General features: G+C 31.5%; 13 protein-coding genes and 2 long non-coding RNA genes across 17 annotated transcripts; 6 read left to right on the forward strand and 9 right to left on the reverse strand.

The window, feature by feature from the left end:
* The first annotated feature begins 469 nt into the window (after positions 1-469).
* On the forward strand, positions 470-2,423 carry LOC148306693 (protein CFDP2-like). The gene is made up of 2 exons (XM_088264525.1): positions 470-1,541; positions 2,410-2,423. The coding sequence occupies exons 1-2, from the start codon at positions 470-472 to the stop codon at positions 2,421-2,423; spliced, it is 1,086 nt and encodes a 361-aa protein (XP_088120651.1).
* Positions 2,424-5,121: 2,698 nt separating this feature from the next.
* Trs20 (trafficking protein particle complex subunit 2) lies at positions 5,122-6,944 on the forward strand. Its single transcript, XM_088264505.1, has 2 exons — positions 5,122-5,453; positions 6,439-6,944. Exons 1-2 carry the CDS (start codon positions 5,364-5,366, stop codon positions 6,766-6,768), a joined length of 420 nt encoding a protein of 139 aa, XP_088120631.1. The 5' UTR covers positions 5,122-5,363; the 3' UTR covers positions 6,769-6,944.
* Positions 6,945-8,841: 1,897 nt separating this feature from the next.
* On the forward strand, positions 8,842-19,478 carry Arfip (ADP ribosylation factor interacting protein arfaptin). Its single transcript, XM_088264504.1, has 7 exons — positions 8,842-8,970; positions 9,241-9,415; positions 13,289-13,447; positions 14,913-15,022; positions 15,956-16,167; positions 17,137-17,317; positions 18,032-19,478. The coding sequence occupies exons 2-7, from the start codon at positions 9,259-9,261 to the stop codon at positions 18,185-18,187; spliced, it is 975 nt and encodes a 324-aa protein (XP_088120630.1). The 5' UTR covers positions 8,842-8,970; positions 9,241-9,258; the 3' UTR covers positions 18,188-19,478.
* Positions 19,479-26,950: 7,472 nt separating this feature from the next.
* Positions 26,951-32,070, reverse strand: Polr3G (RNA polymerase III subunit G). The gene is made up of 4 exons (XM_088264508.1): positions 31,915-32,070; positions 30,981-31,109; positions 29,344-29,495; positions 26,951-27,371 (listed from the first exon to the last, which is right to left on the reverse strand). The coding sequence occupies exons 1-4, from the start codon at positions 32,068-32,070 to the stop codon at positions 27,134-27,136; spliced, it is 675 nt and encodes a 224-aa protein (XP_088120634.1). The 3' UTR covers positions 26,951-27,133.
* Positions 32,045-33,726, reverse strand: Dph3 (Diphthamide biosynthesis 3). Its single transcript, XM_088264510.1, has 3 exons — positions 33,361-33,726; positions 33,180-33,254; positions 32,045-32,183 (listed from the first exon to the last, which is right to left on the reverse strand). Exons 1-3 carry the CDS (start codon positions 33,466-33,468, stop codon positions 32,112-32,114), a joined length of 255 nt encoding a protein of 84 aa, XP_088120636.1. The 5' UTR covers positions 33,469-33,726; the 3' UTR covers positions 32,045-32,111.
* Positions 33,727-36,990: 3,264 nt separating this feature from the next.
* Positions 36,991-52,264, forward strand: SAK (polo like kinase SAK). The gene is made up of 13 exons (XM_088264524.1): positions 36,991-37,216; positions 37,303-37,577; positions 38,395-38,536; positions 39,201-39,293; positions 40,684-40,827; positions 42,804-43,003; positions 43,610-44,043; positions 45,013-45,203; positions 46,942-47,081; positions 48,100-48,209; positions 48,766-48,887; positions 50,447-50,641; positions 51,532-52,264. The coding sequence occupies exons 1-13, from the start codon at positions 37,178-37,180 to the stop codon at positions 51,715-51,717; spliced, it is 2,271 nt and encodes a 756-aa protein (XP_088120650.1). The 5' UTR covers positions 36,991-37,177; the 3' UTR covers positions 51,718-52,264.
* Positions 52,265-57,206: 4,942 nt separating this feature from the next.
* M6 (neuronal membrane glycoprotein M6) lies at positions 57,207-67,687 on the reverse strand. Of its 2 annotated transcripts, none has more exons than XM_088264539.1 (5): positions 67,547-67,687; positions 65,003-65,162; positions 62,153-62,312; positions 60,475-60,774; positions 57,207-59,431 (listed from the first exon to the last, which is right to left on the reverse strand). In XM_088264539.1, exons 1-5 carry the CDS (start codon positions 67,548-67,550, stop codon positions 59,300-59,302), a joined length of 756 nt encoding a protein of 251 aa, XP_088120665.1. In that variant the 5' UTR covers positions 67,551-67,687; the 3' UTR covers positions 57,207-59,299. The 2 variants fall into 2 exon arrangements, with proteins under 2 accessions (XP_088120665.1, XP_088120664.1); XM_088264538.1 differs by lacking the exon at positions 67,547-67,687 and adding an exon at positions 66,989-67,328.
* Positions 67,688-67,955: 268 nt separating this feature from the next.
* On the forward strand, positions 67,956-70,115 carry mRpL21 (mitochondrial ribosomal protein L21). The gene is made up of 2 exons (XM_088264540.1): positions 67,956-69,452; positions 69,553-70,115. The coding sequence occupies exons 1-2, from the start codon at positions 69,395-69,397 to the stop codon at positions 70,017-70,019; spliced, it is 525 nt and encodes a 174-aa protein (XP_088120666.1). The 5' UTR covers positions 67,956-69,394; the 3' UTR covers positions 70,020-70,115.
* Positions 70,116-75,809: 5,694 nt separating this feature from the next.
* On the forward strand, positions 75,810-118,714 carry Tsp5D (Tetraspanin 5D). Its single transcript, XM_088264515.1, has 7 exons — positions 75,810-76,053; positions 100,011-100,074; positions 102,582-102,773; positions 113,406-113,582; positions 114,302-114,538; positions 116,499-116,652; positions 117,961-118,714. Exons 2-6 carry the CDS (start codon positions 100,012-100,014, stop codon positions 116,589-116,591), a joined length of 762 nt encoding a protein of 253 aa, XP_088120641.1. The 5' UTR covers positions 75,810-76,053; position 100,011; the 3' UTR covers positions 116,592-116,652; positions 117,961-118,714.
* Positions 118,715-121,388: 2,674 nt separating this feature from the next.
* Positions 121,389-131,883, reverse strand: LOC148306702 (uncharacterized). Its single transcript, XM_088264514.1, has 5 exons — positions 131,822-131,883; positions 128,882-129,422; positions 125,765-125,893; positions 123,882-124,013; positions 121,389-121,889 (listed from the first exon to the last, which is right to left on the reverse strand). Exons 2-5 carry the CDS (start codon positions 129,401-129,403, stop codon positions 121,806-121,808), a joined length of 867 nt encoding a protein of 288 aa, XP_088120640.1. The 5' UTR covers positions 129,404-129,422; positions 131,822-131,883; the 3' UTR covers positions 121,389-121,805.
* A 2,996-nt stretch (positions 131,884-134,879) lies between these two features.
* Positions 134,880-147,569, reverse strand: LOC148306703 (uncharacterized). Its single transcript, XM_088264527.1, has 3 exons — positions 147,275-147,569; positions 136,128-136,355; positions 134,880-135,450 (listed from the first exon to the last, which is right to left on the reverse strand). Exons 1-3 carry the CDS (start codon positions 147,353-147,355, stop codon positions 135,364-135,366), a joined length of 396 nt encoding a protein of 131 aa, XP_088120653.1. The 5' UTR covers positions 147,356-147,569; the 3' UTR covers positions 134,880-135,363.
* Positions 147,570-157,917: 10,348 nt separating this feature from the next.
* Positions 157,918-158,590, reverse strand: LOC148306704 (uncharacterized). The gene is made up of 2 exons (XR_015837963.1): positions 158,359-158,590; positions 157,918-157,993 (listed from the first exon to the last, which is right to left on the reverse strand). It is a non-coding gene; the product is annotated as an uncharacterized LOC148306704 (long non-coding RNA).
* Positions 158,591-167,454: 8,864 nt separating this feature from the next.
* On the reverse strand, positions 167,455-169,722 carry LOC148306705 (uncharacterized). Its single transcript, XR_015837964.1, has 4 exons — positions 169,679-169,722; positions 169,412-169,511; positions 168,814-168,900; positions 167,455-167,696 (listed from the first exon to the last, which is right to left on the reverse strand). It is a non-coding gene; the product is annotated as an uncharacterized LOC148306705 (long non-coding RNA).
* Positions 169,723-171,048: 1,326 nt separating this feature from the next.
* On the reverse strand, positions 171,049-190,024 carry LOC148306706 (uncharacterized). Its single transcript, XM_088264506.1, has 6 exons — positions 189,971-190,024; positions 186,857-186,939; positions 175,846-176,041; positions 173,583-173,944; positions 172,328-172,546; positions 171,049-171,534 (listed from the first exon to the last, which is right to left on the reverse strand). Exons 2-6 carry the CDS (start codon positions 186,932-186,934, stop codon positions 171,439-171,441), a joined length of 951 nt encoding a protein of 316 aa, XP_088120632.1. The 5' UTR covers positions 186,935-186,939; positions 189,971-190,024; the 3' UTR covers positions 171,049-171,438.
* Positions 190,025-196,038: 6,014 nt separating this feature from the next.
* On the reverse strand, positions 196,039-220,423 carry LOC148306707 (uncharacterized). 2 transcript variants are annotated; one of them, XM_088264522.1, is made up of 4 exons: positions 220,380-220,423; positions 201,738-201,857; positions 200,718-200,774; positions 196,039-198,093 (listed from the first exon to the last, which is right to left on the reverse strand). In XM_088264522.1, the coding sequence occupies exons 2-4, from the start codon at positions 201,855-201,857 to the stop codon at positions 197,854-197,856; spliced, it is 417 nt and encodes a 138-aa protein (XP_088120648.1). In that variant the 5' UTR covers positions 220,380-220,423; the 3' UTR covers positions 196,039-197,853. The 2 variants fall into 2 exon arrangements, with proteins under 2 accessions (XP_088120648.1, XP_088120649.1); XM_088264523.1 differs by having other exon boundaries at positions 197,927-198,093; positions 200,608-200,774.
* Positions 220,424-266,860: the final 46,437 nt, after the last annotated feature.

Below are 266,860 nucleotides of genomic sequence, written 5' to 3' on the forward strand. Positions count from 1 at the left end.
ATATATATATATATATATATATATATATATATATATATATATATATATATATATATATATAAATATATATATATATATATATATATATATATATATATATATATATATATTCCCCCTCTTGATCCCCACCTTGTCGCGGTGAGGGGGCTTGCGTGCCTCAGTGATTCACCAGGCTATGGCGGTAGTCTAACTACCAGAAGGGTCTCCCATGCCAAGCAGGTTGGTGAAGAGAGGCCAGACAAAGCGGGAAACAAGGTTGAGCCGACCTGTTGAGGGGTCTTCGGACCTCAGGCCTCGGGAGCGCAGGGCCAATCACTCTGCCTCCCTAAACCCTTTGATTACGATAAGTCCACGAAATGCCTCGGACACCGGCTTCTCTGGCACCCCCCGACCCGGCTGTGGTATTAGGACTGCGCTCACTAAACGGCTCCTATCCAACAATTCATCTTTCCGCATTGGAACGTACAAAATGCGGACAATGCAGGTCCACGGAAAAGATATTCACGCGACTCGTATCATGGATGACTACAAGTTAGACATCCTAGGACTGAGCGAGTCGCGATGGAAAGGATCTGGAAAGAGGTTGTTGGATAGTCACATGTGTCTGCACTCCGGCCAAGAACGATATCACCGTCAAGGGGTGGCAATTCTCCTTTCAGAAAGAGCAGCAAAGTGCTTGCTTAGTTGGGAACCAATTTCTGAAAGGCTTATACGCGTCACCCTCCAAACGGCCGATAGTTCTGTCACTGTCCTACAGTGCTACGCGCCTACCGAAATTGCAGATGCCCAAACAAAAGATGCCTTCTACGACTCTCTCCATGCGGTCATCGCCTCTCTCCCAAGAAGAACCCGCGTGGTAGTATTGGGAGATTTTAACGCGAGAGTCGGAACAGACCCATCACTTGCCCCAACGGTGATGGGAAGGCACGGCTATGGGCAAGCCAATGGCAATGGAGAAAGACTGGTCGAGTTCGCTAGTATTAACGACCTTGTCATTGGCGGTACGCTATTTCCCCATAGGTCCATCCATAAGTACACCTGGACCTCCCCTGACGGACGAACAAGAGCGCAGATAGATCACATCCTCTATGGACGTGCTAACCGGCGAGAGCTCCTCGATGTCAGGTCCTACAGAGGGGCCGACATTCATAGTGATCACGAGTTACTCGTCGGAAGAATCTGTCTGCAGCTCAAACGTCTGCCGAGATGTCCTCGGCGGAAGAGAATCAACTTAGACAAGTTGAAGAGTGCCGAAATAAGATTGAGATTCGAGGAAACGGTCGGACAACGTGTCCAGCAAGACACCGATCCTCAGCCCATTAATGATGACTCGATTGAGGCACAGTGGGCCAGTCTCAAATCGGTTCTCAACTCTTCCGCCAATGAGGTTCTTGGCCCCAGGATAGGAGAAAGACCCCATTGGATGTCAGATGAGACCTGGGGAAAGATGGCTGAGCGCGCTCACTTAAAAGCACTGAGGGACAGTGAAAGTGACCCCTACCAACTGGACACCCTCAGAGATGACTACAGGCGCCAAGATCGTATAGTCAAACGATCATGCAGACTCGATAAGCGCCGTCATCTCGATTCTCTTATTGTAACGGCGGAACATGCTGCCCAAGGAAATGACACGCGGAAATTATTCCAAATAACAAGGAAGATCTGCGGAAAGAATTCGGTAACCCCTGGAGCTGTGAAAAACACAAATGAAGTTACCGAATCTGACGCGGATCGTATAAAGGAAATATGGCGTGATCATTTCCACAGGGTCTTGAATCGCCCTCCTCCTCCAATCATCCTCGATATTCCCACGGAGGCTGCGTCAAGCATTCCGCGGGCGGTCGCCATACCTGATGGTCCACCGACACAGGCAGAAATTATAGCTGCCGTGTCGAAATTGAAAAATGGGACTGCCCCTGGTGTTGATGGTATCCACCCGGAATTCTCGAAATGCAGCGTTACTGGCATTATTGGCCCTTTACACCAATTAATGTCCAGTGTGTGGGAAGAAGAGCGATGCCCTAGAGACTGGGTAAATGGGGAGATTACCGTGTTACATAAGAAGGGTGATCCACTCAACTGTGACAACTACCGCGGCATTACGCTACTCAGCGTACCTGGGAAGGTGCTTGCCCACGTAATCTTGCAGAGAATCCGAGCCCCCATTATGCAGGTGCTCAGAGAAAACCAAGCAGGGTTTCTGCCTGGCAGGTCCTGTGCGGATCAAATCCATAATATTCGCCACATTCTACAGCAGAGCCAGGAATTTAACAGTTCTCTGGCGATGTGTTTTGTAGACTATGAGAAAGCGTTTGATAGTCCGCACAGGCCCACACTCTGGAAAGTACTGGAAGCTTATGGGGTGCCTGCGAAATTAGTGGAGCTAATTAAGTCCCTTCACCTCAATAGTGAATGCCGAATGAGAGTTGATGATGTTGTCACGGATTGGTTTGGGGTCTCTACCGGAGTCAGACAAGGCTGCGTCCTTGCACCGTTTCTCTTCATCATCCTCATGGATTTCATTCTTCGAAAGTCATTACCATCTGACCGAGGTATATCCATCTCCCCCTCCCGGAAACTCTGCGACCTAGAGTACGCAGATGATGCTGTTTTAATTGATGACTCCGTCGAGGGTCTTCAATTGATCGTCGACAGGGTAAATAGGTACTCTAAGCACATGGGGCTTACAATAAATGTTGCAAAAACCCATGTGTTGTGCAACAGCTCATGCCTAGATGCCCAACAACCCTTGACGTTGAGTAACCAGCGCATCGAAAGGGTCGAGAGTTTCAAGTACTTGGGAGTGTACGCGACTGAAAATGGCAGCCTTCAAAAGGAACTGGGAGTGCGATTAGGACTCGCTGGGTCCGCATTCAACAGTATGAAGGCTGTCTGGAGATCGGATTTATACTCGGTGAAAACCAAATGCCGCCTATACAATGCCTGCATTGCTCCTGTTCTCTTATACGGCTGTGAAACATGGCACCTTACAAGGGCCCAAAGCAGCCGTGTACTAAGCTTTGAGAACAGGTGTTTGCGGAGAATCTTAGGCGTGCGGTGGTTTGACTTTGTGAGGAATGAAGAGATAAGGCGTAGGACGCAGCAAATCTTGGTCACAACTGTCGTCAAAAAAAGGCGATTCAGTTGGCTTGGCCACGTACTCCGCATGCCTCCTGAGAGCCTTAATCAAGCTTGCCTCTTTTACAAGGCATCAGGTTCGCGCCGCCCAGGACGACCATTGCTGACAATTCGTCGGCAGTTCTCGTCAGAACTTCGCGACGCGGATCTGACTTGGGAGGATGCAAGGGAGCTGGCAGCCGACAGAAAAGCCTCGAGACAGTTTGTGGACTCCATATGCTCCACCTAGGGAGCGGATATGGTTATTATTATTACATATATATATATATATATATATATATATATATATATATATATATATATATATATATATATATATATATATATATATATATATATATATTTAGATGAAAACATCTTCTAGTTTCGAAAACTTGAAGATGTTTTCATCTAAAGGTGAAAATTAAAACTAAAATTAAAATTTATCTTTTAATTTTCACCTGTAGCTGAAAAGATTTGTAAGTTTTCGAAACTAGTTTTGTATAATAAAGTAAAACTCATTAAGTGGTTTATTACAAGTGTTAATAATTTTTTTTTCAATAATCAACATGTCATTCCACAAAGTCCACGCCGAATCAATAAATAATACGTTTCGATAGTAATTGAAATTGAGTTATGCGGAGGAGAAATAATTTGGTTGAACAATAACGATATCATACAAACGGATAAACAAGAATTCGCAGAGAAAAGAAACACCTCTATCTGCGGAGACAGGTGTCAAACTCGAGAAATTAATTTACCCTTGGACAAAAGTAATTTCCTTATTCATTCATCAGGCGAATAGGATTTAAGAGGAATGGGAATTTAATTTCTGTTGACAGTTGTACAATTGTGCGAAATAAAGAGTTTCTCGAGACAAAATTGGCTTCAGCTCTTTCGGAGGGTATTAAAAAGATTAAAATATTCACTTCCCAGCGGAATATTGAAAATGAATTGATATTATTTACACGTCACTACATTCCTTTAATTAACTAACTGACCAAACCATCATGCCGCAGAGAGAATCAAACGTCACACCATTCTCCATCTTTGTAAATAATCTTCGCCTCTTCTACATTCATGCAATTCTCATTCGTACCAACCTATTATTCTAACTCCTGTTCACACTAAAGTTTTATGCAAAGTTTGATTCGGTCTTCGTCTGCTCCTATTTCCAACTACTTTCGTCCTATAAATGTGTATTAGCGTTCTTTCCTCACTCATTTGTTCCACATGTCCAAACCATCTCAACACACCTTTCAATTTTTTATCGAAAATGCTCATCACAGCCTTGCATTCTTTCCTTTTTTCACCATTTGAACATCTATCATACATCGTTTTGCCGCACATTCGTATGAGTGATCGCACTTCATTCAGTCTACTTTCATCCTTCTTTTGCCAAATCCACTCTTCACTTCCATTCATTTGGGTTGGTGCCAAGACTTCGTTGTGTACTGCCAGTTTAGCTCTCACTATAAGGCTTTTATTTCCTGTAACCCAAAATATAATACAATATTGTATTACTTTAACGTGTTTTATTTCAAATTCCTAAGCATATTTAAATAAATACAAATCTAACGTATTTTCCTTCTTGTTACATCAACTCATATCCTATGTAACTCATAAGTCAAATCATATAACTAAGTTATTTAATTGCTAACTAAGAATCATTGAATTGTTCAAAATCATCCCTTTAACGAGATAGTAAGTTTTTTTTGCCTAGAGTTTTAACTTATGAATTATATGAAATATGGTAACTTTAGGCAGAGTAAAATCTACTAATAAGACAATAAAATTTATAACGTTGAAGTCTAAGTAGGGCCATGAAAAGTGATGTTGTATAAGCTATAGATATCAGTCACTTTAACATATAAAAAAGGTAGGTACGGTAATTTTAAAAAATCTGTTATTTATTTACCTATCTGGCAGCACTGTGTGCAACATAACCATCGACAATTCTATAGAAATTGTTTTTCTTTCGCTCTCCATAGAAAATGTTTCGTTGTGTCAAATTAATGTCAAAATCGAAAATACTGTCAAATATTCTGCACTGATGGATATTTGCTAAACTTACTATGTTTTATTCTGATTTTATTTTATATTAACCTCTGATGTCAATCTAGCTATGGTCCGGTGATTATTCATTAAAATATATTTACTGATCTTACAATCCAGGCGGTAAAAAAAGTTTAAACAGCGGCAGTGTTCAAACTACTTGACCTATTGATGTTCTCATAACGATCACAATGGCTGGAACATATTATTTTGTTATAGTCGGGCATCTCGACAATCCTATATTTGAAATGGAATTTCCACCTGCAAATAAAGAAGTTAAGGTACCTATGCATTTTTTCTTTTTTAAATTTTAATATTCAGCTTTCAGACGTTTTATCCCAATTGTCAAAAGTGCCATGTCTAAGCTAGACAAAATCTGGAAAAACCAGGATGCAAAGGCACCAAGATAAAGCTTGTCAGGAGTTTGGTTCACTCCATTTATCTCTAGGCTGCTGAAAAATGGACTATAAAAGCAGCAGAAAGGAGAAAAATTTATGCATTTGAAATGATGTGTTATAGGCGCGTGCTCTTATTCCACGGACAGCTAGACCCACCAACGGGTCCATTGGTCAGGAGTTGCACTTAGATAACTTGAATCTGGTCAGTGTCTGTACCTGACGGATTCTTCAGGTCTTTCTCCTGGAATGACTGGTTGTGATTGCCTGTGAGTGCCTGGAGGGGAAGAGAGGGAGAGGTGTCCCACATGATCACTTGATTGGTCCATCACAAGATCTAAAACAGCAGCAGGCACCTCGGTGGTTAGAGTGCTACGTGTAGCGCAGTCAAGGGATAACTGGAGAAGAGTCATTGTTTCCACAAGGGTCACAATGCTCCGTAATGAGAGAGAGAAGAGGCAGCTTTGATGTAGTCTTATTATCAAACAAAACGTTTTAGAAACATTACTCTACTATGTATTTATTATAAGCGCCAATTTTTTTTTGTAAATGTTTATCCGCCTCTGTGGCGTAATGGTTAGCATATCTAGCTACCGTGTTGGGGGTCCCGGGTTCGATTCCCAGGTGGGGATGAAAATAAATACTAGTTATTTTACACTCTAATATTTATTTTATTTTACCCTGGACTGGTCCCTGAAGCGCAGGGGTAATCACCTTGCCTTCATGTAAGTTAAGATTAAGATAACATTGCGTCAATACGATGCAGTGCCTTTGCACCCTTGGGTACGGATAAGGGTTAGAAAAATGTTTGTACCTCTTGTAAGTCATTAATGATGATATGAAATATACAAGTTCCATTTTTTTATTTCAGAAAGAAGATCACAGACATTTAAACCAGTTTGTTGCTCATGCTGCATTGGACCTTGTAGACGAGCACATGTGGAAAGTCAACACCATGTACCTGAAGTCTGTTGACAAGTTCAACCAGTGGTTTGTTTCCGCATTCGTTACCGCGAGTCACATGCGCTTCATCATGGTGCACGACATGAAGAATGAAGATGGCATCAAGAACTTCTTCAACGATATGTACGAAGCCTACATCAAATATTCGCTCAACCCATTCTACAAAGAAAACTCTCTGATTAAATCAGCAATGTTCGAGAAAAAGTCACAGATGTTTGGAAAGAAATATTTGACGTGATTAATTTATGAAGGATAATACTCTATGGTCTATGTTAATACACTAAAATTTCATGATACGAAGCTAAAAATGGATCGACACATTGAGATAATAAGCAATAAATATCCATAAATAATTATTGCAATGTTGAAAATTACAGTTTCCATCATGATAATAAATTTTTCTTTTTGTAAAAATTGTTTTCTTACTTCGTTATATAGCGATAGAATTTGAAAGTTTTGCTGAAACTTTTCCTTAGTCATATTGTTATACACAATAAAGAAAATTTATAATCTAAAACCAATAATAATTTTATATAGTCATTTATTACAAATAATTTTCGTAGCCAATACTTCACAACATCAACTTTAGAATCAATTTACATTACACAAAGTACTATTAAAGCCTTGGACAGGCTTTAATATTACTTTGTGTTAAATTGGTTCCTTAACGGTCACTACCCCACGGTAATGAGGAATAAGATGGAGGGGTGTTAAGATTATAAACAGCGAATGTTTTCAAAGTTTAAACTAAATATGCTTTTTTAAAACGTGTTTCTATTTATAAATTATATAATGTTGTACATATAATATTTATATATATACTTCAATGTTTTCCAGACACAATATTTTTAAATTGAAAAGATAAATATTTGTGTTTTTATTATTTACAAAAATACTTCAATTTCACACTATTTCTGTGAGCCTAAGCGGCTCATTATTTCGCACCCTAGAAACTATGACTCAAGAGTCCGCGACACTAACCACGGGACCACACCCGACTGATTATGAACTCAAACCGATATGATTATACAAACGACATATAGATAAATGTGACACCGGACCCTCACAAATGGGTCTATCTTTTGTGCTCATAATATCCGACTATCTTGATTTACTAAAATTTACATGGCCAGCATACTACCTGTTCCAATACTATTCTCTGTCCCTACAAACAATTTTGATATAATTGTTATGGCTTTGTGGTGTCATCTCCATTATATTATTACATTTTCTTTTCATGCTTTGACCTATTATACTTATGGCTCCAATTGGATAAATATATCATAATCTATTTATTCAATCTCTTAAGTATTAAATTGTCACTATTACAGCAAACACATTTTAAAAAAGAACAGGGGCCTTGCAAAACTGATTGAAATTTTGATTTCCCCCTAATTTTTCCTGGTGAATAACTTTTAAAATATCTCATGAAATCAATTCAAATTCTTACCATGGCCAGAAATATAAAAGGACTATTTTGTTTGAATTTAGAGGAATAATTGTACATCATTTCTGGTAGGCAAATACATATATGGATATAAGCTAATATCTGAATGCTTTGTAAATAAAATTCAATTATCTCCAAATAATACTAATATGTATAATGTAATCTATCTGTATATTATTTTATAAACAATGTGTTTTTAAAAAAAAAAAATTGTTATTTTCAATGCCAAAAAATATTTTTTCTTAAAACCCTTACTGGTCCTCGTCCATTCAAAACTAACTATTGGATACTTTCAATTATTAATAAATAAATAAAATGTTATGCATTGTACTAAAAACATTCACTTCTTTTTTTATCAAGAGATTATAATATTTTTTTAGAAATTATTGTCCATTTCCGTTCATTTTTTTTTCTTTTTTATAAATAATATTGACCCAAAAAATATGGAATTCAACAAGATTCTTCATAATTACAATGTCCACCTCCGCAGTGTATTGGTTAGCGTGTTTAGCACCATGCTGGAGGTCCCGGGTTCGATTCCCAGGGGGGGTAAAAATAAATATTGGTGATTTTACATTCAAAAATTTATTTAATATTATCTTGGACTATTCCTGAAGCGAAGGAGTGATCACCTTCTACATGTGAGTTATGATCAAGATACCACTACTTCAATACGATGCACCATTGGGTGCGAATAAGGGTTAGAAGAATAACAATGAAATTAGTTTTTATGAATAACAAATAAATAATTTGTGTAGGTAGGTACTCAAATTTTATTATGTGTCTTGGGAACCTTTTTTTCTACGCTATGTATTTGTCTGTGGAATTAAATTTTCTATGTGACGAGTTATGGTTGTTTATGCTACTTTGTATCGGAAAAGTCTAGTGAAAAACTGGTGAAAATTCATTATCTTATAATTTGGAAACTAATCCCAAGATCCCTCTGTTCGTAGTTAATTCAAGAACAGAATATAACATCGTATTTATTTGCAGGTAATTGTAGAACATTTGTCCGATATGACATATGTATACATCTGTCAAAATATATTTTAAGTGACGTCAGTTTTTACACTTGATATTTTATTAATTAATGATATTAATAATGTAGAGTGGTTTGTTAAATCTCTATATTATGTTTCGGGAGCCGTGGGACGTGGCTGTATCTCGTTATTTTTAGTGAATCTGTGTTACTTCAGGCGTGAACGTCTTTCATTTCGGCAGACATCGCCGCTTTATTATGCTCATATTTATTATCGGTTTCAGATATCGTCCGCAGTGATAATGGCGCAGACGATCGTCACGAGCACTTCAGAACGAAGCATCCACGAAATGCTGAAAGATACTCCATCCCTTAATGAGTCGAGTGGTTCTGTAACGTCGGGGACTGAAGCCAAATATCTTACCCATTCCCAAAGCATGCCCTTTCCAGCGCCGACTGGTAAATAAATATTAAACTTTCACAACTTTATTTATTTTGAAATCTTAAATATGTGGCTTATAAACATAGGAATGTTATGAACCAGTCAAAAGTAAAACCTTACTATCATATTTGACCTTTTTGAAATGTCATGTGTTGGTACTATCGGCATTTATAACCATCTATATCTAACTATAGTCTTTGTATTGTTTGCAAAAAATATCTTTCGATTGACCAAAGTGTTTACAAAATGACTAAAGTCATTTTTTGTCCTTTTAACTTTTGAATGAGTAAACTAAGACTCGTTTTCTTTTAAAATTTGTAGAATACTATATCATAATATACCTACCTAAATACTACTAAACTATACTAAACAACTCGCTCACTCCTTTCAATAACGTCATAAATAAAAAATTGTCAATTTTCAGTTGTGCATGTTTTCAGAATGCCCAAAAAATGTACTTTATCCCAGCAAAAGCGGCATATTTTTAACTTAATATTTACCCGCTACAGGACAGAAAGTGTTGTTTTTGCATTTTAAAGAAAAGGTATTGTTTAATTATTTTTTTGAATATACTAAATATTTTTCAAATGGAGAAAAAACCTTCAGCTTTTACCTAAAAAGATCTGTTGCACAATAAAAAGTTCAATAAGTGGCTTGATATTTATTTTTAATACATTTTTAAACTTTAAAAACGTTCTCCTGAAAAATCAAGTTTTTTGATTTATGACGTTCTTGAAAGTAGTGAGCGAACTATCCGCCTAGTACAATTAGTCCATCTCCGTAGTGTAATTGTCAGGACGCTCGGCTACCGTACTGGAGGTCCTGGGTTCGATTCCCAGGGGGTCAAATAAATATAAGTGATTTTTTCACTCTAATATTTATTCAATATAACCCTGGACTGGTACCTGAGCGGAGGGCTGATCACCTTTCTTTTATGTATTAATGATCAAGATAACACTGCCTTTATGTGATGCAGTGCCTTATGCACCATCGGGTGCGGATGAGGGTTAAGAATAAGAAGATATATAATGGTTCATAGACGCTTTGATGATGAAGAAATAAGGTTTTCTGCTCATTCTGATAAGGGGGATTCTTTTCTCTTCATAAATATCTCCCACTTCGAAAAAGGCTTTTTTTTTAATAGTTAATTCAAAAATTTTAATTATTCAGTAAAAAAGAAATGCAATTATAAATAAAAAAAATTAAATTCATTCTTTACATATAATAAAATAACAACTTTATAGTATTCTATTTTAATACTCTTAACGTACTTATTACTTGTTTTATTAATACAGTGAAATATCAGGGTATGGTTTGTCTATTGCTCTATATATACTATTGAAGGTTATTGACTCTTAATGAGTCCCACATATGTAGTTGAATTCATTTAATAAGGTCACAGCTCCACGCATATACACACACACACACACACACATACTCACACACACCGACACACGCATACCCACAGATCTTTAATTTTATGTTCTCATTTCCCATCTACACACTTCAAATTAATTTGCATCTCAAGAAATTTATGATGTATGATTCTACAACATCTGCCATACCGATCTATTGAAAATTTCTGTGCTAGGTTAATTTTAATTAAAGAAAATTATTTATTGTGTGAGGAGCAAGCACTGAAATATGAATGTGAATTTTGGTCTGTGTTGATCATGTATTTTTTGGGCCATGTATAATTTTCCCATTCTATGTACATACAAGGTTCAACCCAAAAAGTATATATAAGAATAATAAAATTGTAAAGACCGACATTTTGCTTCATGTTCATTGAAGTCATTCGGGTATCATTGTGTTCTATCAGTAGTAGTAATAATATTGGTCAGCATGCTCAGCTACCGTACTGGAGGTCCCGGGTTCGATTCCCAGGGGGGGTTTAATAAATATAAGTGATTTTTTCACTCTAATATTTATTCAATATAACCCTGGACTGGTACCTGAGCGGAGGGCTGATCACCTTTCCTTCATGTGTTAATGATCAAGATAACACTGCGTTTATATGATGCAGTGCCCTAGGCTGGTACCTGAAGCGGAGGGCTGATCACCTTTCCTTCATGTGGTCATGATCAAGATAACACTGCGTTTATATCATGCAGTGCCCTATGCACCATCGGGGTGCGGATAAGGGTTTGAATTGAAAAACGTATGTAGCTCCATTTTCACAAAATATCTCAAGGGCCCTTTAATTTTTTTTATATAGTGAATACTAACTTTATTATAATGTAAAGGTATGCATTCGTAGACTTAAATTTATGTAATCGATTACACTCCACGGAAAAAAAGAATATTGCTTGAATTAAGAAAAAATAATAATTTATAATTTAACTAACTAACTAACCATCACGCCGCTTTCCTGCAGGGGTTGGGAGAGAGAATAGAATGCTGCACTAATATCGCTCACTCCTTTCAACAACGTCATAAATAAAAAAACTTGATATTTCAGGAGATCGTTTTTAAAGTTTAAAAATATAATAGAATGTATTAAAAATAAATATCAAGCCACTTATTGAACTTTTTACTGTGCAACAGATCTTTTTAGGAAAAACCTGAATGTTTTTTCTCCATTTGAAAAATATTTTGTATATTTAAAAAAAAGAATTAAACAATACCTTTTCTTCAAAATGCAAAAACAACACTTTCTGCCATGTAGCGGGTAAATATTAAGTCAAAAATATGCCGCTTTTGCTGGGATATAGTACATTTTCTGGGCATTCCGAAAACATGCGCAATTGAAAATTGGTGATTTTTGATATATGATGTTGTTGAAAGGAGTGAGCGATATGTCATTCAACATTCTGATGCACATTTGTCTATTCTATCAATCTGTCTTTGCAAACAATTTTCGCCTCTTTGACATTTATGCATCTCCTCACACATACCCGCTGATTATTCCTATTCCTGACCTTACCACTTTCAAATAATTGAAATACTTGACCATACCAAGGTTTCATTTCTTTGATCTACCTCTGCTTTTAACCTTAATTAATCAATATCACAAATGGATAAGGTAAGAACTCAACAAAATATTCTTACCCGGGCAGCATTAAATATAAACTATGTTGGCCCATCCGTTAAAACAAGTTTTGCGCAAAAAACCTTTATATTCCTTGCGCCAAAGATATTTAATTTGCTGCCCGAAACCATTAAGAATTCCAGTAGTGATCATGTCTTTAAGAACAGTGTCCGTCGATGGTTGCTTCTCGTTGGAAGGGACAAGGTAGAAAGTGCGTTAATTAAAGTCCAGGTGTAATTATTTTATTGTAAAACCTTTTTACTGTAAATTGTTATTGAAATTGTTGAATTGTTACTGTATCTATTGTATGTAATGTATATAATTCAATAATTAAAAAAACAAATAATAATAAAATTTAAAAAATTGTATTGACATGTAAGTATTTTGGCTCAACACAGGCCATGCCTAAAGAGCCGTAATACATATAGTAAAAAAAAATATGTTTCCATGAAATACAGTCCGCCTCCGTAGTGTAATGGTCAGCACGCTCGGCTACTGTTCTGGAGGTCCCGGGTTCAATTCCCAGGGGGGGGTCAAATAAATATAAGTGATTTTTTCACTTTAATATTTATTCAATATTACTCTGGACTGGTACCTGAAGCGGAGGGCTGATCACCTTTCCTTCATGTGTAAACGATCAAGATAACACTGCGTTTATATGACGCAGTGCCCTATGCACCATTGGAGTGCGGATAAGGGTTTTATTTATTTATATATGAAATAAATAAATAAATAAAATATATATATCTAAATCTTAAACCTACTGTCAAAATTCAAATTCTGTTTTTCAAATGTACCACATGGCAAATGAGAAAAAAATGACAAAAAATTGGATGGTAAAAATGTAAACATTTTTCAGGTTGCACAACTCCCACTCAGAATGGCGGGGCCGGTGGTCTGCTGAAGAGTGGAGCGTCTAGAATGGATTCCCTAAAGAGCTGGAGCATCTCCACATATAAATGTACCAAGCAACTTATGTATGAGAAATTGGGTAAATCGTCCAGAACTATTGACGCAGGTAAGCGAGTTGAATAGGGTAATACACCACGCATTTAGCTTTCAGTATTGCCGCTACGTTGAACTATCAGGGTAGGCACTTTTACTATAGAAAATGTGACAAAAGGCAAAGAAAGGGCATAGTGTTACCATATTTGGGAGGCAATGCATTCTAGTCATAAGCCTTACATTTCTACTTGGTTCATCCATGATATTCGGACCTAAACAGCCTTTTCATTCATTCCCTCTTTTGGGAGATATCAAAACTTTTCTTCTTTAACACATTAGTTACGGCAATGTTTTGATAAAACTGTATCTTGAGGCGGGCGACATTAGACAGCTGTCCGGAAATATAAAATATGTCAGTGAACTTCATATTTTGAACTTGAGGTTGAACTCGAAAACAATACAAAAACGGTTAAATGGTCTCTAACGTCTCAAAATATAATCATGTTAGTCCACAAATCACAAAAGTAAAAAAATGTTAAAAACACTAATAAAATATTAGAAAATAAAAACACAGTTTAACAACCGCCGAAAACTCAAAATCTGCGAATAAAAAATGATTTATGGGCTTTCCCCACACGCGTTTATTACATTGTAAGTACCAACTGCCAACTTAAGTAAAGGACAATGATCTTTGTATTTTATTTCATTTTAGGACAAAGAAAAAAACGCACCGTCTGTATCCATTGTTTAAAGTTAATTTGTAACATTTCCTTCAAAACAGATTACGACCATTAGCTATGTTTTGAACCAGTTAATATCAGTATTATTTTTTTATATTACAACGACATCTATCCACTACACAACAAAAGCAAAAAGGCCAAGAGATTAGAAGTTTATGACGTGTTTTTTGTATACTAAATTGAAGGTAGCCAAAATGCACAAAAATGTGCACCCCGCCACCACACAAGGTTTCTGAAACGCACAAATATGTGCACACCATACACAATGTGTTAATATATTATACTTCATTCTCGACAGATATAATAAATGAATTATTTTCTAAATCTGATGCCTGGATTACGACTGTGTATGATTTTACTGGCCACCTCAGTAGTGTAGTGGTAACCGCATTAAGTTCCCATCCTTGAGTTTCTGGGTTCGATTCTCAGCGAAGGTCAAAATAAATACTATAGGAAATAAATATTACAGGAAAAAAGTTTTTTTTAATAATTATGACAATGACTAAAGCCTATTTTCTATGTTCCCACTGATAAAAAAAATAATTAATAAATATAAATGAGAAATAGCATCTACCCCCTCTTCATCCTTAAACGATCCAAGGAAACAATTCTAAAATTTAGACTTAGCTGCAGATACGGTGTTTGAAAATGATGCAGAATGCATCGAAACACTTGTCACAATTAATTTTATGAAATAGAGGTATATACCAAGTAAACTGCAAATTTGAAAAAAATTATCATTTTATCTGACATTCTGTGGTTATGTATTCAAATAATATTTAATGAACATATTTCCAGATTTGGAGGCACAAATTGAGCACTTAAGAGACACACAAAGGAAGTATGCAAATATCCTTCGGTTATCCCGGGCATTGACGAGTCATTTTTATCATGTCGTGCAAACTCAGGTAATTTCCTAATTAATAATATTAATATTACTTCCTATATCAGATACTGGATTATTCACCCTACGGACGAAAGTCTAGGCATCCCAGGGCATACGACTTGACTCAGACTTCTTTCATATAAAGAGGAAGGATACATGTTTCATGAAATAAGTCAAAATTCAAATAATAAATATTTTTATTTAAAGTTCATTAATTTAATCAATAATTTTGAATGTTACCATTATTTTTTTTTAAATTTCGTAATTTCGAGTTTCAACGTTTTTTTTTTGTCATAAGACATGATAATACTTAATAATTCAAAATAAAATATGCAAGGAATAAGATTTTTTTCTGTAGATCAAAGTTTTCGATTTTATTTCAACATTTTCCCACTTGCGTATCAACTAACCGTCCCAACCTAAACTACCAAATGATCTCTCTTCTTAAGCTTTTGCTAATCTAAAACATTGTTGTCGGGTGTTTTCATCAACCCCGACCCTAATTAGCTAACCAATAAGGGTTGTATACTAATCACGAGTAACCGCAAACCCAATTCCGATCTGTACAATGTTTTTTGCCGTCTCTCGCGCTCTACCAAAAGTAAGCAAATAGAATGTTTATAAGCATCTCCCGCTCTCTACCAACAGTATGTAAAAGACATGTTTTAAATGTTTCCCGCAAACAATGTGTTAATAGATTTATATTATCCACTGACACTTCGTGATGGAATTGCATTTTTAATATATTATTAGATTAAAACCAATATTTTTAGCTTTTCCACTTTATTTTTATTTGAGTCACCAGTGTGATGATGTCGGTAACGACGAAACCCGGTCGCTGGTCAAATAAAAATAAAGTGGAAAAGCTAAAAATATTGGTTTTAATCTAATAATATATTAACAATGTGTTAATTTAATCATTACTTTGTTTTCATTTAGTATTTCATTATTTTAGCACGCATTGGGCGAAGCGTTCTCGGATTTAGCTCAGAAATCTCCAGAGCTGCAAGAGGAGTTCCTTTACAACTCGGAAACACAGCGGAATCTCACCCGGAATGGGGAGACCCTTCTCGGAGCACTGAATTTCTTCACTTCATCAGTCAACACTCTCTGCCATAAAACCATAGAAGATACTTTACTCACCATCCGACAGTATGAGGCAGCAAGGTACCATTCTCAATTATTTTTATGCAACTTTCGTTAGATACATTTTGTTACTCCTCTTTTCTCCTGAATTTAATGAGAATATTCATACATTGTGTATGATACTTTAAAACTCTGATACTTTATAACACATTGTTTTCGGACGGTTTTCATCAACCTCAACCCTAATTACATAGTATACTAAATAGGATCGTATACTAATCACAAGTAACTGCAAACCCAATTCCAATCTGTACAATGTTTTTTGGCATCTCTCGCGCTCTACCAAAAGTGAGCGAATAGAACACTTATAGCCGTCTCCCGCTCTCTACCATCAGTATGTTAAAAAAGCATTTTAAATGTTTCCCGCAAACAATGCGTTATAACACATTGGTTACAATGAAGTTTGTTAAAAAAATGTTTTTTGACGTGGGCTATTAGATCAATAAAAAAATTATGACAGAAAATAATTGATTATATTTTTGTATTAAAGTTACATGTATCCGCTATACAGCAAAGCAAACATGACAAGAAATTAGACATTATGGTATATTACTTACTTATAACCCTTATCCGCACCTAATGCATAGGGCACTGCATCAAATTGACGCAGTGTTATCTTGATCATCACTTACATGAAGGCAAGGTGATCACTTTTGCGCTTCAGGAACCAGTCCAGGGTAATATTAAATAAATATTACAGTATTAAATCACTAATATTTATTTTCACCCCCCCCCCCTGGGAATCGAACCCGGGACCTCCAGCAAGGTAGCTAAACACGCTGACCATTACACCACGAAGGCGGACTATGGTATATATGTAACATAAATGACATAGTGTGTTATAATTATACCTATAAATAAATTGTTGTTTTAGAACTGCTCATACTTGATACAAATTTGATATTCAGACCTTCTAAACATGTGGTCGCATAAACAAGGTCATTTTAACTGAAACTCGTTGTACAATTAAGTCATTTTTTGTATTTTAAGGATCGAGTACGATGCATACAGATGTGATTTAGAATCTGCGAGTCTGAGCGGCGCGTCCACCACAACTCCCAGTGCAGACAATGTGGACGAGATCAAGAAGCAATACGAGGCCCACCGTCAGAATTATGAAAAGTTGAAACAAGACGTCTCCGTCAAGTTGAAATTTTTGGATGAAAATCGGGTGAGCACTTTTTTTCGATTGATGAATTCGACCACTTGACTAGTATTTTTGAAGTGAGATTTTTCTATGCATCGTAGACTGAGTTGGTATATTCTTCTCTGTAGTAGTTAACACATTTGGTTGTTATGAATTCTTTGTTTGATTCCTGTTGGACCTGTAAAATAAATTTAAGATTTTTTTTTTTAAATTGAATTATATGGATTATTTTAAAAAGCTTTATTATATCTGACAAATAACTTCTTGAAACCCTTATCCGTATCTGATGGGTCACAGGGCACCATGTTAACGCAGTATTATCTTGATCATTTACATATGAAAGAAAGAAAGATGATCAGCCCTCCGCTTCAGGTACCAGTCCAGGGTAATATTGGATAAATATTAGAGAGAAAAATCACTTATCTGCCTGCCTGGGAATCGAACCTGGGACCACCAGTATGGTATCCGAGCGTGCTGACCATTACACAGATTTGAACAAAATGACTTGTGTTTAATTTAATACATGATTGTAGTTTTTATCTGTTATTCTTCATCTATATGTTATAAGGTTGTTTAAAAATGAGTAGACAGCCTAAAGAGCCGCAAATGTTTATGCAAAAAGCCATATGCGACTCCCGAACCGCTTCTAACGATCTCTGGTCTAGTGATCCTTCAAACAGAGAAAGCAATCTTAAAGATACAACGAGCCATGATCAAAATGGATAATTGTGATTTCAGATAAAAGTAATGCACAAGCAGCTTCTCCTCTTCCATAACGCCGTGTCTGCCTACTTCAGCGGGAACGGGGCGGCGCTAGAGGCCACGCTGAAGCAGTTCAACATCAAGGTGAAGGCCCCCAACACCATCCAGGGCTCTTGGCTGGAGCAGCCATAGTGCTAGGCGGGCCCCGCCTCGCGGGACAAAGTGCTTCGTGAGTAGCTAGTGACTTGATAATGGAAAAATTACAACGTTGGATACCATGTTTGGAGGCTGTACGCATTTGAAATTCGGAAACTCTAGAAATTTTTATATGAATCTATGTCATGATTAATGCTGAGTATCAGTCGCAGGTGGTAGCATTTAAAAAAAAAATTATACCAAAAAAACATTTTTACAAAAAAATTTCATATTACGTATGTGAAAAAAATACTTTTGACATGATTAACTTGAGTTTTTATTCTCTATTTTTGTTGTTTTAAACTTTGTACAAATCAATCAATAAGAATAAAGTGACTATTTAAACGCTAAAAATGTAACATATTAAATTATAAATAAAACACTTGTTTTTTATATTGTTACGACTAGTTTCGGAAGGTACAGATGATTTATGTCTGAGTTTTTATTCAAACCCATAGATGAAAGCTACTGCAGCTTCTGATATTAGTCGTAATAATATAATACTCAAGTGGTAAAAAACAAGTGTTTGATTTTTCGTAGATATTTCTCTCTCTCTTTGTTAAATACATTTGTTAATTTATATTAACAAATGTATTTAACAAAGAGAGAGAGAAATATCTACGACCTATGATTAGATTATAGGAAAAAATAACTGTTCTGTACCAGAATTTTAATCCAATCCTTTGATTTCCTATCGGGTGCTTTAACTCCTGAGCTATGCAGACATTTATCACAACCGTTGGTCTGATCTTTGCGTAAATAACTTGAGTACATTGTGACTTATTTAATGTAAAAAAATTCAGAAGAATCAGGCATAATTTCACTAAATAACACCACTGACTTAGATGTTGGCACAAAGAATCCCTAACCTGAAACTGACTATCAATCTTGTTTGATATGTCATAAAATGGTAATGAAATCGCCTTCAAAATCTAAATGTTTGATTACGGTATACTATATAATTTAAAGTTCCCACCTTTCACTCGCATTAATCACAGCCTAATGGTATACGTAATCGTAAAATATATCCATGTTTTCCTTTTTTTTAGAAGTCTCGATGTTCAATCATGTAATGAAATTGTAAATTATCTATTTTGTGAAATTTTTTTCTCAGTGTGTTTATTTTTGTTTTTTTTTTCGTATTTGTCTCACGCACCAGAGAATTGATTAACCATGATCTCTCTATGATGTATGTTATTATAATCTAAAAATAAAACACGAGTTTCTGACAATAAATTGTGTATGGCTGCCTTTATAGATTACAAATAAAAAATGCCATGTTTATAATTAATTGAACAATTGTGTCTTTATTTTCATTATACATTAACCATCCCATTATCTGCAGTATTTTATAATATGAATATGTGTTACTAAGTGAACTTTTTGTATTGGACTTTTTGACTAATTTTTATTTTGATGCATTGAGTAGAAACGTGTAGTAAACCACATAGGAAATATCCCAGTTATTAGCTTTTTAAACGGATTTGTTCAGTTATTATTGATTTTTAACTAAACCATTCTTCTTATTTTTTTTTTATTTTATTTATTCGGGAATTGTACAGCTTACATATAAAACAATAGTTACATTAACAATAATAAACATTACATTACATTGACAAAAAATAGTTACGTTTAAAAAAAAGCCAATTAAACAATTCCACAATTATGTTATAAAACTATTAAAAAACATTCAGAGATAAAACAAAAAAACAAAAAAGGGTATTATATAAAATAATAGATTTAGCAGGAAGGAGAAGGAGAGGAGAGGAATTAATAAGGGTGGTTAAAGGATTTTTTTTTCTAGGTAAGAAGTTTAAAATAAAATAATTTTTTTTTTGTAAATTAATGGTACTTCATTTTAAACTACACTTTTAGTAAATCTTGCCTTCCGTATAACAAACTTGTATTTAGCGGAGATCAACATTTATCTTTCTTTTTTTTCTTGCATTTTGCTTTCTATACAGCCAACATTGATTTATATTTAACCCTTTTCATACGTACGTCAAGTGTGGCTTGACATTATGTGATACAATTTCTCATTTATTTAATAAAAATAATTAATGCATACTCCACAATGTTATATACAAAATAAAACTAACCTTTCCAGGAGTACAATAATTGATGTCTGACTTTCTCTGGGGAGTGTTTTTTATTTACATTAAATATGTATTTTTTTAAATAAAATCTTTGTATTATGAAGATAGAAATTATGTAAAAATAATTTAAATAAAGAATAAAGCTCACAGGTTTTATTTTATGACTAAGTTAAATACAAATATCCAGAGATGTCATTACTATACAAATTACATCAAACCAACTGACAGATAGACTTCGACGTTCACTAACGACGATACTCCTTTGAAAAAAATTCGCACCGACGTTCATTTATGTCCATACTCCCGGAAAGGCTAATGTGAGACCCTTTTATCTATTTTGTAAACCAAATAAGTAATTGGTACAATTGCAAAGGGTTCACAAAGTTTTTTCTTCTGATATTCGTCTACTATAATACCGGTTTAGAATTTCACATATTAGCATCCAATCGAATATTCTTTATGCGATATTGAACAGCATCACCCAATATTCAATAAAAATCCATTGTACTGTGTCATTTTATGGTAAATATAAACTAGGAATAAAATTCTACTATTTTTCTTTAGAAATTCTATAGAATTTTATTTTAATAAATAAATTTCATGTGGTCTACTACACTTTTCCCCAATCACATTTTATAAAATTTAAAATGTTCTTCATATATAAGTTTGGTTGAATTGCATCTCCCCACAATGTGTACTTAATCTATTATTTTAAAATAAACCAACTTAGTTATTAATGATATACATATACGATTTGTAAATGACTAATAAAATCGACATCTTTTAAAACTATGTTTGAACAACTAACCATGAAAAGTCTAGAAGATAACATAAAACATTTTTGTATGTGTATATATATATAACATACGTATAGTCGAACCTTGATACAAGAGATCCCAAGAGATCGTGACATTTTCGTCTTATAAAGATGTCTCTCTTATATCCGTGCTTTTGTTAACAGAAGTGTAAAATGACAGGACCTTTAGCCAGCTCTTTTTAAACGGTTTCACTTATGTCCTAGTCTCTCATATCCAGGTTTAACTGTACAGTGGAATCTCTCATAGCGAGTATAATTCGTTCCAGAATCTTACTTGCTAAGCGAAACATTTTTTGTTTTAACTGGCGCGAAAGTCTCGGCTCACAAGTGAACGTCGAAAAAAAGGGACTTGCCTTTTCTCTGTGACTCGTTATGCGATTTACTTGTTATTAGAGGTGCTCGTTACGAGAGGTTCTACTGTATATAGAAATATATTTCATACAGTGACTTTAAACAAACTATACCAGGACTGACTGACTTAGTGTTAATTTTCTGAATTAAAATTCTATCAATTTTTTTTCCAAATTTCGAAACGTTACCAAAGAAAACATAGTTTTTAGTTTTATCACTGCCGCACTTAAAGCCAACATGTGCAAAATAAAACGATATGAATTTGTAATAGATTTGTAACTGTAGTTCCGGAGATGTTATCGGATGTTACTGTGATAAAATATATCCGTACTCATTTGAGATATTAAATTGACACATAATTCATAAATATTCCTGTAGAAATAGGAATTTCCCATAATTTTAACTAACTTTATGTGGTAATATTTTATAATAATATGGTAAGTCCATTTTGTAAGAAGTTTTTTTTGTCCGCAATTTGATATGTTCTATATTATGCATAAATAATAATCATCTGTATATATTAATGTGGGCATGTATACCTTATCTTTGCTGTAAAAGCTCATTGAATCTTACAGTATTTTAACAAAAGAATTTTAATAATTTGATAGAGATGCAATGATTTATCTGATTACTATTTGACCGAATACATAATAACTTGTCCGCAAGTGAGAGTTCTTGAAAACTGAACTCTATCTGAGTCGTGAATTCTTGCAAACTAAACTGTATCTGAGGAGTGAGTTATTGCAATTTAAACTGTATTTGAAGATTAAATTCATTCAAACTGAACTGTATCTGAGTAAATAGTGAGTTCTTGCAAACTGAACTGTATGTTAGGAGTGAGTTATTGTAATTTAAACTGTATTTGAAGATTGAATTCTTCCAAACTGAACTGTATATGGGAATCGAGTTCTTGCAAACTAAACTGTATCTGAGGGGTGAGTTATTGCAATTCAAACTGTATTTGAAGATTAAATTCTTCTAAACTGAACTGTATTTGAGTACATAGTGAGTTCTTGCAAACTTAACATTGATGAAAAAAGAAAATTAAAATTATGGAAATTTACTATTCATTGCATCTCTATTAATCTCAGAATTTTTCACAATATGTAATTGTAATCAGATTTTTTATTGAAAAAAATATGTTTTAAGGTAGTTTCTTATTTAACCGAGGAAGAAAAAAATTATATTCTTCCTTTTAAGTTTGCTGTGTGAATTTGATACATAAAATTAGTCAATATGGACCAATGTGACATAGTATGGGCATACGTACTTGAAACAATAGTTTCGGTATTACAACTTAGTTATCATAGTAATTTCCATCATTTTACTTTGAATTGTATCAAAGATATATGTAAATACAATCTTGATGTAATGTGATCACATTCCACATTTTAGTTTTGTAGGATTTACTTTTATTTGTACGCTGATTACTTTTGTATTTTAATTCAGTATTAAAACTATGTTCAGTAATGCAATCCTGGCTTCCATACATTCAGTAAAAAGATGCGTGGCCATAAAAGAAATAAAATCAGTGTATAGGAAGTTGAAAATACAATACAACTTTATTATTTGGATGAAAATGAATTGAGAAAAATTCACATTAATCAATAAGAGAAATGGAATATCAAAACTCTCTTTACTTTCCAGTATCATTACAATTAATATCATTGTCATTCATTTCAATAAATAGATTACCCCTTAACTTAGCACCCCCACTAAGTGAATGATATTGAAAGTATTAAACTGTACTTGTATTAATGAATCTCAATATGTTTACCATATTTTTGCATATGGTCAACATATTGAGCTAATAACACATTTTAGAAGATAATTTTATGTTTTCTTCTATAACTCTTTGTTTTACTACAGTATAATGTTACTTAAAATCTATCCCTATCTAATTACTGAATGCCTGGGAACATTTTTTTCTGTATGGCCTGTTCATAAAAGAACTATAAAAAAATCCAATATTAATCTAGTTATAAATATCGACAACTATGTATACATACATATCGCTCACTCCTTTCAAGAACGTCAAAAATCAGGAGAATGTTTTGAAAGTTTGAAAATATAATACAATGTATTAAAAATAAATATCAAGCCACTTATTGAACTTTTTACTGTGCAACAGATCTTTTTAGGTAAAACCTGAAGGTTTTTTCTCCATTTTCTTCAAAGTGCAAAAACAACAGTTTCTGCCCTGTAGCGGGTAAATATTAAGTTAAAAATATGCCTCTTTTGCTGGGATATATGTAGTACATTTTCTGGGCATTCCGAAAACATGCACAATTGAAAATTGACAATTTTGATATATAACGTTGTTGAAAAGAGTGAGCGATATGTGTATCCATCAAACTACTCTACCTTGCCACAATACAATTGAACAATTAAAATCATAAAAAGGTTACTTTTTCCTTAAACGCTACAATGCATCCAGCTGAAAGTTGATTTGTATAATTTGTGCCTATATTTTAGTATTTATTCATTCCTACAAATAATGCTTACTATTTTTTTTATAGTATTCCAAACCTATAGTATGCGATGGTTAATGTTGTTTGATGAGTTTTGTATAAAAATAATAACTCGACACTGGCTATAACACCCAAGATGGGTGAAAAGCCATCAAAAAGAAGAAGAGTATAAAGAAAAAATATTTTGCCACTCGACACTTAAAGTATGAATAAAACACTTGTTTTTTACCACTTGAGTATTATATTGTTTCAACTAGTTTTGGAAGCTACAGATGCTTCCATTTACGGGTTAGAATACAAACAGTTTATATTCAAACCCATACATGGAAGCATCCAAAGCTTCTGAAACTAGTCGTAACAATATAATACTCAAGTGGTAAAAAATAGGTGTTTTTATTTATAACTTAATGTTTTGCCACAAAGTGAATGCCGAAACAATAAATAACGCTCAACACTTTGTGGTCCGATCACGTATAAGTATGTGTTTTTGTTACCAGTATTAGGTTGCTGCTCACATATTAATACGTGTTCATCTAATCTCCGGTTTTTCACACCACGGTGGATTTATTCGGAACAACTATTACAAGCTATTTCTTGGATCGTACTCAGTCTAGAAGCTTTACACATCGTTTCAGTGAAAATGTGATGTGTTTCTATTTAACCTGTGACATTTATTGTTGCCATTACGCAATGAGCACAGAAAATGGCCAGCTCCAAGAGGTGGTAAATTTATAGGGCAACCAAAATGTTAATTGGTATATGACATGACAACTTCTATTTCTTACTACTGGAACACGTGGATTTCACCCTCCAAAAAAGCAAGGAAAATTTTCAGCTGATGTGATGTCGATGCTGTTTTTCTCAGACTTTAACAATACTAAATTATAAACGAAAACTTATGTTTTTAAATGTTTATATTGAAACAATCAGAATCATCAAAATACACCTTTAATATTCATTATATTGAAGTAGTTATTTTCAATTTGTGAAAACAGCGTATTCGATAGTACTTAAAAATATTATTTATTATAAGAGGGTAAGAACTCTTTTTTTTCTTTGGGGAAAAGCTGTGTCTACATTCAAAACAATAATAATCATCGCCTTCTGTAGTTTATTGATCTCTTTTGTATTGTATTATGATTTTTTTGAAGAATTTGACTTTTTTAAATACATAAACATGGCTGTTGGATCAAAATATGCTGTATATATAAATAGATTTTTTTTCAAAACCGTAAAACAATATTGAATTCAAACAATTATTTATCAGTTTTTTTTTTCAAACTTTTTATTCATTTTCTTGAATATTTGCAAATTTATGGAAATTATTTACAAAAAAGTATTATTATCATTATAAAAGATTAATATAGTATTTTTACTGAACGGAATGTATCAAGAAGCTGTCATGTTTAATACAAATTCAATTGTATTTTTAAAAAAATTATTTGTTCGTCATTCAATTGTTAAAAAGCAATTTTTTACCTTTACCAAAAATTTGGCTAAAATATTATTTCCTTTTATTACCCGTATTATTAGAGGCTTGATTCACTTGGCATTTTTTCAGTTGCATCAATTAAATTTGGATTGTTTGTATTTACTAAAAAAATATAATTTTTTAAAATTGCTAATGTGACCTCAAACCTCTACTTATTTTCTAGTCAACTGTAAGGTTTTTAAGGTATTATAGTTACATGTATATCTTTTTTATAATTAATTTTAAAATTTGTCAGTTTTATAAAAAACATATATTGGTCAAATATTGTACTTTTTACAAAACTTGTATTCAGATTTTTGATGCGATTAATAAATAATATTTTATTTAAATTTACAAATAGATAATATATGCATTAATTACATTGTAAATATTATATTGGTTGCTTTTCATGCAAATTGAATTATACCTATTAGTTATGTACATACAGTAATTGGAGTAAACTGCACTACATATGTATTTATTATTGTCTTGATGTGTGCTGAAAATAATTGAAGTTATGTATTTTTTATTAATTTTTGAAGTGATCATTAACGTCTTCACGCTAATTAGCACATATTTTGTGAAATGCTTTCTTCACAATAAATTCATTGTAATAATAAAATTTGTTTTATTTTTAACCCCGGATTTATAAACTTTCATCTTTCATATTTCTTTCAGGTATCAGTAGAGAACATATCAAACTACTCAAATAAAACAGTATCTTGTAATAAAAATACTTATCTAAAAATAAATGCAATTTGAGGAAAAAAAAGACATTTTCATTCGCAACAATGTATCAATGTCGTGTGAAATTAGCTTGTCCTCGGAATTTTCACTATCGATCTTTCGATTGATGAACGATATATATATTTTCCTTTCAAAATTAGTAAAATTGTTTATTTGCGAATATTACTGACAAATCAGAACTTTGGTGATCCGCACGCTGTGACACAACTTCTCAGCTCAACTGCGTAAATATACAGGCGTCATCGTCGGCATATCGATAGCCGTATTTAAGCAAAGTATATCAGAGTCGATATATCGATTCTCAGCAATCAATTACAGTTAATAACATAAGTGTTTTTCTTGATTTATTTTTACATATTATAGATTTTTTTAAATTCTATTTTATCAACAATGAATAAAGAAAACACTTGTTTTATACCACTTGAGTTTTTATTAAAGACTACATGTTTCAGAAGTTAAACTTCCATCATTCAGGTCTATATAATAACTATTATCAGACATTATACAGACCTGAATGATGGAAGTTTAACTTCTGAAACATGTAGTCTTTAACAAAAACTCAAGTGGTATAAAACAAGTGTTTTCTTTATTCATTGTAACATGTCTTACCACAAAGTTAATGCCGAAACAATAAATAAAAAAATATTTTATCAACAAAGTATCAAAATTTTAATTTCTTTTATTACATTCATACTTCTTTTGTATAAAAAGATACTTTGTCTCTATTGAAACATCTTTAACATATCTCAATATATAGCCCTCGGGAGTTAAATCCAGTGTTTACATGCAATAAAAAAAATATATTTAAATGTTTAACATCTGTATATTTATCTGAAAACCATAATATAAAAATTTCACTGCTTACATTGTCCAATACACAAAAAATAGGGTAATAATAAATAAAGACCCAAGTTTATAAAAACATTTTTCTTATAGAATATACAATAATTACATAAATATCTAAAAATATAATATGACTGAAAAGATCAATCAGTATACTGGTCCGTCGTCTAGATTCTCATCTTCATCTTCGAAACCTTCGCCGTTATCGAAATAGTTGTCTACATAATCAGTTCCGTCATCCATCTCTTCGTCAGGATCTTCCAGCTCCTCTTTCTCAGAATCCTGTTCATCTTCATCCCCCGAAGCGTTCTTGTCGGCCACATTGGCAGATCCTTCTTTAGTCACATCTTTTTCGCTTAGCTCCTTCTGCTCCAATTTTTTCAACCTGGAAAAATTAACAAAAAATAATGGTTTTACTGCATACTAGATTTACTGCTTGTCATATTTTTTTGCATTTAGATACTTGCACAAAATCTTATTCAAACAAAACGTTAGCTGCCATTGTGGGCTTTCATCGGGACAAAAAATTTGAGTAATTCTTAACCCTTTCCGGTCTTATGTCGAATGTCATTCGACATTGACTTTATTCCGGTGAGTCCTATGCCAAATGACATCAGTTTAGTGTTAAAATACAAGCAAACATATTTTTTTCTCACTCGTATTTAGTGTAAAATGTAATAATAAGAGACAAGATTGCATAATAATAATAATAATAAAACCCTTATCCGCACCCCAATGGTGCATAGGGCACTGCGTCATATAAACGCAGTGTTATCTTGATCGTTTACACATGAAGGAAAGGTGATCAGCCCTCCGCTTCAGGTACCAGTCCAGGGTAATATTGAATAAATATGACAGTGAAAAAATCACTAATATTTATTTTACCCCCCTTGGGAATCGAACCCGGGACCTCCAGAATGGTAGCCGAGCGTGCTGACCATTACACTACGGAGGCGGACGATCGGACAAGATTGTATACATTCAAAATAAAAATAAATTTTTAACCCAAGTGTAGTTTTATCTTTTAAAAAAACTTGGATGTATTGTTTAACCCTGTAATGCTGTAAATCTATTGTGGACCTGGTGGAATTTTTTTAATTTTTTTTATGGACCGGAAAAGGTTAAACAAATATAATTCATCAACTCACCACCCCGATAATAGCCCATAAAATAGCAGCTGAAACATTGACTACCAAAAAGCATCAACACACAACGGCATATTAACCCAGAATAAACCAAATCATAATAGTAACAAGTGTTCCAAATGACCATATCTTGATATTGCTTTAAAACTAAACCGAAATTAGCCTCTTCAATCTAGAAATAAAATAAATTGCAAATTTTATGGTGCCAACTCTCAAATATATGTACATTTTTCCCAAATGACTGAATGCACACCCCTGAAAGTGAATGTACTCTCACTTATAAAGCAGCAAGCTATGGCATAAAAATTACTTTCATATTAGTAGGGGTGACAAAAGTGTATAATGTGTGCAAGGAAAGTGACTTATTGATGAATGTTAGCAAATCCAAGATTATGGTTTTTGAAAGAGAAGAATGCAGATCTGAATGTGAAATACATGATGGTAAACGGAGAGATTTTGGAACAGGTAGATGATTTCGTGTATTTGGGTAGTATGTTTTCTAGGGATGGAAAGATTGATAAAGACATAGAAAGGAGAGTGAATGCTGGGAACAAAGTGAATGGTGCACTGAAATCAGTTACAGCAAATAAAAACCTATCAGCGGAAGCTAAACTGGCAGTGCACAACGGAGTCCTGGTGAATGGTGCACTGAAATCAGTTACAGCAAATAAAAACCTATCAGCGGAAGCTAAACTGGCAGTGCACAACGGAGTCCTGGTTCTAATGTATGGAAGTGAAACATGGAGTTGGCAAAAGAAGGATGAAAGTAGACTGAATGCAGCCGAAATGCGATCTCTCAGAAGAATGTGCGACAAAACGATGTATGATAGATGTGCAAATAGCGAAATAAGGAAGGAATGCAAAGCTGAGATAAGCATTATCGATAAAATTAAGAAAGGTGTGTTGAGATGGTTTGGACATGTGGAACGAATGAGTGACGAAAGAACAGTAAAACAAATTTATGAGGCGAATGTTAGTGGGAAAAGAAGCAGAGGAAGACCGAGAAAAATATGGCACGATCAGGTATGCCAAATACTTGAAAGTGGTCAGGTTAGGAGTCGTAACAATCGGCGGGTATGTATGAGGAGATGCATGAACGTGGAAGAGGCGAAGAATGTTTGCAAGGACAGAGTGGTTTGGCGCTCTATTCTCTCTGCCTACCCCTGCGGGAAGCGGCGCGATGGTTAGTTAGTTAGTTTTTTTTTAATTTACCTAGTTTCAATATCAACAGTCTTAGGTAATTTTCTTTTTCTAGACTCCTTATTGAGGTTTCCTTTTCTCATTTGTGGTGGCCGGAGTTCACTCGGCATATGTGGCCAGAAGAATGTAGATTCCTTTACGCTTTTACCCTCATTAGAGAGCACCTAAAATACACAAATCATTTAAATTATTATATTACAAATTTCGAAAATCTTACCCTCCCATACCCAACCTGCATATTATACAAATAATAATTTACATAAAATCCTCGATAACTCAAAATCTAAAATTGATTTATTACAAAAAAGTGGTGTTTGTGAAATTTCGTGTGGAGATTGTGATAAAAAATATATTGGCCAAACTGCGAGAAATTTAAAGATTAGAATTAAAGAACATCATAGCGGTCTTGTTAGTAATTATTTTTCGGAATTTGCAAATCATATAATAGATACTAATCACTCATTTCACTCTCATAAATTAAAATTATTACACCTTGTTCCATATAAAGGCCAAATTATGAATTACATATCTTGAAAATTTAGAAATCCAAAAAAACCTGAATTCTAATATTATATATCGCTCACTCCTTTCAAGAACGTCATAAATCAAAAATCGTCAATTTTCAGTTGTGCGTGTTTTCGTAATGCCCAGAAAATGTACTATATCCCAGAAAAAGAGCCATATTTTTAATTTAATATTTACCCGCTGCAGGGCAGAAAATGTTGTTTTTACATTTTGAAGAAAAGGTATTGTTTAATTTTTTTTTTTAATATACTAAATATTTTTCGAATGGAGAAATTACCTTCAGATTTTACCTAAAAAGATCTGTTGCACAGTTAAAAGTTCAGCAAGTGGCTTGATATTTATTTTTAATACATTGTGTTATATTTTTAAACATTAAAAACGTTCTCCTGAAAAATCAAGTTTTTTGATTTATGACGTTCTTGAAAGGAGTGAGCGATATATATTAATATCATTTATTAAATAATATATTGTTTCAAAATTCTTCACCATTGCTTTCCATTTTTCCTTTGTTTTCAAACTCCGTCCCTTGACTAACCCCTTCCCCTTACTTTCCCCTCTCCTTATTTATAGAATAATTTTATATTTTATATTTTAGTTATTATACAGACCTGAATGATGGAAGTTTAACTTCTGAAACATGTAGTCTATAATAAAACTCAAGTGGTAAAAAACGAAGTGTTTTCTTTAATCATATTACATTCTCTATTAACACACTATGTGCGGGCGGAATCGCGCTCATAATAGAGATAAACATCTCTGAAAAGTAGTGATAACATTTAACCATACTGTATACATCGATATGAGATCAAAAGATGCCGCAAAAGTCATGCGTAAAAATGACTTACACACAATTTACGATGAGTCGAGTGAAAAGGTGAAATTACCCTTCCCGCCCAACACCACCAGTCGAGTGAAACGGTAAAATTACCCTTCCGGCAGATAGTGTATTGATAAAACATTTTTACCGTTTGCATTTATAGCTGCCTTTATACAAATGCGCACAATTACATGCGCAGGAAAATCCTGGGGACTTATTGCGTATGACTTATAAAAAGTACACTTGCATAATACAAGTAAAAATGGCTAGTCTCGGTTGAATTTTTTGAGTTGGATTATTATTTTACCTTATACTTGTCTGAATATCTTTCTATGTCTGTCTTCACAGTCACCGGGAGGACAAATGATGGAGAATCATGTAAGAAGTCAATAAACTGCCTTTTTAAAATAAGCATATAATCCATCGCCACATCCATCTGCAATGAAATTTAGTATTCAGCATAAGAAAAATAATTTTTGTATTATATGGGGTAATATTAGCTGTCCGCCTCCGTTGTGTAATGGTCAGCACACTCGGCTACCGTTCTGGAGGTCCCGGGTTTGATTCCCAGGGGTGGGTAATATAAATATATGTGATTTTTTTACTCTAATATTTATTATTCAATATTACCCTAGACTGGTATCTGAAGCAGAGGGCTGATCACCTTTCCAATTGTTAACGTCGATTTCGAAACATTCATTTGAAAATGCCATAACTAGGCGAAACAATTGTCACAGTATTCATTTTTATGTGTTTTTAATAAAATACAACTTAGTACTTAAAAAATCTGAGTTTGATTAAAAAATTAATTCATAAATCAAAATGGAGTTCTACAAATTAAACGCCAAATCAATAAATACTTATTTATTGTAACTGCAGACAGTTGGCAGAATTCCATATTGAATTGTTGGGTAATATATCCAAAATAAAACAACGTTTGTTGGATTGAATTCTACATTTATTTATGTATTCGTCTTCTTAGGACATTATCAAACACTGTGTTTGATAATGTCCTAAGAAGACGAAACGCGTCACGTATTAACATATACATAAATAAATGTAGAATTCAATCTAACAAACCTTGTTTTATTTTGGATATATTGCCCAACAATTCAATAAATACTTTTTTGTACCTGATACGTACGGGATACGACTTCGGGCGATAATATAGTGGAAGTATTACAGACGGTCGTATGGGTAGGGCGGTTAAGTGACAAGGTAGAGGTAGAGGTTTATTTTACCTGTAGAGGAAGAGGTTTATTTTCCAGTTTAGGAAATAATGGTGGAGGACCCATGTTAGGTCCCGAGATCACTTCACCTCGTCCTATTCCCATGGACTGCATTTGTTCAAATGTCAAAAAGGAGTTGTTTCCGCGACCACGGCCTCTTCCCGCCATTTTGAATGGTTAATTTATTACTATTATCACACAAATTTCAATTAAGCTTTCACAAGATCTTTCTTTTTATCGTCGTCTGTTGACACCTCTTCTATTTCAGCTTGGAACTTTTCCTAGAGAAATCAATTAATTAATAGGTATAAATAAACTTTTCCTGGAGAACCCAATTAATTGGTAGGTATAAATAAACTTTTCCTGGAGAACTCAATTAATTGGTAGGTATAAATAAACTTTTCCTGGAGAATTCAATTAATCAATAGGTATAAATAAACTTTTCCTGGAGAACTCAATTAATTGGTAGGTATAAATAATCTTTTCCTGGAGAATTTAATAAATTAATAGGTATAAATAAACTTTTCCTGAGAACTCAATTAATTGGTAAGTATTAATAATCTTTTCCTGGAGAATTCAATAAATTAAAAGGTATAAATAAACTTTTCCCGGAGAAATCAATTAATTGGTAGGTATAAATAAATTTTCATGAATAATTAAATTAATTGGTAGGTATAAATAAACTTTTCTTAAAGAATTAAATTAATTGGTAGGTATAAATAAACTTTTCCTAAAGAATTAAATTAATTGGTAGGTATAAATAAACTTTTCCTGAAGAATTAAAAATTAATTGGTAGGTATAAATAAACTTTTCCTGGAGAATTCAATAAATTTGTAGGTATAAATAAACTTTTCCTGGAGAATTCAATTAATTGGTAGGTATAAATAAATAACGTGTATTTGAGCATGCAAGATCAAAGGTATTTACTAATTACAAAACTTTTTTGACATTTTATACCGACATTTGTTGAGGATGTGATTGTTATAGTCAGTTTAAAAACAGTAAAATTTTTAAATAATAAATGTTGCTGATCTAACAACGAAATTTGATTATGGTTTTTTGGTCACAAATTGGTTTTTGTGAAAACAAATCCACTGATCGTAATTTCATTTGTACAAAAAACTATGGTCAATGCAAATGGCAAAAACCCACAAGAGATAATATTTATTTAAACATTTTTTACGAAGGAATCAAACGGTTGATAAATTAAAAATAGCTGAAGAACAAGTTGTAAGCTAGATGCAGAAAACACCTAACTGATATCAAAGAAGCTTACCTGATCGTAAATTACTTTGATGATAAGAGAACAACTCGGGCAGGTAGCAATTTCTTCGCCCGCTACCAATTCGTCCTAAAAATAAATAAATTGTTAGTAATTTAAAAAAATAAAAACGTATATCATTTTAATATTATTTATGAAAAAAATAAAATAATAAACAAGTCTTATAACATTTTACCTTCGATATCTGAAATCTATCACCGCAAGGGCAAGGGTAATAATAGACCTCAGTTTCTTCGTCGTACTCAAAATCTTCTATTTCAACTTCATCATGGAAAGATGTCATCTTAAATAGAAAGTCATCTAGAATTCTAGAAGTACGGGAATAATACAATTTTTCGCAATAACACTAAAACATCAACTGCAATCGGTGATTCAAAATTTTCGTATCGAGCAGCGACATGTGCACATGGTTATTTGACGTTTGAAAAAGAAAAATTAAAATCTAAACAAAAAATAATTTTACGAATTCAATAATAACCCTTATTCACTTTAGCTTACGTTCTATTATTTAATTTAAGGCGTTACGTTTCTTCATGAGTTATAAAAGTAGTCTTTATTATTAATATTTTTAAAGGCTATTATCGCCTGAATAATGAAACAAATTTTACAATATGGCTAGCAGCACTAGTCGTTGAAATAAATGTCAAAAGATAACCTCCATATATTTGTGTGAGCGATTTGTAAACATCCATATAAAATATAGACTTTGGCTCATTTTATTAATGAATAAATAACAGAAATAATATTTTTTTAATTCTCAAAATGGACACAATAAATTTACGCAATGTATGTATAATTCCACTATTTTTTCCATTTAATATTTGTGTCTGCTTTAACACTTCTGATTACTTTATTTCTTTTTTAGTTTAGGGACTTCATGCTTCTTTACAACGAGACTACAGAGAAGTGTTTTTCAAAATGCGTTAATAATTTCAATTCAAGGCAACTTGATAAAGATGAAGTAAGTCTAATATCCAATATGTTTTTACATAACCTCTTGTTCCTGAATTGTCATAAAAATAAGAACTTATATCGCTCACTCCTTTCAAGAACGTCATAAATCAAAAATCGCCAATTTTCAGTTATGCATGTTTTCGGAATGCCCAAAAAATGTACTATATCCCAGCAAAAGAGGCATATTTTAAACTTAATATTTACCCGCTATAGGGCAGAAAGTGTTGTATTTGCATTTTGAAGAAAAGGTATTGTTTAAGTATTTTTTTAAATATACCAATTATTTTTCAAATGGAGAAAAAACTTTCAGGTTTGACCTAAAAAGATCTGTTGCACAGTAAAAATTTCAATAATTGGCTTGATAATTATTTTTAATAAATTGTATTATATTTTTATACTTTTAAAACGTTCTCCTGAAAAATCACGATTTTTGATTTATGACGTTCTTGAAAGGAGTGAGCGATATATGAAAACCAAAGTGCCACATAAATAGACGCTTAACCTTTGCATGAGTGCAAACCTGGGATCTAATACCCTATTATCCAGTCATCCCCGCCTGGTTTTAATATTGAATTCGGATTTAAATTTTGCTGATACCATTTGATGTCCAAAATGCAACGAAGCTCTGTTTCCTCCATCCATTGTATACTAGACATTACCGCTTTTCTTTTTATCCTACTTGCTATCCTTCCTCCATTTACTTTTCCACATCTTTCACCCTAAGGTCCTTAACTATTCTCTTCTTAATGAACGTCGAAGTCTATCTATCAGTTGGTAAGATGTAATTTGTATACTAACGATATATGTAGTGTAATGGTCAGCATGCTCGGCTACCGTTCTGGAGGTCCCGGGTTCGATTCCCAGAGGGGGGTCTTTTTCACTGTAATATTTATTCAATATTACCCTGGACTGGTACCTGAAATGGAGGGCTGATCACCTTTCCTTCGTGTGTTAATGATCAAGATAACACTGCATTTATATGATACAGTGCCCTATGAACCATTGGGGTGCAGATAAGGGTTTGAATGAAACTATCTGTAGATATTTGTATTTAACTATGTCATAAAATAAAACCTAGAGATGGTGAGCTTTATTTTTTATTTCAGTTATTTTTACATGATTTCTATCTTCACAATACAATGTTAAAAAACTGCATATAATATAAAAAACCCACTCCCCAGAGAAAGTCGGACATCAATTACTGTACTCCTGGAATGGTTAATATTAGTAATACTTGTATCAGTCTGATATTATTCTATCAAAGTTTCCCCGTATATAACCAGAGCTTAATATAAAATCCATGGCTGGGAATTGGTTTGTTCTGTATTCATCCTAGTAAAAATTGGAAAATAAAACTTACTTAATCATTATTTAATAATTATATTAAAAATTCGGCATAATTAAACATAATACAAAGTTTTATATTATCCACTGACACTTCGTGATGGAATTGCATTTTAAATATATTATTAGATTAAAACCAACATTTTTAGCTTTTCCACTTTTATTTTTATTTGACCAGCGACCGGGTTTCGTCGTTACCGACATCATCAGACTGGCGATGTCGGTAACGACGAAACCCGGTCGCTGGTCAAATAAAAATAAAAGTGGAATAGCTAAAAATATTGGTTTTAATCTAATAATATATTAACAATACAAGTGTATCTTAATATGTATATATTTTTTACTCACTATATAATGTTTTTTTTACAGTTACATTGCACAGAATCTTGTGCTGGGAAACATTTGAATTTCTATAACAGGATAATGAGCAGTTATTTAGATGTACAACAAGATATAATGACGAGAAGAGTAGCCGAAGCTCAACAATTAGAAGCAGCGCAATCACCAACATCCACTGAAGTTACGACTCCACCAGTCAATTAGTTTTTAATATCTCTATTATTTATAGTTATTAAATTAAATGAATAAACCTCGTTGACAAAAAAAATGTTTTTATGTTAAACATTTCATGAATATTTTCCAACATATGGGCGTTTGTGCACTACACGGAATTTTACAGCACTTCAGTTAGCGTGATAAAACGATGATTGGCTTGTGCTTTTGTCCATCTTTCTTCGCATAGGTGCGTGAACACGTTGCGCGTAAATTTGATCACGCTAAACTGTCGAAATCGCTTTTATTTTTCAAAACTGGACTGCCGGATAGTAAAATTCTGTTTAGTGCACAAACTCACTATGTCTCCTACGTATTGCTTTTAAGCACATTAATTATGATTTCTAAAACGATTGGGTTAATTATTTGTAGTACTCATGAATTTATCCACCGAAATGTGTGTTTCATAATATATTTTTCTACAAAAATTGGAATTTCGTTCAATACCTTTTAAGTAACATGCGAATATATAAATTATTTCTACTTTTTGAATTTTTTTATCATTAATAATATTTATTATGTTAAGTTTGCTGTGCTTGGTTCTAACATTTACAAATAATGGATATTAGAAACAATCATTTCACAAGTAAAAAATAGTATATATACTTAAATTTTGATGGAATAGACGAATATGCGGCAAAATGTTGCATTGTAAATGTTCAAATAGTGATATAAAGAAAGAATGCAAGGCTGAGATAAGCATTATCGATAAAAATTAACATGATTAGGGCATATGAAGAAAGTATTGTGAAACAAATTTATGAGGCGGATGTGATTGGTAATAGATTGAAAGTCGTCAGAAGTCAAGAAAGTCGGAATAATCTGCGGATATGTGTGAAGGGATGCACGAATGGGAAAGAAGCGGAGATTGTTTACAAAGACAGTGGTGTAGCGTCTTCTTCCCTCTGCCTACCCTTACGGAGAAGCGTCGTGATGGTTAGTTAGTTATTTTGATGCAATTAAAAGAGTAGGTACCAATTTTTCAGCATCAAGGCAACAATTCAACAACTGGCAATATTACGTATGTTTTGAAAAGTTAAAATGGCGTCCGTAACGTTTGTTTTTTGAAATGTCAATATTATGAAATTTGTGGTTGATGTACTATAAATGTAATTTACTGTGATAAGTCTTCGTAAAATAAAATGCCACCTGTATCTGGTGGTTTTGGTGAACGAATTGAGGTATCATATAACTAATACCACACTTATTTATGCTTAGAAAACGACTGTCCTGTCAGTGATTTAAAGAGCGCCAAATTTCATTTCAGGATTATCAAGTTCTTGAGCTATTAGGAAAGGGTGGATTCGCTCACGTATATCGCGCAAGATGTCTTCGTTCAGGAATATTTGTGGCCATAAAGATGATCGACAAGGCGCTAATGGCAAGTGCAGGAATGGTAGGAAGAGTAAGGCAAGAAGTGGCCATACACTCGCGCCTCAAGCATCCCTCCATTTTAGAACTTTTCACGTTTTTTGAAGACGTCAACTACGTTTATTTGGTCTTAGAACTGGCTCACAATGGAGAGCTTACCAGAAATTTCAGGTAAATTTACATTTACTTATCACCAAATTATCTAGCTAAAAGCTCAGTGTTTTTCAGTGAACACGATCTCTCGTTTAACACGTTGATTGCCAACTACGTGTATAATACTCGTGTATTACGTTCTTTGCCAACTACGAGATAACTCGTAGATTGTGTTCTTTGTTAGGACGCCGACTAGGAGTTGTCTCGTACTGTGTTTACTTGCCATATTCGTGCAGCTACGATCAAATTCCTAGTATATCAGTGCTAAGATGGATAGATGGCTTCTGGGAAAAGAACAAAAAATTAATCCTGGCTTACATGAACAGAAAAATTACCTAAGTTTGTTTAGATTTAAAATTTTGCTTTGATTGTTTATTGAAGAGACAGATTTAAGCTCCTTTTTCTTGTAGACGTATCACTCATGTAGTACATGCTTGCTAACTTTTTATTTTATTTTTGTTTTCTGATAGTCAACATAATTTGTATTTTTTTTATTTTTATGTTAACACTTTTATTCTAGTTCTTATAATATCTATTGTATTCTTGCCAGTGTCCTTTACTATGACCTAAATTATATTGTATACCCACACACAGGCCATGCCTTTGTGGGATCTTTTATTGTATTTATATTTTTTGTATTTGAATTTGTGTCATGTTTTGTATTGAAATATTTGTCACAACATTATAAAATAATTAGTTGTATTTACTAAATATCACATTAAAAGAAAGACTTCCATATTCACATCTCAATAAACTTCTTCATCTTTGTTGAGATATTAATAACACTCTTGATAGGTTACGGTTGTTGAATGCTTTTCTCTTTTTTTTCATTCAGGCTCGGAACCGGTATGTCCGAGCAGTCAGCCGCCAACATCCTGCGTCAGGTGGTCTCCGGAGTGGTCTATCTCCACTCACATCAGATTCTTCACCGGGATCTTTCCCTCAATAACCTGCTGCTCACTAAGGATATGCAAGTGGTGAGTCATTGAACATGGAGTCCTGGTACCAACCCCAGTGTATGGGTTTGTAAAATCACCTTTTCCTTTTGAGCAGATACAGTGAAACCTCTCATAACAAGTAATTCACATAAAGACCAAAACAAATTGTTAAAAAGTGGCTTTGTAATATCTGTAACTGTAATATTCAATAAATATTTTTTTAAAAACTAACTAACCATCACGCCGCTTCACCGCAGGGGTAGGCAGAGACAATCGAATGCCACACCACTCTGTCTCTGCAAACATTCTTCGCCTCTTCCATATTCATGCATCTTCTCACACATACCCGATAATTATTACGACTCTTGACCCGGCCGCTTTCAAGTATGTATTTGACATACCTGATTGTGCTAAGTTTTCCTCGGTCTTCCTCTGCTTCTTTTTTCAACTAGTCTGTTCTGCTTTTTTTTTAAATAAATATTAGAGCATAAAATCACTACTATTCATTTTCACCCCCCTGGGAATCTAACCTGGGATCTCCAGCACGGTAGCTAAACACGCTGACTATTACACCATGAAGGCGGACAACAATGAATTGTAAGGAGAGTGTTATATTACAAAACCACAAAGTTAACAATGCTTTTTTTTTAAATATACAAGATAACCACTTTACTCATTCCAGTATATTTTATTTTTATTGCAGAAAATAGCCGACTTTGGCCTCGCTACGCAACTTGCTCAACCTGATGAGAAGCACCTCACAATGTGCGGCACTCCCAACTACATTTCTCCCGAGGTATTCCTCACATTCATTACAACTTTTATTTCGACCAAAATTTATAAATAAACACACTGGTTATGGCGAAGTTTGTTAATGAAATGTAATTTGTTGTAGGCTATATTAAATCAGACAGAAAAATAAAAATAAAACTTAAAATAATCATATTATTTTTTGACATCTCATCAAAGATGAAGAAGAATATGGAAGTCTGGGCATTTACAGGGCTTACGACCGTCATAGGCTGGTTTAAGTGATCACTTTACACACGTGTAACATTCACCAATTCTACCCATTATTGACAACCACACTACTCAAATTCTTGGAAGTTCTATATATATGAACCAATTTAGAAACCTTGTTCATGAATCACTAGAACTTCACTAGAGACATCTATTGGTGAGATGTAAAGAAGCTTTTTATTAAGCAGAAACTCTTATATTAGTATGTGAGATCCGAATCCTGGATTATAATCACACACATGAGAAACGCCAGAAAATACCATTTTCATTTTTATTATTAAGCTTATAATTTGACCAGATAATTTATTTACAACATTTTGAGTGTGTCCAAATACTTGTTCACAAAATCTGGATTCTGGAGATAATCCAGATTTTGTGAACAAGTATTTGGACACACTTAAAATAATCAATAATATTTTTCTATTATAGTGACATCTATTTGCTATATAGCAAAGCCAGACATGAATTTACAGTTTAAGATGTGTTTTGTTGCATATGAAGTTGAAGGTAACCGAAATGCATAAAAATATGCACACCTCTGCAAGAAAAGGTTTCTGAAGTGCACTAATATGTACACACTGCCGCAACATAAGGATTCTGAAATGCACTAATATGTACATACTGCTGCAACATAAAGTTTCTGAAATGCACTAATATGTACACACTGCGCAACATAAGGTTTCTGAGGTGCAGTAATATGTACACACTGCCGAAACATAATGTTTCTGAAACGCAGTAATATGTACACACTGCCGCAACATAAAATTTCTGAAATGCACTAATGTGTGCCCACACTGCCGCAACATTAGGCTTCCGAAATCCTCTAATTTGTACACACTGCCTCAACATAATGTTTCTGAAATGCACTAATATGTGCACACAGTAAACAGTGTGTTAAGTTTATTCTATGGAAAAACAATACATAGAATTCTGTAATGCCGAATGTTTCTTATTTTTTATTATAAATAAAATACTTGTTTTTTACCACTTGAGTATTATATTGTTACGACTAGTTTCGGAAGCATTTATAGCTTCCGAAATTATTCATAAAAATATAATTCTCAAGTGGTAAAAAACAAGTGTTTTATTTGTAATTTAATCATGTCGTACAACAAAGTGAATGCTAAAACAATAAATAATTTTTTATGATTATTTTCTCCTTCCAGGTTGCCTCCAGATCTCGACACGGTCTCCCAGCCGACGTGTGGGGCTTGGGATGCCTCCTATTCACTCTGCTATCCGGCAAACCACCATTTGACACCAAACACGTCAAACAAACCCTCAATAGGGTAATCAACGCTGATTATCAGGTAACAGTACAAACACATTGGCATCTCATCAAAGATGAAGAAGAATATGGAAGTCTTGGCATTTACGGGGCTGACGACCGTCATAGGCTGGTTTAAGTGATCACTTTACACACATGTAACATTCACCAATTCTACCCATATTGACAACCACACTACTCAAATTCTTGGAAGTTCTATATATATGAACCAATTTTTAAACATTATTCTTGAATCACTAGAACTTCACTAGAGACATCTATTGGTGAGATGAAAAGAAGCTTTTTATTGAGCAAAAACTCTTTTATTAGTATGTGAGGTCCGAATCCTGGATTATAAGCACACACATGAGAAACGCCAGAAAATATCATTTTATTTTTATTAATTAAGCTTATAATTTGACCAGATAATTTATTTACAACATTTTGAGTGTGTCCAAATACTTTTTCACAAAATCTGGATTATCTCCAGTTACAGGAGTTATTTTCATATTATTTTTTGACATCTCCTCAAAGATGAAGAAGAATATGGAAGTCTGGGCATTTACAAAATATGAAAATAACACCTGTAATTGGAGATAATCCAGATTCTGTGAACAAGTATTTGGACACACTCAAAATGTTGTTAACACATTGGCAGCTAACTGCATGAAAAAAGCGATCATGAGCCGTGAGCTTGTCTTGTTTTTAAAAAAAATCCATTATTAGGAAGTGTACATAATGGAAAATGGGAGCCTTAAAAAAGAACCGGGAGTGCCTTTGGGGCTTGCAATCGCTGCTCTCATCAGTATGAAGACTGTCTGGAGACAGATTTGTACTTGGTGAAGACCAAATGCCGCCAATATCATACCTGCATCGCTCCGATTCTCTTATACGGTGCAGCAAGTGTTTTTGCCTGTAATTTTCACTCATGAATTACATGAAATTTTAGTAACTTTAAACATAAATAATAAATCCACTCACAAGTAGTTATAATAATAAAATAATATTATTTACACTTAGTAATAAAAACTGTTATTTACACTTAATTTACATAATCTATAAACATATATATTTACATCTCCTTACAGTAAACAAAACATTTATTTTTAAATTCTTTCAGACTCTTTTCATTCTTCATGCATCATACATTTTCAAACCTTTATAAATTAAACAATTTTGTGACTCGGTTTTTTTCATCAATGGCAGTCTTATTTTATCCGTATTTCTAGTAATATGTATGTTCATGAAATTTTTTGTTTAACACTATTTTATCCTTAACCGGATCCACGCGGCTCGCATAACCGTATGTGTTTTCATAAAACATGTCCCATACGCGGCTGACATAACCGTTTGTGTTTTTACATTGCTCCAAGTTTCAAACCTCAGTTCAACTTGGAGGGATTTTTTCATGGTGTGGAACTTTGGATAAAATAATACATACCTCAATCCTTGGCCTTATGACATTTGTTGAAATATCTGACTAATAATTTGTAACATCACAAGGATAAATAAAAGAACAGATCAGTTCAGAAAGAACAGAGTGACACACGATGCGTGCTTTGATTTATTTATGTTACCATCTTATTTGTTTATATTACGTTATATTTCAAGAATAATGTGACACAAGTGTATTATAGAGTACCAAAAGGCACAATGAATCCCATTGAACGTTTTTGTTTAGGAAAATAAATCGTTTCTTAACTAAATACATGATAAAAGTAATCATTTTAAAAACAAATACCGCCGCATACTTGGGTAATTTATTGTTTAAAAATTTAAATATATAATTTATATTAAAATTTAAAAAAAATTATATTTAATTTTAGCATTCTAATTTTTACTTAATCAATTATACAAATTCTACTAAACTAATGTTGACATTTATGTATGTATATGAAAATGGTTGTCGGTCAGCTAAAGTGATTGAATTAAAATATAAAATTGTTATTTGATTATTTTTTCATATAAATATCACATTAGGGTAATTCTAAAAGCACAGTGGTCTTTTCTGTTTACAAGATGCCGCCCGGATTATCGGCCGAAGCCCAGGACCTACTGGATCGGCTGCTGCGCAAGAGTCCCTCGGAGAGGATCCCCCTGCACCAGGTGGCCCGCCACCCCTTCCTCACCAGCGGCCCCCCGGGAGACAGGTCCAACGTGGACAGCAGCCGGGACTCCGGCTTTGTCACCAGCACCGCCCACTCCGCGCAGAGGGGACGGTGAGTTTGTCACTCTTTCCTTTTGATATTTGAAAATAGGAAGGGTATTTTGGGCCTTTTACTAAACCACATATGTATTTCCAAATAAAAATTCTGTTAGAAACCGAAGATTTTTTTAAAAACGCTTTTTACATATTTTAAAGGGACGAAGGGTTGATACAAGGATTTTATTATGTAGTTCCATTTTAGATTCTCGCACCCAATGGTGCATAGGGCCCTGCATCATATTGACGCAGTGTTATGTATTTTGTTCGTTGCTTACATGAAGGCAAGGTGATCACTCCTGCGCTTCGAGGACCAGTCCAGGGTAATATTAAATAAATATTGAATTAATATTCCCTCTCTTGAAATTAAGAAAGGTGTGTTGAGATGCGGAACATATGAGTTGAGGAAAGTAAAATAGTAAAACAAATTCACACGGCAAATTGAAAATAGGAGCTGAGGAAGACCGAGAAAAACTTGGCATGATCAAGTGTACAAAAAAATGAAAAATGGTCCGGTCAGGAGTCAAAATAATCGGCGTGCATGTATGAGGAGATGCATGAATGTGGAAGATAAAGCAGTGTGATGGTTAGTTCTTCAAAAAAAAAAATTTTTATGTCCCAGATCTGAGGAACGGATGGCCAATTCAGCCAGCGCCGATTTTCTGCATCACCAAAGGCCGAACGACCAAAACTGTCACATCAACAGGCCGGCTTCTTTCAACGTACTCGCCGGACTGTCTAACCACGACAGCGGCATATGCAGCTATCCTCAAATCCCGGAGAAAGTGCCCTCGTTCAGTGCCGAGCACCGAGTCAAGTCTTCGAATCCGGGTAATGAGCATCGTCAGCGGTGCAGAAGTGCTGATCGAAATTTCAATCCCGTCGGAGGCGCGATTAAGAATGATTTAGTTTCTAAAGTTCAGCATTTGCACATGAGGAACAGTCGGGATGACTCGGATACACAGTCGGACGAGGAAAGACTCTGGAGCGAAGGTTTTGGATCCCAGAAGAATTTAGCCGGCGGAAGTTCAGAAAATAAAGAAAACGTTATGGCAGGTAAGGTTATTTTTAATAATTTATTTGTACTAAAATATTTTGGTTAGCTTGTTTAGCTACCGTGCTGGAAGTCCCCTTTGTTGGATTCCCAGGGGGTTGAAAAATAAATAATAGCAATTTTACACTCTAATATTTATTTAATATTACCCTGACTGGTCCCTGAAGCGCAGTAGTGATCACCTTGCCTTCATCTAAATAACGATCACGATAACACTGCGTCAATTGTGACGCACTCGCTCACAAACGAAGTCACATCCTTGGAGGACCTCTACTGGACTCCGGGAAGGTGAAGCTCCTACCACCAAGACAGGTCGTGAGTTACATGACTCATGTAGGTCTTGGCAGTGAGCTGTAATACAGAGGAAGGTCACAATAAACCTAATATGGTCGCAGTGACATAAGGGATGCAAGATCCCATGACCTCAAAAAAAAAAACACTATAAATATGATGCAGTGCCCTATGCACCATTGGGTGCCGATAAGGGTTAGAATATATAAGTATAAGCTGATAAATCATTAGAAACTAGACAGGTGCCGTGACGTAATTGGATAGAGGTTTGACTATGAAACTGGCGTTGCGGATTTGATTCCTGCTAATTGCAAAATGAATTTGAGAAATACTTATTTTCGTTTTTAATTTAAGTTTTGCTTGGTAAATATCGCTATTTCATAAAATCTATTATGGCACGTGTTTCGATGGATTCCCCATCATTTTCAAGCACCGCATGTTTGAAAATGATGTGGAATACATCGAAACACGTGTGGCAGTGGATTTTAAGAAATAGTCGTATTTAACAAGTAAAACTTAAATTAAAAATATAAGTTAAATATAACTCAAAAATACGGTGTTTGAAAATGATGCGGAACGTATTAAAAAATGTGTCGTAATAGATTTTAAGAAATAGTGGTAAAAAAAACACTTGTCTGATTAGGGTCAATGCATTAATATTTTAAAATGTGGAATTCTAGGAAACTCTCGGTCAATCGGTGTTCCTCCCCTGTGTGCCGCCCGCCTGAGTGAAGTCAGCCATCAGACCAGGAACGCTCGACTGTCCATCTCCAGCGACGGGACCGTGTCCATACACTTCATCCGGAAGCGCGGGAGGGCCCGGGAAGACAGGATCACGGAGGTCTGCATCATATCTAAAGACGGAATGCAGGTGAGTCAATCTCTCAATTATCAAGATCTTCCAATGAGCGAAATTTAACAAAAGGTATAAAAAAAATCAAGAAGATGATTTCAATTCAATTCAATTTATTTCTTTCAATTAATATATACATTACAAACTATGAAAAATTCAAATCGTTTACATTAAAATCGATAATGTGCAAGAGCTTTTGCTAAAGGTGTAGAAGAATCCCGCTTCGGAAAACTCCTTCAGACACATGGAACATATCAATATCCAATGAGATATTGTTCAACATAGCGGTAGTTCTTCCTACAGGCATAACCATCGGCAGGGTGGTCCTGTGTATAGGAATTTGAAACAATCTATGCCGACGCTGTCTTAGGTAACTATCGGGAACATACAGACCAATGTTCCGGATAATTTCAGGATTATCGATTATACCTCGCAACAATGGATAAAAATGCGTAATCAAATACACATTCCTTCTAGTCTCTAAACTATTGTAGCCAAGCATACCCTGGAGAAACTTGGTCAGATAGAGCCAAGGATAATAGCCGTACTCTCTCATGAGGTCCCGGATTCCATTCTTAAATGTGTCAAATAACCGTGGCGAGTTAATTTTTGTGAAGTTGACTGTATCTGAGGAGTGTTAACGCATTGTTCAGTTTTTTCAACTAATTAGTATGCTAATTAGGGTCTGATAATAATCAAGGAAGTGTTAACGCATTGTTCAGTTTTTTCAACTAATTAGTATGCTAATTAGGGTTGGATAATAATCAAGGAAGTGTTAACGCATTGTTCAGTTTATTCAACTAATTAGTATGCTAATTAGGGTTGGATAATAATCAAGGAAGTGTTAACGCATTGTTCAGTTTTTTCAACTAATTACATAGTATGCTAATTAGGGTTGGAAAGTAACCTCAAACCCAATTCTGATCTGTACAATGTTTTTTTGGCGTCTCTCGCGTCACCAAAAGTAAGCAAATAGAACGCTCATAAGCGTCTCCCACTCTCTACCAATAGTATGTAAAAGACGCTTTTAAGCGTTTCCCGCAAACAATGTGTTAATAGTATTTTTTTTTCAAACTACCATAGACTGCCAAAGATTAACACTAATAATGTGAACAAACTCACGTGTCAATTTGAATAAAACTGATTTACATCGGTTTTGTCAAAGCCAATATTTTATCTTTTTAAAAAAATATGGTGAAGTTGGTGTTACTAATAATTGTACTTAAACTTCAAAAAACTATGCGAACAAGCTCACAGATGTCACTACAAGACCTGTTTTTCAAACAAATTTGATAGTTTAATTTTTTGACATCTCATCAAAGATGAAGAAGAATATGGAAGTCTGGGCATTTACAAAAAATAATATGAAAATAACTTCTGTAATTGGAGATAATCCAGATTTTGTGAACAGTATTTGGACACACTCAAAATATTGTAAATTTGATAGTGTTTTAAGGTGGAGACTGACCGGAGCGTTGCGATGTTTCGACATTATGTTACGACGAAATGCTCCGGTCAGTCTTCACCTTTATATATTGGCACAGATGTAACAATTCATCCGTTATAAAGTTCGCTCATACTTTCCTAGAGATTAAAAGCATTTGGATTTTTGTGATGCACATAATCCAATTTACCTATCAGCCGATATATTTAATTAAAAAAAACCCTTTTCCTTTAATTATTTATAAAAAAAATTATTACACTAGCCCATGATACAATAGACTTCACATTCATATGTATGCTTTCTTTGTTCCAGACAATAATTTATTCTGTTGATAATGGGCGCGGTCACCCGCTGACCTCCCCCCTACCGCCACACTCCCCCGGTCCATCAGAGATATTCACCTACCACAATCTACCGCAAAAGCACTGGAAAAAATATTTATACGCTGCCAGGTTTGTAACATAGCTTACTCTTTATAAAATATACCTTGTTTTGTTTATAACAGGGGTTCCCAAAGTGTGCGCCGCGGCGCCCTTGTGCGCCGTAGACAGTAATGAAGGGCGCCATGAGTCAATCCTCTATCATTATCCTAAACCACAAATATTCTCTTCTTTGCTGTTTTCTATTTCAATTCTGAATTCTTAAAAATATAATAAAACTCAATTTTATACTGTGGATATTTTAATTTTTGTGCCTATCAACCCAACTACTATTATTGTAGGTACCTATTTCTTTCGACTGTAATATATACAGGGTCTTTCATTAAATGCTTTCTATCTTTAAATTTGAATAAAACAAAGTATTATAATAATAAAATAAAAAAAGTATTATAATAATTAAATATTCATTTGAAAGGCCCATCAATTTCAATATGTTTGGTATGTAACACCATTCAAATGTGAAATATATATATATATATATATATATATATATATATATATATATATATATATATATATATATATATATATATATATATATATATATGTATATGTATATGTATATGTATATGTATATGTATATGTATATGTATATGTATATGTATATGTATATGTATATGTATATGTATATGTATATGTATATGTATATGTATATGTATATGTATATGTATATGTATATGTATATATGTATATAATATATATATGTATATATGTATATATGTATATATGTATATATGTATATATGTATATATGTATATATATATATATAAACATATATATATATATATATATATATATATATATATATATATATATATATATATGTATAAATATACACAAATAGCTTACTAGTAGGGCGTCGTAACAAAATACTATACTTGTAAGTGCGCCGCGGGCTGAAAAAGATTGGAAACCCCTGGTTTATAACAAAACCCCCTTTTTAACAATTTTTAAGGGAAGAAATTGTATGAACAAAAATAGAATTTAATTTCTTAATAGCATGTGTCTTAGTGTGTGTTTGAATTTTCAGGTTTGTAGATCTTGTGAAAGCGAAAACCCCAAAAATATCACTCTACAGCCCGCAAGCCAAGTGCCATCTGATGGAGAATGGAACAGATTTTGAGGCTTGTTTTTACGATGGTAAAGATAAATAATTATCAATTAATAAATTCTTCTCCTAGTATTATTTCAAAGTTAGCAACCGTCATGGCAATTTTTATTCTATCACCGACCACTCTGAAAAGTGATTTAGTGGTAGAGTAGAACTAATAAGTTAATACTTATTCTGTTTTATATGAAAGTGCGGTGTGACAGACTGCCATCTATTGGTAAGACATCCAAATACTTAGGAGACATGTTACCAAATACTTAGTATTCTTCTTTTAACCCTTATCTACGGATAAGGATCCCAATGGTGCATTAGGCACTGTACCGTATGGACCCAGTGCTATCTTGATTGTTACTTACATAAAGGCAACTTTGTCTTTACTTTTTTAACTAACATATTGATAAGAATAGGTAAAAACTGAAGTTTTTAGTAGATGGAATTGTCAAATATGAAACTAACAAAAAAATTATGCATTTTAACAACTGTGAATACCAGGCACAATGACTTATTTTAATTCTGAAGTTGTTGGTTCCTTTGAATTTATAAATTAAAAAAATTAATAACTTTTTTTGTTGTTGTCTTTTTTAGGTTGTAAAATGACAACATCTGCTACAGATGGAGTGAAAATTGTCGATAAGGATGAGAAAACGTATATTAATCCAAAAAATTTGGATCCAGTCTTACAACAAATGTACAATCACTTTCAAGAGGTAATGTTTTTTTTTTTTTTTTTTTAAATCAAATAGAGTTATAAAGAGTTATAAGTATATAAACTACAAATGTGGCTGTTTAAAAAAAAATTATGCAGTTTTGATTTAGTTACATCAAGAAATAATGCTTTCATCCACAATAAAGTGACAGTTTATTTTTTCACAATAAAAAAAAAATAAGGATTTGTTTATAATCAAATCGTTACATGAATGGAGAACTGCCCTAACTGCATTTGAGGATATTTTTCAGGGAAGGCAATTAAACTTTTGAAAGTGAGTTCTCTCAATCATTTAATACTGTTTTCTTTTGAATACTAAGAACTATAGTTTTTGAATAGCTATCTATGTATAAAAAAATAATAACTTTCTACATAGCAAAATCAGTTGCATAAAAAACACAATACATGAATAGTAAAAAAATTTACATGTTTGTGACATAGGATAGTTCGCCATTCAGGTCACCAAACAAACCTATTTGAGATCATTCTAAAAATAAAAATGAATAATGTTGTGGACAATGAAGACTCTATCCTTATGAGATGATACAAAGGAGACTGCAAACACTTGTTCTTGTCCTGTCATAGCGACCTGTTGAATAAACCGTTTGCATCATACAAGTTATTATTACCAATACCCGACCCCGTAGTAAAATTAACATCCACAAATAATGTATATTTTTAATGTCCCTGCTATTTTATTTTATTTCTTCATTTAAGTTTTTCAATTTCAAGGGTGACAAATATTTGAATTTAAAAAAAAATATATCTTTGAGATTCTTAAATGATTTTTCAACTCCAAAATGTAATACTAAACAATTTCAACAAAACTTCAAATATTTGTGAATTAAATATTTCAATAAACTCCCTAAAGAAATTTAAAAAATAGAAGATATAAAAATTCTTACGAAAAAAATTAATGCCCATTACATATAAATCTTGAAAAAAGACTATTATACCATTAATTATATAAAACATTAAACCTTGAGTGTAAGTCCCTCTCCAAGCACAAGAGGTCAGTCTCTTTTTTGGAGAGGCACAGCGAATCTAAAACTATAAGTTTGCCATATCGCTCACTCCATAATGTCAAATCAAAAAACTTGATTTTTCAGAAGAACGTTTTAAGAGTTTAAAAATATAATACAATGTATTGTATTAAAAATAAATATCTAGCCACTTATTGAACTTTTTACTGTGCAACAGATCTTTTTAGGTAAAACCTGAAGGTTTTTTCTCCATTTGAAAAATATTTAGTTTATTTTAAAAAAATAATTAAACAATACCTTTTCTTCAAAATGCAAAAACAACACTTCCTGCCCTGTAGCGGGTAAATATTAAGTTAAAAATATGCCGCTTTTGCTGGGATATAGTACATTTTCTGGGCATCCAAAAACATGCACAACTGAAAATGGACAATTTTTTATTTATGACATTCTTGAAAGGAGTGAGCGATATGTACAAATGTTTAGAAATTATATTATGTTGTACTTAAAAATGTTATAATAAATAAACTATATTAAATATTTTTTTTTTTTAAAGTTGTTTTCAATGACCTTTTATTAGTGTGCATCCCGCCTACTGGAGGTGGAATCCGCCCTGCAGGGCCTGCCCGAGGTGTGTTTCCCCCTCATCATGGGGCGGAGACCAGCTCCAGGGTCCGGCTTCTGCGCCGCCGCCCCGCAGCTCGCCACCGTCACCCCGCCCTCCATCAACATGGGCTCTTTCTGTCACAGCGGAGGAAGCATGGCTGCCAAGACGGTAACTGCCTTTATTTTTCCTTGCAGAGGTGGCGATGAATTTTGCGTTTCCTAATGGTATCCATACTAAATAGATTAATCAAAGACTTTGAGGAGATTAGAAAATAGTCTTACCTCTCGTTTTAATCAGAACTGATATGGGTACGCCACGTACAACATTAAAATAAACTATTTATATTTTTGACACAACATAGCTGAAGAATATTATGGAACTCTGAATATTTACAAGGCTTATGAACTGTCATAGGCGAGTTAATTGATAAATCAGTTGTGACATTTACGGCGCACATCACAATTTTGAAAAAAAATATTTATTATTTTTGACAATTGTTTTCTTGAGAGCCATTTTATTATACATATTTTGTTAAAATAACAGGTAATTCAACGTATATTTTTATTGCATCTAAATATTTGTTCACGAATGCTGGATTTTCTCCAGTTAGGTGCTATTTATACCCAGCATTTTAGTAAAATGTCAACATATTATTTTTTTATTAAGATGGCACTTAACCCAGTCAATCATAGGCCCATGACCCTCGTAAATATCCGGACTCACATATTCCTAATAGAAACTTTTTCATCTATGTTGAAATATCAATAAAAATCTAGATATGTTATTTGCAAGCCAATGAGAAAATAACTTATAATCTTCACCTTTGGGTAAGATGATATATCTATTAAAATATGTATGTAATTGGAAGCAAAGCTAACATTTTTACTGTCGCTTTGCCTTTTTGCGGTACCAGTAACAGATATATTTGTCTGATTACGCCAGTCGCCAAAGTTAACATAACCTAATTTTATCATGTAACTATACATAAGGATATTTTTTCATTGGGATTGTTAGGATGTCAATAATACCATGGAAAAATAAGGTCATTTTTCTTACAGAATGAAATGGATAGTAAATGTGATATGGGATCATCTGCACCCAATCGCCAGAGAATGTACAATTCTTACTCAGACTGCAACACCCCAAATCTACTCACATCGGCAAATTCAAGACAAGAAAACCAAGTATATTTGGACGAAGCAAGAAGGCGCCCACTCGGGACTTCCAGATTTGCCAATTCTTAACACACTATGGACGCTTGTCCACTACCCGGAATTTTACCGTCCGGCAGTCCGGTTTTGAAAAATGAAAGCGACTACGACAGTTTAGCGTGATCGAATTTACGCGCAACGTGTTCACGCACCGATCCGAAGAAAGATGGACAAAAGCACAAGCCAATCATCGTTTTAAAACGCTAACTGACGAACCAGACGGTAAAATTCCGTGTAGTGGACTAACGCCCTATGGGCACTACGGAATTTTAATTATCCGGCAGTCCGGTTTTTTCCAAATAAAAGCGACTACAACAGTTTGGTGTGATCAAGTTCACCAATCCCGAGAAAGACGGACAAGTGCACAAGCCAATCATCTGTGTTTTCATGCTAACCGGACTGCCAGACAGTAAAATTTCGTGAACTGCACAAGCGCTCTATAAATGGGAAAGGTATTTCTACCCGTTCGGTAGATAGATGCTTAAGGACAGGAAGGGTATTTTTATCTTCTGCGCCGGCCTCATTTCAAAGTCAGAAAAGAAGGAATTACATATTTATATGAATATTACGTACCAATCTCTTTAAGGTCTTAACTATATGGACATAATTATCAAATCCCGTCGCCAGCGGTCCACAGGTGTAAAAAAACACCCGTCCTTAGTGTGTTAAGAGCTCCTTGCTGTTATCTTCGCAGTCGGGTTGTGGTCACTTGGTAATGTCGTGGGTTTTGAATCTAAAATCCAGGGTTCAATCTTTTATTTGCCTATACATATCATCATTAGTTCTGCATTGGATTTTCTGCGAGTCAAGGTTGACAAAAATAATAAACCAAAGACGGTAAGCACGCTCGGCTACCGTTCTGAAAATCCCGGGTTCGATTCCCAGGGGGGAGTCAAATAAATACAACTAATTTTTTCACTCTAAAATGTATTCAATATTACCCTGGACTGGTACTTGAAGCGGATGGGTGATCATCCTGCCTTCACGTGTTAAACAATCAAGATAACGATGATGCAGTGCCTTATGCACCATTGGGGTGCGGATAAGGGTTTCAAGAAGAAGAATTATTAATTACTTAATAAACATGACAATATTATTTTTAAATTAAAATTATCTAATTTAACTGTATATGTAATACACTATGTTTTAAGGTATATGTTTATTGTGATGGTGCTAGCTTAAGGTATTTTATAGAAAAATATATACATATATAGTTAATAAAGCGATGTTCAAATAAATTATTTTAATACACACTTAATTCTTTTCATTGTATGTATATAATATTTATAAAAAATTAATTCCCATCTAATGTCTGTATGTAAAGTTAGTTGATTTTATTTGTCGTTGTTTCAAAACAAATTATTCCTATTGATCAATTCTTTGTCAGTAGATTTCAGGAAACCACATTTTTAACAATGACTTAGTTAACATCGGAATATGTGTCACAAAAAGATAAAATAGTTTAGGGATAATCTCAAAGTTAAGTTAAATTAAAAATGGATAAACCATACCTATAAAGGATTATGTAGATATCACAAATCAGTAACCACAAAAATGAAGATTGTTAGGTACAGATGAAGACGCATTCGTGGAAGCCTGGACGTAACAGACATTACATAATAGGAAGGTAGAGGAAAGCGAATTGAGATGGTATGGGCCTATAGGATGCAGAGAACCCGAACATGTAGTTAACCAGTCAATAGAAATGGATCTTCCTCGTAAATATCTAGAGGAAGACGGAATTCATGGGTTATGCAGAAAGATAACATGATTCGAAGGCATGGCCTAGGTGACGTTGTCCAGGACAGAAGGACCTATAACCTGAGGACGAGGAGAGCTGACCTCAGCAGTCTACAAGGACAATAATCCGGGATGTAGCCAGGAAAAAGATATAGACCTTTAACACATTGCCCAATTCGAAAAAAAAAATCCTCGGGGCCACAACTGTAAACAGACTGCGTACAAATGCAAAGTTGCGATTATTTTTTTGTATTAAATGTTTTTTCATGACACACAAAGCAATAAAAATGTAATGATAATCTGTCAAGGGGGCCACACAGAAATTGCATACATTTACATGGCAAACATGTGAAGCGTATCCAATTCACAAAACGCAAAATACAATCCATGATTGGAGTTATATTTAACTCACGCAACCTCTTGACCAAACACGGCGTGAGTTACATGGCGTTCAACCTGTTAAACGTAGGAAATAAACATGAAAACAGGATACTTATAACACTTTCACGGTTGACAGTTAGTATATGTACTGCCCTAAAATAAAATGCAACGTATACAAAAAATAACTTACGGCACTGTTGAATTCAGCATATAATTTTGAATTATTTGTAAGCAGAAAATAAAGCAGTATCCACTCCGCACATCAAAATTCTATTTGTAGGACTGCACGGCTGTCCAAATTTAAAACACAGTAAGGGACATTTTTTGTAGTAGGTTTTTTTTGCATTTATGGACTAAGTAGACTCTACTTAGTCCAAATATGCAAAAAAAACCTACTACAAAAAAATGTCCCTTACTGTGTTTTAAATTTGGACAGCCGTGCACTGCGTTCAACAATTTAACTAGCCTATTCAATTCAAAATACGTAATTAGATTTAGAAAATAGTTGATGGTGTATTCCATAACTCTAAAATATCAATTACTTATATTTCATCCATTATTTCAAAACCGCTTAGATTGCAGATGCCACACTTTTTGTTATGATAGCAGTATACCAGTTAAATTAGCCAAGTGGTTGCAACTGATTAAAAATTTAACAATTTTATGAATATTATATAGTTGAATTGAAAATAATGTATAGTAAAATTCGCCAGTTTGTCATTTCATATAAATGATTCTCTCAAAATGATGTCATATATTGGGGAATGTTGTATTTCTTAGCAATAGGATACAAATAAAACTAACGTCTCGTGCAATTATCTGAAAAATTTATTGTATTATCTTCATGTATATAATGAAAATATTTTGAATAAAGAGAATTATTTCCTAATAAATAAATGGACGTAACAAAAAAGGTCTATTTTAATTGTTTGAAACCTTCTTAATCATTTACGTACTTATGCATTTTTTCAGAAACAAAAATAGTAATGATAATAGAAAAAAAATACTTCAAAACAATATTTTTGACAATTCTTATAGATTTTCAATCAATATTTGGCATTTTATTTTCTTTCCATAAATTTTGGAATGTTAAATAAAAATTACAGCATTAAATAAAACTCAAATAATATAATACTGGATTATCCTGTCACAAAGATACGCTCGAACTAAGATAATAATAAAAAAGAATATAAAAAACTAACTTTAATTATCACAAATATAAGTAAATGATTTTAATCTGTGCATTATAAAAAAGCAATTAAAAACTATAATGTACTTATCAGAATTAAAACAAACCGTTCGATGATGTTGCAAGGGAAATCTACATAAGTATAAATGGAATGGATTATACTGAAATCAATATTTATACACACATACAATGATATGTTTCATTAAAAATAACTTAAATATTAACATTGAAAAAATTGAGGCTTTTTTTGAGCCGTACTTTCACGAATCTCTTTTCTTATAATTTATTTTAAAATTCTTAAAAATATGCTTATTACAATATAAAATTGTGAGAAACAAAACAAACGTAACTTTCCAGTTAATCTTAACCTACAACAAGCAATGTATTAAACTATAATAGTAATACTTAGAAGAGTTTGTACTCTATAATGTATAATTGGGCATATTATTATGCCCAGTGGAATAGCAATCAATGCCTTACAATAAAAAAAATCAGTCTGCTTCAACAACATTAGGTTAGTCATTCTTATCTATGTTCGTACCGTACGAAATGAACACTCTTTGATTGACTTCCTTAAGAAAGATAGTTTAAACATAACATTTTTAATCCCTAGGTTAGGTAATTTGAAAAAGAAAATTAATAACCCAAGTTAAATACATAAACAGCAGACTCTTAGATTTTTGTGAGAAGCAGATATAGTATTTATTTTCTCAAGTCATTACAAAAATAAGGGCCTTCGTAAAAAAAACAAAACATCACATTGTCTATAATACACGGAATCTAGTACCTAATCATAAACAATATGTTAATTGTCTGTGGACAGTCCATAGAAATGAACATATTTATTTTTTACAGAATTAGAGAATATCTGGATAAGGTCGGATGAAATCCATTAAATCATGGAATTATTGTCAAAATTCAACTTTGAGTTCAACAAAATTGAGTTCCGATCTTGACTGTACCTAATCTTTTAAACAAATTTTGGAGAAGTTTGGAATAAATCCACAAATGGAATCTATGTCAAAATTGTGACACAATCAAATTAGTTGCATCTCTTGGCTATTTCTAACCAATATTGTATTGTGAAATCGTAACAATGTAGCAAAATTTGTTTGAGGCTCCAGCTCAATGTTTTGAGGTTATATTTCTATGGTTATTACCGCCAACTTAACAGTATGATACAATGTCATGATGAAATATCAATAGAATCTATGGATTTATGAAAATCTCTCATTAATCAATATTGATATCGTCTTCATAATAATGATGAATTCTATAATTTTTTTTAGACAAGTCTTTGTATTAGTTGAGGCTTAATATTCCATGTACATATGTTTGCAATAATTATTATTGTGGATGTTATTTGACAGCACAATTCCATTTCAGCCTGCATTTACATAGTCCACTAAAGTGCATATACAGTGGCATTACTAACATCTGCGTTTCTTCATCTTCATCCGCCAGCATGAATTGAGGGCTATCAGAATCATACTTGTTAAAGTTTATGCTTAATTTGGACCCATTAGAAAACTATAATTACCGTTCCGATAAAAAAAATGGCTGATACGTTATTTAACCTGTTAACCGGGCGGGACGCATAAAAACGTCAAACGTAAACAATATCGGGTACGGGTAGGACATAGGAACGGGTGGAACGTATATTTTTCCAACAACAAAGGTATTAGTCATCCATACATGTCTCGACATGAATTTAAGACACAGAAAGAATCAGTGTTCGCGCTCGTTACAAGTTGCGTAATTGGACAGCGAATCGCCTGGTTAACAGGTAAAAAAAAAAAAAACATTTTAGATTTTGTTTCACCACTATCCCAAAAAAATGGAGTCTGCCATAGACATATGACATATATAATGACTTTATATTCCAGAATGTAAATTATTAGACGACCACCGCTAAAAGGTGAAGTGAATACCAAAATTACGTACACACATTTTACACGAACAAACTGCCTTATATGTGAAGAATCATATCATTAAAAGCTGCAAATACATAACCAAAATTACACATACATACATACTACGCAATCCTGCAAATATCAACAGTACAACCGGTAAAACTTAATAATTATTTTTGTAAGAACATCGAAACATTAACTTTTAAGCCTAGAATATTGTTTACTCAAATTATATAATCTGTCAGTACAAATATATATATTTTTATGGTTGTATAGGCCACAATGTAAAAAGTTGGGGGTGAGGTACATAATGATATATTTATTGTTCAGAGAATTTTATGCCACTAATTAATCTTAAATTATGCACAGTAAATACAGATAAAAACAATTGTATATTTTAACTCACTTGAGCATATTTTTATCGTGTAGAAGTATAGGAATGTAGATACGTATTACAATATAATATATCATGATAATTTATTTGTTCACTGGCGATGTGTCCATTGTCAAAATGGAAATCTTCAAGTGCCAAAGCAAAGTGGTAGTAAAAATAAGATATCTGGTGCAAAAATATGCCTTTCCACATACTCGAGAACCACGTGCGGTCAAGTCGTAGCCACACATACTGTAGCCGCAATACTGACTTTTGAAATGTCAATTTGAATATAGAGTTTTCTAAAATATTTATTTCTGATGTATGTTGCTTCTGCAGTATGTAAAGTATGTTAATTTATTATTTTTTTCAATTTGATCAAGCAATGGGGGCCAAGAACCGATCAAATAGGTGAAGAAAAAGCATTATGTCAAAAAAATTCTCATATTCAAACATTAATGCCTGCAGTTTTTAGGGACATTATGTAATGAAATTGAAAGAAATAAACTCATATAACACAATATACATGCTTAGAGTAAAAACAATACTTCATAAATACAAATTCATACCCTTTTACAATGTTTTCTATGCCCAAATGGCAGATCTAAGCTTTGGTTTAGCAAAAAAAATTGGTTATGTTTAGATTGATAAACGGCTAAGTGCGCAAAAAGTGGCAAGAGGTTCTCATATTTTCACAGCTGTTGTATTGTGTAGATATTTAAACCTGTCGTTTTGGCTACCATTGCAGTTCTATATCGACTGATGGTAGCCAATAGCATGATATTTGAACACACTTTGGACGGGAATTATATTTTTACCTTATGTGCCGACCTCATTTCAAAGGCAGAAAAGAAGGAATTATACAATTATAATATTATATATCAATCACCTTGTTAAGGTCTTAGCTATACGTACATAATTATTAAATCCCGTCGCCAGCTGATGTAAAAAATACCCGTCCGAAATGTGTTAAAAACAAATAACAACAGCCAGAGGTTGACAGTATGTGGAATGGCAAAACTGTACGAAAACGATGCTTGGTTACACTATGAAGGAATGAGATGGACCCACCGGTATCCTAACACCATTTAACATGGACAAAACATCTGAATGCGAATGCCGTACACACAACATTGTTGAGCTTATAGTTAGGAAGACTTATAGCTAGGTATTGTATGTCCCAGGAGCTAGGCCAGTGGTTCTTAACCTGGGTTCGATCGAACCCCAGGGGTTCGGTGAATCAGCCTCCCGGGTTCGGCAGAGGTCAAAACACACACCCGACTTATTGGACGATATTATGAAAAATGACATGACGTACGATATATTCATTCATCCAATAGATCTAGTATATTATTTGAAAGGAATATATCAGTGTAGCAATAAAAATAATACAAGAGCTCAAACGCTAAACAATTTACTGGGATGGGACTTCAAATAGGTAATAACAAATGTACTAGATCTATTGTTATAACGTGTCTTCATTGCGAAATGTGATTTACGAACAGACTTCCATATTCTTCTTCATCTTTGATGAGAAGTCAAAAAATATATATTTGATTTACGAAATCGGAAAATCACATAGGATAGAGAAATGATAATATCCTGGCTACATTGCCGCCCAATAGTCGAATTGTAACTGTCGTGATGGTATGTTGTGTGATTGATACCTTTCTTAAAGGTGGAGACTTACCGGAGCATTTCGTCGTAACGTAACACGTTATAATGCGAGCATTCAGGCAGTCAGTACACCGAACCCAGCGCTCCATCCTTAGTTTCGGATGCTCGTCGATGCTCGCCGCGAATGATGTTATGTTACGACGAAATGCTCCGGTCAGTCCCCACCTTAATATTTTAATCCCTTCATAGTATGTCGAGAAAAAAAAGGATTAATTTTGTAATTAAGGGTTCGGTGAACGCACATATGAAACTGGTGGCGTTCGGTATCTCCCAACACGGTTAAGAACCACTGCGCTGGCACTAGGCGTGGTGGTGGTGGTTGTAGATTCCCCTCGCCGCATCCTAGAAGCGGTCCTTGGAGGCGTGGACGTCCGGGTCCAGCTCGGCCAGGTACTGCATCTCCTGGAGCTCTTGGAACTTCTCGTGGTCGCGGATGTGGGCGTAGTTGGCCGCGAGGCACATCAGGTAGTGGACCTGCATCATGTATCAATAATCAATGTGCAGTCAAACTGGGTAACTTAGAACAATGAAGCCTTAAAAATCTTAACTTGGAGACAGCTGGCTTCAAGCTATAAAAATTATTTTTGATTACCGCTACTACTGACACTTATCTGCAACCAAAGGTGCATACAGCACTGCATCAATTGACACAATGTTTATTTGATTGTTTATTATATGAAGGCAAGATGATCAGTCCTGCGCTTCAGGTAGGCTTCAGGTCTAGGGTAATATTAATAAATATTGTAGAAAAAAAAATACATTCATTTTTAACCAAACTATACACTATTATTATTTTAACCAACCAATACACTACGGTAGTTTTTGTTAGGATATTACTTATTTTTATCAAGATTTTTTACTCTTTTCTCACAATTTTATTAAGAGTAGCTAGACCTGCTTTGGCTCAGTCTATTTAAATTAAAAAAAAAGAAAGCACACAATTGTAACACATTTAATTTCACAATGCCTGTGAAGCTATGAAAATATACAAAATCCATGAAACAACGCTATCAAAAATATAAAAAAATACAGCAAGTGACAGCAGTTGACAAGAATCATGCTGTCCGCCAAGAGAAAATGTATTGCGTGTGTTGCTGTTTGGTTCCACAGATGGCGCTAGCAAATATATGTACATATTACCAGGGCTTTTTTTTAACAAAAAAGGTCCCGGAACTCCCTAATATCATTGAAATATTCATTACAATAGCATATTTTATCATTTTGATAAAAAATATAAATATAGATTGTAATTACGTAAGCACAAACATTGTTTCGTCTAATTGATTTTGAAAAATCCGTGTTAAAAAGGTGCAGGAATGCTGTTCTACCGCGTTACATGGAAAAGCCCTGAGCAAATGTTTAAAACGTTTGCTCAGCAACACACACAAAAATTGTGTGTGTTGCTGTTATGTTCAACAGATCGCGCTGGCAAATATATACATATTACTGAGCGTTAGTAGCTTCACAATCACCAAAGCTCTTACAAGTCAAAGCAAAGTCACGGCAGCACAACTTACCAAGCTGAGGATGACCAGGAAGCAGGCGACGGTGGCCAGTATGAACATGACCTCGGCCTTCTCCACGTAGTCCTTGCAGAACAGCTTGACCTCGTGGTCCCCGCAGACCTCCATGTCCTCGGGCCGCGCGTTGGCCGGGAAGAGGAAGGAGAACTGCTTGAAGTTGATGCACTCCTGGCCCTGCTGCACAAGGGAGTTGGAGCAAAGCATCCAGAACATGGTGAACAGGAACGTGACCAGCACGAGGAAACACAGCAGGATCAGCCACGCCAGAGTGAGGATGTACGTGATGCCCATGAACTGGAAACAAAAATATATTCTATAATTAAAATGCAACTTTGTTTTAAAATCACTATAAATATTTTACTATAACTTAATTATAATGTCTACCGGTTTCGAAGCTAACCGCTTCTTTATCAAGACTGATTAATACGCGTATATGAGTATTGATCAGTCTCGACAAAGAAGCGGTTAGCTTCGAAACCGGTAGACATTATAATATAAGTTATACTAAAATATTTATAGTGATTTTAAAACAAAGTTACATTTTAATTATAAAATGGAAAATCACAAAGTTAGTGCTTCAAATATAATTTAAAAAATATATTCGTCACAAAATATAATTTCACAATTTTCTTTTAAAAAATCCCCGGTAGTGCCTCTGGTATCATTCAAATACTAACACAAGACACTCAAAAAAGAATAAAATTAAAAAAATTGTGTTTTCTAGCTAGAGGCAAGCAAAATCCAATAATTGATCTATAAACCTTGTAAATAATAAGCAAGGTAAATAATACATGCAACACCCATCTAAAAAAACACATCTGCGCTTCTGGTACCAGACTCGGGTTATATAAAATAAATATAAGCGTGAAAAATCACTAATATTCATTTGCACTCCCCTGGAAATCGAGCTCAGAACCTCCAGGACGGTAGCTAAACGCTCTAACGACTACACTACCAAGACCAGTAGTCGTGAAGTAGAGTTTTTAATTGGTATTGAACAATGAATGATAAAAAGAGCATTATATTACCATACCACAAAGTAAACAATGCTTTAAAAGAAATATGGCTGACTAAGTACATATTGCACCCATCACTTAGTCAAGTTGGAATAAAAAATATTATTATTATTATTATTAATATACAAAATATATATTTAATTCTCTATTTCAGTGATTCCCGCGGTGTCATCATAAGGGCATAATTAAACAAATTAATTAAACAAAATAATTAAATAAATCGGCAAATTTCTTGGAATTTCCAACAGTCTTGTATGCTGACTAAATTCTAAGAATTTCTTATTAAGTTTTCCTGGTGCATTAACGGAACCGTATGAAAATCTGATGTATTAAGGGAGCGGCAAACAGAAAAAGATTGGGAACCTCTGCACCATATTATAGTGTTAAGACGCAGCATTCCTTAAGTCACATTCATTCTACCGGTGACCACCGGAGAAAAATCTTTTTATAATTTTTTTTAACTCTTCATCTTTCAATAACTATTTTCTTTTCAAAACCATATAATTATTCCAAAGAAAAACTTATTTTTTCAATGCAAAAACGGCGTTTTATGAGAAAAACAATCACGTAAAATGTTACCTGGATTTAGAGAAAATTAAATTGCTACTTAACGAATAATGGGCCTTAAACAATTTTCCCTGTAAATGTGAACTTACAATTGCGCAGGAGATTCGGCCGCCGACCCTAGCTCTCCAGGCGCGGTACACCTTGTGCCGAGTGGCCCCCGTGGCCAGACAGCCCAAGGAGAGCAGCATGAGCCCCAGGGCTCCCATGCACGCGCCCCCTATCACACACACCATCTGCACAGCCTCCACCCTGAAAATAATACAATGAGTTTTAAAACGGACGCCTAGTATTTGTAACCGATTCATTATATGTCAGAAGTTTATCATTTTATTTACGTAATAATATTTCACATTTAGATACAATAACACCTCACTTAGCGCGGGTAATCCGTGACAGCAAAATGGCATGCCAAAAGAATCAGCGCTAAGCGGGGCTTGTTTTCCACATATATAAATCACTTGTTTGCACATTTTTCTGTTGTTTTTGTATGCAGCGTTGAACTATTGCGATTTTATATACAAAAATTAATACATTTTTTAATTGATTCGGCAGTCACTTTGTGGTAAAATGTATCCATTTTTAATTTAAGATTTACATAGTAAACGCCACTATTTCTAAAAATCTATTGCGACACATGTTTCAATGCACTCCGCATCATTTTCAAACACCCTACTGTGTTTGAAAATGATGCGGAATGCATCAAAACACGTGTCACAATACATTTTTAAAAATAGTAGTATTAACTAAGTAAAACTTAAATTAAAAATTAATACATTTTAAATGGCAAAACAGTATTGTAGTACATATATAAACTTAAAGGGAATCCACACACCTTACATATGACAGAAATGGTAAAAAATGATTGGGAGTCGAGACGACGTACATGCGACCAAACAAATATTACGAAATCCTAAAGAAAATATTGCATTTTTCAGTTCCCCATTGAATCACTGTATCGCGCTATTAAAACAGTGTTATAGCAAAACAGCGTAAATAGGAGTGGCATTAAGAGAGGTATTACTGTACAAATCTTCCAGTGTACTGGAAGATTTTATGCTAAGAAAAAAAAATATATTTAGATTAAATCATCAAAAATGATGTAGAAGAGTCTTTGCCATCTGATGCAGAATTATGCTGTAACTTTAGTGGACAGATCTTTGTTTTCCGAGATTTCTTGAAGTGTTTCTTTAATTTTTTGATTTGCCGAGTGTCCGATTACAAGAGGTATAGGACTAAAATGTCCGACTACCGTGTATCCATTTACTCACAACCTTACTTCATGAATTGTAGTTAATCGCATATAAATGGTGTCATATCCCTGCGGTAATACTTCTTTGAAGATAGATTATCATAGAGGTAGACGTCACATAGTTTTAAAACAAAGAGATAAACACCATAGGGGTTCTAGTTACAAATGGTGAAAAAGTGGGTTAGGTATACAACAGTATGTATGTATCCTTTGAACTACAGACATTCAAATGAAAAGTTGAATAACAGAGTATAAAGTGATTTTTTAAGACCATAAACAATTTGGTGAAACAAAAAATTATCATGGTTCAAGTAAAAATTGCTGGAAAGAACGAAGAGTCTCGTGAAGTTGGTAGCAACGGAAACAACTGAGGGTAAGTAAGCAACAAGACTGTCTCCCATGAGATGGACAGACCAAATAAAGGAATTGATGGGGTTCTTACTAAACGCCGCCTTTCGCTTGGCCCAGGATGGAGGAATGGAGGTGTATCATAGTACCTCGGTAAGTAGAAAATAAGATAATATTTAAACCCCACCCACTCCTTCCAACCCCCATATATAAACCCAACGTACTTTGTGCATGTCAGACCTCGGCCCTTAGTGCATGTTTGTTCTGCAATTCCTAGTGCATGTTGGTCCTCGGGTCGACCAAAATTGTGATAAGTAAAAATTACTAACCACAAAGATATTTTGTATATTAAAAGCATTGATAACTTTGTGGTATGGTAATAAAACACTGTCTTTATCATCCATTGTTCACTTCGTGTAATACCACTTTTATAAACACTTATTCATGACCACCGGTTTCGGAAAATAATTCCATCATCAGATCATTAAAATAAAATTATTATGATTTGACATTTGTATAAATATAAAATTTTGAAAGAGAGTAAGAAGACAAATGAATCACATTCTTCTTTCTCTCTTTCAAAATTTTATTTTTGTACAAATGTCAAATCGTAATAATTTAATTTTAATGACCTGATGATAGATGTCGTTTCGCCACCGCCAAAAGTGCCATGTCTAAGCTAGACAAAATCTGGAAAGACCGGGGTGTGAGTAACAACACCAAGATGAAGCTTGTCAGGAGCTTGGTCCACTCCATTTTTCTCTATGCTGCTGAAACATGGACCATAAAAGCAGCAGAAAAGAGAAAAATTGATGCCTTCGAAATGTGGTGTTGGAGACGCATGCTCCGAATTCCACGGACAGCTAGACGCACCAATGAGTCCATTCGCCAGTAACTACGCTTGGATGGCTTGACTCTGGCCAATGTCTGTACCCGACGGATTCTACAGTTCTTTGGACACGTTGCGCCTGGCAATGAGGATAGCCTGGATTGACTAGTTGTGATCAGTAGCCTGGAGGGAAAGAGAGGGAGAGGAAGATCCCCCACATGATGGACCGATCAAATTAAGGCAGCAGCAGGCACCTCGGTGGTTGGAGCGCTACGTGCAGCACAGTCAAGGGATAGCTGGAGAAGAGTCATTGCTTTGGGTCACAACCCTCAGCAATGAGGAATAAGACGGAGAAGAAGATGATAGAATGATTATTCCGAAACCGGTAGTCACAAATAAGTGTTTATAAAAGTGGTATTACACAAAGTGAACGATGAATGATAAGGAGAGTGTTGCAAAGTAAATGCTTTAATTATGGATAATATTGAGAATAATGTGGAAAATAAGAGTTACCATATGTGTCTCTGGTTGAATACGTTATCCAGCATGAGGATGGAGAAGGCGGCTCCTCGGTACATGGTGGCGCAAAAGACCCCCACCCCGAGGCAGCACATGATGGTGGCGATGAGGGTGGCATATGGTATCCGGGTCATGCATGATTGGCAGGCGTCCCCTGAAACAAAACACATGTTACAATTTGTAAAGGATTTATGAGCAACAAAATATTTCTGCACTTTTTTGTTCATTAAAATGTTTCCCACATTTGGTGTAAGTTCTCAAATTAAGGGGGCTTGTGCACTACCCGGAATTTTACCATCCGGCAGTCTGGTTTTGAAAAGTAAAAGCGACTACAACAGTTTGGCGTGATCGAATTTATGCGCAACGTGTTCACGCACCGATCAAGAGCACCGATCCGAAGAAAGATGGACAAAAGCACAAGCCAATCATCATTTTATCGTTTCTTGAATTTTTTTCGCAGATACTTTGTGGCACTCTGTTTTATAAACTTTATAAAATTAAACAACTTTGTTTTAACCACTTTTTTTTTTATTAGTACATTTTAACCTACCGGTTTCGACAAAAACCATGTCATCATCAGGGTTTATTAAATTCTAAAACATTAAAATACTTATTTTAATGTTTTAGAATTTAATAAACCCTGATGATAAGGTTCTTGTCGAAACCGGTAGGTTTTCGTGTACTAATCATAAAAAAATGGTTAAAACAAAGTTGTTTAATTTTTTAATATCATTTTACCACGCTAACTGCAGTGCCGGACGGTAAAATTCCGTGTAGTGCACAAACGCCCTAAGAGTTACAAGTATAAAAAAGGAGAAAAAAAAATTAAAACAAGTTAATTGTCTTAATAGACCACTTCGTCCTACAAAAATAGTGTGAAATTGAAATATGTGTATTAATAATAATAATGCAAACATTTCTTTCAACTCTAGACCACAGGACTTGTTTTAATGTACCTTTAACCTCGGGACTATCGTAAAATTAATTATCCAGAACATTGGTCTGTATGTTCCCGATAGTTACATAAGACAGCGTCGGCATAAATTGTTCACATTCCTACATACAGGACCAACCTGCCAATGGTTATGGCTGTAGGAAGAGCTACCGCTATGTTTAACAATATATCACTGGATATTGATCTGTTCCATGTGTCTGAAGGAGTTTTCCGAAGCGGGATTTTTCTACACCTTTAACAATAGTTCCTTCATATTTTCGATTTTAATGTATACCCTTTAAATTTAGTTTGTAATGTATATGCTAATTGAAAATAAATAAATTTAAATTTGAATTGAAATTGAAAAACGTGAAACGATAAGAAAAACTCACATTTTACCAAAATGTTTACTGAAAACGGTTAGAAAAATAAGTGCAACATGTTTGTTTGAGAACCTTATATATAAAATACAAAAATATGGGTAAGAAAGTAAGATATATGCTAGTTGTCACTGCATTCTTTACATGTGTTGCCTCGGTGCTCCCCACAGTCCCTAGTAATTTTTACAAATGTCCCATTATCAAAGGTTAAAAAAAAAACATAAAACATGTTTGCAGAATGCAATAACGCTGTGTATGGAAATGCAGATCACGAGACCTCAGCTTTTTCTGCGACCGTGATTTAAAAAAAAAGAATTGTTACATTGTTCACTACCTACATGCAAACATTATGTTTTTAAGCTGTTTTTGTATGGTTTTTATCTTGATTCAAACAGTTGAGGATCTAACAAAACTAATTAGCTGAAATCATGGGAGGTTATTACCATAAATATTAATCAGGATACCTAATAATAATAATGCAATAATGTTGGTGATATATTGGCTACATTATAAATTTAATTGATGGCATGTGTATCAATCGACACAATTTATTCTAATGAAGAAATGATTCATAACAATAGAGCCGTGGAATGATAACCTCTAATGTAATACAAAACACAAGTACAAGGACACTACATCGAACCACAGATGATTAATATTTCATACCACAAGTTTTTTCCCCGCCAACTCTGTCATGAAGGGTGTGGACAGAAAATCTAGAGCCCCATTGTCCCGGAATCATCTGTCTACTCCTGAGGGGCTGTGTGACGGGGGCATCGCCGTCAAAATTAGTCTCCAATCCGCGATTGTACCGCATTTTATATTAACGTTTCACTAATAATCGAAAATATGGCACAAAAAAACACTTGTCTACACTACACAACACAATAAAGATAATAAAAGCACAGACATTGCGAAAATATGTCAACTAAAAAAATGACGAATAATATGTAAACAGGTGACAATCTCGACAAGATGTGTGCAGAACCGTTTTGCAAATGAAACTGAAGAAAATTTTCGATTCGCAGTAGTTGGCCGTCATCATCGGTGAATCAGAGACTTTTATCGTCGGCGAATTCCAATAATTTCAGTGTCCTTAGCGATAATTAAGTGACGTGTAAGTCGGTGTCAAAGTGGGAGTACCTAATAACTGACAACCACTCCCTTATCTAGACCAAACGTTATCACGAATACTGTTAAGATTAGATAATAATATAAACATACCCATTTTCTTATATTATCGTTGCCCAGGCTACGCGATGCTTTTGATAAACAAGGCGCTTGCGTCCACAGGTTATTTGTTTATGTGATGCGCGACGGATTGCTCAAGTCGGTTTCTTTGTCATAAAAAACAGCAAAAATTATCAGGAAACCTTTGAATATCACAATTTAAAATGAACACTTTTAGACATATAGAATCGTATAAGAAAATCGCATGCATTAATACATAAATAACGCAAAAATAAAAGTTTCTTTGGACAGAAAAAAATTCTCAGTCCGCTTATTATTGGCAGATCGGTATATTTTATTTTATTGGCAATAAATAATACAACAATTCTTATATTGGCAACACTTTCTTACTTTCCTTCCTTTTCATAGAAGAAATGTGTACAAAAGATGTAGAACAGGTAAGAAACAAAACAGTGATAGTGGGCACAAAGTAAAAGCAGGTTAGAGCCCGATTTAGATAACATACAAGTGGCAAGTAATGAATTGAAGTTGGTATGATTGATTTACAATTTACGCCTAGCGCATTTAAAAATAGCGAGAAATTTGAATACTGTGAGTATAAAGGAACAGATCTTCTTCTTTTTGGTGTAGGCCTGGTGGCCTGCTTTTTAAAAGGGATTAGCTTCCTACGATGTCGATTCCCAGCTATCGATCCATCTCTTTGGTGGTCTGCCGGGGAGTCGTCTAACATGGGGTTGGCCGTACAGTGCGATGTGGGGGGAATCTGGATGGTTCCAATCTCCTCACACGCGCATACCATTGTCTCCTTTGTTGCCTTTCCCAAGACTCTTGCCTGATATGCAAGACTCTTGCCTGATATGCTTCTTAGAGTCTTCATTTCTGACACTCTAAGCTCGTTTTTTGTACCAACGGTGTCCGCTCTGCTTTCAATTCCATACGTCATGATGGGTCGGACACAAGTTTTGCTTTTTGCTGCCGATCTTCATCTCAGGATTTTTCCATATAGAGTTTTTCAGGCATACTGAGATGGCTGCAGCTTTATTTACTTGCCCCATCACTTTGCATCGCAGATCCGTTTGACCACACGGGTCCATACCCAGGTATTTAATCTTTTCAATCTACCATGACGACATCCACAGTCACGCTTCATCCCACTGGAATCCGAGAGAACACTATGCTCGTAGTCTTTGTAGCTGATATAGCCACATTGTATTTTTGACTAGAAAGATGGAATGCGTGCAAGAGAAGTTACAGGTCCCCTTCAGTCTCAGCAAATACAACAGCGTCATCCGCATACCAGACAACATCTATGGTTTTCTCTCCCAGTCTGTATCCTTTATGTAGTCCTTTAATATCCTCCACAATCCCATCCATGATAAGAAACAGATCAACATATGTAAATATGTGTAGTCAATGATTATTTAACGATATCTCTATCTTACCTTATCCCTCGTCGCAAAGTATTTGCATAAGGGGTGCGTATCAAAGCTTTAGACTTAACAGTTAAATAAACAAAAACAGTTGCTATGTCAACGGCGGTATAAAAACGATTCACAATCATTTTAACTCTTGTTTACTTTTATTGTTTTGAAAGATATATTTAAAAAAAAATAGGTTTGCAAGTTTTTCATTCATAGTGCGTATGGGTCTTTATCTTCGTTAAATAAGTACTGTTGAATACGTATATGGTTTTGTCTATGGATTGAGAATTTTTTTGTGTTGAATTTCACAAAATCATCTTTGCTTTAGATTCTCACCGTGACATAACCTAATTTTTCGCCTGTGAGAACATTTATTTAAAAAAAATAAGTATGGATATTCATTTCTGAATACCATTGAAATAATACCATTCTTTACTTTTACATGTACTTTTGATTTAAAATGGCTCTCCTTAATGTCGCTTCAAGATTAACAAATTATGTTTTCAACAGAGCCGCAGGTGAGTTATTTTCGTTTAATTCTAACGATAAATTGAATTTTATTTGCAGCTAATGATTGGAACGGAACAATTAAATTCGTTTATTTATGTTTGTCTGCAGCCGCTGTTCTTCCTAGATTTAATTCAACACACCAAGCACTAGAGAAATCGGATGAAAAGAAGAAAGCTCACAGTCTTATCAACACCGTCAATACTCTCGCTGATGCAAATATCAGCAGATGCTTCGCGATAGTTCATTTGATGGGCAAACAGTGGCGCGTTACCGACGGAGACCTACTTATGGTCGAGGGAGTGTGGCCACCCAATATTGGAGATGAAATTAAACTGGAAAAGGTGCTCCTTGCTGGAACTAAGGACTTTAGTCTCGTCGGTAGACCTTTGGTCCAGCCAGGATTAGTAAATATCACCGCTACTATCATATCCAAGAATCTTTCGCACACAAGAACCAACTTCCGGAAGAAAAGGAGGAAACAGTTTCAAAGAATTAACTTTGTAAGACAGGAACAGACTGTGATGAGAATAAACCAAGTACAGATCGGTTCTCACTTAAATCAGCCTTCTCATTAGAAAGAATTAAGCTGAAAAGTGTTTTAAAATTCTGAATGATTTAGTTTCAAACCATACCAAATTTGCCATCTTTATAGTAATTAAAATGTTATCAAATATATAAAGTTTTCTTCTTTTTATTATTTCTTTTTTTACCATAAAATTTACGAGTTTAATGTAACTTTGTGTACCGTGGTAATCACTTTTTTGGATCTTTAAACCTAAAAAAATATTATGAATTTTTAATATTTCTACATATAAAAATAACACATATATTAAAAAATAAAAACAAAATAAACTGATGAATAAACTAGGCTGAAATCTTCATCCACCATATCGCTCACTCCTTTCAACAACATCATATATCAAAAATCATCAATTTTCAGTTGTGCACGTTTTCAGAATGCCCAGAAAATGTACTATAACCCAGCAAAAGTGGCATTTTTTAAACTTAATATTTACCCCTTACAGGGCAGAAAGTGTTGTTTTTGCATTTTGAAGGAACGGTATTGTTTTTTTTTAAATATACTAAATATTTTTCAAATGGAGAAAAACAATTAAGATTTTACCTAAAAAGATCTGTTGCACAGTAAAAAGTTCAATAAGCGGCTTGATATTTATTTTTAATACATTTCATTTTTAAACTTTAAAAACGATCTCCTGAAAAATCAAGTTTTTTGATATTTGACGTTGTTGAAAGAAGTTCTTCATGTTTTTTTTTAAAAAGAACCTTTCTTATCCGTCATATTTGGACTGAGGGTATTTGGGTTGGTACACTAAAAGGTCAGATTATCAAAAAATACAGAAAAATTCAGGTTTACAATAAAATCAACATTGTCGGAACTCAAAAACTACATTGAAATTATATTAAAAACCTTGTAATAAGCCACACAAAAGCAGTTACTATTATTGAAAAAGATCAATACAATAATACGTAAAATAAATATTGATTGTTATAAAAAATATTAACACTTGTGTAATGCCACTTAATGAGTTTTATTTCTTTGCACATGACTAATTTAAAAAACTACAGATGTTTTCATCTACGTAAAACTATGTTTATAAACTCAAGTAGTTTTACTTTTCACCTGTAGATGAAAACATCTGTAATTTACGAAACTAGTCCAGTGTAATTAAATAAAACTCATTAACTAGTATTATACAAGTGTTTATTTATTTTTCAAAACATATTACATACATAAGTGTCATGTAATATTTCCGATGAGTAAGTTCTAATTCTCATTTTGGGACATGGGATTAAGGTTAACAAGACTGGAACACAAATAATAAAGTTACAAAAAAGGTTTTTAAAAAATAACTAAAACTTATACATATGGCTAAATATAAAAACAATAAATAGGCATAAGAAGCATATTTAAAAGAAATAATGAGAAAAACATAAGGTAAGAAGCATATTTAAAATAAATAAATAAGAAAATATAAAAAATTATTAATGTTTAATTTAAAAAAATATGTCATTCCACAAAGTTAATGCCGAATCAATAATTAATAAAATTAATGGTAGTTTATACAAAAAAAAAGTTTAGATCAACTGAAGGGGCGGACCAGCAAAAGGTGGACAAGAGGCTTCTTCTTCTTTTTTTTTAGGACTATGTCCTGTCATTCTCCGGTCCGATCCTGGGAGGTGGAAGACCAGCTTTCCCTCCATCGTTTAGGTGGTCTTCCTGGACAAGAGGCGTTCTACTACAAATATTTGTAAAACAAATGTTTCTTGAAACAACAATATTTTAAAGCAGTGGTCAGCAAAGCTACTAGCCAAATATGCACATAAAAATGATTTAATAATTCTTCAGAGCTAAATCTGTTTGCAATTCTTCTTCAAACCCTCATCTGCATCCAATCGCAATTGTAGACGTTATCCGCAATAAGTAGTGTTTTTATGGATACCTTACTTTCAATAGATTTTTTATCAATGAATACAATATTAAGTGTGAAATCAAGTGTTATTGGGTGTATCCGTAATTTAATAAATGCCTAAAATTACACTTCTCCGCCTCCGTAGTGTAACGGTCAGCACGCTCGGCTACCGTACTGGAGGTCCCGGGTTCGATGTCCAGGGGGGGGTCAAATAAATATAAGTGATCTTTTCACTCTAATATTGATTCAATTTTACTCTGGACTGGTACCTGAAGCGGAGGGCTGATCACCTCTCCTTTATGTGTTAAAGATAACACTATGTTTATATGATTTAGTGCCCTATGCACCATTGGGCGTGGATGAGGGTTTGAAGAGATGATGCATTTATCACCTAACCAACCAATGACAGGCCGTAACAAATTTGCATAATACCATCCCAATAAACTTCTTCGTTTATTTAAAGATATCAATACAAATAGTTAGATTGTTTTCAAACATAGATGGGTGTGGCGTTCTATTCTCTCTGCTGGTTAGTTAGTTACATAGTTTAATAATAGTTAAATAACAAACATGAAAATTGTGAGATTTTTTCGTTCGGGTTCATAGTGTGGTTTTAGTGTTTGGTTACCATGCTGGAGGTTCCAGGTTCGAATCCAAGGGATGTCAAAATAAACGTAATTTTTTTGTTACCCTGGACTGGTACCTCAATCACAGGACAGATCGTCTTGACTTCAAGTAATCAACGATCGATGTTACACTGCGTCAGTGCCCTATGCACCATTTTTTGCGGATAAAGGTTAGAAGAAGAGGATTTTGTAATTTGATTCCTAAGACTAATGCACTAAAGTAGCTGATGCCATGCTTCCAACTGCGGAGTATGTAATTTTTCATTCTTATGACTAAATTTGAGAATTAAGCTGATTAAGTTTATTGTTTCAAACAAAAGAGCTCTAAATTCGACAAGAGGCTCTCAAACTGTTCCCAAAATATCTCCTCAGGTCACGGACACAATTGTGACGCCGGAATCGCTTTTGTTCATATATTTCTTTTGTATTTCACAATATAATATAATTACAAGTAAACAAAATATTATATTATATTTATACAAAATAGATCCCACAAAGGAATGACCTGTGTGTGGGTATTTTTTTAAATATTTTAGGTTATAATAAACGGCACTGGAATGAATACAACAGATATTAAAAACATTAATTATTAAAAGTGCTAATATAAACTACAAATATTTGATTTTAACAGAAAACAAAAAATCTCAAAATGAAAATGAAAAAATTAACATCAAGTATGTACTTTATTCGTCGCAATGATTATTATTTTTATTATAGATCAAGCTTTAGTAGATTGATCTTTTGAAGTTTCGTTATGAACAGGTCGATTGCCTGATATCCACATATATAGACATGTCAGGGCTATCCCAAAATATTGTTCCGCCTTCGCAAACAAAATGCCGCCTCCGTAAAATATGGGCTGTCTTTCAAATACTAGTAGGTACATCGAGGCATTTCCTGGAATGAGATACTGATGTCTAATTATAAAAACAAATAATTCGATACCAGAAAAAATATATTGGACTGTATCTATATAAATAAAAATTTAAATCATCGTTTTTCAAAATCTGAAATCTCCTAAACTTATTCACCGATTCTTTTGTAATTTTGACACGAGTACGAGCGAGTTTTTATCTATCTGTATAAATAAAGTAACAGAGAGCAGATAACTTAAAAAAAGTTTTACCGCAATGGCAGCGACGTATATTGAACGTGACAAACACACTAAACTCAACATTGCTTATGGCAGACAACGCGCTTCTTGACAACCGGTATCATTTAGCATTTTTAATGTTTTCGATTGCTTCATAGTTTTTTTTATATTTTCATTGCTCCACAAGCATATGTAACTAAAAATATTACAAATGTGTGCATTCTATTTTTTTCATTTCCATTTAACCAGACTAAGCCACAGTAACGCGTGTCCGGGTACGGCTTGTATTTTATGAATAAATAAACGAGAGCCAACTACAGATGTATGTTAAATAATAATGATAATTCTTGATAATTTATGTAGCGCCATTTTCATAAAATACTACATCTAGGGCGCTTTGCTGTGATATTTGTTTGTGTCGAATGATAACATTCCTTTGGACTCCCAAACAAATTATAAAAAAAAATTAAAAAAACTTTCCATTGGGTAGAGTGTCAGATTGCCTGGTCAAATTTGTCGCATCTGGGAACCATCAAGTGCACTTTAAACACATTTTTAAAAATGTAGCTACGTAGGTAGTTAGTATTTTAAGCAATTATTTAAAAAGGCAGAATTAGAATTTTTATTTCACTTAAATTGAGCCTTAAGTTACTGAAAGGTGGTTAAAAACCAAAAAATATTCGAGAATGAATAAAAAAAACAACATTTTGAATAAATATTATATGATTTATAAAAAATGTGCCTTTTAATCATGTTATTATAATATTATATGAATAAAAATACAATTTACATTTTTATTAATACTCAGGTGTGTAAAAGACTTTGAGCAGCACTGATCGTCTAGCGTCCCACATAAAGTTGTTTTGTTTGTTTCTGACCGTTCGGAATACTACTTGGTATTGGGTATAGTATAATTCAGCGCCTCCTATAAAGATTAATAAACTGCGGCATTGGTTTAATAACATCGTATCAGTTGTTATCTGTAAACCAGTTAACCGTGTTTTTTTTATACTCTCGTAAAAATACGTTTCATTTCTTCTCCTTTGTGATTTACCCGTATCCAATGCACACTGCAACGTGTAATACTTGATTGCAAATTAATGAAGGCGGTTTAAGCAAATATGTATATTATGGTTTTTATAAATATATGGCATGATTGTTATATTACCTATGTTCATATATCAGAACTTCGGGAGTCAAAGTTGTTCAAGAAACAAGGACGCCAAGTTAGCTGTGGTTACCAAAAAGCCCAACTGAGAGATGTCATGAAAAGGAAGGACAATTAAAGTAGCACAATTTCCTCCCCCATAACAAGAGTCCAGAAATTAAAAAAAAAAACCTGAGCGAAATCTCCCCCCACCCTCCTCTTTTGAAAAAACTTCACGCAATGGAAAACGCTCTATCAAGGAAAGGGGGCGCTCTCTATGTACGCATATTACGATTAAAGGAAATCGTTCATCGAGAATATATCCAAATATAATGACGTAAAAAATAAAAATGTTTATAAGTTTGGTTAGAATGCTCCTTGGTCTCCATTTTTGTTAAAATTAATATTGAAATAGTGTTTTATATTCCAATATAGTACTTTAAGTTACTCGAGAATTGCACTTGAATCGTAATGACTACCTTCAGGTAATTAATTATCAATATAACACTGCGTCAGTGCGATGGATTGCTCTATGCCCCATTGGGCGCGAATGAGGGTTAGAAGAAAACACTGTATAAAGTTATCACTTAAGCCCACCAAATCCAGGTCACTAGCTACGTAAATGCCTTTTTTATAGGAATAACCCGCAGAACCCCTACTTTTAGAGGTTTGTTTGAAGGTAGGATAGTAAGAATAGGGAAGGTGAATGTGAAAAACACATCAATACCAATTGAAAATAAATCTTTCTTGAATTAATTTTGTAATTGGCGGGAATCGAATCCATGGCGCCAGTTTCGCAGTCTAGCGTCTACCTAACTACGCAACGGTGCCTATTATTTACTTTGTATGAAATTAGAGATGTAATAGATCTTGGGGGAGTTAAATTAGTGTTTGAGTCATATCAAATGAAAAACATAATAAACTATTGATGCGTTATTTAGGAGGCACTGGACTAGACCGTCGTGGAGTGAGCGAGTAGAGGAATATGTAAACCGTGTACTCTGGCACGGTGCTGGTAGGTACTGAGTGACAAAACACGAACCGTCTGCCCGTCAGATGAAGTCGGCAGTCGGCAGTCGAGCTCGCTGATCTCCGGTCGTCTTTCCTGCGCTCGCGGTGCGACCTGGACGTTTACGGTCCCAATTATATATAACGATCTCTGTGTTTGCAGAATGCTAGTAGCGTGGGTGACATAATCGTCTTAATTTTTCCATAATAGTTACACTAGTGACCATCTGTGAAGTGCATAAAATTCAATAGAAGAAGTTCGGATTTCTACATATTTCTACACTTCAAGAACCCAGGCAAAAAGTAATAAATTATTCATTATTTTAGCTTATTTATAAACGATATTTTCCAAGCTTTGTTTTCTAAAATATTCCAGTGAGATTCTAACATGATAAGAATATATTTGAATACTTTGGTCCATGCGAGAGATCACTCTTATCTTGTTTACAGAATAGATTTATGTATTTCTTAAGTTATTCAAATTGTCACTATTGTTGACGATAATAAAGTAACATTTTTGGCCTTGCTGTTGACTTAAATGAGTAGATACGAGTAGCATTATTATTTTTATTGCTTCTTTGGTAAAAGCATTCTATTTGTGTTTAAAAATAATAAAGTAAAATGCCGATGTGTATTTTATTTGCTGATTGTAACAACGAAGACTTTTTTCAACAAAAAATGCTTTTTATTCTGAGGTTTGGAATATTTTTCATTGATTTTGTTTACGTAACGCATTATGGAATTTAATAAGAGTAACAACAAACTTTTTGGCTAATTTATAAAGCGCTTTTTTTATAACATATCGTCTAAAGGGCGCTTTTCATTTTTCACGGTTGTCCTGACGAAGAGACGGGTACCTCTCGAAGCCGGTAGACAAAAATGTGGTTATATCAACATAACATTTTTGTAAAAAATACTATTACTACTAACATCACGCCGTTTTCCCGCAGGGGTAGGAAGAGAGGATGGAACGCTACACTCTTTTGTCCTGACATTCACTCCTCACCTCCTTCACATCCACACATCTAGTCATACATTCCCTCCGATTACGCAGGCTTTTGACACCACCAGATTTAAGGTTCTGATTAATCTGAACGTGCCAAATCTTTTTCGGTCGTCCTCGTTCTGTTTTTCCGCTCACATTCGCCACATATACTTTCTTAGTCATTTTCTCGTTATTCATTCGCTTCACATGTCCATACCACCTTTAAGAACTCTTCTAAATCTTTTCAATTATCCCTAGATTGAAGACTAGCCTAAGGGTGAAGACTGACCGGAGCATTTCGTCGTAACGTAACACATTACGATGCGAGCATTCAGGCAGTCAGTACAGTGAGCCGAGCGCTCCATCCATAGTTTCGGATGCTCGCTGATGCTCGCCGCGAGCGATGTTACGACGTTACGTTACGACGAAATGCTCCGGTCAGTTTCCACCTTTATATTCATTTCGCAATGAATAATCGCAATGAAACTCCTTTAAATATTTAAAATATCAGTTGAATTTGATAATTTGTCAATATAAGTGACGAATCGGACCTTAAGAAACGCGTACGTTGCGAAACAACCTCCCATCTCGACTGCCAAAATACACTGACTCCATCGTCTGTATATCGACGACCGCGCTTTTGGCAACATATAAAAGTCGATATATCGATTATCAGCACTTTAAGGTCCAGCATTCGTTAAGTCGCGTTCATAGAGATGTCACATATATCTCTTCATGCCCGATTTTTTGTTAGATAATGGATATTATATTTTTTTGTTTTTTAGAATATATAGAGCCAAAATATTTTTATATATTTTTTTAAAACTTCGAACCTTTTAATAACTCAATTTTTTTTCAAAACCATATAATTATTTAGAAGAAAAACTTATTTTTTCAATGCAAAAACGGTGTTTTAAGAAAAAAATCGATTACGTAAAATGTTACCTGGATTTGGAGAATATTAAGTTGCGACTTACGAATGCTGGGCCTTAACGTTTAAAGTAGGTACGTATTGTAAAAAAATCGCCAATCTCAAATGAACTTAATAGGTTTGTGCGTTCATATATCACACTTGAATCCAACCTGAACTGATAAATTTTCCGCCTTGAATCTTTCGAGAGCCTCCAATATCAGAAACAGGTCTTATGTGGTCCATAACGCAATCATACAGGATGGTCTATGTTCTATATTAAAATCCAGTTTCATACAATTTTATACTTGTGTATATGAATTGCTGATACCTGTTCCTTGTTGTACCGATTAATGGAGTTTAATTAGTGGCGATTTAATCAACCTAGGTTATTTATGATTTTTTTTTATACATCTGTATAAATAATAATTTTAATTCTTTTTACAAAAATGTTAGTCATGATAGAATAGATTATATTAACATAACTAATATTTTTGTAAAAAAAACGTGAGTAATGTTTATAATAATAATAATAAAACCCTTATCCGCACCCCAATGGCGCATAGGGCACTGCGTCATATAACGCAGTATTATCTTGATCGTTTACACATGAAGGAAAGGTGATCAGCCCTCCGCTTCAGGTACCAGTCCAGGGTAATATTGAATAAATATTACAGTGAAAAAATCACTTATATTTATTTAACCCCCCCTGGGAATTGAACCCGGGACCTCCAGAACGGCAGCCGAGCGTGCTGACCATTACACTACGGAGGCAGTAATGTTTATAGTATAGTTTATCTCCTATAGTACTATAGGAGATTTTTGTCTACCGGTTTCAGGACGTACCCGTCTCTTCGTCAGGACAATCACTACACCAGCATGCAAACAAACAATACAGCGTTTTTTTTTTATATATACTCGTACACTTGTGACTGGTGTTTTAACGTGTGACATGTAGATTTTTTCGTTTTTTTTTTACGTATTTATCTTCAAAAACTCCATTCTAAATTTGTGTTATTATATCTCCCGTATGCGCATCCAGGTGGTGCAAAGAGCACGGAACGTATTGACGCAGTGTTAACTTGATCGTCAATTTTTATTAAGTTAAGTTAATTATATGGAGATTTTTGGATGGTAGTAGAAAATATTTTAAGGATAAAGATGACGTCTATCAAGAGCTCAGGGCGAAAAACATTTCAGCTTTATGGGAAAGAAAATGGAGAAGAAATAGAAGGTAGGAAAAAGGAAATAACAATAGACTATTCACGTTTGCATTCCCGTACTCGTATAAAATTGTGGCATTCGAACATTACTGACGTGTGTGAAGACCCTTAAGTGAAAATATTTATTTGTATACGTACCCAGATAAAACATGTGAATATCATATGAACTAAATAGTTTACAACTTTATCTTATGGTTATAAATTCCAGGTGTTACGAGTAGGCATATTCAGAATATCTAAGTTGAAAATACCTTTTTTTTATCAAATTTAATTACAAGCTGAATCAATAAATCCAATATTTTTTAAATAGGAATGCTATTATTTCAACATGTTTTCATTGAGATTCGATTGTACCATATACATTTATATGTACACAGATGTATATAAAAGCGGCTTAAAATCTTTTCAACCAGTTGATTCAAATCAAAAAGGGGTTTAAACTGTTCAAAATCACTTTGAGTGACAATATTTTTGAGTGTGTTCAATGTTCACAAATCTAGGTTTCTCCGCTTAGTCTGGATACCCAGACTTCCATATTCTGCTTTATATATCTTGAGATGTCAATATTAATAAGTCCTAAGTGGACCAACCCTGATTTGTTTTCATTTCAAGAAAGTGTATTTCAGGAAGCTTATTATATATACTTTTTAATCAATTACATTCACATTTTTGTCATCCCAGCACAGATGAAGAAGAATATGAATGTCTAAGTATTTACAGGGTTTATGACCTGTCATGGGGTGGTTAAGTGATCACATTACGGCCGTGCAACGTTCACCATTCTACCCAGGATTGACAATCACACTATTAATTTTTTTGAAACTTCTGCATATATCATTAAACTCATGACGTTATACGTATCAGTTCACCAGAGCCATCTATGGTTAGATTTAGAAAGCTTTTATTTAGATTTGTGAATTTCATCCAGATTTAGTAAGTATGTGTTTGGACACACTCAAAATGTCGTGGAAATATCTTTAAATGTTAAGCAAAAATTCGCAATGAATTACACAATAAATATATTTTAGTATAACATTAATTAAATGTTGCAAATAAATTAACAAGTCAAATTATAAGCTTAAAAAATTTAAAACAATATTTCTAGCGTTTCTCGAGTATGTGAATATAATCCTGGATTCGGACCTTACATATAAATGACAGAGTTTCTGCTTAATAAAAGCTTCTCCATCCCACCATAGATGTCTTTAGTGAAATTCAAATACTATGTTTCGAATTTGATCAATATATATTTAGAAGTTCCAATAATTTGAGTAGTGTGGTTGTCAATCACGGGTAGAATTGGTGAATGTTACACGTGTGTAAAATGATCACCTAAACTAGCCTATGACGGTCGTAGGCCCCGTAAATGCCCAGACTTCTATATTCTTCTTCATCTATGTTGAGTTATATAATTGAATATTAATGTTTTGTTATTTAAATACGAACCTCATCAATGAAGCAAGATGCTGTTTTTATATGCATGCATTCTTTGAAATAATCGCCGTGATAGTCCAAAATTGCGAAATATCTCAAAAAAATTCATTATTCAGTAAAGAAAGAAATTTTCGCCGTTCAAATGTCCTGATTTACATATAAGAGGTATATAATTAAATGCAATACTTCTATTTGCAAAATATACTGTGGGTATATTGAATGTTGAAGGAATTTATTTGTTCGTACAACATATTTGTTATGGATATTATTACAAATATGACATATTGGTATCCCAACACTTATAAATGTATCCAAACGGATGAAATATACAGGGTGACAGTTTAGTTTAAAAAGGCTCTTTTCCAAATCAAATTGAAACTCTTCTGTGTTGAAAAAATCAATGTAATAATATAATACGCTCACTCCTTTCAAGAACGTCATAAAAAAACTTGATTTTTCAGGAGAACGTTTTTAAAGTTTGAAAATATAATACAATGTATTAAAAATAAATATCAAGCCACTTATTGAAGTTTTTACTGTGCAACAGATCTTCTTAGGTAAAACCTGAAGGTTTTTTCTCCATTTGAAAAATATTTAGTACGTTTAAAAAAATAATTAAACAATACATACATTTTTTTTCAAAATGCAAAAACAACACTTTCTTCCCTGTAGCGGGTAAATATTAAGTTAAAAATATGCCTCTTTTGCTGGGATATAGTACATTTTCTGGGCATTCCGAAAACACGCACAACTGAAAATTGACGATTTTTGATTTATTTGAAAGGAGTGAGCGAATAGTGAGAGTAAGATGATATAATTAAAATGTAACTTTGTTTTCAAATCACTATAAATATTTTATTATAATGTCTACCGGTTTCGAAGCTAACCGCTTCTTTATCAAGACTGATTAATACTGATTAATGACTGTATTAATCAGTCTTGACAAAGAAGCGGTTAGCTTCGAAACCGGTAGACATTATAATTAAGTTATAATAAAATATTTATAGTGATTTTAAAACAAAGTTATATTTTAATTATAAAACGGAAAATCACAAAGTTAGTGCTTCAAATATAAATTATAGAGGAAGATGATATTTAGAAAAAATCTAAAAACGCATTTGTTTGTCAAATCATTTCCACTGTCTCCTTTTCCCCACTTTCCTCACAGTGAATCGCCCTTGTGGTAATATGAGTAGGTATTTTACGAAAATGGCGTTACATAAATTATCCAAATTTACTACATATTATTACACACCTAGATGTGTCCAGTTAGGTGTTGATTTTATTGACCTTCAACGAAGGTTTGATAGTCCCAAGAATTAACAATAAATATGGGAGTCCAACACTGCAATATATCGTTCCGAACATTTTTAATTTGTTGCCGACGGATGTTAGAGGTCAAAATAAAATATGGAAGAAAGGCAAAATAAAGGAATGGGTAAATGAACAATGGTTAATTTTATGAAAACAGTAAAATGTTCGTAATCTTAATTTTTCTCTCTTTTTTGTGTGTATATTAGGTTAAAATGGTTGAAAACAAATAAAAATGTATTCTAAAAGAACTCCACCGACAAGACACGCAAGGTGGCTTGGTGGGTGGGTCTATGCAATTTAAAATATATATATTTAAAATTGTGATTTAAATAAGTGTATACAATTTATGTTAATAAGGTTAGTTATAATAGTTACTAAACAGAGGCGGAATGGTAGAGAGGAAACGGATATGCCTCAGCACTCGGGATTGCCTTCCCTTAGTCATACGAGCTTTTCTAACCTTACGTGATTGCCACTGTAAAAAAAGAACCTGAAAATAGACTATGACGAAAACGGAACTCAATACTTCAATTATCAATCATTCAAATTTAACTTCATCTTACTTTTGATTTTTTTTTACGAAAACCCTATTTTTTCCCCATGTTATTACAATTTTTTTTTAATTGGAGTTGCATTTATTATTAACGTGGAAGAGGCGAAGAATGTTTGCAAGGACAGAGTGGTGTGGCGTTTTATTCTCTCTGCCTACCCCTGCGGGGAAGTGGCTTGATGGTTAGTTAGTTAGTTAGTTAGCATTTATTATTAATTTACTAATTATGTACAATATTTATTTGATAATTATCTAATATTTCTTTAAAATTATTCTGGACTGGTCCCTGAAGCGCAGAAGTGACTACCTAAAAGATCATCTTTCCTCCATATAAGTAACAATCAAGATAACACTGCGTCAATACGCTGCAGTGCCCTATGCACCATTGGGTGCGGATAAGAGTTAAAAGAAGATAAATTATGTACAAGCTATAGATCAACTAGTGGATTTTTGTTTCTTTTAATTACAAAAAAATAGGCTTTGTTAAGAACAGGAGGGATAATCATGTGTGAGCCAATCAGGAACTTCTCAGCATTTGCTCATTGCTGGGAGGAAACCACGTTGCACTCCTCAGGAGAAGGCGGTCTGTTGACTGTCATCAGCCGACCTTCCGTTCTACTAGAAGAGGGTTCGGCATTTTATGTCCTAGCTTCATTTTTGGTACCAATGTCCTTCACTAGTTTTATCATGTATGATATCACCTCTCGAGACGTTCCTTATGAACTATCACGGATCCGATGTCGGATAGGTCCTCACCCAGGCTCCTGCAACGCGCCTCCAGCTGTTTTTTCCATGTTATTGAATCCAATAATAAGCATGGGATTTACATAAATATCTGTATATTTTATTAATAATAATTTTAGCTTTCCCCTGCTCCCGAGTGGATTGATCCGAATTGAATGTTTTGATTTCCTGTAAAATGTTTGGCTTTCCGTTTGAGTGAGAATAAACATCAGAGAATTCAAAATAACAAACAAATTTCCGTATGATATACAGGCTGAACCAAAAATCATTAATATTATTTATTAAACTTGTGGAATAACATGGTGATTTAAATTTAAATTTAAATTTTATTTTATTTTAGGTTCCTACATAGATACATTTTTTATATTTTCATATTATTTTTTGACATCACATCAAAGATGAAGAAGAATATGGAAGTCTGGGCATTTACGGGGCTGACGACCGTCATAGGCTGGTTTAAGTGATCACTTTACACACGTGTAACATTCACCAACATTTATATTTTATTAATAACATAAATGTTTTATGGCTCTTTAGGCATAGCCTGTGTTGAGTCGAAATATTTACAAATAAATACAATATAAGGTTTAATTAAAAAAAATAAATTAAATCATTTTTCTTATTAATATTTTATGCATCACAAGCTATAATACAATAAAAGGTAATACAATAAAATAATCGCAAGTATTAAACAAGGACTCTAATTAATTCTGTTTATTATGAAATATATACTCGTATACATATATTTTAAAGTTTTTACTGACATTTCTTGGTGGAAATGAAAGTTTCTTGAAAGGTAACGATTTAATTTTTTTTTCAATATAATTTAAAAATTAAATCTTATTCATAATATTTTTTTTAAATGTGCACAGAAAATACGTCTGGGTTCTAGCGTAGCCAGTCGCGTTCTGAATTTATACGTTTAAGAACTCAGCCTTAAGATTGAAATAGAGTCCCATGTCGCGATCGAAAGAAAAATCCGATGAAGAAGAGAAAGATGAGATCGGAAATCGTTGAAGGTTATTTATTGAACATTCACGGTATTGTGTTCGACAGAAGAAAAAAACAAAATGGTTTCCGGTTGAGCAGATTCAATATTGGTTTCTAAAGGTCTCCACGGATTAATAATTATATAATAATTAATTCCTTTTCCTATATCCGTTATTCTTACTGCGACAAATGAAGAGTGGACACCACTCGACTTTCCAGATATCCATTAACATGTAAACGTTGTGTTTCACTCTCTCTTGCTGCTCGCCGATAGTGTTTGAAGGAGACGTGTATTTAGCAGTGCTTACTACTTGTTATTTTATTATGGTTTTATGTTATAAGACTATTTGTTATAAGACTTTTTGTTTCTCTATTAGTGTAATCATTAGTGTATTTTTATTTTTATATTAAAAACTAACTAACTAACCATTACGCCGCTTCCCCGCAGGGGTAGGCAGAGAGAATAGAGCGCCACACCACTCTGTCCTTGCAAACATTCTTCGCCTCTTCCACGTTCATGCATCTCCTCATACATACCCGCCGATTGTTACGACTCCTAACCTGACCACTTTCAAGTATTTGGCATACCTGATCGTGCCATGTTTTTCTCGGTCTTCCTCTGCTTCTTTTCCCGCTAACATTCGCTTCATAAATTTGTTTTACCGTTCTTTCCTCACTCATTCGTTCTACATGTCCAAACCATCTCAACACACCTTTCTTAATTTTATCGATAATGCTTATCTCAGCTTTGCATTCCTTCCTTATTTCACTATTCGTACATCTATCATACATCGTTTTGTCGCACATTCTTCTGAGAGATCACATTTCGACTGCATTCAGTCTACTTTCATACTTCTTTTGCCAACTCCATGTTTTACTTCCATACATTAGAGTTTTTATATTAGATACTGTATATATGTATACTATGTACATATTATCTTAAAGGCTTCAGCCGTTCAATAAATAAATATCACATTAAATTCTTCTTCCTGGCTACATCCCAGCTTATTGTCCTTGTAGACTGCTGGGGTCAGCTCTCCTCGTCCTCAGGTTATATGTCCTTCTGTCCTGGATAACGTCACCTAGGCCATGCCTTCGAATCATGTTTTCTTTCTGCATCACCCATGAATTCCGTGGTCTTCCTCTAGATAACTTTTGAGGAAGATCCATTTCTATTGCCTGGTTAACTATATGTTACATCACATTAACAATATTTTGAATATGTCTAAATCTTTGTTCACAAATCTGGGTTAGTCCACTTAGGAGTTATTTTATATATTTTAGATATTTTTATTTTATTTTATATGGAAATTTAACGGAGCAGTTACATAAATTAATTAAAATTAGCGCGTAATACCAAACAGGTATTTGTACTATTCCAGTTACAACTTTCATATTTGTAAGTTAGTGAAAATACCTGGAAGAGAAAAAGGATAAGCAATTATAAGCTTAAATAATAAAAATGAAAATGATATTTTCTGTCGTTTCTCATGTGTGTTTCTCATCTCATGATAATAATCCACGATTCGGACCTCACATACTGAGAGTTTCTGCTCAATAGAAAGCTTCTTTTCGTCTCACCAATAGATATATCTAGTGAAGTTCTATTGATTCAAGAATAATGTTTCAAAATTGGTTTATATATATAGAACTTCCAAGAATTATTTGAGTAGTGTGATTGTCAATAATGGGTAGAATTGGTGAATGTTACACGTGTGTAAAATGATCACTTAAACCAGCCTATGACGGTCGTCAGCCCTGTAAATGCCCAGACTTCCATATTCTTCTTCATCTTTGATGAGATGTCAAAAAACAATAGAAAAAAGATATTTTAACATGGATGAATAATACGTAAGTCTGGGTATTTACATGTCTTACGAAATATCCTAGGCTGATTTAGGTGATCACCATATACACTGCAACACTTTATATCACGATGGGCAACTACACGACTCAATTTTTTGAAGAGGGCTACCAACTTGATAGATAAACTCTCTAACCATTACACTACGAAGCCGGTCAAAAAGGTACCTACCTGTGTTATTAAAATCTATAAAATAAAATGAGAATGATCGATTGTTCGAAATCTTTAATATCCTAAAGTTATTTACATGTGACTGGTGTTTTTATCGGTGACAGATAAAAAAGCATAAAAAACTGTTTTTTTACCGCAATGCAACAACTACTCATGCGATATTAAGCATTGCTCATGGCGGAAAGCGTGATTCATGACAGCATGGTAGCACTTGGCGTTTTATTGATTTAAAATATTTTCATTTAAATGAAACTATCGTCTCACCCCACCACAGATGTCTCTAGATAAATTCTAGCGAATTCGAACACTACGTTTCGAGTTTGATCATAATATCTTGTTCCAATAATTTGTGTTGTGCGGTTGTCAATCATGAGTGCAATAGATGAATGTTACACCTGGGTAAAGTGATCACTTAAACCAGCCTATGACGTTCGTAAGCTTCGTAACTGGCCAAGACTTACATATTCTTCTTCATTTATCGACTACTTCTTTCAACAACGTCATATATCAAAAATCGTAAATTTTTAGTTGGATATGTTTTTGGATGCCCAGAAAATGTACTATATCCCAGGAAAAGCGGCATTTAGCTTAATATTTACCCGCTACAGGGCGGAAAGTGTTGTTTTTGCATTTTGAAGAAAAGGTATTGTTTAATTATTTTATTAAATTTACTAAATATTTTTCAAATGGAGAAAAAACATTCAGGTTTTACCTAAAAATATCTGTTTCACAGTAAAAAGTTACACAAGTGCCTTGATATTTATTTTTAAAACATTTTATTATATTTTTAATCTTTAAAAACGATCTCCTGAAAAATCAAGTTTTTTGATATATGACGTGAAAGACGTTTGAAAGGAGTGAGCGATATGCTGAGATGTCAAAAATATATATAAAAAATAATTCCTAATTGGAGATAATCCAGATTTGTGAACAAGTATTTGGACACACTCAAAATGTTGTAAAGAAAATGAAACGTATGCTTTTTACTATCCTTCTTTTTAATTCGCTCGGCTTATAAACGTTGATCCACTAATTGGACCAAATCATTAATCATCTCGGTTATTAGGAGAGCATCTGGCTAAGTGTAAACATTTCTGGCAGATGAATAACTACTTTACTAATCTGAATTATATAAAACTTATTTTCCCGGCCTTCCCAGAAAATCGAACGTAGGTCATAGTTATAAAAATAGGTGAAACATCACGCGACCATCAACAGATGCTTTGTCCCAAAGTGTTCGTTGAAGATACTACAATTTACAAGCCATAAAATAAACAGTATCACTAAGTAATATCGGGAACATTTTGAGTGTGTCAAAAGACTTGTTCACAAATCTGGATAATGTCGAGTTGACCATTTTTAAATCCCCATGTTCATCGTTTACCAATTTTGATGACCGATAAATTATTGTCGGAAGTAGAGGCTGGTTTAAGTGATTACTTTATACACATGTAACACTCACCCATGATTGACAACCACATTACTCAAATTTCGGAATATGTATAAGTTTATCCTTAAATTTCATGTACTTTCATATGAGAGTTCTCGAAACCATGTTTGGTCATATTGAAAGTTGAATAAAAAATTTAAATCACGTTTACAGGTGTCCTCTAAAATGTAATATAATTTGGAAAGAAGCTTACGTACATTTCATAACAGTCTCTGCTAAATAAAATGCTGGCTGGTTTTGATCGCCTACTTAACGATCACTTAATCTAGCCTATAACAGCCCTATAAACACACAGAATTTCATATTTCATATTCTTTTTCATCTATGCTGTGGTAGCTAGGGTTGAGAGTCAGGATATTAATTTTGTGAAAATGTTCGTGAAGTCGTGGAGACATTTCAGATCAAAGATCATAGTAAAAAAGAACCACTTTTATGCGGAGATTTTTTTGCAATTAAGCAAGTCAGTATTGTACTATTATATATTATTTATTATATTACTTCAAGTCGCGTTCTTACTACGGTGTCACTATTACCGGTTCTAGACCATTAAGTCTTGAGGTGGCACCATTTTTTTGGGTCATTGAACCAAAAGTTGATTATTTTGTGGCGGCCATCTTGTGAGTTAACAGCTGTCACCGTGATAGATCGCATTAATGTAGGTTAAACAGATTATTACGTTGAAGAAGCTGCAATCGATCTGCAAAGAATGATTGATTATTGGAATATTGTAATATTCTTTGAGTATGTAAAACTTACTCAAACAACGCGTTTATTTAAGTGCCCTTGAGGTAGTATTTCACGTAAATGGCGCTATATAAATTATCCCAAAACGTTATTACCTATCATTTCAAGATTTTGGTTGATATCTCAACATTTGATCAGTATTTATTACACTAAATTTATGATTTTCTATTATCTGCACATTATGATTAGTTATTGGAATATTCTTTGAATATGTGATACTTACTCAAACAACGCGTTTATTGAAGCGCCCTTGAGGTAGTATTTTACGAAAATGTAATAAATATAAAAATTACCCCCCAAGACAAATTAATTGCTTTAAGTCTTCTTATTCATTGAAAAAAAATTACTTTCAAGACAACTTTGTTAATTCTAAAACTGTACGTTTATGGAGTTACATCATTGTGCCTTCCCAGCCATGATTTATATACATACATACGAGTATGCACATATGTTTGTCTCGATTTCGGTTTATGTGGATTAAAATGTGTCACGAGTATTAGTGATAGGAGATGCGGCAGCTAAATGAGCAGCAATTTATTCTCGCGAATTATCAGAGGCTGCGAATGGACAATGTTTATCTCACGGAACGAAACGGGATCCCAAACCATTGGGCAATATCATTTATAACACTAAAAATATATGCAAAAGAAGACGAAAAATATCTTAAGATTTATTTCACATAATTAACATCTATCTTTTTGCAACCACAATAGTTGGTACCCCTGCATTTGTTAATGATGTAATTTTTTTTCTTCAAATAATAAATCTAAGTTCTCATTCTGTGCACTCATTCTTCATAAACTGATAAGCACGTCTGCATAGAACCATCGACTTGGTAAGGGGGCGAAATTGGTCTTAATAATATTTTTTTACTTTTTTATTTTTTATTTATTTACCATCACGCCGCTTCTCCGCAGGGGTACGCAGGGAGAATAGAACGCCACACCAATCTGCCTTTACTAACAATCTTCGCCTCTTCATATATCTCCTCATACATACCCGCTGTTTATTCAGACTTGACCTGACCTTTTTCAAGTATTTGACCTACTTGATCATGCCAAGTTTTCCTCAGTCTTCATCTGCTTTTATTCCCAACTACGTTCGTCTCATAAATTTGAGTCAATTCACACACCTCAACCATTGACATATCGCCTTTCCTAATTATATCAATAATGCTTATCTGAGCCTTGCATTTTCTTCTTATTTCACCATTCAAACATCTATCATACATCATTTTACTGCACATTCGTCTGAAAGATCGCATTTTTTACTGCATTCCGTCAACTTTCATCATTGAATGTATATACATATAATGCATATATACATATGTATGAGTATGTGTGTGTAAAAAATAATAATATGTTATTAAAATGTAACTTTTTTCTCAAATCACCATAAATATTTATATATTGAATTATAATGTGTAAAGTAAAAGTAAAGTAAATAGTGTTTTAGTATTAATCAGTGTAGATAAACTGGTAGACATAATAATTAAGTTTTAATAAAATACTTATAGCGATTTTAGAACAAAGTTACATTTTAATTATAAAATAAAAAATCACAAAGTTGGTGCTTCAAATATAAATTATTGAATAATATATAATATATATATAAATATATATATATATATATATATATATATATATATATATATATATATATATATATATATATATATATATATATATATATATATATATATATATATATATATATATATATATATATATATATATATATATATATATATATATATATATATATATATATATATATATATATATATATATATATATATATATATATATATATATATATATATATATATATATATATATATACATATCGCTCACTCCTTTCAAGAACGTCATAAATCAAAAATCGTCAATTTTCAGCTGTGCATGTTTTCGGAATGTCCAGAAAATGTACTATATCCCAGCAAAAGAGGCATATTTTTAACCTAATATTTACCCGCTACAGGGCAGAAAGTGTTGTTTTTGCATATTGAAGAAAAGGTATTGTTTAATGATTTTTTAAAAATACCTATACTAAATATTTTTCAAATGGGAAAAAACCTTCAGGGTTAACCTAAAAAGATCTGTTGCATAGTAAAAAGTTCAATAAGTGGTGATATTTATGTTTATATATATATATATATATATATATATATATATATATATATATATATATATATATATATATATATATATATATATATATATATATATATATATATATATATATAATATATATATATATATATATATATATATATGTATATATATATATATATATATATATATATATATATTTATATATATATATATATATATAAATATATATATGTATATATATATATATATATATATATATATATATATATATATATATATATATATATATATATATATATATATATATATATATATATATATATGGATTTGGAGTCACGGCTCCCGTGGCCAGTGACGTTACAACCTCAATCACAAGCATCGTCCTCCGAGGCACAGATACCCAGAAAAGGACCTAATTGGGAGGGAGCAGAGTGTTTACAGTGGGTTAGGCTGATATCCCCTTCACATCCTATGATCTGCTATAATGTTCCTGTAATCATCCTGTTGTGACGTCAGACCTCAAATTACTCGCATCCTGGCCCCCGTAGACAAACAACCGATCCTTTAAAACTTCAAACGTGACCAAAAATGTAGATAACCTGTTATGGGCGGATTACGTTCTCATCTTAGATTATGGCTATAAGAAGTTTTATCAGTTTTAAGTATTTTTAATAACGCTAGATTGCCGAGTGGCGACTTTGCCACGACATTTACATATAATATATACACACATATATCGTAGTCATTCAGGAGAAAGTGATCAAGTGCATTGTTTTACAAAACCGTGATCATTGACTATTTGATATCTTACTAGGTTAATATTGCCCTGAAAAAATCCCAAAGGATTTTAAACTTGGAAGTAAAACATATTGGCTTGGTAAAAATGACTATCTGCATTGATGTTTATTTTCTTGCCAAGCAAAAGTGACTTAAATGGCCCTCCTGAACATTTTACGTTTTGGTAGTTTGTCACTTTCTCCTGTACGACTACGATATTTAAAAAAAACATATCCGCTCCTTATGTGGAGCATGTGGAGTCCACAAACTGTCTCCTGGCTTTTCTGTCGGCTGCCAGCTCCCTTGCATCCTCACAAGAAGTTCAGACGAGAGCTGCCGACAAATTGACAACAAATTGGCGGCGCGAACCTGATGCCTTGTAAAAGAGGCAAGGTTGATGGCGGCTCTCGGGAGGCATACGGAGTACATGGCCAAGCCAACTGAATCCCCTTTTCTTGACGACGATTGTGAACAAGATTTGCTGCATCCTACGCCTTATCTCTTCATTACTCACCAAATTAAACCACCGCACGCCAAAAATTCTTCGTGCCATGTTTCACAGTCGTATAAAAAACAGGAGCAATGCAGGCAGTGTATAGGCGACATTAAGTCAATTTTTTATATACAACATTTTGAGTGAGTCCAAATACATACTTGCTCACAAATCTGGATCATCTCCAATGAGCAGATTTTTTCTAACATCTCAACACAGATGTGTAAGAATATGGAAATCTGGGCATTTACGGGGCTTACGACCGTCATAGGCTGGTTTAAGTGATCACTTTACACACGTGTAACATTCACCAATTCTACCCATGATTGACAACCACACTACTCAAATTCTCAGAAGTTCTATATATATATATGATCCAATTTCGAAACATTGTACAAGAATCACTAGAATTTTCACTGGAGATATCTATTGGTGAGATAAAGAAGCTTTGTTATTGTGTAGAAACTCTTATATTTATAAACTCTTTAATCCTCGTAAAGTCCTTGACGAGGGATATGACTTTTAAGCGATGTTATCGAACACGGTCGGTTTGATGTAGCAGGATTGTACCTAATAGAGTTCGGGCTTTAAGCTCCGGATTTATGAATTTGACATTTAAAGTTTTGTTTACCGGCCAGTACCTACGGCGGGAGAATGAGAGGGAAGGGAGAACGCACTATGGAACCCTTACAATTTATGGTATGCAAATACCATTGACCTCTAAATACCTAGATGCTTTCCACGTGTACCTACTACAGCGCGTACGTTCAATATGCATCAGATAAAATTATAAAATATGAGGTTATTGAAAATTCAATTTAATTGATATAAATTGCGTTTTATTTTATTAAGCGTTACTGCCTTTAATTTCAGTCGAATAAAAGTATAGGTATAAAAAGCTGATAGGCAATATGATAGTATTTCAACCTTTTCATTTCTGTACTCCTAATACATCTTTATTTTTACAATATTTTTACATTATAAATATTGAGAAACAAATAATGTAGCAATAAATAACAATTTGATTTCTACTCTATTTCTGCTTAGTAAAAAAGCTTCTTTTCATCTCACCAATAGATGTCTCTAGTGAAGTTCTAGTGATTCAAGGACAATGTTTCGAAATTGGTTCATATATGTACATAGAACTTCCAAGAATTTGAGAAATGTGGTTGTCAATAATGGGTAGAATTGGTGAATGTTACACGTGTGTAAAGTTATCACTTTAACGAGCCTATGACGGTCTTCAGCCCCGTAAATGCCCAGACTTTCATATTCTTCTTCATCTTTGATGAGATGTCAAAAAATAATATGTAGAGCTTATTCAAAAGGAGGCCCCAAGATGAAATTGCCTATCAAATTATGTATATTTTAAAATACAGGGATTTTTTTCAATGTAGCTAATTGTTAGTATGATTAAGATCATTTTATGCGTCGACATGATACCATAGTACGAGGTCAGTAGCCTTTATATCGCAATGTTGATACATCTCGTTAATGCCGCCATCTAGTAAGGTGAAATGCTACTGCAGAAAATAAAACCAGCCGACTTAGAGGAAAGTGTTGAACAATTTACACGGATTAATGAATCGTCCGAGGTCAAAACTGGGCCCTTTTTACTTCATGGTATGCCGCCTTATCTTTTGTTGATTTCTTTTTTATCACCTAAGAAATGTAGGGAAGTAGGTGTTTAAAAAGACCTTAGCAAAAAGGCGCAAAGTGAAACGGTATTTTATAGTTTGTGAATCAACTTCTCTTTTTTATTGTGCCACTCCACACTGAAGGTTTGCAATCAACATGGCAGTTTTTACTTTGTAACAGCTCTAAACAGAGACTTCAGAGTTCTACAGTGGAACTACTCTCTCAAGTTTTAATCCAGGATATGTCTTCTTCCTTTGTTTCGTTTACTTTCACTCTGCCTTGTAATATAATACGCATTTCCTCGTACTTTAACTACACTCATAAAATGGCCAAAGTACTCTAGCTTTCTTTTCTTAACAATGTCTTTAACTTATTTTTCTTTCAGCATGTCTCTCAGCTCAAAATGCACACACACACACACATGTATGTATGTATGTATGTATGTATATGTATATATTTATATATATATATATATATATATATATATATATATATATATATATATATATATATATATATATATATATATATATATACATACATATATATATATACGAGTATGTGTATATATAAACACACACACTATATATGGTTCTATAGGCACCATCTATGATTGAATTTAGTAAGCTTTTTTAAAACAGAGACCCTTATGAAATACTTGTATGATTTTTCCCGTATTATATTACATAAGTACTAGGACATGCCTGAAAACGTGATTTTTTTATTTAAATTAAATTTATAATTTAACATTTATGGTGCCGAGAACACACATATGAAAGTACGTGTCAATTTAAGGATATATACATGTTCCGAAATTTGAGTAGTGTGATTGCGAATCGTGGGTAGTATGGTGAAAGTTACAAGTGATCATTAAAACCAGTCCATGATAGGTCATAAGCCCTGTAAATACCTAGACCCAAATACTCTTTTCCATATGTTGAGATATCAATTTATACTATTGTACATTTTCTTTTCATTAATTGATTCAGCAGTCACTTTTTGGTAAAATCTATCCATTTTTAATTTAAGTTTTACTTAGTAAATACCATTATTTCTTAAAATCTCACACGACACGTTTCAATGCATTCCGCGAAAATGATGTGGTAAAACTAATATTAAAAATTGCACATTTTCGTTTAAAGTTCGTTGATACACTGTACATAACAAAAATTATAAAAGAACATTACGAGATCATTCTGTTATCTGCTTTATTTGGTATCCCAGTAGTTTTATGAGACTAACTACGGTATAAAATCATAATTGAGAAATATCTCTTTTTTAAGTCACAATTAAATATCAAGTTTTCAATTAATGTTTTGAGTTAGCGCACAGCGAGAGCATTCTCTACTATGGGAAGCTGAGCATTAGGTAATGGATTCCTTTATTAGCCAAGACGGTATAACTCATTGCATTCTGCATTCATAATTATCGCTATGCGTCTGCTTCGTTACGACACTCAATTTTTACTTTGAAATGTCCTGCAGAAAAAAACATCACAATTAATTTATAGGAAAGATTATTTATTGACTTGGCGCTTAATTTGTAGAACTCCATTTTAATTTATGTATTAATTTTAAATCAAACACAGATTTTTTGAGTCTACTAAGTTGTATTTTATTAACAAAAAACACATAAAAAATTATACTCTGACAATTGTTTCGCCTTGTTAGGGCATTATCAAACGAAACGTTAGGGCATTATTCGTTTGATAATGCCCTAACAAGGCGAAACAATTGTCACAATATAATTTTTTATGTGTTTTTTGGTAATAAAATACAACTTAGTAGACTCAAAAAATCTGTGTTTGATTTAAAATTAATATATAAAGGAAAGATAATTATTTGTCATTTTTTATTTACAAAAATACTTCAATTTAAAACTATTTCTGTGAGCCTAAGTAGCTGATTATTAGAAATAAGTATCAAATTGTGGTAGAATGGATTCGAACCAAGAGACTCTGATTCAAGAGTCTGCGACACTAATCACGGGGCCACAACACGACACTAAGACATAAGAATAAGTCATTTATATAAATAAAATTTTTGAATAAAAATATTGAGTAACCATCACGCTGTTTCGTCGTAGGTCTAGAGAGAGAATAGAAAGCCACACTAAACTGTCTTTAAAAACATACCTGCCGATTATTTCGATTCTACTAGACCACATTCAAGTATTTGAAACACTTGATCATGCTAAGTTATCCTCGGTATTCCTCTGTTTTGTTTTACTGTTCTTTCCTCACTCATTCGATTCACATGCCCCCAAAAACCATCTCACCACACTTTTCTTAATTTTATCGATAATGGTTATCTTTTTTAAAAATATTTATTTTGATTTTTACTAAATCTGCCACTTGTTTGTTTTATCTTATTTGCTTATCTTAGCCTTGAATTATTTCCTTATATCACCAATAGATCATCTATCATACATCGTTTTGCCGCACATTCGTCTGTGAGAACGAATTTGGACTAAATACTTGAGTATCTGAACTTTTCCTAGGTCTTTCTCTGCTTCTATTACCGACCAAATTCGCACCATAATTTGTATTCAACGGTTCCTTCTTCACTCATTTGATTCACATATGGAAAAGAAAATATACAAGTAAAGAAAATGAGGATAGCAGTTGAAGTTGAGCCACTCGGGGTTACATTCCCGTAACTTATTCACTACGAGTCATACGAGTCCCTTGAGGTAAAACTTCTTAAACAGTCCCACATAAAATATTTTGAAACTCAATGATTCACAGGTCATATTAATGACCTGACCAATTAGAGCTCGTTAGTGGTTGGTCGACTAATTCATATTCCTCAATATTGCGAGTCAAGCACTTATACATACTACCCTGTTTTGCATTAAATTTATCAAATAGGTACCTCACTACATTTAACAATTCGGGTATCCAAAATAAATTATCTGAAAAAATACTTTATGGAATGATTTATATGTAGTGTTTAGTCATATATATCAGCTATCTGATATATCGCTCACTCCTTTCAAGAACGTCATAAATCAAAAGTCGTCAATTTCCAGTTGTGCATGTTTTCGGAATGCCCAGAAAATGTACTATATCCCAGCAAAAGCGGAGTATTTTTAACTTAATATTTACCCGCTACAGGGCAGAAAGTGTAGTTTTTGCATTTTGAAGAAAAGGTTTTGTTTAATTATTCTTCTAAATAAACTTCTTATTTTTCAAATGGAGAAAAAACCTTAGGTTTAACCTAAAAAGATCTGTTGCACAGTAAAAAGTTCAATAAGTGGCTTGATATTTATTTTTAATACATTGTATTATATTTTTAAACTTTAAAAACGTTCTCCTGAAAAATCAAGTTTTTTGATTAATGACGTTCTTGAAAGGATTGAGCGATATATAAAATAGAACCCATTCGGGGATCCAAAATAAATGATCTGAAAAAATACTTTATGGAAAGATATGTATGTAGTGTTAAGTCATATTTTCTTATTATGTTTTTACCTTATGTTTTTTATATTTACTCATCTGTCATATTTACTCATTTTTTCTGCATTTTCAATATTCGCGATCGCATTGTTGTGCCATAGATTTTTTTTATAATATCATTGCCTAGCAAGCATTGTGAGTTTAAACATATAAGAATCATATTTTTTCTGTAACAACTATGAATTCTTTAGTCTTCCTCTAAATATCTTTCGAGAAAGATCCATGGTGATTGCCTAGTTTACAATATGATCAGGTTTTCTGCGTCCTGTGCCCATACCATCTCATTTGCCTTTCCCCTTACTATTGACGATTTGCTTACCTTACTATTGACGTCAGTTACATACAGCCTTCCAAGAATATGTAAAACTTTTTATTTTGTCTCTAATTTATGTATATCAGGATCTTTAAAAACTATGCTTCTCTGCTAAAATCAACATCACACACACACACACACACAAACACCCTCTTACACACTTTACACATGCACAATTTTTCTTATAAGTACGTGTTCACCTGCTAGATCTACACTAAATACTTTGTACTAATCTTTATGTCTCTGTGGTAACCTATAATTGGCTTTTTTAATTAACGTTTTACTTAGTAAATACCACTATTTCTTAAAATCTGCTGTGACACGTGTTTCGATGCATTCCGCATCATTTTCAAACACGGTTCATTTTCAGATACGGTGTTTGAAAATGACGCGGAATGCATCGAAACACGTGTCACAGTAGATTTTGAGAAATAGTGGTATTTACTAAGTAAAACATTAATTAAAAATGGATAGATTTTACCACAAAGTGACTGCCGAATCAATTAATGAAATTATAATTGGCTTGTTTAATGTAAATTTTTTAATGATTAAAGAAAACACTTCGTTTTTTACCACTTGAGTTTTATTATAGACTACATGTTTCAGAAGTTAAACTTCCATCATTCAGGTCTGTATAATAACATACAGTTATTATACAGACCTGAATGATGGAAGTTTAAATTCTGAAACATGTAGTCTATAATAAAACTCAAGTGGTAAAAAACGAAGTGTTTTCTTTAATCATTGTAACATGTCTTACCACAAAGTTAATGCCGAAACAATAATTAAAATATTTTTTTAATGTTTTGTTTTACATATATTGCTGTTGTTAACCCAAATAAAAAATAAAATAAATAAATATCCAGATTATAATAACGGTAGATATTAATAATCATATTTACCTTTGTGATTCAATTATTGTAGGGCTGTTTCAAGTTAGTGATTCGGTTATGTAGTATTGTTCATTTACATCCATCCTCGAACTTTTTTCTTACAGTAAAAGTCAATACATCACTAATAACCTTTTCTCTTCAAATCACCTCATTAGGATTCCGATGACATCGTGTCCCGGTCATTATGCCGCGATTTTAGTTCAAACACTATAGCACGTAACAGTATTGAGACGCGTCCATATGAACGTGTGCCCATTTTCATAATACACTTGCATATGTCGCTCACTCCTTTCAAGAACGTCATAAATCAAAAATTGACAATTTTCAGTTATGCATGTTTTCGGAATGCTCAGAAAATGTACTATATCCCAGCAAAAGAGGCATATTTTTAACATGATATTTACCCGCTACAGGGCAGAAAGTGTTGTTTTTGCATTTTGAAGAAAAGGTATTGTTTAACTATTTTTTTAAATATACTAAATATTTTTCAAATGGAGAAAAAAACTTCAGGTTTTACCTAAAAAGATCTGTTGCACAGTAAAAAGTTCAGTAAGTGGCTTGATATTTATCTTTAATACATTGTATTATATTTTTAAACTTTAAAAACGTTCTCCTGAAAAATCAAGTATTTTGATTTATGACGTTCTTGAAAGGAGTGAGCGATGTGTACATGTTTTAAAGGAGAAAATCCTAACTGTTATGTTACGCGGTTGTAATATGTTATCATACTAATGAAATACTTTTTGGAAATTTTATTTTACTAACATTTTTATAAGTTTTAAGTGTACTGACTATTCTTGGTGGAACTGCATTTTATAGAATAAAATAACAACTACGAGTATATATGTGGAGAAAAAAACAATGTAGTTGTAATTTATTAGATGCTATGTTAAAAGTTTTTTTTACTGACATTTCTTGGTGGAACTGCATTTTAAATAATGAAATAATAACTATATATGTGGAACAAAAACTATATGGTTGTTATTTATTACATTCTATAAGTTGTATACTGTCATTTCTTGGTCAAACTGCATTTTATAGAATTAAATAACAACTATAAATGTGGAGAAAAAAACGATATAGTTGTTATTTATTAGATTCTATAAGATTTGTACTGACATTTCTCGGTTGAACTGCATTTTATAGAATTAAATAACAACTATAAATGTGGAGAAAAAAAGTATATACTTAGTTGTTATTTTATTTATTGTTTCGGCATGCACTTGTGGTAAGATATGATGAAATTGTAAAAGAATTTTTTTTTTACCGTTTGAGTTTATTTTAATATGACAAAATAATAAAATAAACTCAAGTGGTAAAAAAACAAGTGTATTTCTTTTCCAATTTTAGTTGTTATTTATTAGATTCTTTGAGTATTGTACGGACATTTCTTAGTGAAACTGTATTTTATAGAATAAAATAACAACTATGTAGGTATATGTGGATAAAAAATTAACAGTTGTTATTTCATTTAAAAACATTTTTTTATTTTTTTTTATCAAACACTGGATTATTCACCCTACGGATAATATATCAATACATGTTTTACATATTTTTTTTTATTGTTATAAGACTATTTGTTACAAGACTTTTTGTTTCCCTATTAGTGTATTCATTAGTGTATTTTTTATTTTTGTATTAGATACTGTATATATGTATTATATGTATTACTTTAAAGGCTTCAGCCGTTTAATAAATACATAAATAAATATTTTAGTTGCCTCAACTAAAGATAAACCATCTATCATTTTTATACGAAAGAAGATGGAAGTCTGAGCATCCCAGGGCTTACAGCCGGCATTTGGCTGGTTTAAGTTATCGTTTTACACACTTGTGTAACGTTCACCATTCTAAATTAAATAAAACATGGACAATATTTTGAGTGTGTCCAAATACTTGTTCACAAATCATGATTTTTTCCGCTGAGGAGTTATTTTACACTTTTAACACAAATACCTTTTAACGTAAATACTTTTTAACAAAAATACTTTTAAACACAATTTTAAATTTTTATGCAGCTTATAGTATGACCAGTTATTTTATTCACAACATTTTGACTATGACATGTCGTAAGCCCTGTAAATTCCCAGACTTCCATATTCTTCTTCATGTATTTTAATACATATAAATACATGGTAAACAAACCCGAAATGTTTATTTAACATAAATTATATTTAATTTTTTTTTTCTTTTCAGAATGGGTAAAAGTGGCTATACGTGCGTACGGCACGTCTTCTGCTGGCTAAACTTAGTAATATGGGTAAGATTATCATACTTTATATTCAAATAAGTTATTATACAAAGCATAAGTAACTACGCATTACTAAAAATGATTTATTATTTCAAAATTCTTCACCCTTGCTCCCATTATCTCAATTCCCATCCCTAACTTACCCCTCCCCCCTTCCCTTACTTTTCCCTCACTTTTTCACCCTCATCTTTATATTTAAACCCGTAGATGGAACCATATGTACCTTTCAAAACTAGTCGTAATAATATAATACTAAAAAACAAGTGTTTTTTATGCATGATTTTCTCTCACATATGGATACTTTTGTTTCTTTTTTTAGGAAAAATATAGCAAACAAAACTGTTTAAGATATAAAAGAATGTTACTTTTAGTATATTTTCTGATAGTTTACTGTTACTGCTGTTTTTTTAAATCAATTTATTTTATGTAAAATACGTTTACGTAATTTTATATAAAATTTGCTTGAAAATGAATATCAAATTTTGTTTATTAAATTACACGAAATATCGTTATTTATTGGCACAGAACAATCAATCGTTAATGTAGATTTCATAATAAAATAAAAATAAACAAGTTTATAATAATTTGTGTTGCTAAATTTACAGCAGATTTTTGTTAAAGTGAAAGTCAAATTTTCTTATACCAGTTACGAAGAATCCATTAAAAAACAATTTTCATTCCTCTTATATTTATTTATTATAATAATGTCTTGAAGAAAATTGGTCATTGGATGAGACAATTAAGGAAATACTTAACTTTTGTAGTAATTTTCAGACTTGAACATTAAAATGCACATTTTTAGATCATCTAAATTTCTTGAATGTTACGTAAGTACGTTACATAATAATAAAATACATATTTTCCTTAAAATGGGTCTATTTTTGGTTTCAAACGAGATTGACATTCCTCAATCTTCATTTGCCATTCCTCTTATATTTCTAATAATTAACTTTTGTATTCTTTTTTGAACTTAAACATTAAATGTACAGTTTTTATTATCTAAATTTCTTGAATGTTACATAGGTACATTACATTAGAATAAAAGATGTAACTTTCTTAAAAATCCAGCTATTTTTTTCAAATAAGATTTCCTTCAATACAAGTTATTATAATAAATATAGGCAAAGCTGTCTAAGAACGACTGAACAGTATAAATATTAAGTATGTTCAAATATTTTTTCAGACATGCTGGATTAAAGTATTAAGGTAATCACATTGCATACTGTGTAACATTCACATTTATTAATGAACCTTTTTAAATATTACATAAGAGGAGAATAATGAATTTCTCGAATAAATTCATATTTTTCGATGGTTTTCTACGATTGTTTTTGATCTTACATTATTACAATTAGCTTCCTACGATATTGCATATTATATCAACTCGTATACTCACGAGCAAGCTGTGCCTTTGTGAGATTTTTGTTTATTTTAAATATATATAATAGATTTAGTCTGATGATGTCGGTAACGACGAAACCCGGTCGCTGGTCAAATAAAAATAAAGTTGAAAAGCTAAAAATATTGGTTTTAATTTAATAATATATTAAAATGCAATTCCATCACGAAGTGTCAGCGGATAATATAAATCTATATATAATAGAATAAATGTACCGAATTATAAGAAGTGAAATAAAAAAAATATAATTTAAATAAATCCAAAATATATATTTTTAAACTTTTCAAATAAATCAAATTACGTCACTTGTTCAAAAATTGATATACTCGTATGGTCAAAATAAATAAACTATTAAAATGTTACAAAACTCTTGGGGAATGGATCGATATAAGAACGAAATTGTTTAGATACATCGACTCATCTATACAACCTTGAATCTCCCACTCATCTATTATCTTTGTATGTATTTGGATCTTTAAAAGGTTTTACTGAAGATAAATAATAGTCTATAATGTTTGGATCTTTTATAAATTATGCACGCTTTTTTAATACAAATTGTATGTGTATTTAGAAAAACGAGATAAAATATCGTAAGTAAGGTGCGTTTCGATTTAGATATGATCATTGAAGTTAAAATTAAATAATCGCGAGCGTTTTTGCCTAGAATTTTCACTCATGAATTACATGAAATTATAGTAACTTTAAATATAAAGAGTAAATCCACTCACGAGTAGGCATTGGCTATGAAACTTATAAATTTGAAGCCTGAGTAGGGTCATGATAAACGGTGTGGCATAAGCCGTAGCTAGATTCAGAGTCACTTGGACGTTAGGTAAAATATATTTTTTACTAAGTTTCATATTTAATATTTACATACGTTTGAACAATATATTATAGATTATTTTTGACATATTAACATAGATGAAGAAGAATTTGGAAGTTTAGGCAGTTACAGGGCTCTGTCAATGCTAATACTTCCATATTATTCTTCATCTACGTTGAAATGTCAAAAAATAACTCCTAATTGGAGATAATCCAGATTTGTGAACATGGAGATTATCCAGATTTGTGGACACACTCAAAACGTTGTAATTCACCCTTGTTTGTTGGTTTTCAGATATCAGGGTGCATATTGGTGGGCGGCGGCATCTACTTGAGGGTATGCTACCCCGGGCAGAGCTCCCTGCTGCCGCACCTGGCCTGGGCGGGGGCGGACTCGCTGCTCATCGCCGTCGGGTCCGTCTGCTTCCTAGCCGCCTTCCTGGGCTGCTGCGGCTCCTGGGTCCAGTCCCGCTGCCTGCTGGTCACCGTGAGTGTCCTCAAACCTCTACTTTACTTAATTTTTTTTTACAAAAATGTTTATAATAAAATGTTAATAATTAAACATGCAATAGTATTGTATGTTTAACCTCAGCTCGTAACGCGTGTCTGTATTGAAAACTTAAGTGCATGTTGGTCTTCGGGTCGACCAAAAATCGCATGTGTTAGACATTTTGTGTAGTTTTGAGTGTGTAAATGGTGCTATGGTGGTGAAGAGTGGTATTGTTTGCATGCTGTGTTAGTGAATGTCCTGACGAAGAGACGGGTACATCTCGAAACCGGTAGACATAAATATTTAGGTTAGTGGTTATATACTATTATTATTAACATTTTTGTTAAAAAATAAATAAAAACAAACATTCATATTATTTTTTGACATCTCAACATAAATGAAGAAGTATATGGATGTCTGGGCATTTACGAGGCTTACGACCGTCATATGTAACATTCACCAATTCTACTCATAATTGACAACCACACTACTCAATTTATTGGTATTTCTATATATACGATCTAATTTCGAAACATTGTGCTTGAATCACTAGAATTTTACTAGAGACATCTATTGGTGAGGTGAAAGAATATCGAATTGCTCGGCTTGTTCTTAGAATCTGATCTCTCCCTTGGACTCAAATTAGCACTTAAAAATGCATTTGTTTGCTAAATTATTACCACTGTATATCAAAAACATTTTTTTGCCGAGATTCAAAAATTCATTCACCAAATCATAATAATCGTTAAGAAAGACATTGACTCATTGGGACTCTCACGTTTTTTCTGGACCATCGATCCAACGAAGTTCATATATTTCGAGACTTACGAATCTCCTTATTGGCAATTGAAACATTCATCCTAGTCACATAGTAGCCCCTCCCACATGTGTCGCTTTGATAAACTTTACATCATCACGTCAGAACAAGAAATGAGTTAATTGCTACATCAACGCCTAGACATATTATCCATTAAATGTGAAAACGACATTTTTTATTCAAATGCCTTATCAGGGCATCTATTACATACCGATAGATAAATACGTGGCCTGTTCAATTAATATATTATGTAGACTGAAGCTGATGAAACGACAACGCTCCAGCTCATTCGGGTTTCTGAACTCGTGAGTTTTTGACCAAACACTCGATAAACTGATTCTTCCCCACCCACCCTACTCTTTACCTCCCCGTTTGGCCTCTTCTTATTCCTCAAACTAAAAAGACCTGTTTGGGTTCTCTCCAAAGTATTCACCTTCCCTACACACACACAAATATGCTGATCTTGATATATAAACGTTTAAACAATAAATTACCCAATATTTGGGTAATTTATTGTAAGGTTTGATTCCCAAGAGGGTCACAATAATCTAATTTAATTATTTTGACCCTCTTGGATAAAATAAACAAATCTAATTTAAATTTAGTATGACCCTGGACTGGTACCCGAAGCGGCAGTGTAATCATCTTTCCTTCGTGTATTTAACGATCAAGATAACACTATTGATAACACGATGCAGTGCCCTATGCACCATTGGGTGCAGATAAAAGTTAGAAGAAGAAGAATTTAATATACAGGGTGCGGCTTCAAGCTCACATTTTAATATGGCATACGAGTTACCCAAATTTTGACAACCCTGTACTTTTCTAAGGCCTCCCACTCAACCGAGAAACAATAAAACAAGCCAAAGTTTAATCTCTTACTTTGGTTTGAATAACAGAAATTAAATACGTTTAACGACCGATTGCCGATAATCACCATTCAGATATAAATGGAACACTCACACATGTAATAGTCCACCCACATACGTCGCCTTATATGACATTTGAAAGACAGTATGCAAATAAGATAATGCATTTAGAAATTTGCAGTGAGTGATCAAGTGTAATTATCTTTTATTGCATTTTTTAACTATACCGTGGGAAGTAGGAAGTAAATAAAATAATAATAAATGACACGTAAGCTTTCAAAAAAGTATTTCGTGGTTTTGATTGGTAATTAAAAAATGTAATTAATGTTCGCCATTGTAAAAAAAATTATGTATTTCAGGGAAGGCCAAAGCGTCGACCACCTAAATATTCCACATATTTCAAATAAAATAAAACAACATTATTTTACAACATTTTTAGTGTGTCCAAATACTTGTTAACAAAATCTGGATTATCTCCAATTACAGGAGTTATTTTCATTTATTTTTTGACATCTCATCAAAGATGAAGAAGAATATGGGTAAGTAAGTCTGGGCATTTACGGGGCTGACGACCGTCAACGGCTGGTTTAAGTGATCGCTTTACACACGTGTAACATTCACCAATTCCACCTATTATTGACAACCACACTACTCAAATTCTTGGAAGTTCTATATATATGAACCAATAATATGAAAATAACTCCTGTAATTGAATATAATCCAGATTTTGTGAAGTAATTGCACACACTCAAAATGTTGTAAAAATATAATAGTTTTTACCACAATGTGACTACCGAGTCATTAATGAATTGAAAAATTTAATTATCCAGCTTATTCAAAAATCAAATATTTAACCTTTAATTAATCAACGACAATCCAAAGTAGCATAATATTGACGAAGCTTAAAAGTCAAAACTTTTGCGTAGATATATCCACATCGATTTTCAAAAGAAAATTAGTGTTTGGAATGTTGCTTTCATTTTGTTTGCATTGTCTCATTGTGATCGTTGTTTACAATTGTTTAATCCATTTCCCATTGTGGAAATATTGTTTTTAATGCATTTCAAATCTAGACAATGACGATTACTCTACAGAAACTTCTGTCGAGTCATCATTGTCAAGATCAATAAGGAAAAATTTTTTAATCAAATAAAAATAAACATTTAAAAAATGTTTTTGCTGACATTTTATAACGAAGTAACTAACCATGACGGCAAAAAGAATAGAACACCATGACACTCTTTGCAAACATTCTGTGCCTCTTCCACATTCGTGCATCTCCTGACCTGACTACTCCTAAGTGTTTAGAGACTAGAAGGAATGTGTATTTGATTAGGCATTTTTATCGATTGTTGTGCGGTATGATCGATAATCCTGAAATTATCTGGAGCATTGGTCTGTATGTTCCCGATAGTTACCTAAGACAGCGTCGGCATAGATTGTTTCACATTCCTATACACAGGTCCAACTTGCCGATGGTTATGCCTGTAGGAAAAGCTACCGCTATGTCGAACAATATCTCATTGGATATTGACCTGTTCCAAGTGTCTGAAGGAGTTTTCCGAAGCGGGGATTCTTCTACACCTTTAGCAGTAGTATTCTTGCTTATTTTCGATTTTAATGTATAGGCACGCTTTAAATTTTAAGTTTGTAATGTGTAGGTTAGTTATAAATAAATAAATAGAATTTTATTTAATTAAAATATCTAATCACGTCAAGTTTCCCAAATCAATAGGTTTCAATTTTTATTTTATTTAAGTTTTCCTTGGTAAATACTACTATTTCTTAAAATGTATAGTGACACGTGTTTCGATGCCTTTTTCGAATCATATTCAAACACTAAACAGTCGACAATGCACCGAAATACGTGATTTTAAGAAATAGTGGTATTTACCAAGTAAAACTTTAATATAAAATGGATAGATATTACCACAAAGTGACTGCTGAATCAATTAATGAAAAGCCGTAATTTATACTGAAAAGATATTTGTTAACAACATTTTATTAACAGCATTTTGAGTGTATCCAAATACTTGTTCACAAATGTGGATTATCTCCAATTACTATTACTTGACATCTCGACAAAGATGAAGAAGAAAATAAAAATCTGGGCTTACGACCGTCATAGGCTGGTTTACGAGTAACATCACTGTACACACATGTAACATTCACCAATTCTACCCATGATTGACAACCACACTACTCAAATTCTTGAAACTTCTAGATATATTGACCAAACTTGAAACCCAGTGTGCGAAGTTCATTAGAGATCACTTGTGTAAAGTGATCACTTAAACCAGCCTATGATGGTCGTAAGCCCCGTAAATGCCCAGACTTCCATTTTCTTCTTCATTTTTGTTGAGATGTCGAAAATAATGTACAAAATTTTTATGAAACTATTTTTTATACTATGACGCGATGAACACGCCTAGAAAAAAATTTATATTAAATTATACGAAAAGTGATTTAAATAATTCGCTTCTACATTTTATGTTTATGGCTCATAATAATATATTAAAGGTACATGTAATAATGGTTATCCGTTATAATAATATCTATTAGTACCTTGATTCGTTACTGCCCTAGGCATTTTTGTAAATAAATTGGTTTTAAAAGAAAGTTAAATATGATGACAATCAGAGGCGTTGCATTCTATAATATATAGGCAGAAGAGCAGTGCCTACCCTGGATTACTCGCGTTCCATATAGAAACACAACCACCTTATATCTTATTTTTATTTATTCATTTGTTGGAAAACTATCAGAATATTTACAAAAATACCAAAATATAATAAAATAAAAAAATAAAATTCCAAATACAAGTTTTCACTTAAAAGTTATCTTTAAATAAAAATAAACTGTCATGTACATTCGTATTGCTATATAATATTGTAACTTATATTTCTTTATCAGATAATCAAATAATCAAATAGATCCTCACCCAACCCTACTGCCTACCTTGATTAAAAACTTTGAACACGCCACTGAAGACAATATGCAGTACAGTCAAATCAAGCAACTATTTCTGTGGAACATTGTAATGTATTGATGGCCTGTGGCTCAGTTTGATTTAAAATGTCAACATAACTGCTAAGTGGAGAAAACCTAGATTTTTGAACAAGTCGCTCACTCCTTTCAAGAACCTCATAAATCAAACATCGTCAATTTTCAGTTGTGCATGTTTTTGGAATGCCCATAAAATGTACTATAACCCAGCAAGAGGCATATTTTTAACTTAATATTTATCCGCTACAGGGCATAAAGTGTTGTTTTTGCATTTTGAAGAAAAGGTATTGTTTAATTATTTTTTAATAAACTAAATAATTTTCCAATGGAGAAAAAACCTTCAGGTTTTTCCTAAAAAGATTTGTTGCACAGTAAAAAGTTCAATAAGTGGCTTTATATTTTTTAAATTTTTTTTTAAAACAAGGTATCTTATTTTTAAACTTTAAAAACGTTCTCTTGAGAAATCAAGATTTTTGATTTATGACGTTCTTGTAAAAAGTGAGCGAAGTATTTGGACACACTCTCAATGTCGTGAATAAAAATAACTGGTGAAATTACTGGTATAAGCTACATAAAAAAAGTGAAAATCATGTTTTCAGGCGTTTTTCAGTATTTATAAAAGTTCGGAGCTCGGATCTTGGATACAAATAAAAAGGTCTCTTCTAAATAGAAGCTTTTCTCAATCTAATAAGTAAAACATGGCTGTTGTAAACTCATTTGTACTATATCATGAAATTTAACCTTAATTTGAGTCATAGGCTGGTTTAAGTGGATCACTTTATACACGTGTAACATTCTCCTATTCTACCCATGCTTGAAAACCACACTACTCAAATTCTTGAAACTTCTAGATATATTGATGAGACTCGAAACATAGTATGTGAGAGTTCACTAGACAAATCTATGGTGGGATGAGAAAAGTTTGTAAACTCTCGCATACAGTATTACGAATTTAATCAATATATACATATTTGATCAATATATTATATCTACAAATTTAAAAATTTTGAGTTGTGTGGTTGTCAATTATGGGTAGAATGGTGAATGTTGCACCTGTGTAAAGTGATCACTTAACCACCTTTTGTTTGATAGGTTGAAGGCCCTGTAAATACCCAGACTTCATATTCTTCTTCGTCTATGTTGAAATGTAATAATTTCTTTGTTTGGTACTGTTTTTCTAAGTCGACCAATTATAGTAAATGAATGTAAGTGCATTTCGTGCAATGTTCTCGGCAGGTAGGTACCTTTCCGCACTTTCTCGCTGGGAAAGTGTTTTGCAGAAATCGCTGTTCTACTAATAAAAGGTCATAAAACGGTTTAATTCATTTTCGATCCCATAAGACTGCTGACCGCTTACTTTTGTAAGAATTATATTTGTGTTGTTATTTTTTATTTTATTATTTATTTCAAAACATATTACATACATAAGTCATATATGTATATGGTACATATAATATTCCCGATGAGTAATTTCTATTTCTCATTTTGGGTCATGGGATTAAGGTTTACAAAACTGGAACACAAATAAGAAAGTTACAAAAAAGATTTAAAAAAAATTAAGCCAAACTACTACATGGCAAAATATAAAACAATAAACAGGTATAATAAATAGGCAAATAAAAAAGGTAAAAAGCATATTTAAAATGTTTAAAAGAAAAAAAATGAGAAAATATAACTGAGAATACAAATGAAATGCAAATCGCTCACTCCTTTCAACAACGTCATATGTCAAAAATCGTCGATTTTCAGTTGCGCATGTTTTCGGAATGCCCAGAAAATGTACTTATCCCAGCAAAAGCATAATATTTTTAACTGAATATTTACCCGCTACAGGGCAGAAAGTGTTGTTTTTGCATTTTGAAGAAAAGGTATTGTTTTATTATTTTTTTTAAACATACTAAATATTTTTCAAATGTAGAAAACACATTCAGGTTTAACCTCAAAAGATCTGTTGCACAGTAAAAAGTTCAATAAGTGGCTTGATATTTATTTTTAATACATTTCATTATATGTTTAAACTTTAAAAACGATCTCCTGAAAAATCTAGTTTTTTTTATATATGACGTTGTTGAAAGGAGTGAGCGAAATGAGAAAATATGAAACACATAAGGCAAGAAGCATGTTTAAAAGAAACAAATGAGAAAATATAACTGAGAATGCAAATGAAATACAAATGAGATAATATTAAAAAAGATATAAGGTAAGAAGCATATTTAAAAGAAACAGTTGAGAAAATATATCTGATATTTCTGTTTATTCATTCATTCGAACCCTTATCCGCACACCCAATGCATCAAAATACGTGTCACAATAGATTTTAAGAAATAGCGGTATTTACTAAGTAAAACTAAAATTAAAAATTAACTATTTCACTATTAGAATGTTAGAAATAATGAAGGCAAAATACTAAAATTATCATTGTAATTAATGAATGGTATTTTTTGGTCTCATGAAGCGATTGCGATGGTTTTGTACTCCAATTTCTCATAGTTGGTTCTCACCATTGAACCAGTTTTTCGATAGATTGTGAACCAGTTACGACATCCAGTGTGATAAGTTAATTATCTTTAAATACTATCCTTTTGTTCACATTTACAAGTATACGGTGTCACTCAACTATAGGGTGTTAAGGGTGTAGGTACTTACAAAATATACGAAGTCAGTACGCGACTGGCTGCTTGAGAAGCCGCATATGTTATCTGCGCACAGTTTTTTTTTGGTGTAAATTATACATATATTTCTTGCAATTTGGCAAATAAATATTATTTATATATATGACTGCTTTTTCTTTCTTTTCGAAAAAAAGCTTGTTTTTTCATATACAAAAACGATGTTAGCAAAAAATGCAATTACTTTGAATATTACCTGGGTTTAAAGAAAATTAAGTTGCAGGCTGTTGATTATCCCACATTAAAATATTCTTTTAAATAGGTACCTACTTTGTTTGAGACACTTTCAAAGTTACAATTCTGTCTTTGCAAACAATCTTTGCTTCTTCCATATAATTATTGCACTCGACGATTATTCTCCGACTCCTGACCGGATTACTTTCAAGAATTTTGAATAACTGATCCCGCCAAGTTTTCCTCGGCCTTCTTCTGTTCTTTTTTCCAAATACAAAACTTCGCCATTTAGTTATTATATTTTTTAATATAGTGCTAGATCGCTAATCCGAATGCTACGTTATCCGAAAGGTGCTGTAATCCGAACGTAAAAGCTTTAAATCTAGCCATCAATTAGGCTGAAGAATTCATCTAGATCACCGAGGAATTGATGGTTTTAAAACGAATGCGTTATTAAATACACTAGTTAGTTTTTTGGTCCAAAAGAAAATATCTGTAACTGATTACGTATTAATCAGTGTTGATAAAGAAGCGGTTAGCTTCGAAACCGGTAGACATTATAATTAAGTTATAATAAAATATTTATAGTGATTTTAAAACAAAGTTATATTTTAATTATAAAATGGACAATCACAAAGTTAGTGCTTCTACTATAAATTATAGAAAATATCTGATTTCATTAATTGATTTAGCTGTCACTTTGTGGTAATATCTATCCAGATTTTAATTACTTGGTAAATACCACATTTTCTTAAAACCTATTGTGAAACATGTTTCAATGCATTCCGCATATTTTTCAAACACTGTATGTGAAAATGATGCAATGAATGCATCGAAACACGTGTATTTACCGAGTAAAACTTAAATTAATAATGAAAATACATATCTGATTTTATCAAGCTAAAATAAATTTTGTATACATATTTACAAATTATTCATTAAGTACCTAAAAAATGTAAAATAAATACTTTTTTCATGAAAGTACTTTTTTATGAATACTTTCGTGAAAATATTCTTATAATTTTTTGTGAAAGTTTATTTTTATCTTTTTATTTTACTTTTTTTTCTTAATAATCTTACTTTTTCTCAGTAATCTGAACGATTCCCTAATCCGAACGACCACCAGCATGATTTACTGTCAGATTAGCGAGCTGGCACTATATTTTTAAAATTCTACACCTTAGTGACACCGTGTATAAATCATGTTTCATTTTCCTAGTAGGTGTTTTATATTTCTGTAGTTATTTTTTGTACAAATTAATTTTAAAAGCACGCGAGTAACTAGCCGTGTGGAGTACTGATTGGCACGAATTCGTGCAGATTATTGGTGTACTTTCTCTAGTTTTTTTAAATAAATTTATCTATTAAGTGCCTACTATGTACTCATTATTTATTGACAGGTTAATTTCAACATAAATTCTATTCAACGAAAAAAAATTAAATTATTCCTAACATTTCACTCACGATTTATATCCGTGTTTTCATATAAAAATGTATATCTATAAGTATTTTTTTCCTTTTAAAAAGAAATTTTTCTATTCATTGGACCCCACAACTATTCTTCAACAATATTTTTTAACTTTGTGGAATAAAATTCACTAATTTCTAACCCTTATCCGCACCCCAATGGTGCATAGGGCACTGCATTATATAAACACAGGAAGGAAAGGTGATCAGCCCTCCGCTTCAGGTACCAGTCCAGGGTATTATTGAATAAATATTAGAGTGAAAAAATCACTTATGTTTATTTGACCCCCCCTGGGAACGAACCCGGGACGTCTAGAACGGTAGCCGAGCGTGCTGACCACTACTCTACGGAGGCGGACATAAAATGAAGTTTAAAAATAAAAATAAAACATTAAACATTTTTTGACATCTCAACATAAATGAAGAAGAAAATGGAAGTTTAAGCATTTACGGGGCTTTCGACCGTCATATGCTGCTTTAAGTGATCACCTTACACACGTGTAACATTCACCAATTCTACCCATTATTGACAACCACACTATTCAATTTCTTGGAACTTCTATATATTATATATTTTTGAAATTCTTAAAATATTGCTTGAATTTACTAAAATTTCACTAGAGACATCTCGGCTGTCCAAATTTAAAACACAGTAAGGGACATTTTTTGTAGTACTTTTTTTTTTTGCATTTTCGGACTAAGTAGAGTCTACTTAGTCCATAAATGCAAAAAAAACGTACTACAAAAATTTCCCTTACCGTGTTTTAAATTTGGACAGCCGATCTATGGTGAGATGAAATAAGCTTTTTATTGAGCAGAAACTCTTTCTTTTGTATATGAGGTCCGAATCCTGGATTATAGAAAACATCCTTTTTTCAAGAGCTAAATTCTCATTATTTAAATATTAATATATTGTATTTTATGAATTAATTTTTAAACCAAACACAGATTTGAGTCTACTAAGTTGTATTTTATTAAAAAAAACATGGAAATTAATATTGTGACAATTGTTTCGCCTAGTTACGGCATTTTCCAACGAATGTTCGTTTGAAAATGCCGAAATTCATTTGGAAATGCCATAACTAGGCGAAACAATTCGTTCACTCCTTTCAAGAACGTCATAAATCAAAAATCGTCAATTTTCAATTGTGCATGTTTTCGGAATGCCCAGAAAATGTACTATATCCCAGCAAAAGAGGCGAATTTTTATCTTAATATTTACCTGCTACAGGGCAGAAAATGTTTTTGCATTTTGAAGAAAAGGTATTGTTTAATTATTTTTTTAAATATACTTCATATTTTTCAAATGGAGAAAAAACCTTCAGATTTTACCTAAAAATATCTGTTGCACAGTAAAAAGTTCAATAAGTGGCTTGATATTTATTTTTAATACATTGTGTTATATCTTTAAAATTTAAAAACGTTCTTTTTATATTTATGACGTTCTTGAAAGGCGTGAGCGAATTGTCACAATATTCATTTTTATCTGATTTTTTTTATTAATAAAATATAACTAAGTAGACTCAAAAAAACTGTATTTGATTTAAAAATTCATTCATAAATTAAAATGGAGTTCTACAAATTAAACGCCGAATCAATAAATAAATTAATATATTGTTTTGTTCAGTATTTCAGTCTCGTGGTAGTGTTGCTGTGTGGCGAGTTTATCAGCGCTTCCCTGGTGTTCGTGTTCCGGGACTCGGTGGGATTCCAGATGAAGAAGCAACTCCTGAAGGGAATCGAGGACCACTACAACACAACGGACAACAACTTGGTTCCCATTTGGGATCACATACAAAATGAGGTAAGTTCTAACATTTTGGCAAGGCAATCTTTATATTGTATTTCTTAACAATAACTAGTTATAGACAAATGTGGATACAAATGCGTCATTTTTCAATTAATAGTTTTTTTTAACCCTTTCCACTCCATTTTTTCTCATAACTGATCAGCTACTCTGATAAAAAATGCGACGTTTTTCTACCATTAAAATAAATATTTTGGTTCCCTAATTGTCCGCCTCCGTAGTGTAATGGTCAGCACGCTCAGCTACGGAGTCGGAATAATTGGCGGGTAAATATGAGGAGATCCGCGGATATAGAAGAGGCGAAGAGTATTTGCAAATACAAATTGGTGTGGCATTCTATTCTCTTTGCCTATCCCTGCAAGGAAGCGGCGTGATGGTAGTACCCACCACTTACAAATCTTGATTGCCTGTGCTCAGTTAAACAGGCTCACAGTTTTAATAATAAGCTTTTTTCTTCTTTGGTGTACCTCTAAAATTTCTTGATTTGGCAGGTGTACTTTGAACAGCGGAACACTGATCTAGAGTATCATTGGATTTGTGACGTCAGCATTTATTGACATTTTTATTTTTTATTTTAAGGCACTATCCGGTTGGTGGTATAGTAATATAACACTCTCCCTTGTCATCCATCGTTCACTTTGTGTAAAACATCTTGAGAATCTACGTGAACGTTGAAAGATAAGGAGAGACTTGAATGGCCGTCCTTGCTTTGGCAGCTCCGGTGCTGCGGCGTGCAGAGCCACGAGGACTGGTACCAGATCGGCGCGTGGCCGCTGGAGCGGCGCGTGCCCGAGTCGTGCTGCCGCGCGGAGGGTGAGGCGCGCGCGGGCTGCGGGGCGCGCGGGGAGCCGCGCCTTTGGTGGCCCGAGGGCTGCGCCGCGCGCCTGCAGCTCTGGATGGCCGAGCGCCTGCACCTGGCCGCCGTCGTGGGCTTCCTGGTCGCCTTCATACAGGTAGATAATACCATACAGGTCTGTCAGGATGTGACTCAGTTGGTACTTGCTGCGAGCTGCGTAATATGATTTCTACACAAATATGAAATGGGGTCTTTTTGTACCCCCCTTCTGATTACGTGTAATTTTAAAATACTGTTGTGATTCCCGTACTGATCTGTCAGAAAACATAGATAGATCTGGGAATGCAATGGGACAGCCATCGATTTCCCATACTGGTCTGTCTGTATGTACAGCTCTGTCAAGAAGCCTAGATGCTTCTGAATCAAAATTGGGAATGCGGTATAACAGTTTTCAATATGTCCCTATGACTCAGTTGGTACTTGCTGCGTGCTGCGTAATATGATTTCCACACAAATATGAAATGGGGTCTTTTTGTACCCCCCTTCTGATTACGTGTAATTTTAATATACTGTTGTGATTCCCGTACTGATCTCTCAGAAAACCTAGATACTTCTGTATCAGATCTGGAAATGCGATGGGACAGCCATCGATTTCCCATACTGGTCTGTCTGTATGTACAGCTCAGTCAAGAAGCCTAGATGCTTCTGGATCAAAATTGGGAATGTGGTAGAAAAGTTTTTCTGCCTCTCCCTATGACTCAGTTGGCGGCGAGCTGCGTAATATGATTTCCATACAAATATGAAATGGGGTCTTTTAGTACCCCTTGAATTTATTTAGATTGACAGTGAAAGGAGCTATAAAATATAACCTCACAGTAAAATCGGGATACAATTTTATTTCACATTTTCTATCTAATCTTCGCAACTTTGTTCATAGAACAAACACAAAAACAATGATTTGCAAGAGAGGGTTTGTCAGGAAGCCTAGATGCTTCTGTATCAGAGCTAGGAATGCAGTGGGACAGCTTTCAATATATCCCTATGGCTCAGTTAACAGTTTGTGATGGATGACCACAAATAATGTGGTACTAGCCGATTTCTTTTAAAGCGCCATCTGTTGCATTTTAAAAATATATAAAGATGGCAGCATACATTTCCAAAGTATACTGCCATCTATTGATAAAAAATACATTCTTTAAATAAACTGTTTATTGTTTTAATTTTTTTGTTGTTATGTTTCTTTTTGTTTTCATTGCATTTTAAATAATGTTTGAAATTCAGAGGTTTTCACTTTATTAACCTCAAAGTTTGTAATAAAGATATATAAACAAATAAATAAATTTCGACAAACATCACAACCTTGGCATAAAATTGATAGTAATATTAATAAAGCATGACATTAGTCACAAGTGTATAATGTCTGCCCCCGTAGTGTAATGGTCAGCACGATCGGCTACCGTTCTTGAGGTCCCGGGTTCGATTCCCAGGGGGTCAGATAAATAAAAGTGATTTTTACACTCTCATATTTATTCAATATTACCCTGGACTGGTAGCTGAAGCGGAGGGCTGATCACCTTTCCTTTGTGTGTTAATGATCAAGATGACACTGGGTTTATATAATGCAGTGCCCTATGCACCATTGGGGTGCGGATAAGGGTTTAATGCGAGAATGTTGCTAGTAACAATATATATATATATATATATATATATATATATATATATATATATATATATATATATATATATATATATATATATATATATATATATATATATATATATATATATATATATATATATATATATATATATATATATATATATATATATATATATATATATATATATATATATATATATATATATATATATATATATATATATATATATATATATATAAATGAAATGTATTTGAGTTGTTAAGTACTTAGAGAAGGCTGCTTAATTCATAGATCCATTTTTATTTTACCGACAAGACACACAAGGTGGCTTGGTGAGTCTCTGCAAAAAAAAGTTCTAAATATGTATAAATTGTGATTAAAATAAACGTATACAAATAAAATTAAAAAAAAAAAACACAAAACTGGTTTTAAATAAGTTTTTTGTGTGTTTTTCAGCTGTTCGGCCTGATATCGTCTATGGTGCTATTCTGTACAGTGAGGCATAAAAGAGGGTCCCGCACATACAAGTCCTACCAACCGGCTTCCTGACTGGAAAAAGAGCCACTTGCTGAGACCTACAAGCACAAACCTTCCGAGTGAACACACTAAGGTATTGACATCTTAACATAGACAGAGAAGAATATGGAAGTCCTTCAATTTCTTTTGTCAGTTTGCTGCTCGCAACCAATTTTTATCCCTTCGGCGGCTATGTCATCGGACCATCTTTTTGAGGTATTCGGACGTCTTTCTTATTCTCTAATGGTGTTAAAATTTTAGGGGTCCATCTTGTGGACCATCTTATCTTGCAACATGTCTTGCTACGCAATCCATGATATCTGCTATTCTTGTTCTGCTCCTAATATCCTCATTTCTTGGTCTTTTAGGCTTATACCAAGCATGGATCATTCCATGGATCGCTGTGTGCATTTGAGCTTTTTCACATTTCTTAATACTTGATTTTTCAGGAGAACGTTTTTGAAGTTTAAAAATATAATACAATGTATTAAAAATAAATATCAAGCCACTTACTGAACTTTATGTTGCGCAACAGATCTTTTTAGGTATAACCTGAAGGTTTTTTCTCCATTTGAAAAATATTTAGTATATTTAAAAAAATAATTAAACAATACTTTTTCTTCAAAATGCAAAAACAACACTTTCTGCCCTGTAGCGGGTAAATATTAAGTTTAAAATATGCCGCTTTTGCCGGGATATAGACATTCCGAAAACATGCACAACTGCAAATTGACAATTTTTGATATATGACGTTGAAAGGAATGAGCGACATATCGCTTTTTATAAAGTAAATTTATAAAGTTTTTTTTGCATTTTGATATTATTGTATAATCAATATTTTTCAAATGGAAAAAAAACATTCAGGTTTTACTTAAAAAGATCTGTTGCACAGTAAAAAGTTAAATAAGTGGCTTGGATATTTATTTTTAATAAATTTTATTACATCTTAAAACTTTAAAAACGATCTCCCGAAAAATATAGTTTTTTGATATATGACGTTGTTGAAAGGAGTGAGCGATGTATGTGTACATTTATTGCTTGTAGGTTTGTATTTGCACCTGTTGATGATAACATCCGTAGTTCTCAAAACTAGTTGTGTTTACATATTAATTCAAAACTGATAACAAAATCAAAAATGAATTATATTTTTATACTAATCATAACATTATTCAACAAACTTTATGCAAAATCAGTAAATAACATACATAAAATATTGATGTTAGTATTTTTTTACCAATGTTCTAGTACTACTAAAACGTCATATGAAAATTTAACAAAACAAATATAAACTTTAGAAAAAAAAAACTCATAAACTCAAAAGTGATCTAATACAAGATTTTATTTTAATATTTAAAATATAAATAAATATAATTACTTATATTGATTATGATGTTTTTTTCAGTCACTTGGCTACAGCTGAAGATCTCCTACTGGCAAAATCGGATCAGGAAAATATCTTTTACATTCTATATTATGATAGCATTATGTGAAAATATATTGCAATATACACATTTGTTTAAAAATTAAACCAAATTTGCGGATACTCTAACATTCGTTGACTTTCTATGGAAAAATAATTATGAACCATACATATTATACTTATGTAATGAGAAAAGTTAGTATGTTGACTAGATTTACATATTTTTTATTGTAAAGTAGTGATGAAACATGTTTCTTATTGATTAAGTTTGATATACATATTATAAGCATTAATTGTACAATAAGTATTTTTAAAACACCTTTGCCATATTGCTGGAGGTGTATAATGTGAATGTTGTTAAACTTGCATTTTGTATGATGCATTTCTTTATTTTTCCTAGATGAATAAATTAAATACATTTTTATAAAATAAATGTTACATCATTCAAAGCAGTAAACCTATATTAACTCATTGATTTAAAAAATAATAATCTGGTGATATTGGAAGCAGGTTTATAAATTGTTTTTAATAAGAGTTTTATGTATACAATATTCTGATTTGTAATGTTGGGATATTATTCATAGTATCTACAAACGTACAAATGTAAATTCAAGAGTTGCTAAATAAATTTTATATATGTTTATTAAAAAAAACAATGTTGATTTTAAAAAAATCTGTCAATTGTATACTGTATAACATGTTGTGCTTTAAATAAAAGATTTATTAAAAAAAAAAACAGTAATACAGAAATCCAAAATGATAAAAAAGCATTGTAATCTGTTTGCTACATAAAAGAAACCTTTACGCGTTTTTCTAGGTTAACCATTTAAGGATTCCACTATTATCAAATGTTTAAATCTACACATAATATTTGTTAAAAAAGTAGAGGAACTGTATATTTATTTATTTTCAAATAAAATAAAATAAACTTTTGTCATACTTATACATTTAATACAATATCTTCTCGATATTTTTATGTAAAATTTATTAAAAAAAGAGATATTCGACTGTATTATATAAAAGTTTAGCCAGCCATATTCTTTTTACAACGAAATTGTATGATAATTTTATATTTAATATATATACAACACATATGTTAAGTTTTTCTATCATTCCTTGTAATTAGTAGGTATTTAAAATATTATTTTTGTTTGAGTCTATTATTTTTACCCTTTAACTGTATGTTTTTCGATTGGAGCAAAATATTGGAAGGATGATGGGATATTTGTTTGTATTGGATAAAATGTGTACTACAATAAAATATGTATGTTATACATGAATACTTTATAATAAAATAAAAATATTGATTTTAAATAAAGAAAAATTGACCATTGCTGTAAAAATAATGATAATTCATTAATATCAAATTATAAACTTTTCTCTCAACACTTTGTTTACCGAATTTTTGAAAGCCTTACCTTAAAAACCAAGCAATACATTTATAATTTCTACACCAACCATTTGGTTATTGTGATTTTTATGATATTAACTACTAAAAGCCGACTAGACGGCTTCTCGCTACCAACCGTAAACTACCATACACCGATTAGTCGGTTTTTCTACCCTACGTACTGGAAAAAATTCTCACAATTATGTGTAACACTACATCAATTTCAAATTTTAACTATTAATTAAAAAAGGGTATTTACTAGTAACTTCAAATTTAAAAAATAAATATGCATTACAATTTGTAATAAATTTACTAATTTCACTAATTGATTTGGCAGTCACTATGTGGTAAAATCTAACCATTTTTATTTTCAATTTCATTTGGTTAGTACCGTTTTTTCTAAAAATATATTGTGGGAATGGTTTCGATGCATTCCTCATCAGTTTCGAATACAATGTTTGAAAATTATGCGGAATGCATTGAAACACATATCACATTAGATTTTAAGAGACAGTGGTTATTAATCAAGTGAAATTTTTATTTCAAATCTGTATGTTTTGTTTAAATCATAATGAATAAGATGACATGTATTTTTATTATTTAATTGCAGTATATAATTACTTTATGTATATTCAAATACTTATTTGGAAATCTCAAAAAGGTTTTGAATCTCAATTAGAATAGTAGCTCACTTCCATGTTTTTCCATTCTTTTTAATTTAAAAATAATTGACTGTATTATTGACGATGTTATTCTTGTTTTGGATTTATGATTTGAAAATCATCTTTGGAATATCATATCTGTTTGAAAACTGTATAATGTCATCAAAATTTTAAATTAATTTTCTTGTCAATATTATTATTACTTTATACACTAAAATAATTATCCAATTCTCTTCGATATTCAACATTTTATGTATATGTTTATTAACAAAAAGAATCGAATGCCATGTTAAAATATAACAAATAAATAAAACAAAGAAGTTTATTATTATTTATTATTAATATGTATTTACAAACAATTACATAGTGAAAGGGTTTATCATTGTCTATCATAGTATTTAATAAAACCTATACTATAACGTATAAAACTATGTACAATATTTGTGTTTATACGTATAACAATGTTTCTTAAGAAAATAAATATTATTTTATCAAAGAACCATACGCTTTTTATAATCTTTCTAGTGGCTGTTATTAAAAAGTGTATATGACTAATATGTAGGTATTCCTGTTGTCTACTATTCACATGTAATATTTATATTTTTCAAATATATTTCAGCTAAAAGTGACAAAAGACTGGACCGTCATTACTATAAAATTTAAACCAAATGAACAAATATTGTTGGCTGATTTATGATAGGAAAGAAGCAAATTATAATAAAAAACAGGTTTAATGTCTCTTTAAATGTGACAAAAAAATAAATACAGAAAACTCACTTCATTGATATCAGTTTTAAATTAATTTTAAAAACAGTTATTATTACACTGAAATAAGCTGTAGCAAATAAAGGCCTAACAGCGAAAGCTTATCTGGAAATAAACAATCGAGTCCTGGTACCAACAAGTAAAAAGTGAAAATGGAAATAAGAGTAAAGGAAGACCAAGGAAAATTTTGCATGATCAAGTATACCATGTCAGGAGTCTGCCTGAGGAGATGACTATGGAAGAGGCTAGGAATTTTCGATAAAACAGATTGGTTTGACGTTCTATTATCTCTGCCTATCCCTCTGAGGAGGCGGTGTGATGTTTAGTTAGTTTAAAAATAAGTCATGAGAATATTACCCAAAAAGCAAATGTCATACTATAAGAAATTTGCTCGAAAATAATGATTGACATAATTGTCACAAAAGTAAATATAGGAAAAGAATTTTTAATGAAGAAGGGAATTTTGTTGAAATGTGAATAGTCAAGAACTTAATTTAATATTAAAGAAATTGTTGAGATGTATAACGAAAATATAATAAAAAGAAACAGCTTTCTCTTTCAGCGGAGTAGAAAAAGTGTGATAAAATTAGACATTAGAATTTTATTTTTGGTTGAAAATAGTGAAATAATATTTTGTTATAATGTTATAATGAGAAAAATATGTGTTAATAAGTTTTCTGGAAGTCATTATTTGTTCTAACATGACATAAAATAGTAAAAGAAGAAACAAATCTTATCAAATGTGATTTAAAAATTTCACAAAGTACTTTAAATGGACGATTTGTTTTCCAATTTACCTTCATAATAAAGAAGGAAAAGTTTTTTTTTCGTTTCTGTTATTTTTATAACACAATTCCTTTTCTCATAGTTTCACAACCTAGGAGGAGCATTTTCATACAACAAATCACAGTTGAGGGCTACATATTCTTAAGGAAAACTTACTGCCACTTACAAAAGTCAAGTACAATATTTCACGAGGAAATAATCCCACCAAATCAACACTTTTTAGTCTATAGTCCGATCAATTTTGCTCCAAAATTATTGAGTTTGTTGGACGCTGATCTGGTTGCAGACTTAACGACTTCAAATGGTATCTGAAAATATTTGAAATCATATCAATTTAGCATATAAATGATAAAATACACCACGGCTGTATTGTAACTCAAACTTCTGCTACCTTCGGTATAGTCTACTAATTTTTATTTTTTTTTGACATCTCATCAAAGATGAAGAAGAATATGGAAGTCTGGGCATTTACGGGGCTGACGACCGTCATAGGCTGGTTTAAGTGATCACTTTACACACGTGTAACATTCACCAATTCTACCCATTATTGACAACCACACTACTCAAATTCTTGGAAGTTCTATATATATGAACCAATTTAGAAACTTTGTTCTTGAATCACTAGAACTTCACTAGAGACATCTATTGGTGAGATGTAAAGAAGTTTTTTTACTAAGCAGAAACTCTTATATTAGTATGTGAGATCCGAATCCTGGATTATAATCACACACATGAGAAACGCCAGAAAATACCATTTTCATTTTTATTATTAAGCTTATAATTTGATGAGATGTCAAAAAATAATATGAAAATAACTCCTGTAATTGTAGATAATCCAGATTTTGTGAACAAGTATTTGGACACACTCAAAATGTTGTAAATAGTGTACTAATATGTAATATTCATTATTACCTTCTTACTATCTCAACTTAGATGAAAAATAATAAAGAAGTCTAAGTATTCACAGGGCTTATGACCTCTCATAGGCTGATTAAGTCAACACTTTACATACGTGCAACATTCTCCATTCTATCCATTATTGAAACTAAATGTAAAAATAACTCCCGTATGGAGAAAATACCGATTTTTGACATTTAAAGTATTTGGACACACTCAAAATGTTGTGAACATAATTGGTATTGTGTTTTCACCTGTTGATGAATGTATAGAAATCTGGGTATTAACAGGGCTTATGACTTGTCATAAAAAGGTTGGTTAAGTAATCACTTTCCATACATACTACATTCATAATTGTCCCATTATTTGAAAAATATATTCAAAAATTACTCCTAAATAGAGATTTGTGAATATCTATTTGGACATACGTATTGAATTTTCACCTGTTGAAGACAATATTTGTAGTTCTGGAAACTAGTCGTATTAATTTTATTTATTGTTTTTGTATTTACTTTGTGGTAAGACATGTTGAAATTATTAGAGAAAACACTTGTGGTAAAAAATTTCCACTTGAGTTTATTTGACGACTAGTTCAGAAGCTAAGCCTCATTAAGTTTACGTTTAAACCTGAAGATGAAAGCCTAGCTTCCGAAACTAGTCGTCAAATAAACTCAAGTGGTAAAAAAAACAAGTTTTTTCTTGATTGAAAGTCGTGTTAACATTAATGAACTCAAAAAAATGGTCTTATTCAAGTGTATGATTAATTTCCATTAAAGGGTCACAAAAAGATTATATTAAAACGAGTAGAGTGTTTTACAACATTTTGAGTGTGTCCAAATACTTGTTCACAAAATCTGGATTATCTCCAATTACAGGAGTTATTTTCATATTATTTTTTGACATCTCATCAAAGATGAAGAAGAATATGGAAGTCTGGGTATTTACGGGGCTTACGACCGTCATTTTGTGAACAAGTATTTGGACACACTCAAAATGTTGTAAATAAATTATCTGGTCAAATTATAAGCTTAATAATAAAAATGAAAATGGTATTTTCTGGCGTTTCTCATGTGTGTGATTATAATCCGGGATTCGGATCTCACATACTAATATAAGAGTTTCTGCTTAATAAAAAGCTTCTTTACATCTCACCAATAGATGTCTCTAGTGAAGTTTTAGTGATTCATGAACAAGGTTTCTAAATTGGTTCATATATATAGAACTTCCAAGAATTTGAGTAGTGTGGTTGTCAATAATGGGTAGAATTGGTGAATGTTACACGTGTGTAAAGTGATCACTTAAACCAGCCTATGACGGTCGTAAGCCCCGTAAATACCCAGACTTCCATATTCTTCTTCATCTTTGATGAGATGTCAAAAAATAATATAGAGTGTTTTACTTACATTAATTGCATTGCTAAAGAACTTCGTAAGGCTTTCAGTGGTACCAACTAGAGCCTTTCCAACGGAAGCGAATTGATCTCCATCATTTCCATATTTCTCTTCCTCTGTTATAGTGTCTACTATCGGTTGAGGCTGTAAAATAATTAAATAATTGGGTTAATATTACAATTCTACAAAATAAAGAGATTCCGAACTGTTGAAAAAGAAAAGTTTATGAATCCTGCATACTGCTAGTGAGCACATATGCACTAGAGACTATGGCTGTGACAAAGAGAAATGCAGAGAAGCTCAAATGCACACAGCGATCCATGGAAAGATCCATGCTTGGTTTAAGCCTGACGGATAAAATTAAAAATTAATATTCCAGGAAAAAAAACAAAGTAGAGGACATCATGGATCGCGTAGCAAACTCAAATGGCAGTGGGCAGGACATATAGCGAGACAGGACCCCACAAGATGGACCCCAAGAATTCTACGATGGAGACCTTGGGAGAGCAAAAGAGGTGTTGGAAGACCCCAAAAGAGATGGTCTGACAATATTGTCTCTGTGGAGGGTAAAAACTGGCTGCAAGCAGCAACTTACACTAAAATAACACTAAAACATTGTTTTTTAACACTTTAATTTTAAGCACCTTGTCGTCTTTAGGGATGGATATGTATTAAACTTAAAACTGTGAAATATTCATAATTTGGCGAGTAGGCTGGATGAAGGAGCTTAATTTGTTTTTCTTGATTATGGAAATATTTAATGATATTTATACAATATGGATTAACTGATTTTATGATGTCAGCTTGAGTCCGTCGCAATATTACAAAACATAGTTTACTTGAAGGTGAGCACCCGTATAAACACCAAATATAGTATAATTCAATATATCGAAGGCCATACGAAATTCATAAAAACTTTTATGAAATGGTGTCAAGCCAAATGGTAGTAGACAAATTCAAATTTTATTATATTTCTACAGTCTTACATAATATCTAACGAAGAATTTTGGGAGAAAAGTTACATCTAAGATTTCATGAAATTGTATGAATTATTTGATTTAAGTTTTGTACTGACATTTCTTGGTGGAACTTTATTTTATGTAATAAAACGACAACTATGTAGTTGCTTCCACTTTTATTTTATTTGACCCGTGACCGGCTTTCGTCGTTATCTCATCAGATAGGTGATGTCGGTAATGACAGAATCCAGTCACTAGTGAAATAAAATAAAAGAGGAGAAAACTATTAAGTTGTTTTCTTGAATGTTGATGATGACAAGGTTCTTGTCGAAACCGGTTGGAATAAGTGTACCAATAAAAGGTGGTTAAAACAAAGTTGTTTATGAAGTTGTTGTTTTGTTGTCTAATTTATTATTTTGTTCAAATTGTCTATGAGCCTTTAGTATCAAAAAGCGTGAGATTATATCACTTGTAATATCATTGGAATGGTTTTAAACTTTCACAAACTCACCGGCTCCTATGTAACTAACTATAATGTCGCTTCTCTACGGGGGTAGGCAGAGAGAATAGAACGTCACGAACGAATCACAACTAATTTACCTCAGTCATTCTTTACTCCTATTCTTCTTCATCTAAAGTATTTAAAATACTAGATCATACACATTTTTTTCTCTGCTCCTACTACATTCGCCTCATACGTTTGTTTTACCGTTCTCACTTATTCATTCCACGTGTCCAGACCATCCCAACACACCTACTCTGATTTTATCGACAGTGTTTATCGCAGCCTTGCATTTTTTCCTTATTTCACCATTCAAATATCATTCATCATTTTGTCGCATATGCGATTGAGAAATCGCATTTCAACTGCATTCAGTCTACTTTCATCGAGTTGGCAACTAAAACCGAATGTAAAAAAGGTTTTCAGCTTTGTACCTGAAATATGTTGGCGAAAAATCCTGAAATGTTATCCTTCACGGTTTGTTTTTGACTCAAAAGATCTTCTTGCTCCAGTATTGCCTTCTCTATTTTTCGTGGTCTGTCTTCAAATAACCCCGCGTTAGCCTGAAAGTAATATTTTTGAATTATATTTAATATGGTAAATCAACTATCAAATTTTATCAATTTATCAAAAAGTTAGTAGGTACTATCAAAATAAACAAATTACCAATAGGATTATACTATAATTTGTATGAATGTATATATATATATATATCTTCTTTTTTCCATGTTCGCTCCCTAGGTGGAGCATATGGCCAACACGAGTCGTCTCCAAGTCACTCTGTCACGCGCCATCTCCTTGGCTTCCTCCCAGGTCAGTCCGGCGTCTCGAAGTTCCGCTGAGTATAGTCGGTGAATGGTCGTCAGCGGCCTTCCGGGGCGCCGGAATCCTCGGGGTTGGAAGAAGAGACATGAGGGGTTGATGCCCTCAGGTGGCATTCTAAGGACATGTCCCAACCATGTCCACCTTCTTCTCTTCAGGACTTCCAGTATGAGGGGCTGTTGAGTTCTTCTCCTCACATCGTCATTCCTGACGAAGTCATACCACTTTATACCCAGTATTCGCCTCAGGCATCTATTTTCAAAACTTGCTAGTTTCTTGCTTTGAGCTTTGGTGAGGTGCCACGACTCACATCCGTACAGCAACACTGTTAGGATGCAGGCGTTAAAGAGACGACACTTGGTTTTTGTCGAATAAAGCAGTGAGTCCCAGACATTGCGCATTTTATTGAATATAGCTCCTGCCATTCCGAGCCGTACATTCAGTTCCTTCTGGACACTACCATCCTCCACCATGAGTGTTCCAAGGTATCTGAAGGTGTCGACTCGAACGAGCGCTCGTCCCTCACAAGTAAGATGTTGATCTCGGTCCGGACAGGCTGAGTTGCACATGACATTGGTCTTTTTGGCGTTCACTCTTAGGCCTAACCGAGCGGAGTTTATTTGGAGGGAGTCAATTATATCTTGCAGGGCTCCGATCGATGTATCTATTAGAACTGCATCGTCCGCATATTCTAAATCGCATAATTTCTGAGCAGGACTCACTGCAATTCCTCGATCCGGTGGAATTGACATTCGTAGGATGAAGTCAAACATGATGATGAAGAGAAATGGGGCTAGTACACAGCCTTGCTTCACCCCAGTAGAGACCTCAAATGGTTCACTGCACACATCATCTATTCTAACGCAGCATTCGCTGTTAGTGTGAAGCGCCCTGATAATGGCCACAATTTTGACAGGAACTCCATATGCTTCTATGATATTCCAAAGAGAAGACCTATGCGGGCTGTCGAAAGCTTTTTCGTAGTCTACAAAACAGCAGGCAAGGGCGCAGTTCCATTCGTTACTTTGCTGTAACAGGCATCGTAAGTTATGTATATGGTCAGCGCACGCCCTACCTGGTAGAAAGCCCGCTTGGTTCTCTCTGAGGACTCGCATTATTGGTTTTTGGATTCTTGCCAAAATTATTTGTGCCAGAATTTTTCCAGGAACGCTTAAAAGAGTAATGCCACGGTAGTTATCACACAACAGCGGATCACCCTTTTTGTGGAGGGCTATAACTTCCCCGTTTACCCAATCCTTCGGGCACCTTTCCTCTTCCCATATCTTTGAAAGTAGGTGATACAGGGGGTCGAGGAGAGCGTCCATGCCACTCTTGACGTATTCCGGATGTATTTCGTCGACACCAGGCGCCTTTCCGTTTTTCAGCTTTTTAATAGCTGATATAATTTCAGTATGCGTTGGAGTGCTTTGCGAAATATCGTGTGCTCGCGGAATGTTCAGTTGGGCAGAGACTGAGGGCACATGGAGGGGGTCTAAGGGGGGTGGACGATTTAGCACGCGGCAGAAGTGATCTCTCCATATGCTTTTCACGCATTCGGGCTCAGACTCGATTTGGCCGCTCGGGCCACGAACTGGGCCTGCGGTCGGGGGCCGCTTACCACAGATTTGGTGCGTAATCTTAAAAAGCTTAGAAGTATCACCTCTACGGGCTGCTTGTTCGGCTGCTGCTATTTGTGTGTCCAGGGAACGGCGTTTATCCCGCCTTGCGGATCTTTTGACAGCCAGGTGCTTCCATTTATATTGCGCTCGGAGACTTTCGAGCTTACCCTGGTCAGTTTCCGCATCTTTTAAGAGTTTTATGTTGGCCCTTTCTTCTATTAATTCCCACGTTTCATCCGACATCCATTTGGGTCGATTTGACGACTTCATTCCGAGAACCCTTTGAGCTGACGTAACTATGGCTGTTTTGATGTTATGCCATGTGCTTTCGATAGGGTCATTATCATCGGAATGTTGCTGCTCGAGTCCCTCCCTGACGGCGATATCATAGTTAAGCCAGGACATTGTCTCCTTCAGCTTATCAATGTTGACCTGACTCCTCTTCTTTGGCTTGGCAGTGCGGTTTAATTTCAGCCTTATTTTGCCTGTGAGTAGCTCATGATCACTATAGATATCGGCGCCTCTGTATGTGCGGACGTCTAGGAGTTCTCTACGATGGGCTGCAGTGTAAAGAAAATGGTCAATCTGCGTTTTTTGGCTGCAGTGTAAAGAAAATGGTCAATTTTGCGTTATATATATATATATATATATATATATATATATATATATATATATATATATATACATATATATATATGTATGTACATACATATATATACATATATATATATACATACATATATATATATATATATATATATATATATATATATATATATATATATATATATATATATATATATATATATATATATATATATATATATATAAATATAAATAGCCTATGCCTACTCGTGAGTGGATTTACTCTTTATGTTTAAAGTTACTATAATTTAATTTAATTCATGAGTGAAAATTCTAGGCAAAAACACTGAAAAATCACTTCAATTAATAAGACCCCCCCCTGGGAACCGAATCCAGTACGGTAGCCGAGCGTGCTGACCATTACACTATGGAGGCGGACTTGTGGTAATATTTACCCATTTTTATTATTGTTATTATTTTGTTGTTATTTTATTATTTACAATCTAGTTAATATTCGAGTTTTACCAAGGTACTTTTTGCAGAAACTTGTATCTGGTTGGCTGCAGATTCAAGGGAGTCTGCAACTTTCACGACTTGAGATGATCCTTGCTCTGCGATTTCCTTCACCGAGCTTACGTGTTCATTAACAGAGCTTTCCGCAGCTTCGTACTTATCTTTGAAATTTCTCTCAGCCGTTTTCCACTCCTCTTTGGCGTTTTCTGAAACCGTTCTGAAACTGTCTTTCACCGACTTGCCCACATAATCGAAGGCGTCGTTGGACTTTTGACTGATCTTTTGTATGCTGTCGTTCAATGTGTCGCTGATTGTCGCGTAAATTGGTTTGACTTTGCTGGTAGCGTCGCTGATGAGGCCGTTGATGGCTTCCGCCATTTGGGAGGCTGCGTCGGATAGGGAATCCAAGTGCTGGTTGGATTGCTGAGAGAATCCTGATGGCTTTAAGGATGGGTTTACCTGTGATGCATCGTCAACAGGCGCCGATAAGCATCCTACAGCGAGGATCGATATGGAGAATAGTGCAAGAAGCATGTCTGGTAAAATTAGGTATCTGAAACAAAATAAATTCACAACACTTTCGGTGTGTCCAAATTCTTGTACACTAATATTGCTTTCTCCACTTATTTTTACATTTAACTTGAACCACCCTACGACAGGTCATCAGTCCTGAAAATACCCGGACTTCCATCATCTATCTTGAGATGTCAATATGTACAAAATAAATATAAATGTTTATGATACATTCCTAAATACACAAGAGAACTACAGTATTACATAATAAGAGAACAAGTTTAGTATAACAGACATCGTGTCATGGCCGTTTTCTCTATGTTTTAACAACGATTCATATTCATGCACTAGTTGCTTTATCATTCTTTGAATTCTAGGGTGTTTTCATGAAATAAATAAAATATTATTTTTTATAAAATATTATTTATATGGAAGTCTGGGCATTTACGGGGCTGACGACCGTCATCGACTGGTTTAAGTGATCACTTTACACACGTGTAACATTCAACAATTCTACCCATTATTGACAACCACACTACTCAAATTCTCGGAAGTTCCATATATATATATATGAACCAATTTAGAAACCTTGTTCTTGAATCAATAGAACTTCACTAGAGACATCTATTAGTGAGATGTAAAGAAGCTTTTTACTAAGCAGAAACTCTTATATAGTATGTGAGGTCCTAATCCTGGATTATAATCACACACATGAGAAATGCCAGAAAATACCATTTTCATTTTTATTATTTAAGCTTATAATTTGACCAGATAATTTATTTACAACATTTTGAGTGTGTCCAAATACTTGTTCACAAAATCTGGATTATCTCCAATTACAGGAGCTGTTTCCATATTATTTTTTGACATTTCATCAAAGATGAAGAAGAATATGGAAGTCTACATTATTATAGACTTCCAGATTCTTCTTCATCTTTGATGAAATGTCAAAAAATATTAAGAAAATAACTCCTGTAATTGGAGATAATCCAGATTTTGTGAACAGGTATTTGGACACACTCAAAATGTTGTAAATAAATAAAATATATCAGTTAGCTTACGCATTTTCATGCATTATTTTCACGGAAGCGTGGAATGTGTCACACTTAAATTAGGAGTTCAGACTAAAGTCTGTAAATAAATATGTGTAAATAATATATTCTTTGATATATGAATTCTCTGCAGCATACATTTACGTATGGGATGAGTAAAATTTTATTATGGAGAGAATCTTTTAAAAATCTGGAAATAATCTAACATACATTTACGTCTACGTAAGATTCTTCCTGAATTATTTTACATATTGAGAGACTATTTCTTCTTTATCTATTTTGAGATGGCAGTATATAAATAACTGTGTCTACCATGTTAATAATGAGTTAAGAACTTATATAAATATGGATAAATGCATTATTTATTTTTAATAAAAATTTAAACGTTTAAAAGTGAAATGATGTAATAATAATAAATAATAAAACCCTTATCCGCACCCAATGGTGCATAGGGCACTGCGTCATATAAACGCAGTGTTATCATGATCGTTTTACACATGAAGGAAAGGTGATCAGCCCTCCGCTTCAGGTACCAGTCCATGGTAATATTGAATAAATATTACAGTGAAATAATTACTTATATTTATTTTACCCCCCTTGGGAATCGAACCCGGGACCTCCAGAACGGTAGCCGAGCGTGCTGACCATTACACTACGGAGGCGGACAAAATGACGGACGGAATGATGTAAACATTATAATTTTGTCTTTTAACCAGTGTATAGTATTTCATTTACACACGATTATTTATAAACCTTCATTTAGTCATTTTGACCCCCCCATCAAGGCAATAACTAAAATTACACGATAGACTGAATGCAGTCGAATTGCGTTCTCTCAGACGATTGTGTGGCAAAACGATGTATGATAGATGTTCGAATGGTGATATAAGGAAGAAATATAAGCGATTATCGATTTAAGTAAGGAAGGTGTGCAGAAAGAATAGTTAAACAAATTTATGAGACAATCATGGTTAGTAATAGAAGCAGAGGAAGATCGAGGAAAACTTCACATGATCAAGTATTTCAAATACTTGATCATGTGAAGTGTCTCGGAATAATCGGCAGGTATGTACGAGGAGATGCATGAATGTGAAAGAAGCGATGATTGTTTGCAAAAACAGAGTAGTGTGGCGTTCTATTCCTCTGCCTACCTTTGCGGGGAAGCAGCGTGATGGTAATTTTGAAAAAAATGTGATCAGTCTGATAAATTTGCAATAGTGACGAAGCCGGCTATTAGCCTACATAATAAAGTGAATTGCCAACCCATTATTTAATTAATTTAATTAAAATATCATTGAAATAAGATATTTCCCCAATGTCGTATAATTTGTATTTGTTTTATTGGGTCACTTAATGTAACTGGTTATGAATAGATAACGTGACTCACCTGAAGTATTATTCCTTCGTAAGTAATCACCTGTCGTCACTTTTGTGCACAAAACACAACTGAGTGACCGAAGTTCTCCATGTTTTCACTTTCTCTTGAATCCCCCACCTGTAATACCATGTAACCGTATAGGGTGATCAGAAATTAACAATATTAAACTAAATCTTAAAATCAAAAATACTACAAATTTTAAGAAGTGTATATAAGGATTTTTAACGATATCCCAACACAGACGAATATTTATACAAGATTTTTAAGGATATATCAACACAGATGAATATTTATATAAGATTTTTAAGGATATCTCAACACAGATGAATATTTATATAAGATTTTTAAGAATATCTCAACACAGATGAATATTTATATAAGATTTTTAAGAATATCTCAACACAGATGAATATTTATATAAGATTTTTAAGAATATCTCAACACAGATGAATATTTATGTTAGATTGTCAAAGATATCTCAATACAGACAAATATTTATAAAAGACGATTATTAAATAAAGAAATTAGAAAGCATACTAATTTGTTTAATTTCACCATGCTTTATGAAGCAATGAATATATTAAAAATCTATTAATATAATGAAAGACATTAAAAATGATTTGTGAAGAAGCACGCCGTCCACCATGAGCAATGTTAAGTGTACCGTGTGTTGCTAATACGGTAAAAAGATGGCGCTGCCATTACGGCAAAAAACTGTTATTATAAAAAGGCGTGCTTTTTTTGATTTTGAATGCAACGTTGCACCAAATTTTTAAACAACCGGTGAATATTTTTTTGAGATTTATTGTAAGGTTTTGAAGAAATAAATAATTTTAGTTTTATTTCAAAAGAAAAAATCATGACATAAAGACTGTTCTGAATCATCCTGCTTATGCTGTCCAAACATCTTTACGAAGGATCACCGGTAAAATATTAATTTATTGATAATTTGGTTATGTAAGAATAAGTGAACACGCACATATTCGTATGTGGGTGCAAGTACAGCATTGTAATTATTTGTGTGGTACCTAGTACTGTGTACATTATTGAGATGTGTAAAGGAAAACCGGTAATACAAAATAAAATTCCTAGGAATGCATGTCGTTGACTTAATGACGTAGGAATTTTGTCCATAAAAGAAACAAAAGAATACGAACATCTCTATAAAAAAAGATATAGAAATCGGGACATATATAGGAATTACGACATGGTATATTTACATTACAAAGTTCTCAACAGATGAACGAAGACGAGCCATCTATTGATATGAAGGCAATAGGGAATTCTGGACATTTACAGGGCTTATAACTTGGTATATATATTTGGTATCATACATGATAAAAATAATGAAAGACATTGGTACCATAAACTAAGCTAGGACACAAAATGCCTAACCTTCGTCTAGTGGAACGGAAGGTCTGCTGACGGAAGTCAACAGTCTGGCCAGCTCCTGAGGACTTTTGTGTGGTTGTCTTCCAGCAATGAGCAAATGCTGAGAAGTTCCTGATTGGACCATATTAGATTATCCCTCCTGTTCCCAACACAGGTTAAAATAAAACATTTTTTAAACCTTGAACATAATAAGCAAGGAAAATGATAATAGCAATTCTCATTTAAAAAACTTTGCATATTTACTTCACACAAGTCTCAACAGATGAAAAAACGAAATAAGACGAAACTCCTTTTTAAATGAAGGTAATATGGAAATCTCGACATTTACAGGGTTTACAACTAAGTCTATTTAATTTCATTAATTGATTCGGCAGTCACTTTGTGGTAGAATTTATCTATTTTTAATAAAAAGTTTACTTAGTAAATATCACTATTTCTACAGTAGATTAGCATATTTACTTCATAAAGTTTTCAACAGATGCCAGATCGAACCAAAACACAAATTCAATTGTAATAGTACTCAATATATGTGCAACATTTGAAAGTTGAGTCAATATGGTTGTTCAATAATGGGCAGAATGGCGAAAAGCGGCATTTTATTGTGCGAATATGGAAGTATGGGTTTGAGACCTGATATTGGTCGGTTTGAGTGATCACTATGGTATATGGTATATGTACATAGTGTAAAGCCACCATTCTATCCATTATCACATTCATCGATTACATAAGACGAGGTGATAAAAGACGTTGAAGTGATTCTCGGACTTGTATAAAAGTCAATACTTCAACGTTTCGTAACCTGTATTCACATTTCATACCATTTTATTTTACTGTTTTAAATTTAAAAAACTTTAAAATTTCTCTTTTAAGGCATTAAGTTCGCGCCGCCCAGGACGATCACTGCCGACAATTCGTCGGCAGTTCTCGTCAGAACTTCGGGACGCAGACCTGATTTGGGAAGATGCAAGGGAGCTGGGGGCCAACAGAAAAGCCTAGGGACAGTTTGTGGACTCCATATGTTCTACAGAGAGAGCGGATGTGGTTGGAACAAAATAAATTAAAATATCTAAATTTTCTTGTTTTCTCACAATTTTTATGATTTATAATTATTATAATTAGCTTCATAACAAAGCGTAAAAATAACTAACTAACTTACCATCACGCTGCTTTTCCGCAGGGGTAGGCAGAGAGAATATAACCCCAAACCACTCTCTTTGCAAGAAATCTTCCCCTCTTCCATATTCATGCATCTCCTCATACTTATCCGTCTTTTATTCCGACTTCTGACCTGGCTGTTTAAAGTATTTGAAATACCTGATCATGGCAAGTATTGTTCAGGTCTTCCTCTGCTTCTAATTTTGCCTCTGGAGGGGGGGGGTTCACAAAGTATATATTGTATTATAATATATGCCTAAGCTAAGGCTATACTTTGTGGGATTTTTATTTAATATTTTAAATACGAGTATGTGTAAATAAAATAAAGAGAAGTATACACAAAAATCTATTCAAATTGATAAATAAGTATGTTTTGACGCTAGGTTTTTCTGGTTATTTTTTTCTGTCGTCAGTTACATACTTGGTAAGGGTCAATGAATCACATAAATTTATTTAAAAAATAGTTTATTCAAAATAAAAATATTTACAAATAATTTTCATATATTTTCATTGATACATTTATAATATTTTTTGTATTTAACTACGAGACCATTGCGTTATCAAAACTACATCAAAATATAATAAGACATAAAGTGTTTTTATAATTTCCTATTTATAAATTTCAAATCAATTAATTCATTCAAATTTTGATGGTAATCAATAATTTGTTAACGTTATAGTTCAATTTAAACCCTTATCCGCACTCCAATGGTGCATAGGGCACTGCATTAAATAAACACAGTGTGATCTTGATCGTTAACACACGAAGGAAAGGTGATCATCCCTCGCTAAAACGTTATAAACATCATATTTTTTATTATTATTTTTTATTTATTTATATTGTATCAATACGGTTTATTTTTTTATTTGTTTTAAATGTTATAAACTGATCCATGAGTACGGAATCCTATGTTTATAATATACATTTTGCGGAATGATTGTGTATGGATCTAAATAATAAAAATTTGTTAAAAATAAATAGGGTGTTTTTTTATTATTATTATTTATTGAGGAGGAACTGCTGCAGGTAGCTTAGGGGCTGCAGTCGTTTGAAGAAGATTCCTCACAGCTGTCAAAACTGCAATAGGGATCTGAAAAAAAAACAGGATAAATATTAATTTCATTCCATTATTTTTTGACATCTCTTTTCTGGCGTTTCTTACGTATGTGATTATAATCCAGGATTCGGACCTCACATACAAATGAAAGAGTTTCTGCTCAATAAAAAGCTTCTTATCACCTCATCAATAGATGTCTCTTGTGAAATTATTATGGTTCAAGAACTATGTTTTGAAATTGAATCATATATGTGTCGGGTTGTGGTCCCGTGGTTAGTGTCGCGGACTCTAAAGTCAGAGTTTCTCGGTTCGAATCCACTCTACCACAATTTTATACCTATTTCTAATAATGAGCTGCTTAGGCTCACATAAATTGTATGAAATTGAAATATTTGCGTAAAAAACACAACTAATTAATTTTTAAAAAATACATAAATAGACTTATAAGAGTTTGAGTAGTGTAGTTGTAAATCATGGGTCGAATTGGTGAATGCTACACGTGTGTAAAGTGATCACTGAAACCAGCCTATGACGGTCGTAAGCACCGTAAATGCCCAGACTTCCATATTCTTCTTCATCTTTGATGAGATGTCAAAAATAATATTGTAATGTTTATTATTGTAAATGTAACTATCATTTATTATATAAAGCTGTACAATTCCCGAACAAATAAAATTAAAATAAATAAATTTAAGTGGGTTATTAATTACCTCAAATATGCTCGTGATAACTCTAGAAAAGTATGTTGGGTTGGCATGTCCTGGGACTGTCTCCACAGGACCCTTAGTGGTGAACTCCGCATCCTGTTCGATCTCGAGGTGCTGTCCCGTCAGTTCCTGTCCCGCGGCAGCTGCTTCTGGTTCCGCCACCCTCAGTGGCAGAGACGGCTGCTCTTTTTCCGGGACAACGGAATTCAAGTGGACATCATTTTCAGAATCCTGAAAGAATTGAAATTCAGAGTTATTTTCAGGGGATATCAAATTATTTCTTGAATGTTTTTCGCAGATACTTTGTGGCACATTTTATAAACATTAAAAAATAAACCATCTTTATTTTTAACCACTTTTTTTGTTACATTTTTCCTCCAATTGGTTATATATATGTTTAACCCCGATGATGCATGGTTCTTGTCGAAACCGGTTGGAGAAAAAATGTATCAATAAAAAAGTGGTTAAAAACAAAGACGGTTTATTTTATAAATAAATCACATTCGTTTATAAAGGCGTTTCCATATGTAAAATAATCCGGGTTCAGATCATGCATACATATAAAAGGGTCTTTCATAAATTACTGTAGTGAACTCAATCACGGAACGTCATGAGATTGAACACACATATACATATTTTTTGGGGTAGGTACTCGTATATATGGGAATGTAGGCTATTAACTAAACTAAATAATCATCATGCCGCTTCTCCGCATTGCTAGGCAGAGAGAAAAGAATACCGTACCAATCTGTCATTACAAAACAAACTTCGCCTCTTCGAATGCATATCCTGACCATTCAAGTACCTATTCGGAATATTTGATCACGTCAAATTTTCTTCGGTATTTTTGAATGTAGGTTAGTTAAAGTGTAATATGTCACAGTGCAAGAGCATCGCTTTGTTGATGATTTATTCGGCTTGTTCACGTGTGTGGAAATGTGGTACTGCGAGCACTTCCTTTCCACCGTATAATGGATCGTTTCATAATGCATAACCGAATTTAGACTCGCTGCACTGTAAACTCTCTCTTTTGCTATTATTACTATTGAACTCACACGTGCTGGAATGTCGTCTTATGTAATTCTCTTGCTGCTCTTTAGAGGCATCATTCATATGTAAATTGATTGAATGGATGCACAATAATATTATATTTGGATAAAAACCTATCCATATTTAATATTATTGGTATTAATTTTAGAGTACCTCAAAGACGTACGCGTTCTACTTACCTTCTTTATGTAGTGCAACACAGATTTTTCACAAAATACCACCCTAAATAGAATCATAGACTCATACAACGAGACATTTAATGACATGGATATTTTCGGGAAAAGTATAGCTATAATTAAAAAAGAGGTTAGTAGAAAGTTGTCATACTCTGTTTACTCTTTACCAATAACCTAGTTATGTTATGGGTGGGGGGTGAACGATGCATGACAATTTTTTTTTCTGTATATATAATGAATATGTATATGTATGTATGTGTGTATGTATGCGTATGTATATGTATGTAGTATGTATGTATATTTATAAATATATTTTTAAACTTCTTACCTAAAAAAAAAATCCTTTAACCACCCTTATTAATTCCTCTCCTTTCCTTCTCCTTCATGCTAAATCTATTATTTTATATAAAACCCTTTTTTGTTTTTTGTTTAATCTCTGAATGTTTTTTAATAGTTTCATAACATAAATGTGGAATTGTTACTTTGTAAACTATTTTTTGTTAATGTAATGTTATGTTTATTATTATTGATGTAACTATTGTTTTATATCATTTTTTTTATTTGTAAGCTGTACAATTCCCAAATAAATAAAAAATAAAAATAGAATAAAACCTCATAAAAATTGGACATAAAGGTCTAAAACGTGTTCAACATATTTTGTATATTAAAGGCATTGTTTACTTTGTGGGATGATAATTATAACACTCTCCATATCATTCATCGTTTACTTTGTGTAATACCAATTATTGTTTATTTAATTTGCCTAAACAAAAATTATATACAAAAATTAAAAACATTTGTACTGGGCCACATTTTGAGTGTGTCCAAATACTTGTTCACAAATCTGGATTATCTCCAATTATAGGAGTATTTTTCATTTGATTTTTTGATAAGCTAAAATTAAGCTTATTATTTATTATTATTTTAGCTTAAAATTATCATTTAAGCTAAAATTATAACAATGAAAATGATATTTTCTGGCGTTTCTCATGTGTGTGATTATAATCCAGGATTCGGACCTCACATACTAATAAAAGAGTTTCTGCTCAATAAAAAAGCTTCTTTTCATCTCACCAATAGATGGCTTAGTGAAGTTCTAGTGATTCAAGAACAATGTTTCAAAATGGGTTCATAGAAATATAACTTCCAAGAATTGCTTCCTGACATTGACTGATATTGACAACCACACTACTCTTCCAAGAGTAGTGTGGTTGTCAATAATGGGTAGAATTGGTGAATGTTTTACGTGTGTCATTTAACCAGCCTATGACGGTTGTCAACCCCGTAAATGCTCAAACTTCCATATTCTTCTTCATCTTTGATGAGATGTCAAAAAATTATATAAATGTCAAGCTGTACAGATGTTGTTTTCAACAGGTGAGAATCCAAAAGTTTTCCGAAAAAGTTTTTGCGAAATCGAAAAATAATACACAAGTATACCATATTTCACCAAATAAAAAACTACCGACTTTTAAATAATTTAATTTGCATGAATCAATTAGCAGTGACTACTAAGATATTAATTTTTATAAAATAAACAAATTTGTTTTTTATCACTTTTTTATTGGTATACTGTTTCTCCAACCGGTTTCGACAACAACCTTGTCATTATCAGGATTTCACATGTACTAATTCTTAAACATTGAAGTACTCATAGTTAGGTGAGTGGGCGGGTTTAACCCTTCCCTTACGACGCCAAAAACTTCCCGAAACGCAAAGTTTCGAAATGATGAAAAGGTTCTTGTCAAAACCGGTTGGAGAAAAAGTGTACCAATAAAAATGTGATTAAAAAAGTTGTTTATGTTATAAAGTTTATAAAATGTGCCACAAAGTATCTGCAAAAAACATTCAAGAAAAAGATTTTAATTACCTCTATCCACGATTTTATTGCCAATTCATGTTTCTTACTGACGAAATATAAACTTGTTAAGATTTCTCCATTCTTGATTAATTGGATGAGTAACTAAAAGTTAATTCATTCAAATTGCACTATTACTAAACGATTCAGCAACAATGCGTCTGACTGTAATCGATCAAAGTTGGGTAAATATCTTCTCTTAAAGGTCAGTTGAGATGTGATATTTGTTTACGGGGAAAATTGATGTGAATAATTCAATACAGAAAATTTGTAAAGTGTCTTTGATGATTAATCATTAAATTTTTATGACTTGACTTTATTTTTCTTATACAAATGAATACTCTATTTTTATTTTGTATTTAAAAGCATTGATAACTTTGTGGTATGGTAATAAAACACTCTCCTTACCATCCATGTTTACTTTGTGTAATACCACTTTCTTAAACACTTATTTGTGACTACCGGTTTCGGAAAATCATTCCATTATTAGGTCATTCAAATTAAAATAAAATTATTACGATATGACATTTCTTTAAGAAGAAAATTTTAAAAGAGAGAAAGACGACAAATGAATCCCAATTTTTCAAAAGTGGACTCGAAGATAAATTTAGTTGGTTATTTATTATGGGTAAGTCTTTATTGATTGCTTTACTTATTTCTAATTTTTCTATGTTATCTAACTAAACAAAGACCAGTTTTATTAACATGTAAAATTTCTATACCCGTTAATTCATTAAAATTATAGTTGTCAGATATAAGGTGATTAGCAAATTCCTCAAAATTATTATTATTGAGGCACCTTAGATGTTCTTTAACTCTGATATTGAAAGTTTTTCCTATATAAAAGGCTGGACAATTGGAACAATTTAATTTATAAACACCAGAATAATTATATTTTTCTTTATATTTTTCCTATGCGGGCCATTGTATATAAGTATATACTCGTACTTGTTATATTGGAGGCTATTATCATGTTGAAATTTATAATCAGAGCAGATTTCATAGAATCATAGTGATGTTTTGAGGAACAAAAAGTTGTTTGCCTTAAAAAATTAAAACATCCTTGAATCAAGTTATATCCAATTTGATTACTAGTATGCTAGTCAGGCTACTGACGAATGTGAAATTTTAATTTAATATATTAAAAATACCCACACTTTACAGCGAATTGAATTACATTTATATAAGTATTAGGTGCTCATGTCAGAATATCTTGAAGTTTAAAATATTTATTTCACTCGAAAAATGCAAATTTTCCTTAAAATCTTTTGTTACACTTGTTTCCATGCAGTCTGCATCATTTTCAAATACCGTATGAGAAACTAAGTCTAAGTTATAGAGTGGTGCCATTGGGACATTATACATATATGGAGCTGTTTCTTATATTAATTAAGCATATTTTGTTTCATTATTATTTATAAGATGCAACCTAGAAAATAGGGGAGAGGCGTTAGTCATTTTCATAGTAATAACTATGTTTTTATTATTATTTATATTATTCTGAATTTCGATTGTTTAAAAATGTTGTAGTTTTTGAATATCGTATTAATGATGTTTAGGATTTATACGTTATTGCTGTCGTATATGCAATTATTATATATTAAATGGTTAGCAAACTCCGAAAAATTATGAATGCCTATTCCCGGATTCTTGTTCTGAATTTTCTGGAGTCTATTCAGAAAACTCGTATATGGAAGATATTCCAGAATATCTATCCCAATACTCGCACTAGTCCAGTTTTTTAAAGCCATTGAATTTTCCTTGATTGTTTTTTCATGATACTTTATGACATTTTTCATAAAGTTTATTTGAAACTCAAACGTTACATATTTTTGATTTGCAGCAGTATCTATGGTCGAATAGAGTACGTGAACTCACACATAAAATGACTTGTGAATTATATGACAAATATCATTATGAGATGCAAAAATTTAATCAGTGTGGTTGTCAATCATGCAAACATGTTAAAATACGTCTACTACTTAGAAAAAATCATACTTTATTTCTTTCTTCAAATAGGATATACACATCAAGTACATTCTCTAAAAATAACATTATTTCTTATTGATATCTAATCGATTCAACTCAAGCCAGTGACGAAGTCATTTCCTTATTTTCTTCTTTCCGCTATGTGATCCCAAGGCTACCAAAAAGAGTTTTTTTGTTCTAACTTTTCCATACGTCAACGAGCTCAAATTTTTGTTAATCTAAAATGTGGGTAACGCAAAAAATAAGTTTAATTTAGAAATATAGACGCAGTATAGTTTGTAAAGAGAATTGGTGTTATCTATGATTTTCAAAGGATGTAAACATTCTAAAACGGCCATGAAAAGTGAAAATTCACTTACATCAAATTAGCTATAAAATAAACGAGTTCAACATTGAATTCAACTTAAGTTTTACTTGGTAAATACGGTATTGGATAATGATGCGGAATGCATCAAACCACGTGTCACAATAGATTTTATGAAGTGGTAGTAGTTAACTTAGTAAAACTTATAAAAGGATAGAGAAATCTATCCTTTTATAAGTTTTACTTTTTTTTTACAAAGTGATTGTCGAACCCATTAATGAAATTACAATATTTTGAGTGTGTCCAAATACTTGTTTACAAAACCTAGATTATCTCCAATTACAGGAGTTATTTTCATAATATTTTTAACATCATTTATAAGATTAATAATAAAAATGAAAATGGTATTTTCGGGCGTTTCTCGTGTGTGTGATTACAATTCAGGATTCGGACCTCACATACTAATATAAGAGTTTCTGCTTAGTAAAAAGCTTCTTTACATCTCACCAATAGATGTCTCTAGTGAAGTTCTAGTGATTCAAGAACAAGGTTTCTAAATTGGTTCATATATACAGAACTTCCAAGAATTTGAGTAGTGTGGTTGTCAATAATGGGTAGAATTGGTGAATGTTACACGTGTGTAAAGTGATCACTTAAACCAGCCTATGACGGTCGTCAGCCCCGTAAATGCCCAGACTTCCATATTCTTCTTCATCTTTGATGAGATGTCAAAAAATAATATGAAATTACAATATCATTATATGGTTCCAATACTGATATGAACTCATTTGAATGACATTTTGAAAATATATAAAAATTTCAACAGCCTCCCTTTAGAAATTAATAACATATATAAGACATAAGCACTCTAAAAAAAAACATAACAAACACTATGAACAAAGTCCATTAAACAAAACTAAACTAGATAACTCCTTCTCCAAGCACAAAAGCTTGACTCTTTTTAGGAATGTCTCGCAAAAAAATATATGTACCGTAGAAATATTATTTAGATATAAACAAAACATTTATTTTTAAATGTATGCAATATGTGTGAAAATGTGTTGCGAATATTTTTTTTTAGAAATGTAGATAAACAAATTTTAAAGGTTTAATTGTGTCTAAAAGTAGACTGAATGCAGTCGAAATGCGATCTTTCAGAAGAATGTGCGACAAAATGATGTATGATAGATGTGCGAATAGTGAAATAAGGAAGGAATGCAAAGCTGAGATAAGCATTATCGATAAAATTAAGAAAGGTGTTTTGAGATGGTTTGGACATGTAGAACGAATGAGTAAAGAAAGAACGGTAAAACAAATTTATGCGAATGTAAGTGGAAAAAGGAGCAGAGGAAGACCGAGAAAAAAATGGCACGATCAGGTATGCCAAATACTTGAAAGTGGTCCGGTTAGGAGCCGTAACAATCGGTGGGTATGTATGAGGAGATGCATGAACGTGGAAGAGGCGAAGAATCCTTGCAAAGACAGAGTGGTGTGGCGTTCTATTCTCTCTGTCTACCCCTGCGGGGAAGCGGCGTGATGGATAGTTTATTGTGTCTCAAGTTGTTATGAAACATGTATCATTTTTCTTTTATATGAAAGAAGATGGAAGTCTCAGCGTCCCAGAACTTACAAACAGGCATTTGGCTAGCTTAAGAACTTTAAAAAACAAAACAACTTTGTTTTTAACCACGTATTTACTGGTACATTTTTTTCTCCAACCGGTTTCGACAAGAACCCTGTCATCATCGGGGTTAAATATGTATATATTTATAAAATTTAATGGTTATAAAATGTGCTACAAAATATCTGCTAAAAATTTCTACTGTAGAATAGTCTACGAGTGTAAAAAAGTGTTTTTTACACTTGTAGACTACTTTACAGTAGAAATAGAAATATTTGGACACATTAAAATTTTTGTATTGCATTTGGTTTTGTTTCTGATATATTATTTTTTTATTGATAAATTATCTTAATATACTGAATGGTATAATAATTATTTACGTAAAATGCATAATTATGATGTTATTTTAAACATAGTATTTTTAAGCCTATTAAATATACATCAAAATCTCATTTCGTGGAAAAATATGGGCAAATCGAAACGGACCTCTATTACATGGAATTCAATCCTTACGTGCTAAGCCAAATGAATATGCAGATAAGTCAGGAAGTACTCACTAACCGGAAGTCATTGATCTAATTTTGATGTTATCTGCGTGTTAAAAACATCGGCTATAACTACTTACATACTACTTACATGCGAATTTGCAGGGAATTATTTATGTACATGTATAATAACTATATACACAATAACAAAGCTAACTTTGTAGTACTCTAATGAGTCAAGTATATAAAATATTTATATATTTATAAATTTGGCGTTTTATAAATTTGTAGAACTGCATTTAAATTTATACATATATTAAATGTTAAATCGAACACTGATGTTTGAGTCTACTAATAATAAGTTTTTTTTAATGTATTTTTTAACCAATGAAATACAGTTTAGTAAACCTAAAAAATCACTGTTTGATTTTAACATGCATGTTAATAATCGAAGTATTCACATTACTAAAATATGTATGTGAAAATAATAATTGAATATAAAATAACTAAAATGCCATTTTTTACTATAATTTATCCATATAATACGTATTTAAATTAGATTCTTAACAAAATATAAATTTAAATTTATCATTTTTCTAAAACACCTTACTATTAAATAACTCTTTTCTTTTCAAAACCATATATTTATTTCGTGAAAATCTTATTTTTTCAATACGAAAATGGTATTTTAAACATAATATGCAATAAAGTCAAATGTTACCTGGGTTTAAAGAAAATTCAGTTGCCGGCTATCGAATATCCCGCCTTAATGTAAATGCTACTATTTCGAGAACTACAGATGTTTTTATCAAGAAGTGAAAATACAAACAGATGACAACATCTGTAATTCTCGAAAAGAGTCGTATTGACATAAATAAACTCAAAAAGTAATATTTTATAAAAATAATAAACCCTTATCCGCACCCCGATGATGCATAGGGCACTGCGTCATATAAACGCAGTGTTATCTTGATCGTTTACACATGAAGGAAAGGTGATCAGCCTTCCGCTTCAGGTACTAGTCCAGGGTAATATCGAATAAATATTAGAGTGAAAAAATCACTTATATTTATTTGACCCCCCCCCTGGGAATCGAACCCGGGACCTCCAGAATGGTAGCCGAGCAGGCTGACCATAACTCTACGGAGGTGGACATAAAATGAAGTTTAAAAATAAAAATAAAACATAAAACAATTTTTTGATATTTCAACATAAATCAAGAAGAAAATGGAAGTCTGAGCATGTACGGGGCTTACGACCGTCGTAGGCTGCTTTAAGTGATCACCTTAAGCAATTTTTTTTTAAATTACACTACGGAGGCAGACATTATAGGTATAGGCAGGTATTTTATGCAAGTATTTTATTATTACATTTAAGTAAATAAAATCTTGATTACATTACAGCTCATTTATCTGGCTCGCGTTACATGAAATGAGAGAAAATGTTATGTATGTTAAATTTTTAAATGTACTATTGATACTAATGTTGTCACTTTAGTTTAGTGTGTCGTGCAAACAAGAAAACTCGTCATTTGTAGATATTTAACAGTATTCTGCAAACATTGCAAAAAAAGTCAAAAGATCGCAACGGTAAAAGGAGTTCCAATACTTCAGCGCTATTTGATAGCTTTACCGTTGGCTTCTGACAAGTGCAAAACGAAATATACAAAACAAGACGAACTAAAATAAGGTTCAATCACCTCGCCACAGTAAACTTAGAAACAGATAACAATTTCAAGAGGAGAAGATGTTAGAACTAGGACTAGACGCGTCTGAAGCAGAGTTAGAAGTAATTAAAGACACATTTACAAACACATTTTAGGTTCCTTGCTTACTGCTGCATTGCACTCTAAAACCTTTCACATATGTATATAATTACTGAAACTAAGATTAATATTTATCTCAACTAATTAGGGTAAATCTATTTTCAATAACCTGAGATATGAGATATCAAAACGTAAAAATATTTATCAATTTATTTATTTTCAATGGAAAACACTATTTTGAGTATGTCTAAATATGTACTCATTCACAAATCTGGATTTCTTTACATAGGAGTTATTTAACATTTTTGATATCTCAACATAGACGAAAGAGAATACGGAAAGCTGGCTCATTATAAGTGTATTTAAAGTGGTAATTTAACCAGCCTATGATAGATCTTAAGCCCTGCATTTTCAGGGTTTCAAAAAAATATTCATGTCAGGGTTCAATATTTTTTTGGTCTTTTTTGAGATGTCAAAAAATCTAGACCTTTGATTGCCTGAAGGCAAGGTGAGATGAGCTTAAAGCACCCGTCCTTGGTGATATAATTCAATATCAGAGTGGAAACTCATATTAATTTATTTTCACCGACCTGAGAATCGATTTCAGGACCTTCAGCATATTAGACAAACACGCGAACCTCTATACCATGGAGATGGACATTTTTTTCAGAAACACATTTTTACAGCGTGCGTATATTTGAACATTTCAGAAACCTTAGTTGAGGCGGTGTGCACATTTTTGTGTATTTGGGTTACCTTCGAGTTCATTTACAAAAAAAAAACACGACACAAAAATGTCTAATTTGTCACGTGTGCTTTGCTGTGTAGCGAATAGGTGTCAGTATGATACAACAATATTATCGATTCTTTTCTGACATCATTCTTACGATGCGATCTATGATTGCCCGAATCAAATAAAATTTATTTCATTAATTGATTCCGCAGTCACTTTGTATATTTGTATATGTATCCATTTTTAATTTAAGATTTACTTAGTAAATACCACTTTTTCTTGAAATTTGTCCCATGTTTCGATGCATTTCGTTTTATTTTTAAATACCGTATGTGAAACTAAGTCTAAATTTTAGAGTTATATCCTTGGATCGTTGAAGGATGAAGAGGGGGTAGGAGCTATTAATTATTTTAAAAAACATATATCAGTGGGAACAAAGACAATAAGGGTGAGTCATTAATCATTGTCATGTTTTTAAGTATGGGTCTATTATTTTATATTCATTATTTTTATTATTATGAACTTCTACTGTTTCAATATTTTTTTAGGATTTCTACGTTGTTGTTGTTATATTTATGATCATTCTCTATGACTAACGAACTGAAAAATTATTTTCCATAGACATTTTTTACATTTTTAAAAATAAATATGTAGTTATATTTACTAAGAGAAATTAAAATTAAAATGGATTTATACTACCGCAAAGTTACTGCCGAGTCAATTGAAAAAAATATAATATGACAATAATTACTATTTCTTAAACATAGCAATGTTTTGTACTGCCATTTCTTGGTGGAACTGCATTTTATATAATAAAATACGAACTATGTAATTTTTTCCACATGAATATTATTTGAACAGCAACCGGGTTTCGTCGTAATCGACATTCACCAGTCTGATGATGTTGGTTATGACGAAACCCGGCTGCTGGGCAAATAAAAATCATGTGGAATAAATTACATAATTGGTATTTTATTATAAAAACATAAAAAAACTTCACTATAATAAACATGTTAATATAAATAATCTAATAAAAATCTATGTGCTGTATTAAACTTTAGCATGTTAGTATTTACTATGCCTAAAGAACAAAAAATGCAGATGATTAAAATGTACATGCATATAAAATAATTAAATAAAAAAATATCAAATAAAATTAACAAACTAACCTTGTCACTAGCTGGCAGAGTTAAGGAAGTTGCCACAAATGAAAAAGTAATCAGGAAAACCAGGAATTTCTTGACCGCCATATTGCTGGATGGGATGCCTTAGAAACGTTCACTGAAGTTAGCAAAGTTGCAATTATCTTGTTGAATCGATGTTATTGTTGTTGCGATATTTTGTAAGAGTATTTACAACTTTCTCAAATTTCAGAAACGTTCAAGCAACTCGGGCAACCGGCTCGCTGGAGGGTTTAGTAACAACTAAATAAGGCTCTGCTCGTACAGCAACTTGGGTTTAATGATCTGTCTCGAATCTCTGCCAGGGGTGCTAAACTTTAAAAATTTTAAAAAATTAAAAATTTTATAAATTAATTTGAATAATTTATAATAATATTGTCAATAATGGGTAGAATTGGTGAATGTTACACGTATGTAAAGTGATCACTTAAACCAGCCTATGTTGGTCGTCAGCCCCGTAAATGCCCAGACTTCCATATTATTATTCATCTTTGATGAGATGCTAAAAAATTAAATAAAAAATAAAGCATTATTATTATGTTTTTAAAAAAGAGAAATATTTGTGTTTTTATTTTTTACAAAAATACTTCAAAATCATACTATTTCTTTGAGCCTAAGCGTCTTATTATTAGAAACAGGTATCTTACTGTGGTAGAGTGGGTTCGAACCGAGAAACTCTGACTCTAGAGTCCGCGACACTAACCACGGGACCACGACCCGACACATATTCGATTTGTTATTGATTTTATTTGTTATGCGGAGCAATCTAAAATACAGATCGTAAGTCCTGGGATGCTCAGACTTTCATCTTCCTTCATATAAAGATGAACGATAGATGTTTCATATGAAGTTGAGACACCTATAAATTGATATCTCATCCACAGGGTGGATAATCCAGCGTGTGATATAATAAAAATATTTATATCACATTTTATAACTAAATTGTATTAACTAAAATTATAAAACAATGAATCCTAATGATGAAAAGGTTTCTTTGTTGTTTTAAAACAGAATTTGTTTCGTAAAGTACGCAATTTTATATTATAATATTTTGATGTTATTCAATTATCAATCAGAACTAAATAACTCGATAAATGTCGCTTGAAAGTAGCGTGTAAATGAAAACTAACAAATTGTACAAACACGATTTTAAAAAAAAACAAGTAGTCTTGATGTTTTAAAACGTGGGCAGAATAGTGAACGTTGTGCTAATTTATAAAATGATCACTTAAACCACCTGATAACAAGTCCAACAAGTCGAATTGATTAGTCACTGTGAGAAATCCATAGAAATTTTTAATTTATTTTTTTTGTATACATATTTTATTTGTCCGCCTCCGTAGTGTAATGGTCAGCACGCTCGGCTACCGTTCTGGAGGTCCCGGGTTCGATTCCCAAGGGGGGTAAAATAAATATAAGTGATTTTTTCACTGTAATATTTATTCAAAATTACCATGGACTGGTACCTGAAGCGGAGGGCTGATCACCTTTCCTTCATGTATAAACGATCAAGATAACACTGCGTTTATATGACACAGTGCCCTATGCACCACTTGGGTGCGGATAAGGGATAAGGGTTTGGTATACATATATTTAAATCACAATTTATACATATTTAGAACTTTTTTGCAGAGACCCACCAAGCCACCTTGTGTGTCTTGTCGGTGGAGTTCTTTTTTAATACATTTTTTATTGTTTTTAACGATTTTGCATATTGTACTCATTTCGAGCTACGTCAGATTTTGTACATCCTTTGTTTTTTAAAAGCCATAAACCGAAACAAACTCTGATTTTTTGTCATTATTACATGACGTTTGTTTTTTGCAAGATCGAAAATTATCCCAGAGTAACTACATATATATATGATAATATTTTACTTTCCTTATTGTCTAACACAATTCTTTGTGTTTGACAAACACACTTGTGACAATGCCTGGAAGCGATTTAAAGCATTTCAAAGATTTAAAGCGTGTTTATATTATGAAAATAAGGAGTAATAATAATAACGTGGTATTGGGAGCTATTCAAAGTATCATCCGTCAATTCTAGTCTGAGGAGCAACACAAAAAAACGAGATGACTCATAGGAAAGTATTACTACTTCGCAATATACATACTGTAATAATAATAATAATAATAATCTTGGATGATTTATATAGCGCCATTTTCGTAAAAAAACTACCTCAAGGGCGCTTATAGATTATGATATGAAAATGATAATGAGAGAAAATTAAAAAAATATAAAAGTGAAAAATGACGTCGGCTGAGTCTGAAGGCAGAAAATGGAGCCGCCGTATTTTTGCGCTTTCTTCTCGGTCTTTTTAGGCTGGAGCATGGCCAAGATGTTGGACAGGACGCCTCACTGTGTAATGGTAATGCCGGAGAACAGCTTGTTAAGGTCCCGTCATTGTGGATATTCAACTGCAGATGGCGGAGGTAATGTTGGTCTTCTTGCTGTCGCTGGAGGCATAGATGGCCATTCAAAACACCTTGGCAGCTAATGAACTAATGAACCACACTTTAAACTACATTTCAACTTGTAAATAATACAAGATTTTGAGAGTTTCCAAATGCTTGTATACAATCTGGATTATCTCCAATTACAGGATTTACTTTCATATTATTTTTTGACATCTCATCAAAGATAAAGAAGAATATGGAAGTCTGGGCATTTACGGGGCTTACGACCGTCATAGGCTGGTTTAAGTGATCACTTTACACACGTGTAACATTCACCAATTCTACCCATTATTGACAACCACACTACTCTTTATCACTAATTCTTAGTTACTTCTCTAATTATTTCTCACTAATTCTTAGAAGTTCTATATATATGAATCAATTTAGAAACCTTGTTCATGAATCACTAGAACTTCACTAGAGACATCTAATGGTGAGATGTAAAGAAGCTTTTTATTAAAGAAGCTTTTTATTTGTCAATAATGGGTAGAATTGGTGAATGTTACACGTGTGTAAAGTGATCACTTAAACCAGCCTATGACGGTCGTAAGCCCCGTAAATGCCCAGACTTCCATATTCTTCTTTATCTTTGATGAGATGTCAAAAAATAATATGAAAGATGAAGAAGCCTATGAAAGACTGGGCATTTACGGGGTTTACGATACGTCATAGGCTGGTTTAAATTATCTTTTTATACACGTGTAACATTTACCAATTCTACCCATGATTGATAACCACACTACTCAGCACAGATGTCTCTAGTAAAATTAAAGCGAATTTAAGCACTATGTTACGAATTTGAACAATATATTCAAATTTTCCAAGAATTTGAGTAGTGTGGTTGTCAATCATGGGTAGAATTGGTGAATGCTTAGAGCGCTTGTGCACTACACGGAATTTTACCGTCCGGCAGTCTGTTTTTTTTTTTTAAAGCGACTAGACGTAAATTCGATCACTAGCGTGATCGAATTTACGCGCACCGTGATCACGCGCCGATCAAACGCACCGACCTGAAGAAAGACGGCCAAAAGCACAAGCCAATCCAAGCCAATCATCCTTTATTTTGTTTTATCCTGCTAACCGGACTGCTGGACAGTAATACTCCGTGTATTGAACAAGCGCCCTTAGACGTTTTTTTCATGAACACACTAAAAGTATAATTCATTTGGTCAGATTTTGAGAATCGCACCACACAATGATCGTGTAGTGTAAACACCTCATGGTGGTGATATAAAGACTTTCTAGATGGGTTGAGTGATGCAACACTTTGCGTCATCCATACTGTAACTAATAACTCAATTTATTTTAAATAACATTTTTAAACACGTGTTTCAAAAAAGTATTTTCCGTTTTTACATAATTTATTTTAAATAACCAACATTGGTTTCGCCACAGTGCGAAATGAACTCAAAAAAAAAAATTATTCGAAGGACCAGTCTTATGGTATTAACAATAAGACGACGATTCTACAAGATTGAAATATTTAGATCGATTTGGAGTCGTGTTACTCTCCCGAGTTAGTTCGACGATTTATGCTCGAACTTTCAAGTACTAAGGGACGGCGAGTTCGATAAATATCTAATAGCACATATGAATAAAGAACTAACCTTTTATTCTTATAGTTGGTCTTGATCCAGCGCTAGGATCAGGGCGATTCTCTCTTGATGGTGGTGATGGGGTCACAAAATACAGCGAGGTATTCACAACAATTCAATATAGAGCGCCCGCGTGAAGAGTCAAATTGCAACTGTTTGTAATTTTGTTTTTGTCTTTTATTCGGGCAGTCGGGCGTCGTTCGAAATTCAAAACGTACTACCGATAAGTACCGGCCAAACCAAACATATCTTTGTCTTACATCAAATAAGTAAATGAATTGTATTTTAATATTTACGTATAATATTTAAAAAAATATATTTAAAGAATGAAAAGTAATAACAAAATATATATTCATTCAAACCTTTATCCGTACCCCAATGGTGCATAGGGCACTGCATCTTATAAACGCAGTGTTATCTTGATCGTTAACACATGAAGGAAAGGTGATCAGACCCCCGCTTCCGACCAGTCCAAGGTAATATTGAATAAATATAAGAGTGAAATAATCATTTTTATTTATTTGACCCCCCCCCTGGGAATCGAACCCGGGATTTCAGTCAACAAGTCAACTATCCACCCTGCTGTGGCTCAAATGGTATTTAATCACATTAACAAAAAACAAGAAAAACAGCAAATAATCTTTATATTTTAATTTCTATACTTACAAATATTAATTTTTTGACAAGAAAAATATTAAGCATACCTGTTTATTTGAATATACGAGTATACATAACATATATCTGCGATTCCATTGCAAAATTGATTTTAACTTAACTGAAAATTATGTTATTATTAGTATTAAAAATACGAAAAATAAATCTTAAAATTTACATAAAATAAGTATCATAATTTATTTGTTCTCGTTTTATAATTCATAAATTAAATACAGTTTTAATTTCAAATTTAAAATATATATTTTCTTTATTGTAGTATTGAAGAATAAACCTTATATGTACGTTTTATTTATGTCAGTTATCTTCAGGGATATTTTTGGATTACATATTTTTTAATGTTAAGTAATTGATCATTTCTGTTGTGAATTCCTGGAGATGTGGTACATATTGGAAAGAAATATTTCCCATATAGTGAACTGGTGTACGCACTGATACCTCGTCAGACAGCTAGCAAGTTATATAACTTTATATACCAGTATAAAACCGGCCTGGGGTTTACACTTTAGTACTGGTTGTATTTATCTATTCACATTTTTTTTTACATATTTTTAATATAATTTTTGTCTTTCCCCATAGACATTTATGGTATAATTTATATTTGAACCACTAACTTTGTGATTTTCAATTTAATAATTAAAATGTAACTTTGTTTTAAAATCACTATAAATATTTCATTATAACTTAATTTTAATGTTTACCGGTTTCGAAGCTGACCGCTTCTTTATGGAAAGAAGCGGTTAGCTTAAGATATTATAATTAAGTTATTAAGTGACATTATAATGATTAAAGAAAACATTTGTTTTTTACCACTTGAGTTTTATTATAGACTGCATGTTTCAGAAGTTAAACTTCCATCATTCAGGTCTGTATAATAACATATACATGTTATTATACAGACCTGAATGATGGAAGTTTAACTTCTGAAACATGTAGTCTATAATAAAACTCAAGTGGTAAAACACAAGTGTTTTCTTTAATCATTGTAACATGTCTTACCACAAATTTAATGCCGAAACAATAAATAAAATAAGTGATATTATAATCATAAAATATTTATAGTGATTTTAAAACAAAGTTACATTTTAATTAAAGACATTTATGAGTTTGATTTTTCAAGAAAAAACTAGGATTTTTTCTTTAGTTCAAAATAAATACCTTGCCTATATGATGACATACATGTATTATGATTGAATAAAAATGAATTGAAAGATGGTCAATAATCATACATTGGATACCTGCATTTATAATATTTCCCAATAAATTACAAATCTTGGTAAAAGTATGCCAAGGAATATAATAGAATCCATTGATCAAAAACTTTGAATGCGTTTGAAGCAAATTCTAAGAAGTATGTATGTGTCAATAAGCTTTGTAATATTGGTTAAAAATTTTCCTGGTTAGTTTAAATACATATTACTTTTCAGTGGGTGACTCGTTTGTGATTCATACTTTTTTTTTATTGTTTGGATCAATGCTCAGTTAATCGATGATTCATATTTACTTTTTTATTTTATTTAAACTCTTACCTTTTTGTTCTCATTTATTAGATAAATACTACCAGGTAATCAAATCTCTCAACCGCTTTTAATCTGCTTCTTTCCTTCTTTTGCCAACTCCATGCTTCACTTCAGTTTAGCTTTCGCTTTTAGGCTTTTATTTAATAAACATGTTATTTTTTGACATCTCATCAATGACAAAGAAGAATATGAAAGTCTGGGCATCAGCGGGGCTGACGATTTATGGTCTTTGATGAGATATCAAAAAAAATACGAAAATAACTCCTGTAATTGGAGATAATCCAGATTTTGTGAACAGGTATTTATTTTGTGAACAAGTACTATTCAACCTGTTTTCTTTATTTTTCCATCCCTAAATTAGTTATGAATACTATATGATCACTCAATAATATTTTTTCACTCAAATATTTATTCAATATTTCCCTGGACTGGTACCTAAACCAGATGGCTGATCACCTTTCCTTCATGTGCTAACGATTAAGATAAGACCGTGTTTATATGATGCAGTGCCCTATACACCATTAAGGTTCAAATAAGGGTATAACATAAAAAAATATGAAACTATGCCCTTGACGATAAACCCAGTTTGTTGCAAAAAGATCAAAATACGTAATATGGTGGCCTACCTAGCTAGGTTTAATACTCCGTTCTGAGACGTACAAAAACATGCAAATTTGTCCAAATTAAAAAAAATATGTATCCTTTACGAACAGTGGTCATAAGAATTTTATAAATATTTTAGCCTTGATACAGTGAAAGATACAATTTAAGCAGCAAAACTTTAAGTATAATGCGTTCAATCAAGTAGAATCTGGGTCATGGGCGGTATAGTGTGTACTATAGATTCGTGGCATGAAAAAACGTAAACCCTTTTTACAACCGCTCGGAATGTATTCGTGTAACGTAATGCATTATTGTATTGATCGTTTTTAAAAATTAATGCAATATATATATTCAATGAGCAGAATGGTGATCACTTTATAGTATTATTTAAAGTGATCTTTTAAGCCAGCTAAATGCATGTCGTAAGCCCTTGGTTGCTCAAAATTTCTTCTTCTTGGCTGAAGAAGAAATTTTGAGCAACAAAAGATGATTCATCTCAAGATATGTAACTGCATATAATATGCATAAAATATATTATTTTTTGACATCTCAAGAAGAAGAAGAATATGGAAGTCTGGGCATATACGGTGCTTACGACCGTCATAGGCTGGTTTAAGTGATCACTTTACACACGTGTAGCATTCATCAATTCTACCCATTATTGACAACCACACTACTCAAATTCTTGGTAGTTCTATATATATGAACCAATTTTGAAACGTTGTTCTTGAATCACTAGAACTTCACCAAAGCAATCTATTGGTGAGATGATTATCTGCAATTAGAGATAATCCAGATTTTGTGAACAAGTATTTGGATACATTCAAAATGTTGTACGTAAAATATGTTAAAACGGCAAATGTTTATGATATTGCAAAAACGAAACGTTCATATTTTTCCCAATTGATACACGTTACGGAATTCTCTGACTAAATTTATTTTAAGATTTATCAGAGGATTTAGCACATTACCAAGTACCTCTTTATCCTTCGCAGATCTCGTGTAAGTAAATTGCGTATTTATCCAACAAGAGTAATTAATTCCTTGTTGTAATTAGAACTTGCTTAGAATATTATAAATCAGCTCACGCAATTAGATATAAATTTAATATTTATAGGCTGTATATGCGAGTTATTCCTAAACAATCTATTGTATTTATAAATATAAAAGTTGAAATTATATTTTATTAATTCAAAAGTCAATACCTTAATAATTATAGGGTAGACGAGGAATGCGTATAATTGAACATGTACCAGACACATTGATAAAAATTGTTCAGTTAATAGTTGCTTAATTCGTAACTAACTAACCAACTAACTAACCATCACGCCGCTTCACCGCAGGGGTAGGCAGAGAGAATAGAGCGCCACACCACTCTGTCCTTGCAAACATTCTTCGCCTCTTCCACGTTCATGCCTCTCCTCATACATACCCGCCGATTGTTACGACTCCTAACCTGACCGCTTTCAAGTATTTGGCATACCTGATCGTGCCATGTTTTTCTCGGTCTTCCTCTGCTTCTTTTCCCGCTAACATTCGCCTCATAAATTTGTTTTACCGTTCTTTCCTCACTCATTCGTTCTACATGTCCAAACCATCTCAACACACCTTTCTTAATTTTATCGATAATGCTTATCTCAGCTTTGCATTCCTTCCTTATTTCACTATTCGTACATCTATCATACATCGTTTTGTCGCACGTTCTTCTGAGAGATCGCATTTCGACTGCATTCAGTCTACTTTCATCCTTCTTTTGCCAACTCCATGTTTCACTTCCATACATTAGAGTTGGAACCAGGACTCCATTGTGCACTGCCAGTTTAGCTTCCGCTGATAGGTTTTTAGTAGATTAAATTAATAAAGAATCTTCCAGAATATTCCAACACTCTGGCATAGTTATACAGATAATAATTGATTCGTTAAATAAGTACACTTAGGGATTGTTCACCATTCTGTTCATAATTAATACAGCTTTGAAGACAATCGGTACAGTTCTTGTAAAAATCTGTGAATAACCATTTTCAGTTCAGTTCAGTTCTTATTATAATCAATTTGTAATTTTTGTTTTTTTTTTAATGTTCAAGCACTTTCTACCCTCTGATTGCAAACAGCCATATATGGTATCAAACGTTTTGACCAATATCATTAGTCTGTTTTTGGTTGGTTTGATGATATTGATTTTTAGCAATAAGCCCGCCAATGTACTTATTTATTTTCTGTACATGAAGTTTAAATAAATAAATAAATACGGGAGATATAAAAGATCGGCCATCCAAATTTTAATTCTAAAAAAAAGTTTAAATTGTAAAAAAAAAATATATAAGTATGTATATAGTTTGTTTTCTACGGGTTAATATCATCAATAAATTATTATTGATAAAAATGATGATTCAATTATTATTATACTGTAAAATAAACAGGTTAGTAATATTTAAATTCACAAAATATATAAAAACACATCAATATTGTTGATGTGTTTTTATATATAATTAAAGACTGACTCAAAAATGCAAATATTTAAATCCAATAATTTATTCAAATCGTCTTGTAAATTATGATAAAGTATTTTGAATACATATTCAATGACTAAAATTTATTTCACTCCCCAAAATTAACAAACTAACCATCACGCCGCTTTCCACAGCGGCAGGCAGAGGAAATAGAACGCTACATGACTTTGCATTACCTGTAGAAAAACATTATAAAATCATAGTGGTTTACGGAACATTCAATAGATGTCGTTAAAAATTCATAACTTGAAACGCCAAGAATAGTTGTATAGGCAATCCACTGATAACTAAGCGCCAATTCTATTTTTACCAAACGTATATAAATATCAACATTATTATTGCAAATGGTTTTCGTTTGACGTAGCCTTTATTCTTTAAACTACAGTCTAATCTTGCATGTACAGGTTACGTAGGTGATAATCAATATCTTAAAATAGATTTTAATGTTTTTTAAAAAGCGATGAAAACAGTTTTTAATAAAATATCTTGTATTTTTTGTAAAAAAATGTTGATTAATAAAGGAAGAAATTTAATTAAAAAAAGAGAATTACGTTTTGAAGTAGAAGAACAATATGATATTTATACATATGAGGAAGAATATGGAAATCAGGCTCTTCTTTACTTTTATAAAGATATCAATAATAATACGATATATATATATATATATATATATATATATATATATATATATATATATATATATATATATATATATATATATATATATATATATATATATATATATATATATATATATATATATATATATATATATATATATATATATATATATATATATATATATATATATATATATTTATATATATATATATATATATATATATATATATATTTATATATATATATATATATATATATATATATATATATATATATATATATATATATATATATATATATATATATATATATATATATATATATATATATATATATATATATATATATATATATTTATGGTATATACAATATGTATTTATATATAACACGCAAGGATAGCAAAACCCAGAATATGTGATAAAAAATTTGGACATATTGTAAATAAAATAAAAGTCAATAAATGCAAAAATTTATTTGAAAAACTTATGTACAAAAAACTTATTTAAGAAATAAATTTACGTAAATATATGAAATAAATATACATGATCTAAAATACAATTTTAAAATATGTAAGTGAATTTTTAATAAAATCGTAATGTACCTACGTATATGGGTGAATTTGGATTATTACAAAGACCATATTAGTTTATCGGAATTCTTTGAGTATTTCTTTGCGATTTTATGTTGTGAGAGTCTGACGGAGTGATTTGAGGATTCCCATCGGTATCTGAAAAAAGAGTACATTCAGTATTTTAACAATATCAGATATCAATAAATTTCAAAGTTTAATAGATATTTTTTTATTGCTTTCAGATATTTTCCCTTGGTTTGATGGAAATGCTATCAAAAAGTATATTTTAAGATTTTAAAATAAAATATTGTAGGAATATTTGAAAAAAATCTTAGAAAATGCAAAGTTAATCGAAATTTATGGGGAAATAAATGTAAGTGAAATTAAAAATACAAATATTTAGTAAACATTATCTAAGTCTGAATTAAAGACCTACTCGTCTTTCCATACATTTGCAATGTGTGGGAATGAATTTAAAATGAATACTTTTAAATTAATATTTAACAATTCAATTTACTTACCGACAACCCTCTTCTAATATTCTCTCTTCTTCTTTGTTCTTCTGCAGCAATAGAACCAACTGGAGGTTGAGTTGAAGTTGGTGGTGTGACTTTTGTTTCCTGCGTTGGTGGTATATCTTGGCTGGGTCTACCTCCTTGTGAATATCGCATATCTTGCGAATATCTTGAATCCTGTGAATATCCCGTATCCTGCGAAAATCTCGAATCTTGCGAATACCTTGAACTTTGTGAAATTTTCATTTCCTGGGGATATCTCGGATCTTGTGGAAATCTAGAATCCTGGGAGTATCTCGAATCTTGTGAAAATCTGGGATCTTGGGAGTATCTCGGATCTTGTGGAAACCTAGAATCCTGGGAATGTCTTGGATCTTGTTGGACATTCGTGTATCTCGTATCCTGGGGGTATCTATAATCCTGGGGATTTCTGGTTTCTTGAAAAAATCTTCGATCTTGCGCGTTTCTCAAGTCCTGCGATTGTCTTATGTCCTGAGGATATCTCGGATCTTGGGAACCCCTCGAATCTTGATATCGATTAGGGTCCTGGACGATAGAATTCCTGGCATCCAGAGGACTCTTTGTGGTCGTTGTTTGAGACATTTTTATCAAAAGATTTTTAACGATTTCCTGGAAATCTGGTTTACTCTGGAAAGGAAATTAAGATTTAATTACAGTAAATTAATGTTAAAGTACAGTAAATAAAGGATCATGTTAAAGAAATTAAGGTTTATAAAAGTTAAATACAGTGTCTACAAAAAAGTTTGATTTTTATTTATTTTCGTTTTTTGATTGTTTGTCATTAACATATGGAAAAAGTTGTTCAAATCGTAAATCAACAACGGATCTCAGATTTAGATGTATATTTTTTTTATATTCATAGCTCACTTTGTGTAACATCACTTTAAAAACTACGTAATTATTACGACATTATGAGGTCATCTGTAAACTTAAGAGAAATTGCTACGATCTCCTATTTATATATCGTGGGTTTACTGAAAAAAAACGTTAACTCGAAAATATACTATTTTGACTTAATGTTGCAGTATAATAAAGTTTTCAACGTTCTTTAAACTGGTAAAATACACTAAGTAGTTTAAAATTTCATTTTTATGTGGTTTTAAAAGTTAATTCAACTTTAAGTTTAATAGCAGGTATTTTATTCAGTCAAAAAGTTTTAAATAACAGGGATTTTATGGCTAAAGTTTTTGCCAGTATACCTACCCACGTCAGGTATCACCCAAAATTGGGTGCTTTGCCAAAAATAAACAAACCTACCCACGATATTTTAAAACATTTTATTTTTATTATTTTAAAGAGAGAGAAAGAAGATAAGTTAATATCACAATTAGAACATTTTCAAAAACAAACTTAGGTTAAATTTAATTGATTATTTACTAAGAGTAAGTCATTATTGCTGTACTAATTTATATTTTTTAAAGATAACAAAAAACTATTATCAAGATTACATATAACATATTAATTTCTACACATATGCACTGGTTTGAAGTAAATAGTTATATCAAGTATAAGACAGCATGATACTTACAGTAGCTGGTGAATTTGGTGCAGAAGTCACCAGATTAAAGACAATTGTCAACAAGAAGATCACTGCCTGAAGCTGAGCCATTTTTTCTGTAAAATAAAATTAGTAAACATTAAACTTAAATAGTTTTCGTAGTTAAGATAACTAAAGCTTACTTTGTGGACGTCAATTTGTTATGACTTATATTTTAAAATTGGTGTTTACGCTGTATCGTCAGGAATTTAAATTTACTGATTTAAAAAATGTTAACTTGATTTTTACTGAATAGAATTCAATTTAAAGTTGTAGACATACTTTTTTCTTCAAAATTTCGTTATGAATCAACGCCCTGAGATAACATATTGATGTGAATTAAACAAAAAATGTTCGTTTGTTCAAAATATTAAATCTCCTAAAGTTAGACAGAGATTGCTTTGAAATTTATTCATACGCTTGTGTTTTTATACTATGGCAGTACTTTTTACCTGGTACAAATATTTGTTTAAATCACAACGGCAGCGCCATCTCTTGAACGTAACAGCAACATAATACTAAATATTCATGGCTGACATCGTGCTTCTTGGTGTGATGAGATGGTTTACATGGTGAATGAATGGGTGAAGAAAGAAACAGTAAAACGAATTTATGAAACGACTGAGATAGAAGCCAAGGAAGACCGATGAAAACTTGGAATGATCAAATATTTCAAATACTTGAAAGCTGTCAATTAGGTCGGGAGTCGGAATAATCTGCGAATATGTATGATAAGATGCATAAATGTGAAAGAGGCAAAGATGGTTAGCTATGATTGTTGCCTGTCCCGCAGGGGTGGGCAGAGAAAATAGTAGTTGTAACTGTAGTGTTCTATTTTATCTGCCTACCCCTGCGGAGAAGCGGCATGATGGTTAGTTATATTTAACATGAAGTGTAAGATTTTTTTACCTACTTTCTAGGCGCCACTCTCCAGTAAAGATCTTCGAGCTAACTGTCATCCTTATCTCTGAACTCATTATTATATAGTAGAAATTATAGTAAATATGTTGAGAAAGATCTCTGTAACTGTCGTGTAACGCTACTGCGTTTTGAGGGATTTGTTGCATGCTGGTAGATTGTGACATTGACCTCAAAAGCATGTTACAAATAACCATTGTCCATTGAGGCGCTCAAAGTCACTATAAATATATTTAATCATCTTTATTTTTACTGTTGAATTTACTTTGTGTGCGGAGTTTTATGTGAATTTATCAATGATATACTTTTTGTTAAACCTTCATCCTCATCCGATGGTGCATAGGGCACTGCATCATATAAACTCAGTGTTTTCTTGATCGTTAACACATGATACCAGTCCAGGGTAATATTAAATAAAAAAATTGAGTGAAAAAATCGCTCAAGTTAAAATACGAGTCCATAACTCGAGAAATAAAAACTGAAAGTTTGGTATATTCACCTGGTAATGAGAACATCTGTAGATTTCAAAATTTGTCATTTTTAAATTAATAAGCTTAAACAAGTATTCTTGTAGTCTGTTGAATTTTAATGTTTAAAACGCAATCAATTGGCAAATTGACGTTTCTTGAACGAATAGAGAAAGTAAAAAAATAATAGTCACTTTTTAATAGATTTATATTATCCACTGACACTTCGTGATGGAATTGCATTTTAATGTATTTTTAGATTAAAACCAATATTTTTAGCTTTTCCACTTTATTTTTATTTGACCGGCGACCGGGTTTCGTCGTTACCGACATCATCAGACTGGTGATGATCAGTCTGATGATGTCGGTAACGACGAAACCCGGTCGCTGGTCAAATAAAAATAAAGTGGAAAAGCTAAAAATATTGGTTTTAATCTAATAATATATTAAATAATAGCCATTCCAAATAAGTACTTATTGTCGTTAGTCATTTCGATATGCGTAACGAAACCAGGCTGGGATCAAATTTATTTTTAGCGCATGGCTTGCAGAGCGATGGTTATCAACTGGATAATGGGTAGTTTTAACTGAAAAATTTAAATACTGAGAGATACAGGAGTTGAGAGTTAAAGTTTATTTCACAAGGACTTTTCGTTACAAGGTAAGATATTATCGGGATTTCTGAATAAGAGTTGTGTACTACGATTAGAATGACATATAACAAAATGCTTCGTTTGTATTTTGAATAAAAAAAGAAAATGACGATTGTTTATTTTGAATATAAAAAGATATTTTATTTGCCAGTCGCAAGTGTCATCAATTGAGGAACGGCTGCTTGTAATGACGTAAATAATCCTTCAGGAAGCTGAAAAAAATGTAAACATAATTTAACCTATCCATAGGAATAAAAATGTAATTTTTGTCTGTTCAAAATCTTAAATCTCCTAAAAAAAATTACCGATTGCTTTGATTGAAAAAAATATATTTATCGCAATGGCAGCGCCATCTGTTAAAAAGTTGCAATTTTTTTTTTATAGGCAAAGCACCCAAAATTGAGTGATACAAAAAAATGCAATATACGTAATACTTAACATTGCTTATGGCGGACAGCGTGCTTTTTGTCAGCTACTTGAATATTTTATACCCAAGAACTTTGCGAAACTAAACATATTAGAAAACTACGCTTTTGTTTTTCTCTCATTAATAATAAATAAGTTTTCGTTAATATAGAAGTATTCAGTAGTAACAATAAAAAGTATTTGTAACTTACACCAAGGGTTCTAAAAACGGTCTCTATTTGGGTTTGAAGTTGGCTCTGAGGGGACCTTTTGTGTCTTCCATAATCATGGTCAGAAGTCTGAAAATACATAAAATTTCCAAAATATTTTGTTATGGTTGTAAAACTACCTACTTTTAATGATTCATGTGTGAAAAAAAATTGTGGAAATTCTGTGAATTTTCTGTGAATTCTGTGAATTTTTTTACATCTCAGACGAAGAAAAATATGGGTATTAACGAAGCTAATGACATATCATTGGCTGGTTAAGTTATCACATTCACCATTTATTCTTTCTACTCATACTTGACTACCACACTACTATAAATTAATAAACAAATTATACTGAAAAATAATGTTAAAAACGAAGTCAACTCCTGCTAAGAAGACTGAGTAAAACTTGCCATGATCAATTATTTCAAATGCTTGAAAGCGGTTAAGTAAATTTAATTTTTAAATATGCATATTGAACTTATAAAATACACATAATTTAATCAATATGAAGTTGTAAGTAGATAAAGTACATTATGAGTATTTGCTTTGATGAAGTAACTTGTCCTTTGACATCATAATATTGAAGACCTTAACAAACTGATGTAACGATAAAATACATACAAATATAATATTTTAATATTACTAAATGTGCGGCAAAACGATGTATGATAGAAGTTCGAATGGTAGTATAAGAAAGCATGTAAGACTGAGATAAGCATAATCGATAAAATTAAGAAAGGTATATTTTGATGGTTTTATGACAAAAATATCTTTTAATTACGACAGTGGAGTCTTGATTGGTTATAACGGTTAGCCTTATTAAGCATGTATTACACATACATCAGAATAAGAGTCGTTTGAATCATCATCATCTGATGCTGGAGCTGATTCAACCAGAATAATGAAGATGAGGGCAAATGCCATGAAAAATAACGCATTCTTGGACATTTTTTCTTGGATCTGTAAGAAAAATGAAATACATATTATAAATAAAAATATTAATTGTAAATATTTTTGTTAGTTCAGATTTTGTGCAAAAGTTATATTTGCTAGTATAGTGAAAGGAGAGCAAAATAAAATATTGAAATAGGTTTTTAAAAAGGGTTAATCTTTACATAATTTTCCATTTTGAAAGATGAAGAAAAGTATGGAAGGCTAGATATATACAGAGTATGCAACCTGACATTATCTGGTTTATGTAATCACTTTATACAATTGTGTAAGGTTTACCACTCTCCTCATTTATAGAACATCCTTTTTCGACTTATTCTCTTCAGAGATATTTATGATTATAATACATAATTTCTTGATCATTATTAGAAATTAAATATTTAAATCATTTATGATTATAATATATAATCAGACAAAGTAAAGTAGAATTTTATTATCTTACCTTCTTATTTGAGAAAAATTATGATAAAAATTACAGTTAAGTAATTACAAAAAATACAGTAAAATACAGTTAGGTAATTTTTTGATTTTTTATTAAATTTAAGAAGTCTTACTTTTTAATTTTAAATATTAAAATCATACAAAAATTGACGCTTTATAATTTTATTGAATAAAACGACCATTGATATAATATTGATTTGCTTAATTTTCAGTTTGTATTTTTTCCTTTATTTCACATAGTATGTTAATAACTGCATTTTAATTTAGAAGATATTCAATCATTATATTATATTTTGTACTTACAGATGATCAATCTCCCTTTTTATTCGTTAGTCTAAATCAAATCTGCAGATCTTATATGAGAATGAGTTAAAATGACTGAAAAATGCATCTTAAATACTTGTCTCCAAACACAAATACCATAAAAAATACAAATGAACAAAATATTTGATTTTTTACTCTAAAAACTACAACCTCGTTTATTTCAAGAAATCATAGATACATAACAATATCAGGCATCAACAAACGTTTATGTTTTAAGCTTTTGTACACAATAAACAAACAATATCTTTCAACCAACTAATAACAGACTTAACAATTAGCTGGCTTAAGTGTGTACACTTTTTAAAGTTGTGTAACGTTTACCATTCTGCCCATTATTGAACATCCGATGAAAGAGTCCTTCTTCTTCTTCTTTTATTAAGGCTATGTCCTGTCACTCTCCGGTTCGCTCCTGGGAGTTGGAAGACCAGCTATCTCTCCAGTGGTCTTCCTGGGGGTCTTATCCCGCTTATGCTGCTGCCCGCTGCTATCCTCACCACTCGATCCGAACTCGCTCTTCCCACATGATTTCTCCAGAAACGTCTTCTTTCTCTTCCCCATCACACAACATCTTCAACATCGCAGGTTTTTCTTATTTCAGAGTTTCTAACTCTGTGATGAAAGAGTCCATTAGAATAAATTCCAAAATAGGTGAAAAATATATTATATAATAAGTGTAAAAATATGTTTTTTTTTAAATTTATACTGTACATAAATTTTCTTTATTAAATAAAACCCAAACATGTTTTTAACCACGTTTTTTTGGTGTTTTTTCCAACCGGTTTTGACAAGCACCTTGTGATCTTCAGATATGGATATATAAAAATAATAAAATGTCAGTTTTATTTTACAAAGTTTACAAATATTGCCACAATGTAACATCAAAAACCATTTAAAAACTTTAACTTTCTGCTAAAAAAAACTCGATATATCAATTTCGTACACTTCTTCATAACTAATACTTTGTATGGAATATTTGCATCAGATTTTGGTCAATCATTTATTTTATTTAAAATATATGCAAGCATACGCTCTTAAATTGTTTATTATTGCTGATATTCGGTTGGTTAATCAAAAGGTAAATTACCTAAATAAATACGTAGTTTGATTAATATAATTAGTTTTACTGTGAAATTCTAAAGTAAAACTTCGCTTCCAGTAATTTGTACGATGTTTAATTGATAAAGGTGACCCCGTGTGTAAAAAATGAGGTAAGTACATAAAAAACAATATGTTTTCTTATTGAGGGATTTCGTAACGTGATTATAACTGGAATAAACTTAAAATCTTTGATGATTTTTATCCACACTCCACACTCCAGTTGGAGAATCCACCTGTTTCGCTCAAACATTGGGCAAGATCTCAGTACGTGTTGCTACCATAGTACGTGTTGCTATCTATTGATCTCAGTACGTGTTGCATTGTTGTCCACCATAGAATGGCACCACAGACTGAGCAGTGGTGCCATTCTATGGTGGATTCTAGTGACATGCTTTAACCATGTTGAGACAGTTTGAGCATGTCACTAAAATGAGTGAAAAAAGAACAATAAAATAAAATTAAAAGGCGAATGTGGTTGGTACAGGCCTGGGTACATGGCCGTATGGTATATCTATTTGTCTTGCTGTCGTGTTAATGTATTAATTTAATTAATTTAAAGTATCTAGAGTCCCCAGTCCTGCTAAATACCTCGTTGTTCCCTACGTAGTAAAACCTTTTGTAACACCACATATCAAAGGTCTCCAGCCGCCTCCGTTCTGTTTGCCCGATAGCCCACGTTTCGCTTCCGTACAACAGTTTACACCATATTAATATTTACATGTATGTACAATAGTAGTGCAGGAACTATGTCATAAAAAATAAAATGAAAATGTAATTTTTAAGTATATTTTATTCATGGTAAAGACATTTTAAAATAACAGTTTATTTTTCTTAAATGATCATCCTACTGCTAGAAGAAGTAATTGAGGTATGCTTGCTCGCAATGAATCGAATAATCCCTCTGGAAGCTGTGAAAATTCAAAATAAAAATATTTGTTATTTATACATATTTTCATGATATATTTCCTACGCTAATATCGCAATAGTTTTTATATTACGATTAAATATCATTTATATCATAGTTAAAAATAAAAATTATAAATTAAGATAGCGCCATTTTCGTAAAATACTACCTCAAGGGCGCTTATATAACATATTTCAAAAAAATAATGATGACATACTCCAAGGGTTCTAAAAATGTCTTCAATCTGCGTTTGTAGTTGACTCCGAAAGAAGAAACGCTTTATTCTATGGTTACGTATCTGAGGATTCTGAAAAAAAGATAAAACTTTAAAAAATCCTGGATATTAATAAAATCAGATGTTTTCTCATTAAATTTTACTGAAGCAAATGCATTAATAAGCGATTTGCGATGTATAATATATTTAAATAAACGTTATTAAGGGCCCTTGATTTCTCACGAAAATTTCTCACAAATAGTCCAAAAAATAAATAGACACAGTATTCAAATTTCCAGGTTTCATAATGCTTGATTTATCTTCATTTAACTTTTATATATCTTTATGCGACCAATGGTGTATAGGGCACTGCATGCTACTGACGCAATATTATTTTGATCATTAATTTTCTAAAGACCAGACAATTAGGTCCTGCGCTTCTAGTTCCTGATTGTCTAGGGTGAAACTTACATTTATTTAAATCTCCCTTGGTATTTGAACCCGGAACCTCCAGCAAGGTAAACAAACGTGCTAACTACTATACTACGAAGGTAGCTGATGATTTATTTAGTGTTTTTATTTTAAAATTAGGGAAAGATTTGTAGTTTGTATATAACTGTATATTTTCTGCATATTTATTATCTGTAAATTTTTGTAGTTAAACTTTATGTACTTGAATTTAAAAAACCTGATGAAAAATTGCTTAAATCACAATTTTTTGAGATTTTCAAAATTTGTATTTTAACAGCAACAAAAAACAATCCTCTTGAAAGCAACATATAATATATTTTCTACATTTAAAGCATTCATAATTAAGAATATAAATATTTTCTTAAAAATCCACTTTATTTACATTATATAGGACCTTTTCAAAAGATTACAGCAAATTTAGTAATAATAGAAATCATGTAGGTACAGGAAATGGTTCAATTATGATCAAAAGTAAAACACCATATATATATTTTCGATAAATTTATATAAACAATACAATAACAAACTTTATTTCACAATAATAGTTTTATACGAATAGGTAAGATATTAGCAGTAATTATTTTTATGGTTTTGTTAAGAATATTTCACTATTATTTCTTTATATGAGGGCGTCTGAAAATCTTATCCGTGGTCCTTTTTTATCCCATTAGAAGAGGAAGAAGTTGAGGAATGGCAGCCCTTAACGATGCGAAAGTTCCTTCTGGTAGCTATAAATAAAATAAAAATCACATACTCCGAAGTTTTGAACTGTGTTCAGCTGTAAACGTAATTAAAAAAAAACTTTGTTACTATTTACCCTATAGATAACATATGAATTATTTTTTGACATCTCATCAAAGATGAAGAAGAATATGGAAGTCTGGGCATTTACGGGGCTGACGACCGTAATAGGCTGGTTTAAGTGATCACTTTACACACGTCTAACATTCACCAATTCTACCCATTATTGACAACCACACTACTCAAATTCTTGGAAGTTCTATATATATATATATATATATATATATATATATATATATATATATATATATATATATATATATATATATATATATATATATATATATATATATATATATATATATATGTATATATATATATATATATATATATATATATATATATATATATATATATATATATATATATATATATATATATATATATATATATATATATAACCAATTTAGAAACCTTATTCTTGAATCACTAGAACTTCACTAGAGACATCTATTGGTGAGATGTAAAGAAGCTTTTTTAAAGAAGCTGTAAATAAAATAACATATGAATATTATAAGTGTCTCGAATAGAGGTGAAACATCAATCGTTTCATTTTATTAAAAAGTGGTATTATACAAGTGTATTATTTTTGTTGTTATTTAAATCATCAATTTATTCTACCAAGTTAATGCCGAATTAATAAATAATACCGAGTTTGTATTTTAATTCAAATAAAAAAAATTAACACACTTTATAGAACATACTGTCAAAAATCGTCAGGAAAACAATAATTTCACTGATATAAGTCAACTACATTTCATTGCATTTTAATTTATTAAATTATTGCAACTTATTTAATAACCTTATTTTTAACAATTTTTTTCATTTTCCAACACTAATTTATTTATCTCTTTATTATTTTACAATTATTTTTAGGTAATTTACGTCACTGTTACATCGATCAATTTTATCTTAAATTTTGATTCGACGACGTTTAAAAAACACTGATTTACACATTGGTTGTATGCGTCGTTCTTAGTTTTGCTTCCTACCAAAGATTTCAAGTTATTATCGTACTATGTAACCAGTTTCATGTTAACTTACACCAAGAGTCCTGAAAACATCTTCGATTTGGGTTTGAAGAGTGCTTTGGGGGTCTCTTTTTTCTCTTACTAGGCCCACAGTTGACACCTTGAAATAAAATATGATATCTTTATTGACCATTTAGAAAGAAAAAAACACTAAAATTAAAGTAACTTTAAATGTTTAAATTAATTTAAGTGAATTTTCTCTTGAATATGATTCTCATACATATATGTATTTCTACCCTGGACTGGTACCTAAAGTGCAAAGTCATAACATTTTCTTCGTATATTTAACGATCAAGATAACACTGCATTTACACGATGCAGTAACCCGTGCATTGGATGCGGATAAGGATAAGAAAAAAATACTTGTTTGTATCAGACGCTCGATTATTTTGATGGTTTTCTTTAAATTAAAATTTTTTATTTACTACTTTATAAAATAGACCTAAAAAATTGCCTGAATCGACCTTATTGGTTTTTGTTGTTGTTGATATTTTGTTTCTCGCTTTGATAAAAATTGATACGTTTTTTCCACAAAAAATATAAAAACGTTATTAAATAATATTGTAAATATATTTTTGGTACGATTTTTTTTAGTGTATTAAATATCTTACCGAATTTCCATAAGTGGTCGCAGCGTCTGAAGTTTCCACATATATCAAAATACCCATAGCAATGGCGATACAAGCAACAAAATATTTGGCCATGGCGAATCTAAAAGAAAAATATTACATCTTATATGATTACATATTAATATATTACATAAAATATATTCTTTGCAGCTCAATTAAATTATTCTCATGAGTTCTTTAATTTTGTCTAGTAATACGAGTACTTGAAACAACTTTTAATTTATTTTTTATTAAAAAAAAATCACTTACTCAATATTTGTACTCTGACAAAAATATTTCTTGCTAGCTGAATTAAGAATGTGCTAAAAAGTTTTAATTATGACATTTTATAGCTTCATTTAATACTTTTAATTTTTGTTTCAACGGCTAATTGAACAAATGGCGATTGTGTTTTAAATGTGATGATGCATAACGGACTAATTACTTTTAAAACATTTTTTCTCTTTTTATATGTTCCAAGAAAATTCAAACGTAAGTAAAAGATTTTAAAATAAAACATTTAAACATTAAGGACTCGCAGTCCGAATAAACTTCGTTACTTGACATAAAAAGCAAAGAAAATCATTATACATTATACAATTATTACATATTATTGTATGACATCTCATCAAAGATGAAGAAGAATATGGAAGTCTGGGCATTTACGGGGCTGACGACCGTCATAGGGTGGTTTAAGTGATCACTTTACACACGTGTAACATTCACCAATTCTACCCATTATTGACAAACACACTACTCAAATTCTTGGAAGTTCTGTATATATGAACCAATTTAGAAACCCTGTTCTTGAATCACTAGAACTTCACTAGAGACATCTATTGGTGAGATATAAAGATGCTTTTTACTAAGCAGAAACTCTTATATTAGTATGTGAGGTCCGAATCCTTCAGACTTCCATATTCTTCTTCATCTTTGATGAGATGTCAAACAATAATATGAAAATAACTCCTGTAATTAGAGATAATCCAGATTTTGTGAACAAGTATTTGGACACACTCAAAATGTTGTCAATTATTATATATTTTTATGTTCACTATTAGAGTAGATTTTTAAAAACTTTCGATCTCAGTTACCAAGGGGGTCTAAAAAGTTGTTAATTTTATTTAAAAATGTCTTTAGAAGTCGAAAATGATATAGAGCGCATCCGAGAGTTATGCGAATAAGAACTATTATCCATTAATTAATAGCTTAAATATATATTAATTACAAAGTTTTATTGATTAATGACTTCAAACAATTAATTTTTGCTTATTTTATCTTAATTTTATTTGAAAAATCATTTAAATAATCAAACTTAAGAAAAAATATTAACCTAACCTTGTTCCGCATACTTATAGTATATAATGCATAGTATTGAGTATATGCGAGGGACGTAGAAAATTTCAAAGTACTGTTACGCATTGTTGAATAGATATTCGATTTTTTCCTTCGTTATCAATCCACGAGAAAAATATGTTTTAAATTTGTATATTTCATATTTTAAATTTATAATATAATTGGTAATATAGCACCTACTTACATTTAAAACTTGATAGTTCTGAATGCTATGGTTCCCTACTAGTACTAATAAAATTAATTGGATTTAAAGACAAATAAACACAAAAAATCAAACAAAAATATATTTATAAAAATGATGAAAATTCTTTATTGCTTCAATTCATATGCATGAAAAAACAAATATTTATTTCTTAAACACGAGTATGTAGAAAAATACAACTTTATGTTTTATTCAGTAGGCAATATTTGTAATTTCAGAAGAACCCACGTCAAAAAAAAACAAGAATCAATTTTATTTCAAACTAAAATTTGTTTAAAATGCTTGTCATTTTTTACAATGGCCCTTCCAAAGTTATTCATTGAATTACTGGCCTAATTTTCACAGAGTATGGATTTCGTGAAAATACATTTCGGTGTTTATATATTTGAACTATGCTCACATACCAAGGGCAACAAGACTAAATATTTGAATTATATAATAAATTAAACGGAAAATATTGTGATGTGTAGACTCAGTGATCATGGACTGAAACTGTCTTTCGGACGTTGAAGTTCCCGGCAGAGTTACTCAGGAATGTACTGACTGCACTCAAAGCAGAAATAGGGATCTGAAAAATAAAAATAATTAATAAATAATCTATTTTTTTATCAAGATTTTTATTTGATTGATATTTCATCATAGGTGAGAAAGGATAAAGATGTAGTATAAAGATGTAGGATAAAGATGTAACGAATGAGTCAGGAAAAAACAGTAAAACAGCTTTATGAGCGAATAATGTTCGCAAAGACAGAGCGGTGTTGTGATCTATTCTCTCTAATACTCTCCTTATTATTCATCGTTCATTTGTGATATACCACTTAAAAACACTACTTCACGACTACCGGTTCGGAATAACCATTCAATCATCATGTCAACTGTAGACCTAATAATGTAATGGTTATCCTGAAACCGGCAGTCGTGAAGTAGAGTTTTTAAGTGGTATTACACAAAGTGAACTAGAAATGATAAAGAGAGTGTTATATTACCACACCACAAAGTAAATGCTAAGGCCCAACGCACGATAAAACGCAACTTAATTATCTTCAAACCAAGGTAACATTTGACGTGATTGAATTTTTTGCTTAAAACAGCATTTTTGCATTAAAAAAAATAGTTTTTATTCGAAATAAATGTTTGATTTTGAAATAAAAGAGTAGTTTTTCAATATAAATATTTTTTTATGGATTCTTAAAAAAAAATCTGCGCGGAAGGACTCAAGCTCTCAGCGGCCGATCGCGCTCTGATTTAAACGTTCGAGATCTCAGCCTTAATGTACAAAATACTATATTCTCTTATCCGCAGGGAGTAGCATGATGGTTAGTTTATTAGCTAGTTAAATAAAGCATCATTCCGATTCTTACGTTGAAGATATCCTGGAAGAATGTTCCAGGATGCCCTTGTCCCTCGTAATACACCCTCTTCTGCACCGTCGGGCTGCTGTGATGGACCACTTTGGTGGTCTGCACCGCCGGCGCTTCGTACTGCGGAGACAGGAAGGAGTCCAGGTAGACGGAGCCGAAGGTGCTGAAGGATGGGGCCGGCTTGCGGACGTGCGTGACGTGGGTCACGACATGGGGTGTCTGGGGATGGAAAGATGACATATTGGATCTTTGTCAGACGAGAAATATATCTAATTTAACATAATTAACCTGTTAAGGTTGAGGTAGACTCGTTTTGTGTTTAGCAGCCGATATAATTAATATTTTCATTCTTCATTTTCTTTTGGAAAATTCGCCTTCGAAAAACGTTATTTTCGTAAGTTGGCAATGAATGACGACACAGAAACGATGGAGTCAGTTTAATGTGGATGTCATTGCTTAATTATTGGCGGCTCTATTTGTTGATGTCTATGGTCCACCCTCCCCTCATATTTGTATACCAGTGTAGTGGTAAACAAACAATCCACACAGTATTGACTACTATAACAGCTCTATAAACCATAGACAATAAACCATATGACGTCATAAAACGTTCGATGACGGAAATCTGATGACGTATGCGAATGCACGTTTTTCGTTTTATTCAAATATCTAAAGTTTAAACCTTATTATCTCCCTTAGTTCTCTATTTTTTTCAGATAAGATTTCAATAAGCATATCATCGATAGTCTTGTGATTTTTCATATTAATTTATTAGCCAATAAACCAACATCGTGACAAATATCTATTGTTATAATTCACACTGTTGCATATTTATCACACATCTAAGGTGTTAGGTTCCATAGTGTCCGCCTCCATAGTGTAATGGTCAGCACGCTCGACTATCATTCTGGAGGTCCCGGGTTCGATTCCCAGGGGGGGGTCAAATAAATGTAAGTGATTTTTTCACTCTAATATTTATTTAATATCACCCTGGACTGGTATCTGAAGCGGAGGGCTGATCACCTTTCCTTCGTGTGTTTACGATCAAGATAACACTGCATTTATATTCAGTGCCCTATGCACCATTGGGGTGCGGACAAGGATTTGAAGAAGAAGAAGAAGGTGTTAGAATTAAGTCAGCCTGTTATAACTAGATGGCGCTGTGAGTACTTTCTTGACATTTAATTATTGTTCTCAGTTTTAAGAAAAATAAAAAATCATGCATTTAAGGGTTAAATAAACACGTTTTTCTTACCTCATCCTCATACGACGTCTCCGCTTCATCGGCGTACCTAGAGTTGACCTGGTACTCCACTCGCTTCGAAACAAGCGGCCTTCTCGGTGCGTGGACCTTCTTCCTGACTTGCTTCCTCACGACCACTTCGTTGGTCCTGTCGTCCACGTGCGGCTCGTCGTGCCCGACCACGGTGGACTCCACCAGCTCTTGCTGCCCGTTGGAGACCCTATTCTCGGAGTACCCTGATGCTGATCCTGGAACCCCAGCGACGGCGTACCTGCTGCCCACCGCCAGGGGCTGCTGGCCTCCGACGACGGCACCTCCGAGTCCTGCTGCGGCCTTTATATTTCCTCCGGCAGTGGCCCCGGCGTACAGTTCACCTGGATACGAAGAATTGATCATTACCAAATAAGAATTAAAATGAAGTTTTACAAAAGCAGTACACATCTGATGACGTCATTGCAGTATTTAAATAAGTTGCAATGACACTTTTTCTTAAGGCCCAGTATTCTTTAAATTGCAACTTTATTTTCTCCAAACCCAGGTAACATTTGAAGTAATTAATGTTTTTTTTGTACTGAAAAAATAAATGTTTTTCTTCGAAATAAATATATGATTTTGACAAGAAAACAGTTATCGAAAGGTACCCATTAAAAAAAACTACTTAAAATAATTTTTTCAATATACATATTTTTTTCAAAGCCAAATAAAACGTTTATTTCGAAGAAAAAAATATTTGGAAATACAAACACAGCATGTTAAACATAAAAAAAAATTAATTCAACTATTTCATAGGTTTAAAGGAAATTAAGTTGCGATTTATTGTATAGTCCAAAACACCCTTCTTATTCATTCATGGTTTATTTCATGTAATACCACTTAAAAACTCTACTTCACGACTGCCAGTTTAAGAATACCCGTTCCAACATAAGGTCGACCGTATACTACAATCTAACTGTACAGCCTTTCAGCGGTATGTATTACACATATTGAAAGATGAATGACTTATCAATCTCCTGAGAGAGTGTAATATTACAACAAAGTTTCATCTTCAACTAATAAGAATCCAGGACTTCAAGCCCTGTAGCTAAAAGTAATTTTTTTATTATAAAACGAATTATTTTATTTATACAAATAAGCATAAATCATTATGTCATTTTAACATATCGCTCACTCCTTTCAACAAAGTCAAATATAAAAAAAAACTTTAATTTTCAGGAGATCGTTTTTAATGTTTAAGAATACAATGAAATGTATTAAAAAAAACTTTAAGCCACTCCTTGAACTTTTTACTGTGCAACAGATCTTTTTAAAGTAAAACTTGAAGGTTTTTTCTCCATTTGAAAAATATTAAGTATATTTAAAAAAAATAATTAAACAATACATTTTCTTCAAAATTAAAAAAAAAACAACAACACTTTCTGCCCTGTAGCGGGTAAATATTAAGTTAGAAATATGCCGCTTTTACTGGGATGTAGTACATTTTCGGGGCATTACAAAAACATGCACAACTGAATATTGACGATTTTCGATATATGAAGTTGTTGAAAGGAGTGAGCGATGTGAAAGAGACATCTGTGAATGGCTAGCATTAATTGGATTCTTTCTGCAAGGCTTTTCCTCGAATACCATTAAAGCAAATTTAGGTTGCTGTTTCGAAACGGTTTGCATCTTCGCTATTTTTTATTATGTTGTTATTAAGTCCGGTTTAAGAAAATATAACAAAATGGTTCATGCCTTCAGTGTTAATAATCAAAAGTGCAAATGCATATAGTAGACAAGTGCCGTGGCGTAGATGGGTAAACTCTCGACCGCGAAACTGGCGTTGCGGGCTCAATTCCCGCCGATTGGAAAATTAATTTAAGAAGTATTTATTTACAATGGGTCTCGATTTTTATGATGTATTTTTCACATTTACGTTCCCTATCCTTACTATCATACTTGCAGACAAGGCTCTAAAATAGAGGTTTTACGGGTTATTCCTTAATAAAAATTTTTTAAGACCAGGTTACATTTGACGTAATTGAATTTTTTCTTAAAACATTTTTTTGTATTGAAAAAAAAATTGTTTTTGAAAAAATGACTAATTGAAATATAAGGATTTTTTAAAATGGATATTCTAAAAACAACGAAAAATCCAGTACGTATTATAAAAAAAAATCGGGTTGAAATGACGTGCGGCTCCTAGCGTTGCCGAACAATGAATGAATTCTGTGATTGCGAGTGTAAAAATATTGGTGTAAATACATGTCCATATATTGAACCCTTTTATTTAATTTACCGGCTGTATGTTCTCCCTCTCCCACGTTGCCCCGCAGGCCCGCGGCCGCCCGCTGGCCGAAAGGCGTGCCCGCCTCGGCGTGCAGGCCGCCCGCGGCTCCGCCCTGCCCGGCGCCGCCCCCGATGCCCACCGCCGCGTGGTAACCCAGGAAGTTCACCCCCAGCTTGCCGTCGTTGAAGGAGATCAACGGCGGAATCTGGAAATAGAAATGAAATTTAAAAAAAATTATACAAATAAAATAAATAAATAAATAAAAATAAAAAATAGTAATAACAAAAAAATAATAATAAATAAAAAATTATGAACATCCCAATGACACAACTCTAAAATTTAGACTTAGCCTTATATACGGTGTTTAAAATGATGCGGAATGCATCGAAACACTTTTCACAAAGGATTTTAATAAATAGTGGTATTTATCGCTCGCTCCTTTCAATAACGTCATTAATAAAAAAACTTGATTTTTCAGGAGAACGTTTTTAAAGTTTAAAAATATAATACAATGTATTAAAAATAAATATCAAGCCACTTATTGAACTTTTAACTGTGCAACAGATCTTTTTAGGTATAACCTGAAGATTTTTCCTCCATTTAAAAATATTTAGGATATTTTAAAAAAATAGTTAAACAATACCTTTTTTTCAAAATGCAAAAACAACACTTTCTGGTCTGTAGCGTTTAAATATTAAGTTAATATATTCCTCTTTTGCTGGGATATAGTACATTTTCTGGGCATTTCGAAAACATGCACAAATGAAAATTAACGATTTTTGATTTATGATGTTCTTGAAAGGAGTGAGCGATATGCCAACCTGTATCGCCCACTTGTGTAAAAGATTCAGTAGTGGACGGTAGGTGATTTTATCTCAAAATAAAATACAATTTTTTAGAGAACTGCCAGGATAAATGTGGAAGTCCTCATCAAAACGTTACATTTCGATTTTAAAGGATTTTAAGTAATCAGGAATTTTCACTTGTAAAATTGTTCAATTTTGTTGCGATTTAACTATTTTACATTGGTTAAACACAGGATTGGGCACATTTTGTCGGAATTTTAATTATGATTTCAAAAGAATACGGTAAACAGAACAGGTTTGTATTTAAAGGGTTTTTTGTTAAATATTGGAAGTATAACTTTCTGTAGAGGACCTCCACAAATGTGAATCTAATTATGGACTTAAATATTATTTAATTTGAAGATGTAAAATTGTACTTTGAAAAGAAATTACAACATTTAAAGTTGTATGTATTTATCGTAGTCGTATTATTGAAGTTTTAAGTGTCCATAAGAGACAAAATAAAGAGCATTCGTGGATGCCTGGGTGTAACAAGCATCAATAGTAAGGTAGAGGAAAGGCCATTGAGATGGTAGGGGCACATAGGACGCAGAGAACTTGAAAATATTGTGAACCAGGCAATCGCAATGAATCTTTTTCGAAAGACATCTAGAGGAAGGCCAAAAAATTCATGTATGCTTCAGAAAGATAAGATGATTCGAAGGTATGACCTAGGTGACGTTATCAGTTATAGGAGAACCTATAAATTGATCGTGAGGAAAGCTGTCCTCAACAATGTACAAAGACGATAAATTGGGATAGAGCCAGGAAGAAGAGGAGTTGTACTGTACTAACATCTTGAGGCTTTCACCATTGAACTAGAAACACCACACTTGTTTGTCACACCCATACATACTCGTACACTCGTAGCTTCCTTCACATCCATACATCCAGTAATATTACCCTCCAAATACTTACATTTTATAGAATTAAAACATATTATTTTAATAATAAATCCACTAATGCACTACGTGATAACACACAGAATTATAAATGGACTTTGGCTCAGCAGTCCAGAGTTCAATTTAATCACGGGTCATTTTATTAATCTTTTCAAACAATACATAAATAAATACGGTACGTCATAAAAATGCAATTAACTCTTTACAAAAATCTTTCCTAATCCAAAATAACGTGTTATTTTCAATCGCACAATATCCATTTAAAACTGTTTTTTCATCACAAAAAATATAATTTATTCTTAATTGGGTTTTGCGCAAAAGAGAACAGGTTTTTGAGATCCTAGACTTGAACTTGAGAATGTACATAAGTAGGTTTGATCTAAGAATTATTATCCAACCACTTGATGTGGGTATCGACCCATTAGCGGAATAATACACGGTAATTGAATATTTGTCGATGTCGATTTCTCAAATTTTCAAATTGATATTCAAACTACAGTATACTCCTTTATTTTTCATGAATATTATCAAATGAAGTCCTAAAAGGCGATCTTTTAGATAAATTTGCACAAAACGATTTGTAGTAGATGTTTGAATCGTGATATAAGGAAAGAATTTAAGACTGAGATGAGAATTGTCGATAAAATTAAGAAAGGTGTCCTTAGATGGAAATCGAATGAGTGAAGAAAGAACAGTATAATAAAGTTACAAGGAGAATGTGGTTGGTAATGGAAGCAGAAAAAGACCGAGGTAGTCTTGGCATGATCAAATACTTGAATGTGGTCAGGTCAGGAGTCAGAATAATCGGAGGGTTTGTGTAAGGAGATGCTTAAATATTGAAGAGGCAAAGATTATTTACAAAGACAAATAAGTGTGGCATTTTATTCTCTCTATCTACCCCTGCGGGGAAAATCGTAATGATTAGTTAGTTCATTTACATTATAAAAAATAAAATTTAAAAAAATAATTAAAAAAACGTTAAAAAAACTATTTCTTACAATAATGTAAGTACTACAGTATAGACCCACTCATTGATACTTAAGTCTACCGCTTTAGAGACGTACCCGTCTCTTCGTCAGGACAATCACTACACTAGCATGCAAACAATACTACACTCAATTCAATAGCACTATTCACACATTTATAACTACATAAAACATTAATCACATGCTTTATTGGTCGACCAAATGACCAACAAGCACTAACAATTGAGAGCAACATGCACTAAATGCCAAGGTGTAATATATTGTACATATGCAAGAAAATTCTTCTCTTTTAGTAAGAATATTCATCTTCATCTTTGTTAAGATCAATAGAAAAAATCTTGATACAAATTATTATAGCTGGTCGTTCTATCATTTCACTAACCTAGTATATTATAATTCTAATTTTTTATTAATATATAATTAATTTATGCTATCTACATAAGTAAAACGGAATTCACGCTATTTCCTGAATCCCAATGTCGTTACAACATCACTGCATATCAATATCAATAGAATCAAGAAATAATCATAGCAATCTACGATGTCAATATAATAACCAAATGTGTATAGAAAATAAACTATATTTAATATTGATATAAAAAGACATGGATTTATTATATATCTTGATGTTTATGAACCCTCCGGTCCGCCTCCGTAGTGTAATGGTCAGCACGCTCGGCTACCGTTCTGGAGGTCCCGGGTTCGATTCCGAAGTGGGGTAAAATAAATATAATTGATTTTTTCACTGTAATATTTATTCAATATTACCCTGGACTGGTACCTGAAGTGGAGGGCTGATCACCTTTCCTTCTTGTGTAAACGATCAAGATAACACTGCGTTTATATGACGCAGTGCCCTATGCACCATTGGGGTGCGGGTAAGGTTTTTATTATTATTATGAACCCTACCTAAACCTAAAAATTGTACCTTCCTAAAGATATCATTCATAAAAAACTAACAATCACGGTAAAGGATGCCATACCAGTATATCTTTGTAAACAATTTAAGAAACTTCCACATTCATGGATCTCCTCCAACCTGCTGATTATTCTGACTCCTGACATGACTTAGAAGTACTTAATCATGACAAGTTTTCATCGATCTTCTTCTGCTCCTATTTCCTCGCTGCTATTGAGGTTTAAAATTACAACCTTGATATTTATGGTAAATTACATATGAATCTGCATTCACCAGGTTTCAGGTATGACCATGCGTCGAATTTTTTGACAGATTGAAACATTTATATTTTTACAATATTTTTTAAATATATAGTTTATGAACGTCATAATAATCTAACGATCAAGATACTATTTCTTATTTACGGTACTTGCATTGCTATTACTTTCAACAGGTAGCACTGCCATTGTGGTAATAAATTTGTAATCACAGTTTGATCACAGAGTTACTGGGTTCGAACCCACTCTACCACAATTCGATACCTATTTCTTATAATGAGCCGCCAAGGCTCACAAAAATATTATAAAATTGAATTATTTTTGTAAATACATAGTAAAAACAATAGTTCCCATTTAAAAAAAAAAAAATTATATATACGTATATATATATATATATATATATATATATATATATATATATATATATATATATATATATATATATATATATATATATATATATATATATATATAAATATATTATACATATATATTTTTCAAATTGGAAATATTCCTCAGTGTGTTTTATAAATTTAGAGCTCAGATGTGAAACTCCATTGAATGAAGTAAAAATTGGTACAACATAAGAGTTATCACAGTTTAAGTACCTACTTACTTTTTTCATACAATAATACTATAATGACGCGAATCGGTCATTATTTTTTTTGCAGATAGTCTTCTAGAACCCAATCCGCGTTGACTGACCGCTAAATCGCACTTTAGTTGTGTACCCACATACGAGTACGTGAACGTAATGTACAAATATGTGTTACACGGTACAAATCTACGATCAGCGCAGTGTTCTGATTTTTTATTAACCTTTAATTAGACTATTAGTAACCTTTAATTCGCTAGACTTTTTGCTGTTTTGAAGAACAAAATTGACAGAAATAAATCCTAACTTACTAACTAACCATCACGCCGCTGGGGTAGGAAGAGAAAATAGAACGCCATACCACTCTGTCTTCAGAAACATTCTTTGCCTCTTCCATATTTATGAATCTCCTCATACATACCCGCCGATTGTTTCGACTCAAACCGATCGCTTTAATGTATTTGACATACGTGCGATCATGCCAATTTTTTTCCAGTCTTTCTCTGTTATTTCCAACTACATTTATCTCATTAATTTGTTTTACCGTTCTTTTCTTACTTATTCGTTTCACATGTCCAAACTATATCATTAATTGTTATTCTTGTCTTAATTTTATCAATAATGCTTATCTCAGCCTTGCATTTTTCCTTATTTCACCCCAGATTATTTGTAAAACCGTGAATGTTGCACGTGTGTAAAGTGATCCCTTTACCAGCCTATGATAGGTCATACGCCCTATAGATTCCCAAACATCCATTATTTTTTTAAAAATAATATATAATTTAACAAAAATTATAAATTGAAATCATCTGGTAAATAAGGTAATCAATGTGTAAATACTCGGAATGCATATTTTTCACATCACTCGTTGTATCCGAGAATACCCCGTTAGTTATATAAAAAGCAGTTCCACCAAGAAATTTCAGTACAAAACGTAAAAAAATAATGTTCAGTTTTAAATTCCCGATGAAATTTTCATTTAAACGTGCTTAATACCTTTTGTTTTTTTAGATGCTTATTTACTATACCCATTAATTGATTTGTATTTTATATTGTGCCCTGTGTTAGATTTGTCCATTTTTTAATCTTTTTTTCTAACTTTCATATTTGTAATTCAGTCTTGTTAGCCTTGTCACATGTCCCAAAATTTGAAATATAAATTATTTATCGGGATAGTTATATACAAGTTTGTGACTTATTTATGTCAAATCGCGCACTCCTTTCAACAACGTCATATATCAAAAATCCTCAATTTTCAAGTGTGCATGTTTTTGGAATGCCCAGAAAATATACTATATCCCAGCAAAAGTGGTATATGTTAAACTCAATATTTACCCGCTACAGGGCAGAAAATGTTATTTTTGCATTTTTAAGAAAAGGTATTACTTAATTATTTTTTCAACTTATTTTTTTTTCAAATGAAGAAAAACATTCAGGTTTTACCTAAAAAGATCTGTTGCACAGTGAAAAGTTCAATAAGTGGCTTGATAGTTATTTTTAATACATTGTATTATATTTTTAAACTTTAAAAACGTTCTCCTGAAAAATCAAGTTTTTTGATTGATGACGTTCTTGAAAGGAGTAAGCGATATGTTTTAAAATAACCAAATAAATAAACAGTCGTTAAAAAATCAAGGTTTACCAATTAAAAAATATTAAATTTACCGTTCTTTGCGCTTTCCTGCGGCAGTACGCAAGTAAAAATTATAATCCATACATATGTATTAGAACTTTTCTTTGTAGTTAGGTACCTTCGACTTGGCATTGTTCCAAAGGATATAGTGAATAAAGCAATCAAGACAACATCGGTAATTCTTCTCTAATAGCCAACGAGAACTTGTTATAAGCAAGATGGGCGCTGTAAACAAAATCTCTAAAGATAATTACAAGTTTAACCAGTTACTTATTTAAAATAATTAAATAAATAATAAAAGATCGAAGCACTCATGAGAGTTCAAGCTTAATAAGTCTATAAGTCAATGTAATTATTTAATTCTTATAATGGAAGACAGATATACGTCATATGGAAATATTGTCCGCCTCCGTGGTGTAATGGTCAGCGTGTTAAGCTACCGTGCTGGAGGTCCCGGGTTCAATTCCCAGTGGGGGGGTCAAATAAATATTAATGCTTTTTTCTCTCCAATATTTATTCAATATTACCCTGGACAGGTAATTGATGCGCAGGAGTGATCACTTTGCCTTCATGTGTTAACGGTCAAGATAACACTGCGTTTATACGATGCAGTCTCCTATGCACCTTTGGGGTATCGATAAGAGCTAGAAGAAGAATATGCGGCAATTATAATTTCAAATTATCTTTTTATTATTCTTCTGCGTTTATATGATGCAGTGCCCTATGCACCATCGGGTGCTGATGAGGGTTTGAAGAAGAACTACCTTTTACAAAATTTTGAAATAACACGGCAGAAAAAAAGAGAAAATAATCGTTTAATGTTCACGATTAAATTCATTAATCAATACGTATAGTAATTTGGAATTTTCTACATCACTCGCACGTACTGGCTGCTCAGTATTATGCGCAGAGAGGTATGCGGAATGGGGCTAATTTAGGGGTTAATATTTGTTTTGCCTTATTTTTATTTCAAAGTATTTTTTTTAATAAAATTGAGGTACGATAAGTAAAAATGAAGTTTATTTGTTCATATCCTGAATTGATTTTTATATAAGGAAAAATATAAACTATTTAAAAAAATAGAATACTATTTTTATACCTTTTTTCACGATTTCGCTTGGAACCTGTTTACCGTGTTAATGGTGAGTTCAGTTTATTTATATGTTTTTATCATAAAAATAAATACAAATTAAAATTATATGCCCTCACTGAGTTATCTCGCGCCGAGGGTACATTTTACAAAACTTTTTCGTAAAACTAAATAAAAGAAAATTGTTTATGACATGCTATAAAATACGATATGGCCGAATGATGCGATCTATTTCAGACCTTTTAATCTCTTTTATCTATGTATAAAAGGTTCTTTTTGACTAAGTTTTATTCAATGACTTTATGGGTAATGGAAGCAGGTTGTACAACTTTATTCGATAATAATCAAACTTATTTTTCCCACCAAAAGATGAATGTGTTAGATTTTACTTCATGTGTTTTGGATCTTGTAGTTCTATGTTTATTTCCATGAAGAATTGATCGTGATTTGTGTGTTTTGCTGGGAGGTGCGTTATTGTGTTATGTGAGAGAAATTCTTCAAAGCATATTTAAGGATTGTTTAGGGTACAGATTTTTGACTGTCATAACTTGTAAATTGTTGAATATTTCCTCCGTGTCATTTAAAATATTAAAATTGCGATGATTTCAACTGCCAATATGCTTTAAAATATTTACTTACATGTAAAGTTTTATAATCCCGTCGGGCAATTACATATTTAAAAATATTACAAAACGCAAAATGTCTTTAATGTATTTTTTACGTATAAGCTTGACAACATTTTGTCGAAACTTATAAATTATTAAGATTACATAGGCATGACAATGGCCTTCTACACCATGATTCATGGTGTGTATCGGTAGCGTAATAGCATAATTAATGGCGAATAAAATACCTATTTGTATTCAATACTTATAGATTTATTCTAATAATTATGAATATTTTATCCATAAACATCTTTTGTTACAGGTGTCTTTCTAGACAGTACTGCTGGGGAAAATGTTATATAGCTAGTTTAAATATTTATCAATATTTGACGTTATATGATGTGATTGATTGTTTTGTAACGTAATGGAATGTAATATAAATAATGTCGAATGATATATCTATTTGTATCCTCGATATTCAAAACTTAATTTTTTTTACAATTTTGAATTAATTTTCCATAAATATCGATTTTATAGGTATTTATGTATTTCTTTCTACACAGTATTTTAATTTTGTCTAGAATAATAAATTATAGGAAAATTTAATCATGTAGCTATTTTGAATATACCAAATATTTATGAATATTTAAAGATTAAAGAAATGATGGATTTTAAATCATTTCGAGAACGAAAGAAATTTACTTATAAATAAATTCTTTACGGAAATATTGAAAGAATAATGATATTTTCTTTTGTGAATTTTAGACTGTAAATATGGAATTAATTGATTCGGCAGTCACTTTGTGGTAAAATCTATCCATTTTTAATTAATGTTTTACTTACCATAATTAACGATATGACAAAAGCCTCCCGCACTGATAAGAAATAAAAAAAAATAATAAATAAAAATAAGAAACAGCTACCCCTCTTCAACATTCAACATCCCAAGGACCCAACTCTAAAATTTAGAATTAGCTTCACATACAGTGTTTGAAAATGATGCGGAATGCATCGAAACACGTGTCATAGTAGATTTTAAGAAATAGTGGTATTCACTAAGTAAAACATTAATTGAAAATGTAAATATGGCGTTGCGGGTACAATGCATCAATGTGGAAGAGTCGAAGATATCTTACAAAAACATTCGGAAAGATTTGTGTGGCTTTCTATTTTCTTTGCCTACCCCTACGGGGAAGCGGTGTGTTTGTGAGAAAAATTGTTTGACCGTTTTATTCTCACTCATTCGGTCCGCATGGCTAAACCACATCAACACTTTTCTTAATTTTATCGATAATGCTTATTTTAGCCTTGTACTTTCTTATGTTACTATTTGAATATCTATTAAAGTAACGATATATTAAATTTAAAAAATTAAAGATGTTTTACAAATTATGTTTGAAACTAACCAATTATACTTTGTTTATTAGTAGATTATATAATGAATGAAACATCGGATAATAAATTTCGGAGAAAAAAGTATAATTCTTCTATTGAATTACAACAATAATAAACTTCGAGTTTCAATGCCAACAGATGTATGGCCGAATATCTTTCTGTTAATCTTTGAATACCTTTTTTTTTAAATTATTGTACAGTATTTAAATAACAAAAATAATTAATCACTGGTTTTTCCATTTCGGTCGTCTTCACAAGTTTAGGTATGTTATCGACAAGTTTTTTTTTTACTCTGACCGGTTATAAAAAAGGTCTCAAGAGTTTAAACACCATATGCGAGAATACCTAAACGTTAGATTATCCTTGTCAACATTTCTATGTATTTGATAAAGGATTTAATATCCTGCCTTTGCAAATTTTTATTTATTTATGATGGTTATCAAAAATATTGTAATTAAATTCATTTACTGGACTTTCTACTTCAAACATAGACTTACTATCTCCAATTATATGAGTTAATTTTCACATTATTTTTGACATCTCATCAAATTGGAGAATGTTACACGTGTATAAAGTGATCACTTAAACCAGCCTGTGACGGTCGTCAGCCCCGTAAATGCTTACACTTCCATATTCTTCTTCATCTTTGATGAGATGTTGAAAAATAATAGCTTATACTAGTAACGGCGAGCCTCTCCAAACGAGAGACTAAGCTCTTGTGTTTGGAGAGGGACATAGACTCAATGTTTATTGTTTATATTATACTAAATAAATTTTATGTTTTTTCCTGGTAGGTTTTTTTTAATTAAAATTATTATATAAAAGGCATTTAATTCATTTCAAGGAATTTTGATCTGATGATTAAATCTCCTATTTATAGGGGGGTTATTGTTCTTTTAGAATTATTTGGTGTTACATTTAATTTAATTAAATTATTTTTGAATCTCAAAGATAAATATTTTGCTTAGAATCAAGTATTTATCACCCTTTAATCGTTTTGAAGAATTGATGTTTTTTTTATAATAGTTTCTACATTAGGGACTTGAAAATGGCATATTCTTTAAAAAAAAATTATGGCACAATTACTAGTTTCATTGTAAATTATAAAATTAAATTTTAGTTATGACAAATAAAAACCTTTTAGCGAAAACTAAACTTAAAAATACAGTCTTGGTTCCAACCCTTATGTATAGAAGTGAAGCATAGAGTTGGCAAAAGGAGAATGGAAGTGAAACAAAAATTTGACGAAAGACGAATGGAAATATATTGATTGCTGATGAAATACGATCTGTCAGACAAACATGACCCATTCAAAGATCTATCAGACATAGTTTTGCGCATTGAGAGATTGCATTTCGACTGCATTCAGTGTAAATTCATTCCTATTTTTTAAATTCCTTTTCTTCACTTCCATACACGTCACACGTCATCAATGGTGCATGAGGACACCAATTTCATATAGCCAAGGTGGTTAGTCCTAAGCTCTGAGATAGTGGGATATATTTAATGATATAATTGAAGAAACTTGGGGGAAAGGATGTAACTGTCACATAGGAAAGGACATGGAGAAGGTATGAAGAGAAGAATTGCAACAATGGCTAGGTAAAACAAGGATACACACTCGTACTCGCATTGCCTTTTGTAACTTAGACACTGCCAATTTACGCGAGTGCCTTGAGGATAAATCATAATAAGGCTCAGAAAATAAAACATAATAAGGTGCAGAAAATAAATCAGAAAAACGTACGGAAAATAAATCATAATAAGACACATAAAACAAATAAAAGACTCACCCCTGCAGGTACTCCTTCAATATTCATGAATACAGCGAACATCAATCCGATGGTTAAAAGATTTTTAAAAGTCCCCATGTTTTCTGGAACAAACATAATATATAATATGTTTTTTAATGCGGACATCAAAATAAATAAATTTTCATTAATTGATTCGGCAGTCACTTTGTGGTAAAATTTATCCATTTTTAATAATAATATATAGTGGTATTTACTAAGTAAAACATAAATTACAAAAAAATATATTAAGAATATACCTATGTGTATAAATAAATAAACCAACTTTCCATCACCCTACTTCACCGCAGGGATAGGCAGAGATAAAAGAAAGCCACACCAATCTGTCTTAGCCTCTTCCACATTTATGCATCTCCTCATACATGCCCATCGATTATTCCGACTCCCGATATGACCCCTTGAAGTATTTGAAATATTTGATCATGCCAAAAAAAATGTTTCCCTCTGCTTCCATTACCAACCACATTTATTTATTTATCTTCAGTTGCGGTTTCAATAGAATTCAGTTACAGCATTTTGAGTATGTCCAAATGCTTGTTCACAAATCTGGATTATCTCCAATTATAGGAGTATTTTTCATATTATTTTTTGACATCTCATCAAAGATGAAGAAGAATATGGAAGTCTGGGCATTTACGGGGCTAGCGACCGTCATAGGCTGGTTCAAGTGATCACTTTACTATAAACATTCACCAATTCTACCCATTATTGACAACCATACTACTCAAATTCTTGGAGGTTCTATATTTATGAACCAATTTGGAAACACTGTTCTTGAATAACTAGAACTTCACAAGAGACATCTATTGGTAAGATGAAAAGAATTTGAGTAGTGTGGTTGTCAATAATGGGTAGAATTGGTGACGGTTCGTTAACCTAGCAAATATTTAGACTTCCACATTCTTCTTTTGTAAAATATAACATCAAATACATATCAGTAAAAAAATATAACTTCTTAATGGATAAAACCCAGATTGGTGAATTAAAATTCGAAGTCTTTAATATTGTTAATAAAGTAGTTATATTCATATTTTCTTCGGTTATACGAATACGTGCGATTTTCAGTAAATAAATTAAGTGCTTTTTATTTTATTATATGATAATAAAAATCTGATTCGCATCATATAAAATGCTGTCACAAAAAAGTGCTAAAATCTACATAATTAACGATTTTAGCACTAAATGTCATGGTCAATATGATATGAGATAATCAAATAAAGTGCAGAACTAAATATACAGTAAATATGGTACATTATACTAACAAAGTGTTTTTGCCTTTTTCATTTTTGTATTGTACACAAAAGAGTTTTGGTTCCATCCGTAATGTGTGAAAGAGAAATACGGAGATGGCAAAAGAAGGATGAATATAGACTGATTTTGAGTGTTTGATAATGTCTTAATAAAACGAAACGCATCACGTATTAACATATGCATAAATAAATGAAGAATGCAATCCAATAAACCTTGTTTAATTTTGAATATATGTATTACCCAACAATTCTTTGAAATGATTTTATTCTTACTTATATTTTTCTAACCTAAAATTGCACCACTTTTCTCGCTGTAACAAAATGATTTCAGCCTTGTTTGCGCACAACCCGAGTTCAAAGGCAGGTGGAGGCAACTCATGTTTACAAAACAAGTTTAGCTCCTTCAAGCATTAGCGCGGCGCAATTCAAGGCCGGCATTGTGATATTTTATGAACATTAATCCATCAGTACTTCCTTCCCACAGCGTGATGGTGTAATGAAGGCTGAACATTAGTGCTTCCAAAAAAGAGTCTCTAATTTAAAACGTATCAACTGCACAACAATTTTTAACAATATCATAGCATAATATTTTGAGTATGTTCCAATGTTTGTTCACAAATCTGTGTTTGCCCACTTAGGAGATAGTTTTATATGTACATGTATATGTACATCTTTGAATAGATGAAGAAAAATATCGATGCTGGGTGATTAACAGAGTGATTAACCGAGCTGATTTTTTCACTATAATATTTATTCAATATTACCCTGGACTGGTACCTGAAGCGGAGGGCTGATCACCTATACTTCGTGTATCAACGATCAAGATAACACTGTGTTTATAAGATGCAGTACCAGGGCTTATCAAATATTGTACACTCATTTCATATATAACCAGACGTTCATATTCTTTTTCATCTACGTTGAGATGTCAAGAGATTTCAAAAGCATAAATTTTCAATGTTTGGATTTTTATTTCCCGATTGATAAACCATACGATCAACTTCACATTTTTTCAGAGAGGATATTCAAAAATTAAAAAAAAAGTTTTGCGCGATAAAACAAACACCGCATCGATATGTAATTTTCTTAGAGCCTTATTTCAAAGTCAGTTCACGTAACAATACGTAGCTCCTTAATATACATATGTACATATATATTGTTCAGCTAAGCACATTAAGAATCCGTGGTATTTTAGTTTATTGTTTTCAGAAATATTATAAGTTAAAAACGTCGAGATAAGATTATGGAAGATTATTTATACATTTATGTTTTGAATATTTATGAGAAGACTTAAAAAAAATAAAGAATACAAAAACTCAAAAATTTATATAAACAAAAACAGAAACAAAAAAATCGTTTAATAAAAACTGATAATTCGTAACCATAGGGTTTATTTTTTTTGACAAAAAGGAATATTTGAAAATTAAAATTAATATAATAAATTACTAAATTTAATAATAATAAATAATATAATGTTTGTTAAGGCGTTAACTCGGTTAGCTTGCAGGAGTCCATGTAATTTAAAAAATATAAATAAAATTCAAAATCGTAATGAAAGAAGACGAGAAAATTAAACAAATCAATGGGAAAACAATATTTTTTACATATTTGTGAAAAGTAATAACGATTTCATTAAAAAAAATTATTCAGTAAAAGCTTTATTAAATTTGTATGGAAAATTAATACAAGCAGATAAAATATCTGTATGGAAATTCCCATAAAAATTGAAACAATTATGTAAATTACAAAAATAAAAAATGGTATCAGTAATGAAATGATTATTCAATGTATAATCGGTATTTTAATAATAAAGCAATTTTTCCTATAGTATGAGTTATTTCTATACCTGCGTTAGACCCTCAGAGCAATGTATCCGCAGCAAAGCACAATAACCGACTATGTGAAGTGAGAATAACATTTTATTTAAATGTTCGCCTAAGTCCAGACGACGGGTAGAATTAAACAACCATCGTGAGATGTAGTCCATACTACTGACGTATCTCGCACCGGATTTGTAGCTATAGATGATGGAACACAGAAATAAACAGAATAAATAAGCTTAACTTATGACGTTTTCAATTGCAGTGAATAATGCAATAAATCGAAACAAAATCAATTTTGTGGGTTAAAACCCTCAAATTCTCATACAAAATATAAGAACATACATACAACATTTTGAGTGTGTCCAAGTCTTGTTTACAAATCTGGATTATCTCTAATTATAGGAGCATTTTTCATTTTATTTTTTGACGTCTCATCAAAGATGAAGAAGAATATGGAAGTCTGGGCATTTACGGGGCTGTCATAGTAGAATTGGTGTATGTTACACGTGTGTAAAGTGATCATTTAAACCAGCCTGTGACGGTCGTCAGCCCCGTAAATGCCCAGACTTCCATATTCTTCTTCATCTTTGATGAGATGTGAAAAAATATAATAGAATATACATACATTAGTTAACGTTTTTTTAGATAGGAGTTGCATTTATTATTTACGCATTATGAACAAGGTTTATAAATCATTAACTGGATTTTTGTTTCTTCTAGCTTGGAAACATGTTTTATTTGAATCTGTGTTGGAAACAGGAGGGATAATCTAGTATGGGCCAGTCAGGAACTTCTCAGCATTTGCTCATTGCTGGGAGGAAACCACACCGGACTGTTGACTGTCGTCAACAGGCCACAGAAGAAGGTTCGTCATTTTGTGTCCTAGCTTAGTTTATGGTACCAATGTCCTTCACTATTATTATCATGTATGATACCACCTCTCTTGAGAGTTCCTTAATAAATAAGTTAAAATTAACTGAAATCATTACATAATAAAATATCAACCATTCTATTTTTTTCTCAATCAATTTAAAACCTATGAATGTGGAAAAAACTATAAAGGTAGTTGTTATTTTATTCTATAAGATGTAGTTCCACCAAGAAATGTCGGTACAAAACTTAAAATTAATTTTATTTAAAAAAAAAAGTAAGCTGCATATTATTTTATAATGAAGATATGAAATGTGTCAGGTTAGTATCTTTGTTTTATAAAATGAGAAACACAATATTTTTATTAATTCACTGTATATTTTAAATATCTTAGATTAGCTTATCTTTTACCTTATAGCAAACACGAATAAACCAGTTAGGACGGTCATTACCTTTGGTATTCTATTACCCTTATCAAGTGCAAATTATCATATTCTTTTAAAAATTACCTTTGATCTATACCCTTTTTCTTCTCCCTTGTCATATATCCGAGGATCTGTCTGTTCGGTTTTTTGTTGATGATAAGCGAGCAAAAAGAGAGACTGCTGATTAAGACACAAAATGAACTGATAAAATACAATACTTAATGGGTCCTCTTTAAATAATGCGTTTAACTTAGCATCGAGTTCCTTCTCGTAAGTAATTGCATCCTATCGAACACATTCCACTCCAATATCCACGATCAAGTTGACACGGCATCGATTCGATGCGGTGCTCTTATCACCAATTGATTTCGTAAAGAAGGAAAAAGTATTAAAGTATTATCCAAATAATTTTTATTTCATATTATGATAATTTAAGAAATAAGTTTTCTTTGTGAGATCTCAATTAGTAATAGCATTAGAACTGGTTTTTCCACTTAAATTTCCACGTAAGCACTCAGATTTTCCTGCACGATGAAATGATAGTCAATATTAATTCAACTTTTAGTGGTTTTTGATAAATGTACCAAATATATTGACGTCATACTCATATTTATAATACAAAATCCAGATAAACCATTTGACTGACCCATGAAAAAAACTATTGATTTCTTTGATTGAATAAAAATTATTACAATTTAGAGAACTCATTCAGTTTGTTGTAAAACCTGAAAAAGTAAAGTATAGATAACTATTATAATAGAGCCAAGAGGTGTGGCTCAATTGGGTAGAGGCTCGACTGTGAAACTTGGGTCTCAGATTCGATTCTCGCCAATTGCAAAATAAATTCAAGAATGATTTGTTTTTCAATTGATCTGGGTTCCTTATTTTTCACTCTTATTTTTCTTATCTCACTCTTATTTCATTCCTAGCCTTTCTATCCTACCTGTAGATAAACTTCTAAAAAGCAGACACATCCTATTCCAGTCCAGTCGCATTGATTTTGAAGTTGAATCCAGGCCAATTTTGACTTCTACCTCCTACTTTATAATCAACTTCTTCTTTCAAATATATGGAAGATTCTAAAATGTTTACAATAGTGTGTGTATATATATATATATATATATATATATATATATATATATATATATATATATATATATATATATATATATATATATATAATTTAAACGCATTTCTTCGTACTACAACAAAGAGTATAGCTGAGTGATTCATTTTTGTTAAATGATTCTCTTTCTAGATTGTTCAAATAACGCAGTTATTAGTGAATATATTTTGAACTAGTTGATAACCTTACTTTTATTTTTACGTATATGATTTCCGGGAAACGATGTAACAGCGACTGGCATTGAATATAATTATCATATTACAAATAAATAATTAATAAAAAATGGTCAATAAAATAATCGTAGTTTGTTTTATTAAGCCCTAACTAAAAAAAATGTTTTGATTTACATGCATAAAAATATAAATGTTCTTGTGTTCAAAATCTTAAATCTTCTTAATTCACAAATCGAATTAAAACTTCGACACAACGTTGCATTCGAATAGACATGTATTTTTATCTTTATATGTATGTATTTATTTATATATATATATTATATATATATATATATATATATATATATATATATATATATATATATATATATATATATATATATATATATATATATATATATATATATATATATATATATATATATATATATATATATATTTATAAAGTAAGAAATGATTTCGTTAATAGTTTTGACCGCAATGGCAGCGCCATCTGTTGAACGTAATAGTAACACACATAATACTTAACATTTTTCATGGCGGACAGCTGCTGTCACTTACCGTTTTTCAATCTTTTCAGTTGCATCCTTGTTCATTAACTTTGAATGTTTTACAACATTTTGAGTGTGTCCAAATACTTGTTCACAAAATTTGGATTATCTCCAATTACAGGAGTTATTTTCATTTAATTTTTTGACATCTCATCAAAGATGAAGAAGAATATGGAAGTCTGGGCATTCATGGGGCTGACGACCGACATAGGCTGATATATTCCATATTCTTCTTCATCTTTGATGAGATGTTAAAAAAATATTTAAATGTTTTCATTACTTCACAAGCATTGTGAAATTAAACATATGTAAAGGAAATGAGTGATTTCTATTTTCTTTCTTTTCCATTTGATCAGACTCTCAGAATCACAGCAGAGCGGCTGAATAAAAACTTATGAAACTCAAGCATAGATGGTGCTGAAAACTAGCATGTGAAAGAAGATGTCAAATAAGCATAAATATAGTAAAAATAAAACTTCCGAAAGTTGAGTAGTGTGGCTGTCCATCATGGGTAGAATGGTGATAGTTACACGCGTATTAAGTGATCAGACAAAGTGATGTTGACAGGTCGGTGCCTCTTTAAATATTCCCATATTCTTCTTCATCTATGTTGAGACATCAATAAAACTAATCATTGTCGTTTAACCACCTAGATTTTTTTTCAGGGATTGAAGTCATGATACAGCCAGTATTATCAGAACGGATTATTAAAAATAACAACTTAAATCTTTTAGTCTGGAAAGCTTGTAAGGTCTTATCGAATTTACAAAATTGACACTTTTACAAAATTCTCACATTTACAAAATTGACGCATTTACAAAATTGACGCATTTCCAAAATTGTTTCATTTTCAAAATTGACACATTTTCAAAATTGACTCATTTTCAAAATTAAAGCATTTACAAAATTGTCACATTTACATAATTGACGCATTTACAAAATTGTAACATATTCAAAATCGACATATTTTCAAAATTGACGGATTTTTAAAATTGACATATTTACAATATTGACGTATTTACTAAATTGTCACATTTACAAATTTGACAAATTTTAAAAATTGACACACAAGTTGAGAAAAAGTATATTTGTTTTCTTTCCGCTATATCTACGAAAGTGTTATGACACCATCTATGAAAATTCGATTGAAGGTTTTGGGAAGGAAAAGTTCTATGCTGGGAAATAATTATATCTATGACGTAAACAATCAATAATAGTTAAAAAGATAAAATTATAAAATAATTTAAGATTTTTATAAAAGGTGTCAGTTATTAAAAAAATATAAATATAAAATTTGTTCGTTTTTCTCGATAAAAGTGTTAATTAATTTTGTGCAAACATTGATTTTTAATCTTATTAAAACAAAAAAAAAAAGATTATTTAAAATCAATTTGTAATGTAAATGGTGTTGGAAATACAGCCAGAGAAGACCGAGGAAAAGTTGGCATTATCAAGTGTTTCAAATACAAATCTACTCAGAAGAAGCCGGACTGTTGACTGTCGTCAACAGACAATCCGTTCCACTTGAAAAGGGTTTGGCATTTTGTGTCCTAGCTTGGTTTATAGTACCAATGTCCTTCACTAATTTTATCATGAATGATACCACCTCTCGTGATGGTTCCTTATGAACAACACGGATCCGATGTCGGATAGGTCCTCACCCAGGCTCCTGCATAAGGCACTGCATCACAGCACAATGTTAAGCTAAAGTTTTAATTGTATGAAGGCAAGATAATTGTCCAGGATAATCATTGAAATCTGGAAGTGAACATTTGAAAAAATATACAATATGATTTTTTTAAATGTATTTATTTTTTATTATTTATTTTTTATTTTGAAGAAGGAATTGAGTAGGTCTATGAAATAAAAATGAGTTTTTTTTAAATATTTTTGCTTTATTATTGCATTATAAAAAATAAAACATAAACGTGTGTTTTGTAAAGTAAGAAAGGGGCCTTATATTAATATAGTATAATCAAAAATGTAAATTATTTCTGAATATATGGAAATAATATTTAAGAGGTAAAGTGTTGAATATATTATTTAAATTATTATTATTAAAATGTATGTATTTCTATAATACTCTGAAGTTTGATTATTAATAAATGCTATTCTTACTGAAACTTTTTAAAGATTAATATGTGTAGCATATAACCATAAAAATACCTTGTAAGTTGGTAAATGGTATATATTGATTCATAATTAAGTATTTAGGTTTTTTTATTTATTAAAACAAAAATTAAAATATGAACCAGCAATTCTATTATTTATACTATGATAAAAAAATACATACATTTATCATTTAACTTTTAATATAAAAAAAAACTATTATATCTTTTATTATATAACATTAAACCACGAGTGTAAGTCCCTTTCCAAGCACAAGAGCACAGACTCTTTTATGGAGAGGAACAGCAAATCGAAATATAAAAGTTCTCCATATGTATAAATGATTCAAATGTATTATGTTATAAACAAAAATGTAAATATATTAAATGAATAAAAAAATAAAAAAAACTGTAAATTTAACGTGTAGGTACTTTTTCCTTAATATTAAAATACAAAAATATGTGTAACATGTACTTAAAAAATATAAAAAGTGTGTGCAAAATCAAGCATTTCCTTCAGTGGTTTTTTTTTAAACATCGCAAGTTTTTAACCATCAAAATAAATCTTCATTAAATTGTTTTTTGTTCGGATACCAACAAGGAAAAATTAGCAAATGTATAGAATTAAATTTGTTATTTTTTTACGAGCTTTTTTTAAATTTTTCTACTGATGATGAATCGACGTTGATGTTAATCCCGGTTTTATTAAGCTTAGCTTTAGAAAAATTATATCAATGAAATTGAGCAATAATATTTGTAAATTTTAAAGTTTATCATGACTGTCTAGCATGGATAAGGCAATAGTACCGAGGAAATGATTTTTTCTTGTTTTTGTGAGTTGTAAGTTGAACTCAAAAAAATATTTTTATTCTAAAAAAATTACAATTTTGTGTTCGAGCTCAGTATCAAAAATTTAAAAAAAAAATTGAATTTATTTTTATTATGGATAATTCAAAAAGTGTTTCAATGCATTCACTGTCAAACATTATGCTAAAAGCATTGAAACTCGTGTCACAATAGATTTTGAGAAAAATATAATTGATCAAGTAAAATTGAAATATATAATTGTAAATATTGTCACTAAGTAACTGCCGAAACAATTATTGAAAGCATAGATGAAGAAGAACATGGAAGTCTGGAACAGGGCTTTTGACCTGTCATAAGCTGATTATGTGATCACTTTATACACGTATAACATTCACCATATTCTTCATCTTCTATGTAGAGATGTAAAAATGTAAAATAACTCCTTGTTCACAAATTTATGTGGAGAAACTTAAATTTAAACAAGGTTTTGGACGGACCTAAAATATTGAGAATTAATAAAAGAAAGTATTAATTAAACTATGAATTAAGTCGACATTTGACCACGTACAAAATAAGTGTATAATACTGATTTTATGGAGAAACAAACCTACTGTATAAAATTTTATAAACTAATATATTTCCTCAGTTGGTAAATACAGTAGAACTCCTCTTATCCGATCTCCTATCGGAATTTTTTTCAGAATTTCAGGAAAAAATAGTAAGACGGAAACGTACTCCGATTCACAAAAAGTTTTTTGTAATTTTGCTTAATCCCAGTAGTAAGTCGCAACTTATTTTTCTCTAAATTCAGGTAATATTTGACGTACTTGATTATTTTCTTAAACACCGTTTCTATATTGAAAAATAGTGTTTCTATTTTTCTTTGAAACGGTTTTGAAAAAAAGAGTTATTAAATGGAATTACACCTCCGTATTGTAATGGTCAGCACGCTCGGCTACCGTTCTGGAGGCCCCGGGTTCGATTCCTAAGGGGGGTAAAATAAATATAAGTGAATTTTCACTGTCATATTTATTCAATATTACCCTGGACTGGTACCTGAAGCGGAGGGCTGATCACCTTTCCTTCATGTGTAAACGATCAAGATAACACTGCGTTTATATGACGCAGTGTCCTATGCACCATTGGGGTGCGGATAAGGGTTTTATTATTATTATTATTAAATGGAAAGGAGTTAAAAAAAGTAAAATAATATATTTTAAATACAATATTCAAAATAAACATTATTATTATTATAAAATATACATTATTTATATAAAGAAATCAGCGTGAATATACGTCTGGCCCTGAGCGTGTTGTGAACGCTAGAGATCGATCCCTTAACATAAAAAATTTGTCATTTGATTGAATTCATTATATCGTGGTGTGTCCCAATTTCAACATAATTTGTCTTGGACTTTGCTTTGTATAATAGCTTTGATGTATTCCCTTTTCACCCTTTCCTGCATATTTATTTCCTGTATATTTAATAAAATATGTGAAATTTTGTTAATGGAATGTTGCAAATACCTTTTTTCGTTACTCATTATTATAAATGAATTAATGTAACTGTTCTATAAAATTTAAAAAAAAATATTTCATTATTATTAAAAAAACAAATCCTCCCATTTCAACAAACAAACAGTAATTTATTAAAATATACCTTTAATGGGATAAAATCTACTTAATAAAGAATGGTATTTACTAAGTAAAACTTAAATCGAAAATTTATTGATTTTACCACAGAGTGACTGCCGAATCAATTAATGAAATTATCCGAATGGGTCAGGTCCCCATCGATTCGGATAATTGGAGTTCCACTGTATTTGTTATCAGGTTCGTAAGTTTCTTAGTGCTTCTTCACGACCGTCTTCTCTATGACGTAAGGGGTGTCGCGCACGTACGTCACCGTGCGTCCCGCCCTGCGCTCCGCCTTGGCGTCGTTCCTCGCCTGCCGGTCGGCCGCCCTGGCCCTCACCAGCTCCGCCCTCGACTTCCTGTTCTCGTTCCTCTGGTCGGCGGCCTTCTTCAGCAGGGGTCCTGTAGTTAGTACCAGGTCGCTGACGGCGCTCAGTGTGGCGATTGGGATCTGCAAAAAATACATTTCGCTACAAACTTCTAAACCAGTAGACATTTTTTTATTATTTATTGTTTCGGCATTAACTTTGTGGTAAGACATGTTACAATGATTAAAGAAAACACCTGTTTTATACCACTTGAGTTTTATTAAAGACTATTAGTTTCGGAAGTTAAACTTCCATCATTCAGGTCTGAATCCAAAAAAAAAACAAAATTCTAATAATAATTTATTAAATAATATATTGTTTCAAAATTCTTCACCTTTGCTTTCCATTTTTCCTTTGTTTTCAAACTCCGCCCCTTGACTAACCTCCTCCCCCTAACTTTCCCCTCTCCTTATTTATAGAACAATTTTACATTTTATACTTTAATTGTTATACAGACCTGAATGATGGAAGTTTAACTTCCGAAACGAGTAGTCTTTAATAAAAATCAAGTGGTATAAAACAAGTGTTTTCTTTAATCATTGTAGACATTCTTATTTGCAATAAAATAACATATCAATAAAAATATTGTAAGGCTAAGTAAAAACATCCTAAGGACACTTAAAATTATACTTAGCTTCACAAATAGTGTTTGGGAATGCATTGACACACTTGTCATGATAGATTCAAAGTTATTTACCAAGAATGGAAGTCTTCATCAAAAAGTTACATCTCCGAAATCGCACAAAATAATCTTTAAATGCAAATCTGTTTCTACTGTATTCTATCGAAATCTTTATTAAAGTTGCGACAGAATGTAACCAATCCTGTGTTACACCAATATGAAATCATTAAATCGCACCAAAATATAAATTTTACAAGCTAGAATTCCTGATTACTTAATATCATTTATAATGGAAAAATAACGTTTTGGTGACGACCTCCAAAAGTGTAGTCACAAAGTGCCTACAAAATCAATTATTGAAAACACGTAAGAATTTTATTAATTCATACATATTTAGAATCACAATTATTTATGAAATTGATTGTATCTGTCAAAAATAGACATATTTTTCCCCAACAAATTTGAAAAAGGTTTTGAAAACATTTGTAAGAGAATATAATGAAAATGGATTTATCTCAAATAAAAATAAGCATGAATATATAATTAAACCTCATTATACTTTTGACCAGAATTTTTTTTTCAACACTTAAAAGGGTTAACAAATACATGTTAAATTTTATTGGATTTAAAAAAAATATTTTTTTAAAGAGTAATTAGAAAAGTTAATGTAGTTACGTTTGGTGTCAGTAAAATTAACCTAAATAATTAGTTTTATTAAATACGATTGAAATGAAAATGGATGAGGTGTTTAGTTTAAGACGAAAATATAAACAATAGAAGAAAAACAAAATATTTGAAGTATCTATAATATTTATATATTTTTTATTTTTATAGCACTCACGACCAGGTATGGTAAATCTGTTTGATTGGTAATCAATGAAAGGCGCTCAGGGTTATTAGGAAAACTATTAAGAAAACCGGGATCACGCCCCGCCATCTACAGTTGACCATCCAAAATAATGAGGAATTCAACAAGTTGCTCTTCGGTGTGGCCATTACTCAGGGAGGCGGTCTTGTCTAATATCTTGACCATTCTTTAGCCAGAATTCGATCTCAGATGTCATCAGATATGGGGATAAGAGAAATATGCTAGATCGAATATGTCGTTAGGTCCCTCCCTAACGACAGAGAAGACAATGGGATGCGCATGTGAGAAAAATGGAACAATCCAGATTCCCCAACATTGCATAGCATGGCTAACCTCGAGGTAGACGACTTTCGAGCAGACCCCCAAAGAAATAGACCTACATCAAAGATGAAGAATCTCGTTTTCACCAAAAACCAAATGTTTAATTTGTCTTCGGCATCAGATAAAGAATCGTAGAAAAGTGGAACTGGAGAGGTCATAAGGGACGTGTGTCTGAGGATGGATTGACAAAAGGGTGCTCGACTGAAGGCGTAGAACAGGTAGCATAAGCGTGAGTAGGCCCCAGACAAGATGGTCCGATGACACTTAAAAAGTGGCAGGGCTGCACCAGAAGAGAGTCACGTCTAACTGTGGAAGTTTAGAAGACACCCCGGGAGGGAGGCCTATGTTCAATACTGGACCCAATAAGAAGGATGAAGTAAATAAATAGTAGTCAGGTAAGAAAGCTCATCTCAGAATGAAGCGTGAAATATGTGAAATTGGAAAGATAACAAATGGAGATGAGATGGAAGCCTTTGTTCAATACTGGACACAAGAAGAAGGCTGAAGTAAGTAAGTAGTAATCAGGTAAGAAAGCTCATCTCAGAATGATGTGTGAAATAGGGTGAAACTAGAATGTTGTCTGATGAGATGAGATGGAGGCGTTTGTTCAATTCTGGACACAAGAAGAAGGCTGAAGTAAGTATAATATGTAGTAATCAGGTAAGGAAGCTCATCTCAGAATGGTGTGAAATAGGTGAAGCTGGAAAGATGACTGATGGAGATGAGATGGAGCACGTTTGGGGGTGTGAAGAGAAGACACAAGGACATGCGTACAGGCCGTGGTACCTGGCTAGACACAGCAGCCTCTTGGCGGCCTGATAGTTCCACAGCGCGGTGAGGGTCGTGAACACGGCCCCTCGGATCACGCTCCGCAAAGGAAGGGTGTACCAACTCACGTTGAATATCCCGTCGATCAGCTGCTTGGAGTAGTCCATCTTGCCGTCCACCAGAGCCTGGAAACATAAAATATAAGAGTTTATACTAAAAAAAAGCTTCTTTCTCTCACCAATAGATGTCTCTAGTGAAAATTCTAGTGATTCATGTACAAAGTTTAAAAATTAGATCATTATATAATGTATAGAGCTTCCAAGAATTTAAGTAGTTTGGTAGGCAATCATGGGTAGAATTGGTAAATGTTACACGTGTGTAAAGCTTGTAAATGCTTAAACTTCTATATTCTTCTTGAGATGTGAAAAAAAACATAAAATAGAAATGTAAAAACTAAACACGGAAAATAAAACGAAATATTGAACAGTTTAAATATTATGTGTATGACATTAAAGGCAGAAGCAAAATGACGCTGGTTACAACCTTATTTTTTTTATATGGGATTTGCATTTATTATTAACCTTGCTTATTATGTACAAGGTTTAAAGATCATTAAATGGATTTTTGTTTCTTCTATCTGAAAAAATTGTTTTGTTTTAATCTGTGTTGGGGACAGAAGGGATAATCTAGTGTCGGCCAATCGGCATTTGTTCATTACTGGAAGGAAGGATAAGGAGATCTCAAAACATTGTTTTCTACATTTCATTTTTGTACATTTCTTCAACCGATTTCGACAAGCACATTATAATCTTCATGGATGGATATGATATTTCACAGTTTTATGTACTAAACATAAAACTGTGTAATATTTACATATGAGATGCCTAAATAACAACATTGTTCTCGAATTCGCTGAACACATTAATTTATAATCCTTTTTATCAAATTTTGAAAATGGTATAAAAATTAGTATTCTAATAAAACAGTAAAAATGTATATATTGACCTACAGTTCCTTAATTTTTCAATTTATTATTTACTGGATAATTCATAAAGAAATCACTTAAAGGTGCATGCAAACATAATAATTTCGTACTTAAAAAACCAAATTTTAGATTAAAAAAATAAATAACAATAAAAGATATTTACATTAAAATCCGTGCTGTCTTTGGCGTGAGAAGCAACTCCGCCAAACTGCAGCGCGGCGGTTAGCGCCACAACCACCAGCACCAAGGACACGAACCGATTTAGCATTCGCAAGAACCTCATCTGAAATAACAAAATAAGTCGTGATTAGATCCATAGGTGGCAGTAACATCGTGTTATTTACATTATTCGGGAAATTCGTGAAAATGTATTGATATTCATTTATTGTGTAGACTCTCCAGAAACGTAACAGATATGATGTTTGTACGTGGAAATTAATTAAATGATTTTTATAGTATGTTTTAAAAAGATATCCATATATTTCTATCGTAATTATAATAGAAAATACATATTAGGGAGATATATAACATATATAAATTATATAATATATTCATATATAAAATAGAACCCATTCGGGGATCCAAAATAAATGATCTGAAAAAATACTTTATGGAAAGATATATATGTATGTTTATGTAGTGTTTAATGATATGCTCTTATTTTGTTTTTGTATTTTCTCTATTGTTATATTTTCTCATTTGTTTATTTTAAATATGCTTCTTATGCCTATTAATTATACCTGTTTATTGTTTTTATATTTTGCCATGTATTAGTTTTGGTAATTAAAAAAAAAATCTTTTTTGTAACTTTATTATTTGTGTTACAGTCTTGTTAACCTTAATCCCATATCTCAAAATGAGAAATACAAATTATTCATCGGAAATTTTATATGTATATATGACTTATGTATGTAAAATGTTTTGAATAAATAAATAAGTAATTAAATATACATTTATAAAATATATAAAATTTGATAACATAAATATTACATATATCAGACGAATGAGAAATTTAAATAATTTCGTTCATGATATAATTCTTTAACGTATTATAGAAATTCGACCTTAAATAATTTAAGTGTTACGTTTCTTGTTACATCTTTAAGACGCGTTTTAGTTGTGACCTTACTGAAATACATAATACGTAAACAGAACAACTAGTCCCTAATTAGGTCAAATCTTTCAAACGTACCTATGTCAACAAATTACTTTCCTATTTATTGGCTTGACCTACAACTTAGCACGTAAACACTTTTTAAAACTATAACCAACACATTTCGGCAGTGTAAAGGCAAAGGGGTATATCTGTCTCAGACCAAATTTTACGGGAGAGCCAAAAACAAACTCGTAAAATCAAATAACTCATTTGTTTGTATTTTTATATGAACATATCTTAATAGAACTAAATAAGGATTGCAAATACAGCTACATCTTTTTGCTAGATTAAGGAATACACTATTTAAGACATTTTGTGGAACAAACTTCGAAAATGAAAAATTTGACAGATATACCACTTTGCCTTTACACTAACGATTTATTTTATCAATCTATCGCAGGATAGAACGCCGCATCATTATGTCTTTTCGTACATCCCTAACCTCTTTTACATTCATACATTTATTTTTGACCTTTCTTAGCTAACTTACTCTCACGCCGCTTCCCCGCAGGGGTAATAAGAGAGAATTGAACACTACACCACTCTGACATTGCAAGCATTCTTCGCTTCTTCTATATTGCGTCTCTTCAAACATACCCGCCTAACCTAACCGCTTTCAGCAATTTGACATACATACTTGATCAAGCTAGGTTCTCTTTTAATTTTTATGACCAGTATTGAAATACTTGGGATCATGTGAAGTTTTCCTCGGTCTTCCTATGCTCCTATTTTCAACTACGTTCCTTTAAACGTACGTAAAAACGTTGTTTGATAGATGTTTTGATGGTGAAATGAGAAAAGAAAGCAAAGCTAAGAAGATAAACACTATCGATAAAATTAAAGAAGGTGTGTTGAGATGGTTTGGGCATGTGGGACGAATGAGCGAGGAAAGAACGGTAAAACAAATTTATGAGGCGGATTTAATTGGAAATAGGAGCAGAAGAAGATCAAGGAGAACTTGGTTTGATCAAATATGTCAAATTGTTGAAAGCGATTAGGTTAGGCAGGCATGTATGAGGAGATGCATGAATGTGTAAGAAGAGAACAATTTTTGCACACATGAGTGGCGTGGCGTTCTATTCTCTCTGTCTACCCACGCGGAGAAACGGCATGATGGTTAAAAGGTTTTAGTTTGTCATAATAATTTTATTTATAGATTTGACGCTTAATTTTAATTTATAAAGTAAATATTAAAATCAATACTAATTTAGAGTATAGTAAATTGTATTTATATATAATTATATCCTTATAAACTTAGCTTTATAAGGACCCTGGGTCCTTTAATCTTCACAGTAGTTTGAAAATGCAGTTACAAGGCGAAACAATTGTAACACATTTTAATTTTTTGTGTTTTTAATAATAAAATACAATAAACTAGACTCCATAAATCAGTTATTGATTTTTATATTTAATATGTAAATTATAATAATTTTATTAATATCAGATTTGTGTGGGTGAAGTTCCATTATATATGTAGACTAGTGCATGCAGGTATACATTGACTAAAAACCGTTAGGAGAAGCTAAAGCTTTCTCATTACATATAGTGAATGCATAAACATCCTACTTTACAACCCGATCACTTCCTTATGCTGTGAACAGGTTCTATTAAGCTCCATTAATAGAAAGCTCTTAGTATAATTCCGCGTTCCTTTTCGATTAACGGAAAAAGGTTTAAAATATTAAAAGGCAAACTTGAATCGTGGATTTTGTTTTCAATTAAAACACTTGTTTTTTAACCTTTTGAGTTTATTTTATGACGACTAGTTTCGGAAGCTATGGTTTCATCCTCAGGTCTAAGTGTAAACATGAAGATGGAAGCATTGCTTCCGAAACTAGTCGTCATAAAATAAACTCAACTTTATTATTATCCGTTTTATAACATCCCAAATAAATTTACTACATAGAGTTTTATTTTTATTATAAACTAGCTGTATCCGACCACGCGTTTACAGTGTGTCAGTCTGTTTAAACATACATGATATTTAAAAAAAAAAACGTTGTGACATATTTCCAAATCAATCGGTGAATATGAGATTTAAGATTTTGAACTAAGGAATATAAGTATTTTTGTTTATGTATGAGTAGATACTACTATCATCACGCCGTTTCCCTGCTGGGGTAGGCAGAAGGGATGAAACGCCACTCTTTTGTCCTGACATAAACTATTAACTTCTTTCACATACATACATCTAGTTATATACAAGTATGCCCTCTGATTACGCAGACTTTTGACACGACGAGATTTGAGGTTCTGATTGGTCTGATCGTGACAAGTCTTTTTCGGCCGTCCTCGTTCAGTTTTCCCGCTCACATTCTATATAAATATAAGGAAATATAATTACGATTGATTGTTCTTGAGAAAGAAGCTGTTCGTGTTGAAACAACTTGTCGTTATATCTATGTAGGTTATAATAAGATATAAAATAAGATATCAAGTATAGTGACATTAAACAGTTACATTGTAAGTTATATTATGCATTATTTATAATTTATATTCCTTTATAACTTTATGACTTACAGTTGATGTAAGAAGGTTTAATCGTTGTAAATTTTATTTATCATCCTCCAATCGCTGATATGATGGCGGTTTTGAATCGCATAAAATTTTTAAGTGTAGATAAATAAAATTGATTAGGTAATACTATTTAAGGTTAGGTTTACTGCGTAAATACCAGTAATTATTATGTACTGCATATGTTTAGACACGTGTTTAGATGCACTCAACATAATGTTGAGTACTTTGAAACACGTATCACAACAAAGTATAATAGTTAAAGGTATTTACCAAGTCAGTTTGAATACGAAAATTCATACATTTGACTGCCGACGAAATTATATATACAAAAAAGACGACATATTTTTTGTTCTTATTAAAACTATGCAAAATGTTGCAAGAATAAATGTGGATTTTTTATTATTTGGTTTTAACTATATAAAATAACGTGATCATTTTAATTTGGAAAAAACACGTGTGTAAACTTTTGAGTCTATTAATGTAAACACTAGTTTCGAGTTTATTAATGTAAATACGACTAGTTTTAGGTTGATTAATGTTAAAACGACTAGTTTTGAGATCTACAGACGTTCTCAACAGGATGCTTAAAACATTTTTAGTTCTCGAATCTAGTCATGAATACATTTTTAAACTCAAATTTGGTATTTTACATAATGCATTATTCTTACATTTCAAGATTATTTTCTTTCAATCCTTTTTATTTGTCATTATTTAAATAAAATATATGATTTCTTTAACGCTATTTTTTAAATGTATTCAAAAATCTATATTGTATGGCATCATTGAATACAACTCGGAAGTTTTAGATGTATATTATTTATAATATGCATCTAAAACTTCCTTCTTTATATAATGTTGATGTAACTAATTTTTGACTGATATTTGAAGGTTTAACGATAAAACATAATATTTATAATATTACAAAAAAAACTTGTTTATAATATTATGTTAAACAGATAAACGGTTGCTTAAAACTCAGACATTATTAATTTTAATATCACTAATGTTTATGTTTGTTTATACATATTTACATATTTAGATTCAACGTATCTACGTAACAATTTTTTTTACGTAATATTTGTTTTTTTATGTGACCAGTTTAAGGCGTCACAAATTTGAAAACAATTTTTTTTTTATAATTTATTTTATACTCAAAGCATGCGCTCAATTAAGATGAATACTTTTTTATATCTTTAATTTTTTTTTAAAATTATAAATCGATCACTTTTTTAAAGGTCTTAAAAGTTGTACATTTTTGTTATAAACATGAATGTATAATAAAAATGAAAAATAAATTTAATGAAAATTTATTTTTATGTTAAAAAAAAACAAAAACAAACAACTTATTAAACCCTTAAGATCAGTGTATTATTTCATTAATTGATTCGGCAGACACTTTGTGGTAAAATCTATCCATTTTAATTAATGTTTTACTTAGTAAATACCACTATTTGTTAAAATCTACTGTGACAGGTGTTTCGATGCATTCCGCATCATTTTCAAAGGTGTTTGAAAATGACGCGGAATGCATCAAAACACGTGTCACAGTAGATTTTAAGAAATAGTGTTGTTTACTAAGTAAAACATTTATTAAAAATCTGTGTATTACTTTAATATTTAAAATGTTAATTATGGAGTTCTACAAATTAAACGCCAAATTTAAAAAAAAATATTAATCCTTTTATGATTGTTGAGGAAAACGTGTCCGTTCTAAAATTCATGGAAAACATAATTGGCACGAAAGGTTTGCAGTTAGGAAGGTGAACTGATGAACGATCCCATTAAAATTGCAAACAAACAAAAAACACCATACAGACATGGGTTTATTTAGATCGTGCAAACACTCACGTAGACATGTGTTTTTCGCGAAACATTCATAAGATATTGTTTCATAAAACCGGTTGATTAATAATACACATAATTCATACAACTCGAGTCACGCGGTCAACGCTCTATAATTAGTTTTGTTTTTTTATATTACCGAGTAAAATATAATGTTTTCCTACTACAAGCGAAAATAGTAAACGGTTGAATTTGTTATGGGGTGGATAGTTTGACGTCACGTTTAGTGTGTTCGTGCAAAATAACATGTGTTTTGTGACGTTAAAAATAGTAAAAGGAGAAAACCTGTTATTTAGAACACAGTTTTGCGAATTTATAAATTCATGACGCGCTGTCGGTATATAATCTTCTAGTATCTACCAATAAACGGGGAAAAATATAACTGATAATATCTTCGATAATATTCTACTTTCTAATAGATTTATATTATCCACTGACACTTCGTGATGGAATTGCATTTTTAATTTATTTTATTTAATTTTTTTATTTGACCAGCGACCGGGTTTCGTCGTTACCGACATCATCAGGCTGGTCTGATGATGTCGGTAACGACAAAACCCGGTCGCTGGTCAAATAAAAAAGTGGAAAAGCTAAAAATATTGGTTTTAATCTAATAATAAAAAATAAAAATAAAAAATTCTACTTTCTATGTTATTTCCTTATTTATTTTATTTTTCATTCAAGTTTTACTTGGTAAATACCACTATTACTTAAAAATCCATCGTGACACGTGTTTTGGTGCATTCTGCATAATTTTCAAACACCGGATTTATTTTATCTTTCTTTCAATCTTTGAGGTGAAGGTGGTAATATATATATATATATATATATATATATATATATATATATATATATATATATATATATATATATATATATATATATATATATATATATATATATATATATATATATATATATATATATATATATATATATAAATCTTTCAAATATGTTTGGCCCTTATTCAGAACAATGAACTCTTCTATCTTGGGTAAAGCAAGGTAACCGCATAATGTTATTGAACCCTTTGTAAGTTCACATTCCCATATTTCTTTAGGGACTTTTATAGCTCCATTTTTTTTAAAGGCGTAAGTCTTTTTGACATCAGGTAGAAATTTATTATACCTTATCAACAGTGCTGGATCTTTTATTTTGCAGTTGAAAGAGTCAAGTTGTGTTGTTACTTGATTTATTTTTGTAAAAGTAAGTTCCTTACCCTTTTTAAATTATAATAATTAAAAAATTTAATTCCGTTGTGAATTTTTAGTAGGTTTGCATGAACTGACCTGAAATCACGCTCATAAATATACTAATCAATATATTTTGTCCATATCTAATAGTGCATAGGGCACTGCATAGGATCAAAACGGTGTTTATTTGATCAATAATCATATGAAAGCAAGTTTACCAGTCGTATGCTCTAGATCCAATATGTTTGACGGAAATAAAGACGATGAATCAGGATGACTGTAAGATGACAATGAGATTACTGCTATATGGGAAAGAAAACGGAGGAGGAATAGTTGCTATTAAAATTAACAAGTGAAAAAGGAGAATAGTAGCATTCCTAGAGTATTTCACATTGGATATTTTCCGTAGTTTTATAAGCATATATGTACGTTGGATTATTTACTGATAATATATGAGTTCCTTAACGTATAAACTGTTTCTCTGGCTCTAATCTGCCCTTAATGATGCACAAGATAATGCATTGTATATAAACAGTGTTATCTTGATCGTTTAATATATGAAGAATAGGTGATTAGCTCTGCGCTTAACCAAATGAATAAAAAAGATTTATCTGTAAAAAAAAACTCGACGCATGGGCATATTTGAAACCCGTTGAATGCAGAATTCATAAATTACAAAAATTCATAAATTCATAAATTTGTTAATTCAAACGCCTTTTCGTGTAATTTATTAAACGTTACACTTAAAATAAACTTAATTAAACACACGTTAATAAAGTCAATATAAAAAAACTTACTTAATAAACAAAACTTAATAAATAAAATATCTCCATATTTTTTGTGTTAACTAGGACATACATAGTAAGGTACGAATTTCATGTAATTTGAATATCAAATGACTTTTTTAAAAATATTAAAAATACAATGTATTTGACTCTTAAAATCAGTGTTTAATTTTAACATTAATTATATAAATTAAAATGGAGTTCCACAAATTAAACGCCAAATCCATAAATAATGCTTTATTCTTACTAAAACCTTGAAAGGGTCATACTTGATAGCCATGTGAGTGCACGACTGAGTGCCTTCACTTAATTTGTAATAAAAATAATGCTGCGAGTACATCGATCAGCGTAAACTATAATTCAACTTCAGTTGAGGAAATATAAGTGCCAGCCTTTCTAAAGACGGACATTATAACGATGTACCTACAATTACCTCAAGCTATCAGCTTTATACTATAGTTCAAGGTATAGTGTCTGACCTTAAAAATAAAGCTAACACTCGTTTGTATGAACCGGGTATGACCGAGGAAGTTTTTTTTTTTTTTAAGCCCTTTTTTAAACAGATCTGTATTGACATTTCAGTGCAAGAAGCAAGGTGAAATATGATTTACGTCAATGAACTAAGTCATGTCATGACGAAACAAACAATCGTTCTCGTGTGCTTGTTGTCTGTAAATCGAAAGGAATTCAAATATTTATTAAACGAACCATTCTATATACTGCTCTAATCTTATTTTTAATTAACATTGTTTTAATTCACTTTGTTTATAAATAATTTTTTTTTAAAACGAACTCCCTCTCTAAACACAAGTATCTACTTTACTAGAGAGGTAGAAACGTTATATTTGGAATGTTCAGTATATTTACCAACTATTTTGTATTATTGAAATATGTATTTTGTAAAAAAAAATAAAAAAATAAAAAATCTATCTTAAATAATCACAGTCGAATTCGGTTATTGCGAGCACTGGTAAAGCAAGATATCGGATATGACGAGGAATTTTTTGATATTTAGGTTCATAATTTTCTCCATACATTTATTCACGGTTATAACCAGCAACTTCTCGTCTATAGCGAGCAAAAAAAAAATTCTTTTTTTTTAAATGTTGTAAATATTTTAATGTTTTAAAAAACGTATTCTTTTTCTTGGCTCCATTCCAACTTATCGTCTTTGAAGACTGTTGGGGTCAGCTCTCCTCATCCTCATGTTATAGGTCTTTCTATCACGGATATCGTCACCTAGGCCATGCCTTACATAGAATCATATTATTTTTCTGTGGCATCCATGAATTTTTCATCTTCCTCTAGACGTCTTTCTTGGAAGATACATGGCGACTGCCTGGTTTAAAATATTATCTGGTTCTATGGGTCCTATGTGCCTATACCATCTATAACAATAAATAAATACAAAAACGAAACACTCGTATACCACCATTTTTAATTTATTAATGTAAACACGACTAGTTTCAAGAACTACAGATATGCTGTCTTTAACAAGTGTTTTATTGTTATATTAAAGTCATCATGTCCAAACCATCTTAATACATATTTCATAGTTTTATCGATAGTACTTATATCAGCCTTGCATTGTTTCCTTATATTTTTACTCATACATATAACTACTTTAAAATATATTTTATAAGAATATTATCTACATTTTTTCGATTTAAAACATTAGTTTAAGGTAAGATTACTAGACGACTAAAATACGATATGAAAAATGAACAACAATTGAATGCGGATTTCCTAGATTTTTGTTTTTCTACAAATAAATGTATTTCTAGAATACACCTTAAAATAGTTAACCATGACCTTTTATGACCGTGAAAATGCAAACACAATGAGCACTTTGGTTTTATCGTGTAAATATTGTTTTTCAAGTAACAAGTTAAAATTGCTTGAAGAGTTTAAAAAAAAAAAAATTTTTACTTGAATTTGTAAGGATTTTAATTTATACCAGTATGTACATTACGAGTGTCTCTCATACTGTATCGCAATGCATACATTTATAATCCTACTTGATAGGAATAATGGATCTATTCACAAACGCATCATAAGAAAAAAACATTTAAACATGTAAAAAAATCCTTATCAGTCTAATCACTTATTTTGATAAAAAAAACAAACACTCTGCATGACTGCAAGGGTAGGCAGAGAGAATGTACCACAACATTCTTCAATTCTTCCACATTCATGCATCTCCTCATACATACCCGCCGATTACATCGACTCCTGACCTGATCAATACTTGATCATGTCAAGTTTAACTCGGTATTCTTCTACTTCTATTACCAACCACGTTCATTTCATAAATTTGTTTTTCTAGTCTTTCTTTTCGATATACATGCCCAAACGATCTCAACACACATTTCTTAATTTTATTGATAATGCTTATCTAAACCTTGCATTCTTTCTTTATATCACTATTCGAACGTCTATCATGCATCGTTTTGCCGTACATTCATCTGAGGGATCACATTTCAACTGCATTCAGTCTACTTTCATCTTTTTTTGCCAGTTCCGTGCTTTGCTTCAATATAAGGTTGGAACCAGGACTCCCATGTGTACTGCCAGTTTAGCTTTCACTGATAGGTTTTATTTGCTATTACTGATGTCAGTGCACCATTCACTCCATTCCCAACATCCACTCTCCTTTCTATAATTTTATCATAGAAAGGATTTGCATTTATATCCAAATATATGATAATATATTGATAATATATATTTTAAGGACAGTGTCCGTCGATGGTCGCTTAGCATTGAAAGGGACAAGGTAGAAAGTGAATTAATCAAAGTCCAGGTGAATTATCTTATTGAAAAACCTTTATACTGTCAATTATTATTGTATCTCTTGTATGTAATGTATATAATCTAATAATTAAAAAAAAAACAAATATTATTAAAAAATAAAAAATAAATATAAAAATTGTATTAACATGTTAGTATTCGGCTCAACACAGGCCATGCCTAAAGAGCCGTTATACATATAGTAAATGGATATATGAAATAAATGTGTATATTTGAATGTATCTATGTATTATGAAATAAATAAATAAAATGAATAAATAAATAAAATAAAAACAGAAGGTAACAGCAAGTCAGGGAGGTTTTAATGATTGGTGACCTAAACCACGCGAAACCCTTAGTATGAATAATTATTATTGAATACGAAAATATTAATTTTACATACAAGGAAAAAACCAATAAATTACAAGGTTTAAGAGATTATCATTTGAAGTGTCGTCGAAACGACTGTTTATCGCATTTCTCAATCATTTCCTAATGACCATATCCATAAAATATCGAATTAATATTTCACATATCAATTTGAACACTGGTTATGATATGTATTCAATAATATTTAATTTAAATTTAATACAGCAATAAAGAGTCGCCACGTTTCGTTAGAATGTGAAAAATGTAACAAAAAACATTAAATTGAATTTAGCGGTATTTTAATGCAAATTTTAAAGAGAAGGGTATTTTAACATAAATTTTAACTTTGAAATGGTTCTTAAATATTATAATAAACTAAGGACATTAATTCATCGTTAAATATGGCTACTTTAAGTTTTAAATATTAAATATGTAAGCAATAAAAGAGAAAAGTTGTATTTAGGATTGTAAGGAAGCAATAAAAACACTTAATAAAAAATAAATATTTTAAAAGTAAATATAAATGTATAAATAATAAAATCAGAAACATGTGTTTTCGAGCATTCAAGCATTGAAGCACGCAGTTATTTTTTTGTTCGAGAATTAAATTTTTTTGTTGCTCTTACCGCAATGAATTCTCTCGTACTTTGTTTACTTGAAGTTATTGATTCAATTTTCAAGTTCATTTATTTGAGATATTGTAATTATGTACACACACACACTCATTTATATATATATACATATATATATATATATATATATATATATATATATATATATATATATATATATTTATTTATATATATATATATATATATATATATATATATATATATATATATATATTTATTTATATATATATATATATATATATATATATATATATATATATATATATATATATATATATATATATATATATATATATATATATATATATATATATATATATATATATATATATATATATATATATATATATATATATATATATATATATATATATATATATATATATATATATATATATATATATATTTATTTATATATATATATATATATATATATATATATATATATTATATATATATATATATATATATATATATATATATATATATATATATATATATTTATATATATGTATATATATATATATATATATATACATTTTTATATCATGTTACATTGATACATCAAATATATTGATTTTTTAAAAATCTTTTACCATTTATATTTTGTACTGATATTTTTGGCAGAGCTGCATTTTAAAAAAATGATTTGTTCTTTGTATCACTAATTTTATTTAACCAGCAATCGGGTTTCGTCGTAACCGATATCATCTACGACATCATTCGACATCATCCGACACCAGTCTGATGATATCGCTTACGACGAAACCCGGTTGCTGGTCAAATAAAATTCGAGTAAAAAGAATTGCATACGTGTTATTTTATGAAAATTCGAGTAGTGTGGTTGTAAATCATGGGTAGAAAGGTGAATGTTACACTAGTCTATGACAGTTCACAAGCCCTGTAATTACCTAGACTTCCTTATTTTTCTTCATCTGTGATGAGATGTAAAAAGAATGTGTAATTTATACGCTCTCGACATTTTATCAAACTGGTTATTGGATTTATCTACACTTGCTGTAGAGTCGCAGCTTTTTTTATACACACATATTAGCATTTCGGAGTATAACTTGTTAAAAGTATTGAAATGTACTATATTTTCGCTTTCGTTGACCGCATTGCAGAGCATCCTGAAGTTGAGGTGTACTGCTGTTCCACTATTCCGTTTTCCACTTCCAAGTATGTGAATAACGTACGTATATATTGGGTTACTTATATGTACTTTTTGCACGACGTCAAATTCATTCTACTTATCGTCTGTCATTTATCTATTTGAATGTAATGGACACACGAGTGAGGCAGTGAACTCTGCGTTTAAAAAATATTTTTTATTTAAGTTTTACGTCGTAAAGACCACTTTTACTTAAGATCTATTGCGACACGTGTTTCGATGCAGTCAAAACAAAAAAAAATTATCCTAATATATATTAAATAACTCTTTAGACAGGTACTTGAAGCGCATAACTCATAACTTTAACATGATATAATTAACGATCAAGATAACCATGGTTAAATACGATGTAGTACCCTATGTACCATTGGGTACGGACAAGAGTTAGGAAGAAGATATTTAATTTTTTTAATATCGAAATCTCAAACGGAAACAATATTATATATTCAGTTTTTTATTTATTTTAAATATTTTCATATTTTTAAACATATATGTACAAGTATTATACACACATACATACAATCTGTTTCCTTTTAAATATTTATCTCTTTGTTTAATACGAGTAAACACAGTTTTTCTTCCAGTGTTTCATTTGCAACGTGTTTGTTGTAACACTTCCTGTTCTTCGATGTTAGCATTAAAATAGCTATAAACAATTTTAGCCGAGTTAATTACACATATCTTCCATTGTTTAATTTTAATGTACGTTAGAATCTAGTCATAGCTGATTTAATGACGATCGTCAAATGTCCTTCAAGTGGTTTAATGATTGTATATATACCAGTTTAACGATAAAGATAATTGAAGGTGAAGGTGAAGATGGAGAATTTAACGTGTTAAAACGTTTTGTCCACTAAATTAGTATTACTAAGTACAAGAACAGAGAATATAAGAAAACAATACAAAGAGAAATTAATAATAAAAATTGCGGTATTTACCTAGCAAAACTTAAATAAAAAAAGGTAAATTTTGGCACAATATGACTGGCAAATAAATTAATGAAACAATACTGATTATAAATACCGTTTTGATTATTTTTTATTAAGATTTCACTTGGTATATACAAATTTTTCTCTAAATCTATTTTGATACGTGTTTCGATGCATTTCGAATCATTTTCAAACACCAAATTATGCGGAATGCAACGAAACACGTGTCATAATAGATTTAAGCAATAGTGGAATATACCAAGTGATTTTTTTAAGGCTTATATCTCGGACGCTCAAATTCAGAACACGACCGGTTGCACTAGGGGCTAGATGTCTTTTCGCGTACATTTTTTTAGAATAAATATTTTTGAGATTTTTTTTTAAATATTCGCATTTTTTTAATAACTCTATTTTAAAACCATATATTTATTTCGAAGAAAAACTTTTATTCAATGCAATACGGTGTTTCAATAAAAATTCAATAACGTCAAATATTGTATTATCCGGGTTTAAAGAAAATTAAGTTATGATTTATCGTACATTTGGCCTTAGTTAAACTTTTTATTAAAACTACAATATTTAAATGAATATATTATGGATTTGAAAAATTGTGTTAATTTTGGATTTATTGTTTTCTATTCGTATTTATAATCATTAAAAATGTTTAAAGTTTCTCAAATACTGACATTTCAACCTAAAATACCATTAACGTATACGAACATATATGAGTTTCAATTCGTTTGTGTAAAATGTATGCCAAATCTATTGGCATGTGAAATTAAATGAATTTAGGTTAAAATGGCGACAATTTTTTATTTTATTGTCTTTGTGTCCTCCAAAATATTGTGAAAATGTCGTTAAAATTGATCGTTGGTTATCATTGATTAAAAATATTTTTATACCCAGATGCAAATTTTATAGATGAGAGCTTTCTCTTTCAATGTTTTGGCAATCGGTGACACAGATTTTTTTAGTTTATTATTAATGTGATGGTATACCTATTTTTTTATTTAAATTTATAAAGAATATTGACGATTAATTATTTAAAACTTGTGTGCGACCCATCATGACATACGGGATCGAATGCAGAGCGGACAAATTACCAAAAAGTGCTAAGAGTGTCAGAAATTAAGACTCTAAGGAGCATATCTGGCAAGAGTTTACGAGATACAATAAGGAATACCAGGATAAGAGAAATATGAAGATCGAAGATGTCGTTAGATGGGGAAGGTAACGAAGAAGATAATGGTATGCGCATGTGAGGAGAATGAAACCATCCAGACTCCCCCACATTGCACTGCACGGCTAAAACTAAGGTAGACGACTCTGGGCAGACCACCAAAGAGATGGTTGACAGATGGTAATCGACATCGCAGGAGCTAATTCCTCTTAAAAACAGGCCAGAAGGTTTAAACCAAGCAGAAGAAGGCGAAAAAGAAAAAAAATATCCACACACGTTCATGGAATAATAAAACAGAATTTATTGAATAAAAATTTATGTACCCGTTGAATAATATTAGAACACTGAATTGTTGGGTAAAATGTCCAAAATTAAACATTGTTATTGGATTGAATTATACAACAATCCATTCTTTACAACAATTCAATTCAATATGGAATTCCACCAACTGTCTGCAGTTACAATAAATAAATGAAATCACTGATCTGTTATTTATTATTTACTTGTAAGTGATACATATCGCTCACTCCTTTCAAGAACGTCATAAATCAAAAATCGTCAATTTTCAGTTGTGCATGTTTTCAGAATACCCAGAAAATGTACTATATCCCAGCAAAACCGGCATATTTTTAACATAATATTTACCCGCTACAGGGCAGAAAGTGTTGTTTTTGCATTTTGAAGAAAATGCATTGTTTAATTTTTTATTTACATAAACTAAATGTTTTTCAAATGGAGAAATAACCTTCAGGTTTTACCTAAAAAGATCAGATACACAGTAAAAAGTTCAATAAGTGGCTTGATATTTATTTTTAATACATTTTATTATATTTTTTAACATTAAAAACGTTCTCCTGAAAAATCAAGTTTTTTGATTTATGACGTTCTTGAAAGGAGTGAGCGATATGTATATTATTTGACAATAAAAAAAGAGTTAAAAAACCATTAATGTGAGATTAAAATTAGTGTTATTTTTTACATACCGGTTGAATAATAATATATCACTAATATGTTCGGAAATTTCTTTATTTTTTACTGATATGTGATGCATATATTATTTTTCAATAAACAAGGTTTGAGAACCATAAATCTCAGGTTGAAATGAGTGTAAAATTTTATAAACCGGTTGAATAATATTTTATCACTGATCTAGTACAAAATTTGTTTATTATTTACTGGTATGTAATACATATATTATTTTACAATAAACAAAGTTTGAGAACCATAAATCTCAGGTTGAAATGAGTGTAAAATTTTATAAACCGGTTGAATAATATTATATCACTGATCTAGTACAAAATTTGTTTATTATTTACTGGTATGTGATACATATATTATTTCACAATAAACAAAGTTTGAGAACCATAAATGTCAGGTTGAAATGAGAGTAAAATTTTATATATCGGTTGAATAATATTATATCACTGACGTGCTACGATTTGTTTGGTATTTACTGGTATGTGATATATATATTAGTATAGACAAAATTAATTTGAAGAACCGGTTATCAAAATGCTAAATTCCTTAATAAGTTTATAATATTTCAAATACGTCAAAACTGTGTCCTTGATCACTTGACCATTAAAGAATCCCTACAAGGGTTTTATGTCCATCTGTTGACGTCAGCTATAACATTAAAATAATCGTTTATAGATCAGTCCTTAAAATGAGATATGTGATATTTAACTAGTTAAACATCACGTCGTTTCCCCGCAGAGGTAGGCAGAGAAAATAGATCGCATCACCACTGTCTTTGCAAACATTCTTTGTCTCTTCCACATTCGTGAATCTCCTCATACATACCCGCCGATTATACCGACTCCTGACCCGACTAGTTTCAAGTATTTGACCTACTTGATCAAGCCAACTTTTTCTTGGTTTTCCTCTGCTCCTATTTCCACTTCGTCTATTGCGTTTGTTTTATCTTTCACTCCTTCCTTAATATATCCACACCATATCAAAAAAAATATTTTAAAGTTAATGCTTATTACAGCCTAGCAATATTTCCTTATTTAAAACATCTATCATACATCGTTTTGCCACTCGTTCGTCTGAGAGATCGCATTTTGACTACATTCAGTTTACTTTTATCCTTATTTAGCCAACTCCATGCCTCACTTCATAAATTAGGGTTCCTACGAAGAACCCATTGTGTACTACCAGTTTAGATTCCGCCGTTTGGCTTTTATTTGCAATAACTGATAGAAATAAAAATTAAAATATGTATATAAAACTCATGTGCGTCCCATCATGACATATGAGATCGAAAAGACGCTGGGAATCGCATCGCGGGAGGCTAATCCCTCTTGAAAATAGGGCACAAGGCCCAAGCAAAGAAGAAGAAGAAGAAGATTTCAATGTATGTGATATTTTTCTTTGAAATTGCGGAACGACACTAAGTAATCTTTATGTGCTATGTTTTACATCATAATTTTTTTAAGTGTTCCGGAAAAAAGTAGCAGTGAGCCGATATTTGCATTTCGCAATATGTTGTTGAAATATTAAACGATTTGAAGTAAATCCATTATATAACATTACTGGTGTATAGTACATTGACATACTAAAAATTATTCTCTAGACATGATTAACTAGACCAGTGGTTCCCAAAGTGGTCCATACGGACCCCCAGGCGTCCTCTGGATATTTCAGGGGATCCGTGGATTAAAATTTAAATCGATTTGGGGATCCCTGAACAACGTCCGGGGGTCCGTACAAGGTTTAATATACAGTAGAGTCTCGTTTATCCGACCTCAACCGGCCGCTGCAAGATCGGATAAGCAAAAATGTCGGATAACACGGAAAATCATAAAAACGACATTGAAAATGTGTTAATTTTATTTGCACATCGAAAAGTTTTCAAATATGTACATCTAACATAACTGAATGTAACGAACTAAAACACTGAGGACTGAGGACAATAAAATAAAATTCAAATTACAGGTTTTCGATATAGTAATCTAGAAATAAAAATAAACTGTCATGTACATAAAAATATAACAAAATAAACTCACAATAAATGTATTTATCAAATAATAGAAAGTTTATTTATCGATTAGTCAAATAGACATAAACAATATTTCTCTTAAACGTATTAAAAGAAACATTCTTGATATCTATTTCATTAAGCATTACATTACACACATCGCAGGTTCGATTTAAAAATTTATTTGGTAGGACTTGGTGTGCATTTTAGGGATTTTATATGAAGTTTTGTTTCTGGTCTGTGCTCCCGGACTCTAAAATTGATGAGTGATAAAAGCTCTGGGCATTCTACTATACATAATTATTAAATTAAACTTATGAGAAATTTGTAAAAGAAGAAAAAACAAGAATTATTTTTTGCTAACTGACATTCTTTAAAAATATGTTTTATTTTAATTTGATTTCTATATCACCATTTACCATTCAAAACATCGAAGTTAAATTTGTAATTTTTCAATTATGCCTTTACGTAGTTTTTCACCCAGGGTCCGTAGGCAACTTTTGACTACGAAAAGGGGTCCATGAATCAAAAGAGTTTGGAAATCACTGAACAGACAAACATGAGGGATACTTGAAAAAACCAGATAGAAAATAGAAAATATCAATAAGTATTGTTGAAATATTTAACGACATTTAAGTGAATCAATTATATAACATTACTAGTGAAGAGTACATTGACATACTTATGATTATTCATTGGATATGATTAACTAAACATACTAAGAGGTACTTCAAAAACCATATAGAAAAAAGAAAATATCAGTGCGTACAATGCTAGATGACCATGACATCGTTACTTTGTATGAAAATCAAATATTTTGTTTTCTCGTTTTAAGTAAATGAATGACATAGAGATTATAGTGTACTTGAATTATTTCAAGCAAGATTTTTTTATAATTTAAAGAATATATTGAATATTTTTCGTACACTTATTTATTTTATTATTAATGGGAAATTTAACAGAACAGTGTCCAAATATTTTTTGAGAAATCTGGATTATCTCTAATTAGGAGTTATTTATTTTAGCACTGAGATCGCTTCAATAGTAAGTCGATATTCATATAGAGATGTGTCCCTATTTTTACGTAAATTTGTCTTTTACTTGAGCTTTGATCTTTCCCTTTTCCCCTTTTCATCCCTCTTCCAGGTATTTATATTAAATTAAAATTTGAAATTTTGTAACTGTAATGATACAAATATTTTATTGTGTAACTCGTTAATGTGAATGTAACTGTGCTGTAAAATTTGGAAAAATTAATTACCTTTATTTACTTGCTGTAGACTCCAATGATAGTTAGTTATCAATCTGTAACAAAGAAAGATATTATATATACTATATATATGTATTAGAGAGATTTTGTCCGTCTCCATAGTGTAATGGTCAGCACGCTCGGCTACCGTTCTGGAGGTCCCGGGTTCGATTCCCAAGGAGGGTAAAATAAATAAATATAAGTGATTTTTTCACTGTTATATTTATTCAATATTACCATGGACTGGTACCTGAAGCAGGGGGCTGATCACCTTTCCTTCATGTGTAAACGATCAAGATAACACTGCATTTATATGACACAGTGCCCTATGCACCATTGGGGTGCGGATAAGGGTTTTATTATTATTATTATTAAACAAAGAAAGAGAAATCGCATTATCATAAAATTCTTTAAATCTATATCATACAATTTCACCTTTATCAACATCTTTATCAATTTTACATTACTAGAAAAATTATCAAAAATGTGTTAAAATGATATTCTTAATATTTTTAATATTAAAACCATTTACTTTGTGGTGAGTCATATTTTTTTTTTACAAACATGTTAGTAATTTATTTTTAGATTTGGCGTTCAATTTGAAGATTTATTTAATTAATTTTAATTAATATATTTAATATTAAAATCAAACATTTATAAACCCTAGTGCATGTTTGTCTTCGGGTCGACCAAAATCGCATGTGTTAAACATTTTGTGTAGTTTTAATTAAGTGTGTAAATAGTGCTATGGTAGTGAAGGGTGGTATTGTTTGCATGCTGAGGCAGTGATTGTCCTGACGAAGAGACGGGTACGTCTCGAAACCGGTAGACATAAGAATCTCGGTGTGAGGTTATATACTAATATAACTAACATTTTTGTAAAAAAAAATACTATATGTCAAACATTAATATTTAGAGTCTACTTAATTGTAGTTTATTATTAAAAACACTTAATAATAAATTTTGTGACAATTGTTTTGCCTTGTTATGACATTTTCAAATAAATTAAATTATAACATTATTATATAAGTTTGAAAATGCCATAACAAGGCGAAACAATTGTCTCAATTTTTATTTTGATATGTCTTTTCAATAACAAAATACAATTTCTTATTCTTCCAACCATTGTCCGCACCCAATGGTGCATAGGGCACTGCATGGTTTTGACGCAGTGTTATCTTGATCATTACTTATATGAAGGCAAGGTGGTCACTCCTGCGCTTGGGGGATCAATCCAAGGTAGTATTAATTAAATATTAGAGTGTAAAATCAGTAATTTAGTATATATTTATAAAATTACAATTTTGAATACTTTAAAAACAAGTGTTTGATTTTAACATTTAACATATAAATATTAGTATATAACCACTCACCGAAATTTTGTATACCAATTTCAAGATGTACTCTCTTCTTCTATGTCTCTTCGTCGGGTACATCACTACAACACCATGCAAACAAAACTACCTTTATGTTAATCTGAGACTCATATGCACAATATGTTATTGCCAATGTAAGAATTGAATAACTATTTCAATACCTGACCGTTATGATAAGTGATGTATAAAATTTTGTGCAATTATTGCAATATATGAAGCAACGCAACATATCGCACAAAACATTATGGAATGGAATGGATTAGAAAATGTTGAAAAGAGGAGAACCTTAATTTGAAATGATTAGCGTTTTTGACTACATATTTTGAAATAATGTACAGGAAAAAACGCAAAAAATGAAATAATGTGATTTCTCAATAAATGAAATTCATATTATATAGGAACGAGGTCCAATTAAAACATAAATTTCTTATAAAAACATACTGATGTTTATCCAAACACACATAATACCGTTTTTATTTCATTGAAATTACAAATTGGTACGTAAAATGAACAGTATTTTTTTAACGTAATTAATATTGTTTGCACTACCTTTGTTATTTAAGATGTTATTTTCACGTAAAATGGTTGACACAACTATGGATAAAATAAGTTATAAAACCTAAATATGTCAACGAAACTTTCAATTCACTCAAAATATTAAGAAAAATAAAATATATTTAGCGAATCCTAATGCAGAAAAAATATTAAACTTAAAAATAAATGAATATATAATAAATAGATTGATTGATTCGGCAGTCACTTTGTAGTAATAGCAATCCATGTTCAGTTTAAGTTTTACTTGGTAAATACCACTATTTCTTAAAAAATCTATTGTACACGTGTTTCGATGCAGTTTGCATCATTACGGTGTTTAAAAATGATGTGCAATGCATCGAAACACGTGTCATAATGGATTTTAAGAAAAAGTGGTATTTTTTTTGTAAAACTTTAATTAAACATGGTTTAGGCTCGATGATTACGTATCATTCTATAAGTGTCGGGTTGTGGTCCGGCGGTTAGTGTCGCGGACTCTTAAATCAGAGTTTCTCGGTTCGAGTCCACTCTACCACAATTTGATATCTCACAGAAATAGTATGAAATTGAAATATTTGTGTAGATAATAAAAAACACAAGTCGCTCACTCCTTTCAAGAACGTCATAAATCGAAAATCATCAATTTTCAGTTGTGCATGTTTTTGGAATGCCCAGAAAATATACTATATCCCAGCGAAAGAGGCATATTTTAAACATAATATTTACCCGCTACAGGGCAGAAAGTGTTGTTTTTGCATTTTGAAGAAAAGTTATTGTTCAGTTATTTTTTAAATATACTAAATATTTTTCAAATAGAGAATAAAACTTCAGGTTTTATCTAAAAAGATCTGTTGCACAGTAAAAACTTCAATAAGTGACTTGATATTTATTTTTGATACATTGAATTATATTTTTAAACATTAAGAACGTTCTCCTAAAAAGTCAGGTTTTTTTATTTATGACGTTCTTGAAAGGAGTGAGCGAAATATGTATAGCTTTTTTTTTTAAAGTATTAGTACCGCGATGCAAATTTGCTATAGTAAAACTTAAGTTTGTATATATGTATATATTTCAGTTATGTAAAAATGTTAATTTATATTTTCAAACAAATGACGTATGTAATATGAATGGAATGTGAATTTTTATTACCGTTAATTACATAGATAAACGATTATTTTAAACAATCGGATCTTCAAAACAAATCAATCAATGTTTTAAAAATAGCGACTCCTTAGATATCAAATACTAATTACTTTTTTTTGTTGACATTGTATCACGATGAAGATATAAACAGCGTGGAAATATCTTGTTTATTTTTCCATATTTCGATCAACACCTTATTTTTATTTTTTGCACAAAAAAATTAGTTTCTAAAAGTACCATGAATAATTGATTTTAACGTATGAATCGCCGATTATTATTAAACTTGAAAATTACATGTTTTGGACTTGTAAAAAACAAACATTGTTATGAAACTATTTTATATCACAAAACGACTTTATAACAATATCCACACTAATCTTCAAGACTTGAGGCCTAATATACGATCAAACGCAACTTAATTTTCCTCAAACCCAGATGACATTTAATGTAATTAATTTTTTTGCTTAAAATACCGTTTTTGTAGTAATGAAATAAGTTTTTCTTAGAAATAAGTACATGGTTTTGAAAAGAAAAAGTTATTTAAAGGTAAGGATTTCATTAATTGATTTGGCAGTCATTTTGTGGTAAAATCTATCCATTTTTTGGAAAGGAAAGGAGTTAAAAAAAAAGATTTTTTTTCAACATATGTATATTCTATAAAAAAGTCAAATTCTAATATTCATTTTAAAAAATGTACGCAGTCACACATGTGGCCCCTGGCAGCCGGTCGCGTAAATATATTGCATATTAGAGAGTACACTCTTATAAAACTCACCGCACGCCCCCACTTTTGACAATGCTCGCACATATGTATATTTGGAAGTACACCCTTAAAATACTTACCATACCCCCCCCCACATTTGACGATGTTCCCACATACCCACATTTGACGTTATATTGTATTATTTCCTATCCTAGTTTCATCACAATACGTGATTCTCATTCATAAGGTTGTTTGAGTATTAACATTGTAAATTGTTATTTAAATAGATTCCTATACATCACATGGCGAATGTCGCTCTTCTTAAATGTACTTGTGTTTCTAGATTAGTCATAATGGAAATATGCTGCTCGCCGCAATTAATATTAAGAATCATTGTCAGAGTCCATATATTCATGTCATACATACGTCATTGTGGGTAAATAAGCAATATGCATGAACTTTTAAAGGAAGATAATCCGCAACTTTGGTTATTATTTTAACATTAAATATAAAACGATTATTTTAATAAATCATATGCAGTGGCGTGCACAGAGCTTTCAAACAGGTTTGGTGGTAGAGTTGGGTAAAGGTAACGCATAGTAGGCACTGGTCATGTTACTATATGAAATCCAGGGTAGGCATTGCTTTTCTGCCTATATAGATACGCCTCTGTGTATACATATGTATATATATAAATAAATATATATATATATATATATATATATATATATATATATATATATATATATATATATATATATATATATATATATATATATATATATATATATATATATATATATATATATATATATATATATATATATATATATATATATATATATATATATATATATATATATATATATATATATATATATATATATATATATATATATATATATATATATATATATATATATACATAATAATAATAATAAAACCCTTATCCGCAATGGTGAATAGGGCACTGCGTCATATAAACGCAGTGTTATCTTGATCGCATGAAGGAAAGGTGATCAGCCCTCCGCTTCTGGTACCAGTCCAGGGTAATATTGAATAAATATAACAGTGAAAAAATCACTTATATTTATTTTACCCCCCTTGGGAATCGAACCTACAGAACGGTAGCTGAGCGTACTGACCATTACAAAGTGTCCGTTAATTATTATTATTGCTGTTTGTTTCTCCTATGAAGGAAACATACGAAACTAACTTTTAAACTTATTTTACTCTATATCAAACGTATGTTGATGTTCAAGTATTAAATTTAACTCAGTGTACTTGGTTTTCAGGTATTCACCATGAAATATTAAATTAAATTGAAATATGATTTTAAAAAACCCTTGTATATAATTTTGTGAATTAAATCACGTACATATGCATTATTTTAATATTTAAGGCCTTCGAAGATTATGTTAAAAAAAACTAACTTATCTTAAGTGCTTTCCACCATATTTGATCAATATAATTACAATGGATTATGTAAATTTACGTATGTAATAGGAGGTGCAATTGCATTATTATGTAAATATTTTAATGCACGGTGTATGAAATCCCTGAAATTATTACGATTTTAAATCATTCGATATCTGTATCAAATTTTACTGATACCCTGTTTTCAATTACAATCGAACTATTTAATTTCAATTACTTCATGTTCTATTATTGATTGAATGTTAAACATATATTTTTTTACAACATTTTGAGTGTGTCCAAGCTTCTTTACATCTCACCAATAGATGTCTCTAGGGAAGTTCTAGTGATTCAAGAACAAGGTTTCTAAATTGGTTCATATAGATAAAACTTCCAAGAATTTGAGTAGTGTGGTTGTCAATAATGGGTGGAATCGGTGAATGTTACACGTGTGTAAAGTGATCACTTAAACTAGCCTATGACGGTTGTCAGCCCCGTAAATGCCCAGACTTCCATATTCTTCTTCATCTTTGATGAGATGTCAAAATAATATGAAAATGACTCCTGTGATTGGACATAATCCAGATTTTGTGAACAAGTATTTGGACACACTCAAAATGTTGTAAATAAATTATCTGGTCAAATAAAATAATTAATAAAAATGAAAATGGTATTTTCTGGCGTTTCTCATGTGTGTGATTATAATCCAGGATTCGGACCTCACATACTAATATAAGAGTTTCTGCTTAGTAAAAAGCTTCTTTACTTCTCACCAATAGATGTCTCTAGGGAAGTTCTAGTGATTCAAGTACAAGGTTTCTAAATTGGTTCATATACATAGAACTTCCAAGAATTTGAGTAGTGTGGTTGTCAATAATGGGTAGAATTGGTGAATGTTACACGTGTGTAAAGTGATCATTTAAACCAGACTATGACGGTCGTCAGCCCCGTAAATGCCCAGGCTTCCATATTCTTCTTCATCTTTGATGAGATGTCAAAAAATAATATATTTTTTTAAGAGGGTAGTATTTTAACGTTGTATTTTGGTCAATATTTCTTATAGCTCTTTGGTTTTTAATAAAATATATTTTTCAACGCAATCTACAAAAAACACCCAAAATTGTATGACCGTGAAACACATTTTATAAAGGTACTGCTTTCAAAAATGTTAATTTTCATATTTAAATACTGTAAACATTCACCATTATTGGCCCATTATTGAATATCCATATTGCACTAATTATTGAAACTTGAATTTATGTTATGATAAAAATGTATCGGAAACCTACCGCATAACAGTAAGGTTTTCGATACATTCATAAGTTTTAAGAATTAGTGCAAAATGCCAGGTCGTAAGCCCTGTGATATACATGTTTCATATCAAGCTTAAAAAAAGTGAATTATCCAATGTCCGATATGATAAATGATATTTCTCATATTATTTTTTAACATCTCATCAAAGATGAAGAAAAATATGGAAGTCTGGGCATTTACGGGGCTGACGACCGTCATAGGCTGGTTTAAGTGATCACTTTACAAACGTGTTGCATTCACCAATTCTACCCATTATTGATAACCACACTACTCAAATTCTTGGAAGTTCTATATATATGAATCAATTTAGAAACCTTGTTCTTGATTTACTAGAACTTTACTAGGGACATCTATTGGTGAGATGTAAAGAAGCTTTTTACCAAGCAGAAACTCTTATATTAGTATGTGAGGTCCGAATCCTGGATTGTGTGATTATACACATGAGAAACGCCAGAAAATACCATTTTCATTTATTATTAAGCTTATAATTTGACCAGATAATTTATTTACAACATTTTGAGTGTGTTCAAATACTTTGAAAATAACTCCTGTAATTGGAGATAATCCAGATTTTGTGAACAAGTATTTGGACACACTCAAAATGTTGTAAATGATATTTCTATTGTTATTTTTAACAACCTATTCTAATGGCGTGAATCATACTATTTTTATGACGTATTATTCATTGTCCTTCATTTAGAGAAAGTCGAGGAAACCATCGTGCAAACGTTTTCACCATTAGTACTTGGTCACAGCTATTAGTGTATGCTGTAAATACTTGAAAGATTTCAATATTTCTGTAAGTCACGCTTGGATAGTTAGCGAGTATATAGTAATATAATGTCATCAGAACATTTATAGCTATTTATCTGGAAAATAATATGTCCTTTCACAATGTAGGAAAATCTTGAAAACGTTCGTAAATGTGTCATGACTGTTTCAAATTTTGAAATATGGTAAATATAATATAAGACATGCGAATTGCAGCAATATAAATGAAGACTATTTGTGGTTATAATAGACAGACTCTACCATATTTCCACAAGGACAAAATAATTCCGCCTAAAACAAAAGACAACAGAATAAATTTAATATATTGTTATATTCCGTTTTTATAATTATTTCAGTCAAATCGTAATTTTTTTTTTTAATAAACAACTACTTTATATCTTTTCCCATTTTTTATTTGACCAACAACTGGCTAATTTTCGTTAAAAATATTGAATTCTAATTATAAAGTTTTCCCTTATTTTGTACACAGCATGAATTTTTATCTCCGACCAGTTTGACTGATGATGTCGGTAACAATAAAATTATATTGTAAATTGCTGTTTAGAAAGATGAAAGTAGAAGGAATGCAGTCAAAATGCGTTTTGTCAGACGAATGTGCGGCAAAATTTAATATCATAGATGTTCAAATGGTGATATGAAGAAAATAATGCAAGGCTGAGATAAGCATTATCGATAAAATTAAGATAGGTATATTGAGATGGTTTGGGTATGTGAATCGAATGAGTGAAGACAGACTAGTAAAACTGATTTATGAGGCAAATGTGGTTGGTTATAGAAACAAAGGACTAGAATAAGACCGAGGAATATTTACGAGGAATTATTATCGACGGGTATGTATGAGGAGATGCGTGAATGTGGAATAGGCGATGATTGTATGCGAAGCCAATAGCGCTGCATACCGATGCAATACGCGATATGATGGCTTGTTAGTAAGTTTTTTTTTGTTTTGTTGTATTTCTCTTATATAATATAGAAAACAGTCACACTTAGATATTTCAGTGTTAAACGTTAATCTAGCGACCGCTTTTATTTTCTTTTTTAAAATTTAGTTACATATCAATTCTTTGGGGGCTAGCATTATATTTAAAAAATAAGTTATTTTCATTTTTGTCACTGAATATATCGTTGGTATACTGTCATTTATAACTCTAAAATCTATGTATGAATAATCCCTGTTATTTAAGGATTTTAACCTTACTAAAATACCTGCTATTAAACTTAAAATTCAATATTCTTTTAAAACCACATATATATGACATTTCAAACTACTTAGTGTATTTTGCCAGTTTATAGAATGTTGAAAATTTCATAATTCGCATTATCAAGTCAAAATTACATATTTTCGAGTTAACTTTTTCTGCCAGTACATACACGATATAAAATATCCATTTACACAATTACATATGAGTAGCACAATTTTGAAAAAAAAAAAATTGCAATCCTTTGGGAACAGAATATTACAAGAATTTTGATGCTTGCGTTTTACGTCACTTCCGGATAGTAACGTGGAAATGTGGTTCAATTTAAAAATAAGGTTACTTGGTTAAACGGATGGGCGGGGTGAGAGTCGCATTGTTACTTTGGCCCGTGTTACTTTGAACCCCGATCTCCCCTACTGAGAATCTGTGATTGCGATTACAATGGATAGACTCTTATCTTGGTGGAAGATCCGTTCCTACTTAATACTCGAGTATTGTGACCTTGTATTTATACCTTGTAATTTGTTTACCTCGATTTAGATTTATTACTTACTAACTGTAAACGTTCTATAACTAACGTAAAACGTATTTAAAAAAAAAAAACTTATTTTAGTATCACTCTTATCATTTATTTTATAAATTTAAATAGTTATAAATAAATCTTTAAAAAGGAACAATGATTTGTTTTGGATTTGATATTTTATAAAAAAGATAATTGCATTCAGATTTTTTACTCTGTATATAAATTGATAGCTTTTACTAGTAAAATATGTTAAAATGTTAAAAATTGTCCTCGCGGTGGTGAGGTTTTCTATCCTCCCTGCCTACCCTTTCGGAAATCGGTATGATAGTTTGTCATTTATATATATATATATATATATATATATATATATATATATATATATAGAACGTAGAAACAAATATAAGTAGAGGAAGACCGATGAAAACTTGACTTGATCAAGTATTTCAAACACTTTAAAGTAATCAGGTAATGAGTTGGAATAATCAAGCATGTATGAAGAGATGCATAAATGTGGAATAGGCTAAGATTATTTGCAAGTACAGATACACCAATGGTGTGGCGTTCTATTATCTCTGCCTTCCCATACGGCGAAACGGCCTAATTTTTAGTTGGTTAGTTAGTTTTTTTTCATATGCATATATGTAATGTATTTATAAATATTTTTAAAAATTACGACATCTATTATTTATATGAACGAACGTGATATTTATATTACACACACTTGATTGGTCACTGGTTTTGCTATCCATAAATGTTTCAAATGATATGTCCAGTAATTTATATCAGTACACATGATTGCAATTTATCAGTATATCAGGCGATCATGTTCCAGTATCAATATACCTTTGCACTAAAAGTTTCAATTAACATAAATTTGAGAGAGAAAGTATTCACAATTTTCAATTCACGGCTATGTTATTAGGTGAATGATGCAATCGGAAATATATTCGATGCCGATTTCGTCAATTGGACTTAAGTTAAGGAAATGTTTTTGCTTTAATCGTTTATTAATCAAGCAAGTAAAATAACACTGTTATTTATTGAGCGTATAACACTTTTTTATTCATGCAAAAATGACTTCATAAGTTTTAAGTGCAAAGATTGCGTTATTTGAGGAAGGAATGTGAAAGTCTGGTTAAAGCGATCACTTATTCCTTTGAAATAATGAACAACGCGTACAGTAAATTAATAGTAAAATAAATGTTTATTTTTTATGTAAGTTTTACTTGGTAAATACCACTTTTTCTTAAAATGTTTAATGATGCATCATTTTCAAACACCGTATAATGCAAAATGCATAGAAGCGCGTGTCATAATAGAATTCAAGAAATAGTGGTAGTAACCAAGTAAAATTAACCAATGTCCGCCTCTGTAGTGTAATGGTCAGCACGCTCGGCTACCGTTCTGGAGGTCCCGGGTTCGATTCCCAGGGGGGTCAAATAAATATAAGTGATTTTTTCACTGTAATATTTATTCAATATTACCCTGTACTGGTACCTGAAGCGGAGGGCTGATCACCTTTCCTTCGTGTGTAAACGATCAAGATAACACTGTGTTCATATGAAGCAGTGCCCTATGCACCATTGGGGTGCGGATAAGGGTTTTATTATTATTATTAACCAAGTAAAACTGAAATTAAAAATACATAGATATTACCACAAAATGAATGCAGAATCAATTAATGAAGAAAAAATAAAAAAATAAAAAAAATTGTATTGTTGTGCCTTACTAACTTGGTGAATCTCCGTTCTAAATTAGACAAAATTTAGATTTTTAATTTAATGTATACATTTTATTAAGAAATACCATACAATACCATATTCAATATCATACGACTACTTTTTTACCTTGCATTTAATTTGTTTTCATATAAAATTACGACTGCATTATTCCGTAATATAACAGTTTTTATTTTTAAAATATATGAATCTAAAAATATACAGTCCTACTTTCGAAAACTAATGAAATACAATAACTTATCTTACCTTATTATTGACTTAAATGTATCAATCTCAAACAAAACAATAATGAAACTAAACTGTTTACTTTGTGATACATTTCCATATTTATCAATCACCAACTGTCAATGTTGAAAATTAACACAAAATAGTTATTTAAAATTAAATTAATATTTAAATTTTATTCGTATTCCGATTTTTTTTCCCAGGAGAACAGAAGTGCTCCATTTGGCGCTCAAATTATCAACTGACAACTGACACTTGAGGCGTACGGAGCACACTGAGAACCAGTCAGCTGCTGCCGCCTATTCCGGTATTGTATACATTCGGCCGAACCCCGTGTTAAAGTGAACTTTGTATGGGAGCTCGTTTCGATGCAGGACTTTACGGTTTATCAGCGGTGTCGGAATAGTTAATTGAGAGGTTATTCACCCAGTGAGCGGTGAGCTATGTCGCTTTCTTCTCTCCTGGTACTTTTCTTCTTCATTGATGTCGATGCGCTGTACATTTAAAGGGGAATCCGCACAAAAGTTTGATTAGAAACGATTTTTTTATTTGTTTAAATAATCGATAAAAATATTTAATATTAAATTAATTTACTTTTATTACAGGTGTGAATTGTAACATTGTTTCGGAATTTGTTGACCTATCAATACTTTTTAGAAGGGAGAGCCTAAAATAACATATAATTCTTTTAAGAAACTAAAAGGCAAGTTGATTTTCAAGATTTATTTTTATTTTTATTAATTCTATCTTTGCAAACTGGATTATTCACCCTTAAATCAATATAAGATAAATTGTGTTAAATTAGATTAATCTATATTTGTACTTCACAAATTTCTCAACTAAATGCGCCACTATTAGCCAATATCACAAATCTGTAAAAATTATAACTAATATACAAAAATAATACAAAAGTAATTGAATCATCATTTATGATTTTGTACAATGTTGCTTTTATTCTAAACGCGCGTTTTAGAAAAATACACATACTACAAAAAAGAAGAATCAATTTTTTTTTACTACATCAAAATGAATATGTAATACAGTTTTTTTCGGCACAGTTCAGAATGCCCCGCACAGCGAAACAGCTGTCATAAAATCAAAAATCGTGAATCATATTTTGATTTTTCTAAAACAATATTTTTGTAGTTCTACAAAGTAAATGTTAAATACATACGTCCTTTTATTTACAACATTTTGAGTATGTCCAAATACGTGTTTTTAAATCTGGATTATCTCCAATTATAGGAGTTATTTTTCATATTATTTTTTGACATCTCATCAAAAATTGAGAAGAATATGGAAGTCTTATGAATCACTTAAAACCAGCCTATGACGGTCGTCAGCCCCATTAATGCCCAGACTTCCATATTCATCTTCATTTTTGATGAGATGTCAAAAAATAACATTCTCTTTTGTTTAATTCAATTTATTTTTTTGAAAAAATAGTCATACCGAACGAAAACGAGTCATACCGAACGTCTTGTGATTTAAAAACAAAACTTGCTAACAAAAAACCTGAAAATACCCTTTTTTAAGGCCTTGGTCCATTAAACGTTTATTTTTCTTTAATATCCCTACCAATCTTTTAAATGTCGGTAGTATTGATACAAAAAATTAACACAAAAATTATGTGGTTTATATTCTTACACAAATAATACACACCGCAGAGAAATATACGTATGTGTAGTACATATATCGCATATCAAACTAATTGGTTATGTCGACAATTTAAATGCTTGCAAAAAATGCGAGAGTAATGATAACCTCAATTTTTAAACATTTTTATTATTCTTACTGTATGTTATAGCGAAATAATAAATTTGTCGTGAGGTAACAATCTAAATGAGATCTTTGTAATCAAAACGAATTGATGGAGAGGAAAGGATGACATTGATCTAAATTATAAAGTACCCAAGGTCTATTAATACGAAAATAAGTACAACCAGTTTAACAATAGTCGTAGTTGTGAACAAAAAACATTGGCGGTTCTGAAAATAATAAAATTTCGTTTTAAATTAAATATTAATTGAAAAACTTACAGCTAAACTGAATATATTCGCAAATGTTAAAAAAATATATTAAAAAAACCTATAATTATTTTGACGCGTTTAAAAAAAGGAAATTCAAATCCTCGTTTAATTGTTAGGGACACATAAATTTACACAATAAATTTGAGATATATTTACATTGTCGGTAAATGAATTAATAATACATAATTTTACTCGTATAATTATGTATTATTATTTCATTTACCATTAACTCCAAATGTAATATGTACTTTTAAATGTACTAAAGTTTGGTCCAAAAAAATAAACAGCAACTCAGATCACCGTCTATGAATTTTCATTAATATGTTACTAATTTAAACCCAAAAATTGGATTTTATAATCGATATTTTATTATTATATTTATATTTATATTTTAAGGAAATATCAAATATCAAGTTCCAATAGTAGTTCGTTATGAAATGATGGGAATCTAACTATTTAAAAAATATTTTTAGTAATAAATTATTCATAATTAAAGAATTTATGGTAAAGTAAATATAATTCATGAAATAACCATGTAGATTATTAATTTATCATTCACATATAAAAGATTTATGGTTGAGTAAATATGTATGAAAATACGAAGTATTTGTGACATTAATACATTATTCGTTAGTAAAAAATAAAATGTAAAAAATATACATGAAAATGCTACGTATAAGTCTATTATTAATATCTCACTCGTAAGTTTACTTCATTCTCATGCACTTATTAATAGTAAAATAAATATACATGAAAAAAGGAAACAATTTATGGGAAATTTAAAATATATGATAAAATCACGTATCGATAGTTTTTAAATACTTGATCGAATTGATAATTAAATAAGACAAAAGGTTATCGACCAATCTAATGTATACAGATAAGTCCTTTTCATGGTCTAGATAATTTTATAACAATACTTTACAAATAATTAAGTCATAAATAGGTAATAAATGTATAAAAACCACAATAAAATATATCTGTTATGGTACACAAAAATACATTTTTCATATCAACGTATAAAATAATTGACAGTCCGAGTTTTTTTACCAATAGGGACAAGGGCTTCTACGAGAAAGGCATTATGAAGTAGGATTCTCGCTGGCAAAAAGATATTGAATAGAACGGTGCATATTTGGCTTGATTCAGATGGTCATAACACTTTATAATCAAGCATAAAGCGAAAAATACGAAATTACTTTTTCTCCAACCTCTTCAGATTACCACTATTTTAACACAAAATATTCCTCATTACGGTAAATTCAATATTAATATTTACGATAACTCAACGAAATTGCAAGAATGTGGAATGCTACGATACGTTTTCACGCTCTCCTAAGCTGAAATGCAGCGAGACTAATGCTCTTTGTTAGGAAAAGTAAGATTTCGCACGCATTATCGAGATTAAAAATGAGCATTCCCAAGTATTATGATACATATTATTATTATAATGTATAAAATAATGTCAAAAATGAGTCCTAAGCAAAGATAATTTGTGAACAAGTATTTGGACACATTCAAAATGTTGTAAACTTTAAAAAAATATAACTTAAATGACATTTTTAAAGGAGACATAACTAAAACGATTACATATGTAAAAAACAGTTATTTTGACAGTTCTAGGATTAAAATCCAATTAAATGTATGAATTGTTACTGACTTTATCTCAAGTATATCTTGTACTAAGTTATTTACAAAACACTGCGTAGAAATTGACAAAATGGTTCAGTCTTAAAAAAAACTCACTTGATTTAATTCTTAAATCCTTGATGTATCAATCATTCGCTATTTCTGCTTCATAACATTCCTCTGTAGCATGTTGTATAAATAATGAAGAATGTTAATACAATCCGTTTTATAAAAAAAAACGTCAATTTGTCTCGGCCAATTGCGGTTGACAATAGCTTTGCATGCAGATAATTTTTTAACAAATTATTCTTTTTATGAGTGTATTATAAAGGGTCCGCCAAATAACTTTTTTTTGTTGAAAATGCTATAAAAAAAAACTAAAAAACTTCGGCTGTGTGGCACGTAGCGCCGTCTTGTTGAAACCAAATGTTGCCAATATCCTCCTCTTCAATTTTTGTGAACAAAAATCCGTTCAACATGGCCCGATAACGATCGCCATTGACTGTAACGGCCACTCCTTGCTCATTTTCAAAGAAAAATGGCCCAATTATGCCTCTGGACCAAAATCCGCACCAAACAGTGACTCGTTTTGGGTGTACCGGCTTTTCAATGTATGCGTGCGGGTTTTCTGTGCCCCAAATACGACAATTTTGCTTGTTTACATACCCGCCAAGATCAAAATGAGCTTCATCCGAAAAGATGATTTTTTTGGCAAAATCGGCATCTTCTGTAAGTCGATCGCAGGCCCACTCAGCGAAGCGAAAACGCATTGGATGGTCAGTTGGCTTCAACTCCTGAACCAATTGGACTTTGTATGGCGTCATACCAAGGTCTTTATGCAAAATTCGTCTCAATGATGTCTCCGAAATGTTCAATTGTTGAGAACGACGGTGAATTGATGTTGATGGCGCTTCACGCACACTTTCTGCCACAACATCGATATTCTCGGGTGTACGCACTGTTTTTGGCTTTTCACGCTTTGGTTTATCGATGAGGATGCCAGTTTCTTTCACTTTTTTCACAAGATAACGAACATACGGAGCTGACGGTGCTTCTCTTCTTCCAAAAACCGTACGCAATTTTCGCACACATTCTGCAACATTACCATGATTTTCAAAGTAATGTCGCAATATTTCCCAGCGTTGTTCAAGCGTATACACAACCATATTCGCTCAGCGGAAGGATAAAACTAATTATCTGTCAAATCAGACATGAGCTAAGTGTTACCATTCACGAAATAAGCACTAGTTGAAAAAAAAAACTTTAGATGGCGGACCCTATACTATACCAGTACAATAAATCATATTCATATAATATGGTATATGACGTCTAAACCACTAACCTTGTAAAATATATTACTCATTGTATTAATATATACCACAATAATAAAACGAAACTTATTTGAATTTAAACTTTTTTTAAAAAAAACATAAAAACGATGCTTTGTAGTTTTTGTGATTGATTTTAGCTGAGTTTAAAAAAAAAGAAGATAAAATCATAAACTCGAGTTACGGCCCAGTATTCTTTTCGCCGAAATTTAATTTTCTCTAAATCCAGGTATCAATTTACGTTACTGATTTTTTTTCTGAAATGAAAAACACCATTCTTGCATTGAAAAATAAGTTTTTCTCCGAAATCATTAAATGGTTTTGAAAAGAAGAGTTATTGAAAGGTAAGGAAGTTTTTCTAATACATATGTGTATATATATATATATATATATATATATATATATATATATATATATATATATATATATATATATATATATATATATATACATATTTATATATTTATACGTATATATGTATATATATATATATATATATATATATATATATATATATATATACATATATATATATATATTTATATATATATATATACATATATCTCAGTTTATGAAAAAATACAAACAGAAAATAATGATTCATTTTATTTTATTTTTATTTTACGAACGTTGCTATATTCTTTTTTTAATTATTAAAGCGTACACAAGAAAACCTTGACAATTATTTCTTAAAAAGAAAGTTCTTTGCGTCAATAGCAGTCATTTTCATGCAAATAATTCATAATAAAATCTACAGAATGTTACCATTTATTTTATGAACAAATGTAATAAAAGAGAATTGCATTAAATAGTGTGGGAAATTGGAATAAGAAAGTAAGTAATTACAATAATATTTATGTGTGTATTGTTAGGTTAACATTTCTTTCTTTAGTTTTATACTAGTATTGTTTTTTTAACCAATTGCTTTCAAGTGAAACCATAATTTAAATATACACTATACGTACGTTAATAAAAAATTACATTAAATGTGTTTCAAATAACAATGGAAGCATATGTATCGTAATAGCATTTATAATTTATATATATTAAAAGTTGCAATATGTCGCTTCCAGGTGGATGATTCCACCTGGGGTATAATTTTTACTACCCTCGTTCGCTGACTATGTTGCCATAATATTTACTCCATACTTTTTTTAAGGTATTTCAATTCCTTATTTCTGATTCTGGCTTTAGAATTATGTCCATAATATATAAAATGTTAATGCAGAACGAATTTAAAATGCGAATTTGCTTTCTTTAAAATATATTGTTTCTTCTTTTGTTTCCTAAATAAAAATTTGCTTTACACTAGCAGAAATATAGCTTTTCATTAATTGATTCAGCAGTCACTTTGTGGTAAAATCTATCCATTTTTAATTAATGTTTTACTTAGTAAATACCACTATTTCTTAAAATCTACTGTGACACGTGTTTCGATCCATTCCGCATCATTTTAAATGCATCCGCATACGGTGTTTGAAAATGATGCGGAATGCATCGAAACACGTGTCATAGTAGATTTTCAGAAATAGTGGTATTTACTAAGTAAAACATTAATTAGAAATATACCTTCAGTGAGTGGTTGCCAAATAAAAAAATAGAAAAAATGAAATATTCATTTACACTCAAAAAAATAATAATCCGCTTTTATTTAATTTTTCATTTGACCATTATCTGAATTTTGTTCTTACCGACATCATCTATATGTGTCGTATGGTAACTATTCATATAAAATATAGGAAGAGCTTTAAGTGGTTGTTTTATATTATATTGAACACAGTTTCAGTTTCAGCAACAAGAAAAAAATCCCAATCATAAAATGTATTTCTTTAAATTATTAACGCTTTCTATCTTAATCAGGACGACTTTCACTCTTATGTGAATAAGTATCCCTTTTAAAAATTATATTCTATGGTACCTACTTTTTTCCAATCCTATATTAATTAATGTAAGAGAGTAGGTACATTTTTTTTACCAATTGTGGGAATATAATTTCAATTTGAAATAAATTTGAAATATGATCCCCAATTTCAATCACGATGAAAATGGGATGCCAGATTTCAATCGTGTTATAAATTTGATTTCAAATCAAGTAATTTGAGATTATAATTGATTTTCTTTTAAATATTCATTTCGTATTATTTTCTGATTCTATATCTCTAAATAAGTTTGAACAATTTTATTTATATTGTGAGAGTGACAAAATAAAAATTATGATTCTAGTTGTATTACATTATATGTTTACATTTCGCTCACTCCTTTCAAGAACGTCATAAATCAAAAAACTTGATTTTTCAGCAGAACGTTTTTAAAGTTTAAAAATATAATACAATGTATTAAAAATAAATATCAATCCACTTATTAAACTTTTTACTGTGCAACAGATCTTTTTAAGTAAAACCTGAAGATTTTATCTCCATTTGAAAAATATTTAGTATATTTAAAAAAATTATTAAACAATACCTTTTCTTGAAAATGCAAAAACAATACTTATAGCGGGTTAATATTAAGTTAAAAATATGCCTTTTTTCCTGGGATAAAGTATATTTTCTGGGCATTCTGAAAACATGCATAACTGAAAATTGACGATTTTTGATTTATGACGTTCTTGAAAGGAGTGAGCGATTTGTATTACATTACATTATATATTTTTATTTCCCTTCCTCCTTGTTATTGAAGTTATTATTATTCCCTGTAAAAAAAAACACTAATATCTGAAGAAAAAATACGTTTCATTACTAGATTTATTGTTATTAACTTGAGGTTAATTTCGTATTTTATTACTACTCACTACACTTTAAAATAATATATTTTTATGTAGATAGAACATACAGGCGAGTGAAGATAATTGTAGCGATTGTGCATGAACAAAAAAGTCATGGTCGTCCATTGCTCATCCTTCGTGATCAAAACGATCATAGCATGTTTCAGAACGGAAGTCCGCAAACAAAGTCCTCGTATAAAAACGTTATCAAAGATGAAATAAACGCCTATTATTATATAAAATACATACAATATATTCAATATATATATTGTATGTATAGGATTGGTACCTGAAGGGCTGATCACTTTTCCTTAATGTGTTCATGGTCAAGTGATGCAGTGCCCTATGCACCATTGGGTGCGGATGTAGGTTTAAAAAGAAAATTTTGTCCTATACGTATTATTGAGTCCGCCTGCGTAGTGTAATGGTCAGCACGCTCGGCTACCGTTCTGGAGGTCCAGGTTCGACTCCCAGGGGGGGTCAAATAAATATAAGTGTCTTTTTTTCACTCTATTTTTATTCAATATTACCCTGGACTGGTACCTGGAGCGGAGGGCTGATCATCTTTCCTTCATGTGGTAACGATCAAAATAACACTGCATTTATATGATGCAATACCCTATGCACCACTGTGTGCGGATAAGGGTTTGAAGATACGTATAATTTATTTATTGAACATCTTGTACAGCATTAATGTAAATTAGTTGGCTTATTGCTAGAAATTAATATCTTCTAACCGCCCAAATACGATAAAAATAATGCATTATGATATTTCATCCAAGAAAATGTTAATACTAAAATAAATGTCCCATTATCGTCCTTGTTTTAATATGTTTTGATTATTTTTATTTTTATTTACTCCTTTTCCAGAAAATAACCTAGAATATAACCCAAAAAATTCTTGATTCAGATGTTTATACGAAAGGTAAATTTTAGTTTAAAAACATTCTTTCACTTTTTAAATGAATCGTGGTTTTACTTTTTTATTTTTAACATTAAACGCATTTTCGCTGTATTGTGTTTTTACAACATTTTTAACAGTGTATTCTGTGAAGAATTGTTATAATACAAAAAAACCTTTATTATCATAATAAAAAAAACTTTATTATAAGTAATTACCTTCAATTATTTGCAGTAGACCCAGTGGCGGTTATCAATCTGTAAGAAAGAAAGAGAAATAACATTATCAAGTAGAGAAAACTTAGATTTGGATACACGAAACGTAGTGATTTTTTAGAAGTATTTGATGGTCGTATTTTTATAATGTAATTTTTTTATTATAAATAATTTCAACAAAAAAAATGTTAGTAATAATTTGATTCGGCAGTCAATTTGTGGTAAAATCTATGCACTTATAATTTAAGTTTTACTTCCTAAATACCACTATTTCTTAAAATCAGTTGTAACACGTATTTCGATGCATTCAGCATCATTTTCAAATAACGTATGCAGGAAACAAATACGGTGTTTGAAAAGGATGCTGAATGTATCGAATCACGCGTGGCAATGAATTTTAAGAAAAAGTGGTATTTACGAAATAAAACCTAAATTAATAGTAATAATTTGTTCTCTGATAGTATTTTTTCATCGTGATCATGAACTAATTTAGTATAAGAAGGTTAAATGTCATGTTTTCAAATAAATCATTGAAAAATTGGCCCTCTCCAAAGAACTGTACTTGAAATAAATATGTTGAAGGTTGTCCCTTCAGAGCTTTTGTGATTAATCGTTCGGGGCAACATTAATCGGCCCTATGTATTTATTGGTTCGTTCTTCAAACCAGCATTGACTTTGGTTGGTAAGCCTTTGAGCTAAAGATGGTCGGCCCTTTGAGCCATCGATGATTGGCCTATTTTGGTTACATATTTGGGCCAATTATTAACTTCAATATTACCTTTTGAGGTCTTTCATCTTTTTACTAAGCTCTCCTAATCAAAACTTAAAAAAATGGTAAGTAATATGTTTCTTTGTTTTAAAAGGATTATCTGATTTTTTTTTAAAACACTTATTCGAACCCTAATGTTGCATAGGGCACAGCATCACATAAACGCAGTGTTATCTTGATCGTTAACATATGAAGTATTTGAATTATTGTTAATGAAAAGTTCATGTTCATGTATACATGTATGTTTATTAAATATAAATTTAAATATGATACATAATTTTGTTTTTAGTTTCGTTTATAGTAGTATCAATATATATTATATTTATATTTAAAGCAGATCAAAGTTGTTATAAAGACGCCAAAGATTTATTTATTTATGCACATTTTGATTTCTTGGTCGATTTGAAATTTTAAATGGATTTAGACTTCAAGAAAGTTTTAATTTATATTAAAAGTTAAATAAATTAAACGTTTTATCGATCTGTATTTCAGATTCAATGAATATCTTATTTATAAACAACTTCACTGCTATTGATGAAGAGCAATAACCGATTTTATAGCTCTCTGATATCCTCAGACTGCTAGTAGATTTTCTATAAGGTTGTCTAGACAAGGTAGTAATGAGTGTTACTGTCATATGATATTAACTTGAGTCATAAAATATAATAAATGCATTTGCAGTTATACGTAGAATTGCATTTACTTTGAGCCTCCTTTTGAAACTTTTAGAAATATTTACAGTAAAAGTTTTACATGTTTTAAATTATTTGTGTGTATTTGTAACATTACGTTAAAGTAACCTGTAATTCTATTTTTATTAAAGTTTCGCTTTGTAAATACCACTATTTCTTAAAATCTATTGCGACACGTGTTTCAATGCATTCCGCATCATTTTCAAACACTAAGTAAAACTTCAATTAAAGATGGATAGATTTACCACAAAGTGACTGCCGAATGAATTTTAAAATTAAATAAAAAATTTAATTATATTCTCTGAAGTATATATGTATATATATATATATATATATATATATATATATATATATATATATATATATATATATATATATATATTTATATATATATATATATATATTTATATATATATATATATATATATATATATATATATATATATATATATATATATATATATTTATATATATATATATATATATATATATATATATATATATATATATATATATATATATATATATATATATATATATATATATATATATATATATATATATATATATATATATATATATATATATATATATATATATATATATATATATATATATATATATATATATATATATATATATATATATATATATATATATATATATATATTATATATATATATATATATATATATATATATATATATATTATATATATATATATATATATATATATATATAATAATAATAATATAATAATAAAACCCTTATCCGCACCCAATGGTGCATAGGGCACTGCGTCATATAAACGCAGTGTTATCTTGATCGTTTACACATGAAGGAAAGGTGATCAGCCCTCCGCTTCAGGTACCAGTCCAGGGTAATATTGAATAAATATGACAGTGAAAAAATCACTTATATTTATTTTACCCCCCTTGGGAATCGAACCCGGGACCTCCAGAACGGTAGCCGAGCGTGCTGACCATTACACTACGGAGGCGGACATATATATATATATATATATATATATATATAATATATATATATAAAGTGTATTGTAAAAATTAAACCCACTGCTTTCAATTTAATATTGTTTATATTTAAAAAAATTCAGCTGTAAAGATCCATAAAGTAATCCATAAAATTCATGTGTTTCCCAATAATTTTATGATTCGTAAAACATTTTAAAAATTTATTAAAATATATTAAAAATATTCTAATGATGATATAAAAGTTTAAAAAAACTTACATAAGCAAAATGACATCTGTATACTGACTTGATATGCACACTTCCCACTTAATAAAAGTTTACATAACCATAGCCATTTTCTGTAGATAATTTTTTTGTTACTTAATACCATAATATTTCAAATGATTCTCGTATGTTTTGTTGACATAAAAACGCACATTTAAATTCAATGAGGAAGAGAAAAGATGTGTTTTAATAAGATAATATTCGTAAAAAGGTTTCATAATTTTTGGTTTAGCCTTCTGAAATTTCTAAGCGCTTTTTTATACAAATATTGTAATATTTCAGAAGGTGTCAGTTAGCTAACGAATTTTGACGTAACTTATAGTGTACAAAGGACATAGTGATCTTTGTATTTGTTGCACAATTTATATTAAAATTTTGTGACGTAAATATACTCGTAAATTTTACGAAAATGGTCAATGGCTAATATAACACTTTCATTTTCTTTTCATTCATCGTTCACTTTGAGTAATACCACTTCGAATCTCTATCTTCACGGCATCTGGTTTCGGAATGGCCATTCTTCATCAGGTTTTTCCTACCCGATCTTTCCAGAAAGTTGATTAGATATATTATAATAAAAAATACTTTAGCTGAATGTAATATCGTATATCACAGTTTTAATGTATGAGGAGCTGAAGAGGGTGGCGCATTATAGACCGGAATGGCGATGCAAAATGGATTTTCATGCAAACCTATCAGATTTCAATTTCTTAGATTTTCATCTTCGTTAGAAGGCTTGTCCGTTTTATCGTTTTCTTAAAAAAATACTGTTACAAAGAAATATCGATTTTCGATTTGTTGAAAAATCATAAGTATCTATTTATTATCAAACCAAGGCACTTCCCTATTTCAATAACATAAATATCGTAATATTAATACCGCATCATTTCCATACGTGTAGGAAATTATTAATTGGATTTTTTTATAAAAAAATGAATATGTTAGTTTAGTACCTATATGTTTAACAGTCGAAGGGCAATTTAGTACATTTATATCATTTTTTTTTTACAATCGTAATATTTATTTTATTAGTAATATTACGAATGCTATTTTATTTAAACCAAAAAAGGAAACACTAGTTGAAGACCTCTTTTGGGCTAATTAATGTAAACACGACTAGTTTTGAGAACCGTAGATGTTCTCTTCAACAGGTGAAAATATACACTTAAGTTTGTATTTCAGTTGTTATGGCTGTACTATATTTTTATATTTGAAGTTACTGAAAACACACAATTAAATATTCTTTGATTTATTATTAGATTAAAACCAATATTTTTAGCTTTTCCACTTTTTTATTTGACCAGCGACCGGGTTTCGTCGTTACCGACATCATCAGACTGGAAGTCTGATGATGTCGGTAACGACGAAACCCGGTCGATGGTCAAATAAAAAAGTGGAAAAGCTAAAAATATTGGTTTTAATCTATTAATAAATTAAAAAATGCAATTCCATCACGAAGTGTCAGTGGATAATATAAATCAATTAAATATTCGATAAAATTTTCTATGAACCGTCCAATCCATTGATAGGTAATATATAGCAAAAATTATAGTATATTAAGTGATCCAAATCAGCCAAATGCCAGGTCGTAAGCCCTGAGATGCTCAGATTTCCACCTTCTTTCATATAAATAGGACCGATAGAAGTTTTATATCAAGTTGAGACACATATAATATTAACATCTCATCCGTAGGGTAAATAATCCAGTGTCTGATTTAATAAATAATATCAGTATTGTACATACAGTATTTGATTACTAAGTATAATGCAGTGTACGCTTTAAAATTAGCTAACTCCCTTAGTTTTCCCTCTGCCTCCTTCTCTAAACTCCCTTTTTCTCTGCCCCTCTCATTGTCACCTTTTGTAAATTATGTTTTTTAAATGTTATATTTTTTTAATCTATTCTACCCTCTGATTGCAAACAGCTATATATGGTATCCAACGTATTGTTCAATATCACTAGTCTGTTCTTGGTCGGTTTGAAGATGTTGCTTTTTAGCAATAAGCCCGCCAATGTACTTATTTCTTTTCTGTACATAAGTTTTAAATAAATAAAATTATGAAAATTTAAAAATAAGTTAAGTTCACGATTTGTGGAGAACATATATATGGTATCCAACGTTTTGTTCAATATCACTAGTCTGTTCTTGGTCGGTTTGAAGATATTGCTTTTTAGCAATAAGCCCGCCAATATACCTACTTATTTCTTTTCTGTACATAAATTTTAAACAAATAAAATTATGATAATCAAAAAAATAAGTTAAGTTCACGATTTGTGGAGAACATATTTCGGATAAAATCGAGTGTAAGTAAGTAACGTTAATTGCGAAGAAATGTAGTGTTTGCGTGTGAAAATGTAGATACTACCTACCAAGTATGGCCTCATTTAAGGCTACAAGAATATACACGGTCAGGTATTGTCGTTGATTAAACATGAACAAGTATATTGGTGTTAACAAGACAGAAGGTATAACAAATCCGCAAATAACACTTTTTTTTATGAAATGTAAAGATACGTCGGTTACAAAGGATATGAATCATTTACTTCTTATTTCACGACTCAAGGAAAATTTATTGTTAAGGCCATACTCGCAATCACAGATCTCATTCAGCGTTCGGCAACGCTAGGAGCCGCACGTCATCTCACACCCGATTTTTTTCAGGATGTATTTAGGATTTTTTTGTTGTTATTTAGAATATATATTGAAAAAAAAATTATATATATTTTTTTAACTCCTTACCTTTCAATAACTCCTTTCTTTTCGATACCTTTATTTATTTAAAATAAAACCTTATTTTTTCAATATGAAAACGATGTTTTTTTATAAGACCACTTTTTGAGCTTATCAATGTAAACACGACTAGGTTTAAAAACTACAGATGTCCTCATCAACAGGTAAAAACACAGTTTGTATTTTAACCTATTGATGAGAATATCTTTAGTTCTCGAAACTTGTTGTCTTAACATTAAAACAATAAAAAATGTGGCCAAAAATAAATCATCGTATCATTCCACAAAGTTTTTGCCGAATCAATATTTTTTAATATTATCATTTTTCTTTTCATAATTATAATAAAATATCAATTAAATAGTTTTTTACACATGTGTTTTATTTAATCAGTGACCGGGTTTCGTCGTCACCGCATCACCAGAAATACATGTCATATGTTGAATAAAGGTCAAATAAAAGAAATGCAAAAAAAAAATTATTATTTAAAATGCAGTTCCACCAAGAATTGTCACTACCGTAGAAGGGGCTACTTGAACTTTGATGTGTTACTTGAGCCCAGTACAAAAAAATAGATCTGTATTTGGTCACTTAGTGTTACGATACGTTCATTATTGTAGACCAAATATAGATTTAAATCATTGTTTTGTACTGGGCTCAAGCAACACATTAAAGTTCAAGTAGCCCCGTTCTACGGTACCTACAATACTTAAATTTAATCGTAATCAATTTGTCTGAAAGAAAGATGACTATTTTGTTTTCTGTCAACCAGACGGTGACGAATTACGTCGAAAACAATAAAAATTCAAATAAAACGGTTCTGTTTTATTGGTAATTACATTCAGAATAATTTGCCTTAACGATGTACTGTACAATAATTGCTGGGAGCAATGAACTAAAAACTTTAATGTCAATGTTGCTCCGTGAAAAGTGTTGCCATTCCGCTACGCATTACAGTTTCCTTCATTACCATACAAGTGGCAAGTGATTAGGCAGGTACTCGGATGGTAAATATGAAAGTTGAACCGACTATGGCAAGACGGATTAATTATATTTTTTATTTGCCAGCGCAGCGGTGAGAGTTGCTTGCATAAGGCGTTATGTAATTTCTCCGCTTATTTTACGTCTCGGCTCCTCGGAACACATGCACAAAAGAATTCGAGCTTTACACTTTCATACATTGATAAATCCATTTCCAAAGAGATTTTTGTGCATTAAAAAAAATGTTATTAAAATTAAATATAGGGACTATAACCGTTTTGAAAATAAAAACGTTGAAATATTACATTAAACATGTTGCAAAGTGTAACAAGTTTATAATTTATATTTGAAGCGCTAACTTTGTGATCTTCCGTTTTATAACTAAAATGTTACTTTGTTTTAAAATCACTTTAAATATTTTATTATATGTAACTTAATGATAATGTCTACCGGTTTCGAAGCTAACCGCTTATTTATCCAGACTGATTAATACTAAAAGTATTTTTTAGAATTAATCAGTCTTGATAAAGAAACGGTTAGCTTCGAAACCGAAAGACATTATAATTAAGTCATAATAAAATATTTAAAGTGATTTTAGAACAAAGTTAAATTTTAATTATAATTATTGTAAAAAGTTTATCTTATTATATTATTAATTTAGAAGTCTTCTTCATCTCAGTGTATTAATAAGAATAATATATTATTGGCGTTCAAAGCTCTTTTTATGAAAATAAAATATTTGTAAATGACCAGTTTTGAGTTTATTATTGTGAACTCGGCTAGTTTCAAGAAATACAGATGTTCTCAACAGGTGAAAAGACAAGTTTATATTTTCACCTGTTGATAAAAACATCTGTAGTTCTTTAAACTAGTCGTATTTATATCGATAATCTCAAAAGCGAATTTATTTATATTTATATACTTAAATGATATTGTGCTACAAAGTTAATGCAAAATCAATAAAATATTCAAAGATTTATATTAACTGCTGTTATTTGTGAACTTCTTTACCACCACATTTAAATCAATGTTTTACTTTCATTTTCATGTAAAAATAAGAATAATTATAATAATAGTAATAAAAATGATAATAAAATACCATAATTTTTTCAGCACATTCAGGGGATTTTTCTTTATTTGGCTAACACATTTGATTTTTTTTACAGAATATGTAAATGTGATACTCAACCAGTCGTGTGATTTCATTAATTTAATCGGCAGTCACCTTGTGATAATATCTATGTATTTTTAATTTAAATTTTACTTGATAAATATTACTTTTTCTTTTCGAACCTTTTGTGACTAAAAAGTGGTATTAATCAAGTAAAACTTATATTAATAGTTTTATTATCAATGTACATACATAATATTATGTCTTTTTTGGGAGCTTCCTAACAATAAAAGTTAAAAAGAAATTATGTATTTCAAAAAAATAAACCCCTTATCCGCACCTCAGCGGTGCATAGGGCACTGTATCATATAATTGCAGTGTTATCTTGATCGTTAACATAAGAAGGAAAGGTGATCAGCTCTCCGCTTCAGGTAATATTGAATAAATATTTGAGTGAAAAAATCACTTTTATTTATTTGAACCCCCCTGAGAATTGAACCCGGGTCCTTCAGAACGGTACCCGAGCGTGCTGACCATTACACTAATTGAAATTATATACATTTTTTCATGAATTTTCAAACATCTTTTTGTTTTTGTTTTGAGTTATCGACTTTTGGAATTACACAACACTTGCAAATAATGGAATTATCCAATGTTCAACTGTTACGTGAAGAGAAAGCGCGTTCAACGCAGAGCAACCTTTCCAATATTATACACACATTTGAGAACATGGACCAACCGGAAATATATAATTTTAACACTCATAGTTCGGCAGACTCTCGTTCTTCATTACTCATACAAAATTTCGATCGGTGACATGGTCGAATTTGATTGTGTAATACCTTTCTCAAAGTTACGCAAACATAAACGTAAACGTTGATTCAACGCATGTTAATTGACTTCAGGTGATGTGTATTTTTGACATCAAATATGTATATTTATATATATATATATATATATATATATATATATATATATATATATATATATATATATATAAATATATATATATATATATATATATATATATATATATATATATATATATATATATATATATATATATATATTTATATATATATATATATACATATATATATATATATATATATATATATATATATATATATATATATATATATATATATATATATATATATATATTTATATATATATATATATAAATATATATATATATATATATATATATATATATATATATATATATATATATATATATATATATATATATATATATATATATATATATATATATATATATATATATATATATATATATATATATATATATATATATATATATATATATATATATATATATATATATATATATATATATATATATATATATATATATATATATATATATATATATATATATATTTATATCCACAATATAATACACAATTTCCCAAAACACCATCTTTTTCACGTGACGTCTCTTGTTTTTTCTGTGTGCGACATCTGATGGTAAATTTACTTGGCATCTCAATATGATGAAGAATGTGGAAGCTGGATCTTGCATAATAATGGCTTTCTCAATCCAACATATGTAGATCACTGTTGTAAACTCATATCTACTCGTGGGTAGAATGGTAAATGTTTCACGTCTGTACAGTGACTACCTAACCAGCCTATGACACGTCATAACCTCTGAAATAACCTAGCCTTCGTATTCTTCTTCATATATGTTAATATTACTTTTTTTTTATATATGATGTATACATTGTCTAAATGTAATATTCAAATATTTTAATAACTTCTAAGTGGAGGAAATCCAGATTTAAAGAAACTGAAAATGTTTTGAATTAATATAATTATTTTAAACATCCTTAATTGACTCTTATAATACAATTCCACCTCACTTTTGTCGAGCGATTACTCATTGATAAATAAATACAACATAATGTAAACAACACAATACTACAACATCTGATATTTTCTCTCTTTTTATTGAAATCATGTCGCAACTAAATTGGAATACGTAATTCCTCTCCGCAAGCAAAACATATGTCCTTTTATTATTTACTTTGTTGTATAACATAACTTATATAATAATTGGTTGTAAGTTTTTGCTGTTGGTATTTCCCGCTATAAAAAATCGGCACATCACATTAAGATGAATCATCAATCAAGTTATTTTTAAGTTTTAAAAAAAACGATGAATTTTGGATGTACCAGTCGATCCCATATTTTCTATTTTACTTATTTTTTTAAATATAAATTCGTGACGAGGAAAAACGTTAATTTTTATATATTTTGTATACTACTGAAGTAATATTGTGTTTGATTAAGACAGATAAATAAATTAAATTTAAAAATTCAAATATCAAATATCACAAATTGTATGTATGCAATTTCATACTAGACGCCCCAAAACCGATCGACTTTTTATTTAAATACATATTTTTATTCATCATTATCAATATCAAATATCCAAGTCTTTATAAGGGCCCTTGAGGTAGTATTTTAAAATGGAGCTATGTGAGTTATCCAAAATAATTTTGATATTTTTTTTTATTGAGAGAAAATAATATATTTTTCCATCTGCGAAAAAGTGAAATTTATTTTTTTAATGGAGCATATACAGCGAATATAGCCTCCGAAGAGGTCCCTGGGTCGATTCCCAAGGGGGAGATCAAATAAATATAAGTGATTTTTTTCACTCTAATATTTATTCAATATTACCCTGGACTGGTACTCAAAGCGGAGGGCTGATCACCTTTCCTTAATGTTTTAACGATGAAGTTAACAGCGGCATATAATGCAGTGCCCTATGCACCATTGGAATGCGGATATAGATTTGAAGTTTTTTTTAATGAATTAGAAAAAAATCATGTTTTAAGAGGTTTTTACAAAATATCTTACAATATTTGAAGAAAAAACGTTTTTCATTGATTCGCGATTTCTCTTCAACGTCAACAGTCATAGTTAATTGTTTGAAATGAATTATACTTGAGTGCGATTGTGTTTATTGAATCGACGTCGTTAACTTTGTATATGGTATGCGCAGTTTGTATAAGTTATTAAACATGTGCAAGCTATTAAAATGAATAAATGTACCAATTACACGAACCGATAAATGGTTCTCAGTGAAAGTATAAGGAATATATGTGTACGCCAACTACATACTCGGAGCCATATTAACCCTAGATCTTATTTTGTATGATTTTTTGCTGTTTTAAATATATGAATATAACACTTGTATAATACCACTTGATTGAGTTTATTTATAAAAACACGTCTAGTTTTTTTTTATCATGTAAACACTACTGATAATGAGAACAACTTGGTAGTGAAAAGGCAGAGGGTATATCTGTCAAATTTTTCATTTTCTAAGTTTGTTCCACAAAACGTCTAAAATGGTGTATTCCATAATCTGGCAAAAGGATATAGCTGTAGTTGCAATACTTATTTAGTTTAATTAAAATGTGCACATATAAAAATACAGAAAACAAATGAGTTATTTAATTTCACAAGTTTGTTTTTGCTCTCCTATAAAATTTGGTCTGATTCAGATGTACCCTTTTGCCTTTACACTACCGAACTGTAGTTCTCAAAACTAATCGTGTTTGCATATCGCTCACTCCTTTCAACATTGTCATATATCCAAAATCGTCAATTTTCAGTTGTACATGTTTTCGGAATGCCCAGAAAATGTAGTATATTTCAGCGTAAGCGGCATATTTTTAATTTAATATATACCCGCTACAGGACAGAAAGTGTTGTTTTTGCATTTTGAAGAGGTATTGTTTAATTATTTTTTTAAATATACTGAATATTTTTCTAATTCAGAAAAAAAAATTAGGTTTTACCTAAATAGATATTTTGCACAGTAAAAAGTTCAATAAGTGGCTTGATGTTTATTTTTAATACATTTTGTTATATTTTTAAACTTTAAAAACGATCTCCTGAAAAATCATTTTTTATATATGACGTTGCAGAAAGGAGTGAGCGATTAGTAAACAAAATAAAAGTGGTGTCATAGGAGTGTTTTATTTTTCTATTTAATAATCGTATTACTCTACAGAATTAATGCCAAACCAATTAATAAAACATTTTTTGTTGTTTAAATATATCGAAATACCTATCATAATACTTCATTGTCATCTTCCTTTTCTATTTCGGTAAGTTAAACATCAATATGAGAAATCCTATTTTCATCGCGATGTTTTGAAATGGATTTAACACAAATTCTGAGAAAGTATTTCACATTATCATTTATGTCTTTTATAGCATCTCTTTATGATCCTTATTATCTTATCAGCAGAAAAATAGGTGTAACATATTTTTACACGAGTACAATGTGTGTAAACATTCACTCATGTATATACGAGTTGCAATAATACATGTTGATAATACAAAATTTATAATTTTTATAGCGGAACACGTAGTCTTTAAACGGGCATCCATATTTATTTAACTTTATAAACCTGTATATGTACATGAAAATTTCGTACTTATAAGCCAATTATAAGTTATTTTCCGAATGTAATATAAACGTAGATGTTTACATTGTATAAATGTAATATTCACAGATGTATACATTTTCCAAATGTAAAATATAGATATTTATTCTATTTTATTTATTTGTGTTTTTTCATTTTACAATACACATATGTTACATCTCCAAGGTACAATATTACATAAACACAAACAATCCCACGAGGACAGGGCCTTATTTAGGATTTTTTTTAAATATAAGTTGATGTAATAAAAGGTATTTTAATATAACCATACTTATCTTTTACAATCCATTTTTCAGTGCTCGTGAACAAATCATGATTATAAAACAATTAAACTTGGACAAACAATTAAACACAATCAAAATTGTGTGATTTTTTTTTAATATACAGAAGAAAAACACGCTAAAATGTCACAGGATTCAGTGTATTGCCAAGGTCCCGGAATTAACGATGTGATTTGTAAAATAGATGCAAACAAACGTTGTACATATCATTACATAATATTGTACATGCATACTAACATAATTAAAATTTTAGTCGCGTTTAATTGTTCTACATTAACATTTGTGAAGATAATTCTTTATCCCGCTACACTAGTTACTGGTTAAAAATTGTATAATATAAGAGAAAAATTTACATTTTTAACCTAACAATGTTTGATATCTCAACATAGTTGAAGAAGAGTATGGAAGTCTGGGTTTACAGGAATTACGATCTGTCATAGATTTGTTTGTTTGATAACTTTTAAATAAGTGTAATATTCACATTTGTTATTTTTTTTTATAAATACCACATTCCCTTACAATCTATTTTGACACGTATTTTTATGGATACATTGATAATGAATGATGCTAAATAACTCGAAACACTAGGTGAAACACGTAGTTTCACTTACGAAATAAAATTTTGATTAGATTTAAGTTTTGTACCGACATTTCTTGGTGGAACTGCATTTTTTATAATAAAATAATAACTAGGTATATTTTTTTTATTTTATTATTAGATTAAAACCAATATTTTTAGCTTTTCCACTTTTTTATTTGACCAGCGACCGGGTTTCGTCGTTACCGACATCATCAGACTGGTCGCTGGTCGCTGGTCAAATAAAAAAGTGGAAAAGCTAAAAATATTGGTTTTAATCTAATAATAAATTAAAAATGCAATTCCATCACGAAGTGTCAGTGGATAATATAAATCTATTAACTAGGTATATATTTTTTTCACATTTATTCTTGTTTCGTCGTTACTAACACGTAGTCCGATGTGTCGGTCACGACAAAACTTGGTTACTGGTCAAATAAAATAAATGTGGAAAAACTGTTTGGTTTTTATTTTATTTTTCATAATTCTACCGATGATTGACAACCCCAATTATGAATTTCACTAGTTTTATAATCTAAGATTCTTTTACCATAAAATGCATATTGTAACTAAATAGATTATATTACTCAACGTACACTAGAAATTAAAATATAGTATAATATTATATTTTACATTGGCTTGCGAGTTCCAGCAAGAGAAAACTTGCATTGGAGAAATCAGAGTAACGGTTGTACCTAACCAGAAATTAAAGTGGTGTCAAAGGATGCATTGCTACAGAGAAATCACGTTTACTCAACTTAACGCGATGATTTTTTGCTGTTATAATCACATAATAATATGATAACATTTTGAGTGTGTCCAAATACTTGTTCACGAAATCTGGATTATCTCCAATTACAGGAGTTATTTTTATATCATTTTTTGACATCTCATCAAAGATGAAGAATAATAAAATTCATCTTTTGGTGAGATGAATTCTTTTCATCTCACCAATAGATGTCTCTTGTGAAGTAGTAGTGATTCAAGAACAATGTTTCAAAATTGGTCCATATATATAGAGCTTTCAAGAATTTGAGTAGTGTGGTTGTCAATAATGGGTAGAATTGGTGAATGTTACACGTGTGTAAAGTGATCACTGAAACCATCCTATGACGGTCGTCAGCCCCGCAAATGCCCAGACTTTCATATTCTTCTTCATCTTTGATGAGATGTCAAAAAATGATACATGTGATAACATTTACATTAAAACGGATACATATTTTAAATACATTTTCCGCCATTAACTGTCCAATGCTCAACGGTTTCAGTAATATACTATTACCGATATTTAACATTATCGTTAAAAGTTTGACCTCGTAACATAAAGTTCACAAACAAAAGAGATTAGCGAAGTCCTGCATGCATCTTACTCTCAACTATTGAAATCATTATTTTTTTAGTAAAGTATAAAAATATGGAATTTTATTGATTCGGCAGCCACTTTGTGGTAATTTATATTTATTTATTAATTTTAAAATAAAATTACAAACATAAGTATGTATTCCCTATGAGTAATTTCTATTACTCATTTTGGGACATGGAATTAAGGTTTACTTAATTCCATGTCCCAAAAATAACAAAGTTAAAAAAGTAAACAAAACTAACACAGGGCAAAATATAAAATATAAACTTATAAACGGGTATAGTAAATAAGCATGATTAACCCGAAAAGCTTATATTTTTGAGGATTTTCTGCAGTAATGGTTAGTAAAGGTAAGGTTTATGTGAAAAATACATTACAAACACTCAAAGACCAACTGAAAATGAATATTTCTTATAAAATGAATATAATGCGGGAATCAAGTTTCTACTATATCTCAATATCTATTGTACACGTGTTTTGATGCATCATTTTCAAACAGGAATGCATCAAAACACGTGTCACAATAGATTTTAAGAATAAGTATTATTGACAAAGTGAAATTTAATTTCAAAGGGATTTTCGATGACAATACGTAGAATCTTTGCAGTTTTTGTGGTTTTTTCCGTTCAAGGAACGTCCGTATAACATTAGCCTATAATTATATTGCTATTATTCAACTTTCATAAATATGATTTTCATCTAAATTCTAGATGAAGAAATATAATTTTAAATGTCAAATATTCGCGATACTTATAATAAATACCTCAAAAATTAACGGCTCAGACAAAGCCATATTGCGAAAAGGATACATTTTTGTTATTGTTTTTCGATATGTTAAAAAGTAATAGTTTAAAACAACTTTTATCCATATTCAGATTATTTAAATTCGGTTGTTTTGTTTGGTTTGGGAAAAATATTGCTTTTAAATAATTCACTGGAAATAGCGTATATATACTAATTGCATAAAAACAAAAATATTTTGAAATGATACTGTATTATGACGTAGATAGCACTTTTTTCTTTTATATTGTATATAATATTCGACACAATTAATTCATGAATATTTTAACAGAACTTCTAAAAGGAGAACGCTGCATAGAAAATATATTTTTATAATGGTGAGATATGTTGTGTTTTTAACCGATTAACAATCTAACTGTGTCTGCAGGTGTTGGTAGAGAGAACATACCGCCAAACCATTCTGTCTTTACAAATAATTTTAGCCTCTTCTACATTCGTCCATCTCTTCATACATACCCACCGGTTATTCCGACTCCTATCTGACCACTTTCAAGTATTTGAAATGCCTGATCATGCTAAGTTTTTCTCGGTCTTCCTCTGCTCCTATTCGCCACAAAAATTTGTTCTTTCATCACGCATTCGTTCCACATACCTAAACTATCCTAACACACATTTCATAATTTTAACGAAAATGCTTATCTCAGCCTTGCACTATTTCCTTATATCACCATTCGAACATCCATCTTACATATTTTGCCACGCATTTGTCTGAAAGATCTCATTTCTATTGCATTCACATTACTTTCATCCTTCTTTTGCTTAACTCAGTATTGCATTCCTTTCATATTTCAATTATAATTTTTTTTCAATTAATTATTATCTTAAAAATAACAACTGTGTAGTTGTCTCCACACATATTTTAATTGACTAGTGACCGGGTTTCGCCGTTACCGAAATCATCATCACTAGTCTGATGAAACCCGGTCGCTGGTCAAAAATTATATATGTGAAAAAAAATTGTTGTTATTTTATTATATAAATTGCAGTGCCATCAAGAAAACTTCATTCCAATTTTTTTATTTTTTTTATTTATTTATTTATTTCATAATACATAGATACATTCAATATACATATTCATTTCATATACACATTTATTATAATTTAATTATTTTCTTATTTTCTTCAATCAATATCAAATAGTTCGAATACTTCAATTTTATCATCCATCGTTTTTATTCATACAAAAGACATTGTATTTAATCCATTATCAATCAAATTATAAAACGATAACATTATTATGATTAATGCCATTATGTCAAAATACATTTCAATTGATCGATATTGTTTTTATCTTCGTAATAAATATTAGCATCAGATAAGTTAGCAGTATCCATGATACATTACCATACCTTCATGCAATTCACGATTACTGTTAGGTTTTAAAATGTGGCGCCCTATATTTACCATTAATATACCTATAATTGAAAGACAAGCGCTGTGGCGTAGTTGAGTAGACTCTCGACTACGAAACGGTGTCGTGGGTTCAATTCCGACCAGTTGCAAAACGAATTCAAGAAAGAATTATTTTCATATGCTCTGGGTGTTTATTTGTCACATTAACGTTTCCTATCCTTACTATCCTAACTACAGACAAGCCTCTGAAATAGAGGCTTTGCGGATTATTCCTTTTAAAAATAAATAAAAACTTTATAAAAAAATATGATCCTAAGGCGGGATATTCGATGGCCCCCAAATAATTATTTTAACCCATGTAACATTTAATTGATTTTTTTGCTAAAAATATTGTTTTTATATTAAAAACATAAATTTTATTCGAAATAATTTTTAAAACAAAAGAGTTATTCAAAGGTAAGGAGTTAACATTAATAATAAAAATATTTTTTCAATGAATATTTAAAATAAAATTAAATACCAATAAGTATTCTAAAATAAAATGTGGGCAGACAACAAGTCCGGCTTCTCGCATCTGTTCGTTTGAGATCTCATCCTTAGTAAAATGTTACTTAAGTTTTGAAAGTTAAAAATTTAAGATTACATAGTTCTCGTGAATGATCATTGAAATGACAGATAAATAGTATTATTTAAAATGAAAACCGATTGATTTATAAACACATCTTTTTATAGAAACTTTCACCTATGATTCATTATATAAAACACGTAATTCAGGCCAAATTGTTTAAAATGGAACATGCTTCAAAATCATTAATGAAAATACAATAAAAAAAATATTACTTACGATAATCGACTCCAATAAACCACACACTTATTCGTTTTCAACGCACAATTCAAATAACAATACTAATAACTGTAAACAACGAAATTTCTTTTATAAACGCCTCATGGATAGGCAGAAAGGTTTATTTATACCTAAACCGGTTTTGTTGATACTACCTCACGGCGCTGAGACGTAAGACACAGTGACCGCGGCGGGTCTGATCGCAACCTTTTACGTTCAAAGAGAGGCACTATCAGCTGTTCCCGGCTTGAGCCAGCTAATGTTATGCGTTGTTTGATATACATAAGTGATTCACTGTTAAGGCGCTTTCACACGAAACTTAAGCACGCGTTTGCGACTGTTTTTGTCCTACACGTTGCGACTATTTTTTTCTTCATAACATTTAACATATCATATTTAATAATACAGTGGAGCCCCGAAAATGTGAGCTAATTGGAATGGGGCCTGTTCAGATTTATACAGTGAAACCCCGGTTCATCAGTCTAGAAATTTGTACATTGGAACCCCGGAAATAAAAACAAGATTTTGAAGAACAACATTTGTAGGAAATCATTTAAAAAAACACGCAAAGACTGAAGAACATATTTAATATTGCATGAAATTATTATATACAACCTAATTTTGCTCGCCTCCGTAGTGTAATTTATGTTCAGCACGCTCGGTTACCGTACTGGAGGTCCCGGGTTCGATTCCAAGGGGGGTCAAATAAATATAAGTGATTTTTCACACTAATATTTATTTGTTACTGGTACCTGAAAAAGAGAGCTGATTACCTTTCATTCATGTGGTAACGATCAAGATAACACTGCGTTTATATGATGCTATGCCTAATGCACCATAGGGTGCGGATAAAGGTTTTAAGTGAAAAACAATTTGGATTAAAACTATTGAAATGTTTATAAAGTATACAAGACTGTACCTGTTTTGCTACTTAAGTACTGTAATATTGGATTGTAATGCAAAAAGTTTCAAATAATGTACATAAGTATACCTTAAAATTAACAATGTCATATAGGCTGACAGGACAACAGAAACAAAGTAAAGATTAAGAAAAGTTCTTTAAGGTAGTATAGATAAGTAGAGTGAATGGATAACGAAAGAACGACTAAGAAAGTATATTTGGCAAATGTTAACGGGAGAACAGAACGAGGACAATCAAAAAAGACGTATCAATCAGAACGTCAAATCCGATGGGGTCAAAAGTCTACGTAATCGGATGGCATGTATGACTAGACCTATGGACGTGAAGAAAGCTAGGAGTGTATGTCAGTACAGAAGAGGGTGACGTTCTATCCTCTCTGCCTAGCCCTACACGAAAACGGCGTGATGGTAGTAGTAATATACATAATTACACGCCATTTCCCAACCGACAAAATCATCGCAACGCGTCGCGCGAGTGGAAATCTGCCTTAATACTTTTGTATCAAGAACTCTACTTGAGGAAGGTTTTTTTTACAGTATGTTTTTATGAAGTTCTAGCGTCCGTCTAATACAACCGGTGACGGTATAAATATTGTGCAATAGTGATATAGTCTGGCCTGTACACGTGGTGGTCAAAGTATCGACTTTTATTTTTGAAGATTTTATCATATTGAATGTTTTTAATATAAATAACTAGAAAATGATTCGGCAGTCACTTTTATGGTCACTCGAAAGACATGGCGTAACGATCTCTTTGAATAACAATCATACTTTCTTATTATTATATGGCGCATAAGGCACTGCATCATTGTGAGTTATCATAGTCGTAAACACATGCCCACCACCGTACTGGAGGTGGAGTGTTCGATTCCCAGCGGGGGTCCAATATATATGACTTTTTTTTAAACTCTGATATTTATTCAATATTACACCCTGGACTGGCACTTGAAGTGGAGGGCTGATCACCTTTCCTTTCCTTCATGTATGTACATACTTTGCCTAATACATATTTTTATTTACCTTACACATACAAAATACCTGATTTGAAATTGCATTTTGTTTGTTTACTTCAACCACATGAAAACATTATTGGTGAAATTTTCATATTCATTAATTGATTTGGCAGTCACTTTGTTGTATCCATTTTTCATTTTCATTTTTCAATTATGTTTTACCTGGTAAATACCACTTTGTCTTAAAATCTATTGTGACACGTGTTTCGATGCATTCCGCATTATTTTCAAATACTTGAAATTTTGAAAATGAAACGGAATGCATCGAAACACACGTCATAATAGATTTAAAGAAATAGTGGTAATTACCTAGTAAAACTAAAATTGAAAAAAAAAGTATTTCCGTAACCATATTATTCATTTAATTTCAACGTGACCTCATACTTGACCCCTTAAATAATTTTACTTTTCAATTAAAAATTTTAAAACAAACGTTACATAGCAAATACATAACATAATGAATTTTCGGTATATTATGTAACAGAAATATTTTCTTCCGGTATATATAGGTTGACCTTTTGATAATGAAAATAAATGGAATATGGCTTATTTGTATGTATGGTGAAGCGTGGAGTTGGCAAAAGAAGGAGTTGACGAATGTGCGGCAGAACGACGTATGATAGATGTTCAAGAAAGAATGCAAGGCTAAGATAAACATTATCGATAAATTTGAGAAAGGTGTGTTGAGGACGTTTGAACGTGTGAATCGAATGTGAGAAGAAAAAACAGTATGTAAAATGGCCGTGGTAAACTTTTAATACTTAAAAGTGGTCAGGTCAGAAGTGGGACGTATAAGGGTTAGGTTAAATTATGTTAAGATATAAAGATGCAATGGAGCTGGAAGTCGACAGAAGAGGCTGGATGCAGTTGGTAAACTCCATATGCTCCATATGCATAGGGAGCGGATGTGGTTAAGAAAAAGTACTAAAACTAAAAGTTTACAAAGAGAATACATCAAGTAATATTTATTTATATATTTTATCATACACGTATGTAAATACAAATTACAATAATGTGCTGAGTTTTCCCGTGTTGAGGGCATATATTTTGCAATACATATTTATAAAACTGTATAAAAGAAAATTGTTTATGACATGCAATCAAAATCGGCATGGCTGAATGATGCGATTGATTTCAGATCTACCCACCTCCATTTATCCATTCATGAATAGTGCTTTTATTATTTTTCTTAAACATCATGGCGATTTTCACATTGTCTGCAGACGCAGAAATATGTAACAATGTAACCGAAGTGACAGCATCTATCAAGAAGCATGCCGCCCGCCATGAGCGATGTTTCATGTGAGTTGCTGTTACTTTCAACAGATGGCGCTGCCAGTTCAGTAAAAAAAACCTCTCTATAAAAAAATTATGCAACGTTCTAAGGAGTTTAAAATTTTGAGTAAACGAAAAATTGCATTTTTATGAATATATTATTTGTTTTATGATACATTAGCGCAGAGAAATGGCGCTTGATGAATTTGTCCGACATTATTTAGAGCGCTCTTGTATTCAATGCCCTTTGCAACTTTCAAAGTAAAAAGTAAGAAATATTTTCTAGACGCTGATATTTGAAACCATAAATCAAACGTGTTCTAACGCGCCGTTTCTCTCTGTGTGATAAACAAAAGTGAATGGAACATGGTATAGAACAGTTACCAACTTACACATGCCTAGTTGAATATGCATTTTTGTAATTAGCTAAGTAAATATTTTTAAAAAAAAATACTTATACCCAGGGCTTTTTTTCATGTAACGCGGCGGAAAGGCGTTCCAGCATCTTTTTTTTTGTTAAATTTTATTTTATTTTTAATTTCAAATCAATTAGACATCAAAATGTTTGCGCTTACGTAATTACAATCTATATTTTAAAAATTCGTTAAAATTATAAAATATGATATTGTAATGAATATTTAAATGATATTTCAGTATATTTTTTTTAGTAAAAAGCTTAACTTGAACTGACTTTTTTTGTTTAAAAAAAGCCCTGCTTATACTAATCAAAATCTATAGGCACCGATTAACACGTAATTATTATTATGATAACTGAACTTGACATAATCAAGTATTTTAAATACTTAATGCCCAGTACTCGTTTAGTCGAAACTTAATTTTCTCGAAACCCAGGTAACATTTTGCGCAATTGCTTTTTTTCTTCTTAAAACACTGATTTTGGATTAAAAAAAAAAGTTTCAATTTACATAAGTTATAATAAAAATAATTATATGGCTTTGAAAAGAAAAGAGTTATTGAAGGGAGTTTTAAATATTTTTTCCATATACTTATATTCTTAAAAACAAAAACACGTGTTTCGAAGTATTCAGTATCATTATCAAGAAAAGTCTAAATTTTAGATTTGTGAAAATATGAAAATATGAAAAATTGAAAAAGTGGCATTAAAAAAAACTGATCTAAGGCGTAGATGTTCGGGAAATTCATAAAAGTGGAAATATCTGGAAAACTAAGGCACTTTTACTAAGGTCATATTTTCATTTTTTGGTGAGTAATAAGCTGGCCTAACACCCTTAAAAGGAATACGTAGGATTATGGGACACCCTGTATATATTTATATATTTATGTATTTATGTTTATATTTAAATGATAATAACAATATACTTAAATATAAAAACATTTATAAAAACAAGACGAAACTATTTCGTAGCTTTTTTACACATTTCATCTACAATTTGATTGAACCATTGAATCATACACCATAAATGATTCAGGCATATTTCGATATTCATAAGACTCTTTAACTAAGTGGAATTCAAGTATTCTCTTGCTATAAATTGATATTATGCTTTGTTTTCATCCATCACGTACTTCACATAGGAAAAGTTATGTAACTACATTTTAAGAAAAATTTGTCACGTGTTTTCTAAATAATAAATAGGAATACATTATGTACGTCTTAACTAGAGCCTCTCTCTTTTAGAGAATGCTCGACATAAGACGTATACTTATGTTTATTATGTTACATACTTGTCAGCACTTTCATAACGTTAAATATTATCCAATGTAATTCGTAGTGTAACCAATATTCAACATGTGCCGTTCAGTTTGCCTACAAACACGTTGGGAGGCGAATACTGGATGTAAAGTAGTTTGACTTCGTTAAGGAGAAGAACCCAAAAGTCCCTCATACTGGAAGTCCTGAAGAAGAAAAGTTGAACATGATTGGGACATGTTCTTAGAATGCCACCTGAGAGCATTAACCCCTCATGTCTCTTCTTCCAATCGCGAGGATTCTGGCGCCCCGGAAGACCGCTGACGACCATTCACCGACTACACTCAGCGGAACTTTGGGATGCCAGACTGACCTGGGAGGAAGCCAAGGAGATGGCGCGTTACAGGGTGACTTGCAGACGTGTCGTATTGGCCATGTACTCCACCTAAAGAGCGAACACGGAAAGAAGAAGAAGGAGAATAATAAGACATTTAAAGGACTTGTAAATAACGATGATTATCTGTCGAAATGGGATCTAATCACGTGCTCACTTATCTTAAATAGTGTTTTAGAGTTTTTTTTACCTATCGCAACCTCAAATATTTTTTTTAATGAATCAAAAATACACACTCGTGTGATATTCTACTTTGATTCAACGAATGTAAATGGGTAAAAATCACGATAATTTTCGGCCGGTGAGTTGAAACCCCATTAACATACTATTTAAAAAAATAACAACATATCAAAATAAGCTCTTGGCAAGCAAAATAAGCTTATATGGTCACCCTAGTAAATGACGCTTTATTCGACATATTAACGTTACGCAATGACATCTCATTTATACGCAATGCCCTTCTCTTAATTTCACTTTTATCCCTACCAGTGTGACTTTAGACTGAATCATAGCATGATAAATAAAAATTGAAAGTACCTACCTAATAATATAACTGTTATGGGCGTAGGTTTTATTGCATGTGTACATATATTGTGCATAAACTTTCTAGTTATGTAATCGTATTCTAAGTTCAAGAGCTTTGCCACTAATTTGTCTATGGAATGGCGCGAAACAACTAGTCTGTTCACAGTTATTTTACCTCTAGTTTTTTTTTAAATTTATTTGGCAGTATAAATAATTTAACAAAAAAACTTTAAAAAATAGTGGTTTACCTTATTTATTTTAGTAACTGGGAACATTTTTAAAAATTATTTGGCAATATAAATATAACTGAACAGACTGTGTACGCACATGCTTTGAAAAGAGCACAACATTTAAAGAAAAAATAATTAAATTTAATAATTTATTCATAAGAAAACATATGAAAACTAAGCTGACAGCACTCAACGAAATCCTGGTACCATCCGTAATGTACGGAAGTGAATCCAAGTATAATCTCTTCCTATTCTTTAGCCTTCTGACCTCAACTGCCTTATCCTTCCGTTTTTTTTGGTCTGTTGCTGTTGCAGCCAGTTTCTACCCCCCACAGCGGCTATATCATCGGACCATCTTTTTTGGTCTGCTGCTGTAGCTTTTCCAAAGTCTCCATCTTAAAATTTTACTGGTCCATCTTATGAGTAAAATTAAACTTTGAATTGTAAGTCTGCTGTCTAGAACATAACTTTTCTGATATATGGTGCATAAAGCACAGTGGTATCAATTCAATCATTAACTAAGACGATCAGTCTTGCAGATTTTTGGACACGGGAGAAGATATATTTGAAAGGATACAATTTATGTTAGTGAAGGAGCTCAGAGTGAAGGATATGACTGCTGTATGAGGAAGGAAATGGAGAAGAAATAGTACGTGAAAAAAGGGCAAAGCAACAGTGGTTCTCTCTCCCAGGGTGCAATTTCAAATCATATAAAACTGATGTAAAAAACAGGAAAATCAAAACATTTCTTACATTTTGACATACATAGGTAGGTACATCTCATCATAGATGAAAACAGTGAAGACATGTCCAATATTAATCATTCCACCCATGATCGAAAACCACACTACTCAAATTTTCGGAACTCCTTGACAATGTCAGTATGTAAATAAAAAATAACTTCTAAGTATGTGGAGAAAATCAAAATTTGTGAACAAGTCGCTCACTCCTTTCAAGAACGTCATAAATCAAAAATCGTCAATTTTCAGTTGTGCATGTTCTCGTAATGCCCAAAAAAAGGCATATTTTTAACTTAATATTTACCCGCTACAGGGCAGAAAGTGTTGTTTTTGCATTTGGAAGAAAAGGTATTGTTTAATTATTTTTTTAAATATACTAAATATTTTTCAAATGGAGAAAAAATCTTCAGGTTTTACCTAAAAAGATTTGATGCGCAGTAAAAAGTTCAAAAAGTGGCTTGATTTTATTTTTAATACATTGTACTATATTTTTAAATTTTAAAAACGTTCTCCTGAAAAATTAAGTTTTTTGATTTATGACGTTCTTGAAAGGAGTGAGCGACAGTATTTAGACACACTCAAAATGTTGCGAATATTTAATTATTATTTACTTCTCTTGATTTTTCTGCATACAAATTCAGGGAGATTAAATAACATATAATGATAAATAAAAACACATCAATTATAATATATAATATTTATTATAGCTACATACTACAGAATACATTTCATATATGTGTAATATATTCATACATACACTATACACATTCTTTTCAAAGAGGAAAAATCTGACACAAAAACTAAATTACTACATTTTTAAAAATTAAATGCAATTTTTACAATTAAAAATCTACATTTTTGGATCAACAGCGGTATAGAATGAGATCAATTTATTTTTTAGACAATGCCACTAGTTTTTAGACAATATTATTAAACATTTTAAAAATTTAATAATAAAAAATATGTATTCAATTTGAGGTAAGTAATTGAATCAGAAAAATGTATTTAATGTAAGTATTTTGTCTAAAAATCAAGAAAGTAAAAAAATTTATGAATTTGAAATAAAATTACAATTGATGCGAAAAAAAAAATAACAAAAAGTAAAAAATTTAACCCATAATTTGCTATAGTGAGCAACACTTTAAAAATATAACAGTGATAAATATTAAACACAAAAAGATACGAGTAGATAAAGGTGTTATGTTGCAAAATAAATTTCAATAAACACTCCCTTCTTCCTTTGCCCTCCTTATTATCGTCTTTTGTTAATTTATGTTTCTTTTAAATGTCAATTTGTAATTTATGTTTTTTTAAATGTTCAAGTACTATCTGCCCACTGATTGCAAACGGCTATATATGGTATCAAACATTTTGATCAATATCACTAGCCCGTCTTTGGTCGGTTGGAAGATATTGCTTTTTAGCAATAAGCCCGCCAATGTACTTTTTATTTTCTGTACATGAAGTTTAAAATAAATAAAATAAATAAATAAATAAATAAGTTATGATATTTATTTATTTATATGAGGAAAGTGCAAATAGTCCTTGAACATCGTTCTTAGAATCACAGAGATTTGAGGGAGAAAGTGGATGACATTGTGATCATTTAAAAATGAAATTAAAACCCTTTTTTTGAAGTGTAAAAATGGCTAGTTTCTAGAATATCTAGTTCACAAAACTAGCCATACATATTTATTTCTCATTTATAAATTCAAAAAAGTGTTTTATTTTCTATTATAATTATGTTATTCAAAAAAGTTGCCAAAAATGCCAAGTCAATAAATAATACGACATCGTAATCTATGACATGATGTTAAAAGTTTTAAGTAGCTATCAATGGCTTATTCGTCCGCCTCCATAGTGTAATGGTCACTACGCTTGGCTGCCGTTCTGGAGGTCCCGGGTTCGATTCCCAGGGGGGATCAAATAAATATAAGTGATTTTTTCACTCCAATATTTATTCAATATAACCCTAGAGCGGAGGGCTGATCACCTTTTCTTGTGTGTTAACGATCAAGATAACACTTTGTTTATATAATGCAGTGTAACCCTATGCACCATTGGGGTGCGGATAAGGGTTTGAATTGAAAAAAAAAATGGAAATCAATGGCCTATATGAGACAATTTAGAATGCAATTAAAATTCTCTTCAGAAAAATCTAAATATCCCCTTGACCCAATTTACTACTACTCCTACTGCATACTGATCTCTATTTACATCTAATGGTGCATATTCATGCATTTTTAATTTCATTGTTATTATATGAAAGCAAGGTGATCAGTCCTGCGTGTAGGGTACCAGTCCTGGATAATATGAAATAAATACTGAAAGTGAAAAAACACTTATATATATTTTGACCCCCCTGGGAATCGGACCAGGGATCTCCAGCATGCTATCCAAATATGCTAACCTCTATACCAAGAGTGGCCAACTCGCAGCCCGCAGGCCGCATGCGGCCCGCCAGGTGTCTACATGTGGCCTGCGGAACATTTCATACATTTTTATTTAAGTGTACTTCAAACCACCAAAAGAACATTCCATCATGCGTAGTTCGTATCATATCCCATATATGGAAGCATCTCACTATCGTGACAATTTCTGCTGTGGTATATTCGTGTTACAACATTTTGCGATCGACTTTTAAAT

The sequence above is a fragment of the Brachycentrus maculatus genome, unplaced genomic scaffold (genome assembly GCF_059751285.1).
Source record: "Brachycentrus maculatus isolate JH-2025_06_01 unplaced genomic scaffold, ASM5975128v1 h1tg000229l, whole genome shotgun sequence".
In the NCBI taxonomy this organism is placed as follows: Eukaryota; Metazoa; Arthropoda; class Insecta; order Trichoptera; family Brachycentridae; genus Brachycentrus; species Brachycentrus maculatus.

Bases quoted from the DNA above. Each gene is read 5' to 3' on its own strand.
- M6 (XM_088264538.1), bottom strand. From the start codon at position 67,139: ATGCGGTACAATCGCGGATTGGAGACTAATTTTGACGGCGATGCCCCC. The intron at 65,163-66,988 runs GTATGAAATATT...GTTTTGTTTCAG, and splicing joins TGGCGGGGAAAAAACTTGTG to GGGACGCCTGCCAATCATGC. The intron at 60,775-62,152 runs GTAAGTTCACAT...TTTTGTTTCCAG, and splicing joins GCCGAATCTCCTGCGCAATT to TTCATGGGCATCACGTACAT.
- LOC148306693 (XM_088264525.1), top strand. From the start codon at position 470: ATGCGGACAATGCAGGTCCACGGAAAAGATATTCACGCGACTCGTATC.
- Dph3 (XM_088264510.1), bottom strand. From the start codon at position 33,468: ATGACATCTTTCCATGATGAAGTTGAAATAGAAGATTTTGAGTACGAC. The intron at 33,255-33,360 runs GTAAAATGTTAT...ATTTATTTTTAG, and splicing joins ATAGATTTCAGATATCGAAG to GACGAATTGGTAGCGGGCGA. The intron at 32,184-33,179 runs GTAAGCTTCTTT...TGATTTCTCTAG, and splicing joins TCAAAGTAATTTACGATCAG to GAAAAGTTCCAAGCTGAAAT.
- LOC148306702 (XM_088264514.1), bottom strand. From the start codon at position 129,403: ATGCTTCTTGCACTATTCTCCATATCGATCCTCGCTGTAGGATGCTTA. The intron at 125,894-128,881 runs GTAAAACTCGAA...TATTACTTTCAG, and splicing joins TTTCTGCAAAAAGTACCTTG to GCTAACGCGGGGTTATTTGA. The intron at 124,014-125,764 runs GTACAAAGCTGA...ATTATTTTACAG, and splicing joins TTTTCGCCAACATATTTCAG to CCTCAACCGATAGTAGACAC.
- SAK (XM_088264524.1), top strand. From the start codon at position 37,178: ATGCCACCTGTATCTGGTGGTTTTGGTGAACGAATTGAG. The intron at 47,082-48,099 runs GTTTGTAACATA...TTGAATTTTCAG, and splicing joins AAATATTTATACGCTGCCAG to GTTTGTAGATCTTGTGAAAG. The intron at 50,642-51,531 runs GTAACTGCCTTT...TTTTTCTTACAG, and splicing joins GAAGCATGGCTGCCAAGACG to AATGAAATGGATAGTAAATG.
- mRpL21 (XM_088264540.1), top strand. From the start codon at position 69,395: ATGGCTCTCCTTAATGTCGCTTCAAGATTAACAAATTATGTTTTCAAC. The intron at 69,453-69,552 runs GTGAGTTATTTT...GTTTGTCTGCAG, and splicing joins TGTTTTCAACAGAGCCGCAG to CCGCTGTTCTTCCTAGATTT.
- LOC148306706 (XM_088264506.1), bottom strand. From the start codon at position 186,934: ATGGGGACTTTTAAAAATCTTTTAACCATCGGATTGATGTTCGCTGTA. The intron at 172,547-173,582 runs GTAAGAAAAACG...TTCCATCCCCAG, and splicing joins AGACGTCGTATGAGGATGAG to ACACCCCATGTCGTGACCCA. The intron at 171,535-172,327 runs GTAAGAATCGGA...TTTATTTTTCAG, and splicing joins TCTTCCAGGATATCTTCAAC to ATCCCTATTTCTGCTTTGAG.
- Tsp5D (XM_088264515.1), top strand. From the start codon at position 100,012: ATGGGTAAAAGTGGCTATACGTGCGTACGGCACGTCTTCTGCTGGCTA. The intron at 100,075-102,581 runs GTAAGATTATCA...GTTGGTTTTCAG, and splicing joins GGCTAAACTTAGTAATATGG to ATATCAGGGTGCATATTGGT. The intron at 113,583-114,301 runs GTAAGTTCTAAC...TTGCTTTGGCAG, and splicing joins GGGATCACATACAAAATGAG to CTCCGGTGCTGCGGCGTGCA.
- LOC148306703 (XM_088264527.1), bottom strand. From the start codon at position 147,355: ATGGCGGTCAAGAAATTCCTGGTTTTCCTGATTACTTTTTCATTTGTG. The intron at 136,356-147,274 runs GTTAGTTTGTTA...CAATTCTTTCAG, and splicing joins CTCTGCCAGCTAGTGACAAG to GATTCTGAAAATGATGTCCA. The intron at 135,451-136,127 runs GTAATTAATAAC...TTTTTTTTTCAG, and splicing joins TTATCACGAGCATATTTGAG to ATCCCTATTGCAGTTTTGAC.
- Polr3G (XM_088264508.1), bottom strand. From the start codon at position 32,070: ATGGCGGGAAGAGGCCGTGGTCGCGGAAACAACTCCTTTTTGACATTT. The intron at 29,496-30,980 runs GTAAAATAATAA...TGTGTATTTTAG, and splicing joins GATATTCAGACAAGTATAAG to GTGCTCTCTAATGAGGGTAA. The intron at 27,372-29,343 runs GTAAATTAAAAA...TAATTTTTCCAG, and splicing joins ACTGTTGATATTGAAACTAG to GTTGAAAAAATTGGAGCAGA.
- Arfip (XM_088264504.1), top strand. From the start codon at position 9,259: ATGGCGCAGACGATCGTCACGAGCACTTCAGAACGAAGCATCCACGAA. The intron at 15,023-15,955 runs GTAATTTCCTAA...TCATTATTTTAG, and splicing joins ATCATGTCGTGCAAACTCAG to CACGCATTGGGCGAAGCGTT. The intron at 16,168-17,136 runs GTACCATTCTCA...TTGTATTTTAAG, and splicing joins CGACAGTATGAGGCAGCAAG to GATCGAGTACGATGCATACA.
- Trs20 (XM_088264505.1), top strand. From the start codon at position 5,364: ATGGCTGGAACATATTATTTTGTTATAGTCGGGCATCTCGACAATCCT. The intron at 5,454-6,438 runs GTACCTATGCAT...TTTTTATTTCAG, and splicing joins CTGCAAATAAAGAAGTTAAG to AAAGAAGATCACAGACATTT.
- LOC148306707 (XM_088264522.1), bottom strand. From the start codon at position 201,857: ATGAGGTTCTTGCGAATGCTAAATCGGTTCGTGTCCTTGGTGCTGGTG. The intron at 200,775-201,737 runs GTAAATATCTTT...TTATGTTTCCAG, and splicing joins AAGACAGCACGGATTTTAAT to GCTCTGGTGGACGGCAAGAT. The intron at 198,094-200,717 runs GTGAGTTGGTAC...TATTTTTTGCAG, and splicing joins TGATCGACGGGATATTCAAC to ATCCCAATCGCCACACTGAG.